We start from the raw sequence: 288358 nt of genomic DNA, 5'->3' as shown, positions 1-288358 counted from the left end.
CCAAATTAGCTGTGGAACCAAAACAACATAAAATGTACGCCCATCTCCCTGATAAATGTTGACAGAACCCTCTAGCCAAAAATACATCCATTTAAATCCAAAGTATTATAACTAGTTGTATTCATACAGCTTTTATTTACAGTGGGGAATTCTTTGCAATGATCTCTGACAAGCCATCAGGCTATGATAAGTGATGGGTGAACTTCGAAAATGTAGTTTAGTAAGACAACTAAAACACTGCTTGTTTATGCAGACTTTGCTAAACCTTCTTAGAACATCTGATAAGATCTGGCATTCTCCTGAGATTTTTAGTACTAGCAAATTCTGGCTGAGCTGTGCATGGGAAATATCCAAGAGGTTTCTCAAATGTAGGTGAGATAGTTTTGGATGGAGGAAATTCAGGCTGCTGCCCAATTTATGATCCTTGTGTTATGTATGAGGTGTCTAGATCTTTTCCATGACCAGTGGAAAACAAATAAACAGTTATAATAATTGGTTTGAACACAAAAAGTTAAAAATCTTAATTAAATTATTAAAAATATTTTGCAACTCTAGGCACCTCTGCAGACTGATTTTAGTTAATTACCTTGAAATATTTACTTGCACTTGCAATTTGCTACATTTCTGCAATTGCAACTAAAAATACATTTCCCTTCTTTCTTCTCTCTGCAGCTGCCATTACAGTAAACAAATCTGCTGTGTAAAGTGCTTGATTTTTCAGATCCGCGGTTCTGACATCTTGAGAGAGGGAACTGCAAGAGGGCAGGGACAAGGTCAAAATGAGTAAGAAATAATCTGGTAAGAACATCTACATCCTGAATAGGAGGTGCAGGGGCAGTGCACACAAGCAGCTGAGTGTATGTTCTGATACACCCGCAGGATGCAACCTGCCATTTGGGAATTACCCAGAGCAGCCCCTGTTTTGAGAGCACCATGCAGGGGACAGAAAGCAGGGACAGGTTTCTATTTTTGCCCAAAGTGGTGGCTGATGCCTGGCACATGGCAGAAGAGGTCAGACCTGTGTCTGCACTAAAACTGTGCTGTTAACCCTGGTGTGTGGAAGCGCAGCAGCTCCCTGCCAGGATGGCTGGCTGGTGGCTGCTGCTGCTCAGGAGCAAGGGGCTGTGCACAGGGACCCTTTCCAGCTCTGTCCTGACACTCAGAGACTTCTTGGCAGTACAGAAAATCTTCTTCATGTGGCTTGCTTGGGTGGTTGGATGCCCAGTCTGTCTTTGGAAACATTAGTGAGAGGCACTGCACCACCTTCCATGTCCTTTGTTTGCCCAGCAGAAGACAGATGCTGGAGGGTCTCCTCAGCTCCACTGAAGGACTTCTGCATCTATTTCATTTTGATATTTGTCTGAAGAGGCTATGCAGCTTTACAAGAAGGAAAGGCAAAGATAAGATTTCCACAGGAGGCATGGGAATTTAAAATTGCTATGGGTAGTCCACTTAGAGCTTATTAAACACAAATCATTCTCTGGTGTGAAAAGGGCCACTCCCACTCTTAAAAGAAATGGGTTTTCCGTGTTGAATTTTTATCAGAATTGCAAACCTTTTTCTGCTTTCTTGTTTAACAACTGTATGTAATTGAATTTGTTTTATTGTAGAAGAGATTCCCTGGAAAATACTCAGTTAGAGGTATGAACATGCTGGTGATGTTTTAATCTATGGCAGGTAAATAACCAATATTTAGATTCTTCAGCTAATGTTGGTTATATAAATACATTTGAACTCTTTTTTTCATTTGATGTTTTGTTTTGTTTTTTTTTTTTTTTTTTTTGCTTTGTTTCAATTTTTTGTTTGTTTGCTTTGGGTTTTTGTTGTTTTTAATATTTCTTACTCTTTTGCATGTCAAAACTGGAAGCAAATCTCACTAGGTTTTGCCTTTCTGCCACAGCAATTTTTTTTTTATTTACAGCTGATTCTGGTTAAGTGATTCATCAAGTAGTTAATCTTATCATAATTACTTGTATTGATTATAAATATGCAGCTAAAAAGTAAAAGCAGCTACTCATAAAATCAGAGGGAAAATGATACTGCCCTCTTATAAAAATTCTAAGATGTTAAGAAATTTCCTATATCCATTCCAAAAATTTTTTAAATGTTTCTATGAAAAATGAAAACAAATCACTCCAGAAGAGCTACTCTTAGAACAACCCAGGTGATGTCTGGGGAGACTTATAGCTATTCCTGCCTACCAAGAGCAATTATTTGTGTTGGATCTACTGCAGTTTATATAAAGCAGTACCCCTGAAGTTGTCTTTGAACCTGACTCATCTATAGATCTCCTAGATAAGAACTTAAGAGTAGACTTAAGTGTAGAGAAGGTTTTAGAAAATTTTGGGGAGCAAAGCACATCTGTGGCATGATTCTGTTCTCTTTTCTGCTGGTGCAAATGTAGTGGCTTCAGGTGAATAAACATGTGCATATATTACATCTATATCATAGTCTTTTCTCTTTAGTTCCAGCTCTCCTAAAGTACAAACTATATCAGATAAAATTAATTTTTCAATTTTAACAATTTCATTATGAATTATTAGAATCTATTAGAAGAATTCATTAGAATTATTAGAATCTGTTTCAAAGTTATGAGTCATTAACTCTCCTGTTCTTCAGACAAAATTGTTGTTGTTATTATTATTATTAAGAAAAAGGAAAAGTTGAAGGAAAGATATTCTGTAAGATGGTTTATTTGTAAAGAAAAATAAAGCGCATCAGATACTAAAATAAAACTCATTTTGTAATAATTATGAAAGATTTTGAAAGAATGAGTGTCTAAAAAGGAAGGCCATCTTATTTTTCCATTTTATTCAGATAAACAGACCAAAATATGGATGAAAATTCAGCTCTAGGGAATGTGGTAAGAACAATGAAACTCTCAGAGCTGTGCTTTCTTATGCTACCTAGTGAAATGGAGAGGAATAGGCACTCTGAGGTCACTGTTCATCTGACCTGTTTCAGACACTGGAAAAGAATGAAGTGCCTGCTTCTTTCCATTGTCTGTAACAGGAGCCTGGAGTAACTGAGTTACAGAGATCAGGATTGTCATTATTTAGTCAGGTAAACCTCCACCATTAGAAATGCTATAGGGAAGTGCTAGTTGCTCAGGTTTAAAAGTCCTCTCTCACACTTTGGAAGTGTTAGAAAATACAGCAAGGCCATAATTGTTTCTAAAATGATGACTTCTGTCTCATAACCCTCTGATCACTCTGGCATTTGTATTATCTATAAACATGGTCTTTTCATACACAACTTGAATTCTTTAAGATTATTTCTGTGAGTTATGTTTGATACTTGTGTGTTAGAAAGAGGTTGTGGAAATATTCAATTTTAAAAACCAGGTCTTCTGATGTGTATTGACTGACTTCTGATGACTGCTGTAAAACTGTGGGAATTGCCATTTCTGTTGGCTCAGCCAAGAAATGCAGATCCTGAATTAGAATAGAAGTTAACTAAGTAACTTCTGTATTGCTGATTATTTTATTTTTATGGAGAAAACACTGGTTCAAAATTAAATAACCAAACTATATAGTAATAAAAAAAATCCTTTCATTTACCATTCTAAGAGACTGAGTGCTTTCCCATGCAAAATTATGATACCCATGTTAAGGGAATGAACTTTCAGAGTATCCAAGCTCAATCCTGCAAACACTTAAGCACATCAAACTTGATTGTTCTTGCTGACAGAATTATATAATGATTAGATGAAAGGAATGCAGCAGAGGTCATATGTTTGGAATTCGACACAACATATGTTCTTGTGCCTCATGACATATTACAATGAAAAGTTATTTACAGATTTGCTGTAAAAGAAACTGTATTATATATGAATTAGATAGCATTCCTTTAAATAGTCTGTACCCTGCCTCATGGGATTCCCTCTTTTCTATTGTTTCCATTTGTACATTTGTTCAAATCACTGAGTGTGGTTTCTGGAGTTCAGATGTCATCCTTTGCACTTTGCTATATCCCTAATATTATGTCAGATAGAGAGCATGGACACAAAACCAACGCTTTCCTACTGACTAAGATTTAGAAGACACTCAAAGCTTCCAGTGATCCAGTCACTCTGCAAACTGAAAGTGCTAATATTGTCAACTCTGTGCAAATGCCATGGTCCTGTGGGAAAAGGGTTATTTTGGACTCTGCTTCAACTGATCTTAAAGTGTTCATTTCAGTCTTGGCTAATTCTTCAGAGTTTGAAATATCTTTTAAAAATATTCTGTGTCAAAATTTGCTGGTTTTCTATTCCATTGGAAAAATTTTTAGAAAGGAAAAAATTTGATAGTGTTGCCAAATGCGCTGTTTGGTTTCTTATTTTTTCATTTATTTTTATTTTTTTGAAAATGTCCTTAAAAAATCAGAGAATTTCAAATGCAACACTATAAACTTCATAGCAATCCCCTCATGTAAAAAGTTTCAATCGATTTACAATCTGATTTCAACAGTACTTTTGGAGATTTAATTTATTTTCAGACTGTGAAGTCACATGTTATTCAGCTGTCAGTTTAACAGGAGAGCACAATCATAACTTTTCTGGATCAAACCAAGGCCCAACAAGCCCACTGTCCTTATCCACATACAGCCTATCACAAAGGCCTAGCGAGTAATCCAAGAACAAGGCTGATATATATAGTTTTCCAAAATATCCTCTCATCCTTTCTTAGTGATTTATGGCTTCCTTAGTGATTTATGGTTCTAGGACTTTCTTAGCCATAGCTAATGTCTTTATATTTAAAATTATGTAGTGAAGATTTAAAGGCCCAAGACCAAATTTTTCAATGTTTCCTATGACTGCATCAGGAAATTCAGACAGTGATGCCTCAAAACAAATTATTTTATTTTTAAAGAGCTGGCATTCATTTTCATCTGAGTAAATATTTTTATTCCCATATGTAGTTATCTCCATGTCATGAAAAGCCTCACTGAGGCAGGAGTGAACATGTGGGTCCCCTATATAACAAGATGTCATTGCTCTCAGGTATATGTCAAGTGGCAGTTTAATTTGGCTCTTGCTCACAGCTTCTTTTTGTTTTTAATAATCTCACAGATAATTTACTCATGAATTGTAACAACTTACTATGTGGTTTTGGGATTATTTTTTTTTTTTTAATCCTGAGGCACAACAAATACTAATAAAAAAATTCTCTTGTGCCAAAAATCAAACAAGCAAATGTAGAATTTGATTAAAACCTCTGTAAGTGTCAGGTAAAATGTAAGGGCCTTTCAGATTTTTATTACATACTGGTCTCTTTTGTCAGGTGGTATAAATCAGTCGGCTTCAATTTGTGTTAATAGAACTAGTCTGACTTGTACCAGTTGAGGAACTGGCTCTTTCAGCTTCAGCATATGTATGTTAAGTATCAATGTTAAGTCAATCAAAAATTTTTCTATGACAAATGATGAAGGTATGATAGAAACTAGACAGTAGGGAGTTGTGTTATATGGTGTATTTTCAAATTCAAGGTCAAAGGTGTATATCCTGTTCCAATCACAGTGACCGAGTCTTGAACATCCAGACATTTCCTTCAGAAATAGGGGATAAGAAAATACCAAAAAAAAAATTAAATTAAAATAATCTGAAATTGTCTGATCATCTCTGTTTGATTGCTTCCCTGAGCTGTCACAAAGAACTGATAGCTCACAGAATTTTAGTGAAAAAGTTGTCACATAAAAATGTCATTGCAATGTGACATGCTGTCATCACTCCTAGTGAAGAGAGTAAATGGATCACAGAAGCTAAACTGCTCCTCTTTGGAATGTGTACATCCAGACCAGAGCTAAAAACTTTGGTTACATGAATGAAGACAGTCTGAAAGATGTTAATTTAACAACTATTTAACTATTTTGTGTAAGATTCATTCCACTTGACTGTGATCTTCTAACTCTCAGGGTGTTGTCCTGTGCTTTCAGTAGTGTGAACAGTCTCCTTTCCATCTGTCACATCTGCATGGGGAATTATCAAGTTTTATGATGGGTTTAATCTCTCTCCAGTGAATTTAGTTTTTCTCCTTGAGTACAGAAGGAGTCTAGATGAATGTCCCTGCCTTGTCACAGAGGTTTTGTAGAGTGGAGATATAAAACCTGGACATGGAGAGCAGAAGATGGGGTTTCTCAGCAGGACTCCTCATGCTAATTGACAGAACACGTCTCGTTTCCATGCGGGTGTTGTAACCACACAACCATCTTGGGTAACACAGCCCAATGCAACAGTCAGAAGGCAAAGGGCACTCTGAGTTTTACAAGTACTGCATACAGCAAGTACAAGGTCAGCATTGGGGTTCAGATTCAGTTCCCAAGCTGGAGACCACATTCAGTATTAAACTTTGAAAAAATAGAGCCTTGGAGAAAAAGAACACAACCTCTAGTACTGGGAGTCCCATAGTTCCGGCTGGATGGGATGTGGAACTAGATCCTCTCTGAGCTCCAACTGGTTCCGGTGCCATTATTTACTACAACAAAAGGAACTGGCATATTTATATTTCACTGGAAAAAAAAATTGGTAATTAATTTTCTACAGATATCTGTAGTTGGAAATAAAAAGTTATAATGATTGCACCACAGGAATAAGGAGAACAGCTCATTAACAACAGTTGTTATGAAGACCATGTGAAAATTTTTTAATGCTGTTTTCTTCTCATGGGCAAAAGGATCTACTAGCACCTCCCACAACCTTCCCCTGTCTCCGTTAGCAACATTCCAATGGATTTAATGTTTATATGGACGGTAATAGTTTATTGCTAGATTTTAAATATGTTACATAAAACATGTGTTCTGATTTTCAGTTGATCATGCTGTACCAGAGGGGAGGAAATGCAATTAAAATAAAAACTACACACTAACTGGTATTTCTGAAGGCAGTTTTTAGAATTTAAATTGTGACCTCAGTGTAGACCATAAATATAAAATTCATATGTGCTCTGCTTCCTGCATATAATTACCTATCACAAAGTTCATAGTTTAAATGAAATTCTTTATGAAGCAAGAAATAGTATAATAGTGTTTTCTGGCTTAGTGCCCTACAGGATGCATCAAGCAAAGATATTTTTTCTAATTTTAAAGAGAAATAAAAACATGTGGAACACAGGCACTTTTGATGCTGTAATCCTATCAGAATATGTTTGTTTTTATAAAATTTTCCTCATTGAATGCTTCCTTTTCTCAGTGCATTCAAGGGTTGACACTGTGTTCCACATGAATTTAATAGTTACAGGAGCAATCTGAACAATCTTTCAGATCCTTTTCTTTCCCTCTGTTTACAAATACTTGAAGCCTGCAGTTTGCCTATCGGAAATGCTTCTCTCATCTTGGCACAAAGTCTGAAAAAACAGGATTTCGGTAGGTGAACTGTATGAGGATTAATTCTTCCAGACTGTAGGTGAACAACCTAATTTTGCCTAATGAAACCTTTGCTCTCGTGTAATTGCTCTATTCCATTTTTGCAGCAGGTTAAACCCCTTGTATGTGAAGAGGGATGGATTCATCTCTCCATCACAAGAGTCACCATTTTTCTGCTGTTCATGTCTGCACATCAGTGGCTCTGCATCTTTCAAAACCATCTTTCGGGACACTCTACTGCTTTGGTCCCTAGTGCAGAATCAAAGATGTCCATGTACCAGCTAACGTCACCCTTGGGATTTAAAAGCCACTGCTGAACTCCACGTTTATTTACTTTTTCTTTTGGCAAATGGGTTAAGTTGATCAGTATAGTTCATTGTCCACATCAGTACATCAATCATTTCTGTCTTGAAGAACTCCTTTATATTTTCACACTCTGAGACCTAGCACAAGGCATCAAATCATCAATGAACACATGACATAGATGTTCCTGTTGATTTTGGTCACTAAGGAAGCTCATTTTTTCAAATATTATTTGTTCTTGCTACATTGGTCCTTAATTTCAGTCTTCTTAAACTTTTCTCACTTAAGCACAAGGAAGTGTTTTGGTGGCTTCTATAGTCTTAATTCCAGTTGTAGAGAATTCAAATATATCTACAAATCATGTGGGGTACTTTCTCTCAAAATGTTTTTGCATTCTGTTCCAGCTTGCTTTTTAAATTTGTTCTCACTATGTGTAGAAAAATGTCAGGAAGAATAATGTGAGAAAAATAATTTCTCTACATCTTTGCCATGAAGCTGGTCTTTAAAAATCTTCAAATGTATATGAAGCTATGTTTTTTTAAGAGTACTGATTTGAATAGATGCATATGACTACATTAAAGTCATTAGAGAATCAGCAAAATAAGAGTGTGTGGTAAGGAACAAAATCCTAGATATATTAGATACTATTTATGCCCTCAGAATTATTATGAAGCCTGCAAATATATTTTGCTTAAAAATTCCTTGAGTTGCAGTAGCACCTTGCTCACTGTAATCTTATTCTCATGTATTCTAAAGCTGTGGTAATCTGTTTTGTGGTGCATGCTCAAGGATGTCTGTGGCTATTATGTGCCCATGGCCACAAAAGAAAATGCGGCAGGTAAAAAGAAATGTATAACACTTGTGTAGAGATGGCAGCTTACAAAGATGGCAGTGACAGATGTTCTCATTGCAGTAATCTGATCATGGCAGAATGACAACAGTAAAAGAAGAGGAAGAAAAATGTTTAGAAAGCACAGAAATGCTAGCAGTTCTCCTATCAGTGGAACAAATAAAGTTTAAGATAGTTTTTGGAGCTCAGTTCTGTTACCTAAATATATTTGTCTAATGCCATGGAAGACCATTGCTATTACAGCCTTTGAACCTCTAGTCAATAAAGTAAAAGTTGTCTGAAGATGCTCTTAGCTCAGCCTAGAGTAGGCAGCAGTGGATGTCAGCTGAATAGCTCTCCAAACTATAGGGGAAATTCACTAGATCTTCACTGATGAGAGCTTGGAAATATTCCTTGTAACTACATCTGGACACAAATTTCTTGGACTCCAGTCTGCAGTTGTTTGGCATTTTTGTGTGGGTTTTTTTCTGCTTTGTTTTTTTTTTTTTAAAGAATTATTTCCTTGTGTTTATATTGTCAAATATCTAATAAGATACAGTCCCCTGATCAAATTACAATATTTCTTCTGTGATTTTAGTATTGTATTGTCTTTCTCTTCCACGCATTCAGTTTTCTGACTCATCCTATATATTTTCTCTGAACAGGGTATCTCTGTTACCTGAATAATTTTTTTTGTGAGAACCCCGGCCTTACTCTGGGATTCCATGTGGTGGTGAAATTCCTCCTCCAACCCGTGCTTCCAAAGAAAAACTCCACAGGCTTTAGCTGTTCGGTCTCAAGGCAGTTTATTGTTAGTTATCTAAAAGATTGTCTTCTCAGGCTGCGGCTGCTTGGTCAGCGGCCCAGGCAGAGACACACACACACCCTGACATCCTCCCTGTCTGCTGTCTTCTTCTTCTCTCCCCCGACCAGGGCTGCTGCTATCTTTTATAAGATATATTACGTATTGCATGTTTATAGTTTTCCCCCAATACCTACTACCTATATTACAAAGTGCTTTTCTACTCTAAACCAATCTGTGAGTGCCAACATCATTGAGAACATGGAGGCAAGGAAAAGGAAGGAGGAAGAACAGGATCAGCCCACGTTCCTCCATCTTAGAACTTCTGACCCCCATGTACAAAGTAAAAAAAAACCCTCTACAAGTGTTATCCCCCCCCCGTACAAAACTAAAAAAAATTCCCCTCTGTTTTGTAACTACTTTTACTATACTATCTAACCTTTTGTGGCTGCTTGTTCCACCTCCAAAGTTGGTAACTCATTCTATGGCTCAAACTCAAAATCACAGCTGTTTCCAGCTGCCTGTCAGGGTCTAAAATGCTTCTGACCAAGGCCTAGAACCTCTAAAAATGTCTGAGAGACATTTTGAGTTCCAACATTTTTAAGAATATGTATAGATCATAATGTCTTTGAAATATTACTCCTCATCAAAGACATTGAAACTGAGCAATAGATTTAGGAGTTACTGGTAGAGTAGGTGGGAAGGGCAGACAGAGAAAAAGTCTGATGACATAAAACCTGAAAATGCATTCTCACTTTTTTTTTTTTTTTCAGGCTGATATCTCTTTACTGCTGATATTTATACACAAAACAAATTCTTTAAGTGAACCCATTCTTTCCTTTTCCTATTTATTTTTGGGCAGCACTGTATGTATGTAGAGGGAGGATCTTGTTTCATGGGTAGTATTTTTCTATTACACTGTCCTACATTTTGCAGTTCTAGAAGGAAGTTAGTTCCTTTTTTTTTGTAGATGATTTACCTTTAAGATTGTGTGGTTGTTGATAATAGCTGCACAACACTTTTAGTTATTTAATTATTCTAGTCTGTCCTTGTAAGAATTAGCACCTCCATGGTCATCTCTGTACATTTTGTAGACTTCCCCAGATTTCCTTCAGTTTGTCACTAATGTGGACAGTGTATTAACATCATACAACTGAAATGCATATTGCATAAGTGTGCTATTATCATGTATGCAGGTGTACCCTTGTAGATCTGATGCCTTTTAGTTACAACAGTGAGACAATATTTGCTTCTCATTTTCCAGGAGCAAATGCAGGCACCATCTTTTTCTTGTATGACAACATAATGCATAACAGAGATTGCCAGTCAAAGTTGGAGCATTGTGAATTGATAACTACCCCAAATCAGAGCACCTTCTGGCCATGTAAAACAGCTTCAGGCCATATATTTTGTACTTTTTGTGTTTTTATTGGTAGCTTTTATCATATCTGAATAGAAGAATTGTGTTTATCTCCTTCAACGCTGAGTGAAATCATGTTGCCTACTACTTATTGAAGAAGTAAATCTTTCTCTTACCTTTGCTCCTCTGCCTGATGTATTGTTTAGGGAACTAAAGCTGCTCTTTTCACTGAAATTGACTTGCCTGCGACTCACCTTATTCCTTTGTATATTAGATATGTGTCTTATCCTTTTAAAATTCGAGAACTAAAATAAGGTTCTGCTTCTGTTATTCTTCTGCTTTAGGAGCCACTTGAAGTTTTATTTGGGTTAAGCACATTTTAATCAGTTTGCAGAAGACAGGCCAGGTACTCATCGTGTCAGACAGTTGTCAATAGTTTTTAGTTCAGCCCTTCAGACACCCGTACAAACCACTTCAGCAAGAATCAAGCTCAGCTATAGAACTGTATTTTTGCTGTCTGGTTTGCATTTCTGACCTGGATCTTTGCATTATTTTCAAGTGTTTGAGTAATGCAAAGTTGTTTACATTTGGGTAAATTCTATCTGGAGAGGACATTATTAAAGACAAACATTTTTCGTTCAGCACATGTAATAATGTCTGGAAGCCTTCATGTGTTGTGGAGTGATCCCAGGCTTTCCAGCCATGGAGGTATCAGTTGAAAAACTCCTTATCTCCCCCAGGGAGGAAACCTGGGATCCATTTATGTGTTCTTTGTAGCTGATAAAAAGATTACAAATGGCCAGTTAATATTTCAAGATTATTTTAACTTACTGATTAGCATGGTAAATTTCAAAACATTAAAACAAATGAAGACATGCTTTTTAAATATATTTCCTTTAATATTGAAAGCTTCTAGGGCAGTTAGTTATAAAAGGCCAAAGGTCAATCAATTGGTTCCAGTCTGGAAATTTAGACAAGGGAAGTTCTTTAGGGCTCCTATTTTGGATCAGGACCAACTTGAAAGAGCAACAAGCTTGCTTTTTGGTTTTTTTCCCTCCTTCCTCCCTCCCTTCCATCCCCCCTCCCCCCTCCCCTCCAAAATGGATTAATTTCTTGTTTGAAGAAGTGACTATAATAATACAGGAGGTCCTCACTTCCTACCATGTGGTAATTTGCATCCATAATATTTTGATTTGTTTCTTTCTATTTCTCAGAAAATATATAATAGCAGGGTGTCAGATTCAGAAGCAATGAGACTTCATTAAAATATACTAAAGCATCCTAAAACACATTTACTAGTATGTGATGTAATTTCATCATAAATAATGAAGAACTATATGACAGCTGTAAAAAATATTACTTATTATATTGATTTTATTTTTTAATTATAGGTCTAAACCCTCCAATACCTAGATAGGGACATCTGTGTAATTCTATAATGTAGATTTGAAATAAATAGTTCTTGTTAACCGTAATGGTGAATAATGTGGAGGTTCTTCCAGTGCTGAACATTCATATCCCAAGTTCATAAATGAATGTTCATATATGAATGTGAATTTCATTCACATAAGGAACCAAAATTTCTCATATAGTCTATTGTATTTTTTGTTTGAATTTATAAAAAATTTGGTAAGAAATTTAGTGTCTGTTTAATTCATTCAAATGAGCACTTTAGATGTTGAATGGGACCAAGAAGAAAGACCCTGACCATCCTACTTAGATGTTCATTCAATAAAGAATTAGTCTATACTCTCTAAGCAATTGCTGACCCTTTCACCTCCTTTATTCTGTTGCCTCTCCAGCCTTCCAGGACAATATTCTGGCTGACAGGGAGTAACACATCATTTGGCTGAAGCTCCTATTTAATCTCTATCTGTTGACCCTGTTGGCAAGTAATATAATTCGTCTCCACCTTAAGTCTAAATTATTTATAATTAATTGCTCCATTTATGTCTTCTCTTCATCTAACCAGCTCACTGGCCAGGGTCTATTTGAACGTATTGATCACCTTTTCTCCATTGTAGGATGGAGGGCATGCCACAGGCACTAACTTACTTAACCCCCAGCAACAAGAGCACTTAACACTGCAAGGAGCAGCTTCTTCCTTTCCTCTCTTCTGCCCCTCCAAACTCGAACTGAAATGCAGGGATACAGCTTCTTTGTCCTGATTCCCTACCTTTCTCCTGCATGACTTTCAAAGGAGTTTATTATTATTATTACAGTGCTTGTTGTCAGAGCCCCTTCTTCTGTCTCTTCAAGTGCCTCCCACGGTCATTGCTGACTCCAGGGCCCCTTCCTGTCAGTTTTCGCATTAATGACATTCCCAGTGTACCTGAAATCTGAAATATTTATGTTTGCAGATGACAATGTTCCTCTGTTTGCTGCTAATGTCCTCTCCTCTCCTTTGAAAAGACATATGTGATCAAGTAGCTTAATAATATGCAGTACTTCTTTCCTCTCTACCTCTCTCTCTTGACAGAAATGTCTCTCTACACTTTTCCTGCTCACAAATTAGTTACCCTTTCATGCTGCACAAACTTTACAGTTCTAGAAAAGTAGCTTATCTTCTTTCTTAATAAAATGCAAATGTTTTCTACATCTACAGAGGGTATCTCTTCATGTCAGGGGCAAGGACTGTTGGCTCAGCAATGCAGGAGGAGACCTGTGCTGCTTTGGCTTTGTGGCAGGTTTGGATTTTCAGAATGGCCATACACATAAGCACACATGCAAACATATGCAAATCTGTAAGTGTACCTATGTATATACACAGATGTCTTCTTCCCTCCCCCAAGACTGCAATGGAGCATGTAGACCTTTCCAAGGGTATTGCATTCATTTGGAGAGGTGGTGGGGAAGGGGAAGAGAAAGCTTCTTGTCAAATATTATGATTACTTCAAAGGAATGGAGTCCTAATCTATTTAAAATATGAAGTGTATTTGGATAAGGCATGTAAATTAATTTTAACTTAGGGAATACTATGAGTAGACAGCTAAAAAGGGGTGGAGATTGTTGAGGAAAATTAATTAGAAGGGGAAAAGGAAATCAGGAATTTTTAGAAAGAAAGAAGGGAACTTTCAGCACTAGGACATGTAATTTTTCCTGTGAAAATAAAAATGTGACCAGCCAAATTGGTGGACAAAATTGTATGGATTAAAACTGAGAAGGAGCGAAGGATAGCTCAGGGGAATGAAAGATCATCTCTAAGCTGCTAGTTCAAACAAACCCAGCCAGCAAGGACAAGACACCCCGCCCAGCAGTCACTGGAGTATTGAACGGAGATCTGAATGGAAGTTAGCACAGTTTACAGTTTCCAAGATTCATTTGATGTCTGCTTCTAAGTAGGTGCAAGGGGGCATACACAATAGTCATAAGGTAAATGGAGTGGAAAGAATAATCACAAGAAATATCTGTGATGCTGAGAGAAGGCTCCTTTTAATGGTGTGACAATGCAATCGCTCTGAAGAGCAATTGAAATGAACAGGAATGGGAGGCCTCACAGCACTCTCTATTCTGCTATTTTCTAACTTCTGGACTTTTGGAGAAGAGAGCAAAAAAACCTCAACAACAGTGAACTGCTAGCCCTGTATGTTTGCTGAGTTTTTATTTACTGTGGTGTTTCTGTGAAATGTCTGAAGACAATATGAAGCAGCTGTTTGGGAGTGTGGGCTGGAAGGAGCGCATCAAGCAACATGGAAGGTCTACCCAGAAGAGTGCAGCGGTGTGCAGAGATACCCAAGTTGTCTTAAATACCAGCAGCTCTCACCACATGAGTGCAGCAGACTCTCATTGAATGCAATGGATGTATTCTTCTCCCCTCCTCAACCTGAAGAGAGCACTTAGCTGATGTGAAGACTGCTCCCACTTCTCTGCAGATGTCCTCAAAATCAAAGCTGAGGATACAATATTAACTCCAGAACTGGAATTACAGCCTCTGATCTGACAAGAAGCAAAACATTGTTGAAGCATGGAGAGAAGATATATATAGCATCCTTAGATGCAGGCTGGAAAATGGAGTAGATGTGGCCACCTCTTCTGCCTGTAGAGAATGGCTTCACCTACAAAGGCACTTCTGGTCCTCCCACAGAGCCTTTTCTTGAATGAGCGACTCTTGTGCCTCTGAGGTCCTCCTGCCTGTGCCAGCTAGTCTGTACAGGGAATTGCTAACTAGTGCCTAGACTAGGCAAGTAACTGCATTGTGCATCTTCTTTATGGGGGCAAATTGTTTTAGTAAGACAGACCATGTGTAGAAAACTACCTGCTTCACAATATCCCAGGTGACAAATACATCTCAGACTTATACAGATGTTTGCTGCTCTATTTAGCTCTTCCATGTTTTCAGATTCAAATTACCATAAAACAAAATAATAATAAAAAAAAGTACCACAAAATTCCACCTGCAACTCACTAGAAAATTGAGCTATACCCAGTTCATCAGAGATCTGACCATAAAAACCAATGAGTGCTTTTGTTGTATTGAGGCAGGATTCTTGAACTCATCTCAACTTGAATGGAAATACCAAACTACAACATTTCTTGGGAGAAGTTGCTACCAGTGGAAATTGGCTTTTTAATTGGATTGGTTTTATCTTGGGGAAGGTAACGCATCCCTTATCCTATCTCAGTGAAAGAGTGGCCTAACATCTAAAAGATGTGAAAGGTGATGACATGATTTCTCTCTGAAAGTAGTCTGATCTTTAGCTCTTTTTTGCTTAGCAGGAACAGTATACTCAAAGTAATTTTAACCTTTTGTCCTCAACTGGCTAAATTATGGAAATGCTGCTGGATATGGAAAAATACAGGTGTTAGATTTCCATCAAGCTGAAATAATTCCTGTGTCTACCTATGTCTCAGAGGTTTTGTTCATATCTAAATACATTATATATATGTATATGCTATATATATATATGCTGTATATATACACATTATATATTATATATACATATATATATATACATATATATATATATATATACACTTGCTATACATACAACTCAATGCTACTAATTCATCTGTGTTTCCACAAGAGGCAGAAACACTGAAGTAGTAAGAATAGTTTGGGATAACCTGTAAAATCTATACATGTTTTGTGGGTATGAAAATTTAAATAATTGCAGTTTTGAACTTTGTACTGCAGGTATCTTGTATGACCATTGCTATAATTTTCAACAGTCTATGCAATATTAGCTAGAGATTACATAGTTCTTCCTCTCTTTTTCTAACTTGTTGAAAAGTATTATTTTCAACTGTTGAGCAGTGATTGAATTTGAAAAAAAATGCTGTAGTGGTGGATGTAGGGTATATGGCTTTTTAATCACTTCAGGACAGGCAATATTACTGTGCATCCTCTGTGGCAGAAACTAGTAAATAATTGCTAGGCTACCTGCTGCACCTTATAATAATTCTAATTTTTTTTTTTTTCCTGAATGTTTGCTTTGAACTAGTTTCAGCATCTGCTACATAGCAGGTTTTTAATCTTGGTTCTTATCCATATATATTTACCTGAGGCTGTCAAAGAGTAAGCACATTGGTTTATTAGCTGATCTGCTAACACAATCAGGCTGATAAATGTAGTCTTCAAACAGTAGTAATAAATCAGAAAGCATTTTGGATAAGATATGACTTTGTCCTGTTCAATCAGCTATGTCTGAAATCATTGCATTTGAATATATGCACTGTTGATATAAGAGGCACTGCTTCAAATGAAGGTCAGTAAAGCCTTCAAAGAGCTGGCAGGCAACAGGAGATGAGACCAGTGTAAGCTGGGGTCAAATATTGCTGGGGTTGCCCTATGCTATAATAAGTTAAAAAGAGAAAGAAATAGGAAATCTTAAAAATTCCTTTTCCTGTCAAATCTGAGACAATTTCCTCAAAAGACACACAATGCAGTACTTTGATTGCTCCTTAATTCGTGCTGCAAAACTTAGTGGCAAAGAGACATGTAACACATACATCTGGAGTGGGAAAAAAACATGAAGATACATTATAGAAATTGTGGTGAATTAGACAGCTTTACATTCCTAGAATGCTAAAAGTACAGGAGTAACCTTATTTACTCAAATGCAGCACTGGTATAATGGCTACAGTTCACTGTTTCACTCCACAGTACAGAATTTGTACATATACATGTAAAGTCTAGATTTGTTGTCTTTTTAACATTAGATTCCCAGTAAATTTACCTAATCCTTGGCTCACTTTGCTATCCCTTTAAGCCTATTTCTTTCAGAATAACTACCTATGAACTGGAGAAGCTGTGCTCATGTTAACATAGTTCTCCCAACCAGGAACAATACAAAGTGCATGAGCAACATCCAGGACTTTTGGGTGGTCTCCAGTGAGCCTCAAGCATGAAAGCAAACAGAAGGTTTTCCCTGTTTGCTTATGCTGACATTGTACAATAAAATAATAAGAAAAGGGAACTTAGATTAAGAAAAATTAGTAATATAACAGAGGAATGTAAAAGATGCTTAGAAAACCTTACTGTACCCAGCATATATAGCTGGCTGGTGACTCTAAGGGTTTCAGCTACTTTTTGAACCTCTGGGCTGGAAAGAAAAACTACGGAAAACAGTGAACCCCTTTTGAACAAATAATTCAAATTAAATCTGTAAGCCTGAAAGCATTTGAAATTGCAAGATTCTGGAGTTGTTTTTAAAACAGTATATTTGTTTCTATTTTGTGAGATACAATTCTGATAGGCTGGAGTTTGTGTTTTCTCTATTTTTTTTCCCACAGAACACTTTCATATGCTGCTCTGCAAAATGCATAGTCAGATTTCTCTGAAGATTGAGATTTCAGGAACCCTGTAATTCACACCTTTAAGTGGTGCTGCTCTACAGTAAAGCATTCTGTTTCTAATACAAAAAACCTGGCCACCTGGCCACAAGAAGATGCAGACTGTAGTGGCATGTGATTAGCTCAGCAAAAGAGCATGCAAAGAGTCCTATTCAAGAGCCAGGCAATAAATACGCCAAATATTGCAGTCTAGTCTAACATGGGTTAATACTTCTATCTTTATAATCTTGCAAAACACATTTAGAGATGTACCCTTGTGTTATTTCAAATTATTTCCTCATTGTTTCTCCATGAGAAATGCACACACATAAATTGTTTATGAAAGCTCATCTCTGACACCATTTATCCACTTTCCTTCAGATATCTGATTTGCCAAAACCTGAAACCTTGCTTTGTGGTATATGAGACACTTCCTGACAAAATCCCCATTTAAGGGCTAGAGACGGGGTGTCTCTTGGGGACTGGTAATGAGATACAGAACAGAATTCTGCAAAAGTTCAAAACAAAAGTATGCGCCATGTGAATCAAGCCTGGTTTCATGCCTTGCTGGAATGAAACATTTCATGTTTGCAAAAATCAGACACAGCTCATCGTGTGGTCTGATTTGGATATGAAATTGGACATTACTTGAGCTTTAGCAATATTTTCCTTTCCAAATGTAATTGTACAAAACACATACTGTAACTGAAAAGGTCCTATCAGCATATAAGGGGCTGCAGAGTTGCTACAGAGCATAGTAATGCATAACAAGGTGTATAAGCTATTCTAGTGTAAGTTGCAGCATTCCAAGGCACTTTTGCAGCAGTTGGATGTAGCAGGTTCTCAGGACCTCATGTTACAGTTGTGTACTACCTGAAACAAATTTCAGCTCTGGGAGATAGGCACACTGAAAGGGGCAGACAGGATACTGTGGAAGAGCTGAATGCACAATCTGAGGACCCATTGGTACTCTACTTAATTTGGCTGGGGTAGAGTTAGTGTTCTTCATAGCATCTTGCATGGATTTTTTTAGCAAAGCAGGGTTGATAATATAAGGATGTTTTAGCTATCACTGAGCAGGGCTTGCACATAGTCAAGGCCTTTTCTGCTCCTCACCCCAGTGAATAGGTTAAGGATGTACAGAAGATTGGGAGGGGACATAGCTAGGACATCTGACTCCAGCAAGTATTATCCAAAGGAGTATTTCATACCATATAATGTTGTGCTCAGCAATAAAGATAGAAAAAGAGGTGGGGAAGGGAAAGGAAGATGTTTGGAGTCGGGTTGTTTGTCTATGCAAATTTGGTGTGATGAAGCCCTACCTGTGGAAATGACTAAAAATCTCCTCTCCAATTCAAAGTAGTGAAGGAAATCCTTCTTTTGCTTTGCTTGTGTGAGTGGGTTTTGCTTTATCTATTAAAAGTTCTTTAATTCATCCTGAAGTTTTGCACTTTTTCTGTCCCAGTTCTTTCTCCCATCCCACCCAATGGGAGGAGTGACCAAGCAGATGGGTGGTGCTTAGCTGCTTGCCAGGGTTAAACCACAAGAAGTTTATAAGTGTTGTAGGCTTCAAGATATGTGGAATGGTGAGTGTGCTACTCTGAGGCAGCCTCACAGTACTTCTGTAGGATTTTAGACGCCAGTTGTCTCTTCTCTGCATTTCCTAGTGTGGTAATCTGGCATTTGTTGTCTTTTGGGGTGCATACCTTGGTTCACATTCAGACAGGGTATACCAATACATAATGCTGCAAGTGCCCATGAACGCTTAAATGGAAATCACAATATTAGCCTACAGAGTAACTGCTGCATGGGTTGGTTTTGGCAGGTTTGATGGGCATTTTTACCAGAAGTGACTCAGATTCACTTGAGCCTCATCTTGTGCCTCTGGAAGTTGGAAGGCCCTGAAAAACATGGTTTTTTTTTCTCAGAAAAGACATTAATGGATGTTCCCCAAGCATTGCTTGGAGCCATTCCTCTTCAAGAATATATAGCAGACATAATATTTTTTTTCCCTGCATCTCCCTGTAATAAGATATCACAAATGGAAGTCAAATTAATTTTCTCAGTTTCATGTCCTTAGTTTAGAAGGTTACTTAAACCCAAATAACTCCACTTATGGATTTCATTTCATTTCAAGCAACAAGAAAATGAGGTATTTTGCGTTTAGGAAAAAGTAAACAAATTGAGAATATGGATCTTAGATAAAAGCAAAAAAAAACCAGAAAGAAACATTAAAAAATCACATCTGCTTCCAAGAGAGACCCAGACGATGCAACATGCCTTGACACGTGACTAGAAAAAACAAATCTCACAGTTGGCTTGCAGTCAGACACCTGCTCATAAACCCATGACTCAGTGAATCATAGTTCATTAGCCCACTCAAACTATTTTTTAATTATTGTCACATTTAGTTATTCAAAACCTTGGCCACTTCCCAAGGAAAAAGGATCATCCTCCAAAAATGTCCTTGAATTCTACTGAGAGGAAAAGAAAGGAGAAACTTGGGGTAAAACCAAATTATTTTATAGTACTGACAGTAAAATCCCTAAACCTGGACATGTCTAAATTACAATGAGATTTATCCTAAATGTATAGTTCAGTGGGGAATGCTATTTGTGACCAGAGGAAAGCAAAACTCTTTTGGCAGATTTTAATCTAATCTTTAAGTACTTGAGAGAATTTTTTGTAACCAAAACAAATAATGCAGATTTTTTTTCTTTAATTTTTCTAGGAAATTATGTATCTCCCATAGACATTCATATCTCATGTATTTCTGGCATGAGCTATCATGTAGCCAACTGTTAGTTTTAGAACACAATTGCTCAAGAGTGCTCTCTTTTGCTGATGAAAGAGTGCCATTAACTTCCATACCAACTAAGTTGTAAATGTAATGTGTGCCCGGTGAAAAAAAATATCAGCAGGGACATATCACTGTCTTGTAGTATTTAAAATGAAGCATCAGAGAAATTGAAAACCTTATCATAAAGCAGTTTTGCTTAGATTTTTACTCTAGAGATAAGAAAGTTCAGAATAATCCCCTATTTCTAGGTTTCTAGGGAATACTAGCATCATAAAGTCACCCCAGGACATTAAACTTTCAAGTTCTGTATGTTGGACACCTTACCTAGCACAGAGTACTCTGACTTGGGGAAGTAAGAATTTCACTGTTTGTTGGCTCCATCACCTATCAAAACTGTGTTAAGTCTGAAATTTTACCCAAGTCCACCAGGACCTTCAGGTTCTTCTCTGCAGAGTTGCTTTCCAGCAGGCCAGCCCCAAATCTGTGCTGGTGCCTGAGGTTATTCTGTCCCAGGTGTAGGACCCTACATTTGCCTTTGTTGAATTTCAGATGGTTTGTCTCTGCCCCTCTCTCCAGTCTGTCGCAATCCTTCTGAAGGGCTGGCTGCACACCCAGCAGACCAGGATATCAGTAGCTCCTCCCAGTTGGGTGTTGACAGAGAACTCAGGGAGGAAGCATCTGCCCTTTCATCCAAGTCACTGATAAATAAGTTAAAGAATGCTGGGCGCAGTATTAAACCTTGGGGGACACAATTAGTGACAGGTCTTCAACTAAACCCTGTGCCATCATGGCCCTTTTGCATTTGTTGTTCAGCCAGTTCTCAATCTACCTTACTGTGCACTCATCCTGTCCACATTTCCTGAGTTTGCCTATGAGGATGTTGAGAGAGACAATGTAGAAAACCTTGCTGAAGTTGATGTAGACAGTATTCACTGCTTTACCCTCACCCCTTGAGGTAGTTGTTTCATTGTAGAAGGCAGGTCAAGCATGACTTACCTTTAGTGTAAATCAGTTAGTATGCTGACTGCTTCTGATCATCTTCTTGTCATCCATAGATAGAGATGGCCTCAAGAATGAGGGCCTCTATCACCTTTCCAGGGACTGAGGTGAGGCTGACTGGCTGGTAGGTCCCTGTGTCATCCTTCTTGCTCTTTATGAAAGACTGGGGTGACATTTTTTTTTCCCAGTCCTCAGGCATCTCTCCTGACCTCCATGACATTTCAAAGACGATCGTGAGCAGCATAGCTATGGCATCTGCCAGCTCTCCTAACATTTGTAGATGAATCCCATCAGGGCCCATGGACTTGTGGAAGTCAGGTTTTCCTGGGTGTTCTCTAATGTAATCCCCTGACCAAGGGAAAGTTTTCTTTCCAACACTGGGTCAGAGACACTTGTGGTCAGCCGCTGGCTCATTGTAAGTAACCTCATGCTCACTTGGTGAAAGCACAGCACTGATTGATTTAGACTGTCTATATTCTAACTGAAAACGGGAGAGATCTGTGCAATTTTTTGATTGTCTAATTGTGTCAGCACGCTCAATTTTTGGAAATTTTAGCCTTCAATGCAGCTCTAAGTCCTATATGTACACCTAAATATGACTTAGAATCTCTAGGGACAAAGAAGGAAATTAATCAGGAAGTTAGCTTCTTTTTTTAACTGATAGCACTGTTATAAACCAAGGTTAGAATGGAGTTACTAATTGTTAGTTGTAAATAAATTAATTTGGTCTTTGTTTTTAAGAATACTAGAAAAAAAATCATGTCTGAGATTTGCTTCTAAAAAAGAGAGAGGTAAAATATAGGTGTAAGATTGTTCATAATAAAAAAGTAAAGTAGAACAAATCTCAGTAAGATGTATTAATGATTTCTAGACATAGGACAGTGTCTAGTTCTATGAGAGAGGAAGAACTCCATTTAGTATCTGCTGCTTTGTATTTCATGACAGCTTTCAGAGTACTGGCAGTCTATCTTTTACTACTTTCTAGGGGAAATAACACATTCCCCTACCAGTGGAATTAATCACCTTTCTGGTATCCCTGGCTTTGAGAAAAAAGGATTTTTACACTTATCCTTGTTCTGTCTTAAAAACTTTGTCAGGAGATATGTATTTCTATTCCACACTAAGCTTACACCTATATAATACAAATCTTTATCCCTTAAGCTTTTGTTCTTCCTTTTATTTTTTTTTCCAATTCAAATTATTGCTCTGTCTCAGAGGGCAAAACCCTGACCTATCAGATTCTGCAGAATAATTTTACATTTTTCCATAAATTTTGTAGGGGTTGGAAGGGTATAATTTAGCAACTGACCTTACTAAGTGTGCCATTACTTCTGGAGCGTTGTTTACTCTGAGCTGAAACAAATGAAAATTATTAAAGTAATATTTTATTTACTTTAGTAGAGGCTGATATGAGAGAAGATAGTATGGAGATGATTAACTGTAAATCAGTCATGTAAGGTATGAGAAATTACTGGAATACAAAAATTCCTCAAAACCTCTCTTACAATATATCTAGAAAGAGGAAAAATATTCTTGCAAACAGCTAGTATTATCTGTCAGTAACTTTTAGTTGTGTTTTTGACACAACAGTATTGTCTCACTGGGGCTGGAGTTGTAGTCCTTGGAAAAGGACATAAAGACCCCCAACCAAAACACTCTGACATCAGTCAAAATAGCCTAGGAGACCCAAGGTTTCTGGCTAGGCACATGCAACATTACATATCTGCCCTGATTTTGGATGGAGCGTACCATTGTTCACCCCTAGAACATCACAGCTCCAGCATTATTCAGTTTCTTTGCCCTCCCCTAATGTAGCCAGGTGGGTTGGTTCATGAGGCTGGAGAAAGAATTTTACAAAGGCTCACAGGAGAACAGAAACAAGCTTTGTGGGAGATATGCTGTGGTAATTAATACAAAATCCCAGAAGGATCTCTTTCCCTCAGAAATACAGGCCAATTTGTAAATAAAAACAGTTTTTTCTTGAGACCTCCGGGAGAGACAAAAGAGGTTGGTCTTGGAAATGAGCCTAAGTCCAACTGATATTTACAAACTGATATTTACAAAATCTGATCTTTACAAACCTACTAAAGTGTAAATGAGCAAATGACTAGACAAATCATTTCACTGCAACAGCATCCTTGTGTTACTTAGCTACTTGTCAAAAGACTAATTTCTTGGGAAAATATGTGTTGAAAATTGACAAAGATAAATAGTCAGTTGAAGAGGATTTCCCTAGGAAAGCAAATGGATGCTACAAGAGAACAAGAAAACTTTTGCTCTAGTACTACTGTACCATACTGTGCTCACTGGTATTTTCCACAAAATCTGTCATTACTCAAAAGTACTTTTAACCTTACCACTTTCAAAAGTTCCACTCGATTCTGATTATCTTATGTCATTGTTTACTTATTTTGCATAATATGACTTTGGGGAAACAAAAATAACCTGACTTTATGGCCAGGAGTGAAAATTACTAATGTGTTATTTTCACCTTTTTTTTTTTTTTTTTTTTTTCCCCTCAATGAAAAATTGCTATGGTTTTGGCTTGTCTGAGGATTTTTTTTTGGTGGGGAAAGGTGGGAAGCTATATAGGACTGCAAGTGATAGACCTCTCTGATGTTAGCAGTTAGTATGAGTTAGGAACTTGGCCAGAAAAATTCTGCTCTTGGTGAAGTAAGTGAGGTAGCTTCATTTAGGTAGAAATAATTTCTTAGAGTTTAATATCATCACTGGACAGAAAGTGAGAATTTTAGGTTGGACATAGGGGAGCATAGGCTTTCTAAGTAAGAAAAGTCACAGTCCAGCAAAAATGTATTATAAGTCTGTCTGGAAACTGAGTATTAAGAATTACTGTAATACAACTAAACATTAAACGTCATTCTGAGTATTGTTTAAACAATAAAAAAATATTTTAGGGAAAGTATGCAACAGAATCACTACACAACTGGAATAAATCAGTTTCTGTTATAACTAGAGGGTTATGCTGAAAAGAAGTATAACACAAACTTCTGAAGATCATACCAGCAAGGTGTATTTGCCATTTTTCACCCAGGTTTACAACTGAAGCAACATGTTAGAACTGACATCAGTCTTTTTGAGTAACAGCAATGGTTAGGAGCTTTCTTCCATCTCCACTTGGTTAAGAGGATGCAGCTGTTTCCTCTAGGTGTAGAGTCCAAAGCCATTGCTTTTTTTTTCTTTCTTCTATTATTTTGTGGTCTTGTTTCTTGTACTGCTTGCTTGGAAACCCATACCTTGATATCAGAAGGAATGAAATTAGTCTCATTCCTTTTGAACTCTCACTTGGTGCTTTTTTTCGTTAATTCTTCTCAGGTTTACATCAAACTTATAAGCAGAACTTCCTGGAGTGAGCTCTAATAGTTGGTGCAGATCAGTTTTAGTCTTAAAGTTGTTTAGAATACCTTTTGGCCAGAATTTCAATAACCATAAACAGTCCCAATATTCGAGATGGAATTCTATTCCGAAGTCCATGGAAATCAGGTTTAACTGTCTCAGCAATTAACTTTCCTTCCTTTATGTGCCACGAATGATTTGTTGATGATGAGAACATGTTGTAAAATTCCTCTCTAGTTTTGTAGGCAGTATGGGAAATGGAGACTGGACATGTAGAACAGCTGAAAGGGTCTAAGATTTGTGCTTTGGGTGGATGATAGATGATATGTGTTTAATTAAATTCTTCTTATATGAGTTTGATGTGGAAATTTTGATTTATTCTACAGGTATACAGAGTAATAAATACATGTATGCTATTGTAATGGATTAAAGATATACAATATTTAATTATACTTCTGATTTGTAAGAGCCGCTACAATAAAAAAAGAATTTGTTCAAATAAATTGGATCTTGAGGACAGTGCATGTCATGAGATCGATAAACAGCATTTATTAAGCAACTCTCTTGTCAAAGAGAGAATTCTGGCTTCACTGAGATCTCACTGGAAATGCAGGCATATGGATGAGGTGGAAGAGACTAAAAGTTAAACCACTAATGTATCTAAGTGGAAAAAATAATGCTATTGTAATGTGTCTACTTGAATTATAATTTAATCAAACTGTCATTTGTCCTCAATTACATAAAGATACCTATAAAAATACCTATACTATGTCCAGTGAAACTTTATTACTTTTTAATATGGACCCAATTGGCCGTCATATCCAGTTAAAGGATGAAAAGATGTAAGATGGAAAGTCTTATTGAGAATATTAAGGTGTGTAGATCTGCACTTTTGCATTTTTTACAATTCAAATCACAGTGGAATGCAAGTCTTTGATGCCTGTTAGATCCACTTTTTATGAGACAAAATTTTTAATATTAGAAGTTGGATAGCACTACAGCAACTTCTGAATCCCTGCTGGTAGGTTAGAAAAAAAAAAGAAAAAAGAAGAAAGAAAAAAGAAGAAAAAAGAAAAATATTTTAAGAATTTGGTGATTAACATAACTGGAGTATGCATTTAATTCTCATTTCAGCAGGGGTATGTCAACCCGTTTTTGAGTGTTTACAAGTATTGGAAAAATTAAGCTTTCTTTAGTGAATGTCCACACTTGAAGGGAGCCAATAAATGCTTTCTTTATGTGAAACTAGTACTTGCAAATGGCTAGGTGTTTCTATACTGTTTTGGTACACCTTAAAATTATGGGCATCAGAAATTTTTGTGCATATTACCTGCATGTTGAAATATATTCCATATTGGGACTTCTGCATTCTTTATTTAGCACTTTACTGAAATTGTGAGGAAACGTCAGGAAATTGTGAGTTAGGAAACCAGCAAGCAGTGCTTCAATGTTTCAGTTCTGTTACCTGAACACAGACATTGATGATGCCTGGGATTACCTGGGGCACCAGGGATATCGATGCCTGGAAGATACACACATGATCTATGGAAGACCCCAGGGACATCTCTGGGCATCTGGAACCCAAGGACAACACTCTGTAGTATACCCACTTGTCATTTTCCAGGCAGCTGATTTCATACTGAGAATGGAATTCAGGCTTGGATTGAACAGCCAAAATTCAGCTTTCCATGCTGGAGACATCCACATGTGAGTAAGCTGTCTATGCTCCCACTGAAGACAGATTCAATCTATCTTAGGGACTATTTAGAGCAGCAAGAAATATGCAACTATAGTTCAATTTATTCAGCCATACTCGAATGTCTGGTGCTTTTTTGTCTCCTGGACCTTTGGTCTCCAGCTGTCAATTCAGAAAGGCAAGGTATTTCATAGCTTCTACAATATGTTCAGGAGGTCTGTATGGATCACTCTTCTGTCTTATATGATGTTAGACCACCACGTGTGGACAATCAGGTCCTCACATTTAACCAGTTTAATAGCTGTCTGTACCTTACTCATTGTAGCCTTTGTTCCCCATTGACATTAAATGGATATTTGGCTCCGATGTTGACACTCTTATTTACATGTTGAATCTGGAACTGGATCCCATCCCAGTTGGTTTTGTTTTTTTTTTAGAGCAGGCACAGAAACATGGTGCCTATGGAAGGCTTGGTTGCTCATTGAATAGGGTTCTATAGTTCAAATTGTTCACACGGGAGTGAATTCCAAACAGGCACCAAATAACAGATTTAACATGACCATTTTCTCTAAGTATCATGAAAGTTCAGCTGAATGGGTTTAATGAGTTTTTTCCTGGAACACAGCACAGTGTTAGCTGCAGCTAGATGGCTCCAATTTGGAATTAATTTGCATGCATGTAGCCTGGAGTCTAGGAAGAGAATGCTTGTGTTTGCCAGCAAAAGGTATGTGCATCCTTGAAAGAACTGTATCTGCAATTTTCCCCTTTGAGATTATACCAACAGAGGTAAACAGAGTAACCAAAAAACCTTCTTCTGGCAATAATATTTGTTACTCTGTGTAATAGTAATAAGGCTTTGGAAAATAGAGGAACCTGGAAGATAGTCTATATTATACTTTATCTCAAGGTTTGCCATCTACTCTTAGAAAGCTAAACAGGTCCAGCTTTCTTACTGTTCAGACATTTGTGCCTGGCTGAGGAATTTTTGAGCTACAATTTTTCAGGTATTAGACAGAATTTTTTATCCTGCCTGAATTCTTTATTTTCAGTTCCTGCGTTTTGGGCTGGTTGAGTAGGGTCACTCAGTGTACTCCTGCAGGACTGACTCTATCCCTTAAGAGGGACTCACCTTCACAACATTTTGTTGGGTTCTGCTTCCAGTCTCTTATTCAGTGATGTGGACATCTTGGAAGACCACTGACTCCACTGCCACCACAACTGCACCTATGTGTAGTCTTGCTTAAATTCTGAAAAGTAGGAAATACAGCCTGCCACTTCCTTCCATGATAATTTCTTTTGTTAGTCCCCACCACTGTATTCCTGACTGAAAATTCTGAGGCATTGAGGCAAATTACTTGTAACAGTACTGATGAAATTCCTTCTACTACTTAAAACTGCTACTCACTGAACTGCATTTTACTAAACTAGCAAAAAAGTTTTTAACTACAACAAAACCAGCTTTATATTGCCAGTTGTGTTAGATAAAACCCTTTTTTAAATGAAAAAAAAACCAGATTTTTTTTAATGCTTCCTTTATAAGAAATGATTGGGGCTATTTTTTCATTTTAAAAACATTTACGCTGTAATTTTTCATCAGGTGTACCATGTATTATCAAACAAGAAGGGAAGCAGGATGGATGGCCACTACAAAAACAAAACTGAAACAAAAACAAAACCAAAACAAAAAAAACCCCAAAACCATAACAAAAACAAAACCAAAACCAAAACTTGAAACACACAAAAAACAAACCAAAACAAAACAAAAACACAAAAAACCCGAACAAAATCCCCAGAAACACAGTTACTACTGTGATTCATAGTCATCAAATAAACATTATCATGATGAACTGTATGCACTTCCATGGGTTATGATAAAAAATAAGGTAAATCTTAACACTCACTTAGAAATTCACTGTTGCAATATGATGACTCATAATTACTAAGGCAAATGGTGAATTATCTAAATAAACTCACACTGAACAAAATTATGAGAAGACACAGAGTTGCATACAAATGCTCATCTTCATTAATGCTGAGCTGAAAACAGGCAGTGTGCCAGCTTAGTAAGTGAGTATTAAGGTCAGACCATAATCTTTTCCAATAATGGCTACAGGTACCTTAATTAATTGTAAAATTACAGTGGGATTCCTACAGTGTTGCATATCACATTTTCATGAATACCACATTCATTCTTGTTGGTTTATCAAAATAATAGCTGCATTAATAAGGACTGGTCATTTGTTTCAAACTCATCCTGTCATCTAACACATGGAAAATCCTCATTCATTCTTTCCCTCTTCATTGTATTAACATTATTCATGCTGAACTCTGCTGGCATGTATGCAACAGAGTATGGAATTTCAGAATACTTTGACATTGAGCAACACCCAATTATCAGAAATTATTGACATTAACAGCAATGGTGCCGATCCTCATTTTATCAGCAAGGAGTACTTTTCCTCAGTTCCAGTCACATGCTAGCTTTCTTAGCCTCCCCATTCTCTTTGTTGATTAAAAACAAAGCACAAGAGGATGAATTCTTTTCTCCCCCCTGCCCCGCCACCCTGCCCCCAGCCCAGTATCTTGGTATCTGACTAAATTAACATTGCCCTCTGATCACCACACGAATGGTCTTTGTGGGACCAAACCATGGCTGATCAAACAGAACGTCCGCCTGGTTTGACAGGTACAGAGCTGAGCTGCACGTGTGCCTCTCCTGTGCCTGACATCAGCAGCAGGAGGGGTGGAGCAGTCCAGGGAGTCAGTGCATTTACAGTTGTTACCAGGGAAACAAGAAAAATTGCAGACATTCTGTATTATAGATAGTATGATCTGAACCTGGCTGTATCACAGCAGCATTTAGCTAATATAACAATGTACTGTGCAATATTAGCAAAAATTTCCAATGTTTTTATGGCTATAGCAGGATCCTCTCTAATGTAAAACATTAGCCATTAGAATTTAAATTAGACTTAAAAGAGTAGGAAAATTGAAATATTGTATTCAGCTATCTCCTCAGAAAAAAATGACCTCACACTGAATTTCCACTGCAACTTCATTTGTCTTCACAGTTTTGCATGGCCAGCAATGCAGATGGTGCTTTACTCTCTGAGACTTTCCCTTCCAGTAGGTCCCATATTCTTGTCCCTGTGCATGGAGCCTAAATTTCTCCTTAGTACTGCATAATTCTCACCAATTTCATTCCAGTTTAGACCTCTCTGTTCCCTGTGACACACATACAGGCACAAATAGCTTGAAGAAAAAATAGGTTAAATGAGTAACTGAAGATAACTGGAATCAAATTTTTGATGCAGCAGAAGAAAAGCAATTTCTGCAATCTCAGTCCTGCCTCTGTGGTGTCACAGGGCTATGTGGTATCCCTCAGGACAGAAAAGATGAAAAGGAGCAGGTCTACAGAGTGAAGCAGTTGGGGTGGAAGAACTGAGGTCCCCACTGTATGAAACTTTGACTTAAACTAAGTCTGTGAACTTACCGAACCAGCCCATAAACTGAATTTCTGCTTAGGCTGTACCACATTAGACGTGTTACTGGACTGCAACCCTCAGTTTAGTTTCACCTGATACAATTTTAGCACTATGAAACATTCTATGGTGTGAACCAAATAACAGCAAATGGGGAAAGTGGATATTTTTGGTTGAGAGATAAATTCCAGATATTAATTGAATTGCTAATGCAGATGCACCCAAAGTAAACTACTATGTTAGTTAGCCAGTGAAAAGGCACAAAAAGATATTCTGCCACTTATATTCATCTATCTTTCTGCTGTTCCTTCTCAGCAAAAGAGGTGTGATGTTATATTTGAATAGTGTATCTTGTGGTCAGAATAACTAAACCAACATATTTCTTATTTCTCCTAGAAGAGAATGTCTCTTCATTTTAAGCTTTGTTTTATCTTGGCTATATCTTTAAGATTTTGGGTTTATTTGTTTGGATTTTTTCAGCAAAATTGTTTTAGACTAAAAGACAAAATTGTTTTTCAGCTGTCTGAATCAGAGTTCTTTTTAGATCCATCATACATATCTCTATAATTTAAGCCAAAGGAGTAACTGGTGGAAATAGAAAGCTGCCACTCTCTCTGAGTTATAACTACTTTCTCAGTGCCTTATGCCAAGCCTTTGTTATATGTCAAAAGAACATGAAAAACCATGAATCTCAGCTTTATTTTTTATAGCTTCTTTTCTGTAGAGAGCAGTCAAGTATTTTCCTTCATACATTGTATCAAGGAAATTGTACATTCCTTGTCCTGAGTGGGACACGCACTCCAAAAGAACTGTCAGAAAAAGGACCCTTAGCAACTCCAAAGTTCTCTTTGTAACCTAATTGTGGGATGCTAGCAGAGTGCACTTCAGAAGTGTGAAACAACAAAATGAGTACAATTATCCACAATAACTTTAAAAAAAAAAATAAATCACCATTTCACTGATTTTGAAGTATCAAGGTGATCACTTCCCCTAGTGCAGGTATATAGTTGTAGAATATAACCTGCTATATATATCAGTTTTAAAATCTGCAACATAATCAAACCCAGCTGCTTTTCAAGGTGACAACAGAAGAAAATATTTTCTGCAATATTTATGCTGACTTTCATCTTCTAACTAATACTCCCCTGAAAAAGAAATGGAAAATCAATTTAGTACTATCAAAACAATTAGTAATTCCCTACATTTCTTCTTATAAATGGTATTCACTTGTTTCTTGTGCTCTAGGGTAACAACCTTCATGAGAGGGAATAGCAAAAAACTATAACCAGTTAAATTTGCAGAATTATTGGCAGGAGAAAGCAGACTAAACTAAAAAGTGATAGATCTTCTCTGTGCCCAAGTACTAGCTAGCATTTCTATTTCTGTCCAGTGAGTAAAAGGGGGCTCACAGATGTTCAGGTGTTGCAGTTTAGCACCATCACAACAGTGGCTCTGACAGGGACACTGCAGTGACAGGCAGGGAGGCACAGACTGCTGCTGCTGTAATTCACTGGAAGTGCTGGATGGGAGCTTTCCTGACTTCCATCCCCACCCCACCAGCCTCCCTTCTGCCTTGACAGTGGGCCCATCTCAGCCTGCAAAGTGCATTAAAGATCAGCAGCATCCAGATTGCCCCAGTTGCCTCTGAGTGGCAGCAGCACTTTGTCAGCCTCAGCAGCTCCCTGAGCCTGCTTCACGGGGTGGGTGTATGGAAGAGGATGTATGGAAGCATATTTTAATTACAGACATTTTTACTTGAGGAGAGGAAGTAAACACAAAACATGTAGAAGTATCACAGAGCTACGTACTTAATTGGGGCCCCGGTGAGGCTGACACTGGGCTGCTGGCAGTCACTGGGTTTAGTAGCAATTTGAGGATGAGGGGAAGAAAAAGGAAAGGCACACAGGCATTGGATTATATGTTTTAATTGAGAGCATATTAAAACATCTCCACCATACCTGGTCATCTTAACAAGCTACATGTTCATTTAAAAATATAAATAAAAAATTAAAACTGTTTAATTATTTTCTTTCAGCATTAAAGTCATAAAGAATCTCTCTGAAAGATTTTTTAATCAGCTTCCAAGAAAACCTTCGAAAGGCAAGCCCCCCCTTTCACTTTTTAAATGGAATTTGTAATCTAATGAGGAAATTATTTATGAAGTATTTGCTCTGCACCTGAAAATACCTCCAGTGAAATTATGTTTGGCAACCTGAAGCACTTTGAAGTCGATGGAGTGACCATAAAAATTAGGCCTTCATTAAAGAGCAATGCTTTTTCTCCTGTAAACTGGCACCGCCTCAAGAGGTCAAACTCTGGGAAGGCCACAGATCTCTGCCCAAGCTGTGCCTCTGCACCACACATGGAAGCAATTTTGTCCATATTCTCTGCGGCTCTTTATGAATTTCTTCTTCCCCTTCCTCCCCACCCTTTTTTCAGGCTTCCCTCAACAGCTTTCATGTTGCATTTAGGAAATTAACAGTAACTGTCAAATTACTCTGCAAATAGGAGAATATAAGTTTGGAAGGAGTAGAACTTGCCTTTTGCCCTAGGGCCAAGTCAGTGGAAAGGCAACAAAGGGATCCTTGAGAAGTGTTTGGATAGACTGTTTTAGCAAGCCAGGCTCTTATTTTATCAAGTGCACACAATTTTTCCATTGGCAATTTTTCCCCCCTTCCTGTAAATTATTCTTTCCCCTTGTGCACCCCACTTGCTGCATGGATTGGGAAAAGTACCGGGAAAGATTATAGCTACAAAGACTGTCAGGGTGGGTATTAACCCTTGGAGAGAGATGGAAGAGGTCCGGAAATGGAAGATCCTTGTGGGATTATGTACAAAAGGTGCAGTTTGGTTTGTAAGAAAAACCAACCCACTTCTCACATATGCGTACAAAGACCATGTAAAGGAGGGAGTAGATACTTTAATTAAATACTGAAATCTTTTGGGAAAAAAAGTGAGAGAGGAAATCTCAGAGGAATTGTAATCTATGGAGATGTAAGCTAATTACTTAATCACTTGCATTTGTAAATCTTATTATTGGAAAAGAAATTCCTGTAGTGATTAAATTACAGATATTTATCTGCTAATAGCCCTGATTAACTGGTGATGCTAATCTGTCATTCTGAAAGCCAATATTAACGGCATCAATCTCACAGAACAATAAACAGTTTATATGAAAGAAAACTTTGTCTGTGCACAGTCCAGATGTGCAAAGGGAATGTAGGATGTGTGAGATTCTGGAACCAGTTTGCTGGACCAACACAGCCGACACTCTCAAAATGAGTTGTTTTGGCCCATTAACCCGTTGTCAGGCAAAATGAGTTACTTAGCTATGAACAAATGCTGTCTTATACTGCAAAAGCAATTTAGTTAGCAGAACTTCTAGAGTAAATAAATAAATTCCAGGCTTAATTTATTACCAGAAAGTTATTAGGACTATGGCAGGTAAACCAGAGCGAGTTGTACTACATCTTGTTTGCAGGTCCTGAAAAGAAAAGGTAGCTGATAGAAGGCAAAATGAGGTATAGTTTATTTATTTTTAACAGATACCTGACTGATGCTATTGATTTTCACTTTGGCTAAATAAACTTTTTCTTTTTAATCAGTGTTTCTTACCACAAGGGAAAGTGATGAAGAGGAAAAGTGGAAGGACCAGTACCTTAATTTCCTCTCCACGTTGCAGGGCAGGTTTTACAGGGAAATGAAACTCCAGCAAATAAACCCAAGTTAGCCCTTCAGAGGAAATTTGCTGTGAAACAGACAATGGCAAAGTACCCAGTGAAGATCAAGTTTCCTATTTAAGCTGTTCAAGAAGTATTGCAGGAAAAAAAAAAGAAATGAAACAATTACAGTAAGTGCTCGCCTTACAGAGGTCCTATCTCAAATATAACTGGAATCTACCAATGTAATCTTTATGATGACCAGATGTTACTATTTCTGGGAATGTCCTGAGTTTTCAAGGGCTGCTCGAGTTTCCTGGCTGATTATATTGAAACTGGTGTTTGCCTCAGTTAAAATAAAATCTGCCAGCTGGCTCATCTCATCCTATCACTGCCTCCCACTGCAATCTCCTTTATCCCAACAATTTAAGCAAGCTTTCTTTGTACAGAAACCACTACAATAGTCTTTAAAAAAAGACTCAAGACCTTTTGATTAAATTGCATTGGGTTGAGAGTTATTGGTGAAGGAAAAGGAAGTATGGAAGGTGAACGAGCATGTGTTCCTTGTGCTGGATGCAAAGACGAGGATATATTGATAGCATTGATAAGAAAGTGGAAGAAAATGCATTCATTTCATCTTAATACACAACAAGAATTTTTTTTTACCCTCATGATTTTCTGTGGTTTGTCTTAATGGATTTTCATTTTTCTTTTCTGTTCTTCCCTCCACCAAGAATGACAGAGATTTTGCTATAACTATCAAGCCAGACGAAAGTAAGTATTTACAATAGGTTTGAGAAGCTGCCACATGTCCAGAAGTCCCAGAGAAATCTACATCACCCACCCAATATAGTTCTACAGTATGAGGTCAATGAATCCTTTCAGAAAACACCAGACATGTGGTCTTTCTTAGGCCCAGTCACTGAACACCTGCCAATGAAGTTGTCTGTACAGCAGTCCCAGAGAGTACCTGACACAGTGAAAACACTCCTTGCAATGAATCTGGGCCTATGAAGTTAATCTGAAGTATCTCAGAGAATTCTGGCTTTATGGTCTGAGTGCAGGCAGCTCGTGCAGTGCATGTACCTGTATTTTTGTGTCATAAGTATTTAGAGGATGGCCAGTTTTCAAAGGTTTTGTTCTCAGTAGCAATAACAAGCAAAAAAAAGAAAAAAAAAAGAACAATACAAAAGATTCAAAAAATCTGCCAGCTGGCAGATTTTATTTTAACTGAGGCAAACACCAGTTTCAATATAATCAGCCAGGAAACTCAAGCATTCAGGGAGACTTTTTGAGGAACAGAACCTTGCCAGCCACCTGATGTGCTTAATAATGGAGGATGCTTCCATGGATAAAGATAGATTTTTGCTGTCTGTTTGCTAACTCTTTGTTTTTGAACTCAATGTGACATGCACCTATGTCATTAGGAACATGGGAGGAGAAAATACAGAACTGCCTGTATTACATACGAGTGTGATAGTCATGATACCTAGAAACCTGAAGTGCTACTCATGCTGATTGGTAACACTTGGTTGAATAATGGTACCTATTTGTGCACTCTTGGGCAGCTCCACGTGATCTGGATGTCACCAGGAGTGTGAGACAAGCTCAGGGGTCAAATAAGATGAGGCCTTCTGAAAACCTGCAGTGGCAGGTAAAGAAAAGGGGGACCCTCCCATTATCTGAAAAACACATGTAGGAAAGTAGAGACCGTGTTTTCAAGTAATGCAGAAATGCTCTCAATTTATGACTGTGCATACCAGGAAGTGAAATAGAGCGCAGCTTTCAGGTTCCCTGTCAGGTTTCCCTTCCAGAAATTTGGAAATTGCAAAAAATCCTGTGACTAAGGAGTGATACTGAGTGGCCATTGATGAATATTTCTGGTTTCTTTTCGCTGCATTTGTTTTTGTGTGTGTAACACTGGGGAATAACTTCCCCAACAAATAGTGTGCCTGCTATGTAAAGATAGTTATAATGAGATTCTTACCACACAATAACAAATACTTTGTCCTTGGTAGTGGTGATTTGATTACACAAAAACACTCAAATAAAAGGGATCTTATCTTTTTTTTATCATATTTGAATGAATATATATCTAATTGGGAATGAACCACAGCAAGGAAACTCAAAAGAACATAGTGTAATAGAAACCTAGTGAAGTTCTGAAAGAAGAGTGGGAGTTCAGTAAGACATCTTTTAGTTCAGTAAATTATAGGTGAAACTCAGGAAAAAATATCCCCAGTGAAGATTTCAAAATAATACTAGAATGTTTTCATTCAATGAGATATTTTAAACAATAGGTCTGTTTTTATAAATCTTTGGAAGTAAATGAGTAAAATGGTAAAATTATTCTTCTCAACTTAGGCCCTTCATTTTCCTTTCCAAGTGTCTTGTTGGCATATTTCTTCTTCAGTGGTTGTACTAATTATGGGACTGTTAGGAGTAGTATTATCCTTTTGGTAGTAAAAATGACAACTGTGACAAACAAAAAATCTTTGACCTGTTTTCAGTTTGTCTTGTCTCTTTTGACTGGGAGCTGTGCAAGTCACTCAGTCTCTGCTTAGCAAGTAGGGATACAACAAGATTCTGCTGTCAGTGGGAGCTGCAGGAATTGTGTAATTACTTCTAATGTCCGTGTTTTCCTGGTAAGGGAGCTGGAACAATGTTAGAGCCAAGCTCACATCTTGAGTGCCTTCTGAACATTAGGAAACTGATACTGCTTCATTCCCCTGATGTCCTCTTTCAAAAAAAGTTTTATTTTTTAAAAGAAATACATTTTTCAGGTTTTGGCGCAGTAATGCTTCATCAGTAGAGATGATGGACAAGTATTGAGGAAAAGGATGAAAATCTTGTTTTCTAATTTGTATGGTATGTGCAGCAGGAACTCTTATTAAAGTTGAAATATTTGGGCATAAAAGAAGCACATCCGTTTTTATCTGAGCCTAATGGTAGTTTCCCCGTTTTGTTTCCTTTCTGAAAGAAGCAGGTCTGTCTACCATAAAACACAAATTCCAAGGGGCTTTACAAAATATTGTCAATATTTATAATGATGCCTAAATGCAAACCTGCTGTCATTCTGTTTGGACAACATCTCTGATGTTATCCTTCTTTTTGAATAAACAGGTCTAATAACATACCATTAAAGAAATGATTTTTCGCAGGCTTTAGCAACTGTAACTGCCCAAATAGCAACTTGAGCAGCCTTACACACACAAATAGTACATTATGAGCTATAAAACTGCTGTGAATTCATTTATGAAAACAAAGTCCTTACTGTGCAAAATATCAGAGGACAAAAATATATTTCTCTCCATGTATCCCACAGGTCTGTGAATATAAGAACTTGCAGAAGTTATAACTTAGGTTTTTCAAGCAGGCCCGTAAGATTTCAGTCAGTGTACATGCAACCTGCCAAAACATTTTCAGAAGTATAACGTAATGTGGGGAAAGACAAGTCTTTCTAAATCTTCTGGATCTGAATGAAGACAAACAGGTGTTAAAAAGAAGCATGAGATGAGTCACAACCATCACTGTTGTCTGAATGTTTGAGTTCAAGATCTTTTCTTTATATTGTTTACAAGAGCTGTAGAACTTCCTCAAATAGTAACCACACATCATCATTCTGTCACCCCATCATAAGACTGTCTACTGAATTGGAATACCTGGATTTGCCCAGGTGACTTGCTCACTTATAGAGGCAACTCCCAAGCCCTCACCATCCTCAGACCCAGGCAGCTGCTTGTTCACCACCTCAGAGATCAATCTTTCCACAGACACACCAGGGCATTCCAACCCCATGAGTGTGGGATCACTCAGCACGGCAGAATGAGGAAAGCATTCTGCTATGAGGAAAAGCCCTGCTTTCAAAGGTTTGAAAGGAGAAGCTTCTTAAGGAATCATACATGAGTTAATCTTTGGTAGGAAGACAGTCTGGAAAATTTTTTCAGGGGTTTGAATGAGACCTGACCCTCTGCCAAATTGAAAAGAAGACACTGAGCTCCTAGAAGTTCATGAAGGGTGTTTTCCCTGGATGTGACTAGAGCCAGACATTGGTGATCAGGATCACAGGTAGCAGATAACCTTTTGTGTAAGTGTTGGCAGAGTCTTTGAGATTTTTTCCTAGGAAACCCTGAAGCTTGGACAGCAGTCAAGTGATAAACCACTGAAGTTCAAACATCTTTCACGCCTGACTTGCAGGAGGTTTCCACTCCTTGTGGGTATGTTACAGGGGCTTGATGAGGCATTCATTTCTTTTATCTTGTAAAAAAGGCCTAGACCTGTTCTGAATGTACCTCCCAAAATGTAAATGTTCATTTAGAGGATGATGTTTTCAGGCTCATCTATTAGTCATGTTTAATTTGCATACAAAAATAATTATGACTATTGTGATAACTCATATTTGAGGCAAACTTCCACATACAAGAAGAGGAAAAAAAAGGGTTCATCCCTTTTTTTTGTAGAGACAACTTCATAAAAATGTCCCAAACCAATAATGTGTTAATTCTGTACTTATCAAGAAATATTTTTATTCACCTAAAGTCTTGTTTTGCCTATAAATAACTGTGTCCTAGTTAGGAAGTGCATATGAAGGTAAGGAATTGTATAGTTTTAACCTTATCAGTACATCTTTTCTCAACAATATCTCTAGCTGAATAAAACCATATCTTTCTCCATCTAAAAAAAAAAGGAAAAAAACAGAAATAAAAGTATATTCCTGTGGATAAATTGTTAAGTATATAGGATTTGCTTTCCTGTACTAACCAAATACCTTGATTTTCTAAAATTCTGCTATATTTCTAGACATTTTAAATGGTGATGTTTTGTCAAAGTAGATTTTGTTTCACTGTCACACAGTTTTTAATTGCCTTTCAAAAATGTAATTTTACTCCTTCAGATTCTCAGAAGTGAAAATTAAAACTAAGAAAAAGTGATGCATTAAAGTAACTTACATTACGTAAAAAATCTGCATTTTCCCATAAGATTTTTTAAAAACACTGGGAAAGTAAAAAATTTTAGTTTCCTGTGAAACAATTTCTCAAAATCATTATAAAAGTTCTGAACAAACCCAAACAACACCTCCTTTCAGAACACAGAAATGCTATTGATTTAAAGCACAAATGAAACTCTTAAATAAAGTACAGGAAAGGAAATTTAAGACTTAGTAAAGAAAATCATTAGTATGCATACACAAGGCAGAAATACCAAAATTAGTTTTGTTCTGTTTTGCTCATTTTGTACTGATCTCCTTGGAAAGGATAAATAAATGACAATGCCTCCCATCTTACTTTGCTGTGAGTTTTTCTTAACAAAACCAGCCAACCCAAAAGTAATTATTCAAAAAAGCTGTGTGTCAATTTATGTAGCTATGTGTGCTCCATCTGGGTTATATTGCCAGTGATATTCTCCCATCGAGAAATAGAGATAAAGCCTGTAAGTATGTAAAGAGATACGTGTAGCATTTGGGAAAGCAAAGATGCCACAGTTGCACTGCTAAAGGAAAGAGGGCACAGTTTTCCTGTGATATAATTCATCATTATCCTGAGTTTGGTTAAGTGGGAGGTCTATTTATGTGGTGGTTGAGGTGTCTGTCAAAAGGGAGCTTGGCACTTCTCCTCCTTTGTGCTTTGAAGTTCATTTCCTACAGTAACATGTTCCAGTCATAACACCTCCTTCTTCACAGCTAAAAGTCAAGTCTGCTAGTCATCCCCCTGTGCTTCAAAATGTAGAAACCATAATTTAGCCCTAAGGAAATAAACCAATTACAAGGAACCTGGTTTAACTTCCTGTTGTGGTAGACAAATGGAGGTCTACTAGGCAAGTAAGCCTGAAAGCTTAAGAAATATGTGTAGGTATTGAGCAATTACAGTCAACTGGAACATGCCAAGCAACAAACCAAATCCCCTCCTGAAAGACTGCACGTAGCATCTGAGGATAACGAAACCATTGTGGTTGCTGCACTCTGGAGAGAGAGGTGTGTGAAATTTCCTGTTCTGGTTGTACACTTCAGTGTTTTCATGATAATGAAATAGTGGACTACTCTATAAATGGCAAAGAATGTGGGTCAAAAAAAAGATTTTATTTCTGTCAGCAGAAAAACAGAGATATGCTGCAGAGCTTCATACACATAAATTATATGGATGTATTCATAATTAAAGTCTTAGTCTAATAACAAGTAAAATTCTGTAATAGAAGTTTAGGACACTCATTACTTGATGCCTGAAAATTTAATATTTTCTCTGAAACCTGGGAAATATCATAAATTATATCATATAATAACATCAGAAGTTAGTTACCTTCCTCATTTCATCTTCTAATAGTGCTGATTTAGGAATAGTAGTCCAAGAATACAAAGTAAACAAATCTTTTATGACTTGTATCTATTGAATTTTCTAATTTATTGGCTGGGTTTATATCATATGTAATTAATATTAAATATTAAATACTATTAATATTTTTTAACATTTAAGATTTTTTAAAAAAAATCATGGATCACTTTTATCCCAATAAATAAATAAGGTATACTATGCGCACTCAAGACAGATAAAAAATATGAATACATGACCATGTCATACTATATTATTAATCTGATTTGAAAAAATATTTTAAAAATTATTTCAGCTTTCTATAGAAACTAATATAAATATTCGATATATTCAGCAAACATTTGCAAAATGTCTAATGATATCAGCAAAACTGATTTGCTAATGCTGCTTTCCTGAGAATGTTTTAAACATGACCAACTAGTGGTTCACAAACATTTTTGAAAACACTCTTAAGTTAAATAGGCTGTTTTACTTATTTCGCTGTTGCCTTTTGAGATGTCACTATATAGCGTGCTAAACAATGCAGGGAATAATGTAAGTGGTGCATAACAAAAGGCAATATAATGCTCTGGTAAGAAATTGTTACATTTTTACGAGTATCATTTCTTGGGATTTATTTTCATTCTAAAGCACATAAAAATTAAACAATGAAGTGTCAGATCAAGGTGAAGTGGAAACTTTCAGCTTTAAGACATTCTACAAATACTGTAGAAAACTGTAGATGTTCAATCAAATATTTCCAACACAGGATCCCTCATTTCTCATTTACTGGATAGACAACAAGCATTCTTTCGTCCACTGGAATTTGAGTGAGTTCATTTCAGATGAAATGATGCCATACAGGGCAATTGTACAATCCTGCATCGGCGCTCACAAGGTAAATGGAGTCAGCGTCAGGCTGGGTTAGGATTGTACATGAGGTCTCCAGAGGGAGCTCAGGATACAGCAGGAAGTGGTCACAGTCACAAGGCAAAGGGACACATCTGATACACCCTCTCTCTGATGGGAAGCAGTGCCCTGAATGTTTGGAGCAGCCCTGCAAGCAGACCTGCTGCCTCAGCTTGAAGAGAAAGCCGATGCCCTGCCCCTGTAAAGGAGGTATCCAGTTGCATACTTGGCAAGCTTAAAAAAACTCCAGCATGATTTTTTTTGGCCAAAAGCTCATCTGCTACTGTGGTCATGTTGGCCAAATTAATTATCTGTAGTTATGTTGGCCAAATTAATTAATTTGGGGGATTAATTCTGGATATTTGTGTGTTTGTTTGCTTGTTTTTTTCACCATTTATTTTTCCTTTAAAACATGAACAAATATTTACCTTTTTAGGATGTTTTTGATGAAAGACTTTTGCAAAGAGTTTCTTATTTTGGGATCACATTATGAACCAGATAATGATGAACTGTAATTTTCTAAAGAACTGTTTAATACATGCAATTTTCTACAGAACTGTTAATACATGTTTAATAGACTATACCCACATGTGCTGTGGAAACTTTCAGTATTAGGTACTCATGATAAAAAAAAACTTTAACAAAAATTTGTTTTTAGTCAAAAAAAACCCCAAAAAACAAAAATTGAACATGCTCAAACTGAATTTTTTAATCTCAAAAGCTATATGTTTAATGGTTTATGATGTATACTCATCTCACTTGTCACTCTTCTTAAGTAATTTCCCAGCACACTGGACAATTTTTACTAAAATAGGTGAAGAAAACCCAACCTAACAAAAAAAGAAAAAAATCAAACAAACCCCCACAAAAGGGACTAGATGAGTCAAAGACATTCTGTAATTTTTAGGTATACCAGTGTCAGATGAGACTGAAAGCAACATCTCCACTGCCAAGCAGGACTTAACAGTCACACAAGGGCTGCTCAGCTGAATATCACAGGTTTATCTCCAGATGAGCCAGGAGTTCTGTGTTAACCATGGAACACACAGAAGGGAATGGAAATTATTGTTATCGTGAGATAGTTGATGACTCAAAGATTACAAAACCACATTATGGTTTTATACGCATTAATTCCACTCTCATGGACTAACCTTTGGTTTTAAATGGAAGGGAAATACATAAAAAGTTGGCTTTGTTTCAGAAAATGTTGATATGACATATAAGTAAATTAAAATTAAATTTATACAATGATTTGGTTTTCATTTTTGTATTGTCTGTTATTCATATGTTATTTCATAACCTGCTGTGCCTGTATAGATCAAAACAGGTGTCAAAATGCCAAACATTTTATGCTCAGTGAGAAACCTGAGTATCTGTCTGGCTTTGTTTAAGTATCTGTTTTGTAGGGAAGAGTAGAACTGAGCAGGCAGTTGCTTATTAATTGTTAATTTTATATTCTCTTACTGTATGTTATTTCCTTTTATTCTTCCATCTGTGTTTCATAGGGAAATAAGATAATTTCCAGATATATGTGTTCCTGATATGTAGTCTTCTTGCCAGATCCACACCCTCAGACCACAAGCTCACAGCAGTCTCCTCATCCATCTTGCTGTGCAAGCCTCAAAAGACTGCTACCTCTCCATCCCACCAATTTTGTAACCATGGGAAGCTGCCTCCATCACTGCATCTGGACAAAGCCTCAAGCCAGGACTTGTGATTTACCCATTCCCTCAGCAAACTGGTTCTCTCCTTGCAGCCAGCATTTTGTCTTGCATTTTCACACTCCCAAGACCTCAGGAAACCAGATGGAGCTTCTCCTCCAGCAAGAAAACATTCATGGATATCCTTTTTTGCTAGGTAGTGTTTTCATGATGATGAAATTACAAGGAAGGCAGCAACTGGAGCAATTCTAGAACAAGAGCCATGGAGAGTGGTGAAGCAACTCAGATTTAGCCTTGTCTCAGAAACTGAGGAGCTCCTCGTCATGGGATGCCTGTCCTCACACTTTTGTCTTGACATTCATTTCATAGTGAAGGGTGTAGCAATGAAGCAGTAAAGTTACATGCCAGTAAAAAGGACACAGTCAGCAATGTCTTGGCTTCACAAAATGTCTTATTGTTTTGTGGTGTCTCACCCTGCAAAAGCAATTTTTGTCCCATGTGAAAGAGGAAGGGCTGACTGAGGAAATATCTACTGTGTCGCTGAGGAGCTTCTGATAACAGGGCAGTAACTATGGCTAGCAGGAAATATGAATAAATCGAGGCAGTGATGGCAGCCTGTACAAACTTTCCCCAGTCAGGTGACTCTATCAGCACACTCCGGGGTTCTGAAATAATTTTAGAGTAGATTATTGTTATTTTTTTTAATTTTCAGTTTTCTGCCATCCAAACTTTGTGTGTCCCTCAGCTTCCATTAAACACAATCCATTTGACCAGTAACCCTACACATGTGGGGAAAAAAAGACTAAAAAAGTAAAGGGGTCAGGGAAAGGTTGCTTGAATAGGCAATTAGTGGGAAATTTCATAAACAATAAGGGAATATTGCTAGAGAGCAGCCTATTTTTTTTTCTACAAAAGCCTCCATTTCATCTCCAGAAATATTCTTTTTATGCATACTTAGTTTAAGAAGAAAATCCCATAATACATCTTTCAGGATATTTTTCATTCTTCATTTATGATCCTATAAATGTTTAGGTAATAATGCTGGTATTGGAAACAAGTCAAATGAGCACAATTCAAATTAGTGGGCAAACTAGAGCAGAGTCTTTTATTTACAGTCTGCTTGATCAGACCACATTAAAATCAGCAAGAGTTAAACCTACTCTGTTTACAGCCCACAGGTTGTTATCTAGTTTCAAACCTTTCTGTTCAGAATTGTTAAACCAGTGCTGTACTGCATGCAGCTCAAAATTAATTGAAAGCTTGGATTCTAATGGCTGTTTTTTGGGGCGGGAGTTGGAAGTCCTGAATTCCACACCATGCCCTAAAAATGTATGCATTTAATTTAAAACCTTTACATTAAATTACAGGTTATTTGAAAGTTAAACACTTAGTCACAGCATTCTGTATCAGATGCTGCGAATTTATTCACATCTAGGTTTTAAATTACCTCCTTTCCATTTCAGATGCCAATTTCACTAGGCTACCTGAAGCATCATTTACATAGAGTTATTACATCAGGAAAGAAAAAATCTTCTCTTGTGTTCAGTGCCTTGTTTCTCTAATCCCCCACAGACAGTGAAGAAGAAAGACTGGCTTTATACTGTCAATTTCTTTTACTGCACCCATTGGCACTTGTCAATATTCCTTACCAGACAAAATGCACAAATATTCTAGGACATATAACAGCTTCAGAAGCTTTCTGCCACTTATATGTGGATATACTGTAAATGTCTACACATTAATTAATGGAAAAAATAGGGATCTTTTGATGCTGTAAAGCCCCAAATAGATCTCTGCTAGCTGAGCTGATTAATCAGTTCCATGAAATGTTCATATTTCTATATGACTATCACATTTAATAAAAAAAAAAAAAAACAAAACAAAAAACAACAACCAACCTTGTACTATTTAGTGGGGAAAAGTCACTGTGTAACTAACAGAATCTTGTAAACATACAGTTCCTTAGGGCTTTTCTGGGAGATGGGGTAATATATGCTTCCATAACTCGCCTGTTATTTTTAAACATGGATTCAAACTGAAACATACACAAGATCTGGGGCCATTCAGCACTGGACCTGTACCTTTTCCCATAGCTCAGTGCCCTAATTTATACATATTCTGCAGTCTCTTGGTAATAGTATTCATCCTTCTGCAGTTGTGCAAATATATCCCCTTTCAGTCAGACAGGACTCAGTCACACCTACTTGCAGACATTCTCTTGTCACACTGAATTAGAGTGACCACTTACAAATGAGAAACAATTGAGGATCATGCCAGTGTTTTCTTTTCTTACCTGACAAGTCCTCCTGAGAAGCCCTAGGTGTTAGACCTGTCTAAATGTAATTTGAGAAACTGAGCTCTGCTTAACCCACTCTCCCCACAGTGATAACTCAGTGATGCATACTTTGCTCCTTGCCCTCCACTCTGAGCTGGACTTGCTTTGTGTATCATTTCTCAAAATAAAGAAAACAATTCTATTTTGGGATGCCATTGAGAGGACTTTTCCCACTACCACCTGCTTAAGCTTTTAATCATAAAATCAGGCCTAGAAGAACATCTGAAAATTAATTCCTTCAGATGTCTGCTGGGTACTATAGTGAACTACATCAGGGCTCCCATCTAACTTACACACAAGATTTTACACACCTTTCCAGCAAACACACCAAAAATGGGGAAAGAAAAATTGAGACGAAAAAGAAAAGGATAATTCTCTTTATATATGTAAGGTTCAGCTGAGATGTGTGTATATGGACTCATGAACTCAGAAATATTTCCATCTTCCACAACTTAAATCAAATCTTAGGGATCAAGAACTTAACTTGAAACCATGAACAGAGTGATATACCCTTTGAGGGAGTGTTGCCTTTGAATTATTCTAAATATTGAGTTTTTAGTTAGAAAGAATTATGAAATAAAGAAAATGTTAAAGTTTTATAAAAATAAAGTAAGCAGGTATACCGTTACAAAAATTGGATGTAAACAGAAACTTTCTCTAAGTTTTGGAAGTTAGGAAGGTTTTAAACCTCAGGAGCTCTGATTATGAAACACCCACATGTATTCCTGAATCACCATCCCATAATACTTCTGATGCTAGCATTCTGACCTGATAATGCTCCAGTCCAGGATGAGGCAAAAGGACAGAAAAGCAACAAAAGATGGGATAATTTGTTGAATACAAGCCCTTTTGTAATTTAGGAGCCCCTGTTCTAAATTTGCACACCATTTAAAGTGCAGGCATAACATGGAATTTGGAACAGCCTGGACTGAGCTACGCTGCACGCTAACACCTGACATTTAGGTCATTTACACAGAGGGTGAAAAAGAAAATCTTCACTACCCTGAATTTAAATGGCAACATCTGATTGTGGGTGTCTATGTATGACCTAATAATCCTGAAATCTCTACACTAATGAGAGAAACACAGTTTCCAGAGGTGACAGTTTTCACTAAATATAGATGTCTACTTTGGGACAAGACGAATGACTTTCTAGAAATGCCTTTTTCTTTCCATTAGCTATAAATAGGCTCACATTGATTAACAAAGATTTAGACATCTGGGCTATATATTCTGACATCCAGTCAGTTGAATCCTGTACAAACACTTAGGAGACTTATGAAAAAAGAAATATATATTATACAAGTAATTGACAATGAATATTACCCCATCATCAGATAAATCCTTAATGTTTTTCTCCGAAATACAAAGGAGTTCTGTCTTCCTGGATTGTACTTTTCTGCTATAATTTTAGATGTGTGTATCAATTTGTGTATGCTTAAATGTTCTTCCTCTAAGTCCTTTTAAACTGAGAGAAGAAAGAATCAAAATTTCACAGAGTTAAAAAAAAATATGATTGGCAGTTTTTATACTTGTAGAACAAGACTATCTAATTACTATCTAATTTTTAGTAGTAAATGTATGAACTTTAAATTATGTTTTCTCTGCATAATAGTAATGATATATTTGTATACTCTCCATATACACTTCATGCATGACAAGGTTTCCTCTCTATCACTCTGTTATTCTCATTCATATCTCACAGGACCTGGACATCCACCTGGCCATGAAAATAAAAAATACATTAAATGTTGAGAGAGAAAGCTGAGAGAAATTTTGTATGGTCTGTTTGCTAATTTTTGTAATTATCTTTACCAAAAAAGTCAGCTAAACCAGGGTTATTAATTTGCTATTCTCTGCAAAATATATGTATGTTGTGTGGGGCTTGACTGCAATTACTGTGTTAAGAACTCGGTGTCATAGAATTTATTCCCATAAGCAGTTAGAATCTTTGATGACCACTGCATTGTTTATGACTGTTTCAGTGCTGATACTCTGAGTGTTTGTACATGGAGGGGATACAGGCTTCCTGGGAAAGACAGGCAAAATTACCAGACAGTCTGCATAGATAAACAAGGAGCTCCTGGCCAAACTTAAAAATGAAAATGAAGCATACAGGGGCTGAAAGAAGGTACAGTCAGCATGAGAATACAAAGGCAGTGTCCAACCATGAGATGTGGTTAGGAAGGCCACCTGAAGTTACATTTTTAATGGTTGCAAAAGATGACAGGAAAGACTTCTCTACATACCTAAGCAGCAAAGAGAAAGATGTGGAAAATGTGGTTCCATTGTTGAATGTGGCAGAGGACCTCTGGCACAGGTATTAAGTACTTTCTTCACCTCTAGCTCTACCAGCACAACTAACCTTCAGAAAACCCAGGCACAGAGGGAAACCCTGGAGCAGTGTAGACTTACTCTTGATGGAAGAGTATCAGTTTAAAGAATATTGGACATATTTGAGTCCTTAGACAGACCCTGGTGGGATGAACTGATGAGTGTAAAGGGATCTGGCATATGTCATTGTGAAGAGTGTTCATGAAAAATTGGAGAAGTGCCTGAGGACTGGAGAAAAACAAGTGCTTACCTCTGTCTTCAAAAAGGTCAGGAAGAGTAAACCATGGGACTGAAGGTTAAAAAGAAATAATAAGTGTTCTTTCACAGGATAATATAATGAATTCTGCATTTATCTTTTTGATCTCCAGTTTTCTATCTTAGCCCTAAAATACCAGTCAGATTTAATTCCATCCCTTTTATTGAAGGACCATCTGTACTTTTCTTTGGCTGTGGATCAGGCTTGGTGTGCTTGTCCATCCTTGGGATATATTATCAGCTGCAGTGAATACTGTCTTACCAGATCATGAATTGACTCACTAAATTAATATCAAGGGATTTTATTATCTTTTGAGCTTTTTTTTTCTTCTAAAATTGGCTTCCATTTGCTAAAAAAATATTGGCCCTCTTCTGTAGACAATAAATCAAAGCAAGCCTCTTGTGTTGTAGCTAAGTTGCTTATCTACTGTTCCAACTAATAATAGAAAGTATCACATTAGGGAAATCTATTGCCTCATCTGTGGAATCTATCCTGAAATTAAAAAATGATTGGTTGCTCTCTGAATCAAATAATGAAACCTAAACTTGCAAATTTTTGTGATACAGGAGAAATTAATTGAAGGAACTCATCTTTAAAACTGAGGAAATAGATTTAAGTCATCTCCTAAGTGGATTTTTAATTCTGGAAGGGAAGCCTGGTGTTTTCAGAATCCCCCTAGATCTACTTCTTACAATAGATTATGAGTTTTGATATGTGTATTATTTGTTTAGGAAAGATAAAATAATTAATAGATACCTGAGATTACTTGAAACTTTAGACTATTACTGAGACTTATGAACCAATGAACTTCATGGACTAAGCTGGAATTTTAAAGTTTTTTTTCCACTAAATTGCCTAGTTCTGTTAGCGCAGTCCTGAGAGAAGTATTTGGGAATCTCACCTTGCCACACTGTGGGATCCAAAAGGATAGCACAATTCAGCTCAAAGATGGACTTTGCAGAGGAAATGTATCGAATATAGAAGGTTTATTATCTGGAAAAATTAATGCCAAATGAGATGGTGGAGGGAAGAAAGGTTTAGTTTTAAACCATAGAGCCACAAGTTGAATTTCAAAAATGGTGTTGAAATTTTCTGACAAGTTAAAGGAAGAACTACAAAGATATTTTGATGGCTGAAGAAAAGAACCTTGAAAAACTTACAGCATATGCTTGCAAATAAGCAACTACGTGGGAAATTACAGATGAGTAATTAGTGGTTCATATGTTAACTTGTCTTGCTGAAAATGATTTATATGTCCACACTAACAAGTGTTTCTCTTTTGTTTACTTGTTTTCCATCAAGGACTGCTTTATGTAATTGCTCAGAATATAAAAATACTTCTACAGGAAGACTACTGAGGGTTGCAGAGAGAGAGAGAGAGAGACTTAAGTGTCTGGCATGGAAGCTTCTGTTCATATTGGACCATCCCCCAGTGGTCCTTGCTTACTCTGCTCTAGTGCATATTGTGTTTCTCCTGAATAACTGCTGGTAAAATATCTGAGATGAAACTATCATGAAAAATGTGTTAGTGAATTTGTGAGGCTAAAAACAACCTCCAGACAACACAATGTTGTTCAAAAGCACTAATGCTCCCTATATTTCTCATTGATTTTTCTCTAAATAACAGGAGAAAGCCTAAGGATGTTAGAAGACTTTATAACTGATTGTTTTAAAAAAATCCAAAAAACTTAGAGACATATTTTCCTCAAGTAATTTTTTAACAATTGTTTCACCTTCTCTTAATACATATATCATAATTTAAACATTATTAAGAGGGTTAAATTGCTGCTGTATTGGGTTGCTGCTGTATGCACAAACACACACATAACACTAATAGCTCCTCACTATATTTACTTTTAGGAAAATATTATCAGACAATATTATTGATGTGACTCAATAACAGAGAAAAGCTATTACAAGTGCTGGATCAAATTTCTCATGAGAATAATAATTTCCTTATACCAAAACCAAGTCTTTTTTCTCTTCTTCAAAGCATCGCACTTTAAAAAACAGAGCTGATAGAACTCGTCATTGATCCATCCAGCAGTTTGTGCTGCTATCTGTGCTTCTTAATATTCATGTAGCTCATACACTTACTTTGGGGTAAAAATCCTGTTTAGCTACTCCAGGATGTTTAACTTCATGACTTAAACCTCATAGTAATCTATTACCATACAGTAAAAAAATTACATACTTGTGTTATTTATATATTTATATTATATGTGTGCTTTTTTCATAAGCGATGGTATTTTACAGTGCCACATGACTTGAAAATATACTGTACAGATCAAAGAAGATTTTGTAGCACATGTGAAAGAAATACAGCAAATAAAATATGCAGGGGCTTTTCATTTTTTTTTTATAATAAATACTTCTGCATTACTTTCTCTCATACATAAAATGTTGGAGCATCTTTCATGCAACTATCATTCTTTAGTACTTATGTTTCCAGTGGGAGGTTTCTGGGCCATACTTCAGCAGAACTCTTCAGATTTTTTAACACCAAATGGCAGCTGTTGCCAAGAGTCAACTATTCCTGCATGGTTTCCAGAGTGCTCTGAATCTAAGGTCCATAATACAAAAAAATCAACAATTATGCAAGGAAGGCATCCAAAGTAAGAGAAGACTTGGAAGCAGAAATAAGGAATGACTGTATGGTCATATGCATGTCAAATATTTAAAAAATTTAGCAACTAGACATATTTTTATTCACTTGATAGTAATAAGTAAAGCACTGTCTGGTTAACTGTATTCTATAAACTCAAAGCCAAGAAGCAGGAATTTGAAATTACAATAGCTACAAGTAAATTCACAAATCAGGAACAAATCTATTGTTGCATATGGACAGAAGAATTTGAAGCAGTGACATGGAAGACTTGGTAGTATTCATAAGGTGGTTTTTTCTGTTTGGAATGAAAACACGTTTGCAATGAAACCTGTGTCATAGGAAATACTTGAGGCACTACTTTACAGTAAAATCAAATTTTATTTGGTCAACACACCAAGGAAAAAACATGGCCTTGAACCTTCAGAAAATAGATAAGGAACTCTTAATCAAAGAAAGGCTCAAAACAACTATTTGAAAAAGGGCTGAAGGGCATCTCTTGATCTCTCATACTCTTTGAAACAATGAAGGGTTCATGATGTGCTGAATTACGGTGACACCTCTATAAAATGGTTCTAGCTAAACAGACTCTTAAGTCATATACAAACTCTTTCCTAGAAAGATTTCCTTATGTAGGCAGTATGACCAAGGTATAATTTTGCCCTTAAAACCAAAAACACCTGAAATGAGAAGATATATGATCAAATATAGATATAGAACAAATCTGAAGCTAGGAGAAAGTGGGACCAGGGTTTGAATGACTACTCACTTCACCTTTTCAAAATCACAACATTAACAAATGTTTACAAAGACATATTTTTTACCCTTGCTCCTGGTTTATAAATAACAGGTAGTTTATAAATAACATTTATCAATAACATATATTTACTTCTTAATCAGGATTATTTGCTAGTTTTGCAGTAACAGTGACAGTAATACAGTAATTTTGGAGCTCTGCCTGTATCCAAACATGTCCAATTTTAGCAGATGATTTGTTGCCCAAGTCCCACAATTTTTGTTGCAGTTACCTATATCAGATCACAATATTTAGCCTACTTGTCACCTTAATCAGTTGTAAACACATAACAGCATAATTTACTGTTCTACTTCACCATATGCTTCCTAAATGTCACAGATTATGTATCTCATGAAAATATTATAGTGTATTCTGGTAATCAGGTAAATCTGAGAGCTCAAGATTGCTGGGATTTAATTCCAGATTCCAGGAGTGGAATTAGACTTAATCCAGAAAAATAAATATGAGAAGTTATTCAGCTCCTCAAAGATGCGTGTCTATCCTAGGCAGAGTGAAACATCTCTTCAGGTTCTGTATTAATGATAGTGGGAGAGCAACCACCTAGATCACATCTAGACATGGCCAGGGGTGACTTCAGTGGCCAGGTGAATCTTGAGCTGCTACAAACCAGACAGCATGCTCTTGCATAAGGAATAGTCACCCTGGGCCACTTGGCATCAGAAGAGCATCAGAAAAATCTGCCCAGATTGGCAGGTATGAAGAAAAAAAGGGAAACCTGCCCCTTCCTGCACTCCATAACACCTGTTCAGCTGACTGAATGCTACTTTTTGTGATCAATATATTGTTTTAGTTCACAGGGTTGTCTTGGATCTCTATTCTGTCAAGCTTCCTTTCCAGGAGTGTTACAAATCACAGTGGGAATGATTGCATCTAGGTTTAGCCATAACCTTAAAAGCATCTATTCAGAAACCAACTTCCCTGAGCAACCTTATCTAAGTTAGTTATCTAGGTTGTCTCAGCAGGAGCAGATCTGCAGGGGCCTTTCCCAACATGTAGGACTGTGTGGTTCTGCTTACCCTGGGGCACTCTGGGGCATATCTGAGAAATGTAGGCATCAACCCTAGAGTGAGGTGATTCACACCCTGTATGGGCTTATTCCTTGCCACTGACTTTAATGAGAGTTTATAGTGACAGATTCAGATGTAGACATCTGCACAAAAGATTTAAATAGCTGGTCAGGCAAATCCCTTCCTCAACAATTCTGAGATCTCTGTCTTCTGAAATTATTCTGCCCTATTCAATAAGACAATAAAAAACCACTGTGGTCACATAACACTTATTTCCCTCAGAAGTAAAATTTAACAATGTAATGGGGTAGCAAAATTTAAGAGAATGGTGACAGGAAGCACATTTGATTGTTAGTAAGGTAAGAGATTTTTTTCCCAACTTTTATCCCCACTTGCTGCGTGAGCATAGTCAAGGCACTGTGTGTGCCTCAGTTTATTCAAATGTAAAATGGTTATAATTAATATTCAGCATAATTAATGATTAAGTGCCTTGAGAACATGTGATGAAACAAACTCTAGAAGAGCAGACTATTTTTGCTTCAACCTCTTTAAAATTGTATCCCCTTGCCACATATTTTCAAAAAGTCTACAACTCCTTACTAGAGCTAAATGACTAATTCAAATGAATAATTTATCTGAAGAATTTTGCTTTGTTTTCTCTTTGCAAATTGTTCTCAAATAGACTGCAAAATTCTTGGGCTTATTAGTTATTGCCAAATTATGCACAGATCTCTTCAGTGACTAATTTTATGTCTGAAGCTCATTGAGTTTTTTTCCTGAAAATGTTAGCAATTTGCTGTTTGTACTGTGCTGGTAGTTCTTTCCTATTATTGAAAAGCATATGCAATTAATCAATGCAGTTGTACCTATATGTAATGATATTTTATAAATAAATACATATATATGAAAAATTCTTGATTCATGGACTTTAAAGGTCAGAGAGCACCAGGAGACCACCTACAAAGAACATCTGTAGAGTCAGTTCCCCCAGAATTGAGACTAATAATTCGTGCTTGACTCAAAGTGGCAGACCCCTTTTAAGAGGATCTGCAAAAGATTATCGAGAAAAGGAAGCATATTTTCAATAGACTTAAATTCACTATATGGGCACTGATTTTTTCTTCTCCTTCTACTATGAATCAAAGATAACTGGAAATTATTGGATTATATTACATTCTCTGTTCATTCTTGATTGGGAGACTTCAAGAGGCCTAAGACAATTCACTGGTCTTTGTAGATTTTTCCAATACTTAATGGTACTGTTTGTTAGAAATGTTTCTTACTAATAATATGAATTTGTCTCAAAGGCTTTAATTTTCCTTTGACGATTCTTATTAATAACTTACACATCACAATCAAGTTACCTCTCGATCTTGTTCATGAGTGAAACAGATCGAGTTTACTGTAAGCCTGTTTTGAAGCCCTCCAGTAATAGTTTCTTCTGAACACTCAAATTTGTTGACATGCTTTAATATTCTACTGTCAGTCTCAGCAGTGTCATTTATATAGCTAAAGTTCATGACATATTGATTAAGAACATCCATTTCCTGCCTGGAGATCAGGAGAAATATCATTGTGACTGATGTCAGACAAATGATGAATCACACACACTTAAAAAAAGTTACAGTCAAACACATCCATAGTACATGCACACAGAATTTCAATTTAGGTCAATGTAAATATTTCATTTGGCTGAAAATTCCATTTTCCTTTCTAGTATATATTTGTGTAGATTCAATCTATTTAAAATTCTTTTGCTAACATTGACATATTTTTAAAAAGAGAATGAAGCAAGTATTTAATGTGGGAAATAAGTAAGTACAGTGATTCATTTTATGTGTTTTTGAATTAATTGTAGGACCCAAATTTTGATCTGTTTCAGCTTCTGCTTTTCAGTAACATTGAAAATTATCTAAACAACTTTTATCTGTCTCTCTCTGAGACTTATACTATTTACTACATGAATTGTTATTGTTAGGGCACAATATACAGTGACACATTTTTCCCAGATAAAGTTTGGAATTTAAATTAATTCTACACAAATAGTTAATTTTTATTTACAGGATGCCAAGCAAGAGATAAGATCACCCATGGGAACTTCAACCAAAATTTGCCTTACAATCAGAAAAAATAATCCAACTGTGAGAGAAATATATTCATCATGTACACATCACAAAAACTGATTTCAGGAAACCCTGCTCTGTGGTCTTCTCTAGACCCCTGATATTCGACAGATATGCTCATGCTGGATTCAGTAGAGCTTGGATCAGGCTCTAAGCACAGGAATTTGCTGGCATCACGTAGCAGGTTATATGAATGGACACTTTCCTTTACTTTGTGCCTTCACCATCTGTTCTGCCTTCTAATTAAAAATGCAAAATGAACATAATTAAATATTGGCATCACAAAAATAACCTAGAAGTTTTTTCAATGCATATGCATGTTCTTTATTAAATGCAACAAGCATCTGTTTTGTTTTCTTATGTTTCAAGACACAGATAGAGGGAAATTGCTTTTTCCTGACAGAAAGGATATTTTTCATTAGTAAATTGGAATTAAATAGAAGAGGTAACACTTTACAACAGTTGGTAAACAGCAGTTTCTGTAAACAGAGATTCAGGTCTGAGTTCTTTTCTAAGGAAGCACAAAAGGACAGGAAAAAACAGGAAGGAAAACCATTACTAAACATTGTTCTAACTGGCTACTGAAGTCAAGTTCTTGGTCCAGGTTCTACCAGAGCTGTGAAATTCAGGTATAAGTAACAACTTTTGAGTAGGCATCAAGACTTGTGCCACTTCCAAGAGCTGCTGAACCAAGATAGTGTCTGCCTTCCACAACAGTGTACACGTTGTGCTTAATCCTTTTAAAGGTTACTAGTTAAGTGTCTTGGTACTTTACAACATCTAGGTGTAAGGAAGTGTAACCATTCCTAGCTTTCAGATAAAGATGGGCAACTCAAAACCATTATGGTCTGTATGTACCACATATGGAAAACACAGATGATCAAGAAAGTCAATGGCATCAACAGTAGTGTGGCCAGCAGGTCCAGGGACCTGATTGTGCCCTTTACTTGGCACTGGTGAGGCCATACCTTGAATCCTGTGTACAGTTCTGGGCCCCTCACTACAAGAAAAAAAGTGAGGTACTGGCTCTGGGCCTGACGAAGCCAATGGAGCTGGTGAAGGTCTGCACCACAAGTCCTATGAGGAGCAGCTGAAGATAATGATTTTTTTAGTCTGGAATAAAAGAGGCTTAGGGGAGACCTTACTGCTGTACAACTGCTTGAAAGGTAGTGGTAGTGAGGTGTTTGTGAGTCTCTTCTCCCATGCAACAGTGATAGAATGAGAGGAAATAGATTTAAGTTGCACCAATGGAGGTTTAGATTAGCTATTAGGAAAAAGAATTGATGGAAAGGGTTGTAATGGATTGGAACAGAATGCCTAGGGAACTGGTGAAATCACCACCACTGCAAGTGTTCAAAAAACATGTGGATAGGGCACTTGAGGACATGGCTTAATGGTGAACATGTTGGTGCTAGGCTGACCTTTGGACTTGATAATCTTTAAGGTCTTTTTCAACCTCAATGATTCTATATTTCTGTGAAATATCTATATCAGTAAAAAAAATAGGGAGAGGGACTCACCTTTGGGTTTGAGGACATGTGGATGTATCCTGGCCACTCAGGATTAACCTCCTCCAGAGGTGCATTGGTATTGCATAGTATTTCATCCTATATTTCTTCAAGGTTCCATTGTCCCGACCCATGATACATATTTTTTGTGTGATTTGTTAGTTCAGAGTGCATTAAATAAAGAGGCACTGTGCTGCAGCCAACTAGAGCAATACTTTTGTAGCTAGAAGTTGAGGGCACATGTAGCATGTCATAGTAGCCAGAAAGCACATAACTGGAATTCGGCACAAATTCCTCTGAAAGAGGTTGGGATGTTTTAACTAGAAGGCAAACTTGATGCTAGTCTGTCCAACCTGCTTTCCAGAGTGAGATGTCTTCCAAAATGTTCCTGGGTTTTGTGTCAGAGAGCTGAGGGAGCTGGCCCAAAAAGCCAGAAGTGGGTGGTGTGCCCCAGGGGCGCAGTGGGTTGCACACAGGTGAGTAGCAGGGCTCACTGATACCAGACCCACAGAAGTCAGCTGCTACAGCGCTTGCCCTGCAATACTCAGGCTTTTGGTCACTTGAGTAATTCAGAGTCCTGGGTTGGGTTTATGGAGTTCCTATAGAGGCTCTAAGAAGATTGAGGCATCCCTGACTGGGATCTACAAAATGCAACCTGACAAGGGCTTCCTGTGTTTTTCAGTAGGGTAGCTAGGGAGAGAGGTTTGCTTTAAATAAACTGCACTCTGGATGTTAATTTCTGAAATCCAGACTTCACTTTGAATTCACAGACATTAATTCTTTCCATTAGTATTATGCTGAAACTACTTCTTCACCACATATTTCATAGTAAGTATTTACAGGATCATAGACTAGAATTGAAATGTCCCAGTTTCCAGGCTATGGAACAACCTGGTCAGAAGCTGCTTGATATAAAAATATAAAATCCATGAGAGTGAACTGACTAGATCATCTTACCTTGTGAATCCAGGCTTAGGATCACCCTTGGTTGGACAAGCACTCCTACACTTTAATTCAATGCTCAAAATACCAAGCAGCTGGGTAACATTACTATAGCTACAATGCTCAGTGTCGACAATATTCAGCCTGGATTGGCATGAAAAACCCAGGGAGAGAACCTGGTGTTTATGTCCCAGTGGGACTCTTAAGATAAGTTAGAGAAGGTTATCAGTGTTAAACTTACTCTTTGAGAGGCAGGGCAGTGTACTCTGTTGTAATTCTGGTTTGGTATTGTCTTCACTTCACTGGTCCTTCACCTGCACCAGCAATGTCTTGGATGACTGGATGACTTCTCAGTGAGTCCAAAACCAGGTCAATGGGCTCTCTCAGCTGGGTTTTCTATGCCCTAACTTCAACTCTAAAAATTGGGTGTGTAGACCAATTTTGTCATTTGGGCTCCCTCTAGAGCCAACTGAGGAAGACAGATGCTCTACAATATTTTTCCAGTCACAGGATGCATGTTGAAGACAAATAGTGTGACTTACTCAACAAATACAGAGGGAATCTTGCTTATTAGCTCACTCTAATGCCTAAAATCAGGAGAGAGGAAAACTACTCATATGGGTTTTCCCAATGAAAATTGAGGAATGTTTCAAGTAATTGGTAATTTAAGTTTTCATCTAAAATATAACTCAATATCTCTGGCTACTAGTACATTAAATGCTAAACCAAGCAATATTAGATCTTTTGTGAATTTTCTGCTGCTATTAAATCAGTGGTGAATTGCGTGTATAAACCAATCCTCATGTACAAATGAATGGGATTCATGTCTTCCTTGATCTGCTGAAAATTTATAGTGACTATTATACTACTGCAACTCTATTGGATGCTAGATCAGCTGCTAAATGTCTAATTTAAAAATTCTATTTAAAAAATAAAGTAAACAATACCTATTTTCAGACTGAATATTTGACTGTAAATAAAAGTTATAGCGGAGGACAGGTATAAATTGCTCATATCTCCCTGACAAATTTTTTCTTGGAGAAAGGAAAGGAAATTTCTTCCACATCTGCTGACCAGAGCCTATAGAAGCCCTATAGAAAGACTCAGCAATATTACTTCAGAAAGTTCATGTGGCTGATGTGTATCTGCTAGAAAGAGAGAGGGAGAGTAATAGAGATATGAAATATGTTTCTAGAAGTAGGTGTGAGATGCAAAATTCATATTCAAGGCACTACATACTATAATGATGTTCAAAATCACTGTCCCCATTTCAGGAACTCCAAAATTTTTCACTATATGCACTTCTGTGTTGTTTTTTAAACACAGTTTGTCTTGGGGAGGATAACAGCAGCTTGGTACTGTACCTCACACAGTGTGAAGAGGAAAGAGTTTGTTTTTGTTTGAGTCCTGTTGATGTGTTAATTTAAAGAAGTAATAATGTAAATCTTATTTCAAACATTCTTTCCCCCTGGCAGACTTCTATATTAAGACATTTGGGTAATTGACCAATGTTACTGTAGCTCAGCAGGCATTATTTTCTTTAGGTAAAAGGATACCATAGTAAATTTCAATGAGAAGGAGCAAAAAAAAAAAAAAAAAAAAAACCAGACTTAAGTAAGACTTGAATATGAAAGTAAAATATAAACCAGATGGGAGTGATGGAGACAGGTTTTCATATCTTTCTTTTCTTTTAAGATCGGTTTAAAAGTTTCCCTTCACTGCATTGGCTTTCTGCCGCTGAGTAACGAGGCAACACATTTGTTCAGCAGCAGCAGCTGGGAGCGATTCACTGGCTGCAGAGTGCTGGCCAGCCACAGCAGGCATGGATCTGGTGTCCAACACAGCTCAATGGGAACATTCCTGCTGCCTGCTGTGGGTGCTGGAGCAGGTGCTGGAGGGGAAGGGTCTGGTCTCCTTGACACTGATGGCAAAATGTTTGGTAAGACCACCCTCTCTTTGGGTCCTGAAGGCGAATCTGGCAACTCCACCTCCAATTTTTTTGGGGAAGAAGACTTTATGCTGCTCCTCTCATATGCCTCTCTGACCATTAACAGGTTTAGAAGCTTCCAGCTAAGTAACTGTGGGGCCTGGTTGTAACAGTGCTGGACACTTCCTCCCTCTTGCACCCACTAACAGAGAGGAATTTTCATCTCCCTTCCTGCTCCTCCTAATTAAGCCGTAGCAGCCATGGTGGCTCTGGGGCTCTTTCTTCAAGTCATTGTTTCTCACTATGGTTTTACTGACACATGAAAAAAGCACAGGGGCAGGAGGCACATGGTGTTTTCCACTGAAGCTTGAGCTTTAAAGCTGGGACTCAGACTGCTTCACTCCACTGCTGACAATTTAGCAAATGGTCCATGTTATGCCGCTTTGATCTTGTGAAAGTTTTCAAAAATTTCATCCTTGAAGAAAGCTACAGGCCCAACAGATCCCCCAGTTCATTAGCAATCCTTTAGCGGTTCCCAACAATTAGAGCTGTCAGCCAGTCGAACTCCGTTCGGAGGCCGTGCATTCAAAATCCCTGACTAATGACTTGGTAAAAAGACTTGACAGTGTGTTGCAATTTGTTATAATTGAATCTAAGCTGCATCAGCTGTTTGAGGGGCTGAAATGTTTTCAAACATTACATTGATTTAAATTAATGCCACAAAAATATTCAGAAATCGTGTCTGTCAGATTCAGTGCTAATAATCATGTTCTCTTCAGATACGAAGAAGACATTTCATCACCATTTGAAAGCATTGTCAGGCAGGCAGTTTAAATTCCCCCTCCTCTTCCCCCTTAGCTGAAAAATAAGTTGATAATCATTATACTCATGAAAAGAAAGAGCTTGGTAGCTGGAATGGGACAGGGTGGAAGGGAGATGCCTCCTGAACTATGGCACCTTTGGGAAGAAATTTGAAAAGACCATTACAAGTGATAATTTTCACTGACTACATTTCAATATTAAAAAAATCAAAAAATTAAAACAAATTCTGCAGCAACTGATGGAGAAAGTTCAAAAAGAATCACAATTTCTGACTCATTCTCTGCCTTTATTTTAATTGTGGACACATAAACTGAACAATGGGACATTTGGCAAGCAGACTTCCAGCACAAGCTCTCTGGTTAAAACTTAAATCTGTTTTCAGAATACCTTTCCCTCAAAAGCAGTGGGATGACATGAGATATCAAGGCAGCTTTACTTTCCAAATAAATTGTTTGCTCTGTTTTTTTAATCCTCTGTTAGTACTGGAAAGCTTTCCATTTAAATTAAGAGGGCCTCAGACTGTAAGCACTAAACCTGAATTTTCCTACTTTGAATACTCTAGGGTTTAAAAATGGAATTTAAAGTCATTATTCCATTTGTATGAGCACTATTTAAAATCCAGATCCAGACAGAATTTGTGACTTTGCCATCCAGAAAGTCAAGACCGTTTGGATTCTGTGGTTTTTTTCTTTCTTTAAGTACAGAACACCTCAAGTGTACAAAATAATGAGCTAAGGTTTAATCAGAACAGAAATTTCAGTAGTGACAAAAAAGGTCACTGAAGGAACACATTTGTCTGTAATATACCTATGCAAACTAGGCTAAGCTGAGACACTACAGGTTTTAGTTATCACATTACTTTGCCTAATAGGCAAAAAAATCTATTGACACATCTTACCATAGAAAGAACAAATTAACTTTTCTGACCTCAAAACTGATTGCAGCCTTCTGTTAACACCAGTTTTAAACCTATGTGGTTCTGAAAGTTACAGCACTCACCTGGCTACCAGTGGATATCTACTGTATACATATCAAACTCTGAGCTGATCCAGGGACACACCTGATGGGAGCCATTGATAAAGTCTCAGTTTGAACTGTAGGAAGCTGAGATAACCTCAGTTCCTAATCAGGAATTAGATGTTCTTAGAAAAGTGACTGATTACAAAATCAGACAAAGAAAGAAGAAAACAGCACCCACTCTGAACCTCTTCACATTGATAAACTCTTCAGAAGACCCATTTCTTCTTTTTGAAGCTCACATACTTTTACTTACCAGTGTATTATGAACAATTGTTAATATTAGTAACTACATTTGTTTCTATATTTGTTGTTAATATAATGCTCTGGATTTTTAATAGATTGCTAAGAAAGTCTCAGTACCAATGCATAGACCCTCTGAGACAAGTATATAAACATGTCTGTGTTATGTTAGAGGTAATTCTGTTCCTTTCAAAGTTTTGCACATTTAGACTTCTGTAGTAGCTAGATGGTTTGTAGGCAATTAACAATATACTAGTTAGTCTTTTATTCTTGCTGTTTTCACAAAAGACTATGGCTCATAAAACTCCTTATACAAAAAGGCTTTTATACAATATCTGATTATTAAAAAATGTCAGTGGACAGCTTTGAGTTCTTATGCTTCACTCTTCCCAGATTTTACAAAGATGTGTGTTGCTGGAATCCATGGTTATCATTAAATAAATCACAGAAGACTATTCCACTAACACATCCTATGTTCATTTAACATATTTGTTTTCTTTAAGTATTATGGACCTGATTCTACTAGGCAGGTATAATTTCTGGAATGCTGATGTATGGCCTGTATTGAGTGCTTCAGGGTGAATTTATTTCAATAACCTGATCTATTGAACCCAGTCATCTAGGATCCTCCTATAGTCACAAGAACATAAGAAGCATCTCCAGACAGTGATTTACCTCAGTATCTGTCTTACACAACCATCTCCAGATGCTGCTCCTGTCATGGGAATGTTGTTCATCCAGATGCCTTGCAAGGTCAGAGAACACTGCAGTTTTTCACATACTAAGACAGAAAATTCCACAGGTAAAATCCATGAAACTTTGCCTGCCTCAAGTTGATCTTTGGTATTTTCATACCATAAGCTAGTGAAGAGTTGCCGTGGTTTATGACAACACCTTAATTCCTTTTCTTGGTGTCCTAGCCCTTGGAATGTGCTTTTAAACTAGTTAACCTTTCTTTAAGGTCCCTTCCAACCCAAATCATTATACGTCTATATTCAGTCCTTGTCAAGTCACAATACTGAGCCACCCCCAAATTTAATACTGCAATAAAAAGGAATTTCCTGAACAGATAGAACTTCCAGAAGATTCTTCAACCCCTGTTTGAGCATTTTAATTATAAATATATTCTGGTATACTCTGAGTGCTTAACAACTTCTGCTGAAGTCAGAGGGAACAGCTTCATACATGCTTAACACTAAGAGTTTTAATTTAGATGAAACAATGTGAATTGGCAGCTTGATATTATGTGCTATTTAATAAATATATAGAAGGTGAGATTTCTTCTTTTATGAAGTAATGCCTTACCTATTGTATGTCATGACAATTTCTTACTCCAGTCCACATATCATCCTTGATTCCCTGCTATGAACTGCTACCTTATAATTATTTCTAAAGTGCTTTCATGTTTTGTATTTTGCTTTATTCTGTGAGAAGCTTGTCCTCTCAAAAATGTAGTTTTTCTTCTTCTTTCATCACAATCAAAACATATAAACTAAGGCAAAAACTGTTTTAGAAAGGTGGAAAGGAGGGAAGGTTAATTATCTGAAGGTGTTATATCTACAAAAAGAGCCAAGTCACAAAAGGGTTATCCATTTAAACTAAATAGCCAAGTCAAACAAGACACAATTGGGGTTAATTTAGCTTTCCAGGCTTTCATAAACTCATACTTGGGAGGTCGAAGGAGGGAAGTCAATTAGCCTCAATTGTGTTGTGTTTAACTTGGCTGGGTGAATCACTAGCCCCTTTGTAAGTTGGCTCTCTTTGTAGCTATCACACCTTTTGTATGGCCGTACAGTTTTCTAACTTGCTTTTTTTATTGACGTCAAATATTTTTTATCAGATATCACAGTTTCTTGGGGACAGTGGTCTGATAGCAGCATAATTAAATAGCAAGAATGCATTCACCCATTTCAGTGCTCATAGAAAGCAAATAAGTATGGATAGAACTTCGTATGAAATCACATACTCAACAGGCTTTGTATTCATAGATTCCTGAAGCAAAGCCAAGTGCATAATCCACAGGGCTGTACAAAGCAGTCAGTGAAAACTGGATGGAATGTCCATGTGTTAAATTAGACACCAGAAGAAACATCAACACTCCCATGAATGGGACAAAAACAACACAGACAAAAACCTACTTAACTCTGTAAAATAAGCCACTTAGTTGGAAAAACATTTTGTGCTGCTTTTAGAACTCTAGATGGAGCATCTTGAGGGCTACTACTGAAAGTTGTTTTTTCTTTTTTTTTAAATTTTTTTTATTCTACAAACTGCTGAATTTAGTTGTAGCAACTGTTTCCACATAAAGCAATAAATTGTACCTGCTGATTGGGAGCTGAGTTATGGTCTTTGTAAGTAAGATGCAAATAATGAGTGGAGAAAAACCTTCTATTACGATGTCATCAAGCAATAATCCTTCCCTTCTGAAACAGAGTGGAAACATGGCCTAGACACACAGACAGCATGTCTGCAATGATTCCCTGTCAATTTTTGTCATTGCAGAACATATGTATTCCAGGAATTGCCACTGCACTGGCATTCATCCATCATCTACCACCCACATGAAGGCTTCCAGTTCCCTGTATATGTCATATACATGCAAGCTGCTAAGATCACTTTAACACAGTATTTGTGTCCCAGCAGGATGCTGCAAATATTTCAGCACTGAATCAGTGAATAGGCAAACAATATTTGAATAAGTAACAGAAGTGTAGGATCTAGATCTTGACTAAGTATTTTGAAGTTATGTTAGATAATAGTATATCTGATATCAGATGCCTTTTCATTCATTTCATTCAGATGTTTCCTTGATATGGGAATTTAGCAAGAGCCTTTCCTAAATATTTTGGTTCTAGAATTGTCATTCTTCCTTGCAGTCTTGCTGTGCAATGCTGTATTTCTTTCTCTGCACATGTTATTAGAAATGTTTTCCAGGTGGGTCTAGAAATTATCAAAATATTTGAATTGCTCACTCTTCACTGCTGTGCATATTAATTATATTTAATCAGAAACATTTTTGGCACTTTAAAGAGAATTAGGATGAATTGAACTACAGCCTGGAATTTACATAACTTAGATGACTATATCTTCAATTTCTGTATAGCACGCATAATTCAGTATGAGCTTTGACTTGTACTTAGTATGTAATATGATGAACCCATCTGATGGAAACAAGTTAATTAAAGTACAAAGAAGCCAGATTAATTCAAAATGTTTTCCTCCTGATAATTTCTGTTTGAAAACATTTTCTTGTAGAGACATTTATTAGGTGTGTAGATAGCTACATATACACACTTATGTTCCATGAGCTCATAGCCTTGTAATGTTCAGTGCAGTACTTGATGCTGTGCTTTGTTTGCACTGCATCCGCACTGAGCCAATGGATTTTATTTTCCTCATTTGCAAATTATCTTCCCATGTTTCTGTGGTCTCACCTTCCTAAACCTGAGTTGCATACAAACAGATTTCAATAATATTGAATATTATTTTGATATATATTATCAAGCATTTTGGTTCTGCATTTTTTATTAGCATGAGACAGAAGAGACTAAGGTAAAGAAAGAGTCTCTGATTGGATATCATAGGAAAAAGTAGCTGACACAGGATGTGCTCATTTAAAATAAGATTTTTTTGTTTTAAACTTGTGTTATTGTGATATTTGACCAGGCTCTTTGGAGTCATTTATCACCATCCATTCTTATTGCTTCAGTAGATTCCATCACCTCTTTGATCTTATTTGGTATTTTGTGCTGATCCAGAGGCCGGTAGCATAAGATCACTAGTGTATTTTTACAACTTAGTGAGACTCAGCATACCTAAAATAAGTGCCAAAATGGCATTTGATCTTGTCACTACCACCCTCAGCAAAGCAGCCACAACAGAGTCAGAGAGGCTTTTTCTTGTTATTACCCTCCAGAGGATCTCTGCCTGCCAATAAGGAAAAAGGTGATTGTGAGTTCACATGCCTGCAATGGCTGTAGTTTTGACTATTTAGCAAGCTCCAAAAGCCTTAGCTACTTTGAAGTCCCTTTCTTTCATTGCAGCCAAGGTCATATAAGTGCTGTGGAACATAAATTCCCTGACCAAATATGATATGGTTTTCCTTTGGAATATAGTTTCATGTTACAGCACTTAAACTGAGGTGTAGAGTCCTCAATGGTGTATCACACTTGTCATTACAAAAAAAAATAAAAAAGAAAAAAAAAAAAAAGAAAAGGAAAGGAAGAAAGGAAGAGTCAATATAAACTTTTATAAAAGTTTAACCAGAGCAAATTTCCAATAGAACTGAGGCTTATGCTGAAAGAAAATAAAATCATTAAGCAATAACTTTATCATAAAAAATAAAGACGGTAGAAATACTAAATACTCTGAAAATCATAGAATCACAGGGTGGTTTGGGTTGGAAGGGACCTTAAAGATCATGAAATTCCAGCCCCTCTGCTCTCCAACCCTGTCATGGGGAGGGATGCCACCCACTAGAATGCAATACTCATTCTTAGTTTTCTTAATTTCTTCTCCAAATTCATGTTCTATTATGGAAAAGATAAAATTTGTGACAAAGGCAATGATTTCCCATTGTTTCCAGAGGTTTTGTAACCTTCAGTGTATGTCTCCTGTCACTGAAATCCTGTTCAAACTTTCTGCACTCTTTCTTAGCCTGTTCAGATAACAAAATGGGAAGCCTCTTAGTACTTTGTATTAGATGGATCATATTATAGAAAGGCCTTTATTAAATGAACGACTTCTTTTGAAGGATTTCCATCATATCGGGAATATTTGAGGGCTCATCAAAATTAATAAAAAAGCAACCAACTTTAAAACATTGTATTGTTCTAGGAAAATCAAGGATACTCAAGGGTGGATGGGTTTGGCAAATATTCTTAGGCTGATGTGGACAGGGAAGATTTTGTAATTAAAAATAACCAGAGCACACATGTGCCCACACCAAGTAAGTGTGCACAAAAAAATGTGTGGGAAGGGAAGGGAAGGGAAGGGAAGGGAAGGGAAGGGAAGGGAAGGGAAGGGTGCTAAAAATGGAGCCAGACTCCAAGTGTTCCCTGACAGGACAAGAGGCAAGGGTCACAAACTGAAATATAGGAAAGAAATCTGTTATGGTCAGGGTGGACAAAGAAAGGAACAGCTTGCCCACAGAGGTTGTGGAGTCCCTTGTCATTGTAGCTACTCAGTTTCAGAGGGATACCATCCTGGGTAATCTGGTCTATGTGACCCTTCCCTGAGTAGGTGTTGTGCTGGTCAATCTCCAAAGATGCCATTGAACCTCAACCATTGTGTGAATATCAAGGTAGGTGTGACCAGTGTATATTATAGGTAAGCAAAATATGCCTATTAAAAAGCAGAGTAAGTAACAGTTGCTTCAAGAATAAAAGATCCATTGTAAAAAGCATCTGATTCGGAGTTAGGAAGGAATTTATTGTATATGTGGGATATAGCTCATTGCAGCTGGAAGGAGATAACCATCAATTCAGCAGATCAGTAGAAGGCAATATAAAATATGAATTCAACATATTAATTCTGTAGGAATATATAAAGCATGAAATTAAAAAACAATTATTTCCAAAGGAGAGGCACATGGATATGCTGCAATGCAGAAGAAAAGCACTAGATAGTCCTGTTCATCTTTACTTTCAAAAAAACTCAGCCTCTACATTCAGTATTTTTCACCAACACTTAGCCTCCTACCTTCAAGTCTCCTTCTGTCTTCTAACTCATGTGATTTTTAACTGGTCATCTTGTTCTTGAAAGCCACTCACAGGTCAGGGACTTGCTGCCAGCTCCTCAATGGTCCTTTAAGGTAACAATGGTCTTTTGGCAGCCCTGCTGTTGGTAGACACAGGTGGTTATGGAAACTGCTTCTGGCTGGTGGAGTGGTGCAGTTCTCACTGAAGAGCAGATTAGCTCTGTGTGTGGCACCTTTCAAGGAAGCCCTTTCCTTTAATCAGCCATATTAGAGTGGAAGGCAATGAATGAGGAGAAAGGGAGTTACCAGAATTCCTTGTCCATATGTGTCCCACTTCTGTTGAGCGTGCACCAGAAATTGAATACCTTAGCCACAGGGGTTTAATAGGTTTCACCTGTACCCACAATCTGAACTACAAAGATGAAAAGGGAGCAAAACATACAATCTCTTTCCTGTTATTGCAAATTTTGTACCTGGCAAAGCCCACATTGTGACACTGCTTTGCAGCAGCCATCTGCAGCTACTCTCTTGTCTCAAAAATATTAAAAGTCATTATGAGGACAGAAACTGCTTCTGTGTAGCCCTGTCTGCACTTTCCTTCAGCAACAGGAATTTGAGTAAACTTCATAGACCCTGTGCACACACTCACATGCAGATTTGCAAAATGTTCATAACTGTAAATTCCTAGCACCAACTCTGACAAGGTTCTGTCCTGTATCAGATAGCTCTTTCCTGAGTTTGCCTTGAGGGCATATAATGGTGTCCTTAAGATAAAAATGTCTCCAATAGGCAGTTATTGTCCTGTTCTAGAGGAAGATCACTCAGTCATATGTAGAGGAGGAAACCGATCCTATTATCTTATGGTATATCAGGATAACTATACCCTTAGATTCCAGACAGTTCTTTCTCTTTTCTTATATTGCTCTTATCCTTGCTGTAAGGTGAATAAGAGAACAAGGGTTGCCTACATAATACTGCTGAGGGAGGTAAAGAGAAGAGTCTCACAAAATTTTGTGATAGGAATTTACTTAGGTAGCTTCAGATATTACACCGGATTACTTTTTGAGAAGCATCCCCAGCCATATAAATCTTTTGTGTCAACTTCATAGCAGGCTATATTAATACAAACCATCCAAGAAGAAGAGCCAACATTTCCTTCACTCTTGTATTTATGTTTGTGACCATACAGAAAGTATTACAGGCTATTTTTATCAAGCCCACCATTAATTCATGGGACATTGTCAAAGATTTGCTATAATTGTTCTTAGGCCTACTTTGTATTCCAGTGCAACTGGGATTGTAGTGGTGATTGTTTCTGCAATAGACTTAAATATTTCTAAGAATTGAGCCTTTTTCTGCCCAACAACTGTAATCTGTCATGCTCTGCCCTTGCTCCTTATATTTGTGCCATGACTACAGATGTCTTTCAAGCAAGACTATCAAGAGGATGCATTTACATTCTAGTGAGCTCAGTTGGTGTTGAATGATGTTTGGCCTATGCAGTGTCACCTCCTCTCAGCCAATCTGTGTGATTCAAAAGGCACAGCTCTTGTGTAAAGGGGAAAAAACCTTTTCTCTGCTGGATGTTCAGGCATTCATCAAAAAATATCAGTTACTGAAATGTAATAATCACATACTATAGGTACACCTCACAATGGGCATTTCCTCTTCCATCAGCTGTGCTACCTCACTGTGGCAGTGTGAAGAATGGGCAAGTCTTTTTTATATATGAAGTCTTAATCTTTTATTCAGAAAGTATGTCCTGATCAGAGTTTAAATGTGATAGGTTAAAAAATGAAGATTCCTACTGTTTAAATTGTAGCCTTCAAGGCACAATGAATCTGTTAATCTCTCTGTGCAGTTACACTATGGCAGCTATCATGATGGCATTTCTTATCACAGTAATTTAATCCAAGCAGAAACTCTTGAGAGGTGATTTTCCCCCATCTTTGATTTCATTTTATACTCCTGGAATCTTCTAGGTTGAGAGGTTGCCAGCTAGCCTTGTTCACCCACTTTCTAGTCAGCTGTTTTTCATGTGTGTCACATCACCCTAGTTAATTTGGAAATTCTCATTCAGCTAGAAAAAGTAGTCATAGATTCTCTTCTAATCAGTCAGACTAAATCTCAAAAGAAACCTATAGACATGGTTGCTCACAATGTTCCAGAACCTAACATCAAGGATGCAGAATCTCCTGTGTTGTCTACAAGACATGTCATTATGGCAACCTGCTCATAATTAACCTTTTTAACAGAAACCTTCAAACATTACATGCTTCTTCTACTTCAAGATTTCTACATCCCCAGAGTGCTTAAGCTGTGTTTGAATGAATGCATGTTGTCATACAGAGACATCTTGGGATGCTTCACAGCACAAGCAAAAAGACAAGCAGTTGATTTTTTAAAAATCATAGAAAATTTGGAATTGTTTCTTCAACATGTTTTAAATTGCTCTAAGTGATCTTGCTAGAAATTGCAAAACTTTATCAGTTTTATTCTCATCAGACAGCCAAGCATGCCTCAAACTATTTTTCCAAAAGTCAGAGGTCTTCAATATTGATCTAGAAAGAGATTACTTTTCATGAATTGTCCCTGAAAGAAGGTGTTTTCTTGGCTCCGTTGGGCTACTTGTCCTGTTGACCTGTAAATATGATGTATTTGCAGTAAAAGAGAGGGTAAACACTTCCAGCATAGGAAGAACAAGATGTTCAGAACAGCACTGGCAGGCTGCTAAAGACATAGCCAAAATTGTTTAGAAAATTGGTGGGTATGGCTCAACCTAGGTTCTTGTTCTTTTTTGTGATTACAGGAATTAAATAGCTGTGAGCTAGAGTAAGGAACAAAATAAATGTTTTTTTCACAGATGGATAGATTTCACTTCACTTGATGTTAGTTTAATAGAAATAAGGCAATAAATAAAATAGCATCATGTAGTAAATCTCTCTGGAAAATGACAGGCACCATCAGAGAGAAAATATTTATGGTAAATTCCTCAGATAGGTGGAATGAATCACCTGCTGGAAATGCTTATCTACTTCTTCTACATTTAGGACGGAAGCTGAGATCATTGGTTTACTCTAGATGTTTAAATTTCAAATGGCTAAAAGTCAACATTTTTATCAAGTCAATTCCATTTAAGTTTCAAACTTCTCAGTGGAGAAGATTTCAACTTGCATTTCTCTGGCAATGTGTGCATGTACCTCAGTATAAAGTCTTTACATCTGTTGCAGTTCTATTGTGCATTGCCTTGTGACATACTTTGTGTGTCACAGTTATCCTATGCTTCATGTAAATCAGGGGAAAGATAATACAATAACATAAACATGGCTATGAGGAATTATACATTTTTGATGTCTTTCACATAAAAGTATTAGTATTTCCAGACACACATAAAAAGGGATATTTTTTCCTCTTAAAAAACCTCAGGTAGCTTTAATATATGTGAAGTTGAGAAAACATACTGAATCCTTGATCATTTTGCTTCATTTTAGAAAATAAAATATTTGTGGCTGCATGAGAATTACTTAAGTCAAATGGCAACAGCATTTGAAAGACAATGTTGTGCAGGTATAGGGATGTTCTTGGGAAGAAGACTGTTCACTTGGAAAGCCTATAAAATTTTAGGATGTTCATGTAATAGTAAAAAAGAAACTCTATCACTTACAATCAATGTGTAAACAATTAATAATTAATAGTTAACAAATGCATTTAGTAAAAATTTTGTTCCAAAGTGAGAAACAATGAATGTAGAAATGAAAGCCCCATTGACTCCAGACCCTGTTGTCATGGCATCAGTTGTATCACAATAAGCATCTGCTCACAAACTCATGAAATCCCCTTGAAGGTTTAGGTTGTTGACTCCCTACATATCTACTAGGTGTACTGTTCAGATTCTCACTTCTGGGATGTTTATATAACTTCTTAAGATTTTAAACTTCAGTATTTTATGGTCAGTTCATATATGTTTTTTTCTTATGCCAGCACTTTCTTTCAAGGTGAAGAAGAAGTATTCACCATATTGTTGAACTGAAAGTCAAGGAGTGGGATTGTTCTCAGGAAAATGGTTTGAAGGTTGTGTCTTCAGTCACCCAAAGCTTTGTCTGCATAGCTAATGTAATGAAGCAATCAACTCTGGGAGATATGACATCTCATTCTAAACCAGACATATGTTAAGATCATTAGATACCTCTCTTGACTTCTTCACCCAGTTCATACTGGTTGTCAGATACATGCAGATGTCTGCAATGTCTTTTTTAACAATAGTATTTATTTTAGCAGCTGAAGTTCATCCTGTGTCATCCTGTGTAATGGACATGACTTAGCTCTTCTATCTTAAAGCAACAGCCTTTTGCAAAAGTTCTTGTTGGTATTCCTTACTTTCCCTGATCTCAATAGTAGTCTACTTACATTTTGAGTTCTCTTGCTCTCCTCATCAGCTGGTTCTTCCTATGTGTTCCACCAATATTCTTCTGTAATAAGCATAACATCCACCTCTATGTCATCAGCAGTTTAATTGAAGAACCGACTCATTCCTGTGCTGAAGTTATTATTGAAAATCTTAAATACTAAGTACTAGATAATACTAGTCCAGTGATCAAACCTCTGGGATTCCTATTAGGAATCTTAATTCAAATCTATAGCTGTCTCTTTCGGCTCAACAGATTGTAATCTTTGTTTATTCCTTCTGCATGTATGTCAGTATTCTGTATCTATCCCAGCTTCCTTTTATAACTAATACTTTCTTATCATACCAGCTGCTTTATTGTTGTCCTAATGAAAAAAAATTAAATTCAGCAATGACAGTGTTTTCTATTGGTCAGCTACAGAGTAGGGTACTTTTGCAGAGCTCACAGTTTGCTTTAACTCAGGAATCACAAAGCAATAGACAAAGATAATTAATGATAAAAATAAAAACATACAGCTTTATTTAGTCTGTAGCCAAAACCTGAAGTCTTTATTTAAGGCATAAATCAACCAGAAACTTCATTCAGAGCTTCCAGCTTATCTGTGAGCCAAGTTGACATCCAGAATTTGAAAACAACAGTCTTGTCATTCTCTTCCTTGTCTTTCCTTCATTTCACAAATTCTTAGTTTTTATGTCTGTTCTAAGAAGCATATCCAATAAAAATCTAGAACTCTACCCCCTGTATTTTCCCTACAAGAATATATGTAGGAAGAAATAATTGTCCCCTTTTCTCAGGCAAATACTCAATGATTACCATGATATTTTTTATTACAGGTAACTTTTTCACAAGTATTCACTAACATAAATGTTATATTTTGCAATGTTTTCAAAGTACTTTACAACATTTTAGATATTTACATGTGGTAAATTTTTTTATCCAACCATAAAATAAATTATAAGGGATTTCTTTTTGAACATTCTTTCCCATCAATATAGTGACAGTTGATAAAATTCTAAATTTTTTGAATGGCACTTAATAATAGCATTTCCATTATTTTCCAGAGAGTGACATTAGTCCAATAACCTTTAAATTTGCCAGTAATGTTTGGATACTGGAGAAAATTTATCATCTTCCTATTTTTCATATCAGATGCTAACCAATACACTGAAACAATATGAGGGAACCTCAATATGTGTAGTATTTGTCATATAATCAAAGCATGGTAGTGGAATTAGGAGAGTGGGGCTCACCTAGAACTGAGCCATGGTCCCTCTCTTGGCAAATACAGTCGCACAAGACAGATGTCTAAATCCGAGTGAGTCACCTTAAGAGTCCCTTCACAGGTGATGCAGGGAAACAGTTCTACAGCATCACTCCTTACCTTATAAATAAATGTATAAAATAGATTAAATGAGTCATACCTTAAAAATTCTCATTTCCTTCCCTGAATATGAAGGAGAACTGCAATAACTCACTCATCTACAGAAATGTAAAGCAAGGTGGAATAAATTGTAACCTTAATATGCTTGCCCCCATCTGTGATATGAGCAACAGCATAAACACAATGACTGAATATTTCTGAGTCTTTATTCATTAATATTTATAAAGTACTTTAAGATCTTAGGATCAAAGCAGTAAAAAGAGGCAATCAGCACTACATGGCCAATCCACTCAAATGTCAAAGTCCTATTTTATAGAGTATTGTATGTCTAGGTAGCCCTTCCTTAAAAATCTTATGAATTAATTGAGAAGATAGTTGGACAACAGAAGCTAGGTGTTTCTGTTCTATCACATGAGAGTAATGCAGAAGCTTTCAGGGGCATCTTGCTTCCCTTAACCTTATCATAATATCAGAAACATCGTCCTTCACACATCCTGCATATGCCTAAGGTGTAAGAGCTGCCTTCAGCCACTCTGCACTGTCCTGCAAAACTCACCACCATAACAAGGGGGTTGTAGTACAGTCCTTTCCTCCTTCAGGCACATCAGTCCCCTGCTCTGCTTCACTGCCCTGTACTGTGACTCCTGGGCTCTGCTGCCAGCCCAGCAGCGAATGCTGGCTCCTTTCTAACTGGAGGAAGCTGGTTAGTGATACATGCTGCACCTGAACATTCACTTCTTAAAAAAGAAACAACCAACCCACAGGCACTCTCCCCACAGACCACCCCAGAAACCTCCATTATCAGTCATCCATATACTAAAAGTATTTTTTAATCACTGAATACATTTGGAAAGCTAAAGGGGGTTAATGGTTGCTGATTTCCCCTTTCTGTATTTGGGAGGGCTCTAACCACCACATAATGATGTGCAAAGTGCCATTTGCTTGTTTTTCTGAAAAAAACTGTACTCTTGGCACATGGATCCTTCTGATCACATTGCTGGAAAGGTAAAAGGGCTCTATAAATCCACACATCCAGCCAACATGCACAAATGTTCTTTTAGGTTTTTTTCTTTTTCAGTCTGAGCTAGTTTTGCACACACACACACATACATAGACATACACACACACACACATTTCCTACTACATTTTGTATAATTTAAGTTATTTTTGTGTTATATGCTCTTTCTGGTGTTCCCGTGGATTCGTTAGGATGAATAATTTCTGTCAATAATGAACACAGGAACCCAGTACATGAATACTTGACGAGATGAATATATGCATAGGTTATACATATCAATTTGTGGTGAATGCATGAAACAAATGCATAAGAAACTGATTTAACTAGCACGAAATACAGATGAAATAGATGGCATATAAATGTAATTATATTACTTTCTGGCAAATAAGACCGTGTAGATAGGAAGGTGATGGGTATGTGGATTCTGTAATGAACATCAGGGCAGTGGAGAAGCCCCTTGCAAATATAATGCATCATTTTATGTCTTTTAAAAAGCCACAGTCATACAAAAAGCCAATAAGAAAGCACTGTTAATAGGTGGAAAAATAAATATATTCTGTGGGTTAAGAAGCTAGAAGGAGTATAAAAATGAAAGCTTGTGCATGGAAAGAAAAGTAATGAGAAGTATATGAAATTACTAAGAACCTATCAACCAGGTAGAATTTGCATTATCACCTTCAGTGGGTTTTGAATCTGCTCCTAACAGATTAACTGACATGCAGGATCAGTATGAAAATTGTATTTTTTTTATCACAATAAGAATAGATATTTAAAACAGTCATATTTTGAAAATTTCAAAGTCCCTTTTTAATAACTTGAACTTTTTTTTTTTTTTAAGGAACTTAAACCCAGTGTTTTCTAATGCTTAAAAATTCTTGATACTAGGCAATAATATTGTATTATAAAGTTCACCATGCTGGAATGCCTTCGGGGATGTGATCCCTAGCAGTGTATGTGTGGAGGTCCCAGTCTTCCAGCCAATTAGTTTTATTTCCTCCTCCCTTTTAGTGCTATAAAGTACCTAAAGTTCCCAATAAAACAATGTACAACTCCTTATCTGCTTTGACATATATCTTTCACCTACCAATATTTTACTCACAACTCTTTTCAAGCACAACCCTAAACCTATGCTTCACAAGCAATTTTTCTTTGGTACCTTAGTTGAGCCTTGCTTATATTATAACATTTCCTCAAGAATTTCTTTAAGATACTCTCAGTAAGAGTGAAAGATAAATAATGTTTACTCATTTTGTGATTGCCCTTCATTTTTCCTGTGGTTTTGCCTGTTTCCTGAGCTTCTGGATGCCAAGGCACAAACCAGCTAGCTTAAATTTGAACCTCAGTCCAGGGCTCATCTCCAGCAGCCTCATTCTTCTCCCAGAGGGATGGCGTCCATCAGGCATGTGATATCTTGCAAAGTTGCCTATAATGGGTCTGTGGTCTCCTGCAAACCCTTTTGTTATCAGAAAGGTTATTCTCCATGTCATGCAGCATAAAAGTGAACACTCTGAGTAGTCAAGAGTTAAAACATACCTTGGCTGTTTCAATAAAATGCAATTTAATATGGCAAGAAACACATTTCATATCTAATGTTGACATTGAAGGATCTTGTATTGCTTTTTTACCAATAGAAATGACAGTGATTCATCAGCTTTTATTCCATTTTATATTGCTCTGGTGCTCTATCAGCCAGAGAAATGCTCTAATTTTTGGCAAAGTTTATCCACTGAGTTCTTTTCCTCGCTGCCTTTCAAATAAAAAATATTTCTTGTAGAAGGCACTCACATTTTTTGCTATATCCCTGGTCTTCCCACCTTATAGATTCCCTGTCACTCTGGAATCCACAGCTCAATATTTCCTATAGCTTCTTTTTCAAAATGAACATATATAGAAGTGTGATTCTTTTTCAGACTTCTTAACTATTTCTCACATCTCTGCATCCTCTGTTGTATTTTTAGAGTTTCAGCAGGCATCTCTAACTTTATATGCTGTATACTTTGAATTGCCCTAGACTCAGAGGGTTTTCTGAGATCAAACAGCATCAATATTAATTACTAATAGGGTTTCGTTTTTAAAATAAACTTGCTTTTAAAATACTGAGACAGCATGTTAGCAATTAATGCATTACATTTACACACAATCTGTATATTTTGAACATGGGAACAAGAATTGCTTAGATTCAATTTCTGTATTGAAAGAGGTTCAACATCAGCAGTTGAATTGGTTTGTAGATTTGAGGTTTGGACTAAAATTACACAGAGTGTAAATCTCACAGAGGCAGCTGTCATGAAGCCTTTATTCCATGAGTTAAGGGGAGTCTTAGGGGACTCACTTCTACATGTTACATTCAGCTAGAACATTAAAGCAAGAAAAGAATATCCAGAGAGAGAAAAAATTAAGAAGAGGTTAATATTCAAACCTAAACCAGAATAGGTTCCTTTGTGTACTCAATTTTCTTTTGCAAATTTGACTCCTCATACTTTCACTTCTACTCGTATTTGGAAGAGTTTGGGATGTGGAGGCTTAGATGGGTTCACATTCATCAAAGATGAAGAATGAAGTAGACCATATTTATCTGAAAACACACACCAAACTGCTCCTTTTGCAAACTGGGTTGCATACCCACATCTGACAGAAAAAAAGAGACATGAAAGAAAAATATTTAGAAGAGCAGGAAACATGGGAAAGTTATGAACAGTCAGACTGTCCTCCCACCTGACATGGTCTGAGTGGCAAGCCCTGGCAGTAAGAAAGAACAACTTCTCAAGCACAGTAGTAAAAATAGCAAAGCCACAGCTGTCTACTCAAGATGGCTTAGAAGTTATGTATAAAACAACAAAATGAATCTCACTTTTCTAAGGAGCATTAATTTCCTGAAAAAAGAGGCATATTTCTATGAATTGTAAGCCAACTCTTCCAGCTAAACGCAAGACTTGAGCTATCTGGATACACCATTTCATGGTACCAAAGTATATTATTATGCTGGTTTATTCTGTTCATTTCTCCTCTTCACCAACATCTCACTCCCAAACCAACACCAATGCTAAGAAGATTCTCAAAATGAAATTTCTCCACTCTGGGTTTCTTCTAGCAGTCAATTTGTAAAACCACATTCAAAGTAGAATATAATTTCATGAATATACTTTGCTCTGGGAAATATATTGTGGAAAGATGGAATGAAAAAGACAAAAGAACAGCCTCTGAGCCAGAAGAGGTGGTACTAGAGATGCCAAAGAAGGCAATTTTAAGGCATAATGAACAGATTGAGGCTTAGAAATACTTCAGCATTAAGTTGGAAAACAGCACGTGTGTGAGAGGCTCTTAAAGGCACTCAGTGCGAGACACACGAAACACCTATTCTCCCTTTTTATGTCTGAGACATCATAGAAGAAATCATAAGCTTAGTGTGGATTTTTTATGTTTTGCCAAAGGTCTGGTTGGAAATGATTCTCCTGCCATAAAATCTGTTTATGACAGTATTAAAGTAAGTATATCACTCTGAATGTGCTGTCTATTCTATCCCAAATAAAGGCAGCAGGGAGAGCTGAAGCTCATATTAAAAATGGGGTAGGGAAAAGACCTTTGCAAGAACATTGGCACAACCTCACCACTGTATCATGCAAGGACCATGGGCTGCCAAGAGGGAGTGGTGGTTAGTTCTCTTTCAGAAACCAACTTCAAGAGCTTCCTAAGAAAACGTGAAACAAATTTACTGACAATGTATTTTGGTGCCATAGGAGCAGCAATAATTGTGGGGCAGTGTGTCTGCTGCTGGTCGGGTGTGCAGCTGTCAGGGTTGGTAGTAAATGAGCATCCAGTGGGCTTTGCCCATTTTCCCTTCAGTGTTCATGTGTTTTATAGGCTTGAAAGTTAAGGAGGAAATAGAAATGCTTGTAGGAGGAAGTGCTTTTAATACATCACAGTAATTTTTTACTTGTGACTTTAGCGTTAACATAATTTGTAGCTTTTTCATGTTCTCCTTTCATTCTCTCTCCCCTGATTTTTGCTGTACAAACACTGATATTTCCTGATAGAAGGAGTCTTTAAACAGCCCACAAAGATTGACTGCTTTCATGCTTCCAAATTTTCTCAGGCAGTTAAGCTCAAGAGACCGGTGCAAGAGCGTGGATCAAGTAACTTATTGACACACACTCAGACAAGCACTGGGGAAGCAAGGACATGAGCCAGCTGCTCTGACATGAAAGGGCAATATGACTTTACATCACAGGGCCATCACCCCACTTGACCCATGTGAAACCAACCCGGGCAAGCCGGCATCTCCGTGCCAAATAACTGCCCTGCCTCACATTCCTAGGCTCGTTTAGAAGTAAAAACCCAGAAATACCACACAAGCCTTTTCAAGGAACAGTCATCTTGTTAGTAAAGAGCAAAGCTATTCCTAAAGATCATCCCTTCAGTGTCTGTGTACCCTGAGTGTATTAATCTATATCAGGATAAATGGGAGATATATACATGTATATCTATCTCTATACACATATACATTACTTTATGAAAGCAAATGGTGCAAAACAAGTGAAAGCAGAACCAATCTAGGGAGGACTGGGAATAGCAAGGGATTGAACTCCATTGCGGGGAGGGAGGGAGGAAGGGAGGAAAGGAGGAAGGGAGGAAAGGAGGAAGGGAGGGAGGGAGGGAGGGAGGGAGGAAGGAAGGAAGGAAGGAAGGAAGGAAGGAAGGAAGGAAGGAAGGAAGGAAGGAAGGAAGGAAGGAAGGAAGGAAGGAAGGAAGGAAGGAAGGAAGGAAGGAAGGAAGGAAGGAAGGAAGGAAGGAAGGAAGGAAGGAAGGAAGGAACTGGCAACCTGGAGTGACTTTCATACTCCATTAAAGAAGATGTTAATGCTGTGGTCTGAGCTGTCCTGGTCTGGCAGATCAGTATGTTGCCTCTGAGTGCAGTACACAGAAACAAAGAAAAAACATTTGGATATGGTCAAGGAGAAAATGGAAGAAGGCTGAGCAAATAGTTACAGAGTCTAGCTAGTAAAGGCATGAGTGTGGCAGCAGCTCTCTGCCCACAGAGAGCAGGTACAGACTTTCCCAGGCATTTTCCTGGGGAAGGCTGTGAGAAGATCAGAGAAAGAATGAGAAACAATTCTTATCTCCACTTGTTGCACCTGCTGTTGTGCACATGTGGAATGTGTCATGGAGATTTGTTTACCAAAGGGTGATTTCTTAATTGGACACTGGATGGTGTTTGGATTGATTGACCAATTAGGTCAAAGCTGTATCAGACTGGCTGTAAGGGTTACAGAGTTTCTTGATAAATATAGTACAATATAGTATAGGATGAGAATAAAGCAATTGATCAGCCTTCTGCAATCATGGAGTCAATGCTAATTATTACCCAGCTGGGGGCCTACAGTGACAGCATGAGGGCTGGAATAGCAGCTAATTAGGAATAGCTATAAAAATAGTAGGGAAAAGTTCTGCTTGCTATAAGAAGCTAGCTCAGAAGGCAAAAAATTCACAAGCTAACCTCAAATTCAAGAGCCTGAGCTCTAAGCATATTTCTGCTACAGTAAGGTTTTTTGTTTGTTTCCATTCCAATGACACCACCTTTCTGTCACCTGATAGAAGGAATTTAAATAATTTTGAACTAGAGGCTGGGTGTATTTGTAGTTTAATATCTTTTTGGCTGAGCTGCTGCTGTAGCCTGGATAGTTACAATCAACAGGATATAATTACAATCAACCATTTCTTTCAGTAATTTCAATACAAATGGATTTGAGAATAGGTACAAAGATGAATATAGACATGGCTATTCCTTGGTGCTCTCTGGAATTATCCATTTCCTCCACTCCAATCCTGCCATTATACGAGAATGTAAAAGAAGATATTCCCAACAGACTAGAACTGGTGGTCCATCCAGTCTGGCCCTCTGTCTGCAGAAAGATTGACTGGAAATTTAACACATGAGCATAGCCACTTCATGCCAGACCATTTCCTTAGCACTACACCAGTTTCTGCAGTTTTTGGATTTGGGATGTTAGAGGTATTTTCCTGTTTATTTCTCCTGGCATCTGTTCGTAGACCTTTGACCACAAACTTTTCTTCTCCCTTTCTCAGGCTGCTGGTACTGCTTGTCTTTGCCCTCACTGTCAGAACAAGTTACAAGAGTTCATATGCATTCAGCAAAAGCAGTCAGCTTTTTGCTTCATCAGCTTCAAGAGCTCAGTCAATAACAGCTTCACATCCAGCTTACACAGCACCCTCCTGATGGAGCCATGTTTATTCTTCCTGTTCAAAATGATGGGTCCAAAATCTTTGTATTCTTTTGGAAGTCAATGACCTAATCCCATGGATCCTTTTTATTGCTTCTCTACCATATCACCTCCAGCTCCACTAAATCCTTCCTGAATCACAGAGCTGGGGCTGCCACACAGCACTTGAGGTATGACACATTCCAGCTTAGTATGGTGCCAAAAAGTCTGTCTTGTTCTCACTGATAATGCCTTTCTGATGTCTTGGCTCAATAGTATCCAAAGTTATTTCCTGTTGCATATTTCACTGTCATTTGAGATTCAGAAAGTCATTTGAGATTAGAAAGTCAGCCAGTGATGACACCAAGGTCTCTTTTTGGTAGTTGAAATTCAGTTACAACTGGCATTTCCAGCCCAGTGTCATACAAACATGGTTTAGATTACAATTCCTGAGATGCATTATCCTGCATTTCTTGGTACAGGAGACCCCATTTTTCCAACTCATTCAGTTTTGGGAGGTTTTTCTAGGGTTTTTACAGACAGTGATCTGTTGCCTACCCAAGACAGACTTGCAGTTTTTACTGTACATCTGCTTTCCCACATCCTTGATGAACGCAGCCAGCAGTGGCTCAGGTGGCTGGTGTGCAGAACTGGAGGCAGAGCATGGGGCCACGGCTGCCACACCCCACCAGGTTCTTCAGCACATGGGAGTTACCTTACCCTGGCTCTGTCCTCTGCACAGGTGCCACAGGATCTCCCCAATTTCCCGGGCCTTCTTGCTGCCATGGCTGCCTTCAGGGAGCTCTTTGTCTTATTCTTTGCTTTCTTTTCAGATAGTCTTGGTCTTTTATTTGCTTTCAGCTTGATGTGTGTATGGGTTTTACTGTTCTTTTCTAGGCCAGATTTCCTCTTGTTTAATTTTTTTTAAATGATTTTCCATGTGATAGCCTGCACAACTTTACAGTTAAGGCTTGAAGGGATTTTCTGGATTGCTTTGTTTTCTTTCTGAATTGAAGTATACTTTTTACCTGGCTTCTAGCATTTAATTTTTCAACAGCCTCCAGGCTGCTCCTAGGCTTCTTTGGTTTTGGAAAGCTGCTTTTATGATTTTTTTTTTAAATTATTTTTTCATTTTTGACCAGTTACAGCACTGTTTACACAATTTCTCTTCTTGAAATTCAGGACTGTAGTCAATATTCTGTCCTGTATATCACTCCACATTATATCCAAAAGACCCTCCTTTCTTGTGATTTCTGAGATTTTTTGTTCCAGGAAGCAGCCATATACTGTCTCCAGAAAATTTATTTCCTGGCTCATTTTTTCAGTACCGATGTGTAATTTTTATTCTCTTGCACATGTAATTTTTATTCCCATGCTTAATATTGCTCAAGGAAATCAAATGGTGGTCTAATTTGCCTTTATTTTTTAATGCAGTCGTGATTTCTTTTCTCTCTTGGCCTTTTCAGAGAGTCACTGCACCTTACACACATCCAATTTGTATGTTGCATTATTCCAAGTGTTCTTCCATATCCATGCATTTTCTCCTGCTTCTAGTTTAGAACACATCATAGGTAAGTGCTAAGTTACAGTGACACCTTGTGAAGCCTTGTCCCTTTGTGCACAAAGGCCACGTACTGTGCCATCACAAGAAGCTATCCGAGTGTCTGGTAGCAACAGTTGATTCCCACTGTCACCAGCTCCTTCTTTCTCACTCCTCTGCCACAGAAGCAAGAGTAGAACAAGATGACACTAAAGTCAGGTGCAGTGAAGGTTCTTATCCAAAACAAGAACTCTCCCTTGGGATCTAGTCCCAGGCATCCCAGCAGACTGATGTTTGCTTGGCACACAGGGTCAATTTCATAGGAATGAAAACCAAAATCTTCCCACCCTTTCTGGTCATTTGGGAGCCAATTTTTTTTTTCTATTTTTTTCCTTCCTTGCACTTTTCCTAAGCAAGACTGCTCTGCAGTCATCCCCTTTGCCATTGGTAGCAACATAACATTTCTCCAAAAGTTAATGGCACAAATGGGCTGCATATAACACTGCTGCCTGGAGAGCCTGACCAGGCAAATAATCCTGTGGCACAAATCATTGTAGATATTGGTCATTGACCACAGTCAGAAAATTTCAATTCAAATACAGAGGGATAGAAGAGTTGGAGAAGGAAGGCTTTCCCCCCAGATGGTGCATTGTCCCATCTTTTCTGTGGAGTTTAAACTAACCTGCATGCTAACATCAGGCATTACTTGCTTATCAGCTGGTTGGTGTGACCTAGTGCATTTTTGTTTCTCATCATGTTTTTGTGTCCAGGAGCAGCTCAAGCACAAGGGACTCAAGAATCATTGTCAGGAGAGAGATAAGAAGTAGATGGTGGTTTTTTCTTTTCCAGGGGGAAGGGGGACAAGGAATGCAAGATTTATAATCAGTGACCATACCTAATGACAAGTGCCTATAAGAAGCATTTCCTCAGTGAATCCACACTATTTTCACTAGCTCCCTGCCAACATGATTCCAGTAACTTTAGGGTTTTGTTAAATAACAATTCTCATTCTAGAGCAGATTCCGTTTTGCTTTATCTGTTTTATTTATTCTTCCTGAAGAGTGTAGATGCATAGAAAATTATATCCAAAACTTATTAACAATTCAGAGTAGAAGAGTTTCAGCTCTTTCTTGACTTTCCTGACTATTTCTATCTGCAGAATTTAGAGAGCAGCTCAGAAATTCCACCCACTCTTTACATAAAGTAAGCAGTTCATTACAACCAGTTTAATTTCTGAGTTTGATGCAATAAGCCCCTTATCTAAGAGACTCCTGTCTTCCTCTGTATTATTTTTTTCTCCTTTGCACCATCCTCTCTATTCTTAATATGTTAGACATAAAGTCCTAATTCAGTAGTTCTTGAAATAGATAGGAGCATGCCAGAAATTTTTTATCCATCACTTAACATAATTCTGTTAACTTTTATACAAGGATGTCCTTGTTCACTGTAACCACATGATGAGTGAGAAATTAAAGCATGAGGTTTTCCAAACAGCATTTACTGCAATTCCTGCAAATTCACATGCCTTTGCCAGATGCAATGTCTGTGGCTGTTTCTGAAATGTGCATGCAACAGAAAAGCATACTCTACATGGAAGAAAAACCCCACAGTTTTATATAAAAAAATATCTCCACTGTAAACATTAGGAAATGACAAATACTCTCAGGACATATTTATGTATCCAAAACAATATCAATTATTAAAGAAAAAGGGGGAAAATAAACAAAATTTAACTAAAAATAATGCAGAGTGTTTAATAGATTTGTTTAATAGTCATAAACAAATAACCCATGAATACTTTAAAACAGTTAGTGTTGCAGGAAGCAGACACCCAGAAGATTTTATTAAATATTCAAACATTTATGGAGTGTGCTCTAGAGGTTAGAGCAGAGGCCTGACAGTCAATAGAACTGCCTTAAATCCCTGCTCTGCTGCACATCTTTCCTGGAGTAAGCAAACCACCATGCACACGGCTGTTCTTGTGCTCTAGTGGGGATGGAATTGTGCTGACCAAGCTTTATGTCAGCTGTGCTACAGAGCAGGTGCCAGTCTCAGGCTGAGGAGAGGGTAGCTACTGGTTTTGCCACAGGAATCTGTGTGATGACAAAATGCTCCATGACAATGTGTTTCTGGGACACCTCCATGTCATCCTGACCCTGTCAGAGCATAGGCTTTGGCCACTTTTATCCCACTTATACAACAACCAGGAGTATAACCATCCCAGAATATATGACAGGTCTCAAATAACCTCATGTCTCATGAACTGCTGCTGTTGCAAAAATGAGATCCCAGTGCCAGGGACACCAAAACACATTGGGAAAGGAGTGAGGAAATCTTTTGGTACCAGGAGTTTAGAATACCTGATTGGTGCTCACTGTAAATGGAAAAAGGTCCAAGAAAGCTGCATGAGGCAGTTTCAGCCTTTTCTTCTGCTTGTTGGGATGAGGAAAGCCTGAACAAACAGCTCATGTTGTGCTACTGGCAGCTTTATAAGTGGGGAACTGGAGTAATGATTCTGTTGTACTATGTAAAGACATTACCCGCTGATGATTTTCCTGCATCTTCCTTTGTAATCTGAATATATACTTCAGATAACATTAAAACTGGTAAAGGAATCTTTATCATGCTACTTTTATAAATTAATTTTGTGTGGGATGTGAATTAATTGGTAGGATGAGTGTCCATAAACCTCCAGAGACTTTACAAGGATCCTTGTGGAGAAAATCTGAGTCCCCAGTTTCCAGCTCTCCCTGAGTGCATAGTCAGTAAATCTTGAACCAATTACCCTCCTGGAACTATGAATATTAGATAAAAAGGACAGGTGGACTATCAGAATTTTGGTTTCTCTCAATAATGTGTGGTTTTCCCAAGATCTTACATAGGAGAGTATCAATACCATGCATGACTGGTACAAATTCCAAAAGGTTAAACACGCCCTGTGGATATTGGGGATTGCACCCATCCCTGCTCAGATGTTGGCGCCCTGAGAGATGTGCTTGAGACCAGAAAGAGGGCTGCTGACAAGAGTGGGTCCAAATAGAATGTTCTCTTTTCTTAGTTCATATGACCTGCCAGTTGGTCTTCAAAGAAAAGAAGTGAAGGAGAAAAGATGGCAGAAGACACAATGTGAACATTGAGGAAGATTCCCTCAGAGCTTTCTAAAAGTCACTTATTGCCCTCACAGATTCCAACCTAATTTTCCTTCTTGCAAGTAAATATGATTGAGGTGATTGATCCTAAGAGGTTGTAAATCTAAGGAAAAATACCCAGCCTTTCATTTGTTACGAGGTATTGGAGGACCTTAGTAGGGTGCTGTCTGAGCAGGTGGGCATTCCCTGAACAGGTACAGCTGTACGCTGGGTCAGAAGGTGATTCTGTGCAGAAGTTTCTAATGAAAAAGACTGATTTATTTCTTGTGTCATCTCTAAGCCAAAGCACCCCAACACTCAGCACTACGAGCTCTTAAAAAACTAAAGTGGCATATTGAAGAATTATTGGTTCAGATCTGGGACCAGCACCAGCAGGTGAGTCTAAGAAGTGAATTGAGGGTTGTGGGGGTGGGCCTGCAAAGTCACAATGGCACAACAGCAGAAACCCTGGTCAGCAGAAGTGACAGCATGTTTACTGCTCACCATGGACTCACTTATGACATAGGTGAAACTGAAATGCAACTGCTTTTGTATCTAGGCAGGGAATAAAGTGTGTACGATTTTGTGGCTGCTCCACAGCCAACAACTTATCTGCATTAGGAGAGTGCCCATTATGCCTCTTGTGAGTTGGAAAAAAGGAAGTCAGTTCCACAGCTCATCCTCTGCCCCCATGGCCCTGCCTTTTTCTCTGTAAGTCTTCCCCCAGAGGGGAGGTTTTAGCAAGTTTCTTTTGTTTCTTTAGAAAACATTTTAAGGCAGTATGCAAGGCATGCATTTTTATTTTCAGAAAAAGGTAAAAGAGAAGACAAATATCCTTGTTTTCTTGTAATCCAGGTTCTAAGTAGATTTAATGGCCCTGTTAGTGCTTGGTAAAATTAAGACCGTATGAAACATGTTACAAAGTACCTTTGTAGATCTCATTTTCAATAAAAAAAGGGTTTAGGTCATGTTGAACAATCTGCAACTTATTAGCACTTTGCCTTCAATAGGTCACCTTTCATGGTATAATACTCTGTTTTCATTAACGACTGAATCCAAAAAGGCTATATTTTTAGAACTCAAGCAAAATATTTTACTGATATTGTAAGCACAAAGATAAAGAAACACAAAACACTTAACTACAAAACTCGTTTCTTACACAAACCTGTCAGATTCAATGCTTTTCTCTAAATGCAGTGATCATTACAAGAACAGCTTGTACTCTTTAAACTTGAAATGTTAGGTGTAATATTTGTTGTCCAGCCAGGAAAGAAAGGGGAAAAAAGAAGCAATAAACAAAAACAAACAGAAATTGCAGGCTTTGACATGTTCAATCTGGTCTGCATCTCAGAATCAAGCACACCTGAGAAGAAAAAATATGAGGTAATGTAAAACTTAGCCTACTTAGATTTTAATAGATAAAACTATGCTAGATACCAGTTATATCAGGTTTTTTATTTCTTCGTGAGTCCATTTTTTTCAGGTTTGCTGAAGGAATATTTTTATTATTAATAAAAAGCTCCCTTCATATTTTGTAACAGCAGTTACTCTGAAACATAAAAACCTGACACTATGCTCACATTTCTTAAAGACTATTCCACCATATGGACGTATTATTTTCCACTGGTCATTTTCTTTTAAGGGCTTGTACCGGTCCAGCCTCTTTTAGGACACACTTTATATGGTGAATTAATATTCTTCTCCATAGAACAGAAGGAGAAGGAGGAAGGATAAGTGACCCCCTCCTGCTTCATCCTTTGCAAAAGTGAGGTAACACCTCTAGCCATTCCACTGTACAAAGTACCCTTGTTCCTTTAGGAGTAATACATTACTTATTTTGACCAAACAATCCTCCCAGTTGATGAGTCACATGCAAGCAGTTGCATTTGCATTAGATGCATTGATAGACACTTGTTCACTGTGGACTAAAGGAAGTGCCAGTAGTAGGTGAGATCAATAGTATCTGTCAGAAGAGAGAAAAGTTTAAATTCTCTACAGCTCTGCTTCATAAGTGCAGCCTGAAAGCAGAAAACAGTACTACCATCAGTCCTCTGTAGCACGAACAGTGGCAAGGAATTTCAAGCACCAGCATTTTTTTCCTTATTTCAGTGATGTTCAGGGGCATTTTTTTTTTTTTATTCTAGAATAAGATCTTGGAAGTTGATACACTATCTCTTCCCTGTTAGTGCACTAACCATGACATAAAAGACACCCCCACACATTTTACTTACCAAACAACAAATGTGGGGAGATATCCTGTTTTTTACATCTCATGAGGGGAGCACAGGCAATGAAGTATAATTACCGAAACCATGCTGAGGGAGATTTCAGCAACAGGCTTCAGCAATGCCCAGTTATCAGTAGGCTGAAGAAGCTGACAACATGCTGGTCCTCCTTCAGACCACCAGAAGTTTTGATCTGAGAACTTTTCCCATCACCTTCAGAGTTCCCTCTGCACCTGCTCCTCTGTGAGTCTGTCTTTTTAAATGGAGTTGTGAAGTACACATGACCTCAGATTTAGCTAATTCCAATGTCATGTGCAAAGCCAGCAAGTTTTGCTCTACTCGACACACATCTCTCTCTGCATCCTGGCAGTATATTTGCATTCTCATGCTAGTGTCTCTCTCATATTGCTCATTCTTTGGTTAAACAGACTGTGAATAAAACACACACACAAAAGTTTAACATATGAACTATAGTCAAAAGTAGGAAATCTAAGGCTCAATAGTCCCTAAGTAACATTTACAGTTACTCAGGAATCAGAGCTCAGAACTGGAACACATCCTACACTTCATGTTGCCCCTTCCTCTTCCTTCTTCATCTTCTGAGCAATGGATTTCTGTTGTTTGTTTTGTTTTTATAACTATTTTACATTCCCCATCAAATGAGTTATGAAAGTTCTGATTGAATAGAGCTATCAAATTTCCCTTGCTTACCAAGCAAGTGCTGTTAGAAGAGGGAGGTAACTGGTTGATTTGAACTGATTTACCATTCATAATTTTACCCCATTTTTAATTTTCCTCAGTGACTTACTTGTTCTTCTGTTCAAAATACATTAGCAGTACCACACCATAAAGGATCAGCAGTTCATTGATTAATGTTTTCCTTTCATGGTTTGTGGTTTGATTTGGTTGGGGGGCACTGTTGGGGTTTTTATCTGTTTGGTTTTTTAACAGAACAGGAATTAAAGTTAATTTCAAATGTTAAATTCACTGTCTGAAACAGTAGTACATATTAATATAGTAAAATAGGTAATATTTATACATAAATTGCATGCAGAATGTACAAATTTGAGCACTATTAATGTCTGAGTGAAAAACAGGTAAGATGATTTATATGAGAGATTTATTTGTGCAGAAGCAGAATTTTAATTCTGTTTCCATTCTCGGTAGATTGGAAATGATTTTTCATCATACTGTGGATTTTAACTGGTGCATACATCCTTGCAAGTGATAATCTTACACGTTTGGGAAATTACTCCCATAAATGTTTTTCCATTTGAGAATCTTATGCTTTAAGTATTATGTTCAGCACATATTGGAAAGAAGGTTGCAGTTAATATATGGAAACATCATTTGTATTTAATCATGCAGTTGGGAGTAGTTATAGTAACTAAGTAGATGCAGACAGTTTAAAATGCACAGATTGTTACTGCAACCTAGCTTGCCATGGGCACTTTTTCCCTTTGATAGCTCAAGTGCCGAATAAATAAAGTACAATCAATGCTCAGAACTGGTCGGAAAAGCTGTTCCATGTAGGTTATGCTGTCAGTCCTGTTAAATAAGGCCACACGGCTTAGCTATGATAGCGTGAAAACAAAGGGCACATGGGAGCTTTATTGTTGCCTTTTGCATGTTGTCTCTGGCATCCAGAGGGCACAGCAGCAATTTCACCAGGCTTAGCTGGGCTCCTCTTTGTGCCTGGGTGTTTTTTACAACAGATGGAAGCTGGGCCAGGACATTTGCCATGTCTCCAAGCATCTGTGTGATGCCAGCTGCATGCGTGGGGTCAAAGGTGTGACAGGGTGGCTCTTGTACTGGGTCTCACCTGGCATTTCTGTCCAGAACCTTTCTGTTCACACAGTGTTTAATCCAGTGTTTGACAATTATTGGAAAATAAACATGTGTTTTCCCAGTAATCATTCAGGGACTGAGTTTAAAGAACAAATTAAATTAAACTAGATCCTGAAACTGTTTTCTCAAATGTTACCAATCTACAGGCACAAATACAACAGTAGGTCAAAATACAAATATATAGACCCCTTTTTTTTGTTAAATTTACATTAAAACTGTCAGAATAAGGATCTTTGGTTTTTAAACCTTGGTACATTTTCTCAGTATAAATTATACAAAATATATGCTGTTATATGTATATATTGTGTATATGTTCTGATATGTGTGCAGATAAATGCGCATCCCAGGAAGCCCTGCAAAGGAGGAAGCAAATGATTTTCTGTTTGCATGAACACAGTATAATTTGTTGTAAGGCACTTATATACTGCAAAAATGGCCATCAGAAAAAAAGCTGAAGCTAGAGAAATCTCTCTATACATGTACAGCACCATGCCTAGTTTTTAGAGTCACTTATGCAAGCTTCCTATAAAACATTGAAACACATCTCTGCTCTTACACTGTCGCAGAATTGTTGATACAAAATTTGCTACCTCCTACATTATTGTTACACGATGTTTGTTTTTCCTTCCCTCCTTTTCCAAGGTATAAATGAACTGCTTATGTGGAGTTCAGTAACATAACTGTACAAAATTAGTGACAAAGAGAAATGTCAGAGTTGATATTCCTGACACAGCCTTTTTAACTGTTGTTATGTCTTAGGTTTGCATATCAGAGATGGAATAATGCAGCAGTCCAAGATCCCAGGAGACTTTCTCTACCATTGTCTTTTAGGTTTTTAGCCTGTGGCCTTGATTGAAAGGAGAGCTTCAGTTGGGACTAGTCATTCATTATTATTAAAAAATGGGCATTCTGGCATGCCTTTGTGAGGAAGAAAAAAATGAAAAAAAAAAAAAAAGAAAGGAGAGGAGTTTAAAATATTTGTTCTCTGTTCCTATGTAAAAACTTCTTAGATGGAGTTTGGCAATTGATGTTGAAGTAGAGTTAGACAGCCTTTGAAACACTTACCTAGTTCACGAGCATTATGGAGGATCTAGTTCACTGCAGTTTAGATTCATAGACAGCATTTTGCTTTTCTATGATCAAAATGCCTGTACAGTTTCAAGGGCTTATCATCAGAGTTGAATCCACACAGAGCCTAACCTAAGAACAGTGAAGAAAAGCATACATTTGAAGGGCTTTGATGCTCCATCACATAGCCATTCGGTGGCTATAATGGAAGAGGAGTACATGACAGACTTTGGTCGTGCCTGTCATTCATAAATCTCAGTAACATATACCAAGTGTTCCAGATTTTACAGGGAAATTGTGCCAGCACCTCATTCGGCAACAGAATGAACTCACACTGCTTTAATCATATATGTTATTTTTCTTTATTCATGTTACTGAAGACATATATATATATATATATATACATATATATATATATATATATACACTAAAATTAGATTATTTTCTTTTCAAGGAGCTCTCTTTAATATATTTACATAATCTGGAAGATGATGTAATGGATCCTATGAAGTAGAAATATTGATATGTTTTATACCTCTGGTTAAAGAATAAATATGTGCAGGCACTTACATTTAAGAAGGAAGCAGAAAAAAGACAGATTTAATATTATATGCAGGATAATATTTTTCTGACTTCTTCAGTCTGAATAAAGTCCTTTTTAAAGCAGTTTGGAAAAGGATTAGGACTTGTAGCATAAATGTGGTTGAGACAGTAAGTAGATTAGCCACAAGCTAGGTGATTTTGCCACTGGCCTCAGCAGAGTTAAGATTTTGTTCCATGGTTTAATTCTGTAGTCTTTCATCAAGAAAAATGCATGAGTGTCAAATATATCAGAAGTGTTCCTGTACAGGTCATCATCAAGGCTGTGAACACACAGTAAATAAAAGAGAGAGAAGGGAAGTTTTTTGTTTATTTTTTCTTAGGGAATGTAGTCATTCAGATGAGTGGCCATAGCCAAATGCTGCTCATTTTGACTTTCTCAATATCTTCATGTGTATTTCTGGTAACACAGCTTTCTCTTTTGCAGCATATTATCCTTTCTTAATCCAAAACCACATATTACTTCTGTATTGTTCTATCTATTTCTTTGTCTGAGATGAGCATAACCAACTCTATCGCCCATTCCTTGATTCTCATTTCTGTGCTTGGTTTTATACATTGCTGCATGGCTTCATTCTGGTGAATATGTGCTTTTATACTTTTATTTTTAATCCTTAAGAAGAATCTTTTATTTTTATTAAGAATACATATTTCGTCCCTGCATATTTCCCTCCTCTATTGCTCCAAATAATTCAGTCCACTATTCTTATCAAAATAATTACCAAGAATGCATTCTATTCCTTTGATAAAAAAATGAACAGTTAAATTATTTTATCAGAGAAAAAAAATCTTGTTATGTAAAGGCCTTTTCAATTGTTTAATTAAGTGATTCTTTCTGAAACGCAAAACAAAATCTCCAGATGCTCATTAGTTATAAAAGTTACTAGGGATGTGCAAGTCATGTCCTACATTCCCTGAGAATTCTGAGATTCGTCTCTATTAAAGAAGTCCCATAGCCTTCTCTTGGTATCAGAAACCCCTTTTGCATCCAAACATGTGTATTACCTCTCTGTGGGAAGCACGTGAGGTGAAAGGGTACTCAAGACCTTCTGAGAGCCAGAGTCAGGAGAGGGTGCATCCTTCCCTCATGCTCTCCCCTCATTCCGTGTCCTGTCCCTTCCTGGGTGTCAGTACGCAGCTGCAGCCCTCCTCACCAATATTTCTCTGTGAGGCCATTCAAGGGCTGCTTCTCTCATTTGGTGTGATATTTTTAGCAGGCCTTATAGTCTTATCCTTGGAAGATGTCTGCTACATCTGCTCTCTGGTGGCAGCACACAAAAAAACTTGAAAAAGAAAAAAAAGAAGCCTATATATTTGTGTGGTAGCATAAACAGAAGTGGTCGGTGGAGCCAAGGTTTCACTGTTCATCAACACAGAACTGAAACTGAGCCTTTGTCTTCCATCCATACTGGCTAGAAGATTTCAGTCTGGTTGACATAGTCACCTAACCCACATCCATCTGAGTAATCTTTTAGGCCCTGCCAGTGCAGATGACAACTAAGCTTGCTAAACCCCCACTTTAACTGAGATATGAGTGGTGCTAATTGCCTGCTCATTGCCAGACTGAGCAATATGTTTTCCAGATCCCCTAAAAAGAGAGTGACTTGTTGGCTCAAAACTCCTCATCTTCCTTCATCACTTCCAGTATTTATTATTATATTATTCTCCAGTAATACCTTGGTTCTAAATTAGGTCAGTGACTCAATAATTGGCAGTGTTTCTGTGACATTGCCACTGAAAGGGTATGACAGCTGATTTCTTCATCACTTTTATATAACCTACAATACACAGTCAGGTGAGGGATTTTTCCTCTTGAAGACTAAGCTCCAGGTTCCAGCCTCTACTGAAGCCTGTCAAGTTTCCCCTTTGACCTGAGTGGTTGCTGGCCTTAGATTCAAAGTATTGTCACATAGGTTTTTATAAAATCTTTGGGATTTACAGCTAGAAATCTGTTTTAAAATGTGTTTTCAATCAAATTATATTGAGTAATCTGCCTATCTGCTCTTTCTTAAATAATATTTCAAATTTTGTTTGAAAAATTTCTCCATTCCACTTTAGCTACAGATGTGCCAACTCCATGGAACAGAGCTATTAACATCCTCCATTACAGAGTTCTTGCATGCCTCACACAGAAGTCATTTCCAAATGGCTTTGGAGTTTTTGGAAAGCAAAACATTCATACAAATGGTAACATTTTTAATCCTCTTTGATCTCCTGTACCATATGGGAGTTCATAGGATCCTATTGTTGATCTACAGGAAAAACATTGCTGGATTGGCCCGTTCACTATTTGTTGACTATTACTAGACCTAACATGAGGACATCAAAGTACTGTAATACAATAAAGTCACTCATGAGCGGAGTTGTATCTCTCCCTAACAGGGAAACTTAAAAGAGTTGAGAAAGTTTCACTGTGAGTCCATGTAAGATATATCATGCATGAAAACAAAATGAGGAGGAAAGAGGTATTCTCACCTGAAGGGACTTTACAGTATAAAGCCAAGGTGAAAATACAAAAAATGCTCAATAAAAAAAAAAAAAAAAAAAAAGGGAAATAACATGGATAAATTTACTAGATATTGAGAGTAGATCATATAATCAGAAAACATCTTAAGCTTATGAATCCGTGTAAACATGTAAGTAAATCAATTTTCCCTCCCTCCCTCCAAGAATAAAAGTATATTTTGGGCATTTCTTCAGTAAAATATCACTGAATGGGGAGTTCTGAGACAACATGGGATCCAATAAGGTCAGCCAACCACAAAAATGGAAAATGGTATAAAGGTTTTTGTCCTTTATCTAAGCATAATTTCCTTGTGTTATAGCTTCCCATGGCTCATGTGTCTTCCAAAAATGCCACACATGATGCTGTTCCTAATCTGTGATTTACTGCAGCTGCAGAACAATGAAATAATGCCCAAAAAAGTAAATGAGTGAGTGAACTACTTCTGCAATACCAAGCACTACAGGTTGTTAGCCTCACATAGGAAATACCTAGCTTGAAATAAAAAAAAATACAAAGGAGACTTCCAGTAGAAGTTTGTCAACAGGTCTGTGACTCCAGCAGGGCCACCCCTGATGCCTGTGGCTTGCCTCTTACAAGTTGTCATTTCTTCTCACCTTAACACTTAAAGGGAGCCACAATAAACTGGGAAGGTGTGCAATCAAAAGTAATGAAAAGAAAAGATTTTCCAAAATAATGTAATTAGGCTGTGTAATTCTCTGCCATAGCTATTTGTAATTATTTCCAAAAAGTGACTACATGTGCATACCCTTAACAAGAATATTTGGTTATCATCATTTGTAATAACAGTTTGGAATGAGAATCTTGAAGATCTGGGTACTGGCCTTTGGCAGAGATGGAGAGAACCTCATGATCTATCCATCCATATGATTTCTGACAAACCTAACCACTTCTTAAGTCAGCTGTCTCTAAAACTCTGGGAATAACCAAATAAATAAATGCCTCATGACTCCAGATGGGAGTTGTTTCCCTCAGAATATTTGAAAATAAAAGGTATTAAAGGGTTAGGTGAGACTGATTTGCCTTTGATGCTTTGTCCTGTTCTAAGAAAAGTTGGTTAAAAAGGTTAATAAGTAGACACACAACATGGATCAGCTGAAAGGTTTCAAAAATGAGGCATACATTTAGGATGCTTTCCCTATCAGGGGCAAGTGAACAAGAAGTAATTTTGTTATTTCATCTTTTTAGTTTTTTATAGAGTATTTTTGTTTCTTGCTTTTGCTGAAAGTTTCAAAGGGAAAAACGTTGCTTCTCTATGAAGCTAGCTTTACCATTTTGCCAGATGAAAGTGTTACAGTGGTTGAGTGTGTACAGTAGGTCCAATCAGTGACTAATGCTATTTTGTCATGGTTTGTTTTTTTTTTTAAATAATATTGTTGCTCAGTTCCTTTGGAAATCATACAGAGAATTATCTAGATTTTAAATCAATATCAATAAATCTAGGGCAATTTGCTTGGAACATCTAATTACTTTTCCCCTCCCACTAGATTTTCAGGCTAGCTTGTTACCTCAGGGCTTCAAATACCTTGGGATCCATCTTTCTTTCAGAATTGTTCTCAATTAGCTTTGCATGCTTGCTTCAAGATCTTGGAATTGGCAGTCCTAGGTGGCAAAATTTTGTGTTAATTTATGGGGAGAACCTTTTTAATAACAGAGTATATGTTTTTTCTACATATTTTTTTTTTCACAATATGCAAGAGTGGCTTTCAAAATATTACAGGAAGGAACTGAGAAAGTTAAATTACAATTTTGTCTGGGAGGGAGGAAAGAAATTCAAACAACTAAAAGCCAGCAACGTTCTCTGAATTACTTTGTTTAGACTACGATATCTAAAGCTAGCATTAGAATTAATTTAAACATCTATTCTGCAAATACTGTTTAATTTACTTTGGCTCTGTTGTGATAGAAATTAAACAATTGACAGAGCCTCAACTGGTCAATTCAGTCTTGGTTTCTTCTACTGGTATTCATCTCCTCTTAATCTGGGGTAGCCAACAGTATAAAGTCATCACAAGGACTGCAGCAACCTGTCTGCTTTCCCTTCTATCACGTAACGCAGCTCCCTGGGATAAGCTCTGTGAGAATTCATAATAGCTCCCCATATGATGTCACCATCATTAAAGTTCTCTTTGTACCAGTTATAGCATTAGGAAAATCACAGGGATATCCTTTGTCATCAAGGAAAGGGACTAGATACTATATATTCAAATAATATCTAGATCTGGAAAAAAAATCCACAAGTAAAGGAGTGATGGAGATATGAAAAGTTCTGAAAGGAAAGTCTCTGTGGAGCAGTTCACTGTCTCCTCCAGTACAGGAACTGAGCCAAACCAACATGCTTCTGAGAGTTTCAAAGGAAAATATGGGAAATTTCTAATTTTGTACTTTCCACAGATAGTATGGTAAATAGCACAAAAGCATATGCAGGTTCCATATAGCTGCTGAAGAAAAAAAGTTTTGTGCAAGAATTTTCAATACAAAAATACCAGTTCTTGCTCAGGAACATCTCAAACTTCAGTCAGCTCTTTTCTGTAAATCTGTTCTGGGGAGGAAGCATCACTACACATATTCTGATTTTCATCATCTTCCCCAGATAGCTGATATCGCTTACTGACAGAGACAGGATAGATAACAAGATGGTCTGACCTGTTCCAGACATTCTTATATATTTTATGTGAAATGTTGGAACTGAAATATGTTCCTTGAAATATGCCCTCACTTGCTTTTAAACACAAGGGTCTCATCACTATAAGCAAGGAACTCCAGTATTAGGTATCTGAGTCTAAGGGAGAGCCTAATGAATGATTCCACACAGGTTTCATAGCATGGAGGTTGGAGGTGGGCAGGAGAGAAGGAGAAAAGTCAGAGTTTAAGGCTGGAAAGAATCAGCCAAGAACCTACACTGCTACACAGATAAACATGTGTTAAATATAGTTATTCACAAATCAAAAATATGGGTTTTAGGAAGATAAAGGTGGCCTAATGATAATTTCTTGGGTTAATCACAATTATTGTTAGAAAAACATGTCATAATATTCATGCCTTCAAATACCAGCTAGAGGCTGTTGAAAGACCTGAATTCATGAGTGTTGAATCTGACAGAAACTGCTATATTTTTCCTACAGACACTCTTATACTTTGTAGTTAATCTGTCTCTCAGTCTTATCTTTCTAAAAGCTCTACTTCTTTCTCTTTGCTTCTTAGAGAGAACACTTTATATGTCTTTAAACATTTCTGTGACTCTTACATATGTTTCAAAGTTCTACCATTCTTTCCAAAGTTTGGGTTGCAAAACAGGTAGATGACATCAATTACAACCTCCCTACCTGTTACCTCAGTCATCCCTTTAGTGTGGGATGGGAATTTCCTTTGGTATTACAGTATTGAATGGAGAGCTTGTCTTTTGTTGTTTTCTGGTTCTGATGTCTAGGTCACGAAACTGATTCCAGTTCATTTTACAACAATGGACCAAAGATACTATGACAGATATACAATGCAAATAGAGTTTTGATTCTATGTGAAATTTGGAGGGTGTTATTAGCTTGACAATTGTGCTTTCCCTATTGCTATGTTAAAGTCAGCCCTTTAGACCAGTTGGTACAACTCACTGACAGTCAGTAGTTTATAAACACCATTTCCAAAACTACCCAGAAAGTAAGTGCCAAAAGCATAAACCACCATGGTCCTGATATGTGTATGAGCTACTTACAGATTACAGTACATGCCAATCTAGACTCCTAAATCACTACTTTAGACTTCTAGTTTGTAGATTTATTCTAGGATCCTTGAGAATACAGCACTCAAAATAAATGTGCTAATTAGGTGCCTCATATCACCTGATGTTGCACAACTGATCTATAACCACATGCACAACATGAAACTTTTTAATGTCTTAAGGCAGATGTATTCACCACAGCCCATCATTATTGTGACATAGTTTATCAGCAAGGGTATAACATAGTGATTCTGCTGGGACCTGAACAGGAGCAAGCACCACATCTATGGGAATCTGAATGGCAGGGCCTTAACAGTAAGCATAATTTGCACCAAAGCTCATCAGAACCTGAGGAGGAGTGAGGGGACCATCCCTGCCCGTGGGAGTGATGGGGGATAGGCACACTGTCCTTGTATGTTAGCAGTGAAGCAAGATATGTTTCACAAAACATTGCTCAATGTTTACTAAACCAGCAGCAGTGAAGGAGATAAGGACAGAGTACTGAAGCTCTGAGTTTCACTTCTCTTGTAATTATTGGTAGCTGTTGACTGTAAGTCAAGCAACAAGCTCAACATCTTGATGGTACCTGTAGAGTTTCTGGATTTTTTAGGAAAGAAATTGCTGGAGAAAGCCTGGTGGGAAATATGGGCAATTCATAGGCAGTCAAGTTTGCTTTTGCTAAACCAAGAGTATTTCTAAAAAAAATTTTAAAAAGGAGTTCTATTCAGCTGCCTGTAAAATTTCTACCATTTTATCTGACATTTCTGTGGATTATACTGCACACTGCAAAGAAAACTAAGTACTGAAAGAACTACATGTCTCTTCCTGCAGGAGGAGGAAAACATGATCCTGGCTAACGGGGCATACTGGGAATATGGAAGATGTCAAGAAATTCTTGTTTTGAGGTTGCCAACACTTTCTGCCACAACTTCAGTCCTCACCAGCTCTAACCCTCTTTCAGCACACCAGTCAATTCTTAATTGCACATTGGAATATAACATGCACTTTTGACACAAGAGTTTAATTTAATGAAAAGGGTTGCCCTCTTAATAGCTAGAGAATGTCAGAGGTGCTCTTTGCATAGACACTGGGTTTTTGTCGACTGGTTTACCAACATCTATTTGCTATTTGCACCTAGGGGATTTAGGAAAAACACAGTTCCTGACACAGTTACCATGAAGGCCTAATGTTCATAAATGCCAGGTTGTCAGTTTCATCAGGTCTAAGCAACTGAAATAGAAGGTGCTTTTTAATGCTACCCCAGAGTCAATTAAAATACAGTAATGCTGACATCTGCAGAATACAGAATGATCAAAGTAAAGAATGCCCATACAGCTTCTGACATAAAAACAGTGTGTTTGGCGGCAGAGTGACACAGTGTAACAGGTCAGGTAATTATGAGAAAATCTATGATGTATCTGTTGCAATTGCTTAGCTTCTTTCCATTATCACAGCCATCAAACAGAACAGTGCTCTCACTTCTCCTGATGGATCGTAAAGCTAGTGACACCCTCGCTCTCCTGATACAGATGGCATCTCAGGAGCAGCTGAATTAATTTGACAGTAAATAGATGATAGCAAGTGCTGTCTTCTCTCTCTCTTTTTTTTTTTTTTTAATATTATTTTTTTAATTGCACCAAGACAGCTTTTAACACTTCTGGGAATACCTAAGAAAGCCTAAGCCATGATTAGCAGTGTGCCCTCTTCTACTGTAAGTCCCTTCCAACGCATTTGCTGCTATTTTATTTACATGACAATTGCTCAATGGCAACAAAATTTTATTCTCCCCCATCTCCCCACCCTAACTCTCAGTCTGAACATTAATTAATTTTGCCTTGATATGTTTATTAAATTAATGAAGGAATCTGACAGATGGGTTTACATGCTTAGGGTACAGTTATGCAAAAGTCACGGGTGTATTTTAGATGGCTGTACATTTTCTGCCTCAGAAACATTATAATTGGCCTAATGGATTTTCAGTTATGTGCATTGGCTTTCTCCCCTCTCTGAAGCAGACTAATTACAGCTTTTTACATTAAATTCTAATAGATGTCCATTTATCTTCTCTAAATTATCACAATAATTACAGTAATAAATTAGGCATGTAACTGTCATTAATCTAAACAATTTTAAGTGGTTATCATAGCAGCACAACACAGACTATGTTTCCTAAATATGTATTCAAATATGTTTCTAACTGTATAACTGTTGTATGGGAGGGTCGCATTTCTCAACGAGCTGCAAAACCCAGAAGGTAGAATAAAAGAAGAGAAGGAAGGAAGGGGCTTTGGGGGGCATGGAAATGGGATGACAGAATGGAGTAAAACAGACAAAATTTGAGGGACCACTGCATACAATCACAAATGGCTGAAGAATTGTCTTGGACAGTAACATCCTGGCAGATCTCAGATTCCGTCAGTAATCCATGACTGGTTTTTTCCATCTCATATAAAAATGTGTTGCAAATGTTTCTTTACTCAAGAACACCTACTTGAAATTATAGCTGGCTGAAGCACAAAATTTTACCTTTCACAGAAATTTTGGCAAAGACAACTTGGTTTTGTTTCTCACTTAGCACAATTTCCAGTTATTCAGAATACATCACATAATGGAAATTCTGAAAAATTTCATGGACGAAACCCATGTGATCACTGTTTTTAAAGTAAGACCATTCCTTATTTTATCCTTCCCTCCACAGAGAGCTAGTGAGGCAAATATTGACTAGACTCTAGTCAGCTTTATAACTGCTCTTCAGCAGGAAGCTGAGTTGACTTGCTCATTCCATTCCCATTGGTAGCTGATGGGATTGTAGGATTCAGTCTTGGGAAAAAATGTCTTTGCATCCCTCTGTTTCTTTCCTTCCTCCCTAGGCATCTAGACTTCTAAAACATCCGGCTCTCCATGTGCCTGAAACCCAGGCAGATGGACCCTTCACCAGCCACACAGTCAGAACCAAGTCTGCCTCAATAGAATTCATGCAGGACTGGCAGACTCAGACCAACACTCAGATCACTCCCTGGCTGGGATGGATGTTGGGTTCTAGATGACTACAGGTGTGCTGTTCCCTCCTCCACAAGAGGCTGCAGCTAGTTTGGCTGATCCTACACTAAGGCCCAGCTATGCTGATGTGTTATAAAGAAAGGCCATGGTTCAGGAGGATGACATGGCCAGGGCCTAGACACTCCTCTGGGGAGACAGCCAGCCTGGCTCTTTGAAAATGTGAAATTCATGTTCAAAGCAGCATCTCCTTCATAACTGCAGATTCATGAGAATGGGGGGATGGGTGGGAGCACAAGAGTTTGCTGCCCTGGCAAAACTCTGGACAGAAACATACTTTTGTTCCCTCCTGTAGGGACATGTGGACACCTTTCACTCTTACCAAAAAGAACCTCTAGGCTCTTCCTCTAATGCAAAGCACTGCTGGTTCAATTAAGTCCAATTTCTTATGACACCTCATCTGCCAGAGTACTGAGTACTGAGTATTGAGTACTTTCCAATCAGCTCCATTAAAAATACATTTAAGTAACATAAAATACTGGGGTATTTTTATCCTGCAAAGGGGAAAAAGATCTAGATCTGTGTTGTTGCCAGCTCCGCTTCATTATCCTAACATGTAAAAACAGAGGCCAGAAATTATGTAACACCTGAAAACAAATTTGTATGTACTGAATAATTATATATTTTCAGTTATCAAAATATTAGGCATTAAAGATCCTTATATGGTACATATCTATGAAGCTTTTGGCTGTTTCTGTCACAAGAGGGCACAATGGAACACAATGGAACTTGTGTAAACATTAAAAGCATTGGAAAAGTGAACTTTGTACAAAATTCCAAATTTTAAATCACCTGTATTGCAGATAAAGTGGTCTTAGAACATTGATACCACATATATGTGTGTGTGTGTGTGTGTGTGTGTGTGTGTGTGTGTGTGTGTATTAAATAATGTCTACAGGTTTCCTGAGCACTAAAAGGGAAGAGCTAATGTGCAGTTTGAATTGAGTTTCAATATATAAAAACACTTACTACATTTCTTTTATACCTCTTCAAGATGGTAAAGAGTCACTAACATTTTTCCTAGTGACTAAATCATTTTGTTCTGTGAATTCAGAGAGGTTTAAATTGGTAATTCTTAAAATAATAGCACATTGATTTGTGCAGCTCTGCAGTGAAATTCCTCTGGAAGGATGTATGACCTCTCCATTAATATGAAATGAGCTCCTTGTGATACCTTAATGAATATGCAGCGTCCCCTTAGTGACATGAGTAACATTTGAAACCTTTATGCATTTTCAACGGGCATTCACCTTAGCTAATCCTCAGAGCAAGTTCATTCATAGTCATATTTCCTGTTATCTGCTTACAAAGTTAAGATGTTCTTGTGGTTTGAAATTTGTCACTTACTCCAAAAGAAGAAGGAAAGGAAGGAAGCAATGGCTTTAATAGACAATGTGCCAAGATAAATGGTCTCTGCTGTGCATGTTAGATTTGATGCAAGTGTTCTTTCTGTAGATACTACTTCCTGTACAGAATATTGCAGCCTTATGGCAACCTTTGTCCTTTGTCTTGATGATTGTATGAAATATTAATCTCTGAAACAGAAATGCTAAAAAGAAGCATTCTGCAATGTATCTGGTGACTACAGCTGTGCACAAGGATTCAGATGCTGGGTTGTCTGCACCATAGTCTGAATGGGTACGTTTTGCTGCGTTTCAGCTCCCTCACTTGTCATAGAGTAAAATGTCATTGTTAATTGAGTCCTGGGGGGTTTCTGCACCCTACCTAGATAAGCTGGTAAAGCACACTGAGTCCATGTGGGACTCGGTGGTAAAGTTTTCTGATTATTCTAATTAAAATACTGGACACGGAGAGAGCAACATTTGAATCACCATAACAGTGAACACTGAACAACTTGACCCAGGAAATACTTTCCGATCTTGCATTCTTGGAAAGTTGTTGCACTTATTGGTCAGGCTTATTTAGTGGGTTTCTGCTTGAAGGTGCATCCATGAGGATGTATTTGGAAGGCTTTGGGAAGCTGACAGTCTCACAGTTAATTTTCAATTTTTGGGCATTGACAAAGATCAAAGAATGGATACAAGTTTTCTTTATGTCCATTGATAGTAAATATGTAGAGAAGATATTTTTAGAGATGATGGGAAAAAAGCCAACAGGTTTTTGTTCTGCACATCACATGGAGAGTATGAAAGGCTGTTGCAGACTTATCCTACTTGTCTCTATATGCCAAAGAAACACATCAAACACGGCATGTTCTATGCCTACATATCCTACATCAGTCAGTTTCCTTCTGTAAGCCCTTTTACACTCTAAATAATGTAGTGAGTACATCAGTTGAAGGAAATAAAGCCATTTGCTACTTCTAGTTGTGAGGTTTTTCCCCCACCTGATGGTCTTTACCTTCTTACGTCTATAGTTATTTCTTTTTCTCTTTAAAAAAAAAAAAAACAACCAACCAAAATACCAACTCAATATATTACTTAAGTTTTTGGTGGGATTTATTTCTCTCCATAAAGCCTACTAAAGCCTGGTATAGGAAGCAGAACAAAGAAAGGGAGAAGGAAAAAGGAATGAGATATGTTTGAATTTTTTTCTATTTTTTCAGCAGTCCAAAGCTTATGACAACCATTCCTGCTTATATGGCTCTATTTTTGCATTGTTTATAGCCAATGGACACAGGGATGAAAGGCATAAGTAAAGGGAGAGGAAAGAATTGCATAATTAACTTTTTAAATTAATTCATGACCCAGTTAAAAGGACAAGGAGGGGGTTATTAATTAATTAAGGTGGGAAACCCTGTGGGCATGTGAGATTTAGAAAGTTTTAACTTACCATCCAGGTTAAAAGGCTTTCTAAGGGTGCACTCAGCACTCAGTGAATCTGAAATGCAGTTATGCAAAAAGAAAAGGTGAAAATATATAGTAAAGGTTTTTTCAAGGGGAATAAAACTCTAAAAAGACTGAAAATTAATTAGGCAAAATTCTGACAGATGTTTCATCAGAATTTGAAAAAGAAACCAACCCAGTTCTCAGTTTTTAAAAGTCTGTTTATTTATGTTTATTGAGTGCACTGGATGCTTGATGCTATAGAGACTTGGATCTGAAATATGTTTTTAAAATCTTCTCATGTCCTAATAATTTCAGCAGAACTGATGGATTAACAGCTATAGGAAAAGTAGCAATATCTGATATTACTCCAAGTGAACATCTGACGCCCTGCAGACATTATAGACTTTCTTTACAGATGTGGCACTTCTCAATCAAAACACATTTTAAATTGGCCATCAAGGGTTCCCTCTTTGCTCAGGTATCTGTGACTGCAAATGTCCATTTACTTTGATATTTATCTTTATCACCTTAAAGCCTCACATCACCCCTGCTGCTTCCAGCACATTTCCATGTACCTCAGGGTAAAACTTCGAATCTAGATAAGGTCAAGAAGTCCTTACATTTTGTTTTTTCTTCCTATTATTTTTCTTTTTTATATATTTTCATGTCATTGAGGTTTGCAATGTCAGTTTTTAAAGTCATGGAAAAACCTTCCATGAACTTGTACCACAATAAACAACAAACATGTCACTTAGGAGTTATGATGTTATGAAAAAGAATGCTTTTTCTTACCAACAGTGTTTAAAAGGGATTGCATGGTTTACTACCTGTTTATTTAGCCAGTCTTATATTTAAATTATCTGAAGATAGATATCAAGGCTAATAGTTTTCTGCTGACTTTAAATGCCACTTTCTTTTACTAGCTGATACTGGCTATGCATCTCTGTCTCATTGGTGTTTGGCAAAAATCTCAATCATTCAGACATTGTCAGAAAAGTTAATTAAGCAGTAAATCTTTGGTTTTTTTCAAGTTGCCACCTTGGAATAACAAAGATTTGAGAAAATCCCCAAACTAATAACCAAAAGATGTCAGGCAAAGTGATGTGAAAGTGTTACTACAAACTATTTAAAAATTAGGGGAAAAAGAAAATTACTATTACTAAAGACAAGCCATTGCTAAGGGTATTTGGGTCTCTTTATGCACAAAAATAATGCCCTACTAGCTGTGCTGCATTCCTGCTCCCTAGACAAGCAGCAATCTTCATTGCTTTATGATTCTCTTTTTTTTTTTTTTATCATACTGAAGCATTTTGGTGTGAGAATTTTAAAATTAAATCTCCTTATTGTGCAGGCAGGATGTCCAGATTTATTCTATCAAATGCCACAGAAACAAAGGGAACAATCCATTTTTCCTGATAGAAGCCAACAGTTCGTAAGAGGTTTGAGATGAGTGTAAGGATACAATTTGCCTAGAGAGTGCCTGAGGATCAAGACAACCTGACTTTCCACGGAATGAGTCTGTCAGCTGGCATCTTGCAGTAATTGCTTCCCATGGCAGGACCTTACCAGCCAAGGGAGGACTGCTCTCGTCAACCCAAGAATCAATTTCTACAGTAGCTGAATGATAATTGTTTGCTAAGGCTCAGGGAACTTGTTGCCAAGCCTGAAACAGGGGCTGGAGCTATGATTGGCACTCATTAACCCAGGGTTTGGATTTGATCATTTACCTTAGTAGAACAGTGTGCAGGGATAAAGAAGGGAAAGGACTGCAGAATGTTCTTTTGTTTTGAAGAAACAAATGAGATCAACTGCAGAATCGGTATCTGAATATCAAGCCTGAATTCATAACTGACTTCACTCAAAGGAACCAAATAGCAGGACTAGGTGGCAATTTGAATGCTTTCCTTCAAGAACAAACATCTCTTTGGATATTTTTTTTTTCTGATAGATACTTCTTCTGGAATGTTTTGTTCATTATGGTCACCAAATCCTGATGGTTGATGTCCTGAAGTTAGAGTGCTGACTTACACTGCAAAGAGAGTGAGAAAAGACTTGCCAGGGGTCCAGGAGATGGTCTGACTTCCATAGGTGTTTTTGTGAAAAATAGTCACCTCCGTCTATCCTCTGTTACAGACATTTATGCACTGAAAATTTAGCTGCATTTGGGCCCTAAAATTTTTTTTTGGGTTGCAGTGTGGCATGTTCTGCTCCTCACTGAACTCTGCCTGGTGCCAGGTACAATTGCCTAAGTCCCTGTGGCAAAGCACTTTTTCAGGTAGATACCTTAAATGTGAGTTAGAGGATCAGCCTCTGATACTGCCTTTACAGTAGTCTCTTCTAGTGTTTCTTGATTATTTATGTGACCTGTCAAAGTCTATTGACTGACATGCAAACATTTTTATTTCTATATCACAATCAGTCCATTTACTTAAGTCTGTTGGTTCTGGTTCAGAGAGAAGCACAGGCCAGTGACTAAGTGGACATTATGGCATTTAGAAGACTGCTTCAGAGTCATGCTTTCTCAGGAAATCCATATATCATATTTAGTAACTATAAATGTTTTGGAAAATTCCAAACCAAGCTTAATTATTTTACTCTCAATGTACGTGTGCATTACCAGAAAATAAAAAAATGTCTCTGTTTCATGACTCTGGTCTCACGAAGGCTGTTCCTTCCAGATCTTTGTAGGTTTGGGTCTTGGAAACAAGCAAACCTGTTACAGTATTTGGCAGACAGAATGTGGCCCAAGGGTGGCTTTCAGTGTTGACTCTAAATAGTTTTAGCTCATGGAGATTTCAACAGAAATTCTTGCAGCTTGTGTGACAGCATCTTTATATGTGTATAAAGCAATGGAAATTAAATATAGCAATATTGTGCATAATATGAACAGTAGAGTTTATTAGCTATCAAGATAATACTCACAATATAAGGGTATTTAGCTGTTAAGTGTCAGAACCCCCCGTTAAACCAATCAAAAAAGGGGTATTGTGACTTTCTCCTTTGTAACCTTATTAGTGACCACAAGCTGCCTAATACAGAGTTCCATGACACTCAGCAAAAAGAGAGGGCACGGATCCTGCGGAGACAAGAAGGATGTCCTCTCTTGCATAACCTCACAGCACTGGAAATGCAGCAAGCTTGTAGCTCTTCTGTGGAGTCCAGGTTTGCAGCTCTTTCATGCCTTGTTTGGGTGCACATGAAAACTGGCTTAGTCATCCTCATTTTTAATAGAAAGGTCTAGGGGACAGTTTCATCATCAAATGTAAAATATCTACTCATCTCTTGTCTTATTCCACACCTTTCATTTTTTGTCTATCCATAATAGTTTGGAGTACTTTTTCAAAACTTTCCATTTCCAGGAAGCTCTGAAACTTATCAGGCAGTAGTTTCCACTTCATTCTGAATACAAACCTGCTTATTCAATTTACACTGCATGGGGCAAATAGATACGTCCCTTGTAGTCCCATAGCAGATCATTTGTGTCTTCAGTGGCAGTAGTACCAGGGTATTTGGATGTGAATTAGGCAGTTAGAGTAACTAATTACTAGATATACAAGATGGAAGATAAACATCTTGCAATGAACCAGCCCAAAGAAGCCTCCATCTTTAAAAGGACTCCCCTGCAATATGTCCTGATTTGGGCTGGTTCATGTAAAATGCTGGACAACTTGAGTGGAACAGGATAGGTGCAATAGCTTAATAGATCAGAATTCCTCAGAAATTGCAGACTGATTCTTTAGCTCATGTGACAATTATATCTCAATTTGATCACAGGGGAATACATTTCCTTTTTTCTAAGAGTTTGGACATTACATGCTATCCCTTCAGAGCAAGTCTACCTGAAAATCAATGTGAACAGATGTCAAGTTACAGAAACCCAGCCTGGCAATGGGTTTGCATTCAGATTCAACTGGGGGAAAGCAGCTTTGTAAAAATGCCAACTTTTCTAAGATTCACAGCCAAGAAAGGTACATTAAATGAATCTTGCACTTTCAAAAAGCTGACATTCCTTATTAAACCAGTCCCAGAAGAGCTCATGTCCTTTAACTAGAAGTATGTATTATCTAAGGTACATGATTTTCAATCTCAGTCTAGAGACTTATATGTGTAGTATGTGCACAACCAATGTAAACAGAAATTTTATGTCTGACATACTTTCTTATCCATTTTCCAATTGGTTATGAACTGCTCCTTCTTATAGAGTAGATATGGTGCTTCACAATAGATGTGTATTATGAAAGGCTTGTTCCTTATACTGCAAGAAATACTACAAGCTGAGTTCTTCTGATCATGCATCCAATGGTTTGTATAAAACAACTAGCATGACATGCCTCTTTGATGTGTCAGACGTATTTAATCTGTAGGCCTGATATTTTCACAGAACAAGAACCTTAAATAAGTATCTTCAAAGGATCTGTGGGCTTCCTGCTGTTCTGGAGGGGTATTGCCTATCCAGAGAGGCAAGAGGAGTGACACCAGGTCCAGGTAATTTGTCTTAACACTGTGGGTTTAAGATCCATGAAAGGAGAGAGAAGAAAGCATGCTCCCCAAAGTTATGTCAGAATGTTGCCATGGAAACATTTTGGGACAATGCTCCATTTTGGTGGCTGGTTTGGAAAAAGTAATAGCTCTCACCTGCACTCTTAGTTTTGTTGGGACTACCAGCAGGCAGGCCTGTGTCCCAGAAGCAGCTGTATTTTGACGGCTACATTATGTAAAACAATGTAGAAGCCAACTTCTGTGTCTTTCATGCTCCTGCTTCTAATCTGCTAGTGGAAAGCAAAGTGGCACTGGTTATCCCAGATGTACATTTTTCAGCCAATAAGAATTTGCATTCCATACCTTTATTTTCCACATTCCTCTAGAATTACAGGAAACTGTGCTATCAAATAACTTATACAGAGTCTGAATTATGTAACTCACTAGGATGAGAATAAATCCCTGCACACTACCTTGAAAACATTAGGTTTAAAGTGAACATTATAGTATCAAAGTATTGTACAGCCATGAGTCTTTGAAAATTAAATTGATGAAATATGATGAAAATAACAAAATTAAACCTTGTGTTTCTTTGTTCTTGTATAGAACATCTTACATCAAGGTCTTTATTTGAATGCCCTCACACAAGACCAAAAAAACAATGTTAGGAAAAAACTCCATCAAGTTACATATTTTGTGGTTAATGGATTTTGCTATGTTTCATTTCAGAAGAGTAGTTCAAGAAATTCTTTCTAGTTTATGTTCTCCTTGGGAGGATTCCTAGTCCTAAACTTGTATTAATTTTCTTCAGTGTCTAAATCATCCTCTGTACATGGGCCTCCATTTATATAATTGGAAATCATTGCAGTTATTGTGTGTCTCTATCTCTTCAACCTTCTGCTGCACCCATAACCCATGACATTCTATCTCTACTCATGTTTGTCATTGCACTCTACTGGAATGAGATGTACTAGAGAATGTATAACCATCTTAATTCCTAAGGGCTGCCTAAAAAGAAGATATAAAGTCAGCTCAGATATGGCTGACGGCAAACAAGGTATTTTCCATCTCCTGAGGTTCTTGCAGGTGTCATTTGGAGAAAAACCTCTTATGGCCACAGTGAAGCACAGAGAAAGGGAATTGGCAGTAAATCAGGTTTGTTTCACTAGCAGTGAGGTGATTCCATGGTGCAGCCCCAGTAAGCAATTAATGACCGTGTTAGCTTCATGGCATGAACACTTGTAACAATTGTGGCTTTTTCCTGAATGACTAGCCCAGTCAAATTGACCTCAAAAATGATAGTGTTTCCTCAGAAAAAGTTTCTCAGGACTTAGAACAACATTGATTTAAAATGTAGATCAATAGCTCATGAAGTTTTTTTTCCTGTGAGAACTTACGACTTTTTCCAAATTTTGTGTGGGCACATCTGTTACTGTCCCCTCCATGTAGGAGGATTTTGAGTCAGCAGGACTTAAACTGTCCCCAGTTGCCAAAAAACACATAGCTGCATGAGTGAAGTGCTGAATCTGACCTTAGAAGCCCAACTGGCTTGTGTGGTCCTTGCAGAATATTTTTATTCTAACAGTGATATTTGTTTTCTTTAAGGATAGAAATAATTTAATAAAAAGTCCTCCATTTACACTGATGGTTATTATATCACTGTAAAGTGTAGTGTTATGAGCTTGGCCCCTTCACTGTTACATACTTTTATGACTCTTGAATTGAAGATGGCTTGTCTCCTTTTAGCTTAGGGCACAAAGATTCATTAGGATATATCTCTCCATGGACATCTGTGTACGCATGGGTTGTGCCTAAGGAAAACTAGGCCTGTGGAATTCCTGGTTTTAGTTGATTCTTATTTTGATCACCCCGTTTAATTTCTGCCCTTATGCCTGTGAATTACCAGGTAGCAATCCAACCTACACTAGCTTTTATGAGAGTGCTATAAGCACGCAGTCCTTCTTTATACCTCAGTGGTGAATAGTTCTCTGTTTAATAAAAAGTCCACACCACTATTCTCAAGTCATTTACTATGAGTAAAACTCATTTCTCTTTTATTATGTGCTATAAGTTCCTTACCTCTTCCATAACTCAGCAAGTAAACTCTGGAGCTGGGCCATGGGGGCATTAGTACCATCCTTATTGCAGAGGTGGTGGTAGTGAGATGAGATCAACACAGAGAGGGAATTACATTGTCTGCAGTGCCAGCCCTGCTGAGCTCACTGCAGTGCCAGCAAGGCCATGGCACCAGAAAAGGCAAAGGAGCACAGGGGCTCCTCCTCACCAGGCCCTGGTAACATGTCACTGCCAAAGGACCCAGAGCATGAAATCTGCCCTCTGTGTGCTCCCTGTGGCCTGTGAAAAGGAAAATAAAGGCCTCACATGATTTTTTTTTTTTTTTTTTTTTTTTTTTTTGTTAGAAATCCCAATGAGGCAAACTCTTAGAATACAGACAATGTGAGGAAGATTTAAATGTTTGGGAAAGGTTGTATTCTAGCACATATCACTGGAAGGCTGCCAGAGGCAGCCTGGAGCCAGTGAGGAGAAAAGTGTTTATTGCGGTCAGTGTGGTAATATTGAGGGCAGCAGGGACAGGCCAAAAGGAGACTGAAACCAGAGCAGCTGAATGCAGAAAGTACACAGAAATTATAATCTAATAATGAGCCTCTGAGAAGGCAGGCATGAGAAGGAGACACCTGACCTGTGGAAAAGCTCAGGTAGCTAATATCAGGAGCCTGGCAGAGGCAGAACAGCAGCTGTGGCAGGGGCAGTGATTTGTTGCCAACCTTCACAGTAGCAACAAGGGTGGGGGCAAAAGGGTCTTATCCACACACCTCTGGAGCTGCTGAAAAACTCTGACCTCAGCATCTTCATGACTCTGACTGAACGTGCATCTGACAGCAGGCAGAAATGTTCTTCTGTTTTCCCTGCAAAAGAGGTTTACAGTTATTTTTCTGCTTCCTTGTAGTTGCCTTAGTTCCCTTCTTTTATTTTTCTCTTTTTTTCCTCTTATTTTCCCCTTTGTAATGGAGGAAAAAAAGGTTAGATTAGAAAACTTCAATTAAGCCTTTAAAAAGACCATCTGCTGAATGCTGACTGGGGTTTCATGTAAACAAAATGCCTGTGCTGGTTACAAACAAATGATCTTATCTATTGTATTGTGTTACAAATTAAAATTAGATTAAGCCACCTACATGGTACCGCCACTGAATCTTAAATTTCTTATGGAAACTGAATGTTTGCTGCAAGTATTCATTCGGCCTGATGAGAGCCTCATTATTTTTGTACCAGCAGTACACACTGGGTATAGCATAATCAAAGCCTGGGGGTACGTATTAATTATCCTTTTGAATAGTGATGAAATTTTAAAAAGATCTCCTTTAGGCTCACATCATCAGCAGATGAAACAAAGCTTTGCACAGCTTGTGAGCAGTGGCTCACATGTGTTTTTACATCTGTTCAGGATATTTCAATTTGAAGCGCAACAAGCCAAGTCTGGGATTAAAGACCTAGAGAAAGAGAGGGGAAAAATCTGCAACAATAACTAGACCCCTCCCCTTCCTGTCTTCAGCGAGGGGGAGAGCACCTTCTTGGTCGTAAAACCTGGCTCCATTTTGCTTTTGATGGCAGTGGTAATGTTATTTAGAAGAGGGGTTTAATGCTGTGAGCCAGTGCATGGCCTTTGGGTGCTAGGGCTGATTTTAACCTGTCACCTGTTCTTGTCATCTCACTGGCTCTCATTTAGGCTGCCAGTACAAGTGGTTCTCATGAGTTTACTGATACTTCATTCTCTAGTGTAGATTACAGTCTGGTTAAAGTCAAGAAATGTTTGTGCTCTCCTGGACTCCTGTAGATCTACATTTGTGAGCTAGTGAAACAAAAAGAGAAATGGGGATGTCCCTTGTCAAGAGGGTTATGTCATCCTCTTCAAATGGTGTCAGCACGCACCATAACTGCTTTGCTGAAATTTAAAAGGATCAGTTTGAAATACTTTTTAAAGCAATGTCAAACCTGCAAGCCACAAAACTGCACAGGTTAAGTTCTACTGCTGTGATGAGTAAGAGCAAAAGCAGTCAGTCAGAATGGAGATGTATTAGCTTCCAGTGGGAAAGGATTGCTGTGGTTCAGTGCTCCATCAAAGGAGCAGATTCTCAGGCAGCCATAGAGCTAGAGCCCCTCTGAAGTCTGCATGAACTCTGACTTGATAGATGTTTAAAGATCAAGCTGACCATGTTTACAAGCCTGTACACATATTGCTATTTAGTGGATCTTCATTTCATATTTGTTGCACTGCATCTCTTTCAGCAAAATGAAAAGAAGAGAAACACAGGTAGAACAGGAATGGAATCAGTGCTGTTGACCAGACACAAACTTAGATCAGGTGCTTTTAAAAAGTTTATTCATTTTTACTTAGCCTAGCTGGCTAAATTCTGCAGTGACATATGCTATTTATATATTTATATAAAGACATATCTTGACTGTTGCCTAGAATGACATACAGAGCTTAATTTTATCAATGGACTTCAGAGAAAGTAATATAAATAGCTAGCAAATAATCTGTCCTTTACAGGTTAGATACTTCAGGTTTTATGACAGAGCAGAAATATCTTAGATAATTGTCTTGAAAGTACAAAGAGAAAACACCAAAGGTAAGCTATATAATTATATATTTTTAAAATTTTTTATTTCTTTTGCCATTTATGGCAGATTAAATTTTAAATAAAATTTTATTTTTAATAAAATCTTGTCAAATTATATAATTTATAATTCATTTAGTGGGTTGAGGCTGGAAGAGTCATGGAAATATAGAATTATAGAATGTCCTTTTGTGGTTCCTTTTGAGATACCATAAGGATCTCCCTTTCTGTATATGTGGTGAAACAAGCAGGACTCAGGGAGGGATCCCAGATTTGCCAGAACCTCTGTTCCCTATGGGCCAGTTGTGTAGTGCCAGGGCATAACCATATATTCAGTGAGAGCACAGTTTTGTTCACAAATCACTAGTGAAGAGTGTAAGCCCTTTTCCACTGATGGGATTAAAGTGAGCTCCATGTAAGTAGGAACTGGTGGGAGAAGGCCCTGAATAGTCAGAAAAAAAAAAAAAAGAATCCCGTCATTATTAAAAATTAATTATGCTAATGAGCTGAAGACTACACTCCAAGTTGTGTGGGTTTTGCAAACTAACAGCTGTTGTGGCTCTTTCTCTGTGCTCAAGCCTACATGGCCTGTCATTTACTATTCCTTATAGAGTCTAGAGCATGGAGCATAACAATATAAATATGTATATATGCTTAAAAACACGATTAAAAATAGTTACTGCTTATGGACAGTAGCCAATTTGCCAACATGAATAAAAGAAGTGCTATTTTTAAAAATGCAGCATGGCATTTAATGGGCAAGCCTGTAAAATTCAGATAATTAAATTTTTTTCAGGGAGAAAAATGGCTGAGTGTTAAAATCTGCCTTCCAATACAATAAAAGGTGACCAGAAATTTTTGGGGTTTTTTTGTAGTTTAAAAAAAAAAAAAACAAAAAACCGTGCTTGCAGGCTGAGGCTTTGCATGCCAAGTTTCAGCCTAAAGCAAAATTTAACAGCTGAGTGATAAACCCCTAAAAATAGGAGTTTTTAATGAAAGTGCTGACACAGCTATATCTATGACAGTAAGAGTGGCACAGCTATAATTAAAAGCACGTAGCGTACTTTAACTAATATAAATAGCTGTCCAGATGGTCTTCAATGCAGTTCTCCGTGTTATTTTGACTCCAACAAAATGGATGCAGCTCCTAGTTCCTTCATGGTGAGACAAGTTACCTAAAATTATAGGGTTCTTGGATTTTTCTGCAAATAGCAGCCACACATGCTCACAAGTTGATGTCAAGTGGCACTAAGAGCTCCAGCTGTTGTAACAGGCAAAGATCTTATCCTGATGCAGCCCTATGAGACCAAGATGCTTTGCTTTTTCTGCTCCATTTCATTATGTGGATGATCAGTGTGTTTTCACTGAAACATCAAGGTAATTCCTATCAACTAGACCAACCCTTTGACTCTGGGTGCCTTTAAATTGCTAAATATCACTGTGGCTTCTTGCTTTTGCGGTGACTCCTCTTTTTAATGATATTTCACTGAATAGGTGATATGTAAAGAAACTTTTTTGACAAAGCTTCTTTCTGATATTTTTCGACCCTTCTGTTCTAGGAACATAGTTATATATTTATATAACTATGTTATATACACAACATAAGTTATATATTTGATGATATTCTTTGCTTTACATCTGGTAAATCATCTTGTCAGGTTGGTTTTTCCTCCCACCTCTTTCTCCTATTTCTCTCTTCACATTTCTCTCTTTTGCCTATGTATGTTGTTCTCCTTTTACCCTTTTTTGCCCTCCTTTCTCTCTCTAGAGCTCCTTTTCCTCTGGGGCTCCCATCTGTCTCTTTCCCCCCATACTTTGTATCTGCATCTGACTTTTTCTGGTGGGGCTTCTTTCTGAAATTTTTATACATCCAACTCATTGAGACCAGTGAGTATTTTGAGTATTAGGTGCCAGACTCCTAACTTCTGTCTCTCCTTACCTAAAGCACTTAAGTTTAAAACTAACAGGTGAAAAAAAAATTTCAAAAGTCAAGCTCCTCATCTTGCAAACACTTCTACACGTGTAACTTTGTGTGAATTGCAATTTTATGGCTTGGTTGAGAGGCTGGGATAGGGGCACATCTTTGCAAAATACTAGTGATTTGACTGGTTATTTTTCAGACAAAGAGTCAAGGTTTCTCTGGCCATCATGTAACAATACCTTGTACAACTTGTGCAGTGTGCTGCCATCTTCAAAGGTGGGCTTTAAAAGTGAATTCTGTCTAAAAAGAGAATTCCTACCCTAGAATGTGCTCTCAGCACAGGGAAACACCTCACACCTCTGCTGATACAGACAGGAACAACTCCTTTGTTTTAACTGAGATTTAACTGATTTTACTGTTGATGCAGCAATTTAAGCAGGAGGAATGTTTCAGAGACAAATATGGGATATGCATTGTTAACTATCAGGTGACAAGAGATAGAAAGCAGACAATATCAAATGTAATAAAATAGATCATAGGAGAAAAACAAGATTGCATCCTTTTTCCAAATAAAATATTCTGTACGCAGGACAAGAGAAAACTTACATTTCTGAAAATCAGTGAAAACTGTAGCAAAACCTCAGAATTTTAGCCAGAGGAAGTTGAAGGACCTAAGATTTAAACAATTTTAATTCTGTTTTACATATTTAGTTTAGAAATCTGGGGAGCTTTTCTGAAATTGTAGGATATTAGAAAAATAATGAAATTAGGATATTAGAGAATTAATTAATTTTAATTAATTTATAGTGCTTATTTTTCACTTTTGAGCCAGTAGGGGGAAAAAATTAAATGAAGATTAAATAAGAAATGCTCTTTTATGGATTATGGTGCAATGAAAAGATGGAAATTATTTATATTTTTTTGTGTTCCCTCCTTAATTCTATTTTTTGTTTTGTTTTGTTTGGTTTGGTTTGGTTTGGTTTGGTTTTGGGTTTTTTTGTTTATTTTTTGGGTGTTTTGTGTTTGGTTGGTTGGGTTTTTTTGTTTATTTTATTCCTGAGACTACCCATATAGACCCACTGGATGATGCCAAAAACTGCAGCTTTCTGGGACAGACCCTCTTTCCAGATGGTTTCAGCTTTCGATTTTCGGCCTCCTGCCTAACAGAGCTCACCCGAGGCGCGGCGACATCCCAGCATAACACAAACCTTGTCATGTCTCATTGCTTAAATACCACAATAAGGAAATTAAAATCCTTGCTGGTTATGAATTTCATTGTTACGAAGCCTTGAAGAATTTCAGGAAATTGATTACCCGGGGGGAGTTTTGTACCTGAGAAAACCCAGCAAAACCAAACCAAGAGCAACAAAGAACCTTTAAGTAAGAGTGTTTTGGTGTCAGCGGAGCACGTCCGGCCCGGTCCGTGCGGGCGGCGGCGGCGGCCCGGGAGCCGCGGCGCGGCGGCACCGGCGGCACGGGCGGCATGGGCGGCATGGGCGGCACCGGCGGCACGGGCGGCACGGGCGGCACCGGCGGCTCCGGCGGCACGGGCGGCACGGGCGGCACCGGCGGCTCCGGCGGCACCGGCGGCACGGGCGGCACGGGCGGCATCGGCGGCATCGGCGGCACGGGCGGCATGGGCGGCATCGGCGGCACGGGCGGCATGGGCGGGCGCCGCTCGCCCTCTGCCGGGGACCGGCGCTCGCCGCCGCCGGCGCAGCGCCCTTGGTGCGGGCAGGCGCGCCGAGGAACGCCGCGTTACGGCCCCTCTGTACAGCCCCAGCGATGCCACCCACTAGGCCAGGCTGCTCAAAGCCCCAGCCAGCCTGGCTTTGAACGCGTGCCGGGATGGGCATCCACAGCTTCTCTGGGCAGTCCCTCGCCTCTGCGTAGTTAACATGACCCGTTTTACCTACACCTAATTCACACCAAATCCTGGGAGAGACAAACAGAGAAGACTCTAGTAAATGCCGCAGCCTGGCTCGCAGCTGCACTGCTTTAGCTAGTGAGGGAGAAGCGAGCACACATCAAGTTATTCTTTCCCCACTATTGCTCCGGGCATTGCCCCAGCACTGCCCCTGGCAGGCACCTGCCCCAGTGCAGCCCCGCTGCCCAGGCCAGGGTTGTGTCCCCAGATTCATGCAGCAAACATCGCTGGTGTGAGTGAGCTCTACATATCTGCGCTGTGTTGGGACACACGAGTTTAATAACGCTGTGTTTCCTACTATGGAAAGGGAGGGAATCTGGACACTATGGGTTGCTGACCATGGTGAAAGGCAAGGATGGCTGTGAGAGACTGCGCATGGTGTGGTGCTGCCCGCCCTGCCCTGCTCCTTGTGGCAGGGCTGCATTCACTCCTGACACCCTTCCTGCCCCCTACCCTGGCCCAGCAAGGGCAGTGGGTGGAAGGTGCCAGAGAGCTCATGGCTCCAGCACAAAAGAAAGCCCAGCTTGGGAGAAGCTGGTCTTTAAATGCCTTCTGCCTCCTGAAGGAGAGGGGACCCACGGCCTGCTGACAGGTTGGACAGGGACCACGCAAAAGCAAGAAACAAGGAAAGAAAAGCAGGTAGAAGTGTGTTTCCAGCGGGGAAGAACTCCCTGGGTGCAGGGGGCTCACAGGTTCTCCTCTGGCACCAAGCCAGAGACACCAACTTGGCCTATGCCTCCTTCCCAGCAAGGGGGTGCCCCTTCCTCTGCAGGACACCCAGCCACCATCGCCAAATCTCACTGGCTGTAGGATGTCTGCTTTTAACCAGATAGGCAAGAAAATTCAGTCTTTGCACAGCAACTCTGATCCAAAGTCAGCAGCAAGTGCAGTGCACCCTGCCAGCATACAACTGGGTGGGATGAGGCTGGTCCAGCCTTACCCCAGGATCGGATCACTTACAAAGGCTTCAATTACATCCATCACGTTATATGAATGGTTATTTTGTGACTTAATTCCCCCTGCTTTTTTTGCAGTGGTAATTAAATGATCGAGGAAAAAAAAAGAGACAGATTAATTGATTGAACTGATTCCAGGAGAAACCATTACTCCTGTTCCTCTTCTGCTCTATACAGTGTTTAAACAACTCTGAAATAGAGCTGGGTGAATCCTGCCAACATATTTCTGTGAGCACTGCTTTGATTTTCAAATGAATTTTCTTCATCTGCTTTTATCCCCCTATTGCCTTGGCTTTATGTGAACATTTGTACAGCTTAGTTTGCTCATGAAAAGAAAAAAAAAAAGAAAAGCTAGTGTGTTTCAATACAATGGAAAATTAATTTCATTTCTGTGAGCTCAAGAGTTATGTAGTGACAGGACAAAAGTAATGTCGTGTAAAAGACCAATAATCAGTAATGACATTGTTCAGATATGCTACAGTGCAAATGAATACTACGTCATGGATCAAACAAAGTTTATGAAAATTATTTAACAGAACTGCCAAAATCATAGTGTACAGAAACTCTGTGCTTAGTAAAAGAGGTGAAGTACACCAAATACTGCTGTTATTACCAGTTATTCCCTCTTCTATTGAAAAGATTAGGAATATTTTTCTTTTAAATTACATTCAGTTTATGTACATTTATAAGTGTGATGGCAGCAAGTATAGAGCATATTAGTCAAATCTGTGTTTAGGGAATATGAATTATGTGAGTTAATCATGAAAGTCCCTTGGTAGTAACAAATATACTTACAGATTTTTTAAATTATTTTTAAAGGAAGGAAGGAAGCAAGAAAAATTCCATAGGAGTACACTTTTAAAGGAATTCTACAAAACAATCATCAACATTAAGGAAGTGCCATTTTTCATCTGGATCTAATCTATAGCTTCATAAAATTTCCTTGTTGAACAATTATTCAGAAGGAGACTAAATAAATATAGTGCTAAAAATAATAATAAAGGTTTCCAGGAAATTTGAAAAGTAGGCAGAAAAACTACATGTACCTTCTCTCCATCTGTAAGAAAGATCACTATTTCAGCTTGTGCTTATGGGCAAATTTTCTTTTTCATAAATTGAACTATGAAAGAATGTTTGAGATTTTTCAAAGGTATGTTTTGAATTTTTTTAACAAATAGATCTGATATTTAGGACAATGCATTTTCCTAACTTCTTGTTTTAATTGTCAGTATGGGGATTCCTGTTTCATCTTGGATGATCACTCATCTCAGGAATGTACTGTGGATCCTCTTCCTTCCCAGACTGAGCTACAGGTTTGGAGAAATCATTGTGATTTAAAAATCTCTCATAAAAAATGTAAAAGGCAAATTAGAATGGTAAAAAAATATAAGGGAGTTAGAAGAAGGTTTCTCACTGTGTTCTTTCACTCAGGTTGTAGCTGAATATATACACAGCATATACAGAATTCTCAGTTTTAAAAACAACTGAGTTCCTTCATAAATTATATAGAAAGCAAGATACAAAATTGGTTTTATTACATAGTATATAAGTTTCACGTAAAATTGTCTGTAAAAGTCACCAGATTGATATGCAAAATCAATATGAGGCTGTGAGACAGTAAAAGAACCCCAACCAAATCTTAAGTTGATTTCAATTCTGACATGAATATCATATGTAAGTCAAAAGAGATATTTTCTTATCAGAAAGGTTTTTGCTGCATTATCATCTTGAGCATGATTGTTTTGAGAATGATGTAGCCAAAAAAAAGGGGAAAAGTTTCAAGAGAAATGTCTTGGGAAATCTGATGAATGGGAAACTATTCAAATGGTTTCTGATTTGTAGTGCATTCATGTTTATCACTGGTTGTTATTTTTTTCCACATTTATCTCCATAAGCAAGTTGGATAGGTGTTGGGATTTTTCCTAAATCAAAAACAAATCTAGGAAATGGGACTTTAATCTTTACTCTACCTAGCCCCTGGAATACAAAGCCTCCAAACCTCGCTCTGATGGCCTCCATTTCCCATCTGCCTGCCTGGTCAAGGGGCCTCAAGTGAGGAGGCAGCAGGACAGGAGAAACTCTCTGTGGGAAGTGAGTTTCTTTCTTTCTGTACTGGCACAGGTGGCCTGAATTCAGGCAGATAAACATCATCTGCAAAACGTACTCACAACACGCAGGGGAAAAGAAGCCTCATTTAGCTAGAGAATTAAAATGTCTTGTTTGGAAGTAGCTGGTAACTTGGGGCTAGCTCTGTATATGAGAGTTTATAAAGTCATTATTACTGAACAGTGCCTGGTTGCAACCTGCTGGCTAGGAGGGCTTTTCAGCCTAAGAGGAGGGAAGAAATATGTTGGACAAAATAGTTGTTATTTCAGGTGTGCAGTTTCCCAGTAGAAAATAAGTTAAATTAATTAATTTATTTTCCTAATTTGTGAAAATATGTGTAGGGTGACCTCTAGGCACAAGTGCAAAAGCTATAAAACCAGATTCATTCATTAACTAGGTTGACATAATGTCAACCAATGATAGTCAAATAAGCAAATAACATGTGAGGAAAACTCAGACTCCTCCCATCCAACTCTCTGTAGGAAAAGGCTTTTGAGTGTGAACAAACTTGGCAGTGTGCTTTGACCTCCTTGTTCCCCACTTTTTTTGGGTGACAGAGAGAATGGAGCCTGAATCACAGTGATGAACACCCTCAGTTTTTATTTGGTGTTTGTGTAATTTAATTAAATACCATAAATGTACCATTTTTTTTCTCTCTTTCTTATTTCATGTATGTTAAATGTGAGATACAGACCAGGTACAAAAAGGAATATATAAAGTTTCCAATCTGGGAATGGGTAGAGAACTGGGAACTAGGATTTCTTGCTTCTTCTAGACCATGACCAGGTAATGGTAACCAGGGTAACTACTTAGCCCAGATGTTTAGATGTGTAAACTTCACCATGCTGGGCTCACTGTTTCTCAGCAGTTCCCTGTATAGTTATTTTGCCAATGTGTGCTCTTGGAGCTTCTCTCAATGCTAAGGGTGGTATAAACAGTGAAATCAGGTGAGGGAAAGACAGATGCACCTCAGTAATGACATTACGGAAGCCGTGGAAGAAGTCCAGCCGCTCCTTGAAGCACTAGAGAGCATCAGATTCCTGCAGGTAGGTGACAGTGGTGCTGAGAGATCTGTGCTTTACACCTTTCCCAGTATGATTGTAGTGACTTTGCTGTTACCAGCATCTTTGATGTCCTTAACAAAAATGCTATCAGGATTTGAATTGCCACCATTGCGCTCATTCACTGTTATGTCACCAGCAGCTACAGTTTGCCTTCCACAACATACTTAATATGCATTGTGAAATAATGTGCTATTGGTTATGGTACAAGGAAAAAAAATTTGAAAACTTATATTTCAGTTGTTTGACAAGCAAGTTTTTTCCAAAGCAATAAGAACAGGTTTGTGTCTAAACACGCCTTATAACCCCTTATATACAATCATGTGAGTAAAAAAAAAAAAAATCTTTTCAGGCTACAACTTCATATTTGAGTTCTAACAGATGAGATTCTGTTCAAACTGGAGTGCTGTGGCTGTGATGGACACAGAACAGGGCAAGGCATATCTGGTTTTCAACCTAAGATGAAATCTTTCCCCTACCCTGCCCCCCTCAAAAATTTTTTCAAGAAAAGATCAGACACAGGTTTTTAATGCCTGGGGAAAAACAAAACATGACCTACAATAGATTTAGGCAGTTCCATTTTTGCTTACTATTTTTAAAAGCATACATGTTATTTAAAAATAATTAGGCTGAGCCAATTTATGTGCAATGTATATATTGCACATATGTCTAGAGGAAACCAGAAACAGGGTTGTATAATTGTAACCTTACTGCACTGAAGGCCTGGCATAATTACCATTGTGAGAGAGAAAGCCAAGGAGATTTTATCTGTCATATTTATTTCCCCATGTAAATATATTAAAACCAAACAAAAATAAACTTTTGATGCACAGCTTGACCCAGTTTATATAGTGTGCATTTCATTCTTTATTGTTATTAGTAATAATAATTTCCCACATACTCATGTGCAGTAAAGCACTTGAGATGGCAATCTGGAAGGCTGTTTTTTCAGCAGCTGCAAATTTCTTCTGTTGCTCATGAAAAAAAAGGCATCTTCAAATATGCACAAGAATAATTCATAGATTTTATCTCTGAATGGCAAGTGAGGTTGCATGGGGCAAAAATACTTTTTACTGTCTAAATGTGAGCAGGGGCATCTGCATAGCCTTTCGTCCCTTTAAAAGGAATTGAGCCAGTATAATAAGGCTGTTGTCTATGTGTAATATCATCATATGTAATGAATCGTAGGACTGAATGTGAGGAAGAAAGTCTATTGAGTCGAGATATCCCAGAGGCCTTGGGCTGGCATGTGACTGATGCTCCTCTCTATCCTCAGATTCAACACCAAGGCCAACTTCACTCACAAAGAAAAGATACAGTTCAATAAAAACCATATGAGCCCTGCTAAAATAATACAGTTTGAGTAAATCAATGCCTTAAGACTTTCTTAAAAGTATGTTAAGAAACTCACTGGAAGGGAACAGTGCATTTCTAGTGAGTACCAGTTAGGGACTTTAACACGCTCCACTCTATCTCTGTGATCTTGCAGGAGGTGGGATAGATTTTCTCCAAGCAGAGCACACGTTTTCATTTTTGCAGCACATTGTAAACACACTTTTCATACTAATGCCTTGTTTTGTTTCGGTTCTTTTCAAAGATTATGCATTAGTAATTTGTGCATCACATGTTGGCAAGCAGAATCACAGTGTATTATGCACACTACTAATGTGAGACAGAAACCTCAGCATATTCTAGCTCTCTTCTCATATCTTGTTAGCATCTGTTTGTGGTAGGCTGGGATGATGAGGTGCTAATATGATACAGTGAAGGAAGTGTAATCCATGAACATTTTTGTGTCACATTTGTGTAATATATTACACTAATCCAACCAGACTTTCATGTGCTCTTGCCCAAGGAATGCCATTCCAGCCTCGTCCCTTCCCCCATCAATGCCTTTGAAGGTTTGTGAATGATTTCCTGTACACAGGCTGTGTAAGAATGTGCTCGCATTCTTTCCCCTGTTGAGGAAGGAGTTCTTTTTATGCCCGCTTTCTTTCAGGGTAACAATGAACATGAGCAAATCCATGAACAAATTACTATAAAGAGGGAAGCATGTTCAATTATACTCTTCTTTCTCGGCTTAGAGGTAAATGAAGTAGAAGGTGCACTCTTTCCAAAAAGCATCAGATGCATTCAGAGTGTTTGGTGCAGTGCCTAGGGGATGTTTTTGAACAGAAGCTTTCTGCAGCAGCAGTCTGCAGTTCACACTGCAGTAAGCAGGGTGTCTAAACTGGCATCCATGGTTTCCTCCCAGGTGGTACCATCAACCAGTGCCATCTTGCAGACTGCTTCCCTGTTGGCCATACACAACTTACCAGGTCTACTTTTCCTATCCATGATAAGTTTTGCTCTGGATTGTTCTTCAAGTGATATCTACATCTTTCTATTTAGGTGCTTGTGTAGGTTTAGCACATTGGGATCCTAGTCCTGACTTGAACATCATGCCAGTGCCATGATAAAAATAGATACAGTAGCAAAGTGAAATCATAAACTCCAAAATTTCATTATAGTTAGAGTGTATTATTCTACATCTTGCCTGCCTGATTAAGGAAGCAAAAGCCCAGCAAAAGTCTGAATGGAAGACATGAAATTAGAAAGCCATCATGGTTTTGGCAAGTCACTGGGTATTTCTCTTCTTTGTGTATCCTCAGCCTCAGTTAGAATTTATAAGTAGTGTAAGAAAGATATCCAATTGTGAAATCTGACTGTACTGTAGAGTCATCTGAGACTAGAATGCCCCAAAACTCATTGTATGCTGTAAATCTTTAGGAAAGTCATCCTATAACTTCCCAAGTGCTAAATGCATTGGAAGTTCACAGCTTGACTATCCCTGTGGTGGACAATGCAATCTATGGATTCTCCTTCTACCACAGGAAATTTTTTTTTTTTGGCTGGTATTATATATTTTTGCCCATTAGAGAGGCTTCAGCTTCAGGAAACTACATCTCAACAGTCTTGGCAGTACGGGGAAGACTATTCCTGTTGGAAAAGCAAGGAGAAAGTGGGTGCACATGTTCTAATAAATTAGGTGGTGTGTAAAATTTCATAGCTCTAAAAGGTAGTCTTGTACACTGTCAAGATGTTGACATGGTTTGCCTTGTACTAAATAACATTTCTTGAGCAAATCTCAAACAGCCACAAAATTAAATTGGACAACCTACCCTGATGATTATCAGACTTCTGCTTTGGACTACAAGCAGCTCTTGAATTCCTTCCCTGGTAGTTCCTGCTTGATTTGCTTTTTAGTTTTTATATTTTGCCAGATATGGCAGAAAGAAGATTGACTTCAAGATCCATCAAAATGAAGGTAGGTTTAAGATTATTTCTCCTTTTGTTTTAAGCCAAATTTGGGTAGTATTATATTTGAATTACTTGGAGAATGGAGAATATTTCTGTAGAATAGCACAGCATGGCAGCATAGCATCTTAGGGTGTCAAATTACCTGTGTGCAAACCTCTGCATTCTATGCCCAAACTATGGTCCTGTCCTATGATGCTTCTCAGCTATGTTCTGTGAATCACTCTCAAACTCATCCACAATTTCATGTTAGAATGATACCCAGCTGCACATGATCTTCTCCTGAACCTTGGTGGGCTTTCTGTTTGCTGGTTTGGTTGTTTGGATTTTTTCTTTTACTCATAAGAAAAACCAAAACAACACCATAATGCAGAAAAGAAAAATAAAAAGACATTATGGTTTTCCTGTCCTGGACATGGAAACCATAATGAAAAAGACATAATGGTTTTCCTGTCCTGGGCAGTGACCAGAGTGACAGGTTGTGCCATTCAGCACTTTTGTCCTCAAATAGGAATAGATATTGTAATGCAAAAAACAAGCCATGCTCACCTCTTCCCTAAGCAAGCAAACTGTACATTGCAGTATTTTGGTTTCGTGAAGCATAATAATATTAGTTATGAGAATTAATCTCACAGAAGAATGACACAGACCTCAAGTAAAGTGTTTGAGGGTAATGTTAATGTAAAAAAGACAAGTGAGTATATACTAACAGTACATTAATTTGTTATTACAATATGGAAAAATAATGTATTTTTATTTCATGTACTGACTTCATATTGATGTGAGGAGAATTTGAGCATAGTTAGTTTACTGAATGTCCTGGTAAAGCAAAGATGAATAAAATTATAATAAAGAATGTATAAATTGTAAAACAAGAAAAAAATTGAATAGACAGAATCTTTCAGAGTCCCATGAGCTGTTCTTAAAATATTTTTTCTCTAAGAATTACTCTTTTACTTATGTCTTTCCCTGACAACATTTTGCTTTTTATCTCATTTTAATAAAAAGATAGCATTTGAGAGCATCTCAGAATCCAGCATCTCAGCCTCTGCCTTTGTTGTTTAAATTACAAAAAGAAAGGCAAAAAAAGAAAAGCCAAAATCCAAACCCAAAGCCTTTCAAGAGAACCTGATCAATGTAGTTTGGGCCTCCGCTTTACGTTTTAAAGCTTCTTCAACAGCCATTAAAATCAGGAATCTTGATCATCCACTCAAAAAAAAAAAAAAAAAAAAAAAAAACCAAAAAAAAACATTGTAGCAGGACTCCAATGCAATAACAAAGAGCATTACTTTATCTTATGCTATCTGTTGTGAAGTGGAGGTTTAACAATAGGAAAAGGTGCTACCCCCAGGCTTTCCCTGAGCCAGTGTGTGCCTCTTTGCTCATCTTGCAGAAGACTTGAAAACAGGAGCATTCCCAAGAGGTCAATGGGCTATGGAGACTATAAAGACCTTATGACTTCTCAGAAGGCCTCTCCAGGCCATGTGCCACAAGCAAAGGAGAAAAATGGAGACAACAAGACTCTGCAGTGTAGAAAGATACTGGAGAGATGGAAATAAGTTGGTAAGGAATTGCCTAGAAAGAAAGGGTACTTATTCTTCAGATACCAAAGAGATGTTACCATGGCTGCTCAGCTGAGTGTTTTGTAGCAGGACTGGACAGGATTTATTCAATATTTATAAATTCTTTGGAAGGAATATATTGGGGTTTTTTTGCAAGGTTTCCAATGAAGGTAGTGAAAATTGTCATTTAGTCTGGGAAAACAGAGAGAATCATGTTAAGGTGCTCTAGTAGGTTAATCATTTACAGGAGGGAAAAAAACCCCAATGTGTGGAAAACCCTTCCTGTCCATGTTGGCTTTGGACAACATTAGTTTACACTTTCAGTTTGTTACTTTTACTTTCATGCTAATAATATATCTCTATGGAAGGAAAGGTTTTATCCTAATGTCTGCATAGTTAGTATTTGATCCTAAAAGCTACCCTTAATGTGGTAAGAAGTGGCAAATGATTTCTCCAGATGTTGGGAGAAAAGAAGACCCCTTTTGGCCATCTACAAATTTGTAAAGACATGCCTTTTACCGTGATGAAAAAATGCAGGTTCATGTGGAAAAGAGATATTACACTGATAAATTATTATTTTTTTTTTCTGCTCAGCATAATTATTTGCTGGAGGAAGGCAGAATTAAGGTTAGCTGTTGAACAAAGGTCTGTATTAAGATCTGAATTTCCTAAGTGTTGCTGTTCTGTGACATCTGACAGGGACAGGGAATAGAGAAGAATTAGTTTATTATCTTTACAAGCTCCTTGCTGATAAGCAAGGCCTCTTTTAAAGATTAAGCTTGTGTAAATACAGTCACTGTTCAAAGCATATAGGCAGTCATATCTGCTGGGAGAGGAGGCCTCTGGAAATGCTTCTGTATCATCTCTGATGTTTGAGCACACTTTAGGAAAGGAGCCTCCTAAAGTTAGAAAATTATGGGTTCATTAGCCATACTAACTGTCAACAAAGGGTAAGTGATTTGTTCAAACAATCAAACACTACACTAATTAGCATTATAATGCAACATTCAGGAAGTCTTCAAGTCTGATAAATATGTGTAAGACATGGGAAATTGGTCTTTTGGGGCTGATTCGACAATAGGGCAGTCCAGATAATTAAGTTTGTGCAGTAAATGAAATACAATATAAAGGGACTGGATTGTAACGTATGCAGTCTTCATTGGTGTAGATTGGTGTCTGCTTGAAGGGCTATTGATAACCCAGCATGACATATAGGAAAGCTCAAAAGTAAAATTTAAAAATAGAAAGTTCATATAAGACATCACATTTTTCCCTTTAAAAATGAAGAAAGGATGAAACAAAATACTCAGAATGAAAAAGGTGTTACTTAGAACCACTTTCCCACTTGAAAAACTGAAAAGAAAAAAATCAAAAGAAAAAATCAAATAAAATGGTCATTTATGTGAGAGCAGTAAACAATTTTAGCAAAGGTATCTATCTTCAAATTTTTTTAAGAATGAAAAAAAATGCTATTTTATATAGATGAAACAAGCATAGAAATATCTGTAGTCATAAAATATTTCTAATATTTTTTGTACTATATAATATAGTCTATATTTACGAAATTAAAATATTTACTTACAGTACAAAAAAATAAAACATTTATTGCTAATATTTCTCACATTTACTCACTCAAACAATGAAGAAAATACACTATAATGAGAATACAGGATGGTCATAAAAGTGAAAATATTAGTAATTCACTTGAACTAATGCACTTTATTTCATGTGAATAATGTTGCCCAAAATATAGAGGGAGTTCAGCCCAACTCAACTCAACTTTATATTTTGCATTACACTCCACTGCTCCATAGGATAGTTAGGTCCATATTTTATATAAACACAGAATAGGGTTCTCAAAGGATAGAGTAAAATATTCACCTCATGGTGCACAGGACAGAAATGAAGACCAAATTGAATAACATAGTTTTCTTGCTACACCAAATATTGTTTACATTTATTCCTCTAAACTTTAGCTTGTTCGTCCCATTGAAATATTTGGCAGAAGTTGTTTGTCCTCAGTGGAAACAATCCTCTCAGGAGATTGTGATCAGGTTTACAGGGCAGAGAACCATAATTTTTTCAGTATGGTTTTCATACAGATCTTTGTGATTTTTTTCCAGGCTGCTTCATTTTGATCTCAATGGAGCTGAGCACCACAGTTACTCAAGGAAAAGTTACCAGGATAAAATTTAAAGATCCTTGAAGATGGCTAAACAGAGCTGACACAGGAGCTGCTGAAACACTCAATGGGAGCAGGATTGTAGGCAAGAAAGAGATCTAAGGGTGGAAGTTCTTAGAAAGTTTCCTTCCTCATATTTATGTCCCAAGAGTTTTGCTCATTATTTGATACTCAGAGGCAGTCTAATGACTGTTGGCACCACTTAGCACTTCTGGGTTCAGTTCCCCAGTCTGCCACTTGCACTTAAGAGTAATTTTCTCTGGTCTCCTAGTTTATTTATTTTAAATAAAACCTGTTGTGTTATTTATTCTGTTATCTTGAATTGAGTTACATTAATTTATTTAAAACATTTACATAAAAAACAAACATATATGTAGGAAGCTACCAATTTAATTTTAAGTAAAATAGCATAATATATTCTTCTCAATATATTATCTCCTTATAAAATACATAGACAACTGCAAATGAAATTATGCACAAATATTTATGTAAACAAATGTATGTGTATAGATTATTTGAAATTAAATTGGTGCTTGTGAACAGGCAGAAAAGTCACTTCTGACATTATGGTGAAAGTAATATAATTTTTTCTGCTTTCTTCCTCATTGATTTGTATATTTTAAATTGTCTAATTTCTCTGTATGTAAAGACTTTAAATAAGAAAATGTGTTTGCCAGTCTCCAAAGTAAGAGTGAATTTCCTTCTCAACATGTTTTGTTAAAGAAGAACCATTGGCCTTCTACTCATTGCTATTAGAGTAAAATGTATTTGTCCCAGATGTGTATATAAGTGTATCATGCATTCAGTGTTTCTCATCTGGAAACTTAAGATTTTTAGGACATAATTTTTAAAGTGTCTCTCACCAGATATTCTTTGTGCTCATTCTTCCATTTCTTTCACAATCTCTAAACATTTTGCTTTACCATTTTCCATGAGGATTCCATTCAGAGGAAACTTCAAAAGCTCTGTACCAGTCCTCCTGTTGTATAGGATACAAGGGGACCCGTCATCTGAGCCAGCATCCCTGCCACGAGCCATTTATTGCAACAAAAGGCGCCGTGTTCATGACACGGCTCATCATCAGTCAGTCCTGGTGCAGAAGGTGTCAGATCCACTGCTGGAGAACAAGGATAATTTGGACTTTGCTTTTTGAAATGGAAAGATGTCAGGGGCTGCAGACAAAGTCACCTGTAAATTGGTTGATGATTTTTCACCTTTTTTCAAAGTAAATCCCTGCTGTGATCCTCCTTTTTTTTTCCCCCTAATTTTACCTTTGTAAGGCAAGCTGATTTTATCCAATCAGGACATTTTAGTTTACTCTCATATTTTAAATTTAAAGGAATTTTATACTTTTAAATTCCTATTCTAGTGTGTAATTTTTTTTTTATGATTTTGTAATTGAAAAGGCTGAGAAATCAGTACTGTAGAAATTGGAAATATTTTTATAGAAGTATACAGTAAACGATAAGTCTGTCTGACACTGTCATATATCTTTTAAGGGTTTGGCCTAACTTTTGACAGCTTCAGCACTAATGTTGGCAAGAACACAACTGCATGTTCTGATAGGAGAACATCAATGTTAATCTTTAGTTTGGATGGGAATAATTGTACATGCTATGCAAATTCTCTTTCTCATTTCTTCATGAGTTTTTTGTAAAATCTTTTGTTATTGGTGTGTGAGTTTATTGTTTTATCCGTTATTGCTGCACTATTTCTGATTTTTTTTTCCCTGTAGATATATTACTAAGCAAAATTAAGAGTTATCTGTCACTGAGAATTTAGGCATAAGAATTTAGGCTCTTTGCATTTGGGGAGATTGTATTTCTGGAGATAAAGAAGTGAAATACAGTAAGACCCCATATTTACAGTAATCATTTTTGATGCAGGAAAATAAGCCACCATCTTGCAAGCATGTGTGTGACTCATTTAATTGCAAGCAGTGTTTACTTTCATTTACTTTAAACACATGCTTAAAATTAAGTATGGTCGTAAGTGTTGAAGAATCAGCACCTCCACAGATAAAAGGGAAAGTGAGACATGAAAGTTATTTGCATTCAGCTAAAGCATTCAATATGGAGTCTCATGAAAATTGGACTAAAAAATTAATTCAGTTTGATTTGAGTATACACTCTCTTCTGTGGTTTGAAGTGTTCAAAGGAGCTTGGTAAACAGTTAAGTAGCAAGTACCAAACTAGGTTAAAGTGTCTAGCAAGGTACCACAGGGATCTCTATTAGATTTTATTTATTTAAGTGTCTTTAAGAACTAGAAGAGGGATTCACTTAGTGAGGCATATAAAATGAATATTAATGACCACAGTTTAATTAAATTCACAGTTAATGCTAAATTGGAAAGAAGGTACAAACAATAGAGGAAAAATAAAGAGAAGGAGAATCTTATGGACAAGAAAAAATAAACTGAGGATCAACCTGAGAAAACTGATACAAGCAGAGAAAATATTGTAATGCCAAAGGCAGGTATTCCATAGAAGGAAGAAAAAAAATGCTGCAGAGAGACTTAAGAATGACAGTGAGTAGCACAAGGCTCCACATTAGTTCTCCTTCTCCTTCTCCTTCTCCTTCTCCTTCTCCTTCTCCTTCTCCTTCTCCTTCTCCTTCTCCTTCTCCTTCTCCTTCTCCTTCTCCTTCTCCTTCTCCTTCTCCTTCTCCTTCTCCATCTTCTCCTCTTTCTCCTTCTTACTCTTCATTAATCTGTATTGAGAAAGTATTGGGCTGTTTTGGGCACCACTCTATGAAATTTTGTTCCTATTTTGAAGTTTTTTACTGAAAATACATTAATTGGTTCATTTAATGAATTAGTAAAAGATAAAAAAGCACTGTCTCAGGATGCTGGAAGAAACAAAAATTAGATATGCAAGTTACCTTGAGACCACCTGAAGACAGAATGGATTTTATTTTTGACAGTAGAAAATATATTATCTATAGGTAAAAGGATGAAAGTAGAAGAAAATTTCATATGGGTTCCCTTTTAGGGTGGAAATATATGTGTTTAGGTGGGGTGAGGGACTATGGAGAATGATTCTACCTGACTGAGACTCACCTTACCAAAAAAGCCTAAATTTTATTGCCATCAGTAATTTCCTTGACAGAGGGCAAATCCTTGTAACAAGCCAAACATTTTTTGACTCTGACTCCCATGGTTCTATATCACAAATCACTTCTACACATAAAATGCCAGTCAGGAGTTCAAGTGTCAGGTTTGTGTGATTCTGTAGTGTGCTAGGAGACAAGATATTCTAAATTTCATTAATTTTTCTTTGTTAGTCGACCATATTTTCTATAGCACACATAGCTTTATCGCTGGCTGGGAATACACAGAAGTGATCCTTGCAAATTTTGAAAGCTCTTTGAAAGTTTGTTTTCCTTATTATATAGCTTTAGGGCCTAAGACGCTGAGCATTTCAACATGAAAGTTAAAAGGGGAACTCATTTGTTATTTTCTGCATCTTACTGATGTCCATTCTTTCATAGGCCCCTCTGATTTATCATCCTAAAGCTACAGAATGGCTGTAGTTGATGTTCTGTCAAAGTTGCAAAGAGAATAGCTTACAGCTGTGCATGGATTATATTGAAAAAACCCAGCATCCTATGATTTTACTTGTTCCTTCCTAGATGTGGCTTAGCAGCCTGGGCAAATTATGAGTTTTTTGTCTCAAACATAATGTTTGCAAAGGAGTATATAGAATTGATGGTTTACACAAGACAGTTAAGCCATTATGTATGGAGCTGAAATGCACCTAATGTTATCTACTAGCTCTGTGTTTACTACCTAACACTTGTATTTTCTTTCTCAATTTGCTTCTCAGATAAGGGTGCATAGCACTTGAGATCAGGTCTTGACTAATGCCAAAATGAGACATTAGTCACATAAAGTAAATTGAAAAAGGATTGAAAATGTTAATGGCTCTGCCTCTAGCTGTGAAGTGGTCACAACATTTTCCTTGCTGAAGGCTCCCAGAAACCAAAGCAGTGTCCATGGTAAGAACTAGTTTACCTGGGCTCTAGCTCACAGCAAAATCTGAGGAAGATTCAGAGGGCAGTCTTCCTCTGCCAAGGCCCCTGAAGCTGCCAAGCAAACCTGTACTCTAAAAAAATCTCAAAATCATCTGGACACAAGTCCTTGCCTATAGAAAAAACTCATGATAGATCACAGAGGGACCAGCACGGGAGATTGTTTTTGCAAACTCATTATACATCAAGCTGATAGCTACAGAGCATTTGACCAGGTCATGGGAGGCCCACATTTATTCTTTTCTGTTTGACAGGATTCAAAAGTCCACATCTCAATTTCTTCTAGGAGTGCCCTGTTTACATATTTATGCAATGACAGTTTCAGATGAAACAGATAAATACTCCTTTATATCAAGCAATTGTTGAACAAAACACAAAGGAACGGCTTTTGATGACTGGAGTCTGATTATCTATTTCTTCTCTCTCTCTCTCTCTCTCTCTCTCTTTCAATCTCTTTTTTTCCCCCCATTCCATTTCCCTTCACCTAATTCCATCTCATCTACAAGTTAGCTCTAGTACACTGAGTGTTTGTATTCACACTGTAAGACAACCAATTCTGCATGCATTAGATTAAGTGCTTTTTTTTTTTTTCTGGGAGCTGAATAAACTTGCAAATCTTGGTGATTGTGTTTCAAGGTGTCTTTTGAATGTATGTGTTCCTACAGGAAAGCACATAGCATCCCTCTGAGAAACGTGGCAAAGATGTGTTGTGAGTAGGCTGATACTGAATGCACATATTCACCTAGATAAAACAGTGAAAAACATAACAAAAATCTTATGTTTACATTATGAGAGCACTAAATTCAAGTATTGTCTCAAAAACATCAAGATTAAAAGTATAATAGCCAGTTGCAGTCACACACATTAGTGAGTCATTAAAATTGAAATGAAGAGTAAACAACCTGAATTAGTCAAAAGCATGACTATACCTACTGCTTTAGGTTTTGGGGTTTTTAACTTCTATTTCTTCTGATATTTGTGATAAGTGACAAAATAAATTCCTTCCTGTTTTTTTCTCATTATACTTTCCTTTCTGGTTCTAGGACATCCCTCATGGTACAGTTGGGAGCTTACAGATATTTGTTCTTTCTATTATGAACATTAGTCTTGACTTTGGCAGGAGAGATTCTCCTATAGTAAAATACAATTAAGTAATCAAAGGCAAGAACAGACTGTCCTTAATAGGTTGATAAGATCAGCGTCTCATTTTTACTACACAGACCAAGGCCTTATCTAATGCAAAAAATTTGGACTACCTTTGGACTGCCTTAATGAAATCAAGATAAAGTGTCTCTATCCCAGGGTAACAGTCCACTATAGCACTTGTAACAGTTTAACTTTTTCAGAAGGAAACCAAACACCTACAGCCATGTCTGGTACTGATGTGAATGCAGACCAGGCCTGTAGAAAATGTTCTATGTTCATGCCAGGAAAAAAATTCAGTGGGCATGGAAAAATATGCAAGAAAGATAAATTCAACAAAAATTTACTTCCTAATAATTAAAAAGGATTGCTGAAGCATGCTTTTTAATTTTTAATTTTTTTTAATTTAAAAGAGTAGCATTCTAAATAACTCATTATTCACAGAAAAAGGTTGGTTGGGGTTTCCCATAGTTGTGATTCTGTTTTCAGCTCCTGAAATGCTTCTTATGAAAAATAAAAATGAGACATCTGCCATCTTTTGTTTTCTCTAACTTTATAAAGAAGGAATCTTTATATATTTCTGGATTCTACTGCTGTTGCACTGAAAGCTTTTTTAAAGTTTGTTATTCCTCACAAGTTTTCAAGTGCCATTTTCACTCAACCCTCTGCAATGAGCTTGTGTCACACATGGCAAACAAAGCAAACAAGTTGTGTGTCACATAAAAGTAATCTCATTTACAGAAAAATGTGGCCAGTTCCAACTGTTTACACGAGTTAGCGAGATTATAACTAATATCAGGCTCATCTTCTCTTTCAATCTAAGGAGTGAAGAACCTTGGTCTGCAGGTGGTTTTGTACTCATCTGTGTCCTGTTGAGACCTTGTATTTAAAGAGTGTGTTGAGACCCTCAGAAAAGAGAAACCTGTAGGTGCAGGACACAGACTGTCAGCACAGACACTATGAAATGTCAGTGCTGGCAGGAACAGGACCCAGGAGGAACTCTGCACACAGACACTGTATCCAAGGATGTGGTGCAGGTGTAACTGAAGTGGCTTTCACTTCCTACTGCCTCGACAGTACCATACCTGTGTTCACATGTGATTCATCAGCTGAGGGCATAAAATCATTGTAGAAAGAATGGCATCTATGCTGATCTCCTTACCTTCACAAAGTTGATAATGGAATAACCTGGTTAAATGTAATTTATGTAGCAAAATCATCACATTGGGTTTTGGTGTTCTTGTATTTGGATTTCAGATTAAGAGAAGGGACCTTCTGCAAGCAGTGGGCTGTCAACAGCTTTGCTTGAGGGAGAGTACTCTCATATTTCCTTTTGGAGAAATGTGTTCTGTAATGAACTGAATTTTGCCACATTTCTTTTGTGCGATTTGCTCTTTCAGGGGCCAAAAATGTAAAATTAACAGTATTTAAGCAAAGTGAGAAGCCACAGAAGGTTGCCTATGTTGGCTAGGATGCATTATGGACATAGTTGATAAGGAGGATGCCCTTCACTTTCCCATAATCTTTTGTTCTCTGTGATTGCATAGACAAACAGAATTATCAGTAGCTACTCAATTCCTAGTTGCTTCAGAGTCCTCTCTCAGAAGAGTAAAGTTGATGTCACAAGTTTCATCACAGCTTCCTTATCAGTGTGTTTCTGCTGGCTAAGAGGGATGGTCCATGTTTCTCACCTTCTCATCTTTCCTTCTACTTATTCAAAGCACAGAAACTCACACCTGGAAATCCCTGGGGGAATGATAGCAGACAGAAAGAGTGCATGGCTCTCTCACAGAGCTACTGAATTTTGAAGGAAATATGTCTCTAAAATGACCATTTAATGCAAACTTCAGGAGAAACCCCAAGTGCACAAACATAGCTGGGTATAAAACTAGAGTCAGCCTTTTAGATTTTAATTGAAGCTTCATATTGAAAAAAGTTGGTGAAAAAAAGGAGTGTGAAGGAACATTTCACGGCTCAAATTAAACCATTGTTTTTCAAAGGAAATGTAACTTGAAATAGTCATGTATTTCTTACTAAGTGGAAGCAAGTGTTATGCAAACAAAGAGTCATGTGTGAAAGTAATTCTTATCTTGCTGCCTGGTGTAGCTGGGGAATAAAATAAAATAAAATGAATCCAGGTCAGGTCCAAATAGAAAAATGGAACTTAAACCTCTGGAGCACATGGAGCAGGGAGTGAAGATGTTGTAAATCAGGGGAAGTCAATTGACTGCATTAGGAAACACGCTCTCTTTGTGCACACCTGTAGGTCAGGGCTAGCGAAAGAACTATTAAAACCAACATCCCTATTTAATTTTTAAGGATTGTTTACAGATCAAAGTGCACTCATTATAAATATGGATGTCATGTTTAAATAGTCTCTGCTTTACTGCCATAGAAAGTACTCTTAAAATATTTCCTTTTTACTGGGAAATAAAACATTCTTTTCACCACCAGACCTTCCCTACTCTAAATATTGCTCCGACTTGCAAGTAGTAGGTATATAAAATAACTCATTTAAAAGGTTTTCACTGTAACTCATATTGCTTCAACTGGACATCAGAAAAAGTCAAAGCTATATCATCCATAGGACTCAGAAAAAAATCAGGTTGTTTAGGAGAGCTATTGAGACTGGTACAACAAAGGGGTAACACTGTATGCTGTAGATTGTCCCACAGATTTAATGAGAGTTTACATGACAAGAGCTATGAAATGCTATAAGAAAACAAATACCAGTAGATCACAAGTACATTTTCCCTGTGCTTGAGGTCAGTGTCCCCTTTTCATTGAAAGAGGGAAGATGCCTGCTCTCTTGTCCTGCTGTTAACTTTTCTACTGTTTTCTCAACCATCCTTTCCCCTAAATGCCTGCCCTCTCCCTCCACTGCAGGCTGCATAGCTTTTTTTCATCTAAATGCAAAGATCACATGCAAAGGAGCTCTTGAGCCGTGAATCAACAGAGACTGGGGAACGTGTATCACAAAAGTATTGTGATTAATTTTGTCTTTTTTTAGGTTTCTTTAGAAGATATTAGATCTAATGGACCTTTGATCTAACATACTATGACATTCTTACTTTTATGTGGTTTTCCTCACCTGTAAAGCCTACTTGTATCACCAGTTTAACATCTAAAGTTCTAAAAAACTGAATTCTGAGATACAAAAACCAGTAGCTGAAAAGCAAGAGCAAAATTATTTCTACCCTGTTTTTTTTGGTTTTTTTTTTTCAGATGGTCTCTCTTCTCCAGAAAATGTACTTCAGAAAAAATGGTCCTTGTGATGTGTTTTGAAGGTGGGTGCATTCAGGTGAGGATGATCCAAGGCAGGAAAACAGAATTCTCCCTATCTTTTGATGAAATCACTCTGCCTTCTGCCAGTTGGTATAGTGTGGGGTTGCAGCTCAAGTGCCACAGCTTGAAAGATGTAATCGGAAGTTCTTATTGCTTTCCCGAGTCCAGGTAACCAAACATTGAACTTTCAATCGGCCATCAGAACTTTAACTGCATTTATTGTCTAGCACAAGTCTACATCAGGAAAACTGTGACTGAAGTCACAGTCACATAAAGGCAACCTGACACAAAAGGAGGAGACTGACCTACATGTTGTTTCTACCAGCATGAAATATAATATTTTTCTGTCATCTCTACTTGAAGCTTAGTCTTGTACTTTGTTCGTTGTGTTTATATTAGTTTCTCTATAGAGCAATGAGAATAATAGTACATTCCTTGTAACTTGTAAAAATCATGGCAAGTTGGGTTTTTTTCTTTTTATTTAACCAAGAGTTTAGTCAAACTTAGAAAACAAATATTTAAGTAAGACTACATCTATAAATCACAGTAACAAACATCTCAGGTTGCTACCATTTTTGATATAAGGGAGCAAATGGAAATGCTTTCATGTCATAGTTATAAGGCAAGGGAAATCAGCATCCTTTAGTTTTATAAAATAGTTTGGGAAAAAAGACACTAGGAAAGAAGTGGTCCTTATTCTTACCTCAGGTTTAACCCCCAGAGGGACATAGTTCATATCAGTTTCAGTTTGAGTTGCTAGAGGTGGACCAAATATCTCAGAGTCTGCCCCTCACACCTACTTGGAATTTCTTTCATTCTCTGGATGGACAACTTTCATATTCTACAAGATATTTTTATTCCCAGAGAGGTGTTATGAGGCCAAACAGATATAGACATATTGCTACAGGGCTGCTCCAGTTGACCCAGATCTGCACCTTCTCCCTCCTTCCATAGGATATAGAAACAGGCCCATGGCTGACTGGCCAGTGTTCCCCCAGGTGGGAAAATGTCCTTGCAGGCTGAGTCCTGGCCCTGAGCCATTTGTTGAATAGTTTGGCATAAAACTATTCCAAATCTCTTTCCTTAATTCTTCTTACCTCAAGGTTCTGAATGATTAGATTCCAACCTCCTTTCCAAAACCACCTTTTTAACAATACTGGCACGGTTTCTGCTAGTGACATCCCCTTCCTAAAAAATAAACTTCTTCCTGTGAATTATCCTGAAGTATTTTGTAATACTAATCTGGCATAGCTCCACCAAACAGCATCACCCTTTGAAGCCTTTACTAAGAACTGCTTGTCTCATTATTTTCCTCTTTTTCTTTTCATGCCAGTGGTTGGGCCTTTTGTGTGTTATCCTTCATTTCAGCTGAGATGATGTTTTAAAAAGGATTTGCTAGAAATAGTCTTTCTGAACTCTCTCCCTCTTCTAGGAAGCAGTAAAAATAATTTTTATAATAATTTATATGAAGTATATTATATTTTAATTATACTCACAGTAAATTAAAATAACCATCATAAAATTAACATTGTAATGAAATTTAATTAAAATACTTTAAAGATAGTTTCTGCTTTTAGTTATGTGAATGGAGAGCCATGTAACATAACTTAACTCACAGTACTAGACCTGAGCTCAATAGTATCCACTGAAAATCAGAGGAGGGGAAGTAGAGAGTCCTTAACATGAGAAGCTGGCCAAGAGAAAGACAGCTATCAGCTTGATCTGTACATTATGTTTTATTTCTTTAACATTGTCCAGTGAAATATATTCTTATCTGAAGCAAAGTTCTGAATACTGACAAATTGAGAACTTGAGAATTTCCTGCTGGTGGATGAAAACTGGAGACACGAGAAAACTGTGTAGTGCATGGTGAAATGCAAATCTTCATGGACAGATGGACAAAATTTTCCATTTCTGATTCTATACATCTGATAACATTTTGACTAAGTCTCTGCGAGTGTATTAACTTTCTAACTGTCCTTGTGACTCTTTAGTTGCTTCCTTTCCTGTGTCAGTTAGGAACATCCAACTTGGACATTAGGTACGATGTTTAACTGTGCTAATAACCAATCATCAGGACTCATCCACTACCTCCATGCAGTCCTTAAGTCAAACCTGGTTATTTTCATAAGAGATATATTTTAAATTAACCACCCACATCACTGGATTTGATATAGTAAAAGAGTGTGGCTTATGTTGTGGTCAGGTGAGAGTCTCATGCCACTCTTTGAATTTAGGTATCCATGAATCAGACCTAGTGCTTTGGTTTATTTCCAGAGGAACTAAGTTATACAATCAGAGACAGTCCTTGAAAAAACAAAGCTGGCTGTCTTGCACTTGTGGAAATAAGTTCATTTAAAATGTGTTTTGACACCTAAGATCAACCTACAGAAAGAAAGCTTCCCTTCATTGGTAAGCTCCACCTCACCTGTTTAAAAACATTAACACAGATGGAGTTTCCCTTTTTAACAATACACTATTTAGTAAATGTTGGCTTCAGCTTCTCACCTTTACAGCTAAATCATTAATTATTACCTTTTATTGCTGTTATTAAACAGTTCCCTCCTTCCCCTTCAAATTCTTTTCCTTTTTAACAGTGAACCTTCTGTGTCAGTGGCTCATAGACTAGAGCAATTGCAATCTGTAAGTAACCAGATCAAAAGTTAAAAAATGAGTTTACTAATAAGGACAATGCAGCAAAACCAAGAAGAGATGGGACATGGACAGGCACATCAATAATTTTTTTTTGTTTGCCCCTGTTTTGAACCAGGATTGTTTCAGGGTGCCTCTGTAGACACATTTATCAGGATTCACAGAAATGTGGGATTTTAAATCCTATAAGTCTCTGCCTTGTTAGGGAAGATGGGAAGGCTGCAGGCATCTGTCCAACAAGTGAGCACCCAAAGCAAGCATGATGGGCTGCCATGGGCATCAGCTCCCATTCCTGTCTCTTATGTGGCCTGGAAACTGCCTAGGGACTCCTGTGCACAGGGAAGGCCCCCCATCTGAGGAGGATCCATTGTGACCCTCCTGCAGACTTCCCTGAACATAGTTCACAGAAAAAAAGGAGCAGCTTTTCCCTTTGTGTAAAAGATGCCCTCCCTCTACATCTGTCCAAGCATTTCTCCAAGAAGGGATGGAAAAGCAAACGGATTCTGGTCCTGCAAGAGATGACAGCTGCATGACCTAACTCCTAGACTCAGCTACAGATGCATCAGGCTTATTAATAATTGTGTTAGTCCAGTGAGAGTAAAGGTACAATGCTGGTGAGTTTGGTGTGAGACCCGAGGCCACTTTTGCCTTTAGCTGCACATTCACTGAGGCCAGACACTGTCCAGCCACTTCCCAGGCTGCCATTTAAACTGGGGATGCTTCCCTTTTTCTGCTGAATCTTCAAAGCATGTGGTGAGGGACCTACTATTGAATTAGTGCAATGTGATCAGCAGAGGTTCGAGACAATCCTTTCTAGCTACCTGTGGCATTAAAGTTGTGGTACCATTTTTCTTCATTGGGTTTATTTAAAACTTTGTTCTTTCCTTCTCTTTCTGAGGTTGAGGGCACCTCAAGAGAAATGAAACAGAGATCTGCTGCCACCTTCTGACCACTTGGAAATCCTTCCATGTCCCCAGCACAGCGAACAGCGCTGTGGAACAGAATGGCTACATTTCACTGAATGGTGAATATAACTTTCTGCAGCTGGATATTGTATTATATTATTAGTTTTCATAAATACGTTAAAGCTTTGAAGTCAATACTATGTCGAAGGAAATATTTAGTGAAGGGTTCCCACTCTTATCTATATACTACAGCAAACAATCACATGCCCAGCTCTAGTGTAGGCACACAAAGTTTCCAGTGAGCTCAGTCAGTGTTAGAGGTGGAAATACTTTTCTGTGGCATGCCCAAAACTGGAAACAGACAGAGAATTCACCTTACTCTGAACAATCACAAGAACTTTAAACCAGTCACTACTTTAATTTTTAAGAACCTCTTAAGTTTATAATTTTGAATTTTTGACATGGCAGGGATGGAAAAGGACATGTGCACACAGCCTATTCTCATTGATGGAATCTTTAAAACACTCAGGGGAGCTATCACTCGGCTGCTCTGTAATCACGTATTTCAAACCTTGAATTACTCTGGTATGTAAATACTGATAATAGCTAAATATAATGCAAAGTGGCCACATAGACATGTGTACACCATATTCATGTCAGGATATTTTCCTGGGTCTTCAGCACCAACTTTAGCATTTGAACTTTAGCACTTGAAACAAAGGCTCTTTTGTCTATAATCACAGTAGCAGGCTGAACAGCAATGTGCCCAGGCACAAGAAAGGCAACATTAAGCATTCGCTTCTTAAAGGCATCAATATTGCTAATGATTTCAACCCCCGACTCAGGCCTCCTGAAACCATTAGACAGGCCTTACAACCATCAGTGCTAAGACAACAATAAAAATGTAAGGAGATTTTTAAAATTTTATTTTATTTATTCATCTGGTTTTTGAATCTTTACCATCCTGTGTTTTAAATTTTCATCAGTCTTCCTGGCAGGCAGTTTTCAGGAGAAACTCAGCTTCTCCTACTGCAAGAGCTGGGGCTTGAAAGGGAGCAAAAGCCACACACATGCACACACACACAAAGAAAACTCAATGAAAATTTTAAATATTAAATGGTTATGAAACCAGCACACTTAGTAGCATCAGCATAACCCTTTGTAACCCACAAAAGTGTGCAGAACATCAGAGCCTGTTTAGGCTGACATTTTCTCATGGGTACTGCCCCATGCTGGGGGTGAGGACAGCCCTGATTCGGGCTGACTGCTTGGGCTCACATGAGGTTTGCCATCCTTGCATGGCCACTGACAGTAAGGCTCCTGTTGTCCTTTTGCAAAGCAGCAAACCCTGGTACCTGGGGGAATACACACTGCAGCACCCCTGCTTAAGCACTGGAAGTCCTTGTGCCCTCGCATCTCCTGGCCTGCCCCTTGCCCAAAGGCAGAGGTATCTGGATTGTATTCTGTGCCTGATCCAGCCATGGGGAAAAACATGCTTCAAGAGCAAGTCCTTCTGCATGCAATCAGCAGCCTAAACCACAGAGAGAAAACTGTATTTCTCTGAAAGGCAACATCAAGAAAACTGAACATCAAAACTGAGCATCTTCAGTGAGTTAGGTAGAGGGACTGGGGACCCTCAGTTTTTGTTGCAGGGCTTCACAGAGACTGATATTGAGATAACACTCCTTAGAAAGCAACCACCCTTAGAGAATCAAAAACAGTGATGATCCCTAACAGCAAAGCTCTGACAATATTAGTCTCTTCTGAAAATCTCAGCAGAAGTTTTTAATCAGGGTCAGCCTTGAAACGAAGAGACAAGTAACGATTTCCTACAGTCTGTAAAATTCTGATGATGGTAAAGTAAACATTGTTTTTACAAGGTTACAGAGTCAATTTCCTATCACTTTTCACTAGGGCTATTGTATGGAAACATTTGGGTAACCACATGTTGTGCTAAAAAAATCCTAAACACTAGCAATATTTCCTTTTTAGGAAAAGAGAGTTGTGAATGATTTAAAGTCTGATTTGGTAAATTGGGCCCTTTTTTGCTCTGAAAAGGAATGGGGGAGAAGGGGGAGAGTGCCAAAACTATATTGTACATTACCAGATTTCCAGGATTCTGCATTTTCTTACTCATTAAACTTCACATTGAATATGCATCACTTCTCTGCACATAGTTCAAGCCCTAGGGATTGCTGGGTTCAAATATATTTTAATTACATTATTTATTATTTAAATTATTTAATTACAAAAAATAACAGACTCTGCACATGTTTGAAAATGCCATGGTGTACAACTAAATCTTGAGTAATTGTTAAATTTCTTGCAGGCCTCCTGCTAGGAAGTACTGTTTTTCTTTAAAAGTGAGAACACTATTATATCCGTCAGTGGAAAGTTTACACATTGTATTTCTTCTTTCATATGCCGTTAAACATGAGGCTCTCTCATTTCCCCCTTTCTTCAGAAGGCAGGAGACCCATCTGGTAATATTCTGCAGATCAGCATTTCTTAAGGAGAGTTTGATTTAAGTGGTGGTTTTGTTGAAGCAACGAAAAAGAAGCTTATGAACCTGGGTTATAGTACTACGTCTTGTGTTGTTATTAAAGTTGCTCCATGCTTCATCCATGCCAAACATAGACCTGTCTTTAAGCTGTGGAAAGTAAGAACTATTTTCTTCTCATCCCACTGTGTTTTAGAGTTGAAGCAAAGAAAAAATTGTCCAGTATTTGCATAGCTCTTGACTTGCCAGCTAATTTTGTTTGTTGGCAATTTATACAGATAAAATAACAGTACCTTAATAAGCTCAAGTATTTGGGAAAAAAAAAAAAGAAAATAAAAGAATAGTTTTCAAAACTGGTAAGTGTCTGGGTGCCTCTTCTGTTTTCTGGCTGGCACTATGAGCACAGGTTTTGAGATGCTGCATGACAATATTGCTATCTTTCTTCCTTGGAAAAAATTTAGTGGTTGAGCCTCTTTTCCTTTCTCTCTCTGAGCCAGGAATCCAGAGCAAAATGTGTGAAAACTGGGAATAAAACTTTCTTGGCTGAGAGAGTGCAGCTAAGGGATTTTGCTGCAGAACAATGTTCCAACAAAGATCAGTAGATCTTTGAAAAGTTTCCTCTGAAAAAATTCCAAATGTTTTGAACAGAAGTCAGGCTCATAATACATCTGTAGTCTTCTTTTCTCAACCCCTAAATGCCCCAAATTACCCCATCTTCTGTCTCCTTTTCAGCAGGACTTTGATTATATAAAAGAGACCAATGTGTGAAATCCACCAGAGCGTTTTCTGCTGCTGTTGCTGGTGGGTTTTATGGATTTTATTCAAAAGTGATAAAGTCTTGTTGTAGGCATTAGGCAGAGAGTATGCTGTACAGGAAATGCCAAGTCAGATCAGTGTTCTATGTAATTCATATTTTTCTTCAAAAAAGGGTAGTGACAGATAATTTGGCCCTGGTCATTTAAGCAAACGCATCATCTGCAAGTATTACCATCTCAGTACTCAGCATCCTAGCCAAATGGCTGGCAATTATATTAAACAGCTCTACTCAAACACACTGAGGCAGCAAAATGCTACGGTATGCAGTGGTGAAAAATGCACTTTAAATTGTAGTCTGATTTCAGCCAATCTAGTTTTAGGAAATTAGCTGAGGTCTAAATAAATAACTGTATTCTAGGCTGCCTTTGTAGATGTTGTGGAAAGAAAAGCAGCTGTAGAACTGTAGAAGCAATCCAATCTAAGTGTCCCACTTGCAATCTATAAATAGCTTAACTTGTAAGGGTCTGGCTTTATTCTCCCTCTGTAAAAGAGGAAGAGTAGGACTATTCTGTTGGCAGCAGTAAAGGATAATTTATACATCTTTTTTTATTATTATTGTACACCATAAACCAGCTTATATGATGGATTTGCTTCCCTCAGAGACTTAGACAAAGGCTTTCTGAAAGTTATTTGTCTCCCCTTGGTCAAGAGAGCAGTGGATGTTGTTTACCTTGCCTTCAGAAAGGCTTTCAATCCTGTCTCCCATACCATTCCCACGGGGAGGCTGATGAAGCCACAGGTGGCTGGATAACCAGTGAAGTGGACTGAGCAATGCCTGAATTGCCAAACCCAAAGGGCAGTGCCAGCCAGAAGCCAGTAACCAGTGGTGTAGGCCAGGGGTCAGGACAGGGGTCAGGACAGGGTTCAGCCCTCTTTAATGTCTTCACTGATGACCTGGCTGATGGGACAGCATGCCCTCAGCAAGGCTGACCATGACACACATCCAGAACGATCCCATGGAGCCATACATGCTTCATGCTGTTCAGGCCAAAACAGTTTCTCTGTTTCTGCAGGTTTCATTTTCACTCTAAAAAGATGTGTCCTCAGTCACCACAGACGAGCTCAAAATTTGTGGGCTCAGAGGTGAACATTAAGAGTTTAGCTGAAAGCCACAAAGCAAGGCTTGAAAAGGTCTCCTTTCTCGTGAAAACTTAAGAGATTTGTGGTTCAGTGACATTTCCCTTCCCTTAACACAAATAACATGTAAGAAATTAATCTCACTGCTAGCTTAAACTCTCTCCCATCGCCTCAAAACTAGCATTGATAGTTGGCAGATTTAGGAAAGCAGAGATGAAAATTTTCAAATTCTTCTGAACCCGGTATATATTTTCAACTGTGGCACTTCATATGTCTCTTATACTCCTCTTTCTAATCAGGGTACACCCGCTGTGAATCCTGATAGCTTTTGCTCCTGAGGAGGGTGGCACCAGGCAAATTGCAATGTAGAATAATCCTACCAGATAGAGCCATGCTTTAGAAATAGCTGGTCTTCTCAATGAGAAAGAAAAGTCTGGGGGAAAGGAAGGATGAATGAATAGAGGGGAAAAGTGATGACTCCACAAAAAACAAGTGGCCTATGCTGAAAATGAGGTGAGCCTTTGGGCAGAGTAATAACAGAATAAATTGATAAAATACCTTTCAGCATGGTCTCAAAGCACAGTTTCTCAAAGCACCTGGAGCACAGTTATTAAAATCTACAGCCAAATTTAGCACTACAATAAAAAGACAAAACAAAAGCACTTTCATGATATAATGAAATGTATATAAAATACCGAAATAAAGTGACTCTAAACCCCAATCTTACCTTCACCAGAAGTTTAGAAATATGAAGTGATTTTCAAGGCATTGAGTATTGGGCTGTACTGTTTTACAAACAGGGCTGTAAAGTAAGTAGGCAATACATATTTTTGGGCAAAGGGCTGAAAACAAACTTACTAATTGTGTTGTGGAAATGCTCCAGACTCTAGTAAATACCTTTTTAACATTACATTTCGATTTTAAATTTAAGATGGCACAAGAGTTTCATCCCATTAGAAGAAGAAGAAGAATATAGATAAGGAAAATTTCACTTTTTTCACTGGGTCACAATTTATTTGGCTCAGTGGAAAGATTATCATGTAAATTACCAGATCTTGGTTATTCAGGAAATCAGATTATGTGATTCCAGTGATCCTTTTCAATTTCAAGAACATGCACATTGGCCAGTAGTTAATATAATTTATCGTGTATATAAGTATAGCTGGACATATGTGGGATTCTTCTTGTATTCTAGACTTTCCCTAAAAATTAACACAGATATATGGGCTGTTTCAATCACCATTCACCTGACTCACTTCTTTTTCATGAAGAAAAGAAGAATCATGTCCTAAAAATCCTTGTTTATTTGCATCAGCTTTTAAGGAGTTTATTAATACAGTCAAACAGCTCTTCATTCAGTCAGATAAATTCTACCTTGGGCTGTGGGGTTCAGGAAAAGAGAAATACTTTCCATTTGTGCAAAAAGAATAAAAGAGGCAGAAAATACTGCATTGACTGAAAGTTTAAGTACCCAGCCCAGAAAATATAGAGTTTGGTTGAGATAGCTGCAGGTATTTCTTAGATGCTATCAAATTACTCTATAATATTTAGGGTACACACCCATTTCCAGGTAATTTGTGCAAGATATTTTTTCTATTTGGTCAAACTTGAACTGCATTTACCAAGATATTTATTTGTATGTCTTGTAATTCATAAAACAATCTGTGTTCTCTCTTTTGTGCTCTCCTTCCAGTCCTTCTCTCTCTGATTTTTTGCTGAGCTGTAAACAAAATAATGGAGAGTGTAATGAATAAAACAGGCTGTTTTGATAGCCTCTGATTTCTTTACAAAATAAAAAATACTGTCAAAACTATATGAAAATTAGCATTTTTGACTTCACACAAGTTGAGCAAATGTATTGTGACTGAAACCTGAAGAAATATGCACAACCTGAAACCCCTTGAAATGGATATCTCAGGAAAAATGCATTGTCTTTTCTTCTCTGGCTTAACTTTAGTAATCTGATACCTAAATTGTCAGTGCAATCAGAATTTGATAGATTTAAAATCAATTAGAAGGAACTGGAAATAGGATTGTTAATCTATGAATACTGAATAAAACCACAAAACTATATGAATCTGGAAGATGAACTCTTCTAATCTGTTCTAAATTTAAAGCCTCAAGAAATAAGCTAAAAATTAGCTGTTTCCAACAAGGGCTACTAGGAACTGAATGAGACTACTGGCCATATTAAAACAGTAAAAGAAAAACAGAGACCACTTTCATTTAAAAGCAGTTTACATTGCAATGTATTTTACATCTCAAGAACAGTAGCAGATCAAAAAGAAAAGAAAGGAGGAATGCAGTTCTACAGAATCTGAATTTAGTTCAGAAAGATTATGAGGAAAATTTATTAGAAAGTGAAAAGCTTCACCATTTTAGAGGAGTGGATTTTTCTAATACAAAACATAAATGTAGTCCATAGCAGAGAAAGGAAAAATGGCAAATAAAAAGAATGAAGTTATGGTTGGTTGAGGGAATTTAGGTATATCTAAGCAATAATATGAAAGGCAGTAAAAGAACTGTTGTTGGTAACAGACTGTCCTGGTTCCTGCCAGGACAGGGTTAATTTTTTGCAGTAGCCAGGGGGGTGCATGGATAGGACCCAGAGGTTATACTATACCACCTCTTGTCATTTCCTGGGGTGGAAATCCTGTGAAAGCACGTGAATCACTCACTTCTCTCTTGTACACTTTTGTCATGAATATTGTTGCCGCTAGTGTTCATTTTCTTATCTCATTGATGTTTCCAGTAAATTGGTCTTATCTCCACCCACGGTTTTCACCTTTTTTGCCCCCCATTCTCCTCTCCAGCTCTTACAAGAGGGGAGGGGAGGGGGAAGTGATTGAGCAGGCATGGTTTCAGTGGGAACATGAAATTGGAGAAGAGAATTCCTAAATTGCAACACAGACGTATGAAGAAACATGGCTGTTGTAAAGCACAAGTCTAAACCCAAGAAGAAAAATAGAGTGATATTAATAGATTAACACAGGAAATGAGAAGGAGGATGACCTGCAAAAAGGAGAAATACCCTCCCAGTTCTGCCCAAACACCAGTGTCTTTATACAAATCTGCTTCTTCACCCAGGTGACAGACTGAAACCCTCCAGATGGAAGATTAAGGTCAGGGTGGTGGTGAGTTTCCATGGTTAGAGATAAAAGAAAATAGGTTCATGGAAAGGATTATTTGGGGATCCACATAGATGGGCATTTGAAATAAGGAAGCAGCAGAGGCTGAGGAATTGTTTGAGAAGGCACATTTATCTGTTTGGGACCATGGCTAAAAAGTTAGTTTTTAGAGGTAGTTTTATACACTGATAAAAGAATATAAAAATAGAAATGCAAATATACTGGGAGACTACTAAGAAATGACCAGGAAATGTATTATATCTTTATTGTAAAAATATTGACTTTTAAGTCAATAAAACTTGCATCTATAAAAGGTAAAGGTCCAAATAGCCCTTTCAAGAAAAAGGTTTTACAGGCAATATGTGTAGAAATACTCACTGACAGACTGTAAACCCATTTGTAAACTGGAGATACAAAAGCATAACTTGGAACAACATTGTTCTCTACAAGAAGTAACCAAGACAATGAAAGTCACTTCATTAGCTAGAAGACACTTTGGTTTTAGGAGAAAATTGGAAGAGGTAGATTAAAAGAGAATGAAAAGTAATAATTTTCCTATGAGCCTATAGGCAGAATCAATTATTTTCTTTTTATTGCTTTTAAGGTATCTTAATAAATTCAGAGAGCAAGGGACTGCTGAAATGCCATAAACTGCCCCTGTAGGTCAAGGGAGTAGAGAACTGGACAAAGGAAGTGACACAAAGAGCTTATTAGAAAATTGTTAGAAAAATGAACAGTATTTGGAAAATTATTAACTGAGATTAGAACTCACACATATCATTCACTGGCACAAGACAAACTATATGGATATCCTCCCTCCCAAATTCTTCTCAACAGTCTGCTGTCATCATCACTTACAATTGGAGCTAATATGCTGATAATCAAAAAGACAGCACTACAAACAAAGTCCCAGCTGAATTATATCCTATGATCTAATAAAAGTACAAAAATTATAGAAGGTGCAAGAAAGTACAAGTGCTTATTGAAATTTCCAAAAGAAAATACTAAAGATGAAATATATTTTAAAATGTTGTTTGTTACTGAAGTTTTCCATCTTTAAAAAAGAGAACAAGAACTAATAAGAGTTAACTAATAACTAATTTATTTTGCAGCTAGAGATTCTGAGAGCTTGGAATGGAACAAAATTTAAAATACAGTAAAAACATAAAAAATGTGACAAAGGACAGGCAGATCTGTAACAAGAGGGCTTCAGAGAAAATGCCTTGTTTGGCAATCATTTTAATTACAGATAGTAAGACATTAGCATGCAGTTCAAAAGAGACAGAGCATTTTTTGTGCAAGTCTGCGGATATCAAATTTCCAAAGCTAGAGGCTGTGGAAAGAGGTTGTCTTGTTTTATACCTGCTCTAGCAGCTATAAAAATAAAAATAAATAAAAATATAGACTTTCTGCAGGAGCGCATGACACTGGACATCCTTATTAGAAACCTGAAAAGAAACATGATAACAAAATTTTACAAACTGGTGAGAAAGTTGATGGTCTTAGAAATTTTTTTTTTCCTTTCCAAGCTGTCAGAATCTGTAGCTGCAAAATAAATGAGCAACTTTGGAAATTGTCTGTGCTGGAAAGAGACTATATATTCATTATATCCCTGTGGAATTCATGGATATTTATAATAATCATGGGGTCATAGAATATCTGAAGGTGTGTGGAAGGATCCATAAGAATTCAAGCTCAATTCCCTGCTCCTCACAGGATTAACTACAACTAAGCCATGTAAGATAAGAGCACAGTCTATACCCTCCCTGAATTCTGACAGGCTTGGGTCTTGCAGTGACCAATCACCCACTCAGATGAGAAAATTTTTCAAGTGCCTCATGTTGCTAAATATCTCCACAGAAGCTCAACAGGCAACTTTTATTCCCAAAATCTGGAAGGGAAGTTTAAAAGACCAAATGATATGCAAGAGGATAAAGGGTGATTTTGAGACTAATATTCATTAATTTTAAGAAAATAGATATTTTCTGAATTTATGTATCTTCTGATTTAGTTTAAGAATCAATGCCTCTAATATAGTGTTCTCTTTTTTGCTCATTTTATACTTCTGAGAATAACACTATTAATTCACTATTAACATTTTGATATTAGAATGCAACTACTGAAATTTTAACTTCATTAAGGCCCTATCAAGGAATTATTTATTTCTTTTTCCCATCTTCAGAAACATATAGAAGTCATTAAAATCAACTTTACTGCATTATTTAAAGTATAAATGCAGTGCTTGATGACTATCAGTATTCAAAGTTGTAATAAAATCATGAGATAGTTCTTGTATGAAATAAAAATTATCTCCAAGCAACCACATATTTAGAGTGCCTAGAAATCAATCCTAGAACAGAAAGAATAACCAAGCTTCAGTTTTCTATTGAATAGAAAATTATAACACTGAAAGAAAGATTGAGCAGGGCCATTCTGAACAGTTAGAGGGACTAATAGGAAAATTCACATCAATCACACATATGGCCCTGGTTGATCATTAGAACTTCAATACCCTGTGTTTCCTCTGCAGTAGGTAGAGGAAATACATTGCAATGTATTGCAAACCACTACACCTCTCCTAGCTGCACACCTCACCTCCAGTGGTGCTTTAAGAATGAGTTTAACACTCCAAGCTCTGTGTCAGACAAGAGCAGGGAGTGCTGAAAGGCCACCTCTGCTTCACACTTGCATTGTGGGTCCCATTTTCTCATCCCTTGCCATCCCTATTCTGATTCAACATGTCTCAAGGTGTCAGGAGCATTGATTGATTCTTCATGCTGTAATGCCAAGCTGTTCTCTCTGAGGCAGCGTAACTCACCATGTTTGTGAGCACGACAGGGTCTCAAGCATCTCCTTACTCTTCCCCCATCAATGTGGGGTTCTCATCCTGGCAATTGTATTCATTAGGATTGCTAACTCAGTTTCCTCACCCCGAAGTAACAGAACCCAATTTCATCCTCCTTCTTTCCTTCCTTCGCAATAGTGATTGCGGCTGAGATTGGAGATGCCAATCTCAGCCTAATAAACATTAATAGCGCTGGAGCCTAATTTTTCCTGAGCAGACCACTTATTTAGTTAGATTCTTTTGTCACATCATTCATCACAGCCATTGTTTTTAGCCTGTTCCTGTGACTTGATTGCACTCAATGCAGCAGTTCAACTAATTGTGAGGCCTTGTGCACGGAGCAAAAGCTTTGTCTTATTTATTTCTGCTGAATTAACATTGTATGACCAAGCACCAATGACCATCACTATTCAGCTTCCTGACAAAGACTAAAAAAATCACTTACACCATGTCACATTAGAAATGTAGATCATTCAAGGGAAATAAGCCACTCAGCTGAGAATTGCTACATGGATTTCTTTACAGGGTGAAACCTCACATAAAGCAGAAGTCCCTATTTTATCAAATATCAAGCAATAACAGAAATATACTTAAAAACAAAACAATGTCTTCCCCTGCATATTTCTTGGTGATTTGCTTTGGTGCTGACTTGCTTTATCAGGAGGCTCAACGCAGAAATGTTAATTTTATGTTGGAAAATCATCATGTCTATAATTCCATGAGGCAACCTTTCAACATTTTAGCTAAAACTGGACCTTGTCAAGACTACAGTCTTGAATATATTATAATGAAGTCTAGTGCTGTCCAAATTTCCAGAGGCACTTGGCTACTATTACACCAATAAAGGCCAGTCTTTGGCATCTACAGCATTATCATTATAAAGCTTGATGACTAACCATTAAATTACAATATAAAATTAAGCTTTGTATACATACTCTGTATGCACACACAGAAATATTTAAACATACATTCACACACACATTCATTTGTAGATATATTTTTTTCCTCTCAATAAAAAGTAAAACTCATGCCAAATAATTTTTCTAGAAGGAAGAATTTAGGTTAGCAAAGAAACTAGTTGCATTTTCAGTACCATGGGAAATTCAGGTATGAACATTTTCAGAAGAGCATATATACATGGAACATTTTAACAAATTGATTTCCTGTTTGCTTCAGGCAGCTAAGCATGTGAGCTCTCCCCTTAAGGAGGGCTGTCAGAAGTGCTTTACCATCTCTACTCACTGAAAGGGCTTATGTTAGAACCAGGAGGAAATTTCCTCATGTTTAGGTACTTACTAAGATTAGCAAATTTGTCCCCACTGCATTTGGAAGAGAGTAGTATGTATATTATCAGTGGGCAGTACTTCAGAAATTTTAAAAAACAAAACAAAACCAAACCAAACAAAACAAAACAAACAAAAAAACCCAACAAAACCAAAAAAACCCAACAAACCAAAATACACAAACCATTTGTTCACAGCATTTAGGACTGAAAATCTACTATGAGCCCACTTGCATAATGATCCTCTTGTGCATTCTCTTCTACCTAAATTTTTTTATTCTGCTGAGAAATATTACTTATTATTAAATTGTCTTATTATTATTACTTATTATTACTATTATTAATTTGTCTCAAAACCTAATCTAACCTTTATTCAGAAGGAGGTAAGATGACCTAATCTTGTCTGCTCCAACTACTGAAACCAGCCACCACCCAGTCACTGCAGCGGAGGCAGGAACAGCTGAAGTTCTTCAGCCCCTGTGGTTGAGATCAGTGCCAACAGATACTCTCTTCACTGAAACCAATTTCAATTTCATTTCACTGACTAAGTTGAGCTTTGAACCAACTTGTCTAACAGCTTGAAGGCAGATGTTTAAAATCAGTTAACCTAGTAGAAAGAGGTAATCAGAAGGTAAATGGCAGAACAATCAGCTACAGAGGTGCTGACAGAATAGTCATATTTATTGGGAAGACCTCAGATCTGTTTGATGTTCATTATGCTTATCTGAAAGCTTCTGTGATGTTTTACTTCAGGTGACTCTGGCAGTAACACAATTTCATAGTTGTACTACCTTCACCTGAAAAGGTGCTTTCAGCCACTTTGAACTTTGCTAACTTTTTTCTTCTCTGTCTTCTACCCAGACTTTCAACCCCACTTCTGTGAGAAACCTGGGGAGACAGTTCAGCGTTAGAATTGATGTAGAAATTATTTTCAAAGACCTGAAAGGAAAATAGAAACTGCTATTCTGTGAAAATGACTTGAAATTCTAAATAAAATGTCATTATACCTTAGAAATAATTATTATTTTCCTTGGGAAAAGAAGAAAGTTAATTAATATATAGGCTATAAAACTCTGGATATCACCTCTTCTGGACTTTTGAAGAGGTTGGCTCTTCTAATCTCTGAGTATCCACATGCATATTCTTCTGAAACTAAGGCTTGTACAAACTCCATCTTCAAAGACTTCTTCACCTTTGTTTTCCAAAGAGTATGCTCAATGCCTGCAGCAGCATTTTCTGCGTGCCAGTTCTTCCCACCTTACTCAGCTTCTGAGGAATACTGAGATGTTTTTGGACTCCTGTCATATACAGGATGATCTATGCTTTATTTCACTCACAAAGCAAACAATACTGCTGGAAGAAAAGGATTCATGTTCATACAAGGTCATCCTTGTATTTTCAGTGATACTCCAAGTGGTATTCTTTCTGATTTTCCCACAGATTTACCAGGTTATACTCGATAAAGAAGTCAGGGAAATCTTATAACTTCTTAAACTGGGAGATTAGATTTCCCATCTGTAACATTAAGCAATTAATTTAATACTCTAAATATGTTTATCATCCCATCATATACTTATCAAAGAAATTTTACAAAGTCACAAAGAGAGAAACAAGAAAATTACAGTGGCCTGTGTTAATGCAGTTATTAATTGCACATCATGTCCACTCACAGGGGTCCTGCTTCATTCCGTGCACAAAGCAGACTGTGTTCCCAGAATGATCAGCCATGCAGTATTCCTTTTTCTTCTCATCACATATAATATATGTCTCCATGCCTAATTTTCTGCACACCATCCAAACCTTGCACTGAATACATAATTATTCATTTCCTAATGGGCTTTTCCCTGGTGCTTTTTTTTCCATAGTATCCTGCTTATTAACAAAAATTAATGAATTTATCTTCATAATGTCCCTGTGGTATTTTTCTCCCCATTTTATATATAGGGAATTGTTAAAATGCCAGCTAATTTGGGGTGTTAATTTGAGATGCCTGAGGTCTGATTTCTCAGTCTAAGTAGCAGCACATATGCTCAGGGTAGTGCTGCTATTTATCTTAGTGGCTGCTGCAAAAGTTCAGCAATTCTTCCAACAAACAAAAAAATATTTCAAAATCACAAGTCCAAAATGTGAGAATATAGAGTTTATACTATTTTAAGAAAATTTGTCAAAGACAGGATACAACTGGTTTTCAAGGAGCATTCAGTGACTTTTATCACTATGTCTTTTTGTTCATCTGCCTCATGCAGTGCCCGTCACCAAAGCATCAAGTGATCTTCAGTCATGACACAAAACTGATTCATGTCCAAGCACTGTTCATCCTGTATTTTTAATGAAGTGGGAGTCTTATGATCTTTAATTTCAATCCTGAGGCAAAACACATATTCATATAGTGATGAATTAACTTTATGTGAACACTTCGTAATGTTGGACGTCTGGGCAACTTTGCAGTTTAAAGATTCTTTCAATGTAGCCTTGTGGCTTAGAACTAATTAATCTGAACATGCAGAATGTGGTAAAATATGTGGTAGATTGAACACGTATGCATGTGTCCCCACAAAAGCAAAACCATTGAAGCAGAGCTGGGGCTGTCAAGTGTGCTGACCAGCCCTTTATTCTTCCAAGTATGGAGCAAAGCAGGAGAAAATGCTGTGTGCACCTCCCACTAGAGGGGAGTGGAGGAACACATTTGACCAGTAACTTTGGCGCCTCAAAACACAGCAGAAATATTGAGATTCAAAAGCTGTTCATTTTACACTGGCCAGTTTGTTAAGACATGTAGATATCCCGGAGAGCAGTAGGAAATCTGCAGCACTGACCTTTTGCTATGAGCATATGGCTGGCTAAAGGATATGGAGCACAAGGAGTGTTCTCTGTCCTTCAAGGACAAGAGGAAATGACCTCAAGCTGGACCAGAGAAGGCTTATATTGGATATTAAAAAAATTTCTTCACCATAATGGTCAGACATGGGAATAAGGCTGCCAAGGGAAGTGGTGGAATCATCATCCCTGAAAGTGTTAAAAAAATGTATATCTGTGGCACTTGAGAACAAGGTTTAATGGAAGACTTGGTACTGCTGGGTTAGAGCTGGACTTGGTGATTTTAGAAATCTTTCCCAACTAAGTGGTTCTATGATTCTGTGATCAAGCAGCATCCCATTTAGTTGTGAGACTGGCAAGACTTCTCAAAGTGTATATGAGGTTTCAGAGACGTAAGAAGTGTATGATTTTTCACAAATGTATAATTGGCCAGATTTGGGAAAAGTTGTATAGTATAAGGCACAGTCCTTATGTAAATTCATACCAAGTTTTGTTGGAGCCCTAACATGACCAAGACACAAATTTCTCTTTTCCTCTTTTTTTTTCTTGTAATATGATCCAAAGTATATTTTGTGCAGCATCAATCTCAGAAGTAGCTACACAATTTATATTGAACAAGAAAATGATCTTAGTTTTGAACAGCAGTGCTTTTAAGAAACTTCAATGGTATTCTAGTTCTGATGTCATGGACCTAGTTTTAGATAGCCATATGTAGAGACAGACTCATAAAATAAGATATTCAGGTTTAAAATTTTCCGATTGGTTATAAAAGCTTTGAAAGGATAAATTATTCAGTTAAAAATATATTTAAAAACTCAGATCAGAAAAGTTCTGTCTAAAAAGAACAAAAGTAAAATTATTGTGGAATGTCTCTATCCATAATAAAAATATTAATATTTGGTAAGTTTCCATTTACTATTATTTATTTTTCTTTTCTCAGAGAATTTTATTAAATTATTATAGTATCTTATTTCTTGAGATCAAAAGAATCTGCATTTAATATTTCATAGGGACAATTGTCCATGTGGTCTCATATTATCTTATTGGAAAATCAAAATCTGTTTTATTTTTCTGTTAATACTCCCCATGGCAAATCCCATATTCACATGGAAACTATTGGTTGAGATGGAGGACTGACTTTTAAGTGGGGGTAGGAAAAAGACTATCTCATACCCATGAATGGACCACCAGGGTGTGCTTTGAAGATGGGATGGAGGCAAAACATAGACTGTGTGTGAATGATTACTTGGGAACTTCTTTCATGTGACCACTGGAAAGAAGTTTTGTTTCTAATGGACAAACCTGATGACAGACCTGGGGCAATTTGACATGCTTTCTCTGCTATTTTGCCTATGATTGTAGGCAAATGCTCTTTAATGAGTAGCTGTTGTGTGTGGGAATGTCTTTTCTGAAACATTTGTGCAATGGCTGTGCAAGATGTACATTCATTGTACATCTTCCTTAGAAGCTTCTGATAACCTCTTAGCTTATAAGAATACATTTTCAAGAAGTATTTAATCTGAGTATGTAAAGTTTCAGTCCCTCGTGTAAAAAGCAAACCACAGTAACCAGTGACAGCTGGATTTTTGGAGATTCAGGCAGGAGCTGGCTGCTTCAGCTACACTCTTGGTGGTGGAAAGAAAACAGGAAGTTATTCAACCTGATGAGTATCTCAGATGACATGGACTGCTCCCTACAGATAGCTGTCTCTTTCCATGGGGATATCACTGGACAATCTCCTCGACTGGATATGAGGCAACCAACACTTTGTCAAATCAGCAAGATAGAAGTCATGCTTTCATACCAATTTACTTTTGGAGAGACTGTTAAGGATGTCACACTGTTTATCTAGAACATTGCTCCTGGACATCAAGGTGAAAGTGCTACCCAAAGACTCACCTTACTGCAGCTCGTGTGCATTTACTGACATTTTTTATTAGATATTAGACAGAGTATTTCCTCCTTGCTGAAAAACTGTGAGGTCTGGTGTGACAGCTGGAGAACAGGAATAACATTATGAGCATCTTTGATGATGCCAGATACCTATGTGTGTACAATTAAATCCAATCTCTGCATTCAGATACTTACATTTAAATACTTGCAGCTTTATGTGCAATCTGACCTGCACTGCTCACCTGGCTTAAAGGAAGAAATTTCCTTTGTCATTTAATTGTTGATTCTGTGAGGTATGTACCCACTGAAACACCCAGCCATCACTGGAAAAGGATACTACACTACAAGAAACCTCAGGAAGAGCTCATTCCAACTCAGTTTATGTTCACATCTAAGTTAGCTGTCCTGAGCCTACGTTAATATCACCAGAAAGAGGAAGGACTTTGGGGTATAATTCACCTGGCCTGCTATTTATACTTTCTTTAGGATGAAATTAATAGTCCTCTGAAAGTGGTTTTTCTGTACTGATTATGAAGAGAATGGAGGGTGATGATGTCTCTGGTGGTATGAACCACACTGTGGCCACCACCCAGCCAGCAGCTCTCTGCAAAGCTCTGAAACAAAGCCTGCTGCACAGGGGCATCACCAGTCCTGAAAGTGGTGAAGGGAGGCTGTGACAGCTGCAGCCTAAAGTTAAAATATTGGCTTAGCAAAAAAGCTGGGCTTGCTCTACTTGCCCACCTCTAAATGTCCCCAGGGAAGAAGCAGTAAGGTCTAATACAAGTAACAATTATTACTTTTTGTCACTACTTATTCTCTCTCGCCCTTGATTGCATATAGACTCACCAGTAAGAGAATCCCCATGAATCTTTCTGTAGTTTCTCTCAATTAGATTTCTTTTATCCTTTGTTCAGATGACGGCAACTTCAAATGAACAAGAAAGCTCATTGCTCATGGTCTGGAGTCCTGTAAGACTGATGCATGTCCCTAGGCGTATTTTCACCTCTCCAAAATTCTGTGTTAAAGGGAAACAAGAATATAGGAATTATCACGCTGAATCAAATAGAAAAAAAAATGCTATCTTGTTCTACCATTACCAATAATGGTAATTTTTTTAATAAAAAAAGGTGAAGAAAATCTTCCAAGTAGGTTAACGGGGTACTGTTATGGTAGCGCTCAGGCTTTAATCTGAATTTAGAATAGGCAGTGGAAATTCTAGTTTATATGCTTTCAATTTCTTAAACTAAGCATTCTATTTTCAGATATTGTGATGATTTCAGTGAGACATCTTTACTGGGGACTTTGGAAAAGAAAATAAGTACTAGAGAGCCAGAAATGAAAATGTTCTCCTGGAGTGTGCTATACTCATCTATATTGTATATGGAATGACAATGCTAACATAGTTATCTCCTTTTAGAAAATTAGAAGTAAGGCTATACAAAATAGAGATCACTTTTTCTCTTATTTGCAAACACCTGAAAGCTTTTTTTGGCCTTATTTTTTCATCTTTTATCCAGAGAAAATAGTGTGATGACTTTTGACATCCTTGCACATGTTATATGCTTGTATATAATATTTTGCCAGGCAGAAATGGAAAGATAATACTCTTGTGTACATGTCCCACTGGACAGTAAACATAAGCAGCATTAAAGTTTTTATCCCTAAAGATTTCATTGAACTTGGTCAGATTGTTCCACCATGGAAAGTCATCTGTTCTGAATGAAAGTGTCTTGAGTGATTTTACAGGGTTTGGTGGATGAAATACTGACTGCTTCAAAATGTTCTAATTATGTAACTAGAGAAAATAATATTTTAAGAATATTTGATGTTCATGTTGGTTATTGAATTGATTCTTAAATAAATACCTATAGAAATCAAATTACCCTTTTATCTTCGTCAAACACAGTAACTTGCTGTGTCAGTTTTCATGACCAGCAAGGTTGTCTTCAGCTCTCTAACACTTTTTATAGGCCTCCTCAGTATGATCTGCATGCTTATCTAGCCTGTAAGAACTTTTAAGGCCTCTTGCACTTAACAGTCAATATGCTGAAGGATTAAACTGAACTTCTTTTCAAAATAACATAGGAGGTTGTGATCATGGTATTTCTCCAAAATACCCAGAGGTAGCTGACTGTATTGTCAGAGTACTACAAGGAGAGAAACACATCTGATCCTAGTAAGATGCATTCTATATTAGTGTGTGGTCCAATAGCTTATCTGTGTCCTAGAGGACTTATTTTTATTAGATTTGCTAAATCATTTTGCCCCTCAGGCTGCCTTTGTTTGCAAAATTTCTTTTGTGTCTTCAAACACTGAGCTGCAAACACCAATGTAAATGCTGACAGAATGTGTGAATGATGTCAGAGCATTTGTATTTCATCTTCAACTTGTGTTTCTTTAAGGCCATAAGAGTACAATCACATCAAGGCATCAAAAAGATTTGTTGTCTTCTGTTCGAGGGCTAAGTTTACTTCAATATGTGCTGTCCTTTCCTCACCTTTTTAGGTTCTTCTTTAGTTCAGTTTTTCCTCTCTGTAGGTGTTGTCTATAATTCTGTGCATTCTTTGCATGTTTTCTCTTATAACTCTTATAACTGTTTTTTTTTTTAAATACTTCCTGCCTAAATATGATAAAAAATAATTTATTATGCTGTTGTTGTAACAATGAGCGTTATAAGTCACCACCCTCTATAATGGACTGCTTCTAACACCAGTGCTGATGCCTTTGGCATTAGCATAGAAGTGTCATATGTGTAAAATTAAATGCATACCTATAGACAGTCATCTTAAAAGGCAAGAGAAACAGAGTGATGGGAGCATGAAGTTCAGCAAAAAGAAATACAAAGTCCTGTACCTGGGGAGCAGAATAAGCTTGGGGATGATAACTAAAAAGCAGTTTTGCACGGTAGTAAAGCAAAGTTAGTACAAAACAAGCTGATCGTGAGCCAGCAATGCAGCCCTGCAAGGAAAAAAGGCCAGTGACATCCTGGGCTGCATTAGAGAGAGCTTTGCCAGCACATAGAAGTAGGTAATCCTTCTGTCTTTTCAACTCTAAGAATGACTGTCTCTTTTTTTTTTTTTTTTTTTTTGTCATGGTTTCAGCTGCAATAGAGTTAATTTTCTCCTTAGTAGCTAGTACAGTGCTGTGGTTTTGATTTAGCATGAGAATAATGTTGAAAATACACCAACATTTTAGTTGTTTTAATCAGTGTTTAAGCTGTTTACCCTAAGTCAAAGACTTTTAAGTTTCCCATGTTCTGCCAGCGAGAAAATGCAAAGGAAGCTGGGAAGAAGCATGATCAGGACAGGGGACCAAAACTGGCCAAAGGGATATTCCATACCCTGGAATGCCATGCTCAGTGTATTAACTGGGAGGAATTGGCTGATAGGGACCGATCACTGTTCTGGGCTGGGCTGGGCATTGGTCAGTGGGTGCTTAGCAACCCTACTGTGCATCACTTGTCTTTTCTAGGTTTTATTCCTGTCTCTTTTTTTGTTGTGCTAATTTATTATTATGATTATTTATATTATTGTTATTATCATAATCATATTTAAAATGAACTACTAGTTTTATCTTATCTCAAACTACATGTTTTACTCTTTTTTTGCATTCTGCTCCCCATTCCACCAGGGTGTGTGGGGTGTAGGTGTTATTGAATGGCTGCATGGTGCTGTCTGGGGTTAAACCACAACATTCTCAAACAATATCTGGAACAAAATGTGGATTATAACAGATAATGGAAGATGTATATAGTGCACTGTTTAGAAATTTTCTGAGTCTTTGGTGCAGTTAACCAAGTAAAAAAATCACAAAAAAACCTTATATAATCAAGATATCTAGTCATGACTTTCAAAAGTGTCCTTCTAGTAGAATTACTCTTTCTTAAAGGAGTAATTTAATTTTTCTATGAATTTCTCTGTTGCTGTATAATCAACACTGTAACAAAACTTAGGTTCTCTGTCTTTCAATTAGTTTGGTTCCTCAGCTTCAAAGAACCAAAAATATCTTGCCAGGGAATAAACATCAACTGGATTTTCTTTCTGCATTTAACAGATATCAGATTCTGCCAACTACCAAGCAGAATATGGGGAAATGAGGCCAAATTCCTCCTTGACGTACAACCGAGTCCATTAATAGCAAAGTAGATTTATGGTGTTTTGCAAATATTTTGCGTGGTCTCTTTAAACACCTATTCATAACAAACCAAAAGATACCATAATAAAAGGCTGACATATAGCATTTGAGGAAAAATTGTATTGTTAAAACTCATCATTCAATTATCCAAGCTTTGTCAATGCTATGCCATTTAAATGCTCCCACTTTATCCTCATTCACTTGAGTTCACTGCTGAGGACCGTCCTCTCACTGAGTGCCATGGCAGCAGAAGGAGAACCTCATCTGGGGTGTTAATGTTGAAAATAATTCTGATTTAATTAATTTCAAACCAAGTTATAGAACAACTTCACAGTTCTTTTTTAATCAAAATTGAGAGGAAATATAGACTCTTTTCTGACTGCCTCTTCTACCTCTTGTTTTTAATCTATAGCATACTTGTGCTACCTGTTTTAGTCTGGGGGATGGTAACCCCTGAGTCTTTTCTGATGTGGAGATTTTCTCCCATACCTGGGTGTTTAAATTCTTTGTGCTGTTGATTGTGATCTAACACCTGTTATTTCTACAAAATAGCATGCATGATACAGGAGACATTTGCACGCACTTAGATACCATGAGCGATAACTCCAGTATCAACCATCTGCTAGACCCTTTGTTTACTGCCTTTCTTTGTACTGAAGTTCAAATATTTTGGAATGAAGGGGGGGAAAATTGCACAAGTAACTCCCCAACTCAGCTTTAGTTTCTTTATGAACAACATCTGCAGATTATGATAGGAAACAAAAACATCTGTTTTGCTGTATTCTGCTTTTCTATTGATTCGTACACAAACCTGAAGCTTGGCTGTTTGGGGCATTCTCTCCTTGTTTATTATGTAAAAACCCCAGGCAAACTCAATACACAAAGGTAACGTGATCAAAAGTGGAGCAGGTATTAGTAGGCTCACAGTAAGCCTGAATCATCTTCATGAAGAGTCTTTCATATGGAAATGAAAACTGAGCTACCTAAAGAGAGAAATCCCAAAACACATCCATTTTCTAACTGTAACACCATTGCTAATGGCAAGAATTACTGTAAAGTATAGGTGAATTTTTGTCTGTATTGATTAGTTTCATCTGGTCTGTGATAATCTGATGCACTGGAAATGTGTTGTTTGCCTGGCAGATCAGTGTGCCTGGTTTTGTTGTGCTGGACTGTACTAGAGGCTTGGATATCAGAGAGATATAGAGGGTTTCCCGCTGCCTCTATGAATGCATGTAAATTGAGGTAGATAGAATACTTGAAAATCCCTCCTTTCAGAATTTCAGGCAGAGGGCATTATTTATTGTTATTGTTGACTAACCACAGTTTTAAATAGGCCTCCTTGTGCATACAGAATTGAAATTTTCCCTTTATCTTATCCGGGCTTCCGCCCTCCATCTCCTTCTCCCTCTCTTTGCTTAACATTATAGCTCAACATTTGAAAAATTAACAGGGTGTGTAGGTCAGGCTCTCACTGCTCTTTTTAGTAAGAAAGTCCTCCTATACCTATTAAAAACTAAGGTGCATTTTTCTATGCTGTTCACACCATTCTATGGAAGCTCAGCTCTTTCACAAGGAAAAAGATCCCTTTTCCAAGCTGGCTGTCTCAGAGGGGTAAGAAAATATGTGACTCCATAGCCCAGGGATGCAGATGCCCACCAAAAAGGGGATTGATGTTTTTTCCATAAACCTCATCACACTAAAAGAAGCACTGGACAGAGCAGAGCTGTTTGTGCCACATTCAGCAGCAAGGTAATACGTGTCCCTCTCCATCTTACTATTAGTGACTTTAACCTCCTCCTTAGCTAAGAGATATACCGATGGCACTTCCTAACTGTTATAGGGATATTTTATCCTTTAAGGGGCTTGGCCTGAAATGCTTCCTCTTATTTATAAAATTTTCTAGCAGCGCAGAGAGTTAATGCAGAGATCTCATTCTCTCTGTAGACCCTGCAAGGCCAATTGCCTACAATTTATCAACCCATCTAGCTTTCTTATCAAAAATCTGAAACTGAATATGCTCTTGACTTTAACAACCTTCCAGGAACACGGTGATAAATGCTACGTTTTAACAGAAGACTTTTGTGCGCCAATGTAGAACAGGAAAACATTTATCAAAAAAGGGCGATACTGGGCATACTGATACAAAGAAAGCAGAGAGAAAGAAAAACTAATAAAATAGTCCTAAGACAATGTTTATTTCTCTTTTATTCAATAAAATTATAATACCAATTACTTCAGAAATTTGAAGATATTATTTGGTCCATCTTCTGACAACATTTTTATTCTGTCTATATATATATATATATATATATATATATATATATATATATAGGGAGATGATTTTAATATGGCGCATATTGTTTCTTTTTCACATTTATCTTCTAAGACTAGGAAATCCGAAGCCCCAGACAAAAAGCAGGTAAACATGAAACCTATCACTAAACCAGGGAATTTTGACTTGAAAAATAAATTGTGTAATTTCACTAGGGAAGGGACACAGGGCCCCTTTGTCTCCAACCTATGATAGAGCATTAGCTTCAGAGCTGCAGGTCATGAAGAGAAGATAGATTCTGCCTCTGCCTCCACCCTTGGCCCTGATACACCCCAGTAAGGAGGACAGGGGAGCCCCAAACAGATGCAACTTCTCAAGTTGCAGGTTTAGGGCTCTCCACCAGCTTGCAATGTGGCAAGTGTGGATGCCTGCAGGGACCTGTTTTTGCTCAGGGTGAGTGTACAGCTGCTATTTCCCACCACCCACAAAATCTTGTGCCAGCAGTTTCTAGCAAGAAACCAGGCAGGAGCAAGCCATGCAGCAGGCAATAACTCAACTCTCAAATCTAAAGGGTTACATGAAATTTCCAGAAGAGGAGAAGTTATTATTGCACTTCTCTTGTTGCACAATGCTGGTGTTTCAGCCACTAGATTAGTCAGTGATAGATCTGTACTTAGATGTGCAGTGACAAAAGGTCAATTAGGGTCACATCTTCTTTTCCCACAGAAAATGCTGACTTCTTGCCCTTGGTATTCTGACAAATTTAGGCCCATGTGGCTTTTATATTAAAAATATATATGTATATAATCCAGTCTTTCAAGCATTTCTGTCTATAAAACACAGTATGAGATATAGTTTATACTAAAAACTTATATGATTAGAACATTTCAGGGCAGCTGCTTAAACACAACAATTCAGCATGATGTTCTCTTCTATTTTTTTTCAGAGTAAAATTTCACAAAAATGTACTAAAACATTTTGAATCCAGATACTCGAGTATTTACCCAACAGAGAGTGGTTTAATTGAAGTAGCTAGCTTTGCAGGCAACCATATGATGTGGGTTGAAGAGGAAGCAACTAAACATTTTTTTTTGTGCTTTACTTCCCTCTTTATTCATAGAATTTTTACTGGAGCAGGTTCCTGTCTGTTGTAATTCACTATAACATCTTTGGTTCTAATGCAATAATGACAATTTATATAATGTACAAAGAGCTGAGCTGAGATAGTTTCTGCTCATCAAATTTTACAGAATTAGCTTAAAATTCCATTCCTTCTTACAATGCAATTGAAATTTTTCATGGTTACCTTTCACAAAAAAATTCCAGAAGTGTTCAGTGTAGAAAAAGCATCCCCCAAACTTGCACACAAGGCAAAATTGTTTTCAGGATTATGAGAAATCCTTTGCTAGCATGTTGATCTTGTCAGTGAACAGTCAAATCTGTGACTATGTCAAAAAAAGCTTGGGGAATGTGGCTGAACTGTCCTTCAAATTAAGTTTCCTACTTACTGTCCAGAAAATATCTGTATTTTTATTTGTAAAACAAACTGGAACACGTAGACAAAGATCTTAACACTTAAAGATCCATATTATAATTTACTATTCTTGAAAAGATCTGGAATTGAAGCTTTTAAAACACTGAATTAAAATATTTTACTTATCACTGTAATTTTCTGATATGCAATTTCCAATTTGCACAATAAATTAGAGTGTTTGCATAATGAAAGTATGTGATTGACAAAGCTCAGTCAACTGATAAAGCATTTAATGACTGACTGATATGTAGATGAATAACTAGCTAATTCAGCATATAATCAACTGTATCTCCTTACACAAATGATGGACACTTTTAACACTTAAATTTTTTTATAATATTTGCTTTCAAATAATATGTAACATGAGTGATACAGCAAAACTCAGAATAGTCAATATTTTTTTCTCAAGTCTGATTGCTTAGTATTTTGCATTTTAAATTTTAAATTAAGCGTACTTTAAATGATGGCATATTTAGAAAACTTTAAAATATTGTTCTAAACTTATTTTTAAACTTGTTTAAAAAACCAAACTCCCCATTTGCTAAAGAAAATTAAGAGACTAGTATATGCAATATGAACAAGAAGTCCTAATTTGTGTCTACAGCTGCTGATTGCACTTAACCCAGTTTGAAATAAATGAAACTCAGTTAAACATAAATACTGCTTAAAATCAACTTCAGTTTTCTAAAATAAAGGCTGAAAGATACTGACTATTCAAAAACTGAAAGATACAGAGGACATGACCTTCTGAGGAAACCTTGAAGCCCATCTCTTCTGGAAGAAGCTGCCTACACAGAGGGCTAAAATATGATTCAATTCTGTACATTCTTGCTCTTCTCTTAGAAATGGGCCTTATTCCTCTCTATATAGCCTTTAAGGCGTGCCATGAAATGCAAAGTTACGCAACAAAAATCTCTTTACATGAAACAGCAAAAAATCTTTATTTTCTGTCTTCATTTGGGAAGAACACTGGTGTCATTTGTCCTGCTCTACACACTTCATAAGCAGAAGGACTAAATCTCAGCTCTGCTGACATATATTATGGGGGAGCTCCTGTGCTCCCCTGTCCATAGAAGGAAAATGGGCCTTAGGGATAAACCCCAATTAGAAGAACAAATCCTGACTCTAAACATTATCAGGAGTTCATTTCAAACACTTGAGTCTGCCCAAGAGATCATAGCTGTTGGGAAAGTACATATCTAAAAACACAGCCCAGTGTCTTTCTTGATGTGAATCTTATCATGATGACCTTTTCTATTAGTTACTCTCCCAAACTCATCATGATTTTTATGGAATTTCCTAACACCTTCTGCAGCTTTTATAACGTCACATACATGTCGTCATTCATTAACATATGGAAGCCAGCAAAAGGAGCTGTAGTGTTGGATGCTGGTATCAGGCAGGCAATCTCAGGTGCTTTGCCATCATTATTTTCAGCTGCTCCTGGAAAAGTGAAGATTTTTTCAAAAGGCCCCTGTTTCTCACTATTCTTCCCATCTTCTTGCTGGCTTTCTGCCTCGGTGATGGACTCTGGTTCTTCATATTCTAGCTTGGTTTGCAACACCACGTGGTCATTTTTGTCTAGCCATTCCTAGAAAAATTAAAACGTTAATGTTGGCAGAGATGAGTTATCTGTTAAAAGAAACCTGGTTGTGCAGATAACAATTAACAATTACCAATTCCTTTCATATTGCCATCTTTCCAGCATAAGCCACAATGGAGAAGATGAAATAGAACCAATGTAGAGAAGGACATAAAATACCAGGACAGAAGAAAGATAGAATGGCAGGAAAACAGATAGGATTCCAGAACTGCAGAAAAATTCCTACTTATTCTTGAGACCACATAAGATATATTTTTGCATTTAATTAGGGCCTATGGAAAACCTACTTCCAAATTATTCTCAATGTCTTGGAATCCACAGCCCTGCTAAGGTGATTTTTTTACCTGTAAGTTTCCATTATGATAATTGAAGAGATCAGCAAAGGGGTACTTTGGGTCTGGTATGGCAGGCAGGATTGACATCTGAACCCTGCAGAAAAGGCAAAAAATATACAAATAAATGTTTTGTTATAGCAGAGTTAGTCATACAAAAATCTCCTTCAGCACAGTTCTGTACCCACAAATATATTTTACATGACAGTACTCTGTTCTTGATTTCTTTTAAATGTGTTCTAAAGTAAAAGAGCAGTTAGAAAAGTCTGATAACACCATCAGGGTAAGAGAATTTTTTTATAAATTTTCAACTCAATCCCAATCTAGCAAAATTCAGACTTTACACAAATTTCCAGTTAGTCAGCATGTGCCATTCTGCTTGATGCAGTAGTCAGAACTTGCATTCTCTGGTTACCTTCCCCTATACAGGGAAGATGTGTAGCAACCATCTGTACAGCAAGAGCTGCATGGGCTGAGTTAGTGAACACAAATTAAAATGTGAACCATAGAAGTGCAGGAGAAAAAACTCAATTTATGAACTAAAAGGGTAATTAGATGCACAAATACTTTCACCTCTGAAAATATGTCATTTTGGTGCTTTTTTTTTTCCACCAAAAAAAGCCAAAATCTGGGGCCTTTGTGGGTTTGCTTGTTGCTTGGTAGTTTGGGTTTTTTTTAATTGTAAATTCTAAACATGAACATTATTCAACTGCCAATCTAAATATTTATATAGTCTTATGAAAGTTAAATGCACTTAGGCTTACTTTATCCTACTGCAAACAGACATTTTAATTGGTTGATGAAGGTTGAACAAAAGAATGTTCTTTCAAAAGTAGCTAGAATATTTGGCTTCTCAGAATTTAACTAAATTTCTTAAAAAGAGAAGAAATTAATTGGAAGAGACAGAATTTTATCCTGAAATGTTGTCTTTTACCAGAATTGTTCCAGTTTTGCAAATTAAGGCCTGGATGTATTATACCACAAGCAATGATTAAGCTACTGGCATCTACATTTTCACCATGGCTTCATTTACCTGCTAAGAATTTTCATCCAAGAGACTTCATACAAAATGATAGGTCTATTTTCATGACATGGCTATTTAGTAGTAACCAATAAAACTATATTTACCTCTGCCATTTGCACAGAAGAATCAGGAGGATAAGCATTATTAAGAGTACTGCCAGCAAACAACTTAAAACAATTACTGTTTTTGACTGAGGAGTTATACCATCGTCACATGAATCTAAGAATAATCACAAAAAGAATATGTCAAAAAAAAATTTTTGCTTTAACTGTAAATGTTCCTAATCATGCTAAAATGTTGACTTTTCTTTAAAAAGAAAAAAAAAACCCACAAATGTTTTTAAGGACAAACAAGACAAGATTAACTGTTTAATTGAGACTAAAAAGAAAATGTCTGCTTCCCCAAACCTTGCAACAAAATTAAACTGTGCTTCTATTTATCTAAATCGACCTGGTACAGGACAACAGAGGGGGCTTATAGGCAGTGTAGATGCATTACGAATGAATCAAGTATTTCTACTCACCTTCATCACATTGTATTAACAGTGATAAAGCAACTTTGTGCTAAGATCATAAACCTTTGTGCTAAGATCATAAACCTACTTACAATCATTAAAGCTGCAAGTGCAAGTTTGCATGCCTTATCTCCCAACAAAAAACAAACAATCCCAGCAAACAAAGAGCCAGAAAATCACTGGAGTTGATACCCAAAAAGTAGCTAGTTGCAGGCTAACACCTAACATGCAAGTAATATAAAACTAATGAATTTGTGCATTTTTCTGCATCCTTAGTGCTCTTCCTGCAGCTTTTGTAATGCAACCTCATACCTCTGCCTCCTACTACTAGCCTTCTGGTCTCCACAAAAATGCCAAAACACTGGATGGTTATTCATACAGAAGCAACTGTCCAGCCAGTTCTACGTCCCTGCTCTGTTTAGCAAGGAAAATTGTGACACGCCTCCCCCACCCCGCCCCACTACGTGAGGTCTTCAGAGTTTATCATCTGATTATAGATTTGGAGTCAATAACTCATTAAAGTCCTGAAGAAAACTGCTTGCCCCAGTGAAGGAGCTGTGTCAATGTCACTTCTGATCCAGGGGCACACAGAATGCCTTAACCACTTAGACTGTCTCCTAGGTGATGTCCTTCCTTGCAGGTACCTGCTGACCATCTCTGGTCAAATGGTTCAGGTAAGGCTGGTAAGTTGTTTGCTCTCAGAGGTGCAGAGGAAGACATTGTCCTTATTTCCTAAGGGCATTTGCCAGCCACACCTGAGGACAGGCTCTCAATTTGCATAGTGGAAGAGTCTTCTCTGTAGGTCAGCACTGTCACCATGAGTGCACGGGCTACCTATGATCCAGGATTTCATCCCAGCTAGATTGTCTTCAAGTGAGCTAATAGTCCATTGCATTTTAGAGAACTCAGATCTTGTTACACTGAACAACTGAGGGCTTCATAATTCTGAAAAAGTCTAGTGGGTGGCAGTTTGTGCTTAGGTAATATAAATGTGTTGGTATTGTGCACAGTCTTTTTGTTCCTACAGAAAATTTAGGGTTTGGTTTTGATGAGGAGTAGGAATACTGTTTACATTGACAATCTAATTAATGTCAGTCACCCTCAGTTAATTGCAACTGATAGGAAAGCAGTGCTGATACTGGCTATGTTTCCCTTTAGTCTCTTTCCCCCCATCCTCCTCATTTCGATCAATCCAGTCCCCTTGAGCATCAGACTTCTGTGACCTGTGGTCCTGTAGTTCAAGTGAATATACTTGCAAAACAAAACAAACTGCCTTCAAGAATTGGACATCAGGGACTTTCTTAGAGTTCATATTTGCTGTCCAAATATCATATACAGGCACCCTCCTTCAACACCCATACCTACAGAGCCCTCATGTATTACATCGCTGTCACTGGGGGACCCTTGATGCTACCACAACACAAATAATAACACTTAACTTTGCTGCTTATGACATAAATTGGTAGCTTCAGGGGCCATCAGAAGCAAAGTGGACAGAGTTAAATTTAAAAGGTGCAATTAAACATTCACATGAACTTTCTTTGATAACACAAGATGGAGAACAATAGTGCAACATTCATTTGCTGCATGTTCTCAGCTTCTGTTGCAGTCACCCTTTCTTCTTTTGCACTTAGACAATATATATATATATATATATATAAGCTGTTACCTAATAACGTGCTGCTCATCCAAAATGTTTCAGCTGCCCAGTCACTGCTGTATTCAACTACATTGCAGGAGGGTACTCGCCTCCTCAGTCTGACCCGGAAAGAGTAGCACTTCCTTGGATCAAAGCCTTGCTCTCCAATACTGCAGCATTTAGAAGTTCTGGACTGTGAAAGAAGGTTTAGCATTGTTAATTCTGGTTTTCAAGATAGTGCTTCAAAATGCTGCACTCAGTCATGATCACAACTAGGACAAGGGATAGGCCAATGCAAAACCTCAGAAACAAATGTTAAACTTCTATGAAATTTGAGGAATTCAGTTTCTTGATTGACTTTTGATTATTAATATCTATTACTTGTTGTATGGTATTGAGTTGAAGGTCCTAACAATCATTGCATAGTACATTACATTACAGTTGCATATTTACAATACACAAAGGCACTCCAATCCACAAAATATTTACAAGTCATATTTGAGAATGGAAAGGTTTAAGTTAGTGAAATAATATTTGGAAATACTTAATAGCTAATTTTAGAATAAATAAGAATCCTGAGTAATTTCTTCTTTTATACTATTCCATTAGCCTTTCTTTTTTTTTCTCTCTCTGCTTTTCTCTAATCTGTTTTCTGATTCTATCTTTCCAAACTTCTCTATTCTAAATGTACGCCTTTTCTTTAGATTGCCCTCAGCTCCTAGGGTGGGGACTGCCTTTAACTTGCAAATTACTTCTGGCATGGCAGAAACCCAGGATTCTAAAAATCTAAATGTTTTCTGCTGGAAGATATATTTGAAAATATAGGATGGGAGAAAATTTGGAAACAACTATATTTTATATTCTATGGATATGCTACTTCCAACTCCTTCTAGTGTTGAATAAAAATGTGACGTACAACTCACTTGCCACTCTTTGTCAAACTTGCTTTTGTACTGAAGCTCAAGTGTCAAGCACCATGCATTTCTCTTTGGTTTATTGCAGCTTACAGTAACAGTGTCCTCTTCCCAGAAGAAAGTCACATTTTCTGGTGGACTGGGCTTTACTAAGAAGAGAAACACATTTTGCTGTAGTGTCCTAAAATGCACTTTACAGTTAAAATATTTTGTTTTCCTTCCTTGGCTCTGGAATATTTCACTGGGTAATGAGAGAAGAAGGTGGACTTTCTTCTTGGGGGTTTTACTTTTGCAGCTGACCTCTCTATTAAACATCAAAATGGAGCTTGAGGTTATGACACTTTTCACCATTTGAGGCACCACATTCAAAGGCAGTAACTGTCTCACGTCAGGAACCTGTTGTAGCTACTTAAGGAAAGGACTTCGGTCTCCTCACACTCCCTGCAATCCAGACAAAGAAACAAGATTCCTCATGGGAAAGGAAGTGACAAATTCAGTACCATAGAACCTCCAAGACAGACTTTTGCAGCTGCTGGAGGCTATGTGGGATATGGTAGAGCATCTGCAAAAGTTCTGGGTTCATTTCTATGCACAACTGAATCTGCCCCTCACTGTTTCCACAGGGTCTGAAGACAACTCCATGGTTTGACCTATGCAGCTGCTGAAGTCTTCTGGAGTAGGAAATAAAGGGGTGAAAAGAATGCTACCTGCTTTCACAATCCTTCTAGTTGCCTTTTTGTATTATGAAAATTCTTCCTTCCTAATTTAAAGGCTTCAGTCTGATCCTTGATATTTTTCCTTTGTAACATAACCTTTTTGAAATTAATTTTGTTATCAGTGGGTGTTTAATAGTGAAAATTTGAGGATCAGGCTGCAGTTTTCCATAATTACACAGATACTGGTAAAATTAAGAAATATAAAAGTATTCTCAAAGTTTGATGCCTTGACACATTTGGGTCAGGTTTTGTTAAAGCATTATTAATAAATTTGGAATATATATATATATTTTTTGAGATAATACTCCGTTGTGTATATTGTGTGATTTCTATTAGAAAAAAAAAAAAAAATCCCTCTACTTTGAATGATGTATATATCTGAAATTCCAGAAGTTTTTGATCAACTAATCTCACACTAGATGTTAAAAATGTGTTTGGGGACAGGAAAGATTTAATAAAAACAGGATCATCTCTCTACTGGTAGTAGGATGTCCCTTTTACTCTGCCAGACTGTACCATAGCCACTCAGCTAATTTCTATTGGTCTCAATGATGGTTTTATGACAGCATCTTTGACAAGAAGCAGTTTGCTGCCTCGTATTGCAGGAAACATGGCAAAAGAATGAAAGTGGAAAGTATGAGAAATATCACACAGTCAGCACTAAGACAAAAAAATATCAATTTTCTTGATCAGCAGGCCTGCACTATATAAAAAACACCCACATATATATATTTTTAGTATTTTCATCTGGATCTTTAAACTGTATTTTGGGACAAGTCTGACTATCCTATGTTATCTCACTTAACTGCAGCTGCACACATGCCTATGTAGCTACAGCAAGGAACAAAAATCAGCATGTAATAACTGTAGTTTTGTTTTGACATGTACACTAATAACATTTTATGTCATATAACTGATTTATTCTCAATTTTAGCAAACTGGAAGATCTGCCAAAGTAGTAATGATTTTTCATACTTACTGTAAAAATCAGCTTTTAGATTTTTAGAAAAAAGCTCTTCACTTCCATTGCTGTTCCTGATAGAAATGGCAAGGGTAGGTCCTTCTGTCTTAAAAAGACATCCAGAATTATAATCTTGATCCAATAAATAGGTGGTACATGGCTTCAAAACTTTGTTCTTGCCTTCATCAAATCTGCAAATGAAATAATACTGGTAAACAGAAAGCTTAAAAATTAACACAAGTTAAGTAAATTTTTAATGCTCTTTCTGTTTTTTTTTTTTTTGTTTTTTTTTTTTTTTTTTGTTTTTTTTTTCAAATGCTACACTGAGGAAAATATGAGCATGGCTTTTCTTGAAGTGACAAATTTCATAGTGGTATGAGGGAATTCATCACCCAAACTTCACCTAATTTCCAGTGCTGGGTTTGGATCCAGTCTGAAATAATCAAGTTTTGCTCATGCTGTTGTTCTCTAGTATGGGAATGACTTGCTCAAACAGATGGTCTCATGATCCTGTTTTCAAGACTGTAATGTGAAAAGTTCTTCCACATATACAACCCAGAAAGAAAAGATAAGCACTATGGCTCTCTTTAACCAAAATATTACTCTTTTGTTAATTATTAATGATTGCAGTTAATAAGGAAAATATATACACATATGTGGAAAAAAACACTTTCAATGGTGTAATTAGCATTAGTAATGCACAGAACAGGTACAATGGCAGAAAAGGGACAAATCTTTCATATCATGTCTGCTGTGACTGATTACTCACCAGGTTTATTGATTTGTACACTTCTGTGGGTTGTGAATATAAACAGGTTTCTTGCTGGGTATTAAGAAATGTTAAAAGCATTTCTAATTCACAGAAGACTCAAATGGACTTGGATAGATTTCATCTCCCTAAGTAAATCCTTTAACAAGAGAGGAATAGGCACTGACAATACTCACGTGTAAAAAAATGACACATTCTCATTGGGAAAAAGCTGTCTTGCTGCCCATGTGATCTGCATCTTCTCATTATTGAAGTTGATTATTGTGATGTTGGTAGCATTTTTCCCACCTGCTCAAGACATTTATGGAGAATATTATTTCAGGAATGAGTATGAAAAGCATCCCTTGACGTTAGTAGGCAATCAGTATTTCTAAGATATGTATGCAATAGGCTCAGATGATCATAAAATAAAAAGACATAAGAACATCCAAAATACAAGGAAATAGAGTAAAACAACTTAGAGAGGTTGAAATTAGATTTTCAAAATAATGAAATGAAGGCAGAGACATGAGAGAGAGGTTTTGGTCCTGGGACCAAAAAGGGTAAACTGGGCCACATTCACACACTGCATGAGGTCTGTGCCTTGAGCACAGCTTTCCCCAAAATATCTGAGGAAAACTGGGAATTAACACTGTAGGGAACATCTGTGTAGATTGTCAGATGTTTGCTGTAGTAAATGAACTAAGTCCAGAAATGCAAACCAGTCAAGGCCCCCAGGAACATAGAGCAGATCAGCACAAGTAGATGTATTGCATGTTTGATCTATGGCCCATTCCACCTTAAATACATTTAATGTCCCCTGACTGCACGCAGGTATTATTGCCTCTCCGATCGTCTCCTTGTTACTGTTCTGGCTAGGGACACAGGATTCCACAATCAGACACTGAAGATAAACCTGACATTGAAGAAATGGAAATATTAAGAAGGCAGAAGGTTTAGAAATCCATTCCATATCAAAAATTATTTATTTTGCATTCTATAAGATGTGAAATTGTCTTTACTTGAGTGAATAAAGAGGAAGAAAACATATCATCAAGAAACCACTTGAAGGTAAAATTTTCAGACTTCTCTCTCCAGCTGTGAAATGTCTACCAGTAAAAATATTTGCTGGAATATTGCAGTCTAGAAGGAAAATATAGAATTTTAGCTTTGATTGCTGTGTACATTTTATGCTCCTCTGGACTTTTGAAGGGGTTTAAAATTTTAAAATATTTCTTATGAGCTTTTCATCATATCCAGTCATTCGGATTATTTCATGGGAATCAAGATTAACTATTCTGATGGTTGCTATCTTTTGCTCTGTAATCAACATGCAGAATGTGAGATGTGTTCAAGTAAGCATTTTGCCTATTTTCATGGCTATATCTGTGTCTAGGTGCTTTATGACTACTCTAATTAGAGTTATAACATTTTTGTGGAGGTGTACTTGTGTTGTAACATGTAATTTTGTCAAAACCATTTGAGACAGTTATGACAAAAATCCAGGACATACCAGATAGATGTGCCTTCATGTTTCTGCTATATATCTCATGGAGCTGTGGAAAAAAGATTCAGCTCTTATTCAAGAAAAGGACTTGAAACTACCTCCTCCATCTCTTACCTGCAAGCTTGCAGACTTGTTTTGCATTGTTTTCTCAATCAGAAAATCTTGTTTACATGCTGAGGCAAAACAAGAAGTTAAAAACCTTAAAAGGTGTAATAAAGTGGAGCTTATCCAGCCAGTTCTGCCTCTGTTGCAACAAAGTACCTATGTAGCTCATTTTTCATATGATTTCAAGCTCTTTGTACTACTTCCCTTCTGTAGGTCTAGGAGATGATCTTGTCTTTTACTAAAGCCACTAAGAAAGATGCAGGCAAAGTACCTAACAGTGGATTCTCGGTCTGTACTTGCACTAACATATTTTAATTTTTACAGACTTCTTTAGCATGGTTGTGCTGTGCAGTATATTAACTGAAATCCTTTACTTTTTGGACTTAGATTTTATATAAAAGTAGTTTAATGTATATTTAATATGCATTTCGAGTATAATTGCATGTTGTCTATTCTTAAATAAAGCTGACATAATAAAAAAATTATAAATGTTAGCATGGAGAATATTGTACTGTCTTGAGAAAATTTTTATGCCTCTATAATGAATTCTTTCCATTCCTTTTAGAAGTTACAAAATATATACTTTCTACTTCTGGATATTAGTCTGATTGCCTGTATTTTCACTTTGAGAAAGAGCTGCTAATGATCATGCTTCAATTATGAAAATGAGAACAGGAAGAATATGTGCTTTCTTAATTGCACATTTTCAAGGGTAATTGATTTCAAAATTAATTTCTGATGCTGTTCTATGTGTACAAGAGTTGGGCAGAATGGCAGAAAGAAAAATGCTCTTTGACAAAATTTAGACTAATTTTGCTTCTCAAATAGGTGATCTGTGCTTGGGAATCTCCTTGAACCTGTGACTCTTTATCCTACAACCTGCCAGCAGAGAAGCCACCCTTCCATCTCTGCACAGGTCGATTATTGAAATCCTTTTTCCCTCACTTTTCCCATATTTCCCCTCAATACCAATGTGAAAAGGACACCAGCATTAAAGCCCTGAAACCCATAGGAGTTTGATCTCTTCAAACTCTCAGTGGGTCAGTTGAGGTATGACTGGTTCTAGAGATGGGTCCTAGTAAGGAAACCAGAGGAATCACTGGCATTTCCACACAATATAGAGTGGACACTAACTGAAAACCAAGTGTCTGTTCTGACCAGCCTGTTGGAAGGCAAAAAAAGACACTAATTAATTCTGAACCTAAAACAACATTCATTATTAGAGGCAAAGACTAACTCTTGGATTTGGCAATGAACATTTTTTTGTATGACAAAGAATATCAGTTTGACTTTAGTCCTGCAGTGATTTATTCATGAACCTAACTCTTAGCAGTTACTTCAGCACGATTGGTCAGATTGTGTCAACTTAACAACATAAATATATCAATAAATATATTTTATCAACTTAACAACATAAATAAAAGTATAAACTCCAACAACTGCAGTTATTTGTGTACTAAAAAGGAAGGCAATACATTATTAAATGCTTTAACAAAAAATAGAAAGTTAATTGAAATTGCTCTTTCCTGTGCTCCAATTATAAAAAAAAATCATAAGAAATCAGTTTCAACATAATTAAGTAGGTATGTAGGACAGAATCTTACCAGTCTTTTATCATTAAAGACTTTATTTCCAGAGCTCTAGTCAGAGAAATTTTCTTCTGTACTTCCTAATTTCATGAGTTGGGAAGCCTTTTTAATGTAGTATGAGTTGTATTTTTTGTAAATATACAGTAGGTATTTGCATGTATCTTTTCAAATTATAGCATGTATATTTTGCAATATTTAAATTTCAGCATGAAGGCATGCATAACCTTAGTGAGTTTCTTTAAAGTTTAGCATAATTGACCTCAAATCCTCTGAGGATATATATAGTTTATCTGAAATATATTTTTTCTTTTTGATGTTGTTTCTCTTGCCATTAACTGAAAAGGTGTTTGGTTTTAAGCAAGTATACATCTATACTTCTACAGGCAGAATAATTTTTCTTTTCTGTTTGTGGAAAGAGAAAGAGAATAGAGGAAACCCTTTCTATCCCTTTATTTATGATGGAATGTTTTGAATTCAGCTATGACATCATAGATCATTCTCAGCTGATATGTCAGCTTTCCCACAGTAATTGCAAATACTTACAGCCTTCTTCTAATTGTGATCCTGGAGGCATCCAATACACCAAAGCAACACATTCATAATTATTCTTTCTATTATAATAATAGATAGATGAAAAGGTCAAAAATGTTATGAATAGGCAGTCCCTGGACTAAAAGAATTGGCACAACTTTCTGTCTGAGGACGACCTGCTGGTCTACCTAGGTATGCAGCATGCTGCAGTGCTACAGGACACATACCAATTCCCTGGAGCAAGAGCTTCAGGAAGTATTATCCAATCCTATACATTCCATAGAACCAAACAGGAATTGATAAGGTTCTGCACAAGACTTGACGCTCACAGGCCCTGCTGGGGCTCTGTCCTAATTCTTCTCAGGGCAGAGAAGCATGGAAAATACTACTATGGTGTGTGCAGAAAGTAGTTCTACAGGGGAAAAAGTAAAGAAATTTCCTTGAGCAAAAAATTATGCAGATACAACCATGAGAAAGAATATGAGCAAGTACATTCCACCTCCTTTCTATTTTTCAAAGTTTACTACTGAGAAAAGATACTACTGAAAGGGAACATGCAAAAAAGGCTAAATGTCACGGAACAAATTTTAAAAAAGAAAAGAAGAGTCAGAATATCAATCTTCAAAGATAACAGATGAAACATGCATGTACTGGAACAGTTGCAACCTCATTGATGCATAACAAAGAAGAAAAAACACTTTTGATTTCCTTACACTGATGAAACCTGATAACTAACCACATGTTGAACTTCCACATAGTGCAGTACGCTGTATAGAAACTGCTGGAGAACAATACGCAGATCTGAACCTATAGTCTTTAGTACCCTTAATACTACTGGGTCATGAAGGACAGTTTTATTTTTTTGATAGGAACAAATGTAGGCAGCAGTGCTATTTGTGCATAAGGCTGCTGAATTGAGTGCATAGGGCAGAGAATGAATAGCAAACATCTTTTCAAGAAGAAGAAAAAGCCAGCAAGTGAAAGTTTTTTACAGATATTTTGGGACGAGGAATAATTCTTATAGCATAATTCCTAGAATTCGCCAAATTGAATGCTTTGGGGTTTTTCTCATAAGATCACTGACCATTTCTAGGCATCAGAACATTGCATAAAATAGGAACCACAGTTCTCATTGTCAAATTTTTTTCCACAAAGGTATGTCATCAGCCCTGCATGGCTATAGGTGATTGCCATCTCAGGGCAGAAAAGTCACCTTCCCTCACAGGACAGCCCGTGATTCACAGCAACAATTAACCCTGGGGAATCAGGTGATGCAGCATTGCAAAAAATTGTATTTACCATATCTATGGTAGAACAGATAGCTAACTAGCATGAGATAGCATGAGATCATAACTTTAAAGAATTTATTTTTCCTTGTAAAATGAATGACAGGGAACTTGAGGGAAATTAACTGGAGTGAATATTAGATTTTTAATGTAGGTGTTGACCTTTATATTTGATTTCTGTAATAATGCATTTATCTTTGACAAGCTATAAGTAATGGCATTACAGACAAATACCTAAAGCGGAGAGGTTCTTAGGCAGACAAACAACTGGTCTTTAATAATTTCACTGAGTAATAGTATTTTTATCTTCTTTATGCTTTCTCAGGAGGAAAGTATTGTTGATCTCTTCCCATAGTGTTCATTCTTCCAGAGTACTAAGTGCAGAAGTCTTACCTTGAATGTGTTTTATTCTTCTTTTTCATTGAAGGCTAATCTTTATATACTCTGTTAGAAACCTTTCATAGAAATCTGTTATCTTTTATTTTTTAGAAGACCACTTTCATTTCTGCTGGCTATTAATTTTTGTTTGGTTTAATCTTCTAATGAAAAAAAAAACACTGAATATTGTAACACATGAGGCAAAATATACACAGAAATATTGATAGCTGATATATCAATGTCTAAATAAATATATGGGAATTTGAACTTACCAGAAGATTGTGACTGAGAAGCCACAAGGTTGCTTAGAATGAAGATCATCAAATATGCTTGAAAGATGAGTCTCATGGTTGGAATGACACAAAAGACTGTGAAGAAATGAGTAATCATAATCTGGATTTACTATTTGATCACTTTATACTAGATGCTGGAGGGAAGTGGAGGATATGACTACAGGAAATAATAAATGGCTTATGTATAGCTACAAACAAATCAGAAGTGCAGGACCTTCTTCATACAATGAAAAAAAAGTCCTCAGAATATAAGTTTCTGTTTTCCCAGTTTTATCTTCTCACAGCTGTATCAAAGAGAAGAGACCATAGACCTGATGCAAACCACAAGGAGGCAGCTGTTCAGAGGTGTGACCACACAGAATCACAGAATCAATCACAGAGTCACAGAATAGGCAAGGTTCTAGGAGGACTACTTGAAGGGACTACGATGGATCATCTGGTCCAACCTCCCTCTCAGGCAGGCTCATCCCTGTCTGATGAACACATGGCACCGGATTGTGTTCAGGTAGTTCTTGAATATCTCTACTGAGAGAGACTCAACACCCTCTCCGGACCATTTGTTCCAGTGCTCAGTAACATGCACAGCAGAGTTCTTCCTCATATTCAGGTGGAATTTTCTGTGCATCAGTTTCTGACCATTTGTCAGAATGTTGTCCTATTGCTTCTCACCCCAAGAAGAGTCTGGCTCCATCTTCTTGGCACCATCCCTCCAGATACTGCCAAACATTGATGAGGCATCAGAAAATGTACAGTAACCTTCTTCTCACGCAGGGGCTCTCTTGGGCAGAGGATCAAGTCAGTCATGGTGCATGTGAAGTGCCCTGGGCACAAACACCATGCTGCCTGAGACCCCTGAACTACATTTTGCTGCAAATTTCTCAAGAATAGGAGTTTGTCTGCCATACCTGGTACTAGAGTTTGTCTGCCATGCCTGGTACTACCTATGGATGATTAGGAATACACCCAGAAGTGCAGCCATTATTTTTTTTGGCTTGTTTTCATTCCTTTTAGATCCCTACCTAAAATGTGCACAGTCCCAAAAGAACTGTTTGTCCAATGAGACCTTTTTCAGTTTAGTCACATCATCAAAGTCTGCATGTCCCAAAAATACCCATTCAACTCTCAGTAATTCTTGGAAACCCCAGCACAACTCTCTGACATACATACAGTATTCTGTTAACTGTCTGGTCCCTGCTTTGATCAAGTTCCTCCAGGGAGTCATTAATTCCTGGAACTAAAGTAACAAGCAACACAAAAGTCAAATACTAAACTAGGTCGTAGGTGATAGTTAATGGAAAGCTTATATCACTCATGGCTTCCGCAGTCAGCATTGCAAAAGTCAGTGAGACAAACAAAGGCAAAGATCCAAAATCCTCCGGTTCTTCAGGACATTGCAACTCTAACTTGTCACCCTTTGGGTGAAAAACACATTTTTCTTCCAAAAAATGAGTCTTATCTGTCCTTAGAGAACATGTGATTTTGATGGAGCCAAATTTGCCCTTTTCTGCTTTTCACACAGATAAAATACACTGGATTGCAGAGCTTCTAAGGTAATTCACTGTTAGGAGGGAATGGATAGAGGAAGACAACAAACAAAGGAAAGCTATCTAAAATACCTTCTGGATTATAATTATTTTGATTTTAAAGACACTACATCTAAAACACGGTCTAATTCTCAAGCAACAACACCACATTTTCACTCACCTTTTCCTTATACCATGTGTGTTTGTACCACAAGTAATTATCACTCCCACCAGTCTTCTTTTTCGTATACTGAGGTCAAACAAAAATGAGTCAAACAAAATCTCTCTTTTTACTATTTTTGAACCCAAACCTAGGGCTGAGGTCCTGCGGAAAAAAAATGACATCTAGGTCAAACGAATTGCTTATTAAGCTGATGCACTGTTGAGCTATTTTTGCTAGTGCTGAGAGAAATATCAGATTTGGCACTAGAGGGATGTAGGGCTTTGGAATCTCCCACCTCCTCCCATGCAGGCAGATATCTACTGGTCCAACCACCTGCCTTAAGTTCTGTTTACTGGAAGCCAGCCCTGATTACCTGATTTGATTTTTTTCATGATCCTAGTCCATGAACTGAACAGCTGCGAGTGATACCATAAGATCTGTTCTCCTGGAGGAATTTTTCTGCCTGCCTGCAGGGGTGTGCTTGATTAACTTGCCCATGTCCTCTGGGTCATTGCTCTCAAGAGGATGAGGACAGAGCATTCTCACAACGTGGCTCCTCTTCAGCGCTCACACAGAGTGCAGCGTTGGATTGTTTGGCCTGAGAAAACAGGATGCATCCTGCAACTTCATGAGGGAATAGGGAAAGCAAACGGTGAAGGTGAGCTTGAAAAGTAGCAGCCAGGGCTTTTGATGCCTACTGCTGGAAGAGAAAATTCTTAGCAAGACACACAGAGGATAAGAACAATGCAAGTAATGCAAGCAAATTAAAAGAAGCCCTTTTGACTTTTCATTTTGGATCAAACTGCACAAACAGGTCTTGGCCCTCTGCCAGATTGTCCACTCACAGCAGCAGCTCTTAGGTGGCTGCACTTGCCAGCTGCAACTTCCAGCACCCTTGTTTAATTTTCATCAGTTTCCTTCCTCTCTTTTTATTCCCCTTTCTATAATTTCATTGGTGGTTTGAAATGGGGCTTGGATCACAATGTAGTTCAGCAAAGAAAATTGTCCCAGTTTAGTTTTTAATTCGCTTAGAGCCAAAGCAATTAATAGTTTGTGAGTAATTTTCATTTATTTTTACTTACTTTTTCATGGCCTTGCTCACAGCCCCCACGTAAAGTCCTGAAAAACAGGAAAATTATCTCTTCTTGCAGAAATGACCCCTTTTAATTTTTAGCATTAACATGACATGATTTCAGTGTGCTTTGAGTGAATGGGATAAAGGGAACAGTGAACCATTTATATAAAATAGTGGGTCCCATCACTCCATGATAAATCACTTTATTCAGCTTGAGACAGTGCAGCCCATTGTTGTAACGGGAGAACCTGATTCCCTGGCTTAATATGCTGCAAAGTGCACGTGTCAAGATCTCTGCTGTACACTTTGGACCCATCTTCTACCCATGGGAAAAGCCTAGAGGAGCAATCTTCAAGTGTTCCTGGAATTTCCGAAATTCATGGTTTTATACAATCACTTCAAAAAGTGTCATTGGTGGTCCTTGTATCATCATGGCTTGGCCTTTCCTGGTATTTTTTGTGAATGACAGGAAAGAAGTGAAGGGAAAAAAGCAAGCAAAGGTGGCAGGTGACTGCATGGATGAGCAAGGAGCTCCTGTCTAAAACCAGCCATGAAATGGATTCCACACACAAGAGGTGGAATCTGGTTGATCTTTCAGGGACAGGGTTAGAGAAGTCAAGGCCAGCATGGAGTAAAAGGAGGGCTAAGGAAGACAGACATGATGCTAATGAATCCCATGCTGTACAGGGCCATTGTCTGCACAATGGAAGTTCTTCTCTTTGCCAATGTCTGGTACTGACATTAACTGCTCCCATATAAATTTCAAATCCTTACCTAAAAGAATAAGCATGCTTGGTCATTACAAAAAATCATATTAACATAAATGTTCCAACAACAACTAAAAAAAGTAGTCTTTAAAAAATAGAATAGAATAGAATAGAATAGAATATTTTAGTTGTAAGGGCAAACATAGTTAGAATGAGCATGAAGTTTAACTGCCTGACCACTTCAGGGCCCACCAGAAATTAAAGGTTGGTATTAAGGGCATTGTCCAAATACCTCTTAAACACTGACAGGCTTGGGGCATTGACCATCTATTTGTAGGAAGAGTCTGTTAAGTGTTTGACTTCCCGCTCAGTAAGGAAATATTTCTCAATATTAACTTTAAACTTAAAAAAAACTCCAAAAACCAGAAATCTGTTGGCTGAAGTTAAGCATCTTTTTAAAAATCAGAAACAAGCAAGGACCTCTACAGAACTAATAACTGAATAGTTGAAGTTATATAGTACAGAAATACAATTGAAAAAATATTAATGGGTAGTATACAAGAGTTTGTTTATTGGGATAACTTCTTTTATTTAGAAAAAATTCATTATTCCAGTTAATGGTGCATGCTCCATTTTTTACTACATTGCTTTGTTAAATTTTATCCTTGCTGTGCATATTCTTAAAAACATTTGTAATAAGTAATTTTTTTGTTCTTTAAGTTGTGCTTTTGTTTTCTGAGGAAGAAAATAATGAAATTATAAATTCAGGGATTCATCCTCAATTTTGGGAGCATTTTGCATCAAATGGAAACCTGACAGTCATTTACACTCCTATTCTCTTTCTCTTTTCCCATCTATTTATGTCGATGTCACATGTAGGGTCCTTAAATTAAAAGTCAAAATGGCCAAAGAAAATGTTACAATACAGTCTATAAAATAATCTATAGAAGACAGAGGAGCTGTATACAAGTAAATTTATTAAGACCTTTTTATTGCATAATCCTTAAGACTGTGTGATTTAATGTACCTTAATATGCATTAATAATGAATAAGACTATGTCATTACATAATTGCAGTATTACAGTCCTGTAATGTTAGGAAAGATTAGAGGTCAAATATAATTTCTGTGAGTTTTATTTACTCTTCTTTGAGGAAGTCTGCTATTTCCATCTCCCATTATGGTATATTTTGACCTATTTTTGAGATTTCCAATCCTCTGGCAAATTCCTTCTCAAAACACTCAGTACATCTGCCCTTGGTCTTTCCTGGTAAAAGGTGGGGCACCTGTCATCCTGGAATAATTGCATTGCAGGTGAGGGGCTTTATTCATGTTCCCTAAAACGGTAAAGAAGCTGAGGGGGATGCAACAAGAACTGATAGTGAACATATACATGGGAAAATGGTCTGAGTTATTAAAGAATATATAACCTGTAATAGGTAGGAAACGATGGTGGGTTACATGGGAGAAGAAAAAACCTTAATATTAATGTTGGAACACATTTCTGGAACAAAACCTATTTTACTAAAGTACACCCTTTGCCAGACATAAATAAAAAATAAAACAGGAGACAAAAAGAAACTTCAAACTAGTCACTGGTATTTCCATTGCTAAAAAGAAAGAACAAGTAATGGGGTCAGTATAAAACCAGTCATTTTTCCTTCTCCCAGCATAAAGCTACTTCATCCTGTGTTCCTCATCTCTCCATGAGCCCTCACTTACTGAGTGCAGTGGGCAGGACACCACATCAGGAATATGTCTGGGCAGTATTTAATCTTTATAAGTTTGAACTCCTTTGGAATACATCCAACAAAACGTGCAAAGCAAAGTGGTGAAACACCTCTTAGAAATCACAGCATGAATGGAGAAGCTCTATAAAGTTAAATAACTGTTTCAAAACTAGATCATAGCATCTCCCTTAAGTTACTTAGCAACTGGGCTGCACTATGGAAATCCTGGCCTGTCTTTCAAATCATGAGACAAATAGTATTGTTTCTGAGAATAAACATTTATGTCCCACACACCATGTACTGACCTATCTACTGCAGAGATTCATTACTATCACTGTCACCTTTTCAGCTCCTGGAGACCATAGGAGCATTCTGTTCTCATGCAGCAAGCTCAGATGAAACTTGACTCCAGTGAAAGCTAAGATGAGATGTTAGAAAGGGTATGGGAGGAAAAGAATAAGATTTGGTCTTGATTTGCTTCTGTGTTTGTAGAGAATAGATATTGTCCCCAAAGGTGACATGGGAGGGATAAGACTCCAAGGAAAGCAGGTGACAACCAAAAGGGTTTTACCTGCAACAGGTACACCATCTCTAGGGCACAAAGAAGATAGTGCAGCACCAGGCAGGCACTGATTTCATGCTTATATTTTCTGAAGGTGTTGAAGGCTCCTGCACATACTACTGAGTCCCAGATGTTCAGGAAACTCCATGAAATGCACCCTGGGATTTCCAACTGGCTTCCCTCCCCCTCCTCCCCCAGTTGCTGCAGACAGTGATGGGGAGGAGATAAGGATTCCGTTTAAGAGCTCTTCCGGAGAAGCATCTGCACACACAGTTATATAGGAGATAGCGAAAGTAAGATAAGGACGTTGAGAATGATTTTTTCCACACTACTTTTAGTTTCTTATGAATGCAGTTACTTTCAATATTATGGGTAAATGCCATTGTTGAATTTTTCTGCTGTTGAGTGCCAAATTTGACATTGTGAGTCAGATTATTGAAGTAAAACTGTTTAATTGTTTACAACTGTTTGGGATATTCATTGGAAAACAACAACTGACAGGCTGTTCCTGCAGCCTCTTGTATGACTGCAGTCATGCAAGCTGCAGCACCAGCAAACCAATGCAAGATGTTAATTTCAACATATGCTGACATAGCCTTGAAAAAGCCAAACACCACCAGATTTTACCCATTGCTGAAATGTGGGTATTTCACAAGCTTGCCAGGTGGAGGATGTATTGACACAGGCTAAATGCTTTTCACACTTGATGTCTGTGTTCAACTTAATAGCAAAATCCTGGGGCATCTGGAACATTTTTCTTTTTTTTTTAAAGAGAATAACAGCATGAAATGATGCTTGATCAAGTAGTAAATAATCACAGGATATGCTGAGATGACTGCAGATTCTTATCTATGAAAAGCATTTAAATCCTTGTCTCAGGTATTTGTTTTGAAAGATGCGTGTACCACACTCATTTCATTCCTCAGACAGTTTATTGCATTGACTTCTATATATTTTTTTAGATAAGAAAAAGTTGCCCAAAAATTACAGCTTACTAAAAATTCCATTCTTTTGAAACTACTGAGCAAGGAATTTTGGAAACATAGGGTTTTAATTTTGAACTGGACCTGATCTCCTTTGGTGTTTTCTTATTGAGAATTTTTATTTGTTTCCTCATAGCATTACGATTCTTATCCCACAAGGACTTTGACTGAGGATCATCACTTTTCACCTCTAACATGCCTAAATCCAGTCACAGAAAGATCTGCATTTTTGTTACTTTAAAATGACCCCTGTGAACCTGTGATACACTGAACAGTTCATTCTCATTTTCATAACAGTTTAAATCTTTCATGAACTTTCTACTCCTGAAAAACCCCACATTCCACCACTGTTGTTGGCACTGTCCTAAAAATATTACAGACTTCAATTTTAAATATATTTTAATATGTTTATGTTTAATATGTATAAGTATATTTTAGTGCTCTTGAGTTTAATTCTTGCACAAAATATGATAAAATCAAATATATTTTGAACAGTATTCCCTCGACCTTGAAATCAGGTATTGAATTAAATTAATTAAGATTAAAATCAGAAAATATTTTAGACCAATCACAGTGCAGTACAGGAACCAGAATATGAGAGCAAAAACCATGAAGGAAAAATATGCAGGGAACAGAATCTCCTTATTCTAATGTTGTTCTCAGGAAAAAAATACACCTCCATCACAGTGGCATTTGTACCTCGATTGAATAAAGGAAATACAAACTGATCCTTTTGTGCAAACAGCACAATGTGCTGCGCAAGAAGCATTTGCCATAGGTGGCAAAAATCCTTAATTTTCCAGGGTTTTGAAGGCTAATGGGTTTTGCCAGAGTATAAGGCCTGGGAAGGGCTTTTTAATGGCACTAAAACTCTGCAGGACCCTAAGAAGAGCTACAGATTAGCTGTTAAAGTTTATCTAGAATGAGTTTGCTCTGAATATTGTTATCTGCACTAAGCAGCAAGCAGGGAGCAGAGATCCCTGACCTTGCAGACCAAGGAGACACCTACAGCACATCATCTGAAAAGAGAAACAGGTTTTGTTCTTGCTCTAGGAAGATCATATTGTTTATTTTCTTCACTTATTCACCCAACTATTTTATCATAAAATATTTTGAATGTGCCCTCTAGAAGAGGCATATTTCCACTTTACCTTTCCCTGTGTTTTGTGAAGGGTGGTTTCGATCTAACAACAAGTACTTTTCATGAAAGCCTGCTGTGATTCCTAAAACAAGCAGCTGAGGCACCCTAGCAAGTGCCCAGCTCTCTGAAGCATTGCTTGAGGCTGTCCAGGAAGGAGCAGAGCTTCTTCTATAGCAGCAGGCTGGTGTGAGAGCTGTCATTGCTGGGGGGATCAAGGGAAATCGCATCTTCCAAAAATGAGCAATAGCTGGGAAAGCCTCCAGCATCTGGCAAGATAAATGCTAGAAGGTTTGGACTCTGATGGGTCTCAGTGGGGCTTTAATAAATGAGAACTAATACATTTGCCAGGTTTGATATAAATTAACTAAAATATCAGAAGTGAGGTTTTCTAATATTCACAAAAGAAACATGAAAGGATCACATTTTATAACAAAGAAGTATACAAAGAAGTACCCAAGAAATTGTACCTTACATGTTAAAAGTAGGATCTTTCAAGGCATCCTGACTTAAACACCTGTCTTTCCACATTGTATCAAGGTCAAGCCAGTTTTTAGTTTGCAAACACACATAATAAAATTATTTGTGTCTTGCAGACACAACAGAAGAGGGAAGACAAGCCAACTGTGCCCCCTGGCTTTGGGCTGTATTTCTACTGACCATTTCCTGCTGGATTATAAGGGCTTCATTCTGCACCCTGTTTCTGTCTTTCAGCTCAGGGGCTGGCTATCCTTAGATCTTTCTGAGTTCTTTCCTGAACTCAGTTCTGAGACTGAGTTCTTTCCTAGTGTTTTTATTTTCTTGATTACATGTGTCTGTGTGCGCACTCACACACACATCTGTATGTGTAACTTCTATATAAATAAATACATAAATACATGTGGAATCATGCTGCATGACAGATTATTGCTATGTAGACATATGAACATACTCATGTATTTTATTATTTTACCCTGGGATGAATCAGATACTTATAGTTCATATTTCTGGATCCAATGAAATCAGATTTCAAAAGTGATTTCAGCACACCTCTCATATATAATATCCTCCTCTGTCCTGAAAGTCTAATATAGCAGTTACTCTTCCCTCCTGGCTCACTCTCACTTGTGATGTGGGATGTTGAACACAACCAAACATGTGGGTTTACATTTGGAAATTACATACACACAGCAAGTGAAAGAACTCCCATAGCAGGTGGAATCACTATGTATGCTCAAGTGCCTTCAGATGATGGATCTTATACCACATGCATCACAAATTGGACCCAAAGCTGGTATTTTTTTCGTGGGTTTGACCAGATGTGAAGCACTATCTGACAAGAGTCCTGACTGACTGACTGTGCCAGGAGAGGTCTCAGGGAGGCAGTGCTGCCTACTGTCCTCTGTCCAGTGGCCCGTGAGACCACAGCCACTGTGGGGTCAGGAGCAGCTCTGCAGGGGCGACAGCTCCAGCTCTGCACTCAGGCTTCAAACTCAGCCTCTCCCTGGGAGGACACAGCCACGTGAGCACACATTTGTGAGTGCCAGAATGGGGATGAACTGTGTGGGGATAAAGTCCTCTACAAACTCCTCAAGAGAACACGGAATCTACTTAAGTTAATACCTCATGTCACTACTTAAGATATTGAACTAATGAGTAGCAACTTTATGGATCTCAAGTGTGGATGCTCTGGGGAATACCAGGAAATAAGATGGCTTTGAATGCCTAAGTAGTGACCAGATAAACTTTAAAAATTAAGATTTGATTTCATGGAGAGCTGAGCTGAAAAGTGTGATACAACTAGGTATAGGCATTGAAAAAGCAGAATCAACTCCAGCTCTCCCATTTTAGCAACACCAGCAAAGCCACAGTTATCTGTATTTCACCTTGTTAAATTACTCTTGTGGTCTGTTTTTGTCCTGCATTTTATTTCAGAATGAAATGAAGCACAACTTCCTTTAACTCATTCCATAAAAAAGCGCTTCAATCTTTTTTTAACATTTTATTGTATATATTCAATTAGCAAACAAAATTCATACATAAAACATTATTTAAACTTATACATATTCAATTTTAAAGCATTTTAATCACTAACTGTAAAGCCTTCAAGTGTTAAATGTTAATTTCTTCAAAGTTTTGTTTTCATTAAATGAAAAAATTAAATTATAATGGCAATAACAGATTTAAATGTTTTTTATTAAATGAGATAGAAATAAGAATGTCATTAGTTGGGAGGGCCAAATACATAGTCCTCAAAAATATCAGCTCTGTTTGGCAAAAATTTCCTCTGCAGAAGGTAGCCATCTCTGGATGAAAACACTGCAGCCTTTGCTTATTGAAAATGGTAGGCTTCTTTGAACACACATGGAAGTATGCAAGCACCATTTAGCTGACACAGGAGGACTGCAGGAATTATTCATGGGAATAATTAACAATCTGCTACAGACCTGATTACAGGACAGTGAGCTAATAAAAGCAAAAATAAATAGACAAACAGAAGTAAATGCACAAGAATTCAGAATAGCACCTCAGAAGGAAAACATTTTTGAAGGTGAAAGAAAAGGGTTATTGATTTAGAAACTTATGTTGTGCCTCTGTTTTGCATTTGGGTTTCAAATGTCTTCCAAAATATACTCATGATTTCATGCATAATCAGTGTGACATGAAATTACAGTGACTGCTGATGCAAATGAGGTAATTGTGCACACCAATTATGTGTAATATGCCTGTTGCCTTGTTTAAATAAGCAATTACAAAATTTATAGAGACAAGCATGTTAACTAGGAATGCATATTAGGCACAAAATTACCACCACTTAATTCAGAATATCAGGCAAAGTAGAATTTAGCTGGGGGAATGGTTATGAATCTTGGCATTTTTCCTAGACGTAAAATTTTAGTTTCATTATATGAATTTTTTGCATTTATACCAGTCTATGCCCCAAAGTGATTTAGAAAATAAATAAGCTCAGTGAAATTAGACACAATGCCTAGCTAAGCATATGAATGGTCATTCCGATTACCTTGTCACTCCTCAAATTTTCATGCAAATTTTGTGGAAGCAGAGTTATCCATGAAGAGCTTTTAATTTTCAGCTGAGCTGTGGTTGCACCACTAGCAGATTAAACAATGTCACATACTGCCTGGCAGAGGAGGGACTGAAGAGCCAATGCACTACAACCAAATTTTTAGCCAGAGCAATGTCTGATGCTTTTTACTTTTGGATACTTGTCATCCTTAAATTGCCATTTTTATGCCCAGTCTGAGATGTGCTGTCAGACAAGCCCCCAACATCACTCACAGAGTGGTGACAGAGTGGTTGGATCATCCAGAGTCTTTCTGAGTGCTTTGGCCATTGCCTGATCCAGATAGATTCATCAGTGGTTTCTAAGTCCCAAAATGTCATTCATATCTAAAAACTCAACTTCTCTTATAGAATTTGTTGCAAATTAAGCTGTAAAATGCATTTATCAACTTGAAAACAAAAGCTGGCATTTAATTGTTCCTGGTGGTTTTTATTTTTTTGTGTATTCTCAATTCTAACTAGGTGCTGATTATTATGATACAAAGAATCAATATAAAGATAAAATTCAGAAAAAATTATTTTATACTTTAAAACCTATTTCCAGATAATTTTTTAAAACTAGTTTTTCACATTATTTTCAAATTACAAACAAGATATTTTATAAGCATTTATATATATTCTAAGCGATAAAATCAATAATTTAGTACTCTTTAAAGAACCCTCAAATGAAGGCCACAGAACTGGCAAAATACCTCTTCCAGACCCAATATAACAAATTTGTTTATTCCCTACCAAGGATATAGTGCTCCTTTCAATTGAGCTGTTTGCATGTGTAAGACTATTTGTGCCAATCCATGAGGATAAATCAAGTATTTAGGAAATGGCCTGGAGGTCCAGATTTTAGCTGAATTATTTCAGCTATTGGAAGTTTATATGTTTTGTGTTTGAAAAACCAAGAGAATATGTTGGCAAAACCCAAGTCCCTGGATTATCTAACGAAGTGTATGGATTTGGGATCAATCCTTTAAACCTCATGGAAATCTTAGCAGAAACCTGAAGTATATCACCTAAGCTGCCCTGCTTTTGGCCCTGGTCTTGGCACCGTAAACTGATGGTGCATTTCAGCACTGGAGATTCATGTTGCATGATTATATTTTTAATACTGGTGGGCTTGTAAAGATGTGGAAACAATCTAGTTCTCTCGTTTTAACAAAACAAAGCAAACCAAAACAAAATACTAAAATTCCCAATCATTCCGTCTTTCTTGCTCTCGTCTCCCTTCCCCTGTCCTCCAAGGCAAACATGGTGGGTCTGATCAGCCTAAATTCGCATTTCATTTGTATTCAATGGAGTCACCCTGTCTTACAATTTTTTCAGAAAAATGCTAATCAACTGTTTTGTTTCTCCAAGAGTCAGAATATTTTATTCATTCAAGCTCATATTTAACATCAGTTCCCTCTCTGTGTGGCAAGATTTAAGACCTTATCACTTCCTCCTGTCTGTTCACTACAGCATTCTGATGAACATACTTACATTAAACCCACAGCAATTGTTTGCAGCCTCTATGAAGTCTCAGTATTCCTGTGTTCACTGCAAGTTGATTTTTTCCAGGTCTGTGAGTTTGCCTTTCCTGACAAATTTTTGGTCACTACATATTCTAACTGCCATTTTCTTACTTCTTTCATAGAAAAAATAATGATTTTTGGGGGGTTTTTTTGGGTTTTTTTGTTGTTTTTTTTTTTTTTTTAATACTTTGCATTGTTGTGGTTTTCACACAGACAGAAATGTTTCAAATCAGAAAGATCTGATTTCAGGTAAACTTTCTGAACACTTGTAAAGTGCCACTCTGGTAAGTGTGTATATACAGTATATAGGGTTTGTGTTTGTTCGGCAGCTTTTCCAGATTGGGTTTTGGCTGGAGAAGTTCAGCCAAATCTATGTTTACCCAGCTGAGCTGCCTTCATAAAAATATGCAAGAATAGCACGTAAACAACTGTGTCTTGCTTGTTGAAGAGCTATGATTAGTGTTGTTTTTATCTGTGTCATATTTTAATTAGTTCTATATTTCTGAAAAGTACAATTTATAGTGTAATAGAGCAGCAACAATTGTATCTGTGAAACACATCTCAATGTCATGAGGTTTCAAAAACCCCAGACTTCTATTTTACATACTATTGGCTGATGCAGAATTATGTTGATTCATGTCAGTCTTGTGGTGTTTTACAACTTCTTTCATCTGTTCTCCAGTGAACCCATATATGTTAAAGTTTATGAACATAAGTTTGGAAGTGAAAGTTAATTTCATGCATTCCATCTTACCTCTGGCTTTTATTTTGAACTAAGAAATCCCAACCAACTGCAACCTAAACTGTTTCCCTTTGTTTCAGACCATGGTATCAAAATGCAACTTTTTCAGAAGATTAAAACTGTGATGCAAATTCAACACCAGAACTTTTTTAAATATGTATTTTTTATTGCATTGTCATGAAGAGTGGATTACATAGCAATCCTGTGTATTTTTTAAAAGTCTATACTGGAATTCAAGATTTGTATTTTACAACTATAGGTTTAATTATTATTTTTTAAATGTGTGTTTCATTAAATAAGATTTTGTTCATTTGTTTTCTTTTTTGTGTTGAATTTCTTGTGGTGAAATTCTAGTATAAAGTCCTCACCAAGACCCACCAAGACTTTCTAAGAAGTCCCATGTCATATTCATCCAAAGTTTTGGGTTCCCTGAAAAATGATTCTGTCTCCATCCTCAACAGATGGTACTGGACACTTTGTGAGAGCTTTCTATCCTGCCTACCTTTATCTTAGTCCAATATAGCAGAATGGGATATAATGGCCTGGGGACAGTTTGGGTTCCTTGCAACTATGGAAGACTTTGTAGTGGCAAAGGAAGCAGGGCAATAAGTGGACATTTAATGATACTCCCTTGCACTGAACAAATGGCTGCTCATCATCAACTAGCTGAGTGTGTTTCTACTCCCTCATGTCCCAGTTCACCTGTAGTTCTGAAAAATTGTATTAGAATCAAATTTCAGAAGGTACTTGTTCAGTTACTCTTATGTTATTTGTGCTCTAAGTAGTACTGAAGATTTAAAGCAGGTCTGGAGGGAAGAGCTGCTCAGGTCTGGAGGCATGAGTCAAATGAACTGTTTATATACCCCACAGACCACCCTACAGTAAAGAGGATGGAGATGGCATCCATCTCTCTGGAGATCTGGAAAACCTCTGCCTTCAGGGAAGATAATTTTGTATCCAGGAATGAGGTCCATGGTGCTCATCTTTTTATCTGTTTATCTGAGCTAATAATAACAACAAAATAGTCTCGTGCCTTTTAACTGAAGATTGCATGAATCTAGAAGAGCGAGGATAGAAAAATACTCAAGGAAAGGTGATATTTTAGGCCACTGTGTGTAGAGTCTTTGTCCTTTTTTTCACAAGTGCCACTTTTTTTGGGCTGGAGGGGGACTCCTCAGACTGGAAATTTTCTTGCTTTGTTATCCTCTGATCCAGCTTCAGTGTTTAGTGACTGCTGAGAGGAACCTTCAGTACAAAACTAACTGTGAATGAGCACAAAATAGTGTTCTTAAATGGGTAAACTGCTTAAAGAAGGAAGGAGAAAGCCAGTCTCTAGAGTCTTTTGCACTAGTAGCAGCTTGGGTTTTTTCTCAATAGCTCCCATTTTATTTTCTCTGTGAGTTGTTTTATAAAGGAAGCAGGGGCCCTTCTCAGAATTGTAGCAAATATAATTGAATTTAAAATGTTGTTTTCAAACATACAAACCATAGAAAAGTTGAGGATGGGGAAATATAAGCAAAGTTTTCTAAAATGCTCTTGTGCAGGCAAACACATGTTTTGAGTTAAATTGAGCTCATTTCTGGTAACAATATTAACTTTCTGATGGCCATGACCAGCAGGCATATGGAAAATGGAGGGTGGTGGTCTTTATCAAATTAGATCTAAAGAGGAAGAACATGTATTTAGGTTTTTTTTCCCCTTAGTATTTTTTTAGAAGGAAATCTGGAAAGGGCAAGTAGAGGCTGGGAGGGCTCATGGAAACATCATATGTTTTGGAGCTGGAAAGAAGGATTATGCTTTTGTTGAAGAACATCTTTTCAAGATTATATTTTCTATTTACTTCTGTTTAGAATGTGGTACTGGTATGGAAAATCAGGCTGAAAATTTGTATCTGCTTTTCCTGAAAATTTCCTCTTTTGACTTGGTGTTTGGGTCTGACAGAATTCCCTATGCACATGAAAGGAAACAAAGTACATTGCTTCATTGATATTTCATAATGCTACATTGATATTTCATAATTAGACATTTATATTCCATTATTTTATTTTCTGAAACCTATTCAACTACAGAGAATTTAATGACTCCATGGATAACTGCAAGGAAATACTGTTTGACCCAACCCTTTGCCCAGTCCCAGTCCCTTAGTGTAGAAGGTTCTTCAGTGATGTGGAGTAGACATAAAAATCAGTTGTGGAGATTCTAACTAAAAAGGTCTTCCTGGGGTTGCACACTCACAAACGGCAGGAATGTCACGTCTGTCGGTTTGCATTGCCAATTAAAACCACTTCTAAAGCTAAGAAGCACTTCTAAATTCTATCTGTAAGAGATTTAGAAGCAATAAGTACAGGCTTCCCACCTCTGCTACTTCTCTGCCCCTCTCCCCTATAAACCCATTTATGTTGCTTTAACGGAGTGGCTTTCAGAGCAGAGGCTTTCTTGGTTCACTTACGTGACAAGAGGACCAAAGCTCACAGATAAGGAAGTGTCAGGCTGAATGCTCAGTGTGTTTCAGCACAGGCATTCATTCCCTGCACTTCTACGTGAGTGGAAAACAATATTATAATGGAATTGCTTCCACTTTGTCTTACTTTACCCTGGTGTAAATTGTGGCCTTTGATGCGAGCCTGCAAAGTGGGATTTTTCTGTATTTCTCCCTATCCTTCAAGTTATCAGCCATGAAACTATAAAAGACAATATTTTCATCACTCTTTTTCTGATTGAAGAAGCCCACCTTGTGCTTCAAGAAGAGCTGTGGGTAGCTGCAACCCATCTCTGCCACCCCTATCACCATGGACATCTTGTCAGTCAGGCTCATGATCTATCTCAGTTCTGTGCTGAAATACAATCATAAATTAGGGATGAATACATTCAGATTAATAGGTATGATAAACTGGACAATAAGAAATGAAACATAAATTCTACTGAAATTAATGTCACATTAAGAAAGAGAAGGAAAGTTTAGTGACATATAATACAAACTGCTTACAGAGAAAAAACCAAACAGATCAAGATAGAACTTTTTTCTTTTTTCTCTTATCTCCAATTTTATTATCTCCTTTATCAATCAGCAAAACAGAGAAAGCAGAACACATTGAGCAAGTTTAAAGTTTTGTTTTGCACAAAATAGATTCATGCACAAGCAGCACTTTTCAAGGGGAAAGGAAGGAGGTAGAGGAGGCAGTCAAAAGATGAAATGTGCCCACTGGTTCTGGGTGACACACTGCTGAATTCACATGCAGAGACAGAAGCTGCTGCAGCCAGTGGTGCACCTGCACCTACAACCCAGCAGCATCAGCCCTGCCTGCGTGGCCATTTAAAAGGGCCACAGAAGGCCATGCGTCCCTGCCCAAAATCACGGATGGCTGTTCTTGATTGTTACTGTGCCAGGTTATATTTTAATGACCATCATTTTTAGGAACTTTCTACAGCATTTCATTGCACAGGTTCCAGGAAGAAGATACAGGCCACACCTACTTATACTCCTATCAAAGGTGATAAGCCTATCTACACTTCAAAGACTGTATATTTTCTTCTCCTTGCCAAGAGGTGTACAAGCAAAAAGAGGTAGGATCTCTGTTCCAAATATCTTCTCTGTTCCTTCCCAGGGAAAGCATGCATTTGTCACCCAAAAACCCCAGGAAGACAGGGCAGATCCTTAGCCCCTCCATACCCAGTCTGAAAAACTCCATGCCAAAGCTAAGGACCCAGTACAGGTGAGGAAGATTCCTGGCACTGCTGTACCAACCAATCCTCCAGCTGGCACACCTGGAAAAGCCAAAGGAAGAAATGTAAGAAATGTAGCATGCAACCTCCACCCCTCTGGTTGGCTAAGAAAAATAAACCTATCCCAGCCAAAATCAGGACAGTAGCTCAGTGGCTTGTTGGGTTACAGAACTGTGTTTGAGAGTTCTTGATTAATTGAGGCTTACTGGATGCGATTTTTGAACCACCTTTTGAACCCATGCTCATCAACATTCATGGCACTCCTAAAAGTTTTCAGTGATTAGCAATGCATGTTGTTGGAAGAGAAGTATCTGATTTGCTTAGTTTATAGCCAGTTGTTTAGTTTATAACCTGTATAACTGTCCTTCCACTTTTTCTGTTCCAGGCTGAAGGATCCTAAGCCACATAGTTCCTTCTCAGGTGCGAGCTGCTTCACATCTGTTGCCTTTCAATTTCTAGATGTATTTTTTGCTTCTAGATTGGACAAACAAACCTGGAGGCAGTTTTTGAGCCACTGTTACACCCTGAAGTTTTACAATGTTTTTATAATGTATTTTGGTTTGCTGGTTTTTTACCTCAGCAATTCCAAGAATTCTTCAAAACTAGAAAATAAAGCATACCCATACAACAACATCAGAAAAAAGTAGATAGACCATCAGTTTGTCATGACAGGATGTTTTTGTTATGATTCAACAAATCAAATTGCTGCTTTATATCACGTATCATCTGGCTTTGGAAAAAAAGGGGGATAAAAGCAACAAAACAGAAATAAAACCTCAGACAACCAACCTCAGCTAGATAACTGAAGATAATATACTTAATTGTACTGTGTGATTCTGCATTATTTAAATATCATTAGTTTCAAGACCTTCAGCTTTGTTTTGAAATAGTTCCTGGTTACACAATTACACTGGCTATTTTAGCCAAAAAAAAAATATATCTTCATTCTGATGTCATGCTCAGGTGGCACCTACCTGTACCTCCTTCTGTGGATGAGACTGGACTCTGATATCAGTCTCTACCTTGCTGTACTGAACAGCCAGTTCTTTCTTCAAGAATTCTATGTACTTCCCAGTGTTACAATGAAATAAAGAAATTCCATGCACTCAGTGAGAACTTTGCTATCCATTTCTTTGAGAGCAAAGTTGGTGTACCCTCATAAAGATTTCATAATTGTTTTATTTGCATTCAGCAGAAGTGCAAATATTATATTTTAATGACAGAGCTGAACACATCTTTAGGATGTGTGGAACCACAGTAATGCATTACATGCTTTTTAAAGCAAATATTTAAAAAAAACATGTTATTTCCAAGCAGCTCAATGTTTATCTCTTTTGGTTTCCTTGACAATTTCCTGATTTTAGATGCCTTGTAAAGCAATTGATTTTGTTTTTCAGAGAGCCCTTTTATTCAGTGTTACTTAAGGAAAGACCTTATATAGAGTTTAAAAAAAAAATCAGTGAATTCTTTTATTCTTTACTGATTACAAAATAAAATTTAATCTTCAAGGCTAAAAAGTATGAAACATACCAATCAGCTTAGTAGCTGAAGATTGCTTAGTAAGCATGAGACTGAGTAAATTGAATTAAATAAATATAACCAACATATTTACAGGTCAGATCATATGCGTGTGCTTAGCATTTTCATAATATTGTTTTTCAGAATAGTGTTCACAAATATCACAAATATTCAGTGTTCACAAACATCAAAAAAGTTGTAATGAAGGGATAGGGCAGACTGTGATTGTCTAGTTCATTCAACCTTCATAACCATGAAAGGGTCCCCATCAACAAAGAATGCAGAGTTCTTTTGTTATGGAAGAGTTATTTTGCTCTACTTCAGCAGTAAAACACCAAATTGAGCTTTGCACAGCCACTATGCAATAAAAGATCCACATGATAATTTGGAAGGATATAATTTCTGCTTATAACTGCATCTCATAGATCAAATCAGCTTAGTAGCACACGCTCTGGTTCCAAGTGAGGCAAAGACAACATCCAGTCAGGCTTCAAGCAGAAAGTTAGTTCAAAATTCACCCACTTTTCTGGACTGACTTCAGACAGAGTCATAAATGACCATTTTAAGCACTAAGGAGGACATTTTTTATGATGGTTATCAGTCTTGCAAGTTCACAAAAGAATTATAAAAATAACAGAACTTGAAAACTGGTGGGTATATATAGTAAGAAGACAGGTCTGAAGACAGAGGGCACCTGAGAGCCATTTTGTCCTTCATCACTATAATATTCCCTCCATCTTTGTATTTTCTACACTTTTAACTATGTTTTCTATGTATGTGTTTGATATAACTAGTGCTTTTCCCTTATTTATTTTTAACTAAGCTTATGTGCATAACTAAAGCTCTTGCAGTAAGAGTGGGAAAAATAGGGAAGTCTTGCAAATCCAGGGAGAAAAGTAGAAGAAAACAGCTGTCCCCGTGTAGCATGAAGCAAAGGGGACCACCTTTGGTGGTGTCTGTTGTTCTCCATGGGATATGGGAGTGCTCTGATTGTCTAACAGATGCAAGTTAGTTAAGTGAAATGAATCTGGGTATAGGTGTTTCCTTGTTACTCCACAAAGGGCAGCTCTTATCTTAGTAGAAAGTTGTACAAACATATCTAATTTTCATTGATTTGAGGAGCTGTTGTGGCCATCGTCATGATGTGCAGCTGCAAAAATACCCTGAAGTAAAGGGAACAAGAAAGTGATCACAGTAGGAAGAGAGGCATGTAGATGAGGAACTCATTTGTTGCTGTTTCTTTCTCTCACCAGGAAAAAAAATATCTAAAGCCCTGATGTGAGATCAAACAAACTAAATAAAATAAAAAAGATTCAAACATAGTGATGATCTAGACATCTGGTTCTCCAGTCCCCTCACCTTCTGCAGTGATCTATGCTGTCAGGATGAGTGAAGAATGGGTTGAAAGGCAACTGCTCTTGTGAAGGAGCCCTACACATGGATGAATTCTCTCACAAAATAGACAGTACAAAAAAATCCAGCTCTATTATTTTAGTCTGGAAGTTGTTACTTGCCTTCTCTAACATAATGCACTCAGTGGTCCTTGAATCTCTGGACTGACACATGGAGGCAGCTACACTAATCCCATATTTAATACTCCAGGATCAGACAGTCAAAAGAAGTATAAGCCTAGCAACCTGGAATATCACAGGTTGGGTAAAGAAAATTGTGTACTATGGAGTCAGCATATCATAAAAGACATTCCTCCTCCGAGGCTCACAGCAGAGATACAGTGATTTAAATATATGTGTAAAAGAATAAAGATAATATTTTAAAATGCATTTCTTCATGCACTCTAGAGTAGGTTTAGATTCAAGCTACACAATGGCATTGTCTTAATATTTCAGTATTTGAAATTACACACATATATGATTCCAGGAATGAAAGGCATGTAAATGACTTTCAAGAATAGCTAATAGATTTTTGGAGGACTGCTGAGATTACTGAATCAAATTGTAGCTGAAGTAATTAATAAAAAACCTCAATACCTACAAAGTCAAATTACAGAAACTGTTTAAGTGACCCAGAGGATATATGTGTCCTGACATCTGGTGGAGCTGTGAGCATTTGGGACAGGTCCGTGATGCAATGTGCCCAAGTCACAGAGCAGAGATATCCTAGATATCTGTGCTGGGAGCTGAGAGAGGACTATGAGTTTGTGTCCTGAAGCAGTATGTCTGTAGTCACACAGCAGTGCTTGAGCAAACAGTTCCTCTTGATATATCATTATTCCACAGAGACAGGTCTGTTATCAGCATCTCTTGAGGTACCGGATCACTAAAATCCAGATCCACAAAACTAGAGATTCTCAGTGTAGAGGTGCCCTGTTCTATTAAGTCCAGTAGCTCTTACTGCAATGTGACACTCTGAAAATTTCATGTTTGGAAAACTGGCCAAAAGGAGCAATACTCAAATGATTGGCAATATAAGCATTTTTTCTTAAAGAGCTCTCATCTGTCACAGCAGCTTTGCTGCAGGCATAAGTTTGTATATGCCAATGATGCCTTGTGGGGAGCAACCTCCACAGGTCAGAATGGGTGTGTTTTCTTTTGAAAAACAAGTTTTTTAGAAATGCTACAGAAGCTGAAGAAGAATGGGTGAAAGAAAGAGGAATTTATTGGTCACCTGCAACATTAGACAACAGATTAACAAGTATTTTATCATGACAGTGCGAATACTCACAACAGAGTATTCAAGGCTAGAGTGTGCAAGTCTCTTCCTACAAAAGAGTTTTCTTTATATCTGGGATCTGTCTAAACAGCCCTATGGAATAATTGCCTCACCTGACTTTTGCATGATTGTAATTATTTAACGTGCACATTATTGTACATTATCTCTTTAAATGTTTTTGCTGCCAGAGATGAATGTGCTAGAGCTTCAGAGCATGCCTTTGAGAGGTGACTGACTGACACCTAGTGTTTAAACTCCAGTCACACTTAAAAAAGAAATGTACACATACACACACAGAAAGCAAGCGGAAAGGTCTATTTCTAGCAAGAAAGATTCCCATTTGTTTCAATGTATCACCTCATCAGCATTGCTCCAAGTCAAGGGCTGAGATGTTCCGAAAAGCAGCATTTAAAGAGACCACATGACATACTGTCTTACTAAGTCCAAAATCACCATGGTCTGATAATCATCATGTTTTCACTAATTTAATCACCTGAAGTGTGCCTCTACCCCAAATCCCCCTGTGCTGGTACATCTAACCCATTGCTCTAGAGCTGGGAGGGAAGCAACATATTATTCACTAGTGGAGTGGCCCTGGCGAGTCCATGCTCCCACGAAGCCCAGCAGTGCCCTGCTTTCCACTTCAGTAAAGTGGTTTCATCAACACTTCTATTACAGATCCCTAGGATAGAATTAGGGCAGGAGGGGAACAAGAAAAAATCCCCAAACAAGTTATTTTGAAGACTCTTAGTTTCAAATTACCAGCACTAGCCTTTTAACCAAGCACAGCCCTTTCCTGTAACAGACACTATCTTCAACTTCAAGGAACCCAAAATATGTGCAATCTATGAGACAGATATTCTCTTATTTTATTTTTATTGGTTTTCACAAAAAAAAAAATAAACATGTAAGGATGCAAATAATTTACAATTTCTGTATAACCCTGAACACCTCATACTTTCCAAATTCTTGAGTCAAGTAGAGCAGGTTTAGAATGAATCAAAGCTGAGTGTATTAACAGTATAATGAGTATATGCTATTGTAAATTCTCCCCAGCCTGCATAAAATGGGCACAGTTTTGCTAGTGTCCATCTCTTTCTGTTGTTGCCAATGTTGAAACAGGCCATGATATATACTCCACTATTTCTTTTTATTAAATGTCCAAAAGGGATCAGGTTTAAAGCTTTTCCATCCTGTGTGTTTTAAATAAAACTTTTTTTCTAAAAAAAAACCCTTGTGAATCAAGATACTACTAAAATTATGCAAGTGGATAAAGACCCTTGCCAAACTATCACTGAAAGTCTGGGCGAATAAAGTTTGCCTGGAAGATGAAGTTCATTAGCAAAGATGGACTGGAAGACTTTGTGAAGCCACAAAGTTCTGTTGGTTTTGGGGTTTAGGTGTTAGCTGGGTGGCAAGTTTTGCTATTCTCCTGAAGATAGAGGTTGCATACTTGATTTCAACATTAGCAGTGAGCTGATTAGCCCTCAGTCTGGAAGGACATACAGTGCCTCAGCAATTCCTCCAAATGCTCCAAAGGTATCTCCGACCTTGACCAGTGGTCCATGTTCTCCCAGGTAGTGCCTGTAGCAGGAGCCCGGGAGAAAGCAACAAGAGGATTTCAGTATTCTCCCTGTGTCTTGCAATTTGTGAACAAATAACCACATGAGTCAGAAGAGTTGACAATGTATCTAAAAAGTCTTTGATAGATATTTTTTTCACAGTTTTATCAAGTTTCCTTTTGAGTACGTGTACATTTTCAATATCTTGTAGCAAGTAGTTTAAAAACTGGAGAAAGGCTTCCTGCATAGTAGCCTTCTGCACAAAATCAAGGATGAAATGAGTATTTGTTAGCTATTGTGGTCTAGAATATTTACCTAATCACCCTATTTCTCATTTTTGTCATTGCTTAAAAAACCAAATGACAGCCAGAAGCCAAAACAAGCTTTAAAATGTAATTATGTTTAATCTATATGAATGCAAAGTGACAGCTTGCTGAATCCAAACTAATTTTGTGAGTTAATATAAATATAATAATAATGCTGTATGGTCTGGAATACTAATTCTTTTCATTCAAGAATAAAATTTTGAACCCAGGCTTCAGACTAAATAGTGTGGCAGAAGTTTCTCTGCCCTTGCACTTGAACAAGGGTGTTTCTGATCAAAACTGCTATTGCTGGCTATATAATGCTGGTCTGAAACATTATGATATATGAAATATGACATCTTTAACTGTGCTGTGAAGACTCCCAAATGCAAAGGCTGTAATTCCCAAGATCTTTGGCCAAAATATCTCCTTTTACTAGGTCAGAGAAAGAAAGAATAACTAAGTCAAGAAAATGCAGGCATGTACTCTGAGTCTGATCATCATCTAGTGTCTAATAAAAAAAGAGGTGGTCATCCTGTTTTGGACACCTGTTCTAGACTGAGACTGATGGAGATTTTGTCTCAATATCCCAGAGCCATGACTGGTTCTGTTTGATTAGATACCCAAACCTGAGGAAGCAAAAATTAGAATCTTGTATCTTGTAGTGTATCTTGACCCTAATAAAGGACAAGTCTTCAAGTTGGAACACGAGGTGTATTTTTTTAATTCTCTCAGTGCAATTAAAGCAACAGACTTAGTCCAAATTAAACTAATTTGAAAACTTGAGGAACATTTCTGACTGGAAGTAGGTTGTTTGTAGAGCACATAGCAGTGTTGGGCAACAAGATGAGCTTTTGTGCTGGGTCCCAAGGCCAAAGGTTGCTTTGCTGACTCCCATCATCCTCCTCCCATCATTCTCCTTTAAAAGCAAAGAGAATGGGCTATTTTTCCTTCAGGATATTCAGTAAGGTATGTTTGCTATCTACACAGTTGCTGATGTTCAGGAAAAACATGAACTCTAAATAATGCCCTGAGCCCTGAGTGCCTGTGTGCTATACGTATTTGACTGAAGCAGGGACTTGGAGTTGAAAGCATAAAACCAGACAGCCATAACATATCACCAGGTTTTATGACTCTGTGCATGCATAAGTGAAGATGAAGAGCAATCCATATGCAATGCACTGCCCAGTGTCTCATCAGATCCCACCTCAGTATCAGAAGGTAAAGCCTTATACACAGGAATGTAATTTTTCTGGAGCAAGAACTTCATTCACAATGAAGCAAGAGCTTCATTGACAGGAGAAAGCAAGCCAAGATGAGTAGAATTTTCAGAAAATCATAGAATAATTTGGATTGGAAGGGACCTTTAAAGACCATCTACTTTCAAACCCACACCATGAATGAGAATATATTCCACATTCCACACGTTCCACCAGGTTGCTCAAAGCCCATCCCACCTGGACTTGAACACCACTAGGGTTGAGGCAGCCACAAGCTCTCTAGGCAACTGTTCCACTGCCCCACCATGCTCACAGTAATTTCCTCCTAATTGCTAATCTAAATATGCCTCCATTTCCCCTTATTCTACCCTTGCTCTTGTGAATAGTCCCTCCTCAGCCCTCTGGTCAGCCCCCTTTAGGTATTAAAAAGTGCTATAAAGTCTTCCTGAAATCAACTCTTCTCCAGGCTGAACAACGCAAACCTCTCAGCTTTTCTTCTTAGGACAGATTCTTCTGCTCCCTGATCATTTTGGTGGCTCTCCTCTGGTCTGCTCCAACATGTCTGTGATTCTCCTGTGCTGAGGACTTTGGAAGTGGACACAAGACTTCAGGTAGCACCTCATAGGAATGGAGTGGAGGGGGGAAATCCCTTCCCTGCTGTAGTTGGCCTTCTTAAGCCTCATGAGGTTCCCATAGCCGAGGTGCTAGAGCGTGATTAAGTCCTTCTGAATGACACCCCATCCCTCAGACCTGTCAACCATAGCACTTCTCTCAGTGTCGTCAGCAAACGTGCTGAGTATTTTGCATAGACTGAGGTGTTTAATGCCAGCAATATATAAATTTTGCTGTCAGATCATTACCTTTCTTTTTGTATGTATTGCAGATTAATCCACTATTGGAGAAGAGCTGTTGGATATATTTAGAATAATATTTTATTTTAAGGAAAAGTTATACTATTTTGAGAATATGCTGGTCAAATATTTCTTGTAAGGTTCCAGATACTGGATTTTTGTTTTATGAAATTTGGACTTTAGGATTAATTTTTTGATACAACTGATATTATTATAATGTTTTATGTGATGTGTCTCTGGACGCTGTCATGCTCATGTGGGCAAGTTCTGTGTATCAACCAAGGCCTCTTGTAAAAAAAAGCTATTTTAATCTGAAAGAATTCTATTTAATTCTTCTATTTTCAAATAAAATAATAAAATTTCTTTAATCTGTCTTAAATCCTGGCACTGCTTTTGGACTTCAAGAACTGCAAGCCAAAACTATATAAAATTTATGTATAAAAATATATATTTTTAAGGAACAATATAATATTCACTGTCACCTGATTTCACTCTATGAATCTGTGCTCCAGATGTGAGTGGCCAGTTTAGTTCTTCTCTACCCCTCTTACCTCATTTATATTGGGATTTTTTAAATTTTATCCATTCTATATCCTCACCAAGAAAGGAATCTGTAATTTCATGACACTTTCTAAATACCTTGTCTAATGATTTTTATCAGAAAGAGAGAATTTTTTCCTCTTCTTGAGAAAACAAGTCTGAACATTGGACCACGGGATAAATTGTATTGTCTGCCCACAGACATGATGTCCGGTCATCCAAAATATAAGCTACTATGTTGACTGAGGGTTTTCCCCTCAACACTCAAGACACAGGAGATATTACAGGAATTATCCACTGAAACTTGACTCATTACCTGATATCTCAAATTTAATTCTGCCTGAGGATTTTTGTGGGCATTAGACTGACAGGTATGGAGGGGAGAGCACTGATGTTCAAAGGTAAGAATACCTTTACCTTCTGTGAAAAGTACAATGCAAGAGGAAATGTAACATTACCTACTAAAGCTGATTCTTCTTTTGAGGTCATTAACCTGACCTTACAGAAAACAAAGTTATTTATAGTCCTTTTATTGTTCAGATGTTTCTATATTGAGCTTTCCTGTTGTCACCAGCCATTCTTAATAATAAAGGAGAAATAGTGTAATCTTCTCCATTGTGAACTTTTTATCAAAACAAAAAGCACAGTTAGGTGAATCAAGACTCAGCACCAAACTGTATCTTAGAAACCTTATATTTCAAAAGCACAAGCAAAATTTTTATATTTTTATTTTTTCCTATCAATATTATTCTGACATGGAAAAAATTACCAGTAATGAAAGCAAGTAATTTTCAGGTATCTTCCAAACCTTTCAAAAAATTATGTCCATCATTGTTTTGATTTTCCCACTTTCAAAAAGAAATGTCTTCCTTACAAAATCAGTTCATTCTCTTCTAGTCAAAGAAACATTGTCCCAGCTAAGAGTTAGAATAATCTGCCCTGATTGTGTACCTAAAAATGGACTGGCATAGCTCATCATCTCATGGAATCAGTAGGAAAGATTCTTTAAAAGGACAGGGAAAAATAAATAGCAAAAATTTGTCAGTTCTGAACTTATAACTTTTCTGAGTTAAACTTACTTAAAAAATCACATTACTGCAGAAAACTTTGTTTTCTTTACCACGTTTAAAGTTTTCTCTAAATATTTATTTTACCAACTGCAAAGTCCACAACATAAAAAGACCTTGTCTTCACACATATCTTTTATTTCTGCTTGATGTGTGTTTACACAATGCAGTGACTCAGAAAGGGATTTTTTTTTTTTTTTGAGAGAATACTTATGACATTCTCTTGCTGTTTCCAGAAGCATCTACTGCTTCTACCATTTCTCATGGCCACTTGTTAATAACTAGTATGAGATTTGTATGAACAGCCAATCTTCAAAAGGAATTTTTCTATCAGAGAGTACTTGGAAGCTATTGCAGCATTATGAAACGCTAACTCTAATATAATCTTAAGACAAATGGACCTCAATATTAGCTCATATTTTCTGAGATGCTCTAATTTTACTGGGATGAAAATCAGGTTTTTTAGAGACAAAGTGCAAGATACTGCTTTGTCTTTGTGATCCAAAGCTAATTTTAAGAGTTGCATGCTGTCAAGAATGCAAAGTACTTCAAGTTACTGGAATCAGACAAACTCCCACATCAGCTGTTCTTTGATCTGTTAGAATATTGTCCACCTCACAGAAAGGTATGCTTGATAAAGATATGCAGATAAAAAAGGCATGTCATCTCTATAGGTCTTCTAACAGAAATTTCTTCAAACATTTCTGGTAGTCGAATGTTCTCATCTCTGTTCTCTTCTGGTGTTCTCAGAGTAACCCCTGAGCATCTCCATTTGCATTGACATATGTTGCTGTTGGATAAAAATTACATTATACACAAAATCTGCATTCATTGGTATTAAAAATTCTGTGCATTTTTAAAAGCAATCAATTTGTTTGGCATATATCTGGGATTAGTACATATTACTTACTCTGTTGCAACTGGAATACAAAGATTATATTAATTACTCTCTCAATCTACAAGTTGCTCACAAGCAAATTTGCTTTGTTGTTCTGAGCCTTAATGTTTTTTCCTGGCACTCTCCAGGCTGATATGACCATTGTGCCATCAACAATCGCTTAAATCAAAAGATCACCGTGGCGTCTCAGTAATTTGTTGCTATCTTGTAGAAAGTAAATACCCAGCTATGCTGAAGTCTTCTGTCAAAGGTTTATTCAGTGTTTGTAATAGTTTGGGGACAGAAATAGCTTATTTCTCTGTCAGTTACATTAAATATAGTTTTTGGTGATTATATATTGAGTACAAAGACCCCTACACAGCAGCTTACAGAGTTCTAATGTGAAGAGAGATACAGAATATAAAGCTGATGGTGATGATTCTGTATTCTGCCAGCCCATATTCATAGCCACAATGAGTTGATTTGCTCACTATTACTGGTAAAAATGGGTGGGAAGGACTTTAGCACAGAAGAGGTGATAAATATACTCTTTAACCAGCTGACCTCAGGGTCAATATGGCACCTTTAGCATCAAATTTGGTCAAATTATATTGACCAGAAGTGTCATAGAAATTATTCTGAATCTTGAGAATAAGACACTTGGCCTCAGGCCAGTTCTGGACCTCTTGAGCTTTTCTGAGATGAGTGTAGTGAAGAGGAGCACAGCCTGCTCTGAGACCAAGCCCAAGGCTTGTGGAATGAAGTCCAGGTGCAAGTTCAAAACACTTCAATCTTATAATGTGTCATTTGATTATATAGAATATGCACATCATTTTCCTCATAAATTTGTTTTGAGAAGATAAAATTAAACAAAACAACCCATTCCTCTTGCCTCACAACTCAAATTATGGTATCTGGATTGAGATGATCTGTGGTTTCTTTCACAGTTTGCAATTACATAGATATATGATTTAAAAAAACCCAAAACACAGTATTGGAAGACATACATCTTTCTCTTGGGAAAGCAAACAGCATAAGGGAACACACTGGAAATTGCTAGTTAAATTGCTGGATGCTCTATTAGTAGATATTTTGATATTGCAGTGTAAGTACAATAATATGGAAGGCTAGAGTAAAATTTACAGAAATCCTGCAAAGGCTCTGAACAAATATTTTGAGCACACAGAGCAGAAGGAATCCTCATTACAGTTTTCTATTTCAATGGTGCTTTCAACCAAAAAAAACCAAAATTTGGACACACCTGTGCCTTCTCCTCATGTGTTGCAGAACCAGGTAAGGAGCAATCTTGCTGTGCCCTCTAGCACATAGTACACTGTGTAGCTTTTCTGGAGTTACACAGATCTAAACTACTGCCTGACTAGCACATTTTTCCCTGCAACTCACACAATGACAGCAGTAAGAAACATTGACTGTGCAAGGCAAGGAGCTCCATTAACCACAGTCACAAATTTCTGTCAATATTTAGTCCTTGTTTTGCCAAGTTGACTGAAGACTTGTAACCCGGCATGGGATAAGTAAGCACCTTAACTCATAGTGCATCAGCTCTTCCAATGTAAACACCTCTGCATGTGGCTTTGTGCTGAGGCAAGGGCAGAGCTGAGGTAGGATATATTTTATGCATTGTGCATAATGCATAATCCTTCCTGCTCTAAGAATGTGCACATTTACTACTGCATAGCCAATGACTTGCAGATCGCCACAGAAAATTCCCCTTGATTACTGCTTACATGCTGTGACATGTTTACATGTATAACATCCCATAACTGACTATTCTTCAGGGACTCAGAGTGATCACTCCTTAAAATGTTGGCCCACTGAGTGTGGATATGCTGAAACACCTTTGAGCACACTAGATATTTTAGTCCCCTGAGGATTTTCTCCATCCTGTCTAGTGACATCATTGTCCTGTAACATTCTGTTCTCTTCTGGCTTCACTACAAATGCTGTACATACCTTTTTCCTTTTTTTTTTTAATTACATGCTGCCCCAAACGCAATGTTGTGCCATCTGACTGCAAGTCACATCATGCGTGCCAATGTGGTCAGAGAAAAAAGACACACTACCTGGTGGTGACTCTCATCTGCTAACCATGTTTTGATATTATTTGAAGGATGTGGAACAGGCGTGGTTAAAACTTCCAGGCATCTATACCTGCAAGACAGTGACACAGGCACACAACTATTCTTGTCTGCAGGAATAGATCAGACATTTATGCATTGTAATATATATTCCAGTTCCAAGACAGGCATCTACTATTTCTAAAGCCATTTAACCTCTTTTTTTCTTTATTTTCACTTTTATAAACATTTTCCATAGCTCTTCTTAACCTAATTGGTTTCTAACCTGCAACAGTTTTAAAAGGACTGGATGCATATAAAAAAACCTATTATTTATACACAAATATTATTTCCAAGCAAATTGAGAACTTGTGGTATGCTACTGTGTCTGTACCTTAAAAAATTATTCCTATGTATTCTTTCCATAATTTAAAATTGATAACTTCTTTTATACAAATCAATAATGATTAATCACTAATTAAATAATAAGTTTACTTTCAATAGAGGCTCCACTTACATACTGCTCCTTCCTAGTATTAAGGTATCTTGAGTTATCATCCTATCCTGGACAAGTTTATTTCTCAGATCACGAAAGCCTTTGCTGCCATAGGCAGCTCTCAATAGACAAGCTATGTTGCCAGGCAGAAAAGTAGTGGCATAGAGAGAGCATTAACTGCTGGTGGGTGTAGGGCCACTACTATCTCTTTGCTCTACTAATGGTATTAATAGTACAACAAAGGAAATTCGTTCCGTCAGCCTGACTTCCCCTTTTTATTTCTAGTAAACTCTCTAGTTTAGAGTGACAAACTGCTTTCACAACACCCATGGGTTTTGAAATGAAATTGGACAGCATGACATGCAGTTCATCTTTGGTCTCATTAATACAGGTGGCCTTGAATGCAGAACCTGTGAAAGCATGAGGTAAAGTCACAATAAAGATAGAGAGGCTGCTGTCAGAGTAAGATTAAAAAATGTCATTTATAGTGTCAGAAATACATCAGAGAATAAGGTGTGAGACAGGGTCTGTGGGGGACTGTGGTAGGAGCTGTGAGAGAAGAATTACAGGTGTCAGTGTCTTACACTAGGTCATAACATTAAGCACAAGTTTGTTAGAACAATAGTCAGAAAAGCAAAATTAACTGCTTCTTGAGAAAATCTGTGTTTGACTTTTATCCATTGTATGGTTTACTCTCATCCTGACCCCTCTTCCACCAAAAATTTATACAATCATCAGAAATATACACTACCTTCTACATGCATATATCAGCAGACCTCCAAGGAAAACCAAAGGACAAAACAATGCAAGGCTTAGCATTAGGATATCCACTGTCTTTTCTTAAAAAAAAAAAAAAAAAAAAAAAAAAAAAAAAGGGAAAAGAAATGTTAATTATATGGGAAAATCTAGGGTATTTATTTATTACATTGATTAATTACATATAGACTCATAAATATTGCTCTATCCTTGAACTGTCACAGATTTAAAGAAACATTTCCTGGGGAAATCTTTAGAGGAAAAGGGCTTCTGATTTCAGCACTGTTCCTTCCTCCCCTTCTTTCTTTTAGCCCTCAGCCTTGCTGCTGACTTTGTCCAGCACTTCTTGCTTCATTCCATTCCCTCCTTTTCCTGGAATTCTGCTCTCATAGCCTGGGCATGGCCTGTCCTGCCACTGGGTATTTCCACACAGCCTTGATTCCTCTGGATATCAAACCCTCTGTCCATCTGACACTGGGGCTTCTGCTGCTCCAGCTGCTCCTGAGTTCCCACTCCCACCTCCCATCTCCACACACCATGGGTCCCCCGCTTCTGCTTCCTCACTGCTTCACAGCTGTAACTGATTTAAGGCAAAATGAAAATAAAAGCATTTTGTCAAGCAAAATATTATTTTGGATACAAGAAGTAGCATTTGGTTTCTATTATACTTACCTTTTTAACCCTTCTTGGCACAGTCCTAAAGAAATGGCATCAATACATATTTATACTGTTCAACAAATACTACTGCTATGTACTTTGCATTACTTCCTCCAAAATACCCAAAATAGCAGTGTATTTGGTTGACTCAGAGCTATGTTTTTCTGGAAAATTTTATTTCTTGTTTAATATCTAGCTTCAGAACCACAGCTAGTTTGGACTGGTTTTAACAAAGTATTCTGAAGAAAAACAGGCAAGGACAGCTCTTAAAATAGAACTGTTTATAGTGTGTGGCCAGTTAAACGATGGTTTTAGGATCAATCTAGATTAAAATCAAAGTATAAAAGAATAAAAGTTCTGGGCTTGAACCCATATATTTCCACAAATTTCATATGAAACCAAGACAAAACTCAGAAACTTGTGGGTAGAACTTATACGAATATGCCTTATCTTCTTTAAAGTACAAAACTACTCTTTATTCACTTTAAGATGAAAAGGAAGTTACTTTCTTCTTGCTGTCTGAGATGAGGGCTCAGAAAACTTCTTCTGAACCAACTCTGGACCATGTAGTAAGATTTTTTTTAGTTTGTGGTCATTTCTCTGCATCATTCTGCTAACCTTATGTCATGCACACACCCAGAAGAAGAGGAAGTCCTCTTCTTATCATCAGCTGAACCACAAAGAAGTTTGCTTCTCCTGCTTTCTTACTTCTTGCATTTTGGAAAGCAGCAAGAAAAAAAAGCACATATATTCTTTTGGGTAGACAAATTTCATGATGGTTTTTTTTCAAATGCAAATACTTTAAGTTTGACAGAAATAACAGAACTTTGAAACCAAAACAAGTGCCTTGGTTTGCAAAATGCAGAACACTTCTGAATTACTACAAACTTCAAAGTGATCTATGAATGCTCATCAGCTTTAAAAATTAGACCAATTATTTTCAAGTTTCTACATATGAATAAAGCTGATTAAACATATCTTTTTTTAGCAGAAAGTTTCTATAGTAAACAGCTCAGTTCAGGTTAAATTGTGAGGGTTTTTTTCAAGGGCATATGCTAATTCTAAAGGAGAATTAATGTTTTCCTCATGAGAAAATTAGCAAATTCTTTTCATGTCAAAGGAACATTTCAGAACAAATATTTTAGTTATGTTTTGAATTATGTTATTTTATTTTGATGTTTCAGCTTTTTTTTTTAAATGAAGGCTAAAATGCCTTTTTAAAATGCATTCTAAAAGAAATGTTGCACATTTCCTAGATGAAACAGTAGAATTGAAGGAGAAGCAAACAGAAAGCAGGTCATGCCATGCTTCTTCAAGAATTTCAGTAGAAAGAGATTCTGTATCACTAGAAAAATCAACACATTTCAAAACAAAAATATCGAATGGATGTTTTTCTTTTTAGGTTACTTGCATAATGTTCCTTTAAACATGTTTCCAATTAGAAGCAGACAGAATAATTTCCACAGAATACAGAGTAAAATGGACAGAAAAATTTAGCTCAGCTTCAAAGTAGGTATATAAAGAGATTTAGCTGAGCACCTGACCCTCCAATGGAATATCTCCATTGATTCATTTTATAAAACCACTGATCCTTCCTGAGTAGGAAGGAGGGGAGTTGCTGCACCACATGTGCAATATAGCCCCGGGTAAATCATCCTGCTGCACTGAACACATGCAGATGTTACAGCTTATTTGCCATGGGGGTTTTGTCCATCCTAAACTTTTCTGAAGTGGAGGAAACCTGCTGTGATTCTTGAACCTCAGCAACAGCTGTAAAGGAAGCTGGGAAGGTAGCAGTGTTGAAAACAGCTAAAGGAGACTTGCATGTGCAGAGAGCAAGGTTTGGTAGACTGGAACCAGAATGGGTGACTGCTCTACTCCATTTCCTTCTTCTGGTGAAAGGCTGGCAGGGAACAAGTAAATCTACGTGCCTCCTCCCAGAGGACCTCTTCTGATTTCCCCCGTCTACACATGATTTCCATATCTACAGATGTGTCTGACCTGATGCCAGGCAGACAGACCAGGCAGACCCCTCCTAGGCCATGCTGTGGTCCTAGACACTGTCTTTAATGAGAAGAAAGGGGAATCTCTAATGAAGAATTCAAGACTTTTATGGCCTGAAAATTTCTCTCCTTCACCATAATGAAAATGAAGCTCAATTAGGTTTCTTTCTCTAGCTATTTCACAAGTGTAATGCTTTTGAAATTAAATGAATTAATTTAGGCCAAAAAAGGTTTCAGCAGACCAGTGTGATATAATGAGGCATCTGATAGAGCTGGCAGCCAGTATCCAGTAAACTCTATAACTGAATTTACATTCAACCCATTTCAAAAATAATTATGTCTCACCTAGCATTTCCTGTCCTCAGATAAATATGTATTTGAAGCTCAAAAATCAAAAGGACATATTCCAAAATACAGTCTGTTGTGCTAAATAATACTTACCTTGTTTTGTTTTAGTACCCATAATGCTGTATTTTGTGTGTGTGTGTGTTGACACACAAGTTTCTCTCTATAAATACAGCATCACACCACTGTACAACTGCCCCTCTGCCTAACCTGATGGCATAAACCTTCTGCGTGTGGAAACATTTCTCTCATCATGGAAAGCACGTTTCCCTTGTAAGCACACACTGTTATGTGCTTTCTTCATAGAGGTTAAAGGAAACGTATTGCAAGGCTCCTATTTATTTTGTGCTCAAGTGAGATGTTGGGGCCAGAGCCCATGCATTCAAATGAGAGCTAAACCATTTCCTGTCTCTGTAAGATAAGACATTATCCACCAGTGTAATAAGGGACATTTTGGACTTAATCCTTAAAGACTATGTGTCTTGATGAATGACTCTTGTGGATTTCTTGGCTTGCTAACTCCAGTTGAAAGTATTTTTAGAGATGTATGGACTGTCCTTTGCAGGGCAAGGCAACAGGGTGGAGGTATGATGGTGTTAGGACCTGGTCAGCTGCTGACAATTTATTATTTCCTAAAGGCTGTCAAGAGTCAGGTTGTAACTTAACTCCTGTCCTGAGTTCTGTAAAGGCCAGGAAAATAGAACTCAGACTAAGGACTCCCCTGAGGCAGAGCTGTGCGAGCCTGGGGTGTGCCATGGACCCCTAGGTTGAGTTATGCTCCAATAGCAGCCTGAAGAAAAGAGGCAATAATGAAGTAAATACATTGAATGGTACTAATGCAACCCATGATAACAGTTATGAGTAGTAAGTACATTACTTACCATCATTAATAAATACTGGTTCACTCCATTCACTCCAGATCTTGTTTGCTATGCAAATCTCTTTCTTTACCCTCACTTGTGCTGCACATCTTTTTGCTGGCTTATGAAATGGATACTTATAGTTCTCTGCAGTGACATTTGCAATCTATCAAGAGAGGTTTAGGGGATTACTTTAAAATATTTTGCATTGCAGTTCAAACAAATATAAATATAAACTAGGAATGTCAAATATCACTATTTATATCTCTAACTAGTAGGAAGAGATTTTCAGAAAAAGTTCTTATGGCCAGCTACAATTTGACTCTCATCTGTGTTAAAACCCAGAACTGAACATGAAGAGAGACTGGAACTGATAAGATGCAAGGAGGTACCATTAGGATTTTGAAAACACTGATTCCCCTTTCATTTTTTATCACACCACATATAGGATGAACACAGTAACTATAGAAGTGCAAGTTTCAACATTTTGGTGTGGGTAGTATGCTACCCTTGCTTCTCTGCTATAATAAAATCTTTCATTTTTCAGCTGAAGGATGTCCACTGTTTTTGTGGCTATCCTGAAACACCTTTAATTGTGCCCACGAATAAAAGCACATCACTACAAAAGATCAAGCACAAACATGGAGTGGTGGAATTTAAAGCAGAGGGATCTTTAAATAATCCCTAATCACTTTTAAATACTGAAGCAAACTTCTATAAATAATGTTAAAATTCTAAGTATTAAGAAAGAGAGAGAACTCTTGCTTGTAGAAATTAAAAGTTATGTTAGAAGGCTGCAAAGAAGTAGAAAGTATGAATCTCATACATGAAAAAACATGGAATCTTTGTTTCCTTGGTGTTAGGAAAGCATGATCTGTTCTCCTCATACTGACTGATGTGGTGTGGATTTGAGCCTGTGCACCATGTCACTTCTTTCTCTTCCCTTTAAGGCTTTTCCAGTTCTGGTGTCTATTAATATTTTGTGGTACCCAAAGCACAATATGAAACTTCAGGAGAAACTCAGCATCTAGACAGGCAAATTAATCACAACCTGTGTCTTACATGTGACATGCTGGTCATGGACACTTTAACAATTGACCTTTGTCTAACACAGAATGATTGACTCAGTTTGTGGTTCAATGCAATCCACAGACCTTCTTTCTTCTGTGTTGACTCTTATAGTTTAATTCCTTATTTTGTGTTGACGTATTTGACCTGTATTTCCTAATCATAGGATTTTCCTTATTCCTGAGTTTTGCCTGAACCAGCATTTCAAATTCTAACCTTGTTTCCCATGGTACTTGATAACTTTTCCTAGCTTTCAGACAATACTTCTTTTTCTATAAGAAAAAAAGTTAATATGGTCTATGTGATAATAATGTACAATTCAAATTTAATATAGAAGACAAACACTTCAAATTCACTTCAAAGCAAGCCTGACTCTGAAAGATTTAATAAAATATATTGATTTTTCATTTTTACCAAAAAAGACAAGTTGCATTCTTCATTAAAGATAATGGTATTTATTTAAACTTTGTTTGAGATTAAATTCTGTTAAGTTCAAGGGATGCCTTGTTTTTGTGGAAGTTATGTTGTACAGACTAAGTGTACTACCAGAGAAACTGATTACCTTATGATCTGTTATTTTAACTTGGTACAGAAAACACTTTTTCCTTGCTGAACCAATAGTAGGTGGAGGTTTCCAGTGAATTTTAATACTTCTGTTTTCAAGGGAAACTGAGACGTTGATAGGCGGGTTCAGCTTCTCTGAAAAATAAAATGCAGAGAGAGACCTTCTGTACCTTATGCTCTTTCTCATATTTCAACAGATGTAAAACAAATGAAAGTGCATCAGTCCTTAAAATATACAGCTGAGTGTTTTGGAGTTTGCCACACCCAAGGAAGACATTCTAATGAGTGACACATTTTCTTAGAAGCTGCTGTTCAGTGAGTGCCTCAAAATAAAGGGACATAGTTGGGGTTTTTCATGCATCTTTCTAGGAAAGGCAGAAAGAGTGGGAAGGAGAACAAGGCCCTCTCCAGAGCCAGTGCTGGTGCTGAGGAGTTTGCCACTGTCTCCATGTCATGTAGTATACATGTGTTTTGTCTACCCACAGTCCTGGTATTATTACTTTATAAAAATTGAATTTAATCTCAGAGAGGAGTTACAGAGGGGACCGTTAGAAATTCACAGAATTCATAGAATCTTAGAAGGGTTTGGGTTGTAAGGGACCTTAAGGATCCTCTATTTCCAAATATCCTGCCATGGCTAGGGCCACCTCCCACTACATCAGGTTGCTCAAACCTTCATTGAACCTGTCCTTAAACATTTCCAGGATGGGGCATCCACAATTCTCAGAACAACTTGTTGCTCAGAGAATTTGTCTGATTCAATATATGAAGATTTCTGCAGATGCTTAAGAAATATCTCTCTTTCTTTCTCCTACAGAGGAGCAAGCAAGCACTTGCTCTGGAGGAAGTACAGTATTGGAAGCAAGGGACATTTGGGTCCTCAGGATTTCAGCCTTGGATTCATATAAACAAATCTATAGTTGTTTTTAGTATGTCAAGTGTTAGAGCACTGCTCCTGAGTGTGTGCCCAGTACTCAGGCATCCTCAGTCCTTCTCAGCTGCTGCTGCATTTCTCTGAAAGGAAGAACTCCAGATGGAGTTTTCTGAAAAATCCCTCCCGGCAGAGAAAGAAATGCATGGCAAGTTTCTGCAGAGGGGGTCAGTGAGGTCTGGGGATGACAGAGCTGCAGAATGAGAAAAGCCAGAGAGGGGCAGGGAGGGTGATTGGCAGCAGGACAGAGCCCTGCAGCTGCTGTGCTCTAGCAGCCTCTGGGGGTGGGCGCACACCAGGAGCCATGAGAAGAGTAAGAAGCAGGGTTTTTGTTTCACCTCTGAAATACTGCTGCCAGACCATTCTCCCTTCTAAGGATGTCAAGAATAGGCAGCAATTTAATTTCATCCTTTTGTCGTATATCGAATTATAACTGGCTCTGATTGCAGCGTAAAATTTTAGGTAAAGCAAAAAATTCTAATGTCTTAAAATTGGACAGGTTAGATGAGATCTAGCTCAGAATAAATATTTAGAGTTTTGAATTATATTTTTGCTATCCCTTGAGCTATGACTGATTCCCAGGTTACAGGTCTGGAAGACGATCAACATGTTAAAGACTTAAAAAGCATTTGAATCTGCAATCTTTGCTGAATTTCTGGTGAATTTCTTACCCATGAGATTAATTCAAACTTCCTAGAAAAGTTAGGAAAAGTAATTTTATATGATAATTCAAAACTGTAGATAATTAAAAATAACTGCCAAGATATTTTTAACTTTAAAAAAAATAAATAAAAATGCTACTAATGTTTGAGAACATTCATATTCTTAAATTCAGGTTATAAATGAGGCTTGTAACTATTTATGTTCTTTTTCTTAATCACACTTTTTCAGCACTATAAAAAAGGATAGAAAAGAAAAAAATGGAGAAACAAGGGTGCAAATCTTACAAATATTGTTTCCTTATATTAGCTATCATTTCTTTTAATTAAAATTATAGATAAAAATGTTATTAAATTAGACAAAAAAAAATGAAAAAACCTTTAGCCCTAATCCATTTTGTTTAATCTTTGTGTAACATTCACACTAAGATGAATGCTTAAATAGTTAGAATTAATATTACGACTTTGTCACACCTATTTCTTTTTTTGCTTTTCATGAAGTGACCAATAAATAAGCTTTTCATAATATAAAATAATAGACAATACTTACCTATTGCCTGAGGTGTGAAAGCTTTGTAATAAGACAGTTCTCTTGAGCTATTTCTCAAATTTTTCACAGTTATGTTTAAATTTATTTTCCTTGATGGTTGGAAATGTATTTCTTTCATATAGCATCCAATGTTTTTCTTCCTTGCATTTTTTATATATTGCTGGCATGCAAAAACCTGTCCTACATGTCTGTGAGAAGGAAATATAAGGTTTTTTAAAATAAAATACTTAGATCCAAAATCATAGTTTCATACTCAATTGGCTAAACGTCCTTACCTATATGAGGTAAAGATCTGGATATCTTCAGGAGCTTCTGCTTTGATGTGCCAGGTGCAATTGAAAAAAGAAATGTTATATATGATGCATGAAAGATTCTGTATGTAGACTGCAACAAAGAAATGATAAAAAGAAAGAGCCATGTTTATTTTACATTGATTTCCTTAAAACAACATGATGGTTGCCTTTACAAACCCATTATATTGGCTTATTTCTAGAAGCATGTGAGAAAAAATAGGCCTTTTTGATTTTTAAACTGTGAAAACTGGGAAACATATCTGCTATTGACACAAAAGCCTTACTAACCCACTTAAAAATAAATTAAAATCTCTGATCTTTTACAAATTGCTGAAATCATGTGATACAGAAGGCAATCTTTATGATACATGAGTTGCTAGGGAAATTAAAAGAGTGTTTGGGTCTTACTGACATCTTGTTCAGCATAGCTGGAGTTTTCTGAATCTGAACACATCTAATAAAGGAAATAATTCTGCAATATCTCAAGGTATTATGAATCATATTCGTAACATATCTATACCAAAAAAAAAAGTAGCAGAAGATAATTATGAGATTTCAGAAATTCTCCAAGTTATCATAAATGATTGGATGTCCCAACAACAAGCAGGAAATAGATTACCTGGAGGTGCCTTGTAAGTAAATTCTGTCCAGTCACTCTCCTTAATTATGTCTTCTGTTTCTTTTGCAAAAAGTTGTGTCTTAACTTTAGCATTAAAACCAGAGTGTAACTTAAGATGTATTATCTTTTCCTTCTCCTGCAGTCTTTCCTAAGAGGAGAAAGAAGAAATTCCATGAAGGTAGACAGTTCTAAGTGTTGAAAGGGAAATTATGCAAACTCATCTACTGAATAGTACAATATATTATTTTACTTTATTTTATGTACGACCTCTGAAGAACTTACTTTCCTTTCTTTAGTGGTATTGAAGAACTTATAAATCAAAATGTACTTCACAGTGTATTTCTTGGTTTCTTCTTTTGTCAGGTTATTGTTCCAGGACAAAATAACTCTTGTATTATCCTCGGTGGTCCACAGAACATTATGTAGCCTAAGTGCATCTGCAATTACAATGATATTACATAGAGAGAGGATCCTCCAGTGTGTACACTAAGGAATTGTCTCTCAGCAAGGCTTGCATGCTCAGTAGCTCTAACAGGACCTCTGTTCTTGCCTGGAGAAGGAATTTCTGAGCTTTGCTAAATAAGACTTTCAGCAATGGGGATCATGCTGCTCTTTGCAGCTTTCAAAATTAATTGATTCACTTTTGCCTGTCCTGGACATCTGTCCTACTGCAGCTCTCTGTTTCTCTCTATGGGCTGTAGAAAGTGCCTTTACAAGTTCAGATTAGACATCTGGGAGAGTTAGGATAGGATGAACTGTTAATACTCTACTTACCCTTTATGTCTTCTTGTCCCCTTGCCAGGACTGTGGGAAACAGTGTCTTATGTTGGAAAAAGCTTAATATCAGCAGGACAGGAATGACTGTGACCCGTGCCATAGCAAATGTTTTGGGCCACAGGTCTGAGGAAACTGAGACTCTTTAGTTCCAAGTTTGGTTGAAAAAGTAGATAGAGCTTGATGCTTTCATTTTGCATCTGTGAAATATTAGGAAAGGGTCATCTAGATGCTTAAAAGGTGTCTAAAGTACAAAAGGTAAAAATGAAATGGCATATGTTTGACAGGATGTTTGTATTCAAACCCACTTTTAACTGGGTGCCAGGGTTAGAAAGAACGTGTGCCATAGAGCACTGGTTCTGTGTGACAGCACAGCTTTGATTGCAAGCCAGCACCACAGATATGACACTACTGACACTGCACGTGTTTAGACAGGGCCCACCTGCCATACCCATGACTAGATTTAAGCCCAATAGCTCCACTTGTATGTGTCACCTGGCCTCTTGCGATCCTAGAGAACTGTCACTTCTAGACTGTGACTTGTGTAACCTTGTTTAGGAGGATATGAACCATAAGAAATGAATCCTGACATTTGAAAAAGTATCAGCAAGAGAATTTTAGGTGTTTGCTAAATTTGGAATACAGTGAGCAAACAGATTCAGACTGATCAAAGTTGTTTTTAGCAAGACAGCATTGCTATTTCTTGGAAGGGTCTCATTCAGAGGTTGCTTTAATGTAAAACAACATTTGATACCTTCTGTGTTCATATGCCTCCATGTTAAGAGACTTTCACTCACTAACTGATTTATCTTGGCTCTGATTGTTTTCATTTTTAAATTCTCAGACATATTGTATTCAGGGATCAGCACCTGGAGTCATATCAAAAAGTTCACAATACATTGGCTAATAAGTGGCACTGGTCATGTAGAGGAAAATGTGTGAATGTTACAGCATCAGAAAAATCTACAATGAGGTTTCCTGGAAAAAAGAAACACACATACAATTAAAATTACATACATATACAGATTAACTTATAATGGTATTTTATCACCATGCAGTGAAAAAGACACCACTTAAGGAATGCTGCCCTTGTTTATGAAGTGCTGTGAAAATAATCATAACAGCTGTAAGGCAGAGGTTTCCTCATCTGGTTCATTCTGGAGTGATCTCAGCTGTAGCACCAGAAGCAGTTATAGTATGCAAGTCACACTTTGCACATGGCCAGCCAAAAAGAAATAAATCTTCCTGCTTGGTGTGCCCAGGTAAGAAACCAATTCTAATTGTCTGGAGGGGGAAGGGGTGAGCTGTGCCATTAATTGTGCTCCTAGAAGAGTATGGTGTGTGGCAAGAGGAAAAAGTCAGGGAAAATATAAAATATAAACAAGGGAATTTACATGGTTTACTACTCAACATATAGTGGCTCATCCCTCTCCATGGAATGGACCAATCAAAAACAGTCCTAGGATCAGGTAAGTACTTTATTCAAATTAGCAGAAAGGGAAAAATGAGGATGGTAAACAATAAGCAATTTAAAGTACCTGTGGCTAATATTAACTTTTTTTTTTTTTTTTTTTTTGAAAACACAAGTCAAAAGGGGATGTGGAACAGGAAAAGGAACAAAATAAATCTTGCAGTAGCAACAACTTTTGGTATTAGAAACAAAAATTGACATAATTTATGCAGCAATATAAATGCGTTTATAGTTGGAGAGGGGACACACAGGGGCATACAAGGAAGACTTTTAAAGTAAGTTTGAACAAGCCTAGAAAAAATCCAACCAACCTGAGTCAAAGAAAGACATTTCAGGTGAGACCAGTGCTATTTCCCCAAGGTGAGTTGCTCCTAGGAGTGCCTTTTGTGCAGGACTGAGAGGCACTTCTCCACTCTGTGTGCAATGAACACGTGCACCTTCTCCCACTGATGCTGTGATGGTGGATGGCCTGCAAATAGACCAGGCAAATGCATGGAAAGCAGGTATATGGAAAGCTACCAAAAACTGTTAGAGGTGCATGCACAAGCTCACATCCCTAATTCAGCAGCTGTCAGTGCTGGGGGAATACTTTGGGTATGGGCTGCAGGAGGTGGCCAGAGTTGTGGATTATTTCTGGGTAACATCTCCTGTTCTCACTGCTGCAGGCAGAACAGCAGAAGGACAGCTGGGCTGACCCCACAGGATATTTCTTATGTTTATATACAATTAATTAGTCCACAGAAACCAGCAAAATGAAAGCACTGCAGCATAATTGCACCCAAAGTGACTAGGAGGGAACAAAACCTGTCCATACATAAAAAGCTTTTGATTCACAACTTGTCAAAGAATACGCATTTTCATTTGTGCCAGCATAGATGAGCTGAAAGACAGAACATTTCTTCTCAGACATATGCAGACAGGACTTTGTGTTCCTCATCCTGTGCTACAAAGAGGTTTGAGTTAGCATATGGTGCTGAAATTCAGTCCATGATGTGCAAAATAAAATTCATTGCCTGACAATTTTTTCTAATAAGATTCTCTGCCTCTTTTTTCTCTGAAAAAATGCATACTAGCCAAATATACTTGCAGACAGTCCAGTTAATCTAGTGGGATAGAAATTATCTCAACGATCTAAATTAGCAAAAAAAATAACCATGATGAAAAAAAAAAAAAAAAACCAAAATAAAAAAAAAAATAAACTCAAATTCTTTCCAAGCCACGTCCTGCCAAAAATGGGGCTTAAAAAACACTATAGATATTTTACCACTTCTTTTTCTTTTATTTGTCCCTTTTCTTTCACTTCTGAGCTTCAACTACAGTGAATACCTGTTTGTTGGTGCCCAGCAATGTCTGGTTTACAGTAGTGCATTGTTAGAGTAAGAGAAAGGGAAGAGAACTGACAGGAGCTGCCAACCCATCCACCACTGCAGCTGCAGAGGTTGTACAAAACCCACCTGGTGAATTTGGGAAGTAGACAGAGAAAGAAAAATGAAAATAGCTAAAACAAGTTTCACAACACTTAAGAGCTGTTAGTTCAAGTGGCAGGACATTAAACTATTAATTTTAAATCCGCATTATACATGTGTTTGAATAACACATAACTTTTTGAAAAGTTCTGGGGATGATTATTATATCCTCCTAAATGCAAAAGTTAATTTTTTAAGAAACAGTTTATATATTTTTTTCTTTGAAAAATAAATAGTAAAATTATCAAAAAAGACAATTTCAGGTGGTCCTGAAAATTATATTATGCCAAATTTAGAAAGTAAATTCAACTATTAAACAATGAAATCTTTTTTCATCATTCTAATGCACAGTCTTAGATGAAGGGAATCACTAGGACTGTTTGTCTGATTAAGGCTACCTAAAACTTAGATTTAATTTAGGGTTGTCAGGTTTTTAACACTCCCCATACCCCATCCCATATTTAATAGTGGAAGATATAGAAATTGATCAATGAATGATGAAACAATAAATAGAGGTCAAATAAAGTTTAAATCTCTTGGTAGCTGAAGAACCAAAAGAAGAGTACCATTTACAAACTTTTTTTCAAAACTTACCTTAATTTCAATGCTTGTTAAATCCTAGGTACCTATGCATCATTTGGGCTGAGAAGTGGGACAGATCAGCACTGGAGAATGTCTTGATTTAGGACTACAATGAGAAATTGATTCAGGAGACTTCCCTTTTCATAAGGCACTCCCTCAGAAAAGCCCATTGCGAGGGCCACTTCCCACTGAGGGGCTGAAGCACACCTCTGCATAAAGCAAACACTGACTGGAACCTTACCCAAGGTCTTTGGACCTCTAAGGAGACACATCTCTGCATGACTAACTCAAAAGCCAGAGCTGTTACTATTTTTCCCATTTTTTATATAGAAGAGGAAAGTTTCAAAACTTATGTATTTTAATAAATTTTTATCTTTTAGGAATAAGTCAGATTAAAGAAGAAATTAAATCACACAGTTCAAGTGTGACCTATGAAATTAAAATCCCAGAAAGATCCTACCCTACTTGCCATTGTTTTGCTGGTTTTTAGTGGCTAATATGCATCTTTCAGTGTGCACCAAATTAGAAAAAAAAAAAGGTCACAGAACTAATAAGGAAAAAGAATAAATAAATCTTGAATATTGAACAGGTAGAACTGTCTAACTCTTCATAGCTGACGATTTGCCCAGCCGAGTCTCTGAAATTGTCCTTTTATGTGACTTTATAATTTTAACTTGCAGTTATCACAAATGGAATTGCAGGACACACTGACAGTACTTACAAATGTCATTCTGGGGGGAGTTGACTGACTTGATAAGTGGGATTTAATTTAAACTGCAATAAAATCAACAACTTTGTTCATACACACTGATATTTTGCTTTCCAGCTTTCCATGTTAAGCTGGATTTGGAGGGGCAATAATGGATAAAAATTGTTCTGGTTTTTTTGGGTTTTTTGTTTGGTTGGTTTTTTTTGGGGTTGTTTTTTTTTTTTTTGGTTGTTTTTGTATTTTGCTTGGAACAGATATGACTCATTATTCACATAAAAAAAGTTTATTCACTAAGGATCTGACTCCAGATCTTCGTGCAAAAATGAATTTCAAGAGTCAAGACTGCATTATTTATTACCTTTTCAAATATTGCCAAATTTGGACAAAATATTTCACAATCCCTTCTATAAAGGGCTGAGAGGTCAAGTAATATAGTTTTTATAATTTGCTAGCTAGTGTGATCCTTTCCAGAGCATGGAAACTAGCTCTTCTTTGCTTTTCCCCATCTTTAGATACTGGACACACAGCAGAGAAATGCTGAAACATAAAAGACCTTTGAGGCTTATTCAACAAAGTGTTAGAAACCCAAAGATCTTCACTCTCATCCCAGGCTGAGGCTGTTACAGTTATGTATGGAAACAAATATATTCTTTCAGTGTATGTGTGTGTGTTAAAAATACATGTTTCAAAGAAAACGCAAATACACAATCAAACAAACAAAAAAATCCAGCTATAGAAATGTTATAGAGAAGATCAATGAAATGTTTCGGGTTGTTAATGGTAAAATCTTAAAAACAGCTGCTTTGTCTTTTGGGTGCCTCTTTCTTTCAATGAATATTTTTGTCAGCGATTACTCTGACTGACTTACATCTAGATTTTCCTGATACACAGATTCAATATACTAATCTTGATCTTAGATTAGAAAAGGATATATCTAGGTCCATGTGTTTTTTGATATTTTTTTTTTCTAAAGCTAGATAGTACAATTCAAGGTTAGGCTAAACCAACTTTACCTCAAGTGCTTGAAGGCAATTGTTTCCTTGTTCTGGTGTTAATCAGACATGATCTTATGGTGGGGATGTACAAAACCCACATTTTTCTAATGATGAACTAAGATAAAGGAAGGTAAATGCTTCTGGAGAACTCTGACTATATTTAAAATTATGTTTTATTTAAGTGAGAAGAATATGACTTCGAACCTCAAATCCAATGGTAATAATGGCAAACCTGACCAAAAGCCCAGGATTCAATTTTTAAAATGTGGAAAACTTAATTTCCCCTTGTATCTTTTTGTTTATTAGAAAAACAACATGCAAATTTTTCCTGGTTAAGGTATGTTTTTTACTTTGAATTAATGGTAGCAACTCAACAAATAAACTCAACAAATGCAGTACGTTTCTTCCTCTTCTCTTACACCATAACTCACTGCCATTACTGACTTCAGAGAAAAGTTTATTACTTTGTATGCATTTTCTGGAGCTCTTTTAAAATTTTAAATAATTAAAGATTTTTACTTTCTTTTTCAAATCTTCATATGTTAATTTATTGAGGAAAGCAGGAATGGTAGGAATTCAACACATTTTTCCCATCCTTGATAGACTCTCACACTGAGTTGTGTTATAGTTTCAGTCCATCAAAGTGATGCACTGGAACCAGATGTGGATTTGAGCTGATCAAAACAGCAAGCCATGTAATTAAAAATATCCACAAAACCAGTGCACTCTGTAGTTACTTCAGCAGGATTTAGGTGCCTGTGGAAAGGAACAACTGCTCAATATTCATAAAGCCTGTGCTCTAGGCAGTGTTTAGTACTTGACAGCCCTTTCTGTCTCAGTGCTCTGAACCCAGTGTGGGGCCAGTGAAGTCCCATGCATGTGACCAAAGGACGAGGTCTTTCCCTTCTCACAGTCCCTGCAGTCTAGTTTGTTCTGTCAACACAGCTAGTGCTTGCAGTCACATGCTGGGGATATTTGGGGTGCTCTTGAGTTCCACCTCTGTTTACACCAAGAAAGGAAGAAGGGGAAAACTCATCTTTAGCTTTGTTTTGAAGTGAAAATGAAGTTTCAGAAATTTGGGCTGTTAGTAACACGTTTCACTGCAAAGGAGTAGTGAGGATGGCTTGAAGGATAGCAGTAAGGTAAATGGAGTGTCCTGAAAGTGATACGTGGTTGTCAACAGAAGGGAATTTTGAAATCACAGCTTTCTACTGCAGTGACTAAATTTCTACCCTCTGGGTCTCTTAGTTCTGTTTTAAGTCTGATCTCATGTTTCTGTTTCATATAATAGGGATGTCAGTCGTTATTCAGCTTTCTACTCTGCATCTGCAGTCCCAAAACGTAACATTTCTCTTGTCATTGATTATTTTGTAGTACTTTTCAAACTATATGTATGTACATACACCAATGCAAGGCTTGAGAAGAGATCTCCTGGAGGAGATACCTCTTTGCTTTCTGAAAATTATCAGCTGCAAGAAACAGCCAACTGTTGACAGTGAAAGTCAGCCTTAGATACAAAGCCTCTGTTCGAGTTTTTCTCAAATCACACAGGCAGAGATTTATGGGAGAGCAATGTGCAGGTTTGGGGTACGCTGTAGCATATGGTGATTTTGCATCAGGGATGAGAAAGAGTCCTATAAAGGAGTGCAATACTGTATAGCCATGTTTGGCCTTGCCTAATCAAGGGGCATCAGTGAAAAGTTTTAATTATAAGCTCAGTGCTGTTAGTGATGTGAGTACAAAACCATTAGACTAAATCAGACCCATTTAACACCTACCTTAGGATATGCTCTGCATTTAATGGGAGAGATGGGGGAGGGCATGAATACATAAAAACAGATCCTTAATCTTTCCTGAGCAAGGAGCTGAGGCACGGAGAGATTATACAAGATTTCCAAATCACACCAGATATATCTGAAAGAGCTAATTGCTACTATTCTGTCATTTCCATTTTAAATTTAATGAACAACATAAAAAAATCCTCCATACACCGGTCAGAAGCTGATGTCTCATTATCCACACAAATTTCCTCTGGGGTGATGGTCAAACTACTGATGCATTACAATAGTTGTGACTACAAGGAGCCTAAGAGAATAAGGCTTGAAAGAATGATTTATCTTTTATCATTAAAACAATAGTATGAATCTAGAATATTTCTAGGAAGATACCCTCCTGTATTATTTCAAGGAAACTGGTGAAACATACCCTAATATAGATAAAATTCCTAGGCACTTCAGAGCATATATATCATCACCTGATTATTAATTTGTGCAGCTATTCCTGATCAGATATTCAAGTGATGACAGCAGTTAATGTTTTCTCCCCTTGTTAGGATAAAACCTTTTAAACCAAGAAGATTTTAAAAAACAAGAGACTCTAAACAAGAAAAAATTCTCCATTCTACTCCTTTAATGAATCATTGCTAAATTATCTCCATGCTGCTTCGATACAATTAATATAAAAATGTCCTTCTGAATGATTCATTCTATCTTCCTCCTTTGTTGGTATGCAGAAAACATTTCAGGTATTCAAAAACATTCCTTACAACATTTTAAAACTTCAGGTCCTAATTTTCCTAATTATGCCACCTTCAAGAACTAGGACTGGCACTGGCAAAGCATCTATTGATTTACAAGCAGTTACTAAAAATCTGCTTCCTGTCTATATTTCTGATATTAAATAAGACGTATTCTACTGCTCATATATGAGCACCTAACATTCTCAGTGAAGACAAGTATGTCAGTATTCATTATGAAACTAAATGGAGAAGAAAAAGTCTATCCACCTGCCATAACCATCATTCTAGGAAAAATTCTCTTACCCTTATAACACTCTTCCCTACCAAACTCTATCTGCCCAAGAGAACAACAGTGAAGAGCAGCATTTAACACTCTGTTGAAAGAAAACTGACTCTCAGCCAAGCAGTATGGTGATATAAAATTCATCAGAGACAGGCAGAGGGAAAATGTCCATCCATCTGCCAAGTGAAAGTAAATAAACTTCTTGTTTGTGGAACAGCTTTTGCTTACAGTTTCAAAACATGTCAGCTTCTTCACAACTGAACCATCTAAGAAAATAATTCCTCTTAGTCACTTCACCCAGAGAGATATTAAGCAATTCATTCTGTATTAGAGAAAGATGCATTTCTAGGCACTCTGCTCATCAGTATTAATTATTGGTCAACATTGATAATTGTGCTTGTTCAAACTCCTTATTACTAACCTGGAGCTCATTAATATTAATTCTTCCATTGAGGTCTTGTGGTGTCTCAGCCTCTGCTCAGGGTCAATACACTGAGAAAGAAAGCCCACTGAAAGGAAGTTGTGAGTGACTAGAATGTTAAAATGGTTAATGAGCCAAAACAACTGGCCATTTGCAAAAGTTTCAGGTGCTTTACTGACCATGCTCAAAGTAGTCATCCAGGTGCAGAGAAGGTGCACAACCACCACCAGAGGCTACAAGCTGGGGTTTGAGCCAGGTAATGCAAGAGGCCTATAAGATGCAGATCATATGAGGTGGGATAGTGCTTTTACCATGTCACATGTCCTCCTTTACACAAAGGACTCAGGAGTGAAAACTCCTTCCCAGGTACTGGGGCATTCAGATGTGGCCTGAAGAGATACATCCCTTCTGATGGGCCATAACTGGCTCAACTAAGGTGAAGAGAGAGGCAGCTGAAATGTCTTAGAGTGTGTCATAAACCATCAAAGACCTGTTACTGCACAGTGATCCACATCTTACATCAGACAGTGTAAGACTCATTGCCCCATGGGTGGTATCTCAGCATTCTCACTGAGCCTGAGCATGTATTAATGAACTGAGCTTTGTGGTTTTTGGGTTTCCACCATCCCCAATGGATCAAGACCGTGACCATCATTTTGACCAATGGGCATCAGGGATATCGAAATTGCAATAATCAAGTCTTGTTTTGGGATCCACGGGTGGTGATATCTTTCTACTCTTATCCTTTCTCCTTTGCCCTTATACATTTCTTAAGTATTATTTTTATGCTTTTGTATTACTGTGGATAATAACCAAAACATGTACATACCTGCTTTTATTGCAACCAAGAGCAAACATAAACCCTGACTACTTATATTTTATAATATTTATATTTACCTACCAGTCAGTGTCATTTCACTCTAATCTGCCCCAAAGAGATATATTAACAAGAATCTGATTTACCCTCACCTTCTGGGGTGGATTATTATAGCAATGAGTTTTGAAACAACTATATTCTCACCTGAAAGATTGACCTATCTACAGACACTGTTGTTTCTCATCAGCAAAAGAAAAAAAAATAGCCAGGAAATATTTTTATAAAGTCCTGACATGTTAGATAATTAATAAATCTGGGGTTTTTTTACTAAATTTTAGAAATATTTTTAGTAAGAGCCATCTGAAATGTGCATCTGTGCTTCAAAATAATCTGAGAGTGCAGATTGGGAGTTATTTTTCAGTATCCCAGTGGAGGGTACTTGATTTTTCTGACTAAAATACATTTTTTGTCTTGAGGATTGATAAAAACAGTGAAGGTGGAGGAAAAACCATGTTTAAATCTGTCAGACAGAAGAAGGCTGCTCCAGCACAGAGAACAGAGGGAGGTTTCCTGCCTCTGGAAACTTGAGAGAAAAGAGTGAATTTTCCTGACATTTTAAAAAGGAATGTTGTTGGGACTTACCTTTGGCAGAGGTTCACAGCTGTTTCTGTCCATCCATGGTTTACAGTGCCCCAAGAAGGACACATGCTTTTCTGATGGAGAAGATGAGAGGATGCAGCCCTCTATGATGCTATTTCGACTGTGAAGCTTATATAATTCCCCATTTAGTCTTCTGGAGAGTCCCATTGAGACATACTTTTCATTCTGAGATGATTTCTCAAAACTCTTAACTTCCACTATGGATCAAGCTTGCCTTAACATTTTCAAATCCTTTCCTGCATTCTGTCCAATGTTACTTCTCTTTTTCCCATAGATCAGCTTACTCACGTCCCTGTGTGCAATCAGATCAGCTAACCACTAAATCAGTCAGATCTCTGCCCTTTCAGTCACAGACAATAATTCTTTCCCCCCAACTCTTACCAGTGCACTTTATGATGCAAGTGTCACCACCAGCTCTACTGATGTCAGAGTTTGCACGTCTGCCCTGCTGATTCAGGATTATCATCAGTCTTTTAAACTGTTCCCTACATTAGGCTGAATCACACTAATTTAGCCACTTCCACTTCATTTTTATCTGGCAAGTGTATGTGGCTAAATGTTTATCTTCTTTTTAAACCATTGTTCCGTAGTTTATCAAGGTTTTATTTCTGAGGAAGCATAGAATCATAGAATGGTTTGGGTTGGAAGAGACTCAAAGATCATCTTGTTCCAACTCCCTGCCATGGGCAGGGACACTTTCCCCTAGATTAGGTTGCTTCAAGAGCCAACCAAACTGGCCTTGAACACTTCCAGTAGTGCCAAGTCCACCAATTCTATGGACAACTTGTTCCAGTGATTCATCACTCTCTCAGGAAAGAATTTATTCAAGTGTAACCGTCTTTCAATTTAAAGACATTGCCTATCTCACATAGGTTTTTTCCAATACCTTCAGGAGAACTTGGTAAAGAGGTATTTTTCTATCAGAGCCATCCCTTCTAATGGGTGAAATACTAATATTGATTATCTCCCATTAGTTCAGACCTGTGATTATATGGCTGAGTTTTGTACATGTCCTTTGAACACAAGAAAAGCCAAATCAGGAAAAAGTGTGGTCAACAGGTTGGTAAAGAAGGCTGCTAAACCTGAAAAGAACATGTCAGTGTGGCAAAGATGGACTGCAGTCAGATTTGGGATCTTTTCTGCTTCCTAAAAACAGTTGCTTTAATAGTATAACTGCCCTCAATATGGGTGGAAAGCATACTGAGAGCTATTAAATATTTAGTGGTTTATGAGCACTGCATCTTTTCTAAACATCTCATAGGAAAAATTACAACAAATTGTAAAATGCAGGGAAAATAGTTGTTAAAAAGATTTGAAAAGAAAGAAAGGCAGAATTTGCTTAGATAGTATATCTCACAAACTTCAACAATGAATCAATGAATGAAGTACATCTAAAAATAAAATATATCAAATATAAAACTTCACTACTATAACATTATGAGCCTAAGTCTTCTACAAAATGCAGAGGAAGTAATTTATTTACTTCCTTAATATTTTCTCACACAAAACTCAGAGTAGCCTAGACTGGAAGTGTCTTTAGCACAATTCTCTATGAGAGAGAGTACAATACTGAGTGGGAAAGAAATGCAAGTACTTATGTGCTGTAGAACCACAATTTCAGACTGATTCATATCACCTTTCTAGGAATAATCAGTTAAATGTCACTGTAACTTGAAAGGCAAAGGAATTCTGTAATAAAGAATTTTCAATCTTTTCTGTCAAGATAATTTTAACTACACAAATTAAATTCAGCTGTCATTATTTTCAATTAAAATAAATACAATCTAATAAAACAGCACTCTCCTCACTCTGTTCATTTTCAGCCAGAAAGAATCCTTTTCTGTTCACAGAGTTTAAAATTAGCATGGAATCTCGTAACTAAATTATAGGCGAATATAATATGCAGTTTTAATCTACACTTTAGAAATTAATCCCATCTTTGAAGTCTTGTTTAACATCCACTGTATGGAGTTTTAATTATGGGAAAAAATACTAAATATTATAATATTTTAAAATTATTAAAATAAAATCTAGGACTAGGAACTAACAATATCTGCAGCTAAAAACCTTTATTTAATCTGATACAGAAATTGGCTGGATAGAAACCTTCGAGCAGAGTTTTGAGTATAGAAAGCAGGCATTCTTTATTGCAGTATGCTGGTCACCCCAAGGATATTTCCTCTAATCAAGTGTGCTGAGCATCAGGTGAACAGAGATTGTACCATGCACAGTGATTACATATTCATTAGATATCCCCACCTCCTTGATTTTATTTTACATAATCACAATCTTCATGGGAAGCCCTTACATGGTTCTTTGGGTTCTGTCTTCCATGCCCCGTGTCCATTTTAGGTGGTTGTCCCTCAGTCCCCGTGTTTGAGTAAGCATAATATCATTGCTCTGCATAACTTCTGCTTTGTCAGCCTGGCAGAGCTGAGCTGGCATCCTGCTTGTGTTTTGCATGATTTCTGTCTGCCTAAGTTACATCCTTTATCTGTTTCTTCAAGGCTGTGTTTTTCTGCTCTACTGTCCTTGATAAGAGTAAGATGTTGTTCTGTTCTACTATCCTTATCAAGTGAGGAAAATGCTGTTCTGCCCTATTGTCCTTATCAAAACTATTTCCAATTTTCCACTTTTTAAAAAATTTGTTGTACATTGAGAAAAAGGCTAAGGTGAAATGTTAAGACCACAATAAATGTCCACTTTGGTTGGAGACTGGATTTAGGTTTCAAATTGTGGTAGACTCCAACTCCAGTGTGGATTATTGCCTGATGAAGTGCTCTGATAAGAAAACCAGTTTGGTTCTGCAATGAATATATTAACCACGTAGTTTTTAAAAAATTATTGTTTTTATAATCACATGAATAAAAATGAGTCTACTATAAATACCTTACTTGGAGCAAAGTCTTCCTTCAAAATATAGCCTTGTGTGACCTGGAGATCTCTGTTCCTACAGCTGCACATATATAGAAACAGGTGTGTCCATATCTGAGTAACAGTCTGAAATACTAGCTCAGATGCATGAGCTTTGGAAAGTGTTTACTGCAATGATATTCTATAAAATACCAAAATCAAAGAATAGTTTGGATAAGAAGGCATATTCAAACATTGTCTAGTCCAACCCTGCCCCCAGCCTGATCTTGAACACTTCCAAAGAAGGAGCATCCACAGCTTCTCTGAGCAACCTGTTCACAGAGACTGGGAATTGCCCCAACCCGGGACCAGGACCTTGTTAATTCCATGAAGTTTACATGATCCCATTCCTCAAGGCTGTCAAGCTTCAAGCCTCCCTCTGGTTGACATCTCCTCCCTCTAATGCAGCAAATGCACAACTCAGCCTGGTGCCATCCACAAACTCACTGAAGGGCGCCCTTGAACTCACTGGCTGTGGCACTGCTGAAGAGGTAAAATACGGCTCAACCAAGCATGGACCTTTGTGGAACACCACTTGTTACTGATTTCCACTTGGGCATTGAGGCACTGACTCTAGTATTTGGATGAGCCCATCCAGCCATCTAACCATCCATCTGTCAAACTGATGTCTCTCCAACCTAGAGGCAAGGCCGTTGAGGGGGACCATATGAGAGGACATACTGAAGGGATTTACATGGGCATGATTTGAAACTGAGTTTGAAATGTGTGGGTAGAAATGTGGTTTAGAGTTTAACGGAGTGACCCAAGGCTACTATTTACAGAAAAATTTTCCTTCTGAAGTTTGAGTGTGTTTTTTCAGTATTTGCAGGGGAGGAGAATTAAAGCAGAATAAAACAGGCACAAAACAAAGAACAGAATGTCTAAATATGGGAAGACCAAGTGCCATCAAGAAGCAAAATTATGCCCTCAGAAATCTCTAAGTAGCCTTCATCTTGTGTGCAGGCAGTGCCTTGATGCTTTCCAGACTCAGGGTAATCAGCCTTTCTGTTTCTTGGGAAGATTCTCAAAGTGGCCACATGATGGTAGTCTAGGATTAGGTACAAACAAGCTAAATCAAGAAAGTAAAGGAAATAAGGAGAAAAACTAATACTTGTTAACTAAAATAAATGTCTGGATGCATCATCCCCACACAGTGAGGACCTGAGTTTAATTCAGCTTTCAGGTATTGTAATATCCAGAACAGAACTGCCAAGTGTACCTACTGCATAGCCCTGTACTGAGACGTGCTGTGTTTGGAGCTCTTTGGTCCTCTTACAGACAAATTAATATCTAGCAAATTTCTGCTTATACTTTCCTTCCTGTTTCTAAATACCTCACATAAAAGGTGGCTGGTTTAAAATAGATTCAACCAGAGCAAAGAAATCAGAAATAAAGGAAAGATTCTATTTTGATTATTGACCTCTTTATTACTATAACTGCAATGTTCACTCTTGGCATTAGCTATGAAGAAGACTAAATGAAATAGTGGAATTCTTATGTTTTAAATTAAAGGCTCCAAAGCTATTAATATAAAAGTTGTACAATTATTCTGGTTTTTAAAAGAATACAGATTGACCCAAAAAGTCTGTGGTAAAATGTGTTGCTCTTGAAAAGGATGCCTTTAGACTACTCTGGCATGCAACTCCCCTCCTTTTCATTAATCAAATTAATCATCCTTCAGAGTGCGTAGCAGCTAAAGAGAACTTCATCAAGGTTGTCTGGCCTGGTGAAGTCATCTATGTTTACATCAAACACTGCTGTGAAACTCTAACTGACAAGACTGGGATGCTTGTGTAGTACTCCAGATCCTCTACAGAGGTGATCTTGGGTATAAGCATGAAGCCTTACATTCCATACAATTAATTAAATTGCCTACATTGAAACTGATAGAATGTTGTTTACTCTGTATAGATATTGAAGATTCTATCTTTTCCAATCTATATGAAAAAAATTATTTAGAAAAATTACTAGAAAATGAATTAAGATTTTAATTCCAGCTCAGCTGCCGGTAATTTAATTTCCTGTAGCAGTTAAACCATCACCCAAATTCTCTAGTGCTGGGACTCAGGGTTCCAAGAATAATTCAGTTCTGAGAACAGAATAAGGTCCAGTTGCAAGAATTACAGAAACTGAGTAGTTACAAAAGTCTTGGCATTATTGCAGAACTCCAGCAGACCTCTTTCAATTCCTCTACAGAGCAGCAATGAGAAGTCCTTACTTCTGCAGGTCCTGAAATGAAATGTCATATCAGGGTAAATGTTAGTGTCTTGCTGTTTACCCTATGAATAAAATTGAGGAATTGAGACCTAAAGAAGAGGAAATGTCTCAAGAACCATCCCCTACCTATTCTTTCTCTGCCCAGAAGAGCAACAAGAACAAAGACTGATGGGAATGAAGATGTGCAACATACAGACAAACAGAAGGAGGACAGATTTTATATGATTTACCACTCTTCCAATGAGATATAACACTGAAGAGTAATACACTCAGTGAACATTATAAATAATGAGATTTAAACGCTGTTGTCTAATGACTTCATTTTTCTGCTAAAAATATTTAAAGATGAAGAAGGCAAGGAGCTCTGTACTCAGACTGTGGTGTGGGGTACATGAAGAGGCAGGTTCTATGCTTCTGAGTTCCAGGACACCAGCACAGACGAGTGACATACTGTTGGTTTGGTACACTCAGGACATTTCATACATACAGAAACTTTTCCTGATCTGTGCATTGAATTTACCCAACCCAGAAAAATGTGCACACAAAGCAGGAAGGTTGTCGAGACTGGTGACATGGTTTGCTACCCACCTACAGGGAATGAGGCTGGCTAGTTCAAAGTTGAGAGCAGCTCTTCTGCAGGCCAGAGCAGTGGGCTGATACTCCTGCACAGGGCAGCATCCCTAAGCAATAAGCAGAAAACAGTGGCATGGCTTGAAGCAATGATAGCTAACCCACACTCGAGACAGAAGGAAGACCCATGTTCATATATCTTTCAGGTGGTGCCCTGCACAAACATTTATATGAAAAATGTGTGACAGAAATGAATGAAAATTATGTGAGTCAAATAATGAAATGGGCGCCTCTCTATTCTGACTCTGTCCCAAGGCTGGGAGGGACCCTGCTTCTCCCCATGGTTTAAAGGAAGTAAGGATAAGGGAAATGAGGCAATGAAATCACATTGTCAAAGCATGCAAAAATACACCAAGGCAAAGTCATAGTTTCTATCCATTTTGTTCTCCATTACTGTAAGCACCACAGAAAACAGGTTTTCAAGGACAAGGTAGGTTTAATACTGTGTGTTTTTCTTTTCTATTTTTTTCTATTTCTCTTTTACTTCTAAGAAGCTAGGCAAAGAAATACTGAGTTTTGTCATTTCTTATAGTTTTAATGTTAAAATAACTGTGAGGGTTGGATAACGCTACCTGATAGCAAATGCCTACTTTCCTCTGATGAATGTCTCAGACAGTATATTTTGATGGCACATTTTTTTCACAATCTGAAAATAATTGTATAATTGTATTTTAAAATTCGTAGTTCCAGTGTTACTGGTCTCAACCACATAGCAGTATTTTGTTTGTAAAATTAAACCTGAATTACAGAATTTGAGACCCTGTGTTACTTTCTCTTGAAAACACAGTCAAATTGGAAATGTTTGGATTTTAGGTCTTTGCATGCATAGAGTAAAATCACTAAATGGAGTGAACTTTTTTAGGAGTACTGCATTTAGGCATGAGTAGAATGGAAGTATGTCAGTGACCTTTCTCTTTAACAATTTTAATACTTTAGAAGATTTCATAGACACAATTCCCTGAAAATGCTGCAGGACTGCAGTCATAGTCTTAGCCTCATAGCACATCCAACATGGAAGCAGTAATTCCATTCCATACTTTCCAGCTGACTAATGTCTTTCAAGATCTTTCAGGAGCAAAGCTGGGAAATGAATCTCAGGGGTCTACTTTAATGTACTATTACTCAACACAGACTTTCCTGTAACAAAATATGGTCATATAAAAAAACAAAGTATAAGTTTTGGGGTTTTTTTTTTCAGTTACAAGCCTTTCTTTTCATTTGCTATAAAAATCATAGAGGGATAAAAATATGATAAAATATATGGCTATGTGTTACTCATCATCAACAGACTACTGGACAGTTTTTATTTTCATCTAATCGCCTCTCTAATCAACTGCAGTAGCATTTCAAATTTTGAATTCCTGACATGACTATCCCCTGTGAAAAGGTGCTGGGTTCAGGCTTCTCTGAGCAATACCTTGTTTTGTAGAACAGAGAGTAGCAGTAGCCAATTTTCATAGAAATTACTTCACACAAATATGCTTTAATTTTCCCAAAGATTTTCATCAATAATCTGCACAGGACCTATTTGAGATATGGGAGGAAGTTTGAAACATCTCTGGGGAATATAGGACTGTTCTGCTGCTGCAACTGTTTTTCTAAGGAGAAGCAGCACATGATACTTGCACAGGTATAAGAATGAGGAGTAAAAGACATTTTCAATAATAATTTTTCATTTGAGAAAATAATAGTGGCAGTATTTTTATTTAGTAATTACATGTGAATTCCAGATGATGTAAGAAAGGAAAGGAATGAATCCTCTTGGATTTAGCTAACAAAGGTGGATAGCTCAGAATTAGAGAGATTCCTCTGGGCTATATTTTTGGTGCATTGCAAAAAGTAAATATAGTGAAGCCTTCATTCATCTTGTCCCAGAACAGATTTAATGGTCTAAAGTAGCTGGTTTTTTTCCAGGCTGTGTTAAGGCAGTATAGAATTACTGGTTCCCCTGTGAGCATCTATACAGCTTTTCAGGAGGTTAAGGTAAGACAAACTCCACCTCATACCTAACAGCATCTTCAGAGTTAGATTGAAAGGTTAAAGTAATTTAATTACTTTTAAAAATTTTTAGATATTCTTTATTTCCAATATCAAATTTGTTATCTAACATATTTTACAAAGTATCTGGTCAATTATGTCTAAGATCCAACAGTTTATGCATTTTTTAATTGAAGAATGACTAAATAAAAGTAAAAATTCTTTTGGGCTCAAGACCCAAAGGGGAGATCCTGTCCTTCCCTCCTAGCAATATTGGTAACCACGAATGGTTGCAGAGCGAAATTTTCTTATCTCTGTTATTTTTCTTAAGATAAGGTGTCTACATTGTTTCAGATGTCTGCCAAGAAATTGAGATATTATAAACAAACAAACAAAAACTGAAAGCACTATATGTACTTGAAATAGTGGATTGTTATGCAGTTGCATGCAATCATAATTGTCACATCTCAATTAAGTATCTTACCTCTTTCATGAAAATAATGTCAAACTTTCTAAAAAGAGTAAAATATGTGAAAATAAGTTATTTGTGTCTGAAGCAAAGGATGCTTCAGAAGATATTAACATACTTGCATATGTATTTTATTATTATCATCAAATAATACAGGAGGCAGTTTAGAAGGATGAGTACAATATAGAGAAATTAAATTAGTTTTTGCATCACAAGTCACGGAAAAGACTAATAAGAATATGGTCCTACCCTTTTTTATGGGAATAAACATGTGCAAATGACAAATATGGGGCATATCAAATAGGAGTGGTTAAGCAAAAAGACACTAGAAAAATGTAGCCAGTCCTCAGTATAAACTGGAGGCAGAACAATATCAGTGTCTCTTTGAAAGAATGTGAGGTAAAAGTCTCATGAACTCTTGTCTCTATTCCAGGTGTTGCTAAAAATACAAAGGTAATGCTGACAGTGTTGGATGAATAGAGTAGGCTCAAAAATAAACCTTACAGAAAGGGCAGTGGTGTTTATATATACTTAACCAGAATTTCTTTGACTTAACCACAGAAATAAGAATAAATTAAAAATGAAAAATAAATGCCCTAAAACCTTGGAAAAAAGGTCCAATCAGCAACAAGTATAGAGAGGCTCATATCTATTCACAGCATATGCATGAATATTTCCTTTGTCATTGAACACTTCAACTGCTTATTGGCCCTCGCAAGAACCACATTGTGAAGTGATTTAAAATCAGAATAACTCTTTTTTTACTAAAGGCTTGAGGAAGCCAACCTCTCCAAGACCCTTGCACAGCACCTGTGATCTTTAACTGCTGCATTTACCCAGCAATTTCTTCATGGGGAGACAAATTCTCTATTCATTTTGTAAATGGGGAAGTGAAGTGCACAGACTTGGTTGGCCCAGGGTCATAAAGTGAATCTGTAGCAGACCAGAGAGCTGATCCGTCTCCCTCACCTCATCAAGTACTGTAATCACTGAACTCTCACAAACAGTCTGTTAAATATATATAAACTTAATACACATAAATTGGATGTAAACAACTCTGTGCTGAGAGTTTTGATACCTCTAGTGGCTAAGTATAGGTCAGTATTTATTACAGCTATGGAAATAGCTCTTAGTTGCTAGCCCATACTGTCATCCCAGAAGAGCTTGTTCCACTATTTCTGATAGAGGATAAAAGAAACAACTGAAAAGAAAAACATAACTGCTGAGAGGAGCATTAGTTGTAATGATGATCACTTGTTCAAACCTACTCACTACTGGGCCTCACAAAAAGTGGTATTAGCACAGCCAGGGGGGCAGGATGGAATCAGGATCAATGAAGGATGGGAAAAGGCAGGGCATGCTTAGGCCAACACTGCCATTGAAAGAAATGCTGCTGGACCAAGCTCTTGAAAAAGTTTCAACTTTCCCCATGGAAGAGAGAAAGATTTCCTGAAATCCAGCAGTACTTTGACATCTTTATCATATCTTTAAGAATTTATCTTCATTTCCAAAAATGTAAGAATCAGATGCAGAGTTTTAGGGTGAACAAGAGAGGTAAATGCAAATGTTGTGTGTGTGGTGCTTAAACTCAATGAGCAGAGGTTGGATTAGTCTTGGAAAGCTGTGGCCCAATCCTTCAATTCACAGTGATATCTTCATGTTGGAGATCTCACTTTTTGGTAGGGGAGAAACACACAAGGAATTCATTCAGGTTATGAGTATAGGTTGTAAGTTAACTGAAGCAAACTGTAAACTTCTGGTTCAGCTTTGTCTTGATTTTACACTAATTATAGGGATATTCAGGCCTGTTTCTATCACGTTCAGTGCTAATAAGATTCCCTCTATCCTTGAATCCAAAGTACTGGAAGAGATTAACAGCCAGTTTCAATTCCTAATTGAAAAATACATCATTCTCTTCAAAACTGCAACACTTCTGCAGGGATTAGCTTCAGGAAACAGTCTCAGGATTAGATTGTAAACAGCCAGCTGTCACACAGAAGAGATTCGTGAACATCTTATTTAAATTATTACTGCTTTGAAACTAAGGGTCAGAGCACTTAATACAAGCACAGCAGAGAGAACTTTGCCACCCTGCTCATGGTTGTAGAATTTACATTCCACTGTAGACTGGGCCTCAGCTAAACAAGGGGTCTAAACAAAGAACACTACAGTGACTGTCTCTGTTATTAACTTCCACTAACTCCCTATGCTTGAATTGATTAAAGACTCAGTTAAATCCCAGTCACATCTATGGCTGCAGGAACCATGATAGATAATCCATGGCTCAACAGAAATAAAATCATTGCCATCTTCAAGTAAGGACAAAACTACAAGACCAAAACAGTCAGATTTGTCAAGCAGATAGATAAAAAATTGCAAAATGAGCCTGCAAAGATCTGTGTTGTTGGAGCAGTTATTCAGTCTTTCTGCAGAGTGGACATGGGATATTCTTTCTGTGTTTGCAGGCATGAATGGGACAGCCATTGAACATTTTGCCTGTGTCATTTTTAATGTTTCCTTCATGAACTGCACCTGGCACGTGGGCAAGGCTGCTACAGAAGACACCCAGTATTTTCTCTACTGGAGACCCCGAAAGTAAGTCGGTCTGCTTGAATATCTGGAATTTTGATTTGTGTTTGAACATATGACATTGTCAATATTTTATTGATACAATATTTCATGCAAAGGAAAGAAGGTGTCACAGAATGCCAAAATTACATCAAAGATACCTGTGGAAGGCACATAGGATGTCGATTTCAAAATGTGACAATAGAAAATAGCAATGCATATTTCCTTGTAAATGGGTCCAGAAGTGGACAAAGCATTCAGTCATATGAGAAGAAGATACTTCTATACCAAATTGGTAAGCCTTTTTTGTTGATTTAAATTTCAGCTATATGTTAAAAGAATTAAGAATTCATCCATGGGAAAAAGAAGACATTTAAAAAAATATTTCTTCCTATAATAGATTTGGAGTTTTTTCACTTTTTCTCAGCCCTAAAGTATAAGAATGGACAAAAATTAATAAATACAGAAACAATCTGAAATCATAGGTCAGAAAATATTGAACATTTCAGTCAAATATTTATTCTTTGAGAGAAAGGTGTCATTTTTTAGAACTAACTAGCTAAGGATTCCTGAGTGGAACTGTCTAGATCTTTGTCTTATTCTCTTGTAATGCTGTTAAATCCACATAATGAAAATAACTAGTTACCTTAATGCTGTGAGCCAAAACTCCCCTTTTTTAATGGAAAAATGTTAATTAAAAAATCTGTTTAATTTGAATATAGTATATATTAAAAAAACCCTTAAACCCAAGAAATAAAACCAAACCTGCAGAAATCACATGCTGAATTCAATAAAATGTAATAAATGGCTTGTGTTTTTAGTTTTCCTTACTGTTGCACGTGGTCCTCCAGGCTCCTCAACTGAAATGTTAAATCAGGGGGTTCCTGCTTCAGAATATGGGGACAGTATAGAAATTCTGCTAAAATTGCATTACGTCTTTTTAGATCAGTTGCCTGAACATCCACCTATAGTTTTAAAACTGCAGAATGAAGAGAGCTATTACTAATCAATAGTATTTCTGATTATATTATTGTAGAAAAACTCACTCCTCCATTAAATATCACAGTGAACTGTACAGAAGCTTCTCACAGATGTAGTATTTCGTGGCAACAACCTCAAACAAGTCATGTGAAAAGAAGGAGTTGTTTCAAATATGAAATTGTCATAGAAAGCAAGGTAATAATAATTATGGCATTTAACAGCATTTTGTTTTTCTCTATTTCCACACATAACACCATACAACCCTGTTCTTATCCCCTCCTTTTGAAAGCTTGAATGAATATGGAAAGTAATATTGCATCCTTCAAAAATAAAGTTCAAAATATTTGTGAGCTTATTGTTGCTCCAACAGTGAAAAATTGAAAAAAAAGGAGACATAACTTAGCTAAATTAAATATTTAAGAATGGAAAAGTTACACAGGCAAAAAAACAATGGAAAAAATGTCTGAGTTGATTTGTGAATTTTAGATACTTTGTTTTAACAATAAAAATGTAAACATTTTGTCAACCCAGGACTTTTTTCTTTTGTTTAGTGCTTTGATGCTCAATTCTGCAATCAAATTTAAAGGGTGCAATATTTCAGAGCATCAGTGGAGAGGAAAAACTACTTAGTGGAAGAAGAGTTGATTTGTGAATTTTAGATACTTTGTTTTAACAATAAAAATGTAAACATTTTGTCAACCCAGGACTTTTTTCTTTTGTTTAGTGCTTTGATGCTCAATTCTGCAATCAAATTTAAAGGGTGCAAAATTTCAGAGCATCAGTGGAGAGGAAAAACTACTTAGTGGAAGAACAGCTTAAATTTCACAGTCTTTAAAAGAAGGCATTTAAAATATTACATACACTTTTTCTTTTTGAAAATCAAACATCCATGAGAGAAGACCCTTTATTATATAGTAACAAAAGAATAATCCTAAAAATTAAACTTTTCTCTTGTTGCTAGGCTGATGCTGAGAAAGACACCAAAACCACATCTAAAACAGTAAGTGTGTATTAATTGAAAATTTATGCTATATTGAAATTTCTTCTGTATCAGAGCATCTTCCAACCAAATTGGTTTGGTTTCACACTACCTGTTTGAATGTACTGCACATGATCATTATTCATAAGTTTTCCTAATCTGAAGTTTTAAACTGTTTTTTATAAAATTTGGTAAAAAAACACCTGCACATGTGAATTTAGATATTACTTCACAACATCTTCCATTTTGCATTCTTTTTTACATCCTAACAGATTCATATATATGTAAAAATATGGATCATGATTCTGTGTCACAGAAAAAATGTGGGGAATTTTTTTTAATACTCTCTGGAAAAGATTGAGATGTAAGAGGCCATAAAATATTACCTCAAAGATTAGGCCAATATAAAGATGGAAGAAAAAATGATATAATCTGGCTATTGAACTCTACTTCAGTTTTGAAAATATCCTCTGTAACAAAGTGCCAGACCTTTGAAGAATTTTTTCCTTGAAGTCCCATTACTTGGCAGAGTCTATGGAGCCAGGGAAGCACCCAGCGAATTTCATCTTTATTTCATCATATTGCCCAATAATAAAAATGTTCAAACAAACGGAACTAAGATTAAACAATCTAACTTACTAAATGATAGCTTTCTAATTATTTCACTCTGTTCTCTTCACAGAAAGATTATATAAATGTAAAATATAAAATTTTATCATAATTATATAAAAATAATGCAAAAATTCTCATTCTACTTATTTTGCATTTAGGCAGCAATCATTGAAAGTAACTCCTATCTATATGAAAGTTTCATCTCAGAAAAAAGGTACAGCATCAAAATCAGAGCAACAGATGCAGGCTTTTGTTTAGTAAGCCCAAACTGGGGAGAGTGGAGTACACCTGTGGAGTTTGGTAAGAATAAAAATCCCTTCCTTGACCTTGTTCAGTTATTACCTATCTGCCTCATTTTTTACTTCATGCTTAATAATGGAACCACATTGATAATTGCACATTAATTTCTTAGGACAAAGGAAGTGGAAGAATTGCCATATCTCTTACTATTAGGGGGTTCTCCAATCATTCCTGGGAGACAGTGCTTCTTGCACAGGGGTAGTGAATGAAGCAGATCTTTTTGAGGTCTGTTGCCAGCTGTTTTACTTCTTCCATCTCTGCTCCTGATTTTATAATCTCCTTTTTCCTGCTGTTGCTCTCTGGCACCTTGGATATCTAAATACTCTGTAGGACTCAGCTCCTCAGGTTTCAGGTTCCTGTGGACAGTCCACATACTCTTCAGCTACTTTATTCCTTTGCATGCTACAGGGCAATGAGGTGCTGAGCTAAAGAAGTCATCCCTGCATGCAGTGTTTGACACCCTGATGCAAAGCAGATTGCACATAGCTGTGGAATCATTCATGTCCTGTGATACTAACCAACACTTTGATGATTGCTTGGTTTTCAGGAACACACCAACTTACATCTACTTCATCATATATGCTGTTTCTGATACCAGGGCTGGCAGCAGGTCTCACATTTTTCCTTTACATTACAGTGTAAGCCTTATTTTCTTGTGCAAAATTTTTAATCTATAGTTGAAATAACACTTCCCCCAACAGAAATTTTCTGGCTTCTTTTTAAAGGAGAGAAGGAAGGGAGAAAAATGACATTGAGCTATACTAGGAATCATCCGCTGGATGTTCCTCAAGTATGCTATATACTTCTGATTCCCAACTTTCTTATCCACTTGATTAATATAACACAATGTTTTCCGATACCTGGCCAAGGCCTTTTATCAGTACCTCTTTCCCACCATCAGACCCTGCAATGTAGAGGGGTGGTGCATGAAATTTTTTCCATGTTTTGACAATGTTTCCTTTTCATATACTTAAAAAAGCAACTTCCTATGAGGCCTTAGTAAGTCATAAAATAAATTGTTGTCATGCAAATTCCGAACAACAAAATTATAATATTGTATTCAGCCTATGTAATTTTTAGCTACTTTTGAATTAGAAGAATACTACTTTTGTCTTAGAGAAATAAAATAGTACTTCAGGAGCATTATTATACAGGATGTGTTCATGTGTTTGCAAAATAAGTCTTTTCTTCACCAAACCTTTTCATCACTGTAGAAGGGCTTATTTGAAAAAAACATCTGATACAGTACCACAGCCAAGAGACCCATTCCGTGAGCCCTCTCCAATGAACTTCCAGGTATGCTTTGTTTCCATTTGCCTGAAATTTAAAAAATTTAGTCTCAAAGGCATGACCTGACTGTCAGAAAGATGCACACAAGTAAGAATCAAATTTCTTTCTTTTTCTTGTTCTTGGGATACAGACAGAGAAAGTCCACACACAAATAACTTGTCTGTTTTACCTTTTCTATTACAAAATAATTGTCATCTGTCTACCTGGTGAATTGGAGAAAATGCAGTTTCACCCTGCCATCCCTATAAGTCATATGCTATCACTAAAATAATGCTGAGCATAAGTTTCTCAGCACAACAATAATGCAGAAGCAGGCAGGGAGAGAAGGGACAAAGAAATCGTCAGTAGTTTTGCCATACTAGTAGTTGGCAATTATGCTGAAGGTGGTAAACGTTTCTAGGGTATGCTAAGCGAGAAAGTAGAGCAGAATGTTGAGAGGTGCTAAACTTACGTGGAACACTGGAATGACTCATGAGAAGGAACAAAGACACACTGCAGGAGCTGCCCTTCTAGAGAGCATGTTGCAGTTTGCTGCAATTTTCAAAGTCTTTAGGTTGGCTGCAGGCAAGTCTGGAAGACAAAATTTGTATGCAGAAATATGCTGAATAACTGGCAAGCCTTTATAAATACTTTTATTTTCTCTCCCTTCATCATGTTATCTTTTCTATATTTTAAAAGATTATTTTTCCAGCTTTTCAGTCAAAAAGACATTGTTCCTCTTTGGGAGCTTCCCTCATATGGAGGGAAGACCTGTACATGTCTACCTTGGTCTTCTAATTGACACAGTCCTGCTACAGGTTTTATACAATAAATACAAATTTGAATGACAGGGGATTAATAAATCATGACTAATTTCATGCATGAAACACTAACAAAATGTCACTTTCTTCCTTTAATAGGCAGAATATATTAATCTATTAAAACAAGAAGAAACTGAAGAAATAGCAAATATTGAAGAAGAGATGGAATGCAAGTGAAATGAGCAACTTGATTTTTTTCAAGCTTATATACCTAACTGGCAAAAATTAAGAGGTTTTTTATATTCTCTCACTCCTGGAACCAGGGAGAAGAGTATTGGCCATAAAGACAATTCCAAGATCTTATCTCTAAAAGACTCCTTGTATTTGGTTGCATTTTCTATGAACAGTTAAGTTTGGACTATTTCTGGTTTGTATTATGATTAATACTGCAGTATTTCAGAAGAAAAATATTTCAGTATTGCTTTGGAAGCTATTTTATTTTTTTTTCAACAACATGCAAAAGAATAAGAACAACTAAACTTAAGGGGTTTATTCAGGATCTCCATTGGTTCAGTGTCTCAAAAAAGGTACAGTCATACTGAGATTGTGATCAGGAATGAAATTTGACATCTACATGACAGCCCTCTGTATGAAGACCCGCCAAGATCAAACCTCTTAAGAAAGATCACTTGTTCATACAGAGTAGTATTAAAAAGTTCTGGATACAATCTTCCCATAAGTCTATTTGTTGTGTCCTGTTTTTCATCCCTTCCTATCTGTGTTAGATGAAAAAATTACTTAATATATGATTGCTAACAGGTAGCAGATGTATATACATATATGTATATTTATTGAGTGGGAAATATTGGAAATTGAGCATTTGAACTCTCCAGCAGAGGCCTGTCACTTGCTAAATTGTAAATGGTACAGGCTAGTTGTGTGCTTTTATAACATCTGGATGAAACAGAAGCATAACAGCCTGAATCCTCCAATGAATAAGGAGATATGAAATAAAACCCTCAATTTGGGTGCTAATCACATATTTTGACTTTCCTTTTGCATGAAATTTAATATGAGTCAGTCCTGCCCTGCCAGCCAGGAGGGTCAACCTTGTCCTGGACTGCATCAGGCACAGCAGGGCCAGCCAGGCAAGTGAGGGGATTGTCCCCCCTCCGAAATGGGACAGCCTCACGCCAGCTGCTGGGGGCAGTTCTAGGTGCCATAACATAATAAAGATATAAAGCAATTAGACAGTGTCCAAAGAACGGCTACAAAGATGATGAAGGACCTTAAGCAGAGGCTGTATGAAAAGTAGTTGAGGCCATTTGGTCTGTTCAGCCTGGAGGAGACTGAGAGGAAACCTCATTGCAGTTACAACTTCCTTGTGAGGGAAAGCAGAAGGGCAGGCACTGATCTTTTCTCTTTGGTGACCAGTGACAGGACCCAAAGGGATGGCCTGAAGCTGTGTCAGGAGAGGCTTATGTTTGGTATCAGGAAAATGTTCCTCACCCAGAGGGTGTTTGGGCACTGGAACAGCTCCCCGGGGAAGTGGTCACAGCACCAAGCCTGACAGAGTTCAAGAAGTGTTTGGACACTGCTCTCAGGCACATGGTGTGACTCTTGGGGCTGTCCTGAGCAAGGTGAAGAGTTGAACTCAATTACTTTTGTGGGTCATTTCCAACTCAGGGTATTCTATAATTCCATCAAGTCTCAAGATGGTTAAAGTCATCTCAAATAGCTGAAATCCCATCATGGAAAATAAATTCTTCTCAGTGATAAAATTCCACTAGATCAGGTTACTGTCAAGACACCATCTTTGGAACTAAATTTTTCTATGGTTCTGTGTTTCTAAATGAACTTTCCATAAAAATTTATTTTTAATGTCTTTTTAAAACAGAACTAGAGAAGGATCCTTCTACTTAAGTTATAATTGAAAAAAGATAAAAAACGCCTGCATTAAATGGGAAAACTAAAGCCAACACTCACTGTAATCTAAGGACAATTAAACAGATACAATCTATTGGATCCTCTCCATCTTGCTTCAGAGTTGATCATGGCTGTTGGTGCACCCCTTACATCCCCAGTGCTTTCACTGTGAAAGCTGCTGAGACAGAAAAGTCATTAAGAAAACTTGTTCACTACCAGCATACTAATACCTATCTATGAAACATTGGAGGTGGTAGTAGGTGTGGAACTAAGGTATCACTTTCCCATCCCTGGGCAAAGACCTCAAAATCAGTGGGAAGAATGGTCAGGCTTTAGAATCTTTTAACTAAGTGACTTGCATGCTCACACATGAAGAAGTCCTTCATTCTGGTGTCCTATGGCTATTCCTCTGTTGTGTGCTAAAAACTAGAAAGCTCTTGATGCAAGGAAAAATTTAATTGTCTACTCTACTATTTGTATTTTTGTGACATACACAAAAGCTGTAACACACCAGTACAGCAAAACACCAGACAGCTCTTCTGAGCACTCCTGTTTTTGTTGGAGCAATAAATTATTCTTCAAGTTTTTTGTGAGTTTTAAGCAATGTTTGGTTTGATACTTGTTGGAAACTGTGGTATTGATGATTCCGAGATTGTAAAAAGTCGCTGTCTTTCTGCCCCATTGCCAAAGAAGAAGTCATAATTTGTCTGTGCTGTTTTCAAGGTTGTTTATTCTTGCTTATCTCTAACATGTTCTGCTGCCCTGCCGCAGCTCTGTCCTGCAGGGCAGCGTGTGGGGCTCTGCCCTCAGTGGGATGTTACAAACATTATATACCAGAAACTACCTGTGCTGTATTTACAATAATGTGCCAATATCTATCATCTGTGTTGAACAATGTGTCCCCAAACTAAACCAATAGAAAAATACCAACACTACAGTGAAACATGGAGGGCATGAAGGAGGAGAAAAAGGACAAGACTCAATTTCCTCCATCTTGCCCCCTTTGAACCCCTAATCTAGAAACCTAAAACTTTACTTTTGCACCCATGCCACACTTAATTATTACTCATATCAAATACTCAGAGCTTGTAATTCATCCTGTAAGATTGAAAACTCTTTTCCATGGACAGAGTTCAGAGACAGTGTCTCTAGGGGCTCTGTACAGGAGGGTTCCTGACCCCTGCCAGGGTCCCAGGCCCTCCAGGGCAGCCAGAGGGAAGCTCTGGATTCCCACAGATACTGTTTCTGCAATGACTTCAATCCCTGTAGAGCCAAAAGTCAGTAAACAGTCCTAGTGTCTCTGCCCAGGTTTCTCTTCTCTCCTTTATTTTTTTTTCTCTTTCTCTTCCTCTTTCTCTTTCCCTTCTTCTTATTTTGCTTCCCACTCCTGAGTGATATCAAGGCCACTAAAGTTGTCTGGTCTCTGAAAGATGACAGACTTTGGTAGCACCCTTAGTAGAACCCTCTTTTCTTAGGAATTCTTAAAATATGTTTCATTTGTTTGCATTTTTGAAAGCCTTAGGTAAGGAGTTTGCTTAAATATAGACAAGTAAAGAAATCCCCTGGGTAGGACAGTTCCCTTTTCTGCAAAAACACCACTGGCCTTCTGAGCTGTTTGGATTGTTCTGCTGCAGTAATTCCAGTTTAAAGAGAAAGCAGCCGAATCAAAACCTCAAACTCCACTCTTCCTCACTGTGTTTCAGAGATGTATATTCTGAGAGAGCACACAAAACCACACTGCTTCCCTGCTGCCTTCTCTGCAGGCTCAAGGGATCTTCATAGTGGGAGTATGGAAAAGCAGGCAAACGAAAATTCTGACTTCCTTAATTTTCCAGAGTCCCATTTGACTCTCCATGACATTTCTTGCAGCTCTGGTGTTATTATTTGGGTACTTGTCACTCCCCTTCTCCATGAAATGCAGTATGTTACCACCACAAAATTGAGTGCTTTCTTCCAAGGATGAGAACACAATGAACTGTGGGGTTTTACATTTTTTGTGATCAGAAATCCTTTCTTCTGTCTATACAGCACAGTCAGTGTTAAAAAAAAATATGTACATGGTTTTGTATGGAATTTATTTAATCTGGAAGTACAGTGAAACTTCTGAAAATGTACTGCTTTTTCCTCCAAACAACTGTAATGGGCTCAGAACTGATGTCCAAGCTTTCATTTGCTTTGTCTGTAGACTTCTATAATGTGATGGGGGTAATCATAGTGATTCTCACCAAAACAAGCTGCGTATTTGATTAAATCTCCTTTTTGGTAGAATATCCACCTATACATACATGCTTGTCATTCCCACCCTTTGTCTCTTAGATAAGCTTCAAAAAAATTTTGTCACAGCATATGAAGAGAGTGAATGTCCATTAATTGGTCCTTGTAGAGCCAACATTGCATTAGGTCTTTAGCTCTGGAACCACAAAAGACCAGGCAAGGCTCTGTTGATTCTCTCATGGTTCTTGATTCTATGGATGACTGAAGTTCTGGATGCTCAAAGGGAGTTGTTAATCTCCTCACTTAACACTGAGTTATTAACAGATATGACTAAATGCATGAACACAGCCACAGAGTGACACTTAAGATGTCGGTTCTTTTTTTGTGAGCAGAAGTGAGGTAGGTTTTTTTTTCCTTTTGGTTTGTTTGTTTTTTTTTTTTTTTTGGTAGAGAATAATATTGCAGTCAAAAAGTTTCCAATATGATGAGTAGACTTTCTTCACTTCACCTGTTCACTTTATACAACGTGTTGAGGAGAAGAGGCATGTCAGATATGCACTTTGTGGCGTTAGCTGGCCTCAGCAACAACTCAGTATAACTAATATTTACAATCAACATGAGATAATGAGCCCACAAAATTACTTCCCACTTCTAGCACATCAGTCATCAATTTCACACTCCAGCCAGATCCAGGAAGCAGAAATACTCAAAAGCCTGGACATTTCTGGGTCTCTAGAAGGTAAGCTCTCTTTGTCTTCAAGGAAAGACGTCACTGAGCTACCTTTGGCTTCCTCTCTTGGACATAACTCTTTCCTAGACATCTGTGAATAGCTGATACATAAGAACTACTGCTTCTATGGTTAAATCATTCCATATGCCAATACAGAAGCTATAGGATTGGAATGACCGCAGCATTTCTGGAGCATCCTGGAAGACTACTGAGCAGCAGGTGATTTTTTCCAAATATAGTAGCCAAGAAATGGGAGTGTTAGAAAAGTACATGGACTGTGCTCTTTCCTACAAGTTTTTATCTCCAAGCAGAAAGGATCTGCATGTTTTTCAGAAGAAAATATTGACATATATTGGTGTTTGAAAAATGTAATATTTTCTAGTGATGTTTCAATGTCAGTGTGAAAAAATGAAATTACTTTACATGGATTTTAAATCTCCATATTAAGCAAATTACATTGCCTTCTGTGAAATAAAGCCTTTCAGGGTATATAGGAGCTTTTGATGTTTTACACTGTTGATAATAACCCTCTTCTTTAGAAAATGCATGGCTGTGCCTCAAGAAGGTAAAAAATGCTCAACAGCAGGACCTGGAGCAGCTGTTTTCAGTTGGAAGCTTACTACCTGCAATTTTTTCTGTTTTAGTGGCAGTTTGTAGTTTGGCTATTTTTGCATTGGGAGAAATGAATTGAGGACAAATGCACATCACATTTTTTGACAGCGATATATCTTATCTGAAGACATCATATCCAAGATTTGAAATCCCCTTTTGTCTATCTCCTTACAGAATAATTACAGTTTACATTGTAATTTCCCTGAGAACCCCCACAGACCTGGCTATCCTTGCCCATTCCCTGGAGCTTCCCCCATCCTGCCAAGCTGGGCCCACCCTCAGGCCCATGGCCCATCCCAGTCCCCAAGGATGTGCCTGGTGGTCTGGCTTGAGGCTGCCCTGGATCCACAGCTGCCCTCCATGGAGAACCCTCATCTTCCATCCCCCAGAGATGGCTTGTAAGGAGAGATGCTTTGTACTTCTCAGTATTGTTTAGAGCTCGAGAGAAATACCTGTAAAAGTAAATTTATGCACTTTCTGGATTCCCAAACACCACCATACTCTGGTGCAACAAAAGGGGAAATTTAACCAGCTAACTTCTTGTTCACGCTATAAGAAATCCCGAGTTGGGCAATCACAAAATTTGAGATGAATCATGGGGGAAGTGATGAATATTTATTTTGTAACACTTCCGATGCTAAGATGGTTCCCCAAAACACAAGCGGCAAGGGAGACAGCCCTATTTATAGTTATACAGCTTTTTAAAATATAGTCTTTCCATCTTCTCTGAACCTGAAGATTATAATAGAAAGATAAACAAGGTAAAGACATTTTGAAATAAAAGGTAGGTCCATCTTTTTCTTTCCAATTATTTTGTTTGCTGAGGTATTTACTGAGTCTCTAGGAAGTCCAAGACTGGAGGGATGTCTGGATGTCCGAGACAAAATCTAAAAAGCTGTCAGAGGACTATATGGAACTAAACTGAATGATGTTATTTTTACAAATAAAGTACCACCTTCATGCTAAGAAAGATCCCAGACAAATTTTTTTTTTTTAATTGGGTTTAGTACTGAATTTTTAGAAGTGAGAGACTGTTCCTCAGTCATAGAATCATACTTACAGAATGATTTGGGTTGCAGAGGACCTTGAAGTTAATTTAGTTCCAACCCCTTCAGGGATGGGCTCCAGTACACCTGGTTGCTCAATGCCCCAGCAAACCCAGCCTCGAATACTTCCAAGGATGGTGCATCCAAGATTATCTGGGCAACTTGTTCCATTGCCTCACTGCTTCACAGTAAAGGTTTTCTTCCTTGTATCTGATCTACATCCTTGAAAGCACATGAACTAATGCCCTCAGCAAACTTACCACATTGACATTCAACATTGGGTAATTTGAGTTGATGAATATGACTGTGACCTATTTTGACATTTTCTGCTTGCAGCTATTTACGCACTTGCCTGACATCTACTCATCCCTAACTTTGTACATAGCAGAAAAGCAATCTTTAGACCTTAAAATAGCAGCCATCCAATGTATGTCTATAAAGTACATGCAGTGCTCCTGAGATCACCAGCTCTTTTATCACACAAATTGTTTTGTTTCAGCTATAATCACATCTTTGGAGGATTTATCCATAAAAAAAAAAATCTTCATTGAATCTAGCAGGGAAAATATCTTTCAGTGTTAGCAAAAAAAAATTAAATAAGTAATTCCTAAACCAAACAATAACTATCTGGAGTCTAACATACCTAAGTGTGTGCCATGATCCTCCAGCTTGGAGAATTCTCATGATTTTTTCTCATCATGGATATTCCTGTGTTTGCAGGCATGAATGGGTCAGCCATTGAAAACTTCTCCTGTGTGATTTATAACATCTGCTTCATGAACTGCACTTGGCAGGCAGGAAGGGATGCTCCAGCAGACACACAGTATTTTCTCTACTGGCAGAAGTCAAGGTAAGTAGATCTCTTTGGTGCAGGGAATTCTGATTTCTCATTCAACACATCACAGTGCCTGTGTTTAACTAAAATACTTTGCTGTGTGCAGAGATGAAGAGGAGAGGGAATGTGAGCTTTACATTAAAGACGAAAATTGCAGAAATATGGGATGTATCTTCCAAAATGTGAGCATAGGGATTGAAAAAGCTTACTTCCTGGTGAATGGATCTAGCAAAGATTCCCTGATCCAGTTCTATGATGAGTACATTGACCTGTATAAAATTGGTAAGTAAATAATTTATTTCAGTTTTATTTTAATTATTGTATGAAAATAGTTGGGCATTTATCCCTGAGAAGGAACTGTGTATCATGTCTCAATAAGAGACTGTGGCTTCCTCAAGAAAACCTATTCCCCAAGCAAAAGACAAAGAGGATAATTAAACAGGAAAGCTCCACAGCTGCATTCTGTCTCATATTCTTTAGCAATCTATTCTTATGAGTTTTAGGTTTTTCTCAAGCAAAGTCTACAAGACTTAAAAAACTGTACTTTCCCCTGCTGTCCTTTCAGTGATGGCCAAACACCTCTCAAGAGAAGAGAGAGGAGACTTTTTAGAAGTTTATCTGAGCACTAATTTCTGCTTTTCTTTGCCATTGGGGATGATAACAGGACATCATACTCTGGAGTAAATGAATTAAGACATACAACATACCTTAGGCATGTGGCGCTGTACTTGAAAGCATCCTGTGCAGTTACTGTTACTGCAGCAAAGTCTCACTGGAAATGTCACAAATGGTTCTGGTATTGTGCTAAAAGATTGAACAAAAAAGGCTTTGTTCTATAAGAAGAAATTGAGCTGTAATGTCACTCATGGCAGATAAAACAAGATTGTTCTTTGACCAAGTAGCCCATCACAAACAGGTCAGGCCTGTCCCTAAAGACTGATGTAAAGCAGTATTCTAGCTGTTGCTAAGCTTTCCTCTATCAACCTTTTGTCACCCTTTCTGCCATGAGTGACTGTCTTCTGCTGTTCCAATAATCAAGTCATTGGCATTGATCAAATATAAAGGTCCTCATACTTTTGCTCACATCTGTGAAATGAGGGGCAATACATGAAGAAGTTGGTTAGACTATTAAAAATTGAGTGTCTTTCTTAAATTTGTATGGCTATTTCTTTTGCAAGGAGGGAACAAACTGCATAGTTCACAACAGATTGAAGGCAACACTTTCATATAACAGAAGAATAATGAGGAGGCTTAAATAAAAAAAAAATCTTTGAATTTCTTACTTTAGGGATAGCAGCACCTAGTTGAGCCACAGTAATAAACATTCTCCTAAAACAAAGACAGCATTTTACCTTGCTCCTCTAGAAAAATAAATGGAGGGAATTGTTTCTTTCTATGCTCCTATATCATGTTCCCTGTCTTACTCCCTTTTTTCCCCCCTATGAACCTGTTTACATGATTTAGAAAACTTTGGTCTTTCAACTATTTCTAATAGGTCCTAAGAAAATAGATACAAACAAGTATCTTTCATAGAGGTGTTACTTGCAATTTCACCCTCTTTCATCAAATCAAAAAGTGATCAAGTGATTTTAATTATTTGAATTCTTGGTTATATCATTTCAGAAAAGCTCATGCCTCCATCAAATATCACAGTCAACTGTGATGAAATTAAAAATGATTGCATAATTCAATGGCAACGGCCACAAATAAGTCATTCTAACAAAGACATGTGTTTTAAATATGGAATTAACATAAAGTATAAGGTAAGAATGTCTTCACATACACTTAACATTAATTCATATATTTGCATTTACCAAAACACATGAGTGAAAAGTAAATAAGTCTCTCTTCTATGATGTAGCTTTCCCCATACATAGCACCCTATTAATTGTGACTGCACTTTTCAGGTCCATATCAAATCCTGCTCTGCCATACTGCCCCATCTTTTTAAATTCCTGCCTCCTTGAGTAAGACACTGCTGGAGAGACACTGGATATCTGGGACAGTCCCAAAGGAGAAGCATGGTTAATCAAGATTCAAATATATCACAGCTTTGTCTGTGACAGCACTTAGAAAAGGCACTTCTTTCACTAAAACTTGTTGGAGTTGCCCTGGATTGGAGTATTTCCAGTGGAAACTGGATCTCTGTGGAAGGGCAGAGCTGGGCTTTAAAAAGTGGAAAAAGAAATGTGTATTCACATAAGAATTTTGAGTTAATATAAATGAATTAAATAACTCCATGTATGAAATGAAAATAGCTTACCCAGATATAAGCATCACACCTATGGCCCAAAAGTTGAAGATTTATAATGACAAACAAAAGGAAAATAAATGTGACAGAAAGCAGAAAGGCAGTGTGGTTAAGGACAGGACTTGACAAGTCTTTTGGCAGCAACAGGGAAGGGATGAGCTTGCCGGGCTCCGCTGCAGGGGAAGATGCAAACCACTGCGGCAGAATTGCACCGAGAGACCACAGGGTGGCAGACAGAGACTACAAAGGAAAAAATATTCCTGCGCTGCAACCAGATTTGGCCGCCTATTTAGTGGTTGATTGAAGGCATTCTGGAATTTGGGATTTCTTATTCTGGGTTGGGTTTACTATTTCACAGACGTGTCTTTGCAAGCCCAGCTAAATGCCGTGAAACAACATTACCTCTCTGAATCACTTGGCTGTTGCAACAAAGAAACATTATTGAAAACTCTGCCTGACATTGGAATAAAATCTATTGCAGTAAAGCAACAAATACTTTTTAATAACTTTTAATATATGTAATACTCATTTTATAAAAAATACTCAATACATACCTTGTCTGAACTTTCTAGCTTTTTTTCACCATCATTAGCAGTTTTCACCAAGCTAATTATGTCAAGGTACAGCAATTATTCCAGCAATTGAGCAGTGTAGGGTCCTTTGACACTTATCAGATGCAGCTATAATAACAACTTTGGAAGATTTATCCGTAAAAAATTCTCTGACAAATTTATTGCTTTATCACTGACAACTCTGCTGGGCTGTCCTCTGATGCCTACACATAAGTTCTCTTACTGGTTCATTATTTATCCCAAGACAGAGCCCTGTGCAGACAAGGCACTCCTTTAGACACAGTAGAAGGCCCAGTTGCCCAAAACCGTTTGCAAGGATGCAATCACCCTCCTTGGTGAGATGTATCCCATGCCTGCCCAGTAGCCCCTCTTTCTCAAAACGGAGCCCAAGGTATAGAAGACAAAGCCCTGCCTGTGACAGCAGTTATTCAGCCAGGTGTTGACCTGCTGGATGATTGCAATTCTGCTCAAGCTTTCCCTCTCACTGGAAGGCCTGTGGAGACACCATCTAATCTTCCTGCTCTTAACCATCCCCCTAGTGCTCTGTAATCACCCCTGAAAACTTTCAGGTTACCCCTGCACCAAAAAGAAGAAAAGGGGTTCATTGGCCAGGTATTTCTCCTAGATTGATCCCTGTGCATAATTTAGCTTGACTGCAGATACTAGAAGATGTCCTGGAAGCAGATTGCTTTATAAAATCTTAGAATGGTTTGGATTTGAAGGGGTCTGAAAGGCCATCTAATTCAATCCCCTTGCCATGGCAGGAACACCTTTCACAAGTTACTCAGAGCCCCATCCAGCCTGGCCTTGAACACTTCCAGAGACATGCACAGCTTCTCTGGACAGTCTGTCCCAGTGCCTCACCAGCAGCACCATAAAGAATTTCTTCCTAATATCTAATCTAAACCTACCCTCCTTCATCTTAAGGCCATCCCCCATGTGCTATCAATGCATATCCTTGTGAAAAGTCCCTCTTAAGCCATCCTGTAGACCCTTTAGGTGCTGGAAGGTGCTGGAAGCTCTCCCCAGAGCCTGTTCTTCTGAACAGCCTTCTGCTCAGATGCCACATGAGTATATGCATGCAGTTATTTGAAAAAATAAGTCTGGATTAATTGAGTTTTATTCTAAAATGGTGTATTGCAAAATAATTACAAAAATACATATCTAGTTGTCTAATGGAGAGGACATAGTCTGCAGCCATTTGTTGTGTGTTGTCAGTACATTATGCGGTAGTTTTTACGACTATTCAAATGAAATTAGCAACTTTTATTCTATCAAAAATGTAGTGGAGGGCAATCTAAAATATCTGTGAATCCATGCTAGTTGCAAATATTTTCATCAAAAAGAAAACAAAATATTTACATAATATTTGCAATTACATCAAATGGCACTTATTGTAATGTTAAAACATTAAATGAAAAAAAAATATGTTTATTTCACAGATTTTTTTTTTCCTGATGTCTGTAAGAATAAACTTATAGTTTTCATTTAGGTCTGGTTTGTTTTGTGTTTCAATCTGAAATAAAATTTATATCTCAACTGTGATGACAAGGAAAACAAATCTTTCCATAACAGAATTAATTGCTGTATAAGCTTGGCAGTGTAGATGAATTTGATATTAGATACTAAATGTTAGACAAATCGCAGTTCTTCTGAATAAATCATAAAGTACATAAAAAATAGAATGCAGAAAAATGGGACAGTAGAGAAAAAATAATTATGATTGAAACATTAAACAAGCAATTTTAAAAATAAAGTTAGTTGCTTTTCTTTTTCTTTCAATTTACAGGATAATTCTAAAAGAAAACTCATATATACTTCCATACAGGTGAGTGTGTTTCTTTATTAATCAGCAATACATGTTCATTTCATTGCAACTGTGAAAAGTAAATAGTCTGCAAATACCTTTAAATCAGTATGTGCTCAGTGTCCTATGCTTTATGGAAACCTTATTTATGGATTTCATTAATACATCAAACTGCTAAATCATCATGGCATGTGCAATTTATTATACATTCAGGGTAAGAACTTTATTGCTCTTCTGTAAGTATTTTGAAAAATCTCCCATTTTTCATTATACTGTCCACTCTCCTCAAATATTTGGAACAGCCTTTGAAGTTACACATCACTGACTACAGAGAAAAGATAAAGTATCTCTTAGGAATTCAATTTTGTTTATGAAAAACATAGACCACAAAAGTCCTTTTGGGTTGAAAGTTGTCATCCAGGTATGCTGCACCTCCTTTTGCACATCCACCTCTACACAAAAGACACCAAGAGCAAGAGTATTACATTAAATTCTGGTAACACTGAGTATTGCAGTCATCTACTTATTTTACAGGTTTGGCTGGAAAGTTATGCTTTTTCTGAAAATTCATAATGCAGAGACTGAGGCAGGTGCACAGACACCTTATTCCTCAAATCTCTCAGTTCTAGCAGCACTAAAATGAGATGGTTAAAGATGGTTTTGTACCTATCTATGTGCTTAGGGAATTTATCAATAAATCAAACCATATCATAAGAAATCACAGGTTATACATTTATAGTGTAAAAGATGAAATGCTTCTAGATGTAAAAAGTTACGAGTGTCACGTTATTTTTGAGATACATATTTGTATATAAATTTATATATTATATAAATAATGATTTTTTTTTCTCTGGAACAGCAGTCTTCTTTAATAAACAATGTTTTCATAACCTCTTAAAAGTTTCATTGGTAAATGGCACATGCATATTGTCAACACAGGCGTGGAACAAAGAAAAGCATCTCAGTTTTTTGCATGTTTTTTAGGAAGGGGGAAATAGTAACATATTTCTAAGACCAAATACAAGAAAGAAGTATATCTTGAGAATGAGAGCAGCTGGCAGTGCCTGCTTTGTGAACCCAGCCTGGGGGGAATGGAGTGCACCTATTGAATTTGGTAAGAACAAATCCATGCCCTGGGCTACTCTTCCCCCCAGCAATGTCCTGTCTACCTCACACATTGTCACACACCTATGGACACACACAAGTAAAAAGGATTGGCAAACATGTAAAAAGGATTGGCAAAGGCTTTGCTTCATGCCACACAACAGAGAAGAGTGGGAAGAGACAATCACTCTCTTAACATTCTAACAGTGGAAATAACATTAAAAATTACACCTTTGCAGCTGTAGTAAGTTCCTGCTTACTCCAGGGGGTGGACAAATAGGATAAATGTTAATTCTTCCCATCAGATATTTTTGCTAACGTGATAAATGACAGAATTCATTTTTATACTGAGTGAAAACTTTCAGGCTGACATTCACCACAATCAATCACCACAGCAGATGTTTGACACAGTGTGAAGTTCAGGAAGACTGAGTTCAAGGTGCTGCACCTGGGTCAGGGCAACAGCTGGTGTCAATATAGTCTAGGGGATGAAGGAAGTGACAGTAACTTTTCTGAGAAGGATGTGGGGGTGTTGGTGGATGAGAGGCTGGACATGACCCAGCAATGAGTACTCACAGCTCAGAGAGCCAGATGTGTCCTGGGCTGCATCCAAAGCAGCGTGGGCAGCAGGGGCAAGGAGGAGATTCTGCCCCTCTGCTCTGGTGAGACTGCAGAGACCTGCAGGGCTGCATCCAGCTCTGGGGCCCCAGCACAGGGAGGCCTGTTGGAGCAATCCAGAGGGTCACAAGAAAGATCAGAGGGCTGGAGCACCTCTCACAGTCTGAGAAAGCCTGGGTTATTCTACCTGAAAAAGAGAAGGCTCCAGAGACACCCTGTTGTACTTGTCCAGTACCTAAAGGGGCTACAAGAGAGCTGGAGAAAGATTTTGTGCAAGGACATGTAGTTATAGCTCAAGGGGAAATGGCTTTAAACTGAAAGACTGTAGATTTAGGTTAGATTTTAGGAAGAAATTCTTCACTATGAGAGTGAAGAGGGACCGGCACAGGTTGCCCAGAGAGGTTGTGGGTGCCCCCATCCCTGAAAGTGTTCAAAGCCAGGCTGGGGCTCTAAGCTGGGGCTCTGCTCTAGTGGAAGGCATCACTGCCTAAGGCAGAGTGGCTGGAATTAGATGATCTCTAAAAGTCACTTCCAACCCAAACTATTCTATGTTCTGCAACTCTATAATCTATTCCTCATATGATTACTACTACTACTACTACTACTACCACTGCTATTACTACTAATTTATGAATGGTTCTCTTTCAGGAAGTGAGGAAATTATATCTTCTTCAGTATGGATTTTACTTGGGGTAGCAGTTGCAACACCTTTAATGGCAATCATCACAATTTTTTTCTGCAAAAGGTAACTTTATTTATCTTATTTTCTCTGTGTGTGTAACATCTAAAGCTTTTAAACAAATAAAGTGGAGGTGTCTCTGTAGGATAGGTAAAAGAAACCCCATAAGTGAAACAGAAACAGAAAAAAAAAGTATATTCTCCTATATGATGCATTTTGCACAGAAATATACAGTAATTCAGAGAAGATACAGCACTCTAAACTTTCAAGAGTTAAAATTTTACCCCCACTTTTCACTGTTTGTAGTAACATATCAGGACAAATTTCTTTTTCTGTCAAAGAAGGAAATTTACCACTAGTAAAACTTTAATCAAAAATTAATCTATTACCATCCAAATTATTAAAATTTTGTCATATGTTCATTCTGTGTTGAGATTATGTATATTTTCAGGTCACTTCTAAGAGTAAAGAGGAATATAAGAGCTGGTTCAAGGATGCAATGGTGTTTTCACATTACAGTTATTCAATTTTAATTTTGTATTTAATATGTTTTGATTTCCAGGACTGGCTGTTGGAAGGCAGCATTCCCACAGATTCCAGGACCAAAACCTGATTTTTTTACACTGGCTGATACAAACCCAGAGGTATGTTCTCTTTCTATTTATATATTAAATATGTGAAATACATACAAACTCTACTGGCTGAATTTTTAAACAATAAGGAACTCATTATAGAGGATCACTCTTCTCTTTGCTGTATTCTGAAGAAAAATAAAAGAAAATCAGCAGGTGAGTTTTTTAAGGGCAGTCACTTGCAGTGCTCTTGCAGCAGCACGGAGTTCCTCGCATTCCAGTCTCACGGGTGCAGAGGTTCACGCTCCCATTGGCAGGTCCCAGCAGCAGGAGGGGCTGCTCACTGTCCCAACACAAGGACATGGACAATGACACAACAGGGCACAGAGAGGCAGCCAGGAACAAAACCAGCTCAGCTGCCTCTACCAGTGCCTCATCAACACCAGCAGCAGTGTCTGAAATAGGTCCTAGATATCACAGTCCTCCTGCTACTCCCCATCTCCTCGCTCTCTTCATCTACAACCCCCATAAGTTCCTCACACCTCATCCCAGTGTCTGAGCCCCGTGTCCCTCCATGTGCCCCCTCCAAGCTGTCCCCTTGAGTCCCTCCAGGTGCACACCTCAACCCACTAGCAAGTTACACATGCAGGAAAGAAAATAAGGTGACACAGAAAACAGTTCAAAATATGATTTTGTAAGGAAACGGGACAGACTGTGGTGGTCACACAGAGCAAAAACAGGTGAAATGCTCTCAGAATTGTGCGTAAGTCAAGGCTAACCTAACATTATGTATAAAACTAATGGAAGTTTTCATTTTCCTTTCAGCTGATGGAGAGCAAAATACAGTCAATATCATCTGAAAATGAAGAGATAGTATCAGTTGTTGACCTTGTGAGATAACCAAGAAAAATGGAGGAGTCTGAAAGTGCATTTCTTAGACAACTGCATATCCCTATGGAAAGTCTGGAATAATATATAAGCTTTCTTTACTTTCTTCTTTATCTTGCATAAAAGAGTGATGCAGCCAAGAGAGAATGATACCTCAAATGCAATCATTTTAAATGCCATTGTATTTGCTTTTAGTTTGGGCTAATTTTAACTATTCGGGTAAGTTATCCTTATCGGATATCTTCTGTTTTGTAAATAAAATTAGAATATTTTATTCAACAAGTTTTAGTTACGTTTTAATCTTAAGGAAAAATAATTGTCTTTTTGTCTCATATTAAAAAGATTAATGATTAATTTATTGAGATGAATAAATTTTTTAAAATTCTGATGCCTGAATTTCATTGTTCTACTGTCAAAAATGGGTCAGTTCATATTAGAAATTTTTTTAAAGCTCTTCAAGTACACATGGGAAACTAGAAAAATGAGATTCACTCAGATTTTTACACTAGACATTTGAACATTGCTAATTGATTGTTAGACTAATTTTATAATGGTACTAGAGGTTTTATTATTAGACTAAATATTCCTGGAATGATTTTCTTGCACAGGGGCCAATTCACATATAAGAGTCCAGACACACTTTCTTAAACCCCTAAATAAAGTGAATACATGCAAACTACCTTTAGAAATTAGCCCTGGCCTGAACTAACCTCTGGACTATGTCCAGGAGCTGTTCAGGACATTACTTGTAAATCCTGGCTGAACGAATGCTGGGAACAGTTGTTCCTGGACCTGTTCCAGTGCTGGGGAGCCTTCCAGTGCTGTACTTTCTCCAGCTTATACCATAGCAGAACACAAACAGCTCTTGGCACATCTATTGCTTTTGACACAGTTAATGATTACCCTTTGGCCAAAGACTCACCTGGGAAGCTTTTTGCAGTAAGTCAGGACAAAAAAGTAAATTTCTAAAAGAGGCTGAATTCATGCTGGACACACTTGTAAACCATCTTTGTATTTTTCCCAGTATGCAGGAGTAGTCAGAGTGGAAATACTCACAATAACTTGCTAAAAGAGTAATAGGATTTTAACAGACTGCACTGGTTTATAGAACCTTGCACAGCAACTCTCCTCCTGGGCAAAATTGCCAGTGAGGCATAGTTTGGCTCCAGTCCACCAAAACTTAGCCATGAGCTATGAACAGCCATTCAGTGGCTCAACCTGAGGAAGGGAAGAGTGAAGTATAATAAAGACAGAATCAAGACACTCAAGAGATGGAATGGGGGTCAAGTTAAGTAGAACCAAAACAAACTGCTCATTTTTTTTTCTGCTTTCTCCTGGAAAGGGATAACTGATTCAAGAAAGGTGTTACAGACAGAACTCTGATAAAGTAGTCCAGGCTACAATGCAAAATCACGGAATCACAGAATGATCAAGGTTGAAAAAGAGCTCCAAGTCTAACTCTGACCTAACACCACCACCTTTTCAACAAAGCCATGCAATTCAGCGACACATCCAGTAATTTCTTGAACACTTCCAGGGATGGTGAGCCACTGCTCATACAGCTACAAATGGATGAGTTAAAACTAATTTAGCCACTGTTTGGGCAGCCTGAAGGTACTGGTCAGGTGATACTGTAATATCACCTTCACATCACCTAGAACCTCACCAGACATGCCATCACAACAGCATGTAAATCCCCTCATCAAAATTAATCAGGCACACTGACACACACCTTGCATCATAAATACGTGTGACATGGAAGGATGATGCTTCAGAAAGGTTACTCAAGGTGGGAGGTGGTACCCAAGTAGAGCACATTTGATGAATAGACATTTTCAGATCATGCTGAACTAGGACTACACATGTACTGGATGTGCTTCTTTTAGCCTACATAGAATAAGTAAATTCAGTCCTTTACTTAGTAGAAGATGTGTAACATGCATGCCCTGTTCCCAAGGTACTGAAAAAGCTGACAAGGACTGAGCCAATGCCAGTATGTGGTTCTAGAGACAAAATTCTGCAGCTGAGCCCTGCCTCACACATGCTCTGACTAAACTGTTAAAAAACTTGTTTTTTCACCCAAGGATTTGAAAGGGAAAATAATATGCCTTTCTAGTGAGAATCACTGGGTAAAAGTGGGCAAGACTGAGTGTCGACAGAAAAGCAAAGACGTTAAAATTTGAAGTCTGTAAATTAATTTCCTGTTGGTGGATCTGAGCACATACACTAGCAAAAAAACCCAAAAAACCCCGAAAAAAACCCACAAAACAAACAAACAAACAAACAAAACACACAAAACAAAACAAACCCATCCTACAATTTTGGTTCAATGATAGCAGATCTAAGAATAGTTCTTCCTTTAACAGACTTACTACTAAGGATCCTCCATCAATCCTTAGAAGCCTAGGGAAATCTTCACCTTCCTGCTGTTGTGCCTGTGTTGGTAGAGGAAGGTAGGGGTTAAATGAACTCCTATTTGTTACAAGCATCCAAGAACAGTAGGAAATAATAAAAAAACCCCAACATTTCATGCAGATTACATAACTGCATGTCAGATGTCATGTAAAACACATGGGAAAGTGACTAACAGAGCCACATCTGAACTTGCTGGAAGTTAAAGGAAACAAAATGGATTATGCCTTTCACAGTTACATGACTGCAAAGATTTTTGCAAATTCAACAGTATATTATTCAGTAAACACTTTGGACATTTTCTTTTAATTTCTGCAGTCAAACATTTTTTCACCTAACATGATATTGTTGCCTAAGATGAACCAAACGAAAACAACCCATAGTTCACAGTAAGAAAGTTCAGAAATTTGGGTCTGGTATTTTCCTTGACATTTCTTTTCCTGCAAATATGCAAACCAGAACGTTCTTGGCTGTTCGTATATACCTGCTAAGGACTGATCTTCCTCAAAGGAGAACCTGGGCTTGTGCAGGTGCCATAACCAACATAGGCATGGTTAAAACATAGACATGGTTTAAACATGGGCTAATCACACAACACTGATGTAATTTCCAGAACATATTATTTATGAAAATCTATTTATTTATAGAAGTGGTATTTCTATAAGCATGTTGACATACTGTGACCCTAATGAATATCTATGTGTTTTTGAGTAATGCATTTGCGTATTGTGACTATTAATGCTTAGTTCATCTGACATAACAGGAAGGAAGGAAGAGTTAGTTGCATGATCTCTTCATGTGAAGTTAACATCTGCCAATCAGGAAATTTAAGGAAGCTCAAAAGCAGTAAGAGAAATGATAAGGGAAGCCTTCTAACTTGCAGCATTTGTTACTTAATGCTGTCATGCAGTAAAACAAAGCTAACTGACAGAGCAAAACTTTTACAGAATCCTGCATTTGACTAAAACTACACGTTAAAGCGTCCTTGTTGCTGTGAACCAAAATCAAAAAAGAAGAGAGTTTTTCAAAGAGGAGGTATGTATCTCTATGTTGTGTGTTGATTTTTTTGTGCCAGAAAAGATTTTTTTGCAGGATAGAAATATTTTCCAGGGATTAAGTTAGGTACAGTCATATTTGCACACGTACAAAATCTGGATTAGTGTCCTTTGAGTTTAAGGAATTCTAGAGAACACTTTGAGGATTCTTTTACCTGTTTAATTAAAAGTAGAAATGTGTATATTTCTAAAGATTTCTGCAAGATCCAAGGAAGACTATGAAATTTCTATTATATCTATTGCACTATTTAACATTTTTTATCTGACATCTGTTTTTCAATAACTGAAATATATGCTATTTTCTGTACCCTTTCTATAAATTGCTCTAACTAGAAATATTTTTCGGGGAGGAAAGAGAGATCACAAAATCATGGGATGGTTGAGGCTGGAAGGCACTTTTGGTAATTGTCCTATCCCAAGCCTTGCTTAGAGCAGGGTCAGCTATAATGGGTTGCTCAGAGCTTTGTCCAGTCAGTATCTCCAACACTGGAGTCTTCAAAGCTTTCCTGGAAAACCTGTTCAAGTACTTGACTACCTCAGAGAAAAAGATGTTCTCTTGTGTTTAAATTGAATTTCCATTATTTCAGTTTTTGCCCATTGCTTCTTGTCTAGTCAGTTGTCACCACTGAGCAGAGCCTGGCTCTTTCTCATTCCCCACAGCTGGGTATTTGTACACATGGATAACATCCTGCTGAGCCTTCATCTCTCTGGGATGAACAATCCCAGGTTTCTCAGCCTCTTCTCATACGTCAGAGCCCTTTTGCTGGACTCCCTCCAGTATCTCCATATCTTTCTTCTTCTGGGGGTTCAGAACAAGAGCCAGCACTCCAGGAACATCTCCTTTGACCTGCTGGCAGCACTCTGCCTCATGCAGCCCAGGGTGCCTTTGATCTCCAGCTCTGCAAGGGCACGTTGTTGGCTCATGGTCAGCCTGTGCCCTTTGCAAAATGGTTTCCAGGTAGATCTCAACCTCTGCTGGTGCCAGGGGTTGTTCCTCCCCAAGCACAGGACTCAGCATCTTCCTTTGCTGAATTCCAAAAGATTCTTGCCATCCCATTTCTCCACCTTCTCCAGGTCACTCTGAAGCAAAAATATGCCCATAGCACCCACTTCTCCCAGTTTTGTATCATCTACAGGAATCAGAATACTGATCTAAAAACTGAAATAATTGTATTTAGGCAGCAATTTGATAATTATATTTCAGTGCTTGGTATGCACTGTAAGGTTTTTATTTGTATTTCAATGCTTCCAGAAAGGCTTAGCCAGTGTACGATGTTCTCCATATCTCAGCAATGTATCATTTTATCCCCACATTACCCTATGAGTAAAATACAAAGTTTCATTTCTGGAAGGGTGTCATGGGCAAAAGTAATTCTCCTGGACACATTGAAGCAAATAAGTCACTGGTCTCAGTTGACATTTTCTGGTACCATCCTGCACTCACAGCCTAAGAGCAAAGACAATAGACTTAGAGGGTAAGAATTGCTAGTGCTTAACTTAGTATTTAATGCATGCCTTCTGTAGAAACCACTACAGGTTACCTGATAGTATTTTACTCCTGACACACTGATAAGGTGGATAGATTGAGTTATAACAAACTGCCTTGGAGAGAGCTAGGGAGTGAGCTAAGAGTTGAGGAGTCTGGAAACCAGGTGCTTGAGTACCCCCCAAGGCCCTCCACTGTGTAGCAGGATAAAAACACACTTCTGAGGCTGGCCAGGGGAGAAAGAGCAGAAAAAAAATCATCCAGTTTGGGCATTTCATCCTAAAAAAATCTATTTTGATGAAATATGAGGAAATGCTTCTTACAGCAGAATATGTATGGTTCTTCTAGTCTGATCCTCCAAATAACACTCACAATCACTTTGACATGTGATTGTCTTTTCTGGTACCTTCTGGTACCTTCTGGTACCTTAATACCGAGGTGACTTCAGACCAGAGAGAGCTTTACCACACCTGTCTGAAAAGACCAGTCTGGGAGAGGGTGGAGGTCCTGGATAGAAAATTCCTACCAATACGGTGCTGGAGCCACTTGGCCACCATACAGGAGGTCTGGATTTCTCAGCTGAAGGGCTTAGAGCTCACCACAGCTCCTACATCACTCATCCTGTCTGTAGGCAGAGAAAAAACAGAGAACTTGGCTATGTGCTGGGGCATTCAGATGGCATGGTCATTTCTTATGAGGAAAGTGAATGCTTACATGCGCTGCTATTCCCACTGCATGTCAGATGAAATGTCCAGAGTGTGGAGTCAATGATGCCAGCAAACATTTCTCTAAGCAGACAGGGCTGTGGATGATTCCTATGACAGTGTCCCAGATGAGCATTTCCTTGAGAAAGCATGAACGGTACTTGCAGCATGGGGCTGCAGTCAGGTGTAGGAAACCTGAGGGAGGTTTTGAAAGAGTAGGAATAATCAAAACAGAGAGAGGGAGATCTCAAGAAAAATTAAACAAAGAAAATAAAGGAAAGGTGAACAGACAGTTGCCAGAGAATGGGAAAAAAATGCCTAGAAAAGGAACATAAGATGAGGTAAGGAAGGGGAAAATGCTGAGTGACTGAACAGAAGGGCCAAAATGGAGAAAAATATGATTAAGAGCTGACTAGAAGGACAATAGGTCTTCAGGTTCTCATGTGCATTACTGGGGAGGTCCCTGAGAGCATGGGAAAGTGGAAATAACTATCAAGACAATATCTCACAGAGAATTTCAGGGCCAGTCCTCCACACTGTACTTGAGATTCTTCAGTATCACTTCCCAGCAGCCTTGGCCACATCCTTACTGTAGTATGATGATTTACAAATATGGATGCTGCATGAGATAAGCAGGTTACAGTGAAGAGCCTGTCTCTGTTGCAACCCCTGCATGGTATACTGGCCTAGCTTGAATCCTGGGGACGTGGTGGATATGAAACATCAAGCCAATTTCCAGATAATGTGACATGACTTCTGAAAATATTCAAGACTATAGAATGACTTGTTTTCAACATCAGGGTAAGTTTTTGCTTTCATCACAAGTGCAGTCAATTTGAAATCAGCATTCTGAGATGACCATAAATATTAATATAGAAGGGCTGAATAGTAACAAAATATTAGCACGTTTCTCTTTTTCATGACTTTTAAAGAATTTAATTCAGTTTTAGAATTACCCTTAGTATTATCTGTAATCAAGAGAATTGCTACTATGAAGCTGCACTGCTAGACAATGCTAAAGCAAATGAAAATTTAACCAAAGTTGCATCTTCATGTAGAAAAAGAAAATCTGGGAATAGATAAATCTTTTCTAGAGTTTTAACCTCCTTGGAGGAAAGGAAAAATGTACATAAGATGAGAAATGTTTGACAAGAGCTGATGCCAAAGTTTGACTAGCTTTGCTCAGTCCACCACACCACATGAATGAATGTGGAGTCACCCTTTGCAGGTGCTCACATTTCCTTAGTAATTTAAATTGCTTCCAGTGATGTGGGACATCTGATTCCTTGGTTTCTGACACTGAAGCAAGATAAAATTTGAAGTAGGCTATTCTGTATGTTTGTAAACCTCTAAGACCAGTGGGAGTTATGTAGTTTGAAAAGTGGAGACCCATTTATGATAGCAAACAGGAAGAAACACTACGGTGCCCTGACCTTGGCTGGCCACCAAGCTGCTCTCTCACTCTTCCTTATTCTCTACTTCCCCTCAGCAGACAATACTCAGCCACTCCCTGGGACATGGAGCCACAGTACATATAGCAGTTGCTTTGGAAGTCAAATGTCTGGACAAGAAATGCCTCATCCCATCCTAATCCTTATTTCTCCCACATTTTATTGCTGAAAATGATGCCATATGATATGGTATATTCCTATCAGCTGGGGTCAGCTGTCCTGGCCATGTTCCCTTCCAGCCTCTGGCTCACCCTCATCCCACTGGCCTCTGCAGAATTGGTAGGATGAGGTTGGAGAGACAACCCTGATGCTGTGCCAGCACTGCTCAGCAACAGCCAAAACACTGCTGTGTTATCAACACCATCCTAGCTGCTAATACAAAGCACAGCATTGTGATGTTCACAGGATCAGAAAGCAAGAAAACCTGGCTTTCTGATGGTATAGTTAGGATAGATATGCAGGAAAAAGTAATTCTCAGTCATGGTCTCTGCACTGAATACAGTGAGTGTATGTATCATCATGAGAGTCTTTGGCTTCTTTATCTCAAACTACTTTGTTACAGGCAGTATCATGCTATTCAGTTAGTTCAAGGAAGAGATGCCTGAAGCACATCTTCTGCTTGGCTTTTCTAAAGAATATTTTTTAAAAATTAAGTTTTGCAAAACCAAAATACACTTCAACATGATTTTCCTTCAATTTTTTTTATTTTCCTTTTTCTTTCTGAAGGTTTCATTATCTCTTTCTAGAGAAGGAAGTATGTTTGATACTCTTGGACTAATTTGTATGATTTCGTGGTACATGATGCTACTTCATCCCTTGCATGCTGACATCCAATGCATGGAGTGTAAGTATGTTTTTGCAGATATAATCTGAGAAACAAGGCTTAACTCTTCGCAACGAAACTTGCAATTGCTATCTTAAGCCTGACAGACACCATCCTCTGTATTCAACAAAAGCAATAGCATATCCTTATTGAATTTATGCTGCAACACTTTCAGTAGATGCACAGGAATCCCGTATTACAAATGTGAATGTGGACTGGAGAAAAATGGAACTGTCCTGGGAGAGCAGCAGAAATTTCTCTGAGTACAAATGTATCATCATGGACAGAGACATGGAATATATAGAGACAGAGGTAAACTTGCTATTCATTGAAATAAATAATCGTACCTTTTCTCAATTTCACTTACTTTGAAAAAAAAATAATGTTGCAGATAACATCTGACATGTGGCTGTTTGATCTCTTAGGGGCTGTGGAAAGCCATCAGCAATGCCAGGGTGCATTTACTGTGAGATGAGCATCCAATGCATACTAAAGAATTAAGTTCTGACACCAAAGTAGAAAGAAAGTGATAACCTGAACTGAAGCTATGTTGAGTCATGAGTAGGGATGTAGCTGCTGAAAAAAAAGGGGCTGTGAGATTAAGTGAGACTTCCAGAGACTTTAGAGACATAGCAAGAGACTCCCCACAAAAAAAATCCCAGAAACACTGCCATGGATTATGGTTATCTTAAGTTCTTTACTTGTTTCCCAGTAAACTGGATCATGCCTGTAGCACAGGCTATGCTATAAACCCACATTATCCAAAGAGGAAAATGGGAAGCTCAACAAATAGAGATGGCTTGTTTAGCCTAGCAAAGCAGGTGCCCTAGAAATACACAGTACAAAATACATCACATCTTTATTGATGATTATATGTATAACACCATAGACACTTTTTAACCCCTGGGCAGGTCAGATGAGGAGTTTTATTTTGCTTAATCCTTTGATTAAATTCCTTTGTGGCTCCCCTATGTATTTGCCATCTTCTGTTATGCCACTGGGCTACTATTAGTCTCCTAAAATAGTTGCACACTAGTGTAGCATCCAACTCCTGAGCTGCAAAGCTTTTTGTGTAGTTATGTTTTTGATCCTTCAGTTCCATTCTATATCACCCTTGAGTGCTAAAGGAGAGAGATAGCTCTTGAGCCAAAAACCATATGTATATATGGAATTGCATTCCTGAGTTGCACTTCCATAGCCAGACTCATCTAACATCAGAAGAGGAAAAGAAGGGAAATAAAATATCAACATGTTGTCTTTTCAGGTGGATGGTCCACTATGCAGCTTTCCAGCAGAACTACACATGCCTCTGCACAAAGGGGTAACCTTTACCATTGAAGTGCCAAACAAAAACATCTCAAAACAATGCAACTTTCTCCCTGGAGGTAATGTATATGGTCTGGCTAAGGTTTTATGCATTTGCAATCTTAAAGGTAAACATTGCCTTAAAAAATAGTTACTTACATAGTAGGTAACTATATTTTCTATTAAAAGTTGTTGTTTTGGTTTTTTTTTCAGATCTGTTAAAATTATTTACTCTGTAATAAATATCTCCATCATTCTGCAAGAGATCTATTACAAAAAATGTATTCATAAACGCATTATTCTCTTTTATACTAAGCTCCAAAATGCTAATAAATTACAGTGGTTTAAGGGTGGATTAAAATAACTCTTCTGGCTGTTACAAATTAAGATGTTAGTACTTATTTATTGAATGCTTTTCTACTGGGCTGTTGATGGGTTTTTTGTGACCCATTTTTCCCTTCCTTCTCAGCTCAGAGTTCTCCCTTAAAATTCCCCAGCCACCAGTGGTGCAGCAGCTATGTGTAACTGGGGTATTTCAGACATAACAGAGGTGATGGACTAGCAACTTTCTCATGTCTGAGCAGAGAAAATGCTCACTTGCTCTTCTCTTCCTGTAGACTTGCCAGCAGAAACATGGTGGCCCTCAAAATACAAGCCAGGATTTCAGTGTGCCTCCCCAGCTGGCCCTTCTTCCAAGTGTGCAGCTTCCCCAGAGGATTCCCCTGTTCTACCATAAGGTTGCCCACTTTATTGGGCCCTGGAGAGGGCTGGAGCCAGTAGCAGAGGAAGCCTCCATGCTTTCACTGAATTTAGGACAGAGCACAGAAAGAAGCAGAAAACTGGTTGAAGGAGAAGAGAGGAAAAGGCTGCACAACCATGAGGGACCTTCAAAAGAAATGAGGCTCCCATTTCAATGTGATCTAGAAAAGCAAAAAACAAGTCACTGTCACCCACCCATGAAGGTGGAAAGATCTAAGGAGGAGCCTTCTTGATTGGAGAACAGGAAAAAGTCCAACCTTACTTTTAAAATCCTCAGCTTTTTTAATCCTTTGTGTAAACACGTCAGGAGTGGTCTCCTGGGCACTAATTGCAAAAGGAGAAATACTTCTCTCTGTAGAAGCATGGATGTCATTAAAAGGCAATGTGCCTTCTTTTACTTGTGGAATGCTTCACTGTCAGGTTTCACAGTTCAGAGGCAGTTAAAGTGGAGTGAAAGGGGAGTTTTCTCCCAGTTGTTGTTCCTAATCCAAGTAATGACCAGCTGGGCTTGCAGGTATCTAACGTACCTAAGTGTGTGCCATGATCCCCCAGCTTGGAGGTCTCATGATTTTTTCTCATCATGTACATTCCTGTGTTTGCAGGCATGAATGGGTCAGCCATTGAAAACTTCTCCTGTGTGATTTATAACATCTGCTTCATGAACTGCACTTGGCAGGCAGGAAGGGATGCTCCAGCAGACACACAGTATTTTCTCTACTGGCAGAAGTCAAGGTAAGTAGATCTCTTTGGTGCAGGGAATTCTGATTTCTCATTCAACACATCACAGTGCCTGTGTTTAACTAAAATACTTTGCTGTGTGCAGAGATGAAGAGGAGAGGGAATGTGAGCTTTACATTAAAGATGAAAATTGCAGAAATATGGGATGTATCTTCCAAAATGTCAGCATAGGGATTGAAAAAGCTTACTTCTTGGTGAATGGATCTAGCAAAGATTCCCTGATCCAGTTCTATGATGAGTACATTGACTTGTATGAAATTGGTAAGTAATTGAACATTTTATTTTATTACTGTTTTATAAAATAAGGAAGTGGGGATTTTTTCTTGAAAAGCATATTAAAACAAAGTCTGTAGCTGTTGCAGGTTCTGCACTGCAGGGCAGACTTTGCTTCTAACAGCTGACAGAATACAGCTCCAAAACTTGACTAAAACAAGCAGAGGCAACCTGAAAAAACTGCTGAGACAAAAGGTGTGGACATAGTCATTACATAGAATTACAAGTAATGAAACACAATGGCCAGATTTTCAAGGCCACCTTTCTTAAGGGATTGTTTTACCATTCCTTAATCTCACACCACTCTGCTAGCCACAAGAGCTATACGTCCTAAAACCAGAGTGAGGCTTCAGCTTCCATATTAGGACAGCATTAGTTAAATATGTGGGTACTTCTGTGAGTTAGGTGTGACTTTAAACCCCAAGAGAAATCAGGTCACACTGAATCAACTATATTATAGGCACTCCAATTCAGATGTCTTGAATGCACCATGAGTAAGACCACATATACAAAAACTTCCTTCCCTTTTCGTATGGAAACTCACATTGTCAATGTGAGTTGGAAAACAGATGTAGAAGAAAATGGCACACTGCTGATTGCACTACTGAATTATACAAAATCTCTCATACCTTTTCTTTACATTAACTTAATTAACTTCAGATGTCCAAAAACTGCAGTGATATATTCTCAAGTTTTTGAAAGGTGTTTTACTGCTGTTTACCAGATAACTTTAGTTAGCACCAGCAGCACACAGTTGTACATCAGCTGCCTTACCTTCACATGCATTGTGCTGTGAAGGCATGAGTTGTAGCTGTTTACTGACTATGCCTATATTAATTATTCTTTTTTTTCCCCCAGAAATACTCACTGCTCCATTAAATGTCACTGCCCATTGTACCAGAGATCCAACGGGTTGCATAATTACATGGCATCCACCCCTTACAAGTCATGTGGAAAACACAAAATGTTTTCAGTATGAAATTAGCATAAAAAATAAGGTAAAAACAATCTCTTTGTTTGTGTTTGGTACTGTACCTATGCTCATACATATCTATAATGTGTACATTTCTGACTTCCTTGTTAATTTTTCTCTCATAAGTTGTGGTGTCCTCCTGCTACAGTTCCTCACCTCTCATGAACTTCTGCAGGTCAGTTACCATGGTAGCAACTGCTCAGCCACAAGACCATTACAGGAAAGGGTTAAACATAAATATAAAACTGTAATAAAGCAACACATCATTAAATCTCATTTGTTTATTAAAAACAAGACCAACAAGTTGCAGGCTGTTTGGATTATCTGGATTTTGGATCTTTCACGCATTAATAGTATCTACCTTGGTACCTATTGGTACAAGGAGCACTTGCAGTACATGCAATTGCAGCAATGTAGCTTTCCAGCTAGTTGGTGTAATTTGACAGTAAGATCTTGTGTGAAATACTTATGAAGATTTACATAAAGATATAGATCACAACCTAGCAATATTGTCAAAACATTTATTTGAAAGAAATACATGTTAACTCTTGCTTCCTGTAAAATGCTGTGCCACAGTCAGAATGGGTGGGGTTCTGTGTAGGTTTCTACATTTGGGTAGGAAATTAATCTCCTAGACTGAGACACCTCAATGAAGGTGTCTGCACAGGAGCACGAATATCTCCTAAGGGTCAGTGTGCACACTGGGGCTCCCTGCTGTGGGGCAGTAGGTGCCTCACAGCCCTTGAGGTGCTGAAGGTGCCAGCAGTACTGACATGGAGATGGCAGCTAGAACTCACACCTGCCAGGAGGGGCCAACAGAGGCAGGACAGCTAAAGCAGCACACACGTCTAAAGTTTAAGCAACTTGTTTACACCTGCCCATTCCCTGCACAGGCTGATGACTTCCATCATGTCCTAAGCTAAAGCACTCAGCTGGCAATGAGTGATGAGGAAATGCTAGTCTGATTTACAGTAAAAGACACACTGTGTTTCCTGTAATGAGACATTCCTTCCAGTTATGGCTTTCTGACTTTTCCATAATGCTGGCTATCCTGATGTTATATGTGATAGATGTTTCCAGGACCTCAGCCTTTCAATGCTTTCTGAGATCATTGCTGAAAGTCACTGCTGTTGAATTTAATCACTCATTTTTGAACCTATTCTTTTCTTCAACGTTTTCAGGTTCTTTGACCAAGGTCAATGTTTGATTCCAGTTAATTAAATTTTGATTGCATAGGATGTGTAAGCAGCTCTTCGCAGGAAGCCCCTGAACATGGATAAGTCTAACAGAGACTTTGACTAGAAGGAGGATAAATTCGCTACTCACATCAATTTTCTCAAACTTTTGTGAAATCACAGCTTCCAGGTCTGCTGTGTTTGTAGGATGATGTGTTTGCTTGTGTAATTTGGATATGGATGAGAATGTGTAGTGTGTATAAAAATACCCTTAGTTGTAAATAAAGCTTCTCACATCTACTGATAAATGTCTAATGTTTCCTTCCTTTTGTAAAAGGAAATGTAGGAAGACAAAACTTTGAATAAAATGCTGTTATTCTGGGACATGACTGGAAAATAACATCTGATTGATTTTTCAGTTTAAAATAACTTATGGTCTTCAAAAGCAGCAAGAAAATCAGAACAATATAGAGAAATATTTGATTAAAAAATAACAAAAATGAAGATTTGTGTTTCTTTTGCAGGATGAGCCCAAAGAAGAGAAAAAGCTTCCTCGTGTAAGTATTCTTGTCACATACAAATTTGTGCTTTTGCCTACTTAAGCATATAAATACCATTACAGAAAATACACTTATAGAACTACAGATTTTGTATCAATGTAGCAATGAGAATTCAGAAAAATATGTTTCTGTGATATCTTTAAGTGTAAACTTAATACATCCCATTTGGATGAAGTATGCAAAATTTTCCATGCATTTCACAAAACTTCACACATCCATCTATTGCACAAATAGATTTTGTTCCTGACGGATGTGACATTTTGCTTACTAAAAATCTGAAACAGTCTTTCTCATTGGAATAATACCACTGATAGCTCAGGACAGCTAGGCAAAGGGAGTACAACAATCTTCAAAGCCTGGGGAATTTGATAAATACTGTCAGTTTTCTCTTGAAAATGAGTGGTTTTCTAAGCCTTGGAAGGGCTTGACAAATTCCAGACTTTGTATAAAGTATCATGGGGCCAAATATAATTTATCTGTTATTTTATTGTCTCAAGAACATTAAATCTTTTTAGCAATGACAGACACCATCCATGCCTTTTTAATCCCCATATAGGTTGTAAGGGGAGTTTACAGGGTACTTCCCCAAATTTCTGCTTTGTGTCTTTCAGATTTATTTAAGGTCCACAAAGAAAGACACAAAAAATATCCACAACCCTGTCCATAAAGCATAATAAAAAAAATCAAAGACAAAATAAACTTAAAAAAAAAATTAACCTTCAAAAACCAGACAGTTTTGCTGGCAAGATAGTACATACCTAAACAAAATAATATATGTATTTTTTTTTTAATAGAAATTGTATCAGGAAATTCATCCACTAACTTTGTTAATATTTGCCTATAAGGAGAAATGCAGAGTCTGATCACTTTCCTTTTAGGTAAGGAATGACAGATATGAATTCCAAAATTACAATGAGAAAAAAAGATACACTCTGAAAATCAGAGCACGTGGAAAAAACTGTCTTGTAAGCTCAAATTGGGGGGAATGGAGTGAACCCATTGAGTTTGGTAAGACAATGATTTTTTTTTTTCCATATTACCTTGTTTGCTTCCCTTTCTTCCTCACAGTCACAGAAATTAATAAAATTGTAATTTTTACCCAATTACATGGAAGGAACTGGGGGGATTTTACTAACGTGGAGGAGTAGCTCCAATGCTGTGGCAGCAGAGCCTTTGGTGAGCGGGGATTGTGAAGGCAGCAGTTACTCAGATGCCAGGGCAACAGGAACAGACTGAGACACACCCACCCTTGTCCTTGGTCTGCCGTGATGAGGCTGCCTCTCTGCTCTCAGGTTTTTACATGAATATCATCCCTTTCCTCCTGCATCTTTCTTTTCACCCTTTACACTAATTTTGCTCTATTAATTGTTCTGCAAGTCTATTTATTCTTCTCTTTTTAAAGAATTTTAAAAAAATTCTAAAATTTAATTCTCTAAATTTTAAATATTTGAAAAGGTTTAAAATGTATCAAGCCCATCTGCATTTTTGGGCAAAATTATACAATGAAGTCAAGTTGAAGTCCTTTAGAACAAAAATGTAGTGAAAAAATGTAGTGAAATTCACATTCATTATATCATACAGTCACAAAGGCAGCTTTTTACCATGCTAAAATATTTCTCTCTCTTGGCTGTTTCAGGTCAAGGGAAAGATTACTTTGTTTTTGTGATTTTATTTCTGATTGCACTTGGAACAATCTCAATTACACTTCTCCTGTATTGTCTTTTCAAAAGGTAAATCAATCTTTTTTCTCTAGACACTACTGACAGAGTATTATCTATGTGAAACACATTCCTCCAACCTCCTTCTTTCCTACCTGCAAATCTAAATAATCTGATTGTCAATGTCATGATCTATTACCACCAGGATTGCTGTGGATGGCCTTTTGGCATGCAAAATCACTAAGTGGAAAAGGGGGAAAGGAGGTTGATGTTATTGAGTCATTAATTCTAACAGATTCTACAAAAGCTTTTTTGTTGTTACTTTTAAGCATTTAACATCCATGTAGCTTTGAAGCCATTGGCTGTATACAGTACCAGACAAGAGGGAATCCAAATTAAGGTACTGTTATTTTGAGAAAACTCCTCACTCAGTGGTGAAAGTTATGTCACGTGATTTATTCAAAGTAATTTATTAATAATGTATTTACTGTGATTCTAATCACAAAATAAATTTTAATAACCCAAATGCTAAGTGTAATAATAGTTACCCACCAGTTACCCTACTGAAAATATTTTTTTTCTCATTTAATTTGTAAAGCAATAGATATTCAATCCTGAAAGTAAAAAATGTCCTTAAGTTACACCACAAAATGTCTGTGTAAATTGTATTAGCAGTATTTTCAATTTCTCCATAATCCCATTTTCTACCCAAAGGTACTGCAGTTTCAAGAACATATTTCCTCCCATACCACAACCAAGAGACAAATTCAATGCATTAACTGATGAAGATATTCAGGTATGATTTCTTCTTAATTCAGTCAAATTTGTTAACTACAAACCACAACAGGTCAAAGAGTAGAAGAACTGCCTTATAAAAATAAGTGTTATCATTTGATCCAAAACTAATTTCTGTCATGCAAGCTATGCTGCTTTGAAACCTGAAATGCTCTATGCCAACACTAAAACAAAAGATTGTCCTAGATGTATTTGCAAACATATTTTAAGAACAGAGTTTTCAGTTTTACTAGACCCGTAGTTTCTGCATGTATCAGCTTTCCAAGGTTGCTGTTCACACTTTAAAAATAACCTAACTTAGGTTGTATTTTCCATTAGCACTTTCAAACATCAATGGTAATGTGAATATTTCATAAGCCTGACCTACACCCATGTAAAAATCCTGTCACACTTAGTGCAAATCCACAGGGCTGGAAAGACTTAACCATTAAAGTTCCTCTTGCTTCAACACAGGATTTGCAATTTCAGTGTTCTCTGTGAATTGTATTTGACCAATATACTGTAGCATCCCTGTGCAGCCTATTCTGTGTGTTTATCTAGCCTTAATTTAAAAAAACCTTTTTAATAGCTTGGTTTAATGCACCTAAAATCCATCACTTTTTAATCCTTATTCCTTTCCTGTTTACAGAATCTTACACACCTGCACACTCTCAACAGCAAGTAACTCTTCTATCTGCACACATCACAACTAGGCTTCAAACAGGTTATTCATGCTTGCCAAATCCATCAATTTGAGCAGTGGTTGTATGGTGACTGCATAGTGAGGGTATGCTTTCCCTCAGCTGGCTAAAGAAAAGACATACTTGAAATCAGTAAATCAGGTTAGTCATTAATTGCCTAAAATTCAGTGGGCAACATCACACATTCCAATGAAGATTCCGAAAGTGACACACATATTTTCCTTCAATTGTTTACAAAGAATCCCCAAATCTCTGATGACTAAAACTCTCTTGTTTTGGTAACTATATACCAGCTTGCTGTCCTGATTAATTTGTCTTTGGTCCTACCAGCTTTGTTCCTGACAGATGTGACATTTTGCTTACTAAAAATAATTTATTTTCATAGTAAGCAGGTAGGAGTGTGACTTAGGTTTCCTCATACACCTTAAGTCATAAATACCTGGTACTCACCTCCTACAAGGCTGCCAGGGCTAAGGGTACTGAGCAGCAGCAGTTCGCAGTCCATCACATTAAATAATAATAGCTAGGAAAGTAACAATTGAATACTGATTGCTTGCTTTTCCTGATTCCTGTGAATCCAAATTCAAATTTGGCTTCCAAATTCCTGTGAATATACACTACCAAACACACTGAAATCACTCCACTAACAAGCCAGAGGCTTTGTGGATGAGGTCTGCAAACTGTGGCACAGGCACTTCGTGCAGGGAGCAATGCAGCAGCAGCACCTGCCAGAGTGAAATGAAGCCCTCACGTTACCTCACACTTGCCAACCAGTGTTGTGAAGATAATGCATGATTTTGACATGTTTAAACAGTTTGATCTACTCTTAAAACCTAATTTTATTTTACCTCTTCTCTCCAAACTCAGTACCTTTAACACTGATTGAATGCTGTAATTCTTCAAAGTTATTAAAATAATAACACAGTAGTAAAAGTACATTTTCAAAAGCTCTCCTCCACTGAATACCACTCTCCCTGACATTTAGTGCTAATGGATTTTTGAGCTGTTTTGAAACTTGTAATATCCTTTGCTAATCACATATTTTTAAAGCTTGCATTTCCTCATTTTCCTTCTATTTACTCAATGACCTTTCACATTTTCTCATTCTTTTCTCATAATACTTTTCCTGAGATCACTGGAAAGGCTCATGATTTAAAAAACCTAACTTTCTGTACTGCATCCTTAAAACACTCATGTTACAGTACTGCCAATTTTATTTGCTTTAAGATCCTCCCAACCAAATCATTCAGTGCATCAGACAACTTACGCTCCTCTAATCAATTCCATTTTACTCATCATACTACAGACCAATGACTTTCTAGTCATTCTCTCCCCATGTGCTTTCCTCACCACTACCGAGTTTTATTGCCTCTTCCCTGGAGTTAAATATATTCCAAGAACTTGCAAGACACGTACTTTGTGCATTTTCCTTGGAGAACAGTAAAGTAGCCCAAAACAACATCACCACAAAGCCCTCCAGTGCTTTACCCATTCTTCAGTTTTCCTAAGAAAAATGTCTCCAGAACACCCTGGTTTGATGTTCTGCAACATACCCTCAGTATGACAGCAAGCTTGCTTTTTTAACCTGTTTTCCCCGCCAGTACTATCCTTCTTTTTTTTAAATTATTCATCTTCCCTCAAAACTTCCAACTCCAAGTGCTCTGAGTACTAAAATTTTACCTAGCAGCAGGCACTCTCCTAGAACTCCAGGTTAGCCAATGTAAAAATGTGTGATAGCAACCAAAATATTTTATCTACATGTCCAGCCAATGCCAACTGAATAAATTCCTTCTATTGTCTCATCTAAGATTATCCAGTGTCTAAACTAGCTTCTGTTCTTCCTCCTGCTAACAGCTAGTACTGCTCAGACATATTAAACATTCCTTAATTGTCCTTAGAACTCTTTTCTCCTGCCTTGCAATAATTTATTAAGTATTAAAAGACCAAGATGGGATGCCGTTGATACTGCTGAAACTAAAGTTCAGAATGATACCAACTTGTAGCCTACTGCATGGTACAGAATTTTCTCTCTTTAGACAGAATATGTAAATCTACCAACAAAATGTCATACTGAGGAAATAACTACAATTGAAGAATGATCCAACTTTCCAAAAGCAGACCTGATTCTTCAACATGAAAGAAAATTATGGATCCTGCTGACAAGTACTTCAAACCAGCCTATAAAAGAATATAATCACCTATAAAACTGTTTGTCCCCTTAAAATCCACTTAAATGGAACTGATGAAAAAAAGGGGAGAAAAATCAGTGAAATTTGTTTTTTCCTTTGTTCAAACCCACAATTCCTGGCAACTAAGCTTTTCTGCAGAGACCTGACTTTGAAGAAGAACTTAAACCTAGCTAAGAGGTTCTTCACGAAGTGACACAAGCCCTCTTAACCAGAATAAAGCTGTTACTTCTTGTTGTCATTGCTATGAAGCTTCTTTCTTCTCATTATGACTTCCTGTAGCATGACAGACTTGCCACAGTAACTTTAATTTTCTAAAGCACAAACCAGCTATTTAGAATGTGTTTAAATTTGTTCTTTGATTTTCCAACCAGTAACACCAAACAGCTCCAATACATGCAATTAACTTTATGCAAGAACAGAAAATAAAATTATACTTGTCAATTATAACTATTAATACTGATCTTTCAGCTATTTCATGAGCTCAGTACTGCAAATGTAAATAAACCTCTACAACACTGTGATCCTGTGCAGTTTTATCATGTATTAAATTAACACAAATAGCACTGAAAGCCTTCAAAAAATCAGTTATGAGAAATTAAAATCTAATATTTGATACCTATATCTTATATGTAAAAATTCCTCACAGATGTATTTCATTTTCATCCTTGGAAGGGTGGAAGTGGTATTTCCAATGCCTTTAAAAAATAACATAGGCTTTAGATGCCAGTATTTTCTTTTACAAATGTTGGATGTTTTTCGGTTCATATTTTTCAGAATGAATGAACGTCAGTGTTTCAATAAGACAGAGAACAAATGGTGGTTTTTTTAAAAGTCTCATTTATTATTTGCCTCTTATATCCCTAAACTGCATCACACACTAGAAATTGCTGCTGCATGACTAAGGGAAGCCAAATATTAAAAAAAAAAAAAACAACCTCAACACCACAAATTAGTTCATATTGAATGTACAGCATAGGGAAATTGCAGTTCCACTTAAACTTTGTCCTGGTTTAGGGCAAATTTGAGAGGATTTGTCTATTTTCCTATTTCTTTTGGTTAAACCTTGTTATAAAGGGGAGACTGGGTGTAGAAGTCCTGTCCCTTCCACGGGCTACTGAATAACTTCCACATTTGGTTTCTCTCCCAAAGCTTGGGCTCTCTTACAGGGAAGTATCGCATCATTATCTCTACCTTTGCAAGGCACTGATACAGAAAGAAACCTGATTAATGTGTTTGTACAGAGAAAGTATCTTCCCCTGCTCCCCAGATAATTGACTGTAGGGTTAACACCAAATGACCTGCCTGCACCAGAGGGAAACTGCTACTGCCACACAGGATACAAGAACTACTTGCAGCAGGCACACGAAGTTTGCCAGTAGCCTGTGTACAGAGCAGCTGTGTAATGTCCTTACATTCACATACAGATGCTGAAAGCAGTGCTTGTGCAACAGTGAAAGGAAAAAGGTAAAGTACACTCAAGAGGAAGGTAATAACCAGCCAAAGCCAAGCAGGTAATTTAAATACTTCATCTTGAATAGCAATCTCAGAAGGCACACAGAAGAACTCAAGACAGCTCAGTCAGCCTTCAATGAGCCATACAGTGACACTTTTCCTTTCTCAAGATATAGGGAGAGCTCTTAAAACATGAAGATTAACACCTTGTTTTCCTCTACTGGTCCCTATGTCTTTGCAGATTACAAAGTACAAAAGATTATATACATATGAAGAACGGCACATAGGTATTACATTATCTCAAAGAGCAGTTATGAGAAATTACTCCATCTCATCTTCTGACCATCCCTAAATATCAATCAGTTAATACTGAAGGCTGACCTACTTTGATCTATTATTTTACAGCTACATAGAAGCACACACATTCCCTCCCCCACAACCCTTCAACTTCACCTATTAGACTGCAACTCATTTCAGATTAAATTCAACCGTCCATAGAGCTACTGACCACTGCTCCAGATGAGGTCAAACAGTATCCTGAATGGCACAATCAACATCTCCAAACAGCAGCTATACCATACATAGGTCACTCAGAAGTTGAAGGCATTTACTGGGTTCCTGGGTTTTTGCATGAATACCATGATGCTTTCCATACTGATTTGAAAAAAAAAAATTATTAAATTATTTATTTTAGGCTGTTTTACCAAGGGCAAGAGCATCACTTTTTAACAGTCCTTGGTAGTTTGTGTTTTCCTAACACTACAACTGAATCCCCACCCCATATTAAATCATAGGAATGGTAAATTAATTTCTAAGAATCATGCAAAAAGCCACTTGTAGCAGCCCATCAAACACTATCAGGCACAAAGAATGGGAGTGGTGTCTATTAGTATAACCCATGCTTCCCCACCCTTCCACTAAAGATCTCACATTTAATTGTTTTTTAAAAAAGCTTATTTGTGTAAAGGTATAAGAGGACCTATTATCTGAAACAAGTTTTTCAAATTCAACAGGCTTTTCCAAAGCTTTTAGGTAATAATTTCAACACAGACCGAGTAAGTATGTTTATTGTTTACAGCAGAATGCCCCAATTTAAGAACAAAGTTGCTAGATGTTCAGCTGTGCAAAATGGTACATAGTGCTTCAGTACAAGTGGAAAAGAACATGATTTGTTAGCAAATGCTTTCAAATACAATTTTATGGTCCTAGAAGATAGGACTTGAAACTGAAGACTGATCCACAGGCAAATGATTTTTTTCTGCCTAAAATGGACCTAACAACTTTGGACCCAGAACCAACACTTTCCTTACTGCTGTAAAGAAAAATTGTCACACTGAATTGCCAGATTCAGTGTTTTCATGTGTGTTACTGAGAAGTGGATCAGTCCTCTATGTCAGTTTCTAGCCCCATCCAGAAGTATCATCTGGCTCTGATAAATAAGACTCACAGGAATTTCTTGAAGGTCAATGGTCCATAATGGTAGTTATTCTACATGATCTGCTCAACTTGATTTCCAATTCTATTTAGGCTGTTTAAATTACTTTCTTGAATTCATCGTACAGCACAAGCACGAAAGCACCCCCCATGCCTCTGAGAACATTAGACCATGCACCCTTGAAGAAGGCCTTTCCTCCTTCATCCCTTGCAATCTTCCGCCAGCAGTCAATTGTTCCAGAGTACATGATATCAGCTGCAGGAAAAGGGCAAAGAGTTATTCTTAATTCCTATTTTATCTCAGGTAATTTTAACAACTGTCCTGTTTCACTTAACTGCTTTGTGATGTCCCAAACCACAATTTAAAACTTGTAACACAATACTTGCTAAAATATTATGCCTCCTTTTTCATACCTTTGTTTAATCTAACAGTGCAAACAGGCAGTCCATTTTTTAATTTCATATTCCATAATGAAAAGTCCTCAGCATAAATCCTGATAATCTCAGGTTGAGCCTTACTGCATTTCCTCATTTGAGTACAATAAAATAAACCAGATTTTTGGAACAATAAACTCTAACTCTGAGGATGGCTACTAGTAAAAAAGAACTTAATCTTGTTAAAGCTTTTTCAACAGCATTAACAGCTCCATGGATTTAGAGCCTACCTCCTTTGCGTCCTGACTGCATCATCATTCTACGCCGCACTGTATCGAAAGGATAGGAGACAACGCCAGCCACAGCCGTCACTGTCTGGGCGATCATCCAGCTGATAACAATGTGAGTGTTTCTGGGATCTGGGAGCATGCCTGCAGTGAAACAAAAATGGCAATTAGTTTTTTACCTTGCACATCCTCCTCTAGTGCACTCTCTGCATGACAGTTATTTTACTAGATGAACTAGTATGAAACACTGTAAACCCATAGTCTAAATAAAATTGCAGCATAACATTTCACAAACTTTAAACATACTGAAGCTGTATTTGGAAGACTTTCTTCTCAGTAATCACAGTTTAAGTATTTTAAGCACAAGCATTCTTTTTAGACTGGCATGAGAAGACTTGACTATTCACTACACTTTTATTAAAAATACATCACTTAAAGTCACTGTCCCTGTGGATAACATTACACTACAAACTAGCACTAATGGCTTATTTCCCCAGATGTCAAGCTTAAAAATTACTTTGCAGAAGGCACTGCTCAGTCCCATTCTGCTTAACACACTTGAACTGGTCCAACGTAACTTCAGTATGCACGGAACAAAAAATAAATTATTCTTATTCTGTCTGGTCACCAACATACTCTCCTGGCCTTAGTAGCAACTGCTTGAAGTACAAAACCAGTACTTGCAGGTAGGCTGCTCCCATTAATACATGTACAAGTTTTCCCTTGTATACGGCAGTGTCAGGGATGTGGCACTGATATCCCCCTTCACTTTCACATATCCAAAAACAGAGAATGCAATTCTAAAAACAGGTTTTTCAGATCCCCTCTGAAATATTACCTTTTGCTGTATCATAGATCCCAAAGTAGGCAGCTCTATAGATGATGATGCCTTGGACAGAGACATTGAACCCTTGGTACAAGCCACGCACACCATCAGACTTGGTGATTTTGACTAGACAGTCCCCGAGACCAGAGAATTCTCTGTCTGCACCAGCTTTTCCAACATCAGCAGCCAAACGGGTTCTTGCAAAATCCAAGGGGTAGACAAAGCAGAGGGAAGTGGCTCCAGCTGCACCACCAGATGCCAGGTTACCAGCAAAATACCTCCAGAACTGAGTGTGCTTGTCTACACCTCCCAGAAACACCTGCTTATACTTATCCTTGAAGGCAAAATTAAGAGCTTGAGTTGGGAAGTATCTGATGACATTTGCCAAGTTTCCTCGCCAAAAAGACAGCACTCCTTGTTCCTTTGGAATACGCACTACACAATCGATGATGCCCTTGTACTGCTTATCAGCAGCAATCTGTTTGCTTGCATGTTGCACCTGCAAGTAAAAATACAAATATTGATCACTTGCCTTTACAGGTCTATGCTGCAGCTGGGCTTAAACCTGCTTTTACTATAAAACAAAGTTGCTAATTCTGAATGGCCATTGTTGGTATTACAAAGAAGAAGACTAAAAATTGCTTTCAAGCTTTTCCAGAAATCAGAATTTGGCAAAACAAGAACAGAAAACTGTGAGCAATTCCTCTACTACCTGAAGGGAGACTGTAGCAAGGTGGGGGCCAGCCTCTCCTCCCAGGCAACTAGTGACATGACAAAAGAACACAGCCTCAAGCTGTACCAAGGAAGGTTTAGGGGGAAGCAGGGGAGGAATTTCTTCAGATAAGAAGTGTTTAGACTTTGGAACGGAATGCCTAGGGACTAGTGAAGCAACCATCCCTGGAAGTGCTTAAGACTGGATGAGGCACTTAGCGCCAGTCTACTTTAAATTAGACTACGTGGCATTAGGTTGGGCTTCATGATCTCTCTGAGGTCTTTACCAAACTGATTCGGTGAAGTACAAGGGCAAGTATAAGACAAATACACCACGACAAATCCGCCGGGCATACGTAGAGCTGAGAGCCTTTACTGACGAAGCCGGGCCTGGGGAGGGAGTCTCCCGAGAGGCGCGTTAGGGCGGCAGAGGTGCCCGCGGGGCCGGGGGAGCGCGGCGAAGGTCACTCGAGTCACCTTGGGGCGCCGCGGGTCACGCCGGGCCGCGCGCGCCGGCCGCGCCCCGGCCCCGCCCCGCCCGCCGCCCAATCGCGGCCCGGGCGCGCGTCACGTGGAGGCCGCCAAGATGGCGGCGGAGAGCGGCCGCCCTCCCCTCCCTGCCGTGCCCCGGGCGCCGGGAGCGGGGGCGGCAGGAAGTGACACCATCGGCGGCCGCCCCCCTCGGCCCGGCCCTCCCTCCGCTCTCCGCCCCGCATGGCGGAACCGGCTTCGGCTTCCCCGCGGCCGCTCACGTGACCCTTCCGCCAGCCGCCGCCGCCTCGCTCGCGCCCTTTGTCCCGCGCTGGCCGCGGCCCCCGCCCTGCCCGGCGCCCACGGGGGCAGCGACGGGCGCCGCCCGCGCCGCCCTCTCTCGCCCGCACCGCTGACCTGGAGCAAGAGCTTGACCCGCTCGATGGGCGCCACCGCCGTCTTGCTGATGGCGGCGGCGACGCCGCCCGCCAGAAAGTCCTTGAGGAAGGAGATGGCCTGGTCCGCCATGTTCGCGCCGCGCCGGAGCCGCCGGGAAGGAAGCGCTGCTGCCGCTCAAGCCGAAAGGGCGGGAGCGGCCCCGCGCATGGGCTTAATGCCGGCCGCGCCGGCCACGCCCCGCCGCCCCATTGGCCAGCCGCACGGGGGGTGGGACGCGGCCCGCCCGCGGCCCGGCCTCGCGCTCCGCCCCGCTGCGGCGCCAGTGTCGCAGCGCCGCGTCACCCGCCGCGGCCCGCCCGCTGCCCGCGCCATTGGCCCCGCCGCGGCCGCCGGCCCGAGCGCTGTCCGCCATCGCCGCTGCCGGTAGCGCCCGCCCAGCCTGCACAGCCCAGCGGGCCCCCGTACCGCCCGGCACGCAGGCTCTGCAGAGCGATCGATGGGCGCTAACTGTATGAGGTTCATTCAACAGGACCAAATGCCAAATGCACTTGGGTGACGACAACGCCGTGCAGGGCTACAGACTGGTGGCAGACTGGCTAGGAAACTGCCCTGCGTAAAAGGGACGCTGGGTGCTGGTGGCAGCATTGTTAAATGAGCCAGCTGGTGCCCAGGAAAGTCAATGGCATCCTGGCTAAGAGGACCAGGGCAGTAATCCTGCCCCTGCACTCGGCACTGGTGAAGCCACTCCTCGAGTACTGTGCCCAGTTCTGGGCCCTTTAGTCCAGGAAAGACATTGAAGAGGAGGCTGTAGCCAGGTGGGGGTCGGCCTCTTTTCCCACGCAGCCAGCGACAGGACAGCTAGCTGCCTGGAAAACAGCCTCGAGCCTTACATGGGGAGGGTTGGGTTGAACGTTAGGAGGAATTTTTTCACAGAAAGCGTGATGAGACATTAGAATGGACTGTCCAGGGAAGTGGTCTTGTGAAAGTCCCTTGGTGTATCTAAGCAAAGATGTGGCACTTGGTGCCATGATCTGCTGATGTGGTTTTGGGTCAGGGATTGTACTTAATGATCTGAGATTTCTTTTCCTACATAACTGATTCTGTGATTCTGATTCTGTGAAGCTGAGTGTGAGCTGCTGGAGCACTGGCTTTGGGGTGTGGGTCTGTGGGCCCAAGCAGTAGTCAATGAGCAGCACATTCACAAGCTAGTGAACTAGCAGGCTCTGCAGCAATTGCTGGAAGCCCGTCTAGAAGGAAGACACAGCTTTCTGCATGGGCTCCCTGTGGGGCAGCAGCAGCTCTCGGGTGGAGGGGAGCAGATTTCAGGCACTGTCAGTTTTGCTCCATTCTACCTTCTGGGTAATGCTAATCCATGGCATATCCTTATTCCCAAGTTCTGTTCCCACCTCCTCCTTAGTACTGCCAGTGCCAAGGGTCACATCATGGGGCTTTTCTGTATATCACTGAACTGATCCAAGACAACGGAATACCAAAGGACTTAGCTGCAGTTTCCTGTGGGACCATAGGACAGGGTGGTTCCAACTTCTTGTATGGGCACTTGAAGTTAGATGTTGTGAAAACCTCCTCTGCAGGCTGTCTGAGCAAGCACTCCTGGCAGGCACTCAGGCCCTACCAAGACAGGTGTGGTTTCTATCAGTGACTTTGCTAATTTTACTGTATGCTGAAATTGATATTTTGAACTTGTCAAACTTCTGTCTGAAGTTATACCTATTCTTTCTAAAATGTGTTGAAATTGTTCTAGCTGGAGGGCATTAGTACACATCACCTGCTTTCACTTTTAGTGGGTGTTTCCAACCAAAGTAAATAAGGCCAAACCTTTTTTTTAAACAGGCGACTGGTGAACCACAAAGCTGCAGTAGCTGAGATGCCAGAAACCACTGCTTACACATATATGTAATTTGCAGGATTTCAAAATGAGAGCATGTCTCTCAAGAGAGCATGTTGTGAGAAGAAAAAGTGCCAGGCATAGTCTTTGTCTCTGCTCTAGTACAAGATATGTCACTATACTTTTTTTTTTGCATACCAGAAGATCAAAAGTAAACTGTGCTCTTCTGAAGCATAATAGACTGAAGTGACTCCTGTGCTCACAGAGGGTTTTGCACATAGGGTGTTAGAAGACCATATTCTAAACATAATTTTATGAAATGCTGTGGTACATTCATTCAGGGAGGCACACACAGTTATGGGCTTTTTTTTAAAGAAAAGCCCATAACTGAATGTTAATACTCTCTTAGGACAATACTTTGTCTGCAAGACTTGAGATATTGTTCACCATAAAATTTTCTATTGATTTAAAAAGAACTTCACATTCTAAGACTCTTGAGTATCATCAGTGTGAAAAATGAAGGTAAAAGACACATAACTTGTAATGGGGAACTTGTTCAGTCTGTAATTCTCATGTTCTGTTCAGCTTGGGAGCTCAAAATTAAGTAGAGCTAAAACGGTGTGGGATGATGTTCCTGAAACAAACTCTGTGCCCTCACATTTAATCTCAAATTACAATCACAGGGAAAACTTGTGCTTTTTATATAACTGCCTTTTTTTTTGGAAGCCTCTCTCAAAGCAGAGCAGTCCATCTTGACTCTCTCAGGAAGCTGCTGCTCCAGTTCTTGTTTCCAATCTTACACCATTGCAGTAGCAGTTTCCAGAGTTGATTAGAGTATGTTTATTTACAGTAGAGGGTATAATATAAAATGATACTAAAATGGATGGTGATGTAGCATTAAAATGATACCAACATTAACCTCCTAGAACAGGGGCAAAGCAATGTGCGCTGGTCTAAAAACTCTACTATTCTACTTGCACCAACTATGAAGAAACAGTGATTTCTCGCAGTGTGAATACTGCCCTTAGGCTGATGACACCATTTGTGTCCTACACATGTTGTGCAGCCACAGAATATCCTGGCATCATTCTACTGAAGTCTAAAATAAATGTAATCAATCTTTCCTCCTTTTGAGAAGTAACACCAAAAAGCTGACATTTCTCATTACATTTCTTGTTTATGGTATTGATGGGAAGTTGAGAATGTATTTGGATAATTACAAAACATCAAACATAAGACATCCAGACTACTGCTTAATACGTTTTTTCTAGGTCTTAACACAGAGAATGGCATCTAACAAATTTCCTGTTATTCTGATTCTGATATCTGTGAATCCATGTTGTTCCAGCAAAGCTTGATATTCAGAGCCACTTCTCTCCTTTCCTTCTGTCTGCACAAGCATGTTCAAAGACTGCAGCAGAGCTGTGCTCCTGTTCTTCTTTTCATTATCCAACACCATTTCAACCAGCAAAATTGCACAGCCTAGTTTAAAAACAAATGCATGCAACAGTTCTAATCCATTATCAGGCAAGACAATTTCTGCTGCCATATAGAGGGGTGCAAACTACAAGACCTGGGTGATTTCCTTTATCATTTATAGATTTGCTCTGCTATTAAATCCACTAATCAATGAATAATCCACTCCTCTCACAAACCCCAGGAAATTCCCTTTCACAGTATGGAGTGATGAAACACTCACAAGTCAAATCACGTCTCTGTTTTCAGAGGAAAAAGGGGATAACTTCTGTAGACTTGGCATGATGACTATAGAAAACAGTAAGACAGGAATAGAGTTGCATTTCTTTGAGATATACTGCTGTTTCACATTCATGTTGAAATGATGCCAAGCAGAGAGAAGAGTGGATGGCAAGCATTACAGAAGCAAAGGAGAAGTCAATGTTTCTGTTCAATACATTCTGTATACATTCTGTATGTTATTTCTGTAGGACCTAAAATTCTTTGTGGTGGGACTGACCTAAGGATGAAAACAGAACTTAAATCATCTGATTTACAGACCCTTCTTCTCCATATTCAGACTTGTGAGGGGAAAGGGATGTGAAGAGAAGGCTACTGACAAAAGCATTGCGATACGTACTTGCCTTTTGGCCTTACACCACCTCAGATGAAAATAGCAGCAGTTCAGAGTGATTTTATTAGGAAGCGCAGTGTAACATTCATACCTTTCTGCACTTTAAGACAATCTCCTCAGAGCCATTCCAATTTGTACAGCTCAGACATTCGATAATAATCAAAAAGTTTTAAAACTTAACCCCTCCTCATTCTTCATGTTAGGAAATCTTTCCTTAGTTATGCATATTGCTTAGAATCTTTTCAGTGTTAAGACTACTAAATCCACTCCTTCTACCAGTCAGCAAAAGATATTCAGAGCAACTGAAAAACTTAATTTGTATATTAGTAAAATGAGCTTATAATTCCTCAGGTGACTGGCTGCATCACATGATTGTAGAACACCTGAGTCTGAAACAGACCACAGGAGCTCTCTAGTTCAGCCTCCCACTCATAGCAGGGCAGCTCTGCAATCAGCTCAGCTTCTTTAGGACTGGCTTCACACATGGAAGCCTCCAAGGACAGAGATTCCACAACCTCCCTGGACCATCTGCTCCAACGCTTAATTATCCTGAGAGTGCAAAGCTGTGGTACATGACCACAGACACCATGCCCAAGGGACTAATGCTTATTGTTGTGTTTAATCACAGAGTAAATGAAGGCTGGGTGGTAGCCAAACACATTCTATTCAAATTTTACAGTCAGAGACATAGTACTTAGGGGCACAGTTTTAAAGTCTGTGACAGTTACAAGAGTGCCAACTTTAGGATTTGATTGTTTCTGATTCAAACAGCTTAGAGCAGCTTAAGGAAGAGCATTATGAGCTTCATGAGTAACGACAAGACACATCTGATTGCCAGAATGAGTCTCTCTCAACATACAAACCTGTAAGCTAAGAGCAAGTTTCATGTCAACGTGGAAAAGAAACATTTTAAATTTATTCACTTGAATATTTGGCCTTATCTATTTTAAATGTCTGTACCAATAAGATCAGTCAAAATTCCATTCATAGAAACCTTCTGCTAAGAATTAAAAACCCCAATGTGGTAAAGTCTGACATTTCCCTGATTTTGTACACCTGACATGCTCTGTAGGAAGCCTGTTTCTCTTGATGAGTTGAGCCACTGTGGCACTTTTTCTTTACCCATTGGTCAAGGAACCAAAGTAACTCCTGATTAAGTAACATCCAGGCAGGTACAACTCTTAACCTTCCTCATTAACCCTCTCTGATTTGCTGAGGTTGCTGATTCAGTATTGGCACAGCCTCTTGTACACTAGTTTATTTGGACTGCTGCTGTACAAGCAACAGGCAAAAGCCTCACACCTGACAGAAAGAAAGCTAGTTTGAAAGTGTAACTTTAATTTCCAGAGAGACTTCCATTACACTTTAAAAAGAAAAAATAAATATCAAGGAAGTTATCAGGAAATAAACATTAGGAGAGGTGACATTTCCAACAAATTACTTGAAGAGACTGGATACAGCATGCACTTCTCCAATTAAAGACTGAAGCGTGAAGAAACTTCTATTTTTTTCCATTTTCATACAAGGTTTTATACATAAATCCTAAAACTCATCTCATTAATGAAACAGAAAGCATATATGGCCATTCAACCATATTTAGAAAACCCCAGAAGTGACAGTAAGCCATATGAACAGCTCTCAGCTGCAGCCTGTGCAGGTAGATACTGTGGCTGGAGGTCAGAGGCTGCTGAAGTTCCTCTGTGACACTACAGCTATTGTAGGAGCATGTTTGAGGTTTGTTCCATTTCCACTTTTGCTTTAGAAAAGGTGCTTAAAAAGACTATATATGAGATGTTTTTGAGT

The 288358-nt window shown here is 37.7% G+C and overlaps 7 protein-coding genes and 1 long non-coding RNA gene across 20 annotated transcripts in view; 4 read left to right on the top strand and 4 right to left on the bottom strand.

The window, feature by feature from the left end:
• Positions 1-105014: 105014 nt before the first annotated feature.
• LOC146768748 (uncharacterized) lies at positions 105015-141727 on the top strand. The gene is made up of 3 exons (XR_014956116.1): positions 105015-111912; positions 133945-134006; positions 137555-141727. It is a non-coding gene; the product is annotated as an uncharacterized LOC146768748 (long non-coding RNA).
• An 18638-nt stretch (positions 141728-160365) lies between these two features.
• On the bottom strand, positions 160366-185227 carry CRLF2 (cytokine receptor like factor 2). The gene is made up of 8 exons (XM_077790874.2): positions 175982-185227; positions 170511-170622; positions 169584-169756; positions 167898-168037; positions 167005-167167; positions 164926-165040; positions 163810-163894; positions 160366-163453 (listed from the first exon to the last, which is right to left on the bottom strand). Exons 1-8 carry the CDS (start codon positions 176097-176099, stop codon positions 163181-163183), a joined length of 1179 nt encoding a protein of 392 aa, XP_077647000.2. The 5' UTR covers positions 176100-185227; the 3' UTR covers positions 160366-163180.
• Positions 185228-192124: 6897 nt separating this feature from the next.
• On the bottom strand, positions 192125-233361 carry LOC110479348 (interleukin-5 receptor subunit alpha-like). Of its 4 annotated transcripts, XM_085582335.1 has the most exons (13): positions 231818-233361; positions 219709-231241; positions 217960-218117; positions 216178-216377; positions 215686-215840; positions 215404-215551; positions 214767-214875; positions 214492-214679; positions 212350-212486; positions 210741-210885; positions 206850-206937; positions 205609-205696; positions 192125-203437 (listed from the first exon to the last, which is right to left on the bottom strand). In XM_085582335.1, exons 4-13 carry the CDS (start codon positions 216278-216280, stop codon positions 203369-203371), a joined length of 1230 nt encoding a protein of 409 aa, XP_085438461.1. In that variant the 5' UTR covers positions 216281-216377; positions 217960-218117; positions 219709-231241; positions 231818-233361; the 3' UTR covers positions 192125-203368. The 4 variants fall into 4 exon arrangements, with proteins under 4 accessions (XP_085438461.1, XP_085438454.1, XP_085438459.1 ...); XM_085582328.1 differs by having other exon boundaries at positions 219709-233361; XM_085582333.1 differs by having other exon boundaries at positions 192125-192956; positions 219709-233361.
• On the top strand, positions 232135-242514 carry LOC146768747 (granulocyte-macrophage colony-stimulating factor receptor subunit alpha-like). Of its 5 annotated transcripts, none has more exons than XM_085582396.1 (10): positions 232137-232289; positions 233774-233842; positions 236771-236900; positions 236993-237168; positions 237910-238049; positions 238816-238854; positions 239604-239745; positions 240293-240383; positions 240960-241041; positions 241935-242514. In XM_085582396.1, exons 3-10 carry the CDS (start codon positions 236773-236775, stop codon positions 242010-242012), a joined length of 876 nt encoding a protein of 291 aa, XP_085438522.1. In that variant the 5' UTR covers positions 232137-232289; positions 233774-233842; positions 236771-236772; the 3' UTR covers positions 242013-242514. The 5 variants fall into 5 exon arrangements, with proteins under 5 accessions (XP_085438535.1, XP_085438522.1, XP_085438521.1 ...); XM_085582395.1 differs by having other exon boundaries at positions 232151-232289; positions 233759-233842; XM_085582401.1 differs by lacking the exon at positions 232137-232289 and adding an exon at positions 233360-233489 and having other exon boundaries at positions 233759-233842.
• Positions 242515-246709: 4195 nt separating this feature from the next.
• LOC110479387 (granulocyte-macrophage colony-stimulating factor receptor subunit alpha) lies at positions 246710-277599 on the top strand. 3 transcript variants are annotated; one of them, XM_085582391.1, is made up of 10 exons: positions 247876-248018; positions 249024-249153; positions 249245-249420; positions 250762-250901; positions 253751-253789; positions 254753-254882; positions 256139-256235; positions 256732-256813; positions 257567-261076; positions 265464-277599. In XM_085582391.1, the coding sequence occupies exons 2-9, from the start codon at positions 249026-249028 to the stop codon at positions 257639-257641; spliced, it is 867 nt and encodes a 288-aa protein (XP_085438517.1). In that variant the 5' UTR covers positions 247876-248018; positions 249024-249025; the 3' UTR covers positions 257642-261076; positions 265464-277599. The 3 variants fall into 3 exon arrangements, with proteins under 3 accessions (XP_085438504.1, XP_085438517.1, XP_085438510.1); XM_085582384.1 differs by having other exon boundaries at positions 247877-248041; XM_085582378.1 differs by having other exon boundaries at positions 246710-249153.
• On the top strand, positions 264526-277599 carry LOC110479393 (granulocyte-macrophage colony-stimulating factor receptor subunit alpha). Of its 3 annotated transcripts, XM_031504194.3 has the most exons (11): positions 264526-265581; positions 265736-265872; positions 266825-266945; positions 268227-268356; positions 268448-268623; positions 269494-269633; positions 271308-271340; positions 272222-272351; positions 272980-273073; positions 273716-273797; positions 276513-277599. In XM_031504194.3, exons 1-11 carry the CDS (start codon positions 265335-265337, stop codon positions 276573-276575), a joined length of 1353 nt encoding a protein of 450 aa, XP_031360054.2. In that variant the 5' UTR covers positions 264526-265334; the 3' UTR covers positions 276576-277599. The 3 variants fall into 3 exon arrangements, with proteins under 3 accessions (XP_031360054.2, XP_085438447.1, XP_085438439.1); XM_085582321.1 differs by having other exon boundaries at positions 272980-277599; XM_085582313.1 differs by having other exon boundaries at positions 269494-277599.
• A 1569-nt stretch (positions 277600-279168) lies between these two features.
• SLC25A6 (solute carrier family 25 member 6) lies at positions 279169-282807 on the bottom strand. The gene is made up of 4 exons (XM_021546673.4): positions 282639-282807; positions 281052-281538; positions 280217-280357; positions 279169-279807 (listed from the first exon to the last, which is right to left on the bottom strand). The coding sequence occupies exons 1-4, from the start codon at positions 282747-282749 to the stop codon at positions 279650-279652; spliced, it is 897 nt and encodes a 298-aa protein (XP_021402348.1). The 5' UTR covers positions 282750-282807; the 3' UTR covers positions 279169-279649.
• Positions 282808-285623: 2816 nt separating this feature from the next.
• ASMTL (acetylserotonin O-methyltransferase like) overlaps positions 285624-288358 on the bottom strand; it is a 24469-nt gene continuing 21734 nt past the window's right edge. The window contains exon 13 of one of the 2 annotated variants that reach the window (XM_021546596.3): positions 285624-288358. This exon is cut by the window's right edge and continues 700 nt beyond it. Coding sequence is in view for 1 of the 2 variants with exons in the window: in XM_021546597.4 (XP_021402272.2) it covers positions 285734-285948 (215 nt within the window). In the remaining variant the exon portion in view is untranslated. The other variant, XM_021546597.4, reaches the window with a different exon arrangement.

Source organism: Lonchura striata, chromosome 1 (genome assembly GCF_050655825.1).
Source record: "Lonchura striata isolate lonStrDom1 chromosome 1, ASM5065582v1, whole genome shotgun sequence".
NCBI lineage: Eukaryota > Metazoa > Chordata > Aves > Passeriformes > Estrildidae > Lonchura > Lonchura striata.
Note: the sequence above shows the minus strand (reverse complement) of the source record. Positions and strands in the feature narration are given on the sequence as shown.

Bases quoted from the DNA above. Each gene is read 5' to 3' on its own strand.
- CRLF2 (XM_077790874.2), bottom strand. From the start codon at position 176,099: ATGATTACTCATTTCTTCACAGTCTTTTGTGTCATTCCAACCATGAGA. The intron at 165,041-167,004 runs GTAACAGCTTAT...GATTATTCTTAG, and splicing joins GATGAGCAGCACGTTATTAG to ATTCATGTGACGATGGTATA. The intron at 163,454-163,809 runs GTAAAAAAATCA...TAATTTTTCTAG, and splicing joins ATCATAATGGAAACTTACAG to GAATGGCTAGACAAAAATGA.
- LOC110479348 (XM_085582328.1), bottom strand. From the start codon at position 216,280: ATGGCACGGGTCACAGTCATTCCTGTCCTGCTGATATTAAGCTTTTTC. The intron at 205,697-206,849 runs GTAGTGTATATT...ACTGTCTTGCAG, and splicing joins CTGATATATGCATGTAGAAG to GTATAGATGCCTGGAAGTTT. The intron at 203,438-205,608 runs GTAGTGTGTCTT...TTTATCCAACAG, and splicing joins CAGATGAGAGTCACCACCAG to CAACATATGTCAATGCAAAT.
- LOC146768747 (XM_085582409.1), top strand. From the start codon at position 236,773: ATGAATGGGACAGCCATTGAACATTTTGCCTGTGTCATTTTTAATGTT. The intron at 238,855-239,603 runs GTAAGTGTGTAT...TTTTGCATTTAG, and splicing joins CCAAAACCACATCTAAAACA to GCAGCAATCATTGAAAGTAA. The intron at 241,042-241,934 runs GTATGCTTTGTT...TTCCTTTAATAG, and splicing joins CCTCTCCAATGAACTTCCAG to GCAGAATATATTAATCTATT.
- LOC110479387 (XM_085582378.1), top strand. From the start codon at position 249,002: ATGGATATTCCTGTGTTTGCAGGCATGAATGGGTCAGCCATTGAAAAC. The intron at 249,154-249,244 runs GTAAGTAGATCT...TGCTGTGTGCAG, and splicing joins CTCTACTGGCAGAAGTCAAG to AGATGAAGAGGAGAGGGAAT. The intron at 249,421-250,761 runs GTAAGTAAATAA...ATATCATTTCAG, and splicing joins CATTGACCTGTATAAAATTG to AAAAGCTCATGCCTCCATCA.
- LOC110479393 (XM_085582313.1), top strand. From the start codon at position 265,335: ATGCCTGAAGCACATCTTCTGCTTGGCTTTTCTAAAGAATATTTTTTA. The intron at 265,582-265,735 runs GTAAGTATGTTT...CAACACTTTCAG, and splicing joins TGACATCCAATGCATGGAGT to TAGATGCACAGGAATCCCGT. The intron at 268,624-269,493 runs GTAAGTAATTGA...TTTTTCCCCCAG, and splicing joins CATTGACTTGTATGAAATTG to AAATACTCACTGCTCCATTA.
- SLC25A6 (XM_021546673.4), bottom strand. From the start codon at position 282,749: ATGGCGGACCAGGCCATCTCCTTCCTCAAGGACTTTCTGGCGGGCGGC. The intron at 280,358-281,051 runs GTAATATTTCAG...GTTTCACTGCAG, and splicing joins GATCTATGATACAGCAAAAG to GCATGCTCCCAGATCCCAGA. The intron at 279,808-280,216 runs GTAGGCTCTAAA...CTTTTCCTGCAG, and splicing joins GCAGTCAGGACGCAAAGGAG to CTGATATCATGTACTCTGGA.